General features: G+C 43.0%; 3 protein-coding genes and 1 long non-coding RNA gene across 15 annotated transcripts; 2 read left to right on the top strand and 2 right to left on the bottom strand.

The window, feature by feature from the left end:
* Positions 1-89,088: 89,088 nt before the first annotated feature.
* LOC107968372 (uncharacterized) lies at positions 89,089-97,966 on the bottom strand. Its single transcript, XR_001709469.4, has 2 exons — positions 94,204-97,966; positions 89,089-89,486 (listed from the first exon to the last, which is right to left on the bottom strand). It is a non-coding gene; the product is annotated as an uncharacterized LOC107968372 (long non-coding RNA).
* Positions 97,967-97,994: 28 nt separating this feature from the next.
* On the top strand, positions 97,995-130,449 carry ADPGK (ADP dependent glucokinase). 5 transcript variants are annotated; one of them, XM_016927157.4, is made up of 7 exons: positions 97,995-98,332; positions 106,705-106,930; positions 109,966-110,028; positions 121,289-121,409; positions 125,365-125,561; positions 126,159-126,257; positions 128,925-130,449. In XM_016927157.4, exons 1-7 carry the CDS (start codon positions 98,100-98,102, stop codon positions 129,477-129,479), a joined length of 1,494 nt encoding a protein of 497 aa, XP_016782646.1. In that variant the 5' UTR covers positions 97,995-98,099; the 3' UTR covers positions 129,480-130,449. The 5 variants fall into 5 exon arrangements, with proteins under 5 accessions (XP_016782646.1, XP_016782647.1, XP_063651325.1 ...); XM_016927158.3 differs by having other exon boundaries at positions 98,001-98,332; positions 128,928-130,449; XM_063795255.1 differs by having other exon boundaries at positions 98,009-98,545; positions 128,928-130,449.
* Positions 130,450-143,459: 13,010 nt separating this feature from the next.
* BBS4 (Bardet-Biedl syndrome 4) lies at positions 143,460-195,677 on the bottom strand. Of its 7 annotated transcripts, none has more exons than XM_009429004.4 (16): positions 195,276-195,631; positions 186,290-186,341; positions 172,043-172,122; positions 169,504-169,567; positions 166,413-166,524; positions 164,970-165,042; positions 158,970-159,023; positions 157,161-157,288; positions 153,930-153,984; positions 152,239-152,307; positions 150,487-150,639; positions 150,218-150,389; positions 146,752-146,821; positions 145,972-146,113; positions 144,970-145,171; positions 143,460-144,453 (listed from the first exon to the last, which is right to left on the bottom strand). In XM_009429004.4, the coding sequence occupies exons 1-16, from the start codon at positions 195,321-195,323 to the stop codon at positions 144,344-144,346; spliced, it is 1,584 nt and encodes a 527-aa protein (XP_009427279.1). In that variant the 5' UTR covers positions 195,324-195,631; the 3' UTR covers positions 143,460-144,343.
* Positions 195,656-206,095, top strand: HIGD2B (HIG1 hypoxia inducible domain family member 2B). Of its 2 annotated transcripts, none has more exons than XR_008539635.2 (3): positions 195,656-196,061; positions 201,714-201,892; positions 205,737-206,090. XR_008539635.2 is itself a non-coding variant. In XM_024349278.3 (3 exons), exon 3 carries the CDS (start codon positions 205,530-205,532, stop codon positions 205,848-205,850), a length of 321 nt encoding a protein of 106 aa, XP_024205046.1. In that variant the 5' UTR covers positions 195,656-196,019; positions 201,714-201,892; positions 205,517-205,529; the 3' UTR covers positions 205,851-206,095. The 2 variants fall into 2 exon arrangements, 1 of the variants encoding a protein (XP_024205046.1); XM_024349278.3 differs by having other exon boundaries at positions 195,656-196,019; positions 205,517-206,095.
* The last annotated feature ends 2,559 nt before the right edge of the window (positions 206,096-208,654 follow it).

Below are 208,654 nucleotides of genomic sequence, written 5' to 3'. Positions count from 1 at the left end.
GGGGAACCCAGGCAGAACCCAGAAGTCCCCTTGAGATGGGGAGATGGAGGTGGGGTGCCAAGACAACTAGAATTCACACACCAGAGAATGAAAAATAAAAGGCTACGCAGGCAGAAAGCTCCAGCAATCTATAGAGAGTCCTCTTTGAGTCTTCAGCTACTTCTCATCAGTTCACATAAGTGAGGAAACAACCCAAGACCAGGGAAAGAATAAAGATTAGGGGGGAAATTCCTGGAGATCACACAAGGCTGCAAATGGTTCTTGCTTTCAACAGCCAGATTGGAAAACCTCAAGATTTATGAGGCATTGGGTAAGAGACCCAAAAGGATTTTACCTAATTTGTGGGGGCAAAATTAGTCCTAGAATAAATTCTTTTCTGGTTCAAACAAAGCTTAAAAGCAATATCTAAAAAGGTCAAACTGTTTCCAAGTAACTGAATCCCAGAATAAATCTCAGGATCTTATAAGAATAAAAAATATATATATTCAGTACCCAACAAGTCAGATTCACAACGTCTGATGTCCAATAAAAAATTAAATATGAAAAAAAGTTGGATAATAAGATGCATAATAAGGAGAAAATCAATAAATTGAAACTGATGCAGAAATGACACAGGTGATAGAATTAATAGATGGAGGAATTAAAAGTTATTATAACTGCATTCCATGTGTTCAAGAAGCCAGAGGAAAAGAAAGTTTGAGCATGTTTAGTAGAGACATGGCAGATAGAAAACAAAAAAAAAAAGCAATGTCTAGAGATGAAAAACTACAATGTATGAGACGAAACATAAACTGGATAGAATTCAACACCACAGAGAAAAGAATACTGAATTTGAAGATATAACAATAGAAACTATCTAAAATAAAATACTGAGAGAAAAAAAGACTGAAAAACAAACAGAGCATTAGTGAGCTGTGGGACAACTTCAAGAAGCCCAATACACAGGCAGTTGAAGCTCCCAAAGGAGGAGAAGACAAAAAAAAAAAAAAGTAGAAAAAAAATGGCTGGAAATTTTCCAAACCTGATGAAAACTATATAATCACATATTCAAGAAGCTCAACAAACTCAAGCACAAGAAACATGAAGAAAACTACACCATATATTATAAGCAGTTGCTTAAAACCTGTGAGAAAGAGGAAATCTTTAAAGTATCTGGAGTAAAATACCCCTATGTACAGAGGAACAAAGATAAGCATGGCAGGAGACTAATCAGAAACAATGTGAGCCATAAGAGCGAAACCACATTTTAAAAATACAGAAAAAAAAGTTAACCTAGACTTTTATACCCAGCAAAAATATATTTCAAAAGTGAAGGTGAAATGAAGACTTTTAAAATCATATAAATGCTGAACGAATTTATCACAAGCAGGCTACAGACATGTTAAAGCAAGTGCTTCAGGCAGAAGGAAAATGATACCAGATACAAATGTGGCCCTACCCAAAGGAATGAAGAGCACTGGAGAGGATATAACTATGCGTCTAAATAGACTGTTTATCTTGTTTAATCTCTTTAAAGCACGGCTGACTCTTTTTTTTTTTTTTGAGATGGATTTTCGCTCTTGTCCCCCAGGCTGGAGTGCTGTGGTGTGATTTCAGTTCACTGCAACATCCGTCTCCCAGGTTCAAGTGATTCTCCTGCCTCAGCCTCCCAAGTAGCTGAGATTACAGGCACCTAATTTTTGTATTTTTAGCAGAGAGACAGGGTTTCGCCATGTTAGCCAGGCTGGTCTTGAACTCCTGACCTCAGGTGATCCACCCGTCTCGGCATTCCAAAGTGCTGGGATTACAGGCATGAGCCACCATGCCCAGCCAGCTGACTCTTTATAGCAAAAATGATAGCAAGGTATTTGGGAGGGAAAAATGGAAGTATATTGTTGTAAGTTTATTACACTTACATGAAATGGTATAATATCATTTGAAGGTGGAATGTGATTATTAAAAATGTGTACTATACACCTTGAAGCAGCCCTAAGAAAAGGTAACTGATAACTCTACTAAGGACATAAAAAGAAATAATTAAAAATATGCAATTAATTCAAAAGAAGACTGAAAAAGAATACAGAAAACAGCGAGTTATTAGAGTTTAAAAGTTCTATCAAATCTAACCATATTAAAAAATCACATTAAATGTTATGGTCTAAGAGTCCCAGAAAAAGGCAAAAATTATCAAATTGGATAAATAAAGCAAGCTACAACTATAGGCTGCCAACAAGAAGCTCATTTTAATTATAAAGACACAAATAGGTTAAAAGGAAAGGGAGGATGTAATGGTTAATTTCAGGTATCAGTTTGATTGGATTAAGGGATGTACAGATGGCTGGTAAAGCATTATTTCTGGGTGTGTCTGTGAGGGTGTTTCCAGAAGAGACGCCATTGGAATCCATGGAGTGGGTTAGGAAGACCCATCCTCACTCAATGTGGGCCCACACTATTCGGTCGGCTGAGGCCAAGATAGAATTAAAAAGCAGAGGAAAGGCAAAGGTGAGTTCACTTTCTCTCTGTCTTCGGGGCCTGACACCCTTCTTCGCCGGCTCTTGGATATCAGAACTCCAAACTCTCCAACCATTGGGCCCCAGGACTTGCACTAGCAGCCCCCTGGGTTCTTGGGCGTTCAGCCTTGGACTTAGTTACACTGTTGGTTCCTCTGGCCCTCAGACCTCTGGACTTAGGCTGAGCTAACAGCGTCCCTGGTTCTCCAGCTTGCAGACAGTCTTCTGTAAGACTTCTCAGCCTCCGTAACCATAAGAGCCAATTTCCCTAATAAATCTCTCCTCTCCTCTCCTCTCGTCTCCTCTGCTCTCTTCTCGTCTCCTCTCCTCTCCTCTCCTCTGCTCCCCTCCCCTCCCCACTTTTCTTCCTCTCTTCTCTCCCTTTCCTCTCCTCTCCTCCCCTCCCCTCCCCTGCTTTCCCCTCCCCTCCCCTCTTCTCTTCCTCTCTTCTTTCTCTCTTCTCTCCTCTCCTCTCTCCTCTCCCCTCCCCTCCCCTCTCCTCTTCTCTCCCTCTTCTCTCCTCTCCTCCCTTCCCCTGCCCTCCCTTTCCCTCCCCTCCCCTCCCCTTCCCTCCTCCTCCCTCTCTCACCCCCGCACCTCCCTGCCCCTGTCTCTCTCTCGGTTCTACCTCTCTGGAGACAGAATGGTAATACCAATGGTAAGAGATACACCATGTCCTATTAGATTCCTAGGGCTGACTTAACAAATTACCACAAACTTAGTGCCTGAAAAGAACACAAATTGTTTCTCTCACAGTTCTGGAGGCCACAAGCCTGAAATCAAGGTGTTGACAGGGCCATAATTCCTCTAAAGGCTCTAAGAAGAATTCTTCCTTGCCTCTTCCAGCTTCTGGTGGCTCCTGGCACTCCTTGGCTAGAGGCAGCACAACTTCAATATCCCCCTCATTATTCACATGGCCTTCTCCCTGCTTCTCTGATATTCTTTTCTGTCTCTTATAAGGACAGTCTTACTGGATTTAGGGCCCACTAAATTCAGTATGATCACATCTCCATCCTTACCTTAATTACACCTGCAAAGACCCTATTTCCAAAAAAAGGTTACATTCTGAGATTCCAGATAAACATGAATTTCGGAGGGACATTTTTCAACCCGCTAAACTTGCTAACACTAAACAAAAGAAACCTGGGGCGACTATGTTAATACCAGATGAAGTAGATTTCAGAACAACAAATATTTCCAGGGATAACTAATGTTATTTTATATTGGTAAAAGGGTCAATTAATCAAGAAATATCAAAATTCTAAACATTTATGCACTTAATAACAACTTCAAAGTACATGAAGCAAAAATTGATAGAATTGGAAGGATAGACAAATTCACAATTATAGTTGGAGATTTCGACACTCTGTCCAAATTGATAGAATGAGTAGAAAGATAATGTGTAGAACATAGAAAACATGAAAAGCAGTATCAACTGACAAGTTAATTGACATTTATAGAACATTCCACATAACAGCAGCATGTACCTTCTTCTCAAGTGCACACAGAATGTTTACAGAGATAGACTATATTCTGTGCTATAAAATAACTCTCAGTAACTTTAAAAGGAGTCAATTTGGCTGAGTGCAGTGGCTCACACCTGTAATCTCGGCACTTTGGGAGGCCAAGGCAAGTGGATCACTTGAGGTCAGGAGTTCGAGACCAGCCTGGCCAACATGGTGAAACCCCATCTCTACTCAAAATACAAAAATTGCCAGGCGTGTGGTGGTGCACGCCTGTAGTCTCAGCTTCTAGGGAGGCTGAGGCAGGAGAATAGCTTAAACCTGGGAGGCAGAGGTTGCAGTGAGCTGAGATCGCGCTACTGCACCCCAGCCTCGGCGACAGAGTGAGATTCCGTCTCAAAAAAAAAAAAAAAAAAGGAGTCAATTCATACAAAATATATTCTCACACCACAGTGAAATAAGATTAGAAATCAATAACATATATCCCTAGGAAACCTCCAAATATTGGGAAACTAAATGATACACTTCTAAATAGCCCATAAGCCAAAGAAAAAATCAAAGGGAATTAGAAAGTATTTTGAACTGAATAAAAATAAAAACACAATGTATCAGAATTTGTGGGATACAATTAAAGCAATACTTAGAGGGAAATTTATAACATTAACTGTCTATGTTAGAAAAGAAAGATCTCAAGTCATTGAACTAAGCCTCCACTTTAAGGAACTAAGAAAAAAATAGCAAGTTAAACCCAAGGTAAACAGAAATCAAATTGATATTGGAGAAACAATAGAGAAAAATTAATAAAACCAAGAGGTCGGTATTTATTGAAAAGATCAATAAAATTGATAAATCTATAGCCACAAAAAAAAAACAGAAGACACAAATTGCCAATATTAGGGATGAAAGAGATAAATAAGAGATTCTAGAAAAGGGTAAGAGAATATTAATCTAGATAACCTATATATATTAAAGAAATTTAATTTGTAGTTAAAAACATTCCCACATGCACAAAACAAATTCCAAGTCTAGATGGCTTTACTGATTAATTGTATCAAATCTTAAAAAAGAAGTAATTCCAATCCTACACAAACTTTTCTAGATATTAAAGATGAGGGAATACTTCCCAATTTATTCAGTGATGAAGGCATTATTACACTGCTACCAGTCAGACAGACATTAGAAAAGCAGAGGTGAGAACAGATAATTACCAATCTACATCTCTAGTAAATGTCAATTAAGAGCAAAATGTCAATTAAAAGCAAAATGTCAATTAAAAGAAAAACAAAAACAAAATTATAGAAAATTGAATCCAGCAATATATTAAAAGGAAAATGGCTATGTTCTTAATGTTTGTATCCGAAATTCATATGTTGAAGTCCTAACTAATGAAATGATAGCATTAAGAGGTGGGGTCTTTGGGAGGTGATTAGGTCATGAGGATAGAGCCCTCCACCCTTCCTCCATGTGAAGATACAGCAAGAAGACCCTGTATGAACCAGGAAATGGACCCTCACAAGATACTGAAACTGCTGGCACCTTGATCTTGAACTTCTCAGCCTCTAGACCTGTGAGAGATAAACTTCTGTTGTTTATTAGCCACCTAGTCCATAGTATTTTGTTATAGCAGCCCAAACAGGCTAAAACAATAATATATCACAATAAGGTGGGTTTATTCCAGTAATGTAATATTGGTTGAACATTAAAAATTATTGAATAAGTTGGGTGCAGTGGCTTGCATCTGTAATCCCAGCACTTTGAGAGGCTGAAGTGGGAGAATCACTTGAGCCCAGGAGCTTGAGACCAGTCTGGGCAATACAGGAAGACCCTATCTCAAAAAATAAAAAAGTTACCTGGGCATGGTGGCATGTGCCTGTGGTCTCAGCAACTCAGGAGGCTAAGGTGGGAGGATCACTTGAGCCCAGAAGGTCGAGGCTGCCGTGAGCCCTGATTGCACCCCTGCACTTCAGCCTGGGTGACAAAGTGAGACCCTGTCTCAAAAAAAATACATTGACTAAAATATGGTCATCTCTATAGATGCAGAAAAAAACATTTGGCAGAATCTTACATCCATTTCTGATTTTTTTTTTAAGGAAAAGAACACTTCCAGAAAACTAGGAATAGAAGTTTCACAACCTAATAAATGAGATCAACAAAAGTCTACAAAAACCTAAGCACATCATGTTTAGTGGTGAAAGACTGGATGCTTTCCTCCTAAAATCAGAAAAACCTAGGATATCCACTCTCATAACTTCTGTTCAACATCGTAGTGGAGATTCTAGCCAGTGAAATAAGGCAATGAAAAAAAAAAGACATACAGATTAAAAAGGAAGAGATAAAATTGTCTCTGTTTATGGACAACATTATTACCTTATAAAAAATCTTACACAGTCTTCAAAAGTTACCAGAATAAACAAACTTAACAATGTTGTAGGACAAAATAAGTAAAGAAAAATCAATCTGTTTATACCAGAAATGAAGAATCCAAAATTTAAATTTAAAAACCTACACCATTCTCAATAGCATCAACAAATATTAATAAAATGCTTAGCAGTAAATCTGATTTTAAAAAAGGTATGCAAGGACTGTACACTGAAAATTATAAAACACCTGTGAAAGAAATTAAAGATAACCTAAATGAAGACATATGCCATGTTCATGGTTTGGATAATTTAATATTGATATCAATTCTCCTTAAATGGATCCGTAGATTCAATACAATCTCAATCACAAGCCCAGGACAGTTTGTAGAAATTGGCGTGCTTATTTTAAAATTCATGTAAGTCAAAAAAAGGACCTAGAGTAGCTAAAAACAAAAATTCATGTAAGTCAAAAAAAGGACCTAGAGTAGCTAAAAACAACTTTTAAAAGGAAGAACAAAGTAGGAGGATTTACACTACTGTTACTGGTGGAGGCTGTCCAGTTCTTGGCAAATTGGACAAAATGCACAAACAAAGCAAGCAAAGGAAAACACAGATTTATTGAAATAAAAGTACACTCCACAGAGTAGGAGCATGCTTGAGCAAGCAGATCAAGAGGTCTGGTTACAGAATTTTCTGGAGTATAAATACCTTCTAGAGGTTTCCCATTGATTACTTGGTTTATATCCTATGTAAATGAACTAGTGGCCTGCAACCAGTCTGATTGGTTGTGGAAGATAACTAATCAGAGACTGACGTGAAGTTACAAAGTTACACATGAAGACTTGGCCTGAGACCAGTCTGATTGGTTGCAAGAGGGGACCAATCAGAGGTACTTTCATTTTTCATCTGCAATGCAGAAAAGTGAAGGCGTTGCAAAGGGAATAGCCTCTGATCCTTTTGTTACATGGATATGGAGAGGTGGGGGTTTTTCTTTTGATTCAGTCCTGGGAAGTCAGCATGAATTGGCCTTAGGTTCCCTGCCTCCAGACCCTATTCTCTTGCCTCACTACTGATTTCAAGTCTTCTAAAGTTATGGTATTCAAGAAGGCATGGTATTGGTATAAAGACAGACAAATAAATTAATGGAACAAAATAGAGTCCTGAAGTAGACCCAAAACAGATAGGCTGATAGATTTTAAAGAAAGACGCAAAGGCAATTACTTGTGGAAATGATAACCTTTTAAATAAATGATGCCCAAATTTGGCCTATTAAATATTCATAGGCCAAAAAAAAATCCCCTCCAATTCTCACCTCACGCTATCTACAAGAACAAACTCAAAATGGATCATAAAGCTAAACGTAAACTTAAAACCATAAAACTTCTAGAATAAAATCCAGGAGAAAAATATTTGTAAAGTTGATTTAGGCAAAGATTTCTTAAATGCAACAAAAAGTATAATCCATAAAAAGATAAAATTGATAAATTGGACATCAGCAAAATTAAGAACTTCTATTCCTTGATAGACATTATTAGGAGAGTCAAAAGACAAGCCACAGACTTAGAGATAATATTTTCAAAGAAGCATATCTGTTAGGACTTATAAACACAATATATAAAGAACTCTCAAAACTCAGTAATAAGACATACAACCCAATTTTTAAAATAGGTAAAAGGTTTTAAAGAGACACTTCACCAAAGAAGATATATATGGATGGCACAAGAAAACATTCTCAACATCATTAATCATCAGAGAAATGCGAATTATAACCATTACATCCCATCTGAATGTTTAAAATCAAACAGACTGATCATACCAATATCAGCAATGAAGTGAAGCCATCATTGTAAGCCTCATACACTGCTGGTGGAAATGTAAATCATGCTACCACTTTGGAAAACAGTCTGGCAGTTTCTTAAAACATTAAACTTACACCTACCATATAACCTGTCTGTTCCACTCCTATATGTTTATCCAAGAAAATGAAAGCATATGTTCATAAAAAGACTTGTACATGAATGTCCATAGCAGCTTTATTCAAACCAGTTAAAAACTGGAAACAACCCAAATGTCCATCAACAGGTGAATGCATACATAAATTATGATATATCCATGCAGTAGACAAGTTCTCAGAAATAAAAATGAATGAACCATTGATACATGCAACAATGTGGATGAATCTCAACATAATTATGTTCAATGAAATAAAAGACAGACAATAGGCCAGACACGATGGCTCATACCTGTAATCTCAACACTGGGAGGCTGAGGCAAGAGGATTGCTTGAGCCCAGGAGTTCAAGACCAGCTTGGGCAACAAAGGGACAGCTCATCTCTACAAAAAATTTAGAAATTAGCCAAGCATGCTGGTGTATGCCTGTGGTCCCAGTTACTCAGGAGGCTGAGGTGGGAGGATTGCTTGAGCCCAGGAGGCCAAGGCTGCAGTGAGCCGTGATTGCATCACTGCCCTCCAGCCTGTGTGACAGACCAAGAACTTGTTTCAGAAGGAAAAAAAAAAATAACAGAGTACATACTCTATGATTCCATTTACATAAAATTCTACAAAATACAAACTATACTGACAGAAAATAAATCAGTAGTTGTTTGAGGACTAGGGGCAGGAAGTGTAGGCAGGGAGGAGTGGGAAGGAAAGATTACTAAACAGAATTTGGGGACATAATGGATATTTTCATTATCTTGATTGTAGTAATGGTGTCCAGAGTGTACACATACATCAAAACATACCACACCATGCATGTTAAGATGCAGTTCATTGGATGTCTATATCTCAATAAAGCTGTTAGAAATAGACACGGAACGCTAGGAAAGGAGGGTCTAAGATGTTTGGAGAATATCACTGAGAGAACATTGAGTCATGACTCTGGAAGGTGAAGGATCCAATAGGTAATAATAGAAATAATAATTGTTATTATAGCTAATGATTATTGTCTGCCTACTATTTTATCATTTCACACAAGGGAAGGTACATGAAGCCCAGAGAATCTAAGCAACTGGCACAGGGTCACAGAGCTGGTGAGAGGTGGAACAGGGATTTGGATCCCACACAGTTAACCAGATCACTGGGGAGTTTCTGGAACAGATTGCAGGGAGCCCTGGGTTTTCTATAGCACTGGAGAGATGCTGGCATAAGTTCAGTTGCAGTGACTCCCAGCCCTCCTGACTCTGCTGGGCCCTGCCCAGCCTCCACAAGCTCTTCTCCTCCTGTTTCTGCCGCTGGGCCATGCAGGCAGGGCCATCGCTGACAAGCTCAGATTTCGGCAGCATCGTTCTCATGAATTCCAAGCCAGGAGGCTGGGAGCCAGTGCTCCGAGAGACATTTGAGAAGATGAAGACAAAAGCTGTTGGGAAAAGTGACGCATGAGGGCATGCCTGAAATATCTGCAGGTTCAACTACTTCTCCAAATCATCCCAGAGTAGGCACGTGGCCCAGCAGTGACAGGTGCTCCAGCATGTCTCATGAGGCCTGGGAGAGCTTGCAAGAACCAGAAGAGAAAGAAGCAAACACAGGGAAGCCTCAAAGATCCTTTGCAGGAGGAACCAGACACCATGTAGGGGCTGAAGGCTTCATTAGGTCAGCGTGGCTGGCACAGGAGTGCCCTCCTGCAGAGCCAGCTGTCCTGGGCAGTGAGAGGAGACTCCCATGCGTCCTTGTACTCCACGGCCACAAGTCAGGATGTGGCCATTCCCAGCCTAGAACCCCATGGGGCTTTGCTATAGTCAGAAAGTCTGAGCTGGTTCCACTTCAGGGAAGGAAGGGAGGGGGTCGTGCCAGTTTTCTTGGCAGTGGAATTGTGTTCGAAAGATTGTTATCACCAATCTCCTTCTGCGACTGATGGTAGCTCAGGCCAGTATTTCATCAACAGTTCCCATTGGGGTGGCCTCATTGGAAACACCAAAAGGAACTACCACCAATTCCCTCTCCAATCTCCTCCTTCTCCCCTATATTAGTTTCCTATCCAATTACCACAAACTTAGAGGCTTAAAACAACATGAATGTATTATCTTACCGTTCTGAGGTCAGAAGTCTGAAATAGGCTTCCCCGGGCTAAAATCAAAGCATTGGCTTGGCTGCTTTTCTTTCTGCAGACTAAGTATAAACCCATTTTCTTGCCTTTTCCAGCCTCTAGAGACTGCCTGCATCCTTGGCTTATGCCCCCTCCCATCTTCAAAGGCAACCATGTCTGGTTGAAGCATCTTTCTCATATCACCTCCCTCTGTCTTACAAAAACCCATGTGATTTCATCTAGCCCACCTGGATAATCCACGATAATCTTATTTTAAGGGCAGCTGATTGGCAAATTTAATTCCATCTGCAACATTAATTCTCCTCTACCATATGACCTAACATATTAGGACAGGTATTAGGACAGAGATGTCTTTGGGGAGCCATTATTCTCCCTACCACAAACCTGCCAAGAGAACTATATGTCTGGTTAATTAAAAGCATTAAACAAATCTTACGTTTCTAAAAAGTTTTTTTTCTTTTGAAAGGTGCGTCATGAGAGCCTTCTTCAGATTTGCTTTGGGCAAGGAGGTTGGCGAACGGGAGAAATTTTGCTTTCGTTCTTGGCAGAAAACATCACCAATGACACCCCACTACCCTCTCCCTGCTGAAAAGAGCCTGGGAGCCACCAGGGAAATGCTTGACTTTGTAAATGTATTTGCAGGCTTCAAATCCAAGCAGGAAGTGAAGCCAAATCCCCCAGGAAAAGATTTTCTAAAATGTCAAGAAGACTGCCATATCTCAATCCTGAAAAGGTTGTCCACTTTGGGCAGCCAACCGGTTGCCTGTTTACAAAGACCCCTCTCTGTTTATTGTAGCCACAGTTTCCTCTGTGTTAAGCAGCCAAAGGGGAAGGTCTGGCATCCCATGCTCGGGAGAGCCCTTCTTTGGATTCTAGTCTTGCGGGTTGCTGGTCACAGAGCCATGCTGGATCTGGGCTGAGCACAGAGGATATGTTTTAGTTACCTGTGGCTGCCATAACAATTTATCACGAGCTGAGTGGCTTAAAACAACAGAAATTTATTTTCTCACAGTTCTGGAAGCCAGATGACTAAAAATCAAGGTGTCAACAGAGCTGGCAAGGCTCTGCACAGCGCCGTCTGGAGACTCTGAGGGAGAAACCATTCGTTCCCTGCTTCTCTTCTAGCCTCTAGTGGCTGTTGGCAATCCTCAGTGATCCGTGACTTGTGGCTGCATCATCCCAACCTCTGCCTTCTGCTTCACATGGTCTTCCTCGGGCTTTCTTCCATTGTCTTTGTCTTTTCCTCTTCTTATAAGGACACTTGTCGTTGGATTTGGGCCCATCCAGTTAATCCAGGATGATCTCATTTCAAAGAACCCTTAACTCAATTACATCTGCAAAGACCCTTCTTTTCAAATAAAGTGACATTCACAGGTACTGTGAGTTAGGACTTGGACATTTTGATTGGGGGTGCACAATCCAACCCCTCCAGGGAGAGATCTGGCTCCCAAATGGCATTGGGTGGAGTCCTCCCACTGAGTTTAAACCCCATCCCTCCAGGTGCAGTGAACTGCTTGAGGCCACCCTGCAGCATCACCACATGGTCCTTTCTAGCCAAAAATACCCTCTCCTCTGCCTGGAAAACTGGTTGCCCTTCAAAATTCATCTGAAGCATCCCCTTCTGTATAAGGTCTTCCCTGGCCCAACCCCACAAGTGGTACTGATCAAACAATCTTTGTGTTTTGATTTCCCTGACAAATCAAATCTTGTCTGCTCCTCTATTGTAGCACCTATTACTATGGTTACTTCACATGTCTGTTTCTCCCACTAGGATGTGACAGCCTGAGGATTCAGAAATCCACATGTTCACATGCATCTATTCATTCAGCAAATACAGACAGCCCACTGTGCATTAGGCACATAAGAATGGCTAAAACTATTCTTAAAAGAAGGCATAGGCCAGGCACGGTGGCTCACGCCTGTAATCCCAGCACTTTAGGAGGCCGAGGTGGGTGGATCACGAGGTCAAGAGATCGAGATCATCCTGGCCAACATGATGAAACCCCGTCTCTACTAAAAAAACAAAAATTAGCTTGGTGTGGTGGCGTGCACCTGTAGTCCCAGCTACTCAGGAGGCTGAGGCAGGAGAATCACTTGAACCCAGGAGGCGGAGGTTGCAGCGAACCAAGATCATGCTACTGCACTCCAGCCTGGCTACAAAGCGAGACTCTCTCTCAAAAAAAAAAAAAAAAAAAAAAAAAAAGGCATAAAAACTAAGAGATCTTATGATGTGGGAGCCCAACCTAACCTAGGTCTGGGAGACCAGAGAAATATTCCTCGAGGTGTCCTTTGAGCTGAAGGCTGAAAAATAAGTAGAAATGAATTAGAAAAAGGAGGGAAGAACATTCTAGGCAGAGGGATTAGCATGGACAAAGACTCAGTGGTGAGAGGAAGCTTAGCAAGTTCAAGGACCTGTAAGAAGCTAAGTGTGGCTGGTGCAGGGCTGGGAGTTCCTGTCGCGGCAAAATGACAATGGGGGTGCAGGTCAGGATCAGAGCACACAGGGCCTGAAAGTCTCGTAAAGGCGTCTAGTCATTATTCATCTTTATGTCTGATATGGTTTGGCTGTGTGTCCCCAACCAAATCTCATGTTGAATTATGATCCCAAGTATTGGAGGTAGGGCCTGGTGGGAGGTGATTGGATCATGGGGATGGTTTCTAATGGTTTAGCACCATCCCCCTAGTGCTGTCTTGTGAGAGAGTTCTCACGAGATCTGGTTGTTTAAAAACATATAGCACTTCCCTCTTCGCTCACTCTCTCTTTTATTGGCCATGTGAAGACGTGCTTGCTTCCCCTTTGCCTTTCTCCATGATTGTAAGTTTCCTGAGGCCTCCCCTGCCATGCTTTCTGTACAGCCTGTAGAATGGTGAGCCAATTAAATCTCTTTTCTTTATAAACTACCCAGTCTCAGATAGTTCTTTAAAGCAATGTGAGAATGGACTAATACAATGTCCCTGCTTAATCAGTGTTGAATAAATGAATGTAAATTGATGATTGTCTATTGAGAGACGCCAGAGTACTGTATGTGAAAACAAATAAAAAATGTTTATCCTTTCCAAATGAATTTGCAACCACTAGTGACTATTTAGATTCAGAGTTGAAAGGCTTGTTTCAAGCAAAAATGACTTCTGATATTTAAAAAGTATTTATAAAAAATTACCAGTGTAAGTATTTATTTAAAATTACCAGTGTATTAAGATCTGTACCAAATACTGAACTGGCCTTGGTTCAAATCAAAGGTATTTCTAACCTATAAAGGAAAGAGACTAGAACAAAGTGCTTATAAAACAGCTTAAAAATACCTACCCCTAAAAGGAGGTCAGGCTGCAGCCTGATCATCCAGGTCACAGACAGTGAGCTGCATCAGTCAACAGTTACCTGGATAGTTGTTAAAAATATAGCTTGTTAAAAATAGAGTAGTTCAGACTCCACCCCAGACCCAGATCAAAATGTCCAGGGGTGGGGCTCAGGCCACTGCCAGATTGCTATTAAGCAACCCCTAAGCAAACCAAAGTTTAAGGATCCCTAATATAGTGACTTTTTTATTATGGTAATATATCTAGTTTTGTGTGTGTGTGTGTGTGTGTGTGTGTGTGTGTGGCGTGTTAGTGGTGTTATTTATAGTGAAGCTAGAAAGAGGATCAGAACTAGGACAAGCAAGGTGGGGATAGCAATGGATATCAGGAAGGTTGAGAATAGAAAAGGGAATTGAGTAGGGATGTGAAGGTTAGGCTCCTGAAATAAGCAACCCAGAAAGTACTGATTAGTCTTTCTTATCACTCGACCTCCCCTGGTGGTAGTGAAGATGTTTAGGTTTCTGGGATACTTTGAGGTCTTATTCCCTAGCCCTGTACCCAATAAGGCACCACCTTGACATTTCTCCTTCTTGCTCACAAAGTGTAATCACACCACTGAGAGTCTGAGAGGTGATGACACACCCCAAGCAGTGGGAGCCCAAGAGCCCGAAGTGGAGGTCAACCCAGAAGCCAGAGCTGCCCTGGCTCCCCATATAGCTGGGGTAGAAGTAGACGTCGGTCCTATAGGACAAACACCAATCCTCCTGGGAGCAGATGGTGTCTATGGCTAGGGATGTGGTCCTTAACAGTGTCCACAGATTGACTGCTTTGCATCCTACAGGCTTGCTACCTGCGAGACTGACAGACCCTTCCAGAGAGCAGGAGGTCAAGGGGCCCAGATGCTGAGCAGGCATACAGGGGAGGGTACACAGAAGCAGCCCATGAACCGGTTCCTGCAGGGTCCCCTGGCTCTCAGCTAGCCCCTGGTGAAAATATTTCATATTTCCAAACACCCCCCCAAATTGTATTTTTTAACATATGAAAATCTTTAATACATATAAATGCTTTCCTAGAGCCTGGTTGTCTGGCCTGGGCTCCCCAGCAACGGAGGAGAGTTCATAGTCTACTTGAAGCTACATACTGGGCAGAGGAATCTATAGAATATTCACACATCAATGTTTGTTTCTGTGTTGCTGGTAAATGGAGAAGGCTTTGGATAAAGGCTGAGGTTAGTTAGAACCTCAGTTCTTCCTCACTTTTTCCTACTTTCAACACCCCTAGTGGGATTCCAGCTCTCAAACCAGCCTCCCTTTGAAGAAGTTGTGCAGACAACTTCAAATAAGGGAAACCTTCACCTGTAAGCCAAGAAGAGACCTGGCTTTTCTCTTGTGTCCTGGGCTTCTTCCTCACCCTGAGGTTAAAGGACCAGAATTTGTGAGGGGGAGGGGAAGAGGATGCAGAGATGAAGCTCTTAATCACACTCTATGGCAGGCCAAATACTGGCCTCCAAAGATGTCTACACTCCAATCCCCAGAACCTGTGATATGTTATGTTACATGGCAAAAGGACTTTGCAAGTGTGATTAAGGTTACCGATCTTGAGACAGAAAGATTGGTAAATTTAATCACACCTGCAAAGTCAAGTGTGAAAGTTCAGCAGAGAAAGGCTCCCAGCTTTTAGGGGCTCAGGCGATTAGACTGCGGCTACCCAGGTGGCTGGGAGCCTTTCCCTGCTCAACTCAGAGAGATGCAACGAAAGAAAAGGCAGGAGAAATGTAAACTGTGAGAGGACTCTACCCACCATTGGTGGCTTGGAAGATGGAGGAAGGGGACCACCAATCAAGGAATGCTGGCAACCTCTAGAAGCTGAATGTGACCCTTAGATGGCAGCCAACAAAGAACCCTCAGTCCTACAACTGCATGGAGCCGAATTCTGCCAACAACTTGAATGAACAAAAGCATCGATCCTCCCTTGACCCTCCAGCAAGGAATGCAGCCTGCAGACACCTCAATTTTGACTTCTGCCCTGCAAAATTGTAAGCTAAGAAGCAGATATCATTTTAAGCTGCTGAATGTGTGATCATTTATTACAGCAGCAATAGAAAAACTAATACATCCCCAACACACTCTTATCCCTACCAGAGATCAGGAGGTAAATGGGTGCTGGGAACCAAGCAGGAACTGGCCTAGGCTTTATGGGCTCATACCTGACTGAAGTAGGTTGGGTGAAAATCTATACCCATGAAGGGGTTGTTGGCTTCCTAGACTCTAGCAAGTGGGGATTTGGGCAAGATAAGAGTAGAATCAAAAGATGATCACCACCTTTACTTTCTATCCTTCTATCCAAATAGATGGTGAAAGGGGTTCAGGAATGATCCCTGATTCCATGGGTGGTCAAGTGGTCTTTCTCCTCCTCACTGGCTTGAGTGCATCCTTGAGGGTTGCAATGATCCCAACTACACAGCTTCTCTCTCAGCTCTGGAAGCAGCCCTTGCTGGGATGGGGAATTAAGATTCATGATCCATTGAAGAAGCAGGGAGGCTTGGAAAGAGTGCACCCCAGAATCCTTCCCCAGGCTCAGCATTCTTCCCACTCACTCTGGGCAAGGGAGTTTTGATCCACCCCCGGAGATGAGAAAGGCTCCCACTCACTTGTTTCCAAGGGTGGGGGTGGGGTGGGCAGGGGATGGAATCCCACACTGGGACTGTGACTAAGACTAAATACAGATCAGGGCTCAATTTGTGTCTCCAGGGTGAGTACACACAGTGCTGAGTCCCAAGATGGTGCAGAAAGAGCACTGTGGGCCCACAGGAGCAGCTGCAAAGCACCTTGGGAAGCTCCTTCTCCCCAGCCATGGCTGGGAGAAGCCAGAGGTCTGCTGCAGCCAGGTCTGCTGACGGCAGTTCTCTCCCTCTTTAAGGGTGTGCTAATGGCCTAAGCAAGAAGGGCTGTTCCCAGGAGACACCAGGGGCCAAGCCGTCAGGAGACAGTGAGCCCATGAGCCAGGGGCAACCCCATCGCCTAGAGTACACACTCTCCCAGAGCCAGTGTGGGCTCCCATGACTCCTCCAGAGTGGCCAGCACTGGGCAGTTGCTTATCAAGCAAGGTGAAGGGGCTGTACGGACACCTGAGGCCAGGTGGGGATGTCCGTGAGAGGACAGTCAGGACTTCTCCATCCTTTCCTCAGCTCCCTGAAAGTTGCACATTCAAGAACTTTCTCACCCTTGCCCCAACCTCCCTCCTGGCCACTCCTTTGCCACGCTTGATTACTTCTGCCAATGTACCATGCACACTAGGCCTCTCTGACTTCGCTTATGCCAGACCTTTGTATAGAATGCCTTCCCTGTCTTGCCAAAATAAATGCAGTCTTCAAAGTCCAGTCCAACCATCACCCTCCCTGGGGAGCTTTCTCCAACTTTTCCTCATTTCCTACTCCAATTTAAGTAGAATTATTTCTTTGCTATTAAGAGTATTTATATTACTTGGCACACACTTTATGGGTACATTTGTTGCAGACTAAGATTTTGAAATATTAACCAATGAATTCTACCCCTCTCCCTGTATTTTCCTTCAGCCTGGATTTCTCTCCTGGTCTGAACCAGGTGAGTCATCACTCATTGCCTTAGGCAAAAGTTGACACAGCAGAAGATGAAATCAATTCTCAGCCTTTGAGTTTCCAAAGCCTTGTCATAAAGAATTATGGAAACAATTTGGTTGCTAGAGAGATTTGGGAGAATTCACAATTCACAGAATTCCAAGCTTTCTTCCATTCCCTTCACTCCCTTCCCTTCAGAGACTAGACCAGAGGCTGGACCAGGGCCACAGCTTAACCATGTTACAGTCGATGACAATGGTGCCTCCTAGAATTGTGCAACACACAACCTACATGGCTATACACAGCGGCCTTAGAACCAGGCCCTTATTTCCACCCATTCTCCTTAGCATCGAGTCCTTTATCACTGATCATTGATCATTCTTGCAGCCCCATAGTTGCAGGACAGCTGTTGTACCCATTGGCTTTACAGTCGTGTTCCTGGTGGAAAGGAGAGAGAAAGGCAGAGAGCCCTTAGTGAGGACTTTTATTCAGGAAAGGATGCCCTCTCTATGGACTTCTGCCTTGATCTCACTGGCCAGAACTGTGTGTCCTCTACAAGGAAAGCTGAGTCTTCGTTTTCTAATCTCTATAATAGGAAGGCAAGGGAGAAGATTGTGAGCAGTCTGTTCGCTTTTTCTACACAAGGGGAGAACATTCCAGGCAGGAGGTACAGCATGTGCAAAGGCTCAAGAGCAAGAGCATCCCTGCTGGGATCGCAGTGCCTGCCACTGCGGGGCATAGCAGGCGCTCACCAGGCACTCGCTGGAGGAGTGAACAGATAGATGAAATGAGATCATAGGTACAAAGGCCACAAGAAGTTCAGCCTGGCTGTACTGTAGCACTTAAGACAAGAAGTGGCAAGACAGGAGGCAAAGGATTACATGGCAGCCAGAGCTTCAGGGGACTTGTGTTTGGATCTTTATACAAAGAGCAACAAAGAGCCTTGGAAGAACTGTCTATCGGGTGTAACTTGATTAGTCTGTGTTTGGGAAGATCATGCTGCCTGCAGGGAGGGGCACATTTTGGAGGTGAATGAGACAAAAGGTAAGGAGTGCATCTGGAGCCTATTGCAATATCCAAGGTAAAAAAGAAGGTGGCCTGGAAGAGTATGTGGTAATGGGGACAGAAAGTGGTCAGAGTCAAGAGATATTTTGGAGGCAGAACTGACTGCATTTGGTAAAGGATTGAACACGGGAGAAAAGAGAAAAGTCAAGAACAACTCTGAATTTCTGGCTCAAGTTACTGAGTCTCTGGTGCTACCAATCATTGAATCAGGAAGCACGGAAATAGCAGGTTTGTGTTTAGAGTAGAGGGAAGATGAATGCACTTTGGATGTTATACTAAGCCTTGTTATATACATACCCCAAGATTTGCTGATCTCCGTCTACCCCACAGGTCTTAATCATTGGTCAATGAGGATCTCCAGCTGCAATCATGAGTGTACCCTCATCTCATCCCACATCAAGTTGGACTTAGAGCAGTGCCCTTTGGCGATCTGAACTGCTTATAGTGCAGCCGTAACAAGGACACTGGCTTCTCATGTAGTAGGCAGGAGGTGGACTTGGGTAGCAATGCCACCAGCACATTCTCCACATGTTCCATGGGCAGCTGCCACAAATGCTTAATTCTTTTCCAGCCCAGGTCCTGCAGCTCATCCACCAGGTTCCTAGGCAAAGCTGCATCTCTAGTTCTTTGTATGCCATAATGTACTACAGCTTTTCTGCCTCATCCCACTCTGTCTTCATCAACAGCTCTTTCAAGCTCCAGTCATCCCTGGACTTGGCTGAACCCGTTGGAGACTACGGCTTCTCTGATCACTTTTTGGTTCAGCTGAAGCACCAGACTGAAAGCTTGCGGTCTGGTTTCTCCAGTGGATCCCTGGAGGGGCCAATTAACACAACCCAGAAATGGGTGGGAGTTAACCATGAAACAGACCTGGCTTATAAGTACAGAAGCCACCAGCTAAATCTTTTTCTCTCTACCCCCAACCCCAAAGAAGTGTTCCAAGGCATGGTTCTTCTGTTAGTCCTGTTTATAAAACTTTCCATGTGCCCAAGCAACAGGCTGCATTTTTATTTTATTTCTTTTTGAGACAGGGTCTCACTATGTTGCCCAGGCTGGAATGCAGTGGTGTGATCATGGCTCACTGCAGCCTCAAACTCCTGGGATCAAATGATCCTCCCACCTCAGCCTCCAGCCTCCAAAGTAGCTGGGACTACAGGCAAGCACCACCATGCCCTGCTAATTTTTTTTATTATTATTTTAGAGATGGAGATCTCACTATGTTGCCCCAGTTGGTCTTGAACTCTTGGCCTCAAGCAATCCTCCCACCTTGGCCTCCCAAAATTGCCTGCATTTTAAACGAAGTTGTGGCTAGCTTGGTGCAGTCACTTCCTAGTGCTGCCATAAAAAAGTACCACAAACTGGGTGGCTTGAAACAACAGAAATTTATTCTTTCACAGTTCTGGAGGCCAGAAGTTGGAAATCAAGATGCTGGCAGGGCCATGCTACCTCTGAGGGCTCTAGGGGAGAATCCTTTCTTGCCTCTTACAGCATCTGGGGGCCCCAGGTGTTCCTTGGCTTGTGGCAGCTTTACTCCATCTCTGCCTCTGTCTTCAAATGGCCTCCTCCCCTCTGCGTGCCCTTTCCTCTTCTTATAAGGACACCAATCATATCCCGTCTAATCCAGCTAGCCTTCCTCTTAATATAATTAACCACATCTGCAAAGACCCTATTTCCAAATAAGGGCACATTTGCAGTGCTAGGAGTTAGGACTTCAACATATCTTTCTGAGGACACAATTCAACCCCAAACACTCGGTAACACACCATCTCATGTTTGCTTCCCTCCTCCTCTGCCCCATGTGCCTACTTCTCTTATACTTTGCTACCCTGGATTTGTACCACCCAGTACAGCCTTACCATAGGCATTTTGTGTAGGGATTTATTTTCTAGGAAATTTGTGTAAAGAAAGACTTGCTGAGTTTGCAACATCCAAATGAAGATATCTATAATTCTGAAATGCAGGGTAAAGGTCTGGATGGGAAAACATAAATAGGAGCTTTTATGGTAAATATCTGCTTTGTGCATCCTGTATTCCTCTCCCTTCTTCTGGCAGTAGTACTCATTTTTTTCTTTAGGGATCTGTTCTTCCACAATTCCATGTGGTCCAGGGGGGCTGGCAATTCTTACTACCCCAAATTCATTCAGCTCCTTTGAGTCAGCATGTGACTCCAGTTAGATCAACCACTGTCCTTTCCCAGGAATGGGAGAAGAAGTTCTTTCTTTCCTCCAGAGTAGTTATCTAGGATGCTAAAAGGCCGAGTCATTTATGATCACCCTGTGCCCTCCCCAGACTCCATGAGAAATCCTGTGCAACAGAAGAGAATGAGGCCAAGACAATGATAGAGACAGGGCTGGAGATGGAAATGGTGGGAGAGTGATATGTTTTGGCTGTGTCCCCACCCAAATATCACCTTGAATTATAATAATCCCCACATGTCAAGGGCGGGCCCAGGTGGAGATAATTGAATCATGGCGGTGGTTTCCCCCATACTGTTCTCGTGGTAATGAGTAAGTCTCACAAGATCTGGTGGTTTTATAAATAAGAGTTCCCCTGCACAAGCTATCTTGCCTGCTGCCATGTAAGATGTGACTTTGCTCCTCAATCGCCTTCTGCCGTGATTGTGAGGCCTTGTCAGCTATGTGGAACTATGAGTCAATTAAACCTCTTTCCTTTATAAATTACCCACTCTAGGGTATGTCTTTATTAGCAGCGTGAGAACAAACTAATACAGAGAGAAAGAGGCCTGACAACATCATTTGAGTCCTTAGATCCAGACATGCCGAGTTTCACTCTACTTCTAAACTAGCCTATTATGCTAGCCAAACATTTCTCTTCAGTTTTGCTTGAGCTAGTGTGAATTGGGTTGCTGTCATTTGCAACCCAAAGTCCTGACTATATAGATGTCATCGTGGTTAGACGCTGACAGAGCCTGGTCAAAGTATGAAGGCTGACAAGAGCAGAGGGCCTAAGGAAGAATCCCAAAGGGCAGGAACATTCAAGCAACATTCAGCAAAAGCATTAAAGGAGACAAAAAATTAGTGACCAGAGAGATGGGAAGAAAATAGGCAGAGTGACAGAAGACAAAGGAAGTGAGACTCGGAAGAAGGGAATGGTCCACAGTGCCAAGTGCAGCTAGTGGGTCACACAAACAGGAAATGGAAATGCCCATTGGATTTAGCAGAAGCATGTCCCAATGATTTTGAGGAAATCAATCTCAATGGACAGGATGGGACAGAAATTTAATGACCAAGTGTTGAAGAGTAGGCATCGAAGGGAGTGAGACAATGATGGCAGAAAACACTCAGGAAATGTGGTTGCGAAAGAAAGAAAGGAGATGACAAAGGGGGAAAGATGGAAAGTAAAGGAGAAAACTTGAGGGTTTTTTTTTAAGATAATAAAGCCTTGAACATATTGAAATGTTGATGGGAAGAGACCAGCAGAGAGGTAAAGCTTACAGATATAAGCAAGGGAGGGAAGAGTGGTCCCTGAAAAATGAGAGAAGGGCTCAGATTTATCTGTGGTGTCAGGAGAGAGAAGGAAAATATAGGTGCAAGTTCAGAGAGGTTTAGGTTTGATGGCAGGAAGTTGGGGCATTTGCAAGGTTATTGTTGATGGTGACAGGGGCTGCAGGGCAGCAGGCAGGGGAATGGTGGGGTTGGAGTCTGAGAGAAGAATTGTAATGGCCTGTGTGGAGCAGGAAACAGAGGCCATTAGAGACATAGAAAGATTACTAGTCATGGAGGGAACCATTGGAGACAATGAAGTTACAATGGCTCCAATGCACATGGCCATGGGAGGCTTTGGGGTAGTGCTCAGCTGTGTCAATATAGGCACAAAGACAGCAAATGGCTGGAGTATGACAGAACTGAAGGACAAGGAGTAGAGGCTCTTGGGAAGCTTAGTAAAGATGGAAGGGAAGAGAGAAGGCAGCCCTGAGAGGCTCGAAGTAGAAGGTCTAGGACTCAGATAAAAGCGGGGACTCCTACCTGGTAAGTCCCCATTTTTGCCTGGGAGGCTGAAGAACAGGTGAGAAGGGTATGTAACAGCTCAGATCACTCATGCAGCCCCTGTCTGACATGGACCAGAGACCCACTGCCTGCCCCACTGCCACCTGCGCTAAGTCTGTCTTCACAATCTGTCCCTGATTTCACAACTTCTCCCCCCACATGGAGAAGTTGCACATGGTCAGCTGTCTCCTTCCCTCCTCACCCTACATTCCACATCCTTACTGCCTCTGGGCCCTTCCTCATGTCCTCTCTATCCCAGCCCCCTTATAACTTCTCCATACACACAAACACACACACACTTTTTGCCCATTCAAATTCTCTCTTACCCTCCAAGGCCCTGGTCAATCCCCTCTCCTTAATGAAGCTTTTATCAGCTATTCTGATTTCCTTTTCTGAATCCCTGGGGCATTTATAAAAGGTATCTCAGCATAATTGTATGACAGTCTCATGGTATCTGTTAGTTGTCTCATTTGTGATTTTGGTCTTTGTAACTAGATTATGAGTTCCTTGATATGCAGAGCTACTTGGCCATTGAAGATAGATAAATGATGATGAATGGATGGATGGATGGATAGATAGATAGATAGATAGATAGATAGATAGATAGATAGATAGATAGATTTTATTAGGGATTAGATAGGTAGATAGATGACAGATGATCTGCATTAGGGAAAATTTTCCATTTCTTTACCTATGGGGCTACTTGCCAGGTAGGAGTCCCCACTTTTATTGCCTTTATAGATGGGCCCCAACTTATTATGGTTGGATTTAAGATTTTTTGACCTTAGATAGGTTTATCAGGGTATTAAGTGCATTTTCTTTTTCTTTTTTTTTTTTTTTTTTTGAGACGGAGTCTCACTCTGTCACCCAAGCTGGACTGCAGTGGCATGATCTTGGCTCACTGCAACCTCTGCCTCCCAGGTTCAAGCAATTCTGCTGCCTCAGTTTCCTGAGTAGCTGGGATTATAGGCGCATGCCACCACACCCAGCTAATTTTTGTATTTTTAGTAGAGATGGAGTTTCACCATGTTGGTCAGGCTGGTCTCGAACTCCTGACCTCATGATCCACATGTCTTGGCCTCCCAAAGTGCTGGGATTACAGGCGTGAGCCACAGCGCCCGGCTGTGCATTTTCAACTTACAATATTTTTGAATTACAATGGGGTTGATGGGGACATAACCCCATCATAAGTCAAGGAGCATCTGTACACGCAAACACACATAGACACGTGGACATACAACATGCTGGGTGCAGGGCTCAGGGACGCAGGGACTGAGGCCATGTGAGGATTCACCACTGATTATTCTAAAGCCATCCCAACTCTGCTTTTCAAACAAGACTCCAGCCCCACCTGGCCCCCTCCCCAGTGAATGCCTGTGACTCTGCTAGTGCCAGTAAGAACTTTCCAGACCAGAAGCCTACTACCCAAGCTCTTGGGACGGAAGCAGTGGCAAAGAACAACAGCCTTGGACCTGCCTACAGGAAGCGTCGGAAAGACAGTCTTTCTAGAAGACTGGCCCATGCTGCTCATTTCCACAAAGGAGGGTCATGGGGCGTGATGGAAGAGCACCAATCTTCCCCATATTTTGCTTACGGAGAGCAGATTTGAGAAAGAACAAGGTCTGAGAAAGCAAGAAGCAAAACGCCTGCAGGTGTCCCTCAACTGTCCTTCCCAGGGAAGCCAGCTCTAGACTCCGAATAGCTTCATTAGACCCAGGACAAGGCAGGTCCTCTGGGTTAATGATAGGGAGAGAGGAGAAGAAATGCAGGTTTTCTGGACTTTGACTTGTCAATAGCCTTCACTCCACTCCCCACCCCTCAATAAAGGATACTGTGCTGCTGCTGGAAGATCTGCCTGGCTTAGAGTCTCTAAAAATTAGCCTGTCTCCACGCCAGAAATGTGATCTTCTTCTGTTACAGTTTAAGTGGTGGTCCTCCTTATAGAAACACCCCCCCAGAGAAGGGCCCTGTGAGCCCTGGGCCAGCAGAGGCTCCCCTCCAGAGCCTGGGGAGGCTGGGACAGGGCAAGTGAGGCAACAGGGGAGGGGTGTGCACTGCTACCGCCCAGTGCTGCCCTAGTGGAAGCTCCAGGCCGAGAACAGTTCTCTTTTATTTCCTCCACGCTGGCCAGGCCAGGCCTGCAGCTGACAGCAGGAGAGGGGCTGAGCCACAGAAGCACAGGCGGCCTTGTGTGAGGCAGACCTGGGTGGCTGGGGGGTGCTCGAGGGACAACTTCCCCTGCAATTGCCCACCCTTGCTGCAGCTCCTTAGCCTTAACACTTAGCCTCTGTGATGAGATCACTGGGCAGTTGGTAACTCTGGCCTTAGTGATGACACAGAAATGGACAGGAGGGCCCATGAGGATGATGGGCTCAGTGACAGGCCAGGGGGTAGTTTCCAAGTGGGCCTGGCACTCTGGCCTGACACAGTGAGATTTTTGGGTGCTATCTACCTGAATGGGGTAGTAAGGTAGCAAAAATAGAGAAAGGGAGAGTACCTTTCAGAATGTGTGTGTATGTGTGTGTGCATGCGTGTGTGTGTGTGTGTGTGTGTGTGTGTGTGTGTGTGTGTGTCTATGCAAAACATTGCTCCTGTATGGTAAAGTGGTTGAGCTGTGTGGAGGGGCAGATTTGATTGTATTCAACTACATGATGAGGACAGGCTTCAGTGCATGATGGGGCGTTGGTGGTTGTTTCTCAGTCATCCATTTGTTGTAAAAGTCATCTATTGCTGCATAACAAGTGACCCCAATTTAGTGGCTTAAATGAACAACAGTTATCATCTTGTAGTGTCTGTGGGTCAGGAATCTGGCACAACTTACCTGGTCCTTTGGCTCTGATCCTCTCACAAAGCTCTAATCAAGGGGCTGGCTCGGTCTGCAGTCATCTCAAAGCTTGACTCATGTGGTCATTGCATGGGTTCCTCATGGGTTGGTGGACTGAGGGTCTCAGTTCCTTACTGGCTGTCACCTGGAGGCTACTCCCAGTTCCTTGCCACACAGCCCTCTCCATAGAGCACTTTACACATGGAAGCCAGCTGCATCAGGGCAAGCAAGTTGAGGAGAGAGAGAGGACAGAATGGGAACCTGATCACACAGGCAACACCTATCCCCATTTGTCTTAGTCCTTTTAGGCTGCTGTTGCAAAGTACCAGGGACTGAGTGACTTATAAACAATAGAAACTTACTTCTCACAGTTCTGGAGGCTGGAAACCTGAGATCAGGGTGCCAGCATGGTCAGGTTCTGTGAGGGTTCTCTTCTGGGTTGCAGACTGTCATCTTCTCATATCCTATATGGCAGAGAGGGCAAGACAGCTCTCTGGGGTTCCTTTTATAAGGACACTAATTCCATTCATGAGGACCCTACCCTTATGACCTAATCACCTCCCCAGGGTCCCACCTCCCAATACCACCGCAGCAGGAGTTAGGATTTCAATATGTAAATGTTTGGGGGAAACATTCAGTCCACTGCACCTTTGCTGTCTTCCATTCATTAGAAGTGAGTCACTCAAGGGAAGGGGATTAATCACACAAGGGCATGAATGTCAGGAGGTAAAGAGCACTGGGCGCTGGTTTAGAAGTTGTCTATCACATCCATTAATTCATTTAGCAATTATTTCATGAGGACCTGCTATGTACAAGACAACATGCTAAGGGTGGAAGATAGAACAAAACTGTCCTTGTCACTTGCAGGTTATAGCCTGGTAGGTGAGGCATGTATCATATGCAAATAAATGTCAAATTCCAAGTACAGAAAATGCCTCAAAAGAGGGAGGCACCATGTGTCTTTAACCAGGGGACTGGGCCCGGGGACTCCCTGAGGATGATGATTGAAAAGTGGGCCAAGGCATGAGAGAGGACCAGGAGGTAGCCGGGCAGTATGGAAGGGAGGGGACAGACAGACAGCACTTCTGGCCCAAAGAACAGCATCATAGGTATGTGATGGTGATGGGTGACAGCCCAGAGCACGTGTGCATGTTCGTGTGCATTCTGTATCTGGGTGAACTTGTGTGTTCACACTGTGTGAGTGAATTTCTTAGTTGCATAACGCTACTGATGCACTTAAGGACTCTAGAAAAGGAACAGGAAGGTGGCAGAGAGAACCAAACCTGAGCAGCCTCTCTGCACTTTCAGAATAATGTTCCTTCACTTTTCTTTCTACTCTCCCACTTTCCCGATCCCCTCTCTGTTAAGGTTTCTTTGGGGAGTCATATATGTCCTCATAAAAGGCAAAAATCTGCTGATGCTGCCTAATGCACCATCCGGAAAGGCAGAGCTGTCTGCAAGGGCTGGCTCTGCACCCAGCCCAGCCTTGGAGGCTCCATTTTACAAACCAGCATCTCCCTTGTTAAAGAGATGGTCTATTGATTGAGGCCAAAGTGACTTTTTATGGGGCCTTCAGTCTAGAGACAGGAAAGAGACTGGGAGGAGACTGGAAGTCAGGAGCCCCTGGTGGAGGGAGGTGGGGAGAAGCCCTACAGCCAACGGGAAGGGCAGAGTGGGGTGGGAAGGGAGCTGGGAAAGCCCTTAGCCAGGACAGGACCCCTCTAGGTGTTAGGGGAGTCAAGTTTTGAGAGGGCTGAGGCAGGACACAGTGTGACATGTGGCCCAGCCTAATACACCTGTGTCCGAAGCTGACGAATCCCATGCAAGACCCACTCATGTGGAGACAAGCCCAGACCTGCTCAAATCAGCAAACATGTGTGGGTCTTGTCTTCAAGGCACCCAAGGAGTAGGCTTTCCTCCTTCCAGTAGCACTTTGATGAACTGTGCAAGCCGACCCAGGACCTGGGATTCTAGCTCCACTCAGTCAACGACTAACGGCATGACTCCCACTCATTCCTCTCTTTGTTTATTAAAATAATTATCCATGCCCCTGTGCCAGGCACTGCATTAGCCTCTGGGGGCACAGACGTGGTCCTAGCACTCATGGGCCTAACAGTTTAGTTAGAAAATACTCATTAAGCAATATTCACATCACCATAGGATGACAGTTATGAGAGTTACATGAACAAAAAACACAGATCTACCATGGTTTGGAAGACATTATGGAGCCAGGGGGTGCTGAGCCCTGTAGAGGTGACTAGGCCTGTCTGAGTGTCAGCCTTGGCTCCCCCTCCATCCCAGCAACAGCGACCATTGCTGCATTTTCTCAGCAGATTAAGTGTATGATGGTCTACTTTCCTCTGACCCACCACCCAGTTTAGCAATCATGGACCTAGTCAATTCTCTGAGACTGAGCCTATCCTGCACGGGCCTGGAGCTGTCCCTCCCACTGTCTCTTGGGTTCCCTTGCACCACAACACAGTGGATCCCAATATCAGCCACCTGCGTGACCCCTCTCTGGGGCCCAGGAACATTTCCTCACTCCCTTCACACACTACTGGAAGGGAAAGGGTCTCAGGGTGAGATGGACTGAGAGGATGCTTCAGGTCCTCCCTGCTTCAGTGTTCCCCCATTGATATTCGCAGATTCTGGAAGAAATGAGACAGCCTCCTCCATCTTTACATCCCAGCCCACCCCTAGTCTGAACCATGACACAGGGACTGAGGTGTCAGCCTCCTCCATGTCCTCACTGATCCTCGTCTCTTGCTACCCAGCGGCACTTGCATCTCCATCTGTGTCATGCTCTGTTTTCTTCCCTTTTCAGACACCCATCTAAGGCCAGTCATCTAAGCTTAGGATCTTCAGAGCCCACGCATGCTTTCTTCCACCCCCACAAAGCCTGGCTTCTGCAAATGAAAGTCTTGCTTTTCTGACCATTGTCTTTCTATCACTTTAAAGCAGTGGTTCTTAACCTTGGCTTAACTTTTGTAGGGACCTGAAAACTTTCCATTCCCAGAACTTCTGATTTAATTGATCAATTGATCTTAAAGTTCAATTGATTTAGTTGATGATTAAATCAATTTAATCAATTCTGCAGGGCAGAATTGATGATTCCGCCTTGCAGCCAGGGCCAAGAACCAGCTTCAAAGAGTTTCATTTAAGAATAGCAATGACTTCTTTGTCGCTGCGGATCCTGCCCTCCCTCCCCATGAAGCAAGCTAAGCCTCAGCAGCATGCATTGATTCAACACATGTTAGTTGAGCCCCTTCTATGTGCCAGGCACTGTTCTAGGTGCTTGGGACACAGCAGTGAATGAAACAGACAAAAATCTCTGCCCTTGAAGAGCTGTCATTCTAGCCAGGAGAGAGACAGGCAATGAGCAATAACAATAGCAAATCTTAAATTTCATAGTAAATTAATAGGTGATATGTGCAAAAAGGAAGATTTTTAAAACAGGGTAAGGGGTATCAGGTTGCCACTTAAAAAAGGGTGGTCAGTCAGACGAGACCTTGTGTAGAGGTAACATTTGAGAAAAGACTTGAAGGAGAGGAGAGAGCGAGACCACTCAAAATTCCCAGAATAAAAACCATAGCAGGGCCGGGTGCGATGACTCATACCTGTAATCCCAGCAGTTTGTGAGGCCGAGGTGGGTGGATCACCTGAGGTCAGGAGTTCAAGACCAGCCTGGCCAACATGGTGAAACCTCGTCTCTACTAAAAATACAAAAAATTAGCCAGGCATGGTGGTGCATGCCTGTAATCCCAGCTACTCCAGAGGCTGAGGCAGGAGAATCACTTGAACCCAGGAGGCGGAGGTTGCAGTGAGCCGAGGTAGTGCCATTGCACTCCTGCCTAGGTGACAAGAGTGAAACTCTGTCTCAAAAAAAAAAAGAAAAAAAGAAAAAAAAACCATAGCAGATAGTTCACAATATTATCCTGCTATACTTACTTAGGAGGGAGAATCAATAGGACTTGGTGATTGGAAGTTGAGACCAGGGAGGGATGAGAAAAAAGGCTCCATCAAGGGTGACTCTCAGTTTCTTGCACAGCAGCTATGAGTATTAAAGGGTCTTTGACGTAGCTGTGGACACTGAGATCTGGAGGCGTAAGTCCAGGGTGACATTTTGGCCATGCTGGTTTGCGACACCTATGAAACATCCCAGTGAACCAACACACAGATGAAGGGACAACAAACTACAGCCCATGGGTCACTTCTGGCTTGTCATCTGGTTTTTACATTTTTAAATTGAAAATAATCAAAAGAAGAATAATATTTCCTGATGTGTGAAAATTATATAAAATTCAAATTATATAAAATTCAAATTTTTTAATGGTTGAAAAAAATCAAAAGATGAGCACCATTTCCTGACACATGAAAATTATGTAAAATTCTAATTTCAATGTCCATAAACAAATTTCTTTGGAGCACAGCCGTGCTCATTTGTTCTTTTAGTGTCTGTGGTTGAATTTGCACTAGAATGGCAGAGTTGAATTGTTGCAGAAGACACTACTGAGCATAAAATATTTATTATCTGGTCCTTAACAGAAAAAAATTTGCCAACCCCTCTGTCAACAGTCGGATACATGGATCTGGAGCTCAGGGGGATCATGCAGGCTGGAGACATAAATGTGGAGGCATGGAAGCCAAGGAAATGGGTGGGATTGGAGAGCAAGTGTGGAATGAGAAGGGAAGAGGTTGAGGCCAGGCCCTGAAAAACTTGAACATTTGAAGGTTGGATGGAGGAGAAAGAGCCCAAAAATAAGATGGAGAAAGAGTAGGCAAGAGGATGGAGGAAAATCCAGAGACTATGTCGTCATGAAAGAAAAGGAAAATAAGTTATCATGAGGGACCGAGAGGTTAACAGGTCAATGCTGCTGAGAAATCAAATAATATGAGAATGGAAAGTGTCTGATGAATTCAACAATGAGAGGGTAATTAGTGGCCCTGCTGGGGCAGTCGCAGTAGAGCAGCTAGAGAGGAACCCACTTTGGAATGGGATGAAGAGAGGATGGGGGGGAAAGTAGGGATGAGACATTAGGATAACTTTTTTTGAGTAGCTCAACTGAGAAGAGGAGTTCATCAGCCTGTAAAGAGAAAATGGTGGTTAGAAGTAGAGGAAGGTCAAGGAGGTTTTGTTTTTGTCATTGTTGTTTGTTTAAGCTTCAGAATGATTGGAGGGTGTTTGATTGGAAGAGGGAAAGAATGAAGAGGTGGGAGAGAGAATAGCCAGCAAAGCGACCTGGCCCTGTGAAAGCCAAAGAGCTCCTAGTTCCTGCCGGGCCCCTCCTCCACTGCTGTGAGCCCTTAGAAGTTGGGGAAAGCAGTTGGGGCACGGTAGCTCACACCTGTAATCCCAGCACTTTGGGAGGCCAAGGCGGGCGGATCTCTTGAGGTCAGGAGTTCAAGACCAGCCTGGCCAACATGGTGAAACCCGTCTCTACTAAAAATACAAAAATTAGCCGGGCGTGGTGGTGCGTGCCTGTAATCCCAGCTACTTGGGAGGATGAGGCAGGAGAATTGCTTGAACCCGGGAGGCCGAGGTTGCAGTGAGCCGAGATAGCACCACTGCACTCCAGCCTGGACAACAAGAGCAAAACTCCATCTCAGAAAAAAAAAGAAGAAGTAGTTGGGGAAAGCAGACCCAGCCAGAGAAGGCTGCACCTTACCTTTCTCCTGTGGCAGGTGCAGTGGAAAAGGGCGACCTTCTGGAGCCAAACAATGCAGCTTAAAATCCTGTCTCTGCCTCTTCCTACGTGATCTTTGCAAGTGACTACCTCCAGAATCTCAGTGTCCTTATCTGTGAAGTGGGGGACAAGCCTCTCTTGTTCACAAGACTTGTGAGGATCTGATGCAGTGACATTCATACACCAGCCACAGTGTCTAACACATCAGAGACACTCAACTAATGTTAGATTTCCTCCTCCTTGTCCCAAACCATCCCCAGCCCAGCTACTTCCCAGACTTTGTCTTGGAAAAAGAGAAAACAATCTCGGATAGAAACTTGACCTACATTTAGTGCCAAGTCTCTCGTCTTTCAGGAAGGGAAGAGAGGCAATTCCAGGGATGCATTTAGCCAGCTGGCCTGGACTCGGCCAGATGCATTGCTTTGGAAACTCCCAGCTAAGGAAGGACTCTGAGATTCCTTCTTCCAATCAGATCTTGGGCTATCTGAACTCTGGAAGCTTTTGTCAAAACAAGAATTCCTAGCCTGTTTTGCCAGGGTTCTAGTATTATAGAAGGTTCTGTAGCATTATAGTGTTTGGAGGTTGTCTGGAATTGTCACCAGGCCACCAAACTTTCACCGTAGGAGATGATGTTTGTTTGTTTGTTTGTTTGTTTGTTTTGAGACAGAGTCTTGCTCTGTCACCCAGGCTGGAGTACAGTGGCATGATCTCGGCTCACTGCAACCTCTGCCTCCCGGGTTCAAGCAATTCTCGTGCCTTAGCCCCCGAGTAGCTGGGATTACAGGTGTGCACAACCACGCTTGGCTAATTTTTGTATTTTTAGTAGAGACTGGGTTTTACCATGTTGGCCAGGCTGGTCTCAAACTCCTGACCTCAAGTGATCTGCCCGCCTGGGCCTTCCAAAGTGCGGGGATTACAGGCATGAGCCCCTGCACCCAGCCCAGGAGATGGTTTTTCTTTCACTCCTGAGAGCCCACAGAGATCAACAGTTCCCAGCACAAAGGAGGGTGTGGCCAAGATCAGGAGGCATGGCCGATGTAGGGTGAGGGACAGCGGGGGGTAGTGTCCATCGTTACCGTGCTTGTGGGGTCATCTGCACGGAACACCTGCCTCCTGCAGTCAGCCTCTCAGGCTGCAACCCAGAGGATCCTGTTATAAGCCTCACCTCCCCCGCCTGTTGTCTAGAAAACATAAAATGGATAGATTTTCCTGGCATTTCCTTGTCAAGCCTGGCAACATGACTGCAGCCTTGGCTTTACACTCTGTTGGGAAAGGATTTCATCATTTTCTATGACAAAAATCCTGTGAAGGGGACAAACCAGGTTGGTCTTTCATCATGAGAGATCAACTCAGCAGGCCAGGGAGGGAGAGAAGCCTTTTGTTCTGGGAAGCAAATCAAAGTATCAAAGACGCCTCCTGCAAGTATTTAAATTAAATATTATGTTTCATTGAATGTAAGATATATAATTAATAAAGGTTCCCCACCTTCTTTATAGTCTTACTAAGCTGCAAAGAGATCATTACCAAGCAAACCTCTCCACAGTGCTCAGAATGATGGGTGTGTGCGTATGTATGCATGTGTGAGTGACAATGTGTGCCTGAGTATTTCTGACAATTTGTGCCTCAGCAGTTATTTGACTACAAAAAGCCCACCCAAACCAACTTCTGTAAAAGAGAATTTGTTATGAGGAATTGGGAACATCTCACTGTAACAGACAAGTTGGGCAATGTCCCTACTCTGTCAGTGTCTACACCTTCCAATGGGACCAAACCACTCCCCTCACTAACACCCACAGCTCACTGGACCAGGACATCCAACCCATGCTGATTCAGTTGGCTTCTGACTCCCAGAAATTTGAAACTGGGACACAGGCATGCAAATTAGTTAGTTGGTGGTGCTGTGACTAGGAGGGCATGTCTCGAAGGCGCGTGTCAATGTTTGAATTATGTACCTCCTTAGCACAGTGGTTCTCAAACTTTTGCATGTTGAAGGATCACCTAGGGCATTTGTTAAAAGTGGAGTTTCTTTGGCTTCATCCCCAGAGATTCAGGGCTCTAAATTTTTAATAAATGCTTCAAATGATTTGAATGTAGGTATTTTAGCAAGACAGAAGAGAGAAAGAAAAAAGAGAAGCAGATGACAGATGGAAGACCTTGCTGCCCCAGAATGATTTAAAAAAATAGAGCGAGAGCGAAACTAACTGCCTCGGCTGAAGGCGGCTTCCAGTTTTCAGTTAAAGTCCCTCGTAAGACCCTTCCATCATTTCTGCCCTTGTGTTCTGTGGATACCTCTGATTCCTAAGAAACTCTAAGTTGGTTTCTGCTTCCTGCCACCAAAGAATTCCTAAAAGCACTGGTGCTTATGGAACCAAGGGCAAGTAACCATCTGGTCCAATTATAGGTGGCTGGTGGGAGCAGAGGCAGGACCGCCTGCTATAAACACAGCTACCTCCTCTGCCTCTCTCGCAGGTACAGTGGCAGGTCCTCGCTTCTACTACAGTGGATGTTTCTGAGTGTGTAAGGGCCCCTGAGTGTTTGTGTGCCTGTGTGTGTGTGTGCAGGTGCACAACTCTGGGTCTGCTGCCTGTGAGGCCTGGGTATGGTATTTTCTCAGAGAACAAGATTATAATTGTGAGTGGGTATGTGTTACTGAATCTGTCTGTGCACGTGAGTGGTAGAGAACCAAGCCAAGCTGTATTCTAGGTTATAATTGTCTACATTAGAGACTCATTAACTGTATCGCTGCATCTACCCATAATACACCAGGATTATATTTAGAAATTAGCTTCTTAAAGAGAGAGAACAGAGAGCCCCCTGTTATATGAGGGGGGGAGTTCCAGACCATTTGGAAAAGAAAAGGTGGCCAGAGTTGCACTCAGAATGACCTGGGGACTAGGCAGAGACAGACACCAGGGGTCTGCAGGGTCAACCCCAGACAGCCTGAGAAGGCACCAGATTCCGTTGCCATGGTGTGGGAAGCAAAGTTAGAGCACAAGGAACATGGCCCCAGAGCCAGGAGACAACAACAAAGGACACAACGTGCGTAGTCCAAAGTCCCCAGGGCTTTAAGAACCCAGTCAGTGATCAGAGGAAGTGATTTCCTCCCATCTCAACCTCCCGAGTAACTGGGACTATGGGCACACATCACCACACATGACTACTTTTTTGTATTTTTTTTTGTAGAGGTGGGGTTTCACCAGGTTGCCCAGGCTGGCCTCTAACTCCTGGGCTCAAGCGATCTGCCTGCCTTGGCCTCCCAGAAAGCGAGGATTATGGGTGTGAGCCACCATGCCTGGCCCTTGTGCAGCATCTTAAGGGTACTTCTACATCTATGACAGTCACTGCAGCAAAATTGCCATCACAAACCAGAGCGGAGAGGCAACCTCTCCTTCCCATACAGCACCCCCACCCGTGGCACTTTATCTGTCTCTCTCTGAGGTTGTGTATTGCTTTCTACCTCCCGCTTTACCATGTGCATGTCTATGGGAAAGGTCCACCATCCCCTCCCACCTGCACACTCTCTGGCAGACATGCTCGGTCATCTACCCAGATCCCCCGCACATCCCCTTTCTAATGCTACGGTCCCACCCCCAGCTTCTATGTGCTTTGCTACTCATTGTTCGCAGCTGTGACCTTCTCCAGTGGCTCATCCTTGGGCTCCTGGAGCATACAGGCATCCACCAGACTCAGAGCCAGAGGTCCATCCCCTTCCCACCCTCCAGCAAGGACTGAAAGGTACAGGGTTAAAAAGCCCACCCTCTTGCCTGAGCAGGCACAAACTCTCAGAAGCAGTTTATACCTCAGACCTCTCCACCGGATCAAACGATGTTCAGTCTTCCCCTGAAATCTCTCCTTCCATTGGCTTCTTCCCTTTCCAACACTGCTTCCCCTGACTCTCTCACTGAGCTCTCCTTGGGACACTTTCTTTATAAGTCATTTGCATGCACGCTGGGCATGATGGCTCACACCTGTAATCCCAGCACTTTGGGAGGCCCAGGTGGGCAGATCACTTGAGGTCAGGAGTCTGAGACCAGTCTAGCCAAGATGGGGAAATCCTGTCTCTACTAAAAATTAAAAAAATTTAAAAATTAAAAAATTTTTAAAAGCCAGACATGGTGGTGCACACCTGTAATTCCAGCTACTTGGGAAGCTGAGGCACAAGAATCGCTTGAACTCAAGAAGTGGAGGGTGCAGTGAGTCAAGGTCGTGCCACTGCACTCCAGCCTGGGCAACAGAGTAAGACCCTGTCTTCAAAAAAAAAAAAAAAAATCATTTGCATACAAATCCCTGGCTCAGAGGCTGCTTCTGAAGGAACCTTCTTCTTAGTGTCCCAGCCCTGCCCACAGACCCCAGAAAATCTAGGAGACCTTCCACCCCTTCTTGCCTTGTGTATCTGTGCTCAGCCCATTCTCCTTCACCTTTCTTCTGCTCTGCAGGGCTGCATTTCTCAGGTTTCTCTATCATCTGGTTTTTTATTGTGTTTGGCCACTGGGGAGCATTGGCAGGAAATTGGGTGCCGGGCTCTTTCTCACTCTGCCTCTGCTTTAAGAGAATCTCAGACAGTTGCTGTGTGTTTTCCATTCCTACAGATGCTGCCCCGACAAGCCCACTGTGGTTCCAGCTCTTGCTGGGTGACCCTGCAGCCTGGGGGTGACAGTGCTTCCTGCTGCTGTTACTTTGAATTGTCTCACTGTCCTCTGTTTAACTTCTCGGCTGGGCGACTGACTATTACCTGTTTAACAAATTCCCTGCATTAAAGTCCCTCTGTTTTTAAATATTCAAGAGGTTTCCATTTCCTGGTGAGACCCTGACTGATCCAACTCAGAATAAGAAAGGGCTTTGTGGTGGGTTGAAGAAGACAGGGGTCAGGGGAGAGTTCTGGAGGAGAGACACAGGTTAGAGAATCACTGACATAGAGGTGGAGGATAAAACCAGAGAGTAATGAAGGATAAAGCCATGAGAGTGGCAAGACTGATCACACAGAGGGTAGGAAGCTCACTGCCTCACAAAGCAACCCATCCTGAATTAGTAAAAACTACTGTTTAAAATGAATTGGAATCCGCCTCACTGTAACATGCACCAACTGTTACTACAGATCAAATCTGATTTTTTCCACATGCCAGTCCTCCGGGTTTTCAGTGAGGCATGTCTTGCTCTCTTCCACATCTTCGCTAAGATGATATCTCTGAATCTTCAGGCTTTTCCTGGCAGGGCAGGGTTCCTAAGGTCCTTGCTCCCCTGCCCTGGTGACTTGCCTCTGGACATGATCCCATTTAGCAGTACTCCTTACAAATAGGCTCCTACGGGGAAACACTGGTCTCTAGATGTCATCTCACCTTCCTTGCTTCAGAAGGAAGGACACGAAACCTCTACAGAGGCATCCAAGACTGAATTCCAGCCAGGCACAGTGGCTCACGCCTGTCATCCCAGCACTTTGAGAGGCCGAGGCAGGAGGGTTGCTTGAGCCCAGAAGTTCATGATCAGCCTGGGCAACATGGCAAAACCCAGTCTCTCCAAAAAAAAAAAAAGCAAAAATTAGCCAGGCATGGTGGCACGTACCTGTGGTCCCAGCTACTCAGCAGGCTGAGGCAGGAGGATCTCAACCCCAGGAGGTAGAGGCTGCAGTAAACTGTGAACACGCTCCAGCCTGGGCAACAGAGTGAGACCCCATCTCAAAAACAAACAATCAAACAAACTGAATTCCATTTTGGAGTTGTAAGCCCAACTACTGGTTTACTGTGGATTTGCAGACATGTCACAGAACAGGAGAAAAGATAGGTCTTCTATTTAATGTAAACTCACCCCTCTTGTCTGTGGTAGTTGGTTGGGTAACTCAACATGCATTCTAATCTCCTTTGCCTTGCCCACCTCCACTCCAGAGACTGGGAAGATGAAATACTTTCTTTCCCAGCTTTCCCTGAAGCTGGAGGTGAGAGGCCTATAACATAGTTCTGGCCAATTAAATCTGAATGCAAATCTGTTGGGGCTTCTGAGAAAGTTTTGCCTTCCTAATAAGAGACAAGTATCTCTGGAGCCATCCCTTCCTGGTCCTACTTGCCTTTGACATAGTCATAATGTGACTGTTGGGGAGATGCCTGGAGAATCTCAGAAAAGCTGGCCCTGACACAGGGGACCACGGAGCCAGTGTGGACAGTCCCCACCTCTGGACTTCTTGCATTAGGGAAAAAATCTGAACCAATACACTGGGGAAAAATAGTTTCAACTTCTAATACAAGGAGTTAATATTCCCGATATTTTAACAAACGTCCTAAAGTAGAAAAGACTTCAACTAGATAGAAAAATAGGCAAGTCAGATGAACAGACCATTAACAGAAAAGAAATGCAAATGGCTCTTGACCATATGAAAAGATGTTCAACCTTCCTCTTAATAAGAGAAATGCAAATGAAAACTGAGATCTCATACTCACCTATTCCTGGTAAAAATTCAAAGCTTTGACAACTTAATTCTGTTAATGAAGCTCTGGAAAATAGACACTCTCATACTTTGGTGGCAGGAATGCAAAATTGTTGTACAATCACCATGGAAAGAATTTGGCAAAATTCTCTCTGTCTTCACTCTTTGACTCAGCAATCTCACTTCTAGAAACATCTCCCAAATATGACAAAAAGAAAAAAAACACATGTGCAAGCTTATTCATTACAGAGTTATTTGTAAATGCAAAAGCCACCTGCCCTGACCCACCCAACAACAGGGGATTGTTGAATAAACTATGGTACATCTGAAATCCAAAATGCTCCAAAATCCAAAACATTTTGAGCATGAACATGACACCACAAGTGGAAAATTCTACAAATGACCTCATATGACAGATGCAGTCAAAAGCAGTCAAAACTTAGTTTCACATGCAAAATTATTACAAATATTATAGAAACTTACTTTTAGTCTCTGTGTTTAAGGTGTATATGAAACAAATGAATTTCATACTTAGATTTGGGTTCCATCCCCAAGATATCTCGTTATATATATGCAAATATTCCAAACCCTCCCCCCACACCACCAAAAAAATCCAAAATCTAAAACACTTCTGGTCCCAAGCATCTTGGATAAGGGACACTCAGCCTATATATCTATATAATGGAATTATATGCAGCTGTAAAAAGGAATGAGAACCATTTCTGTACATGACAAAGAGGAGTTTCCAACACATATAAGTATATAAAGTAAGATGGCAAATGTGTGTATATAGTATGCTACCACTTATCCAAAAAGGGGTAGGATACAATCATATTTTTAACGGGAGGTTTTTTTATTATTAAAAAATGGCTACTAAAGAGGCAGGAAAGAGACCAGGCACGGTGGCTCACGCCTGTAGTCCCAGCACTTTGGGAGGCCAAGGCGGGTGGATCACTTGAGGTCAGAAGTTAGAGACCAGTCTGGCCAACATGGTGAAACCCCAACTCTACTAAAAATACAAAAAAAAATAAAAATTAGCCCGGTGTGGTGGTGCATGCCTGAAATCCCAGCTACTTGGGAGGTTGAGGCAGGAGAATCGCTTGAAAGCAGAAGGTGGGGGTGGCAGTGAGCCGAGATCATGCCACTGCACTCCAGCCTGGGTGACAGGGTGAGACTCGATCTCAAAAAAAAAAGAAAAAAGGGCAGGAAAGAAAGAAAAATGTGGCAAGGGCAGGGACAGGGCTGGACTTCTTAGAATGTCCCTGGTTTTGTAGGTTTGACTTTGGAACCATGTAAACATTCTCCATAATGATAAAATTTAATGTTAAAAAAAATCTAAAATCAAAACTAAAATGAAACAAGTAAAACAAAAATGAATCTCTATTTCAGTAAGAAAAATTCTAATATTAAGTCAATCTTGCATTCCTAGGATAAATCCGATTTGATCATGATGTATTATCTTTTTTACCCGTGTGGGATTCTGTTTACTGCTGTTTTGTTTGGGATTTCCACTTTGTTACCCACTCGAAATTACCCTATGATTTTCCTTTCTCATACTGTCCTGTCTGGTTTTTTTTTTTTTTTCTTTAATCAAGCCTGCAGAAGTCTCCTAAAAGTTGTTTAAGGGTATGCTACCGTGTTCTATATGCTGGCAGAATTTACATGGCATTGAAATTATTGTTCTTTCACTGTTTAGTAGAATTTAGCCACATGAGGCCAGGCGTGGTGGCTTATGCCTGTAATCCCAGCATTTTGGGAGGCCAAGACAGGTGGATCACTTGAGGTCAGGGGTTGGAGAGCAGCCTGGCCAACATGGTGAAACCCTGTCTTTACTAAAAATACAAAAATTAGCTGGGCGTGGTGGCAGGCACCTGTAGTCCCAGCTACTAAGGAGGCTGAGGCAGGAGAATCGCTTGATCCCGGGAGGTGGAGGTTACAGTGAGTCGAGATGGCACCACTGCATTGCCAGCCTGGGTGACAGAGAGAGACTCCATCTCAAAAAACAAAAAAGAATTCAGCAACATGAAACGACCATATGAAACAATGGTTTTCAAGGCACTGGACATCAAGCAATGAAAGACAGGTCTCCCTCAGAGACAGGAAATAAATAAGGTCAGCCATCTTCTTACCCCAGCTTCCTGCTGCAAGGGAATTTCCAGACTCAAAACAGGGATGGGTCTCAAGCAGAGCCTGATAGACACCCCAGCTTGAGGAGATGGAGGTGATAGTCCAAGAACATCAAAGTCTTTTGAATGAAAATGAAAACATATCAACATACCAAAATTTGTGGCTACAGCTAAAGCAGTACTTAGAGAGAAATTTAAGCAGTAAACACCTATATTAGAAAAGAAAGGTTGACATAGAGCCATAGTTTTTAGAAAAAAAAAGAAATGATTACAACTTCCACCTTAAGACACTAGAAAAAGAAGATCTTATAAAATGCAAAGTAAGCCAACAGATGCATGAAAAAATGTTCATGATCACTGGTCATCAGAGAAATGCAAATCAAAACTACAATGTGATACCATCTCACGCCAGTTAGAATGGCGATCATTAAAAAGTCAGGAAACAACAGGTGCTGGAGAGGATGTGGAGAAATAGGAATGCTTTTACACTGTTGGTGGGAGTGTAAATTAGTTCAACCATTGTGGAAAACAGTGTGACAATTCCTCAAGGATCTAGAACTAGAAATATCATTTGACCCAGTGATCCCATTACTGGGTATATACCCAAAAGGACTATAAATCATGCTGCTATAAAGACACATGCACATGTATGTTTACTGCGGCATTATTCACAATAGCAAAGACTTGGAACCAACCCAAATGTCCATCAATGATAGACTGGATTAAGAAAATGTGGCACATATACACCATGGAATACTATGCAGCCAGAAAAAGGATGAGTTCATGTCCTTTGCAGGGACATGGATTAAGCTGGAAACCATCATTCTCAGCAGACTATCACAAGGATAGAAAACCAAACACTGCATGTTCTCACTCATAGGTGGGAATTGAACAATGAGAACACTTGGACACAAGGTGGGGAACATCACACACCGGGGCCTGTTGGGGAGCGGGGGGGGCTGGGGGAAGGATAGCATTAAGAGAAATACCTAATGTAAATGACCAGTTGATGGGTGCAGCAAACCAGCATGGCACGTGTATACCTATGTAACAAACCAGCACCTTGTGCGCATGTACCCTAGAACTTAAAGTATAATAATAAAAAAATGCAAAGTAAGCAGAAGAAAGAAAAAAATAAAAATCAGAAGGCCAACGGATGAAACAGAAAATGGAAAACAATAGAAAAAAATCAATTAAAGCAAAAGCGATTTTTTGAGAAGATAATAAAACTGATAAACCTCTAGCTGGGCTTCTAAGGAAAAAAAGAAAAAGGACAAAAATTGCCAATATTGGGAATGAGAGAGATGATATCACTACAGATTCTACAGATAAAGCAAGGATAATAAGGGAGTATTATGAACAAATTAATATTATGACACCTTAGATAAAAATGAACAAATTATTTAAAAGACACAAATTACCAAAACTCGCTCAAGAATAATAGATAATCTGAATAGCCATATATCTATTAAAGAAATTTAATTCGTTAATTAAAAATTCACACAAAAAAGCTGGCCACAGCAGCTCATGCCTGTAATCCCAGCACTGTGGTAGGTCGAGGTAGGAAGATCGCTTAAGACCAGGAGTTTGAGACCTGCCTGGGCAACATAGCAAGACCCCTTCTCTACAAAAAATTTAAAAATTAGCCAGCTGTGGTGGCATGGACCTGTAGTCCTAGCTACTCAAGAGGCTGAGGCAGGAGGATCACTTGAGCCCAGGAGTTAGGATTCAACGTTACAGTGAGCTATGATTGCACCACTGCACTCCACCCTAGGTGACAGAGCAAGACCCTGTCTCTGAAAAAATTAAATTTAACTAAAAAATTTAAAAGTCACACAAAGAGAACTCCAGCCCAGGTGGTTTCACCAAACATTATAGGAGGAAAATTTCCTTCAAACATTATGCCAGAGATTAAGGAGAAACATTATCAATTCTGCACAAACTCTTTCAAAACATTGAAGAGCAGGGCATATTTCCCAACTTATTCCATGAGACTAGCATTACCCTGATACCAAAACCAGACAAAGACATCAGAAGAAAAAAAAAAAGATAGACCAATATTCCTCATGAATATAAATGCATAAGTTCTAAACAAAATTTTAGCAAATCAAATTCAACAATAAGTAAGAAAGGATAATGCATCATGACCAAGTGGAGTTTATCCAAGGAAAAGAAAAAAGGCACCAGTCTTTATTGGCAGGTGACATGATCCCCTATGTAGAAAATGTGATGGAATTTACAAAAATAGCTACTAGAATTCGTAAGTAAGTTAGCATAGTTGAAGGACACAAGATCAATATGTAAAAATCAATTCTACTTCTAAATACCAGCAATGAACAATCAGAAGTTGAAATTTTTAAAACACCATTTACAATAGCATAAATAAATATGGAATACTTAGGAGAAAGATATGAAAGATCTGAACACTGAAAAATGTAAAATATTGCTGAGAAAAACCAATGACAACCTAAATAAATGGAGAGATATATCATGTTCATGGGTTGAAAGACTCAAGATGTTTGTTCTCCCCAAATTTATGTGTAGGTTCCATGCAATCCCAATGAAAATTCCAGCAGGCTTTTTTGGTAGAAATTGACAAGCTAATTCTAAAATTTGTGTTGAAACACAAAAGACCTAGAAAAGCAAAACTTTGTAAAAGAACAAAGTTGGAGGACTAACACGGCCTGATCTTAAGAATTATTTTAAAGCTACAATTATCAATATAATTACTACTATAAAGACAAAAAATAGATCACTGAAACAAAAAATAGAATTTAGAAATAGATACACACTGATTTTCGGCAATGGTGCAAAGGAAATTCAATGGAGAAAAGATAATATTTTCAGCAAGTGATGTAGGAACAACTGGACCATCCACACAAAGGAAAATGAACTTCAATCCAACAGCTTGCACTGTTTACAAAAATTAACTAAAAATGATCCTAGATTTAAATGTAAACACTAAAACTACAAAAAATTTTAGAAAAAAGTATGAAGAAAATCTTTGTGACCTTGACTTAGGCAAAGATTTCTTAGGTGTGACACCAAAAGTACAATCTGTAAAAGAAAAATTGATAAATTGAACTTCATCAAAATTGAAACATAATGTTCTTTGAAAGACACCATTAGAGAATAAAAGACAAGCTGCAGACCAAAAGAAAATGTCTATAAACCATGTGCCTGCCAAAGGACGTGTATCCAGAATATACAGAGAATTTTCAAAACCAAATAGGAAAACAAATAACCTAGTTAAAAATGATCTAAAGACAGACACTTTACCAAAGAAGATATGTGAATAGCAAATAAGCACAGAAAGATTTTTAACGTCAGTAATCATTAAGGAAATGCAAATTAAAACCACAACAAAACAGCGCTACACAGCCACAAGAATGGCTAAAATTAAAAAGGCTGACCGTATCAAGTGTTGATAAGGAAACAGAGAAACTGAATCTCTCATGCACTGCTGATGGGAATGTAAAATGGTTCAGTCACTTTGGAAAATGGTTTGTCAGTTTATTAAAAAGGTAAATATATACCTACCGTATGTTCTAGCCTTTCCACTTATAAATATTTACCCAAGAGAAATGAAAGCATATGTCCATACAAAGACTTGCAGATGGATGTCCACAGCAGATTTATTTGTGATAGCCCAAAACTATTAATAAATGGCTCAAATGTCCATCAACAGATGAATGAATAAACAAATTGTGGTGTATCCATACAAATACTATTCAGCAATAGGAAGAATGAACTACTGATAAATGCAACAGCATAAATTAATCTCAAAATAATTATGCCGAGTGTAAGAAGATAGACAAAAAAGACTACATCCTGCATGACTCCACTTACTTAAAACAAAAAATGCACACTAATCTATAGTAACAGAAAGCAGATCAATAGTTGCCTGTTGTGGTAGGCAATCTCTAAAACGTCTCCCTACAATACCCACCCCCTGACACTCACACCCTTGTGTAACTCCTTCCCCTTGAGAGTGGGCGGGACCTTGTGACCCAATTCTAATGAACAGAATATGGCAAAAATGAGATGTCGCTTTTGAGATTAGGTTTCAAAGAGGTGGTGACTTCTGTCTTGCCTATAAAATGAAATCACAGCCCTGGCGGATCCCGTGGTTACAACGGGAGAGACCCTGAGGCAGAGTCACCCAGGTAAGTTATGCCCCACACTCCTGGCCCACAGAAGATGAGAGATGATAAACATTTGCAGTTTTCAGCTGATGAATTTTGGGGTTATTTTTTGTACAGCAATAGATAAGTAATACATCTGTAGATTGGGTATCACTATTAATTACTATTACTATTAATAGTAATTGATAATATATAATCCTTATATAATAAATAGATTATAATATATGGATTGCATATAATAAAACATAAGTTATATATAATAAATAGATCCAATTTTATAAATAGATAAGTAATACATCTGTAGATTGGGTATCTCTATTAATTACTATTACTATTAATAGTAATTAATAATATATAATTACTGTTACTATTAATAGTAATTAATAATATATAATTGCTATTACTATTAATAGTAATAATATATAATCCTTATATAATAAATAGATTATAATATATGGATTGCATATCTAAAATATAAATTATATATAATAAATAGATCCAATTTTATAAATAAGTAATACATCTGTAGATTGAGTAATACTATTAATTACTACTACTATTAGGTATTGCTATTAATACTCAGGTGTGAGAATTGGGGGGAACACAGGTATGAAAGGCAGAAGAGAGGGGTTGCAAATGGGCATGAAGAAACTTCTGGAGGTAAAGGATAGCGTCACTACCTTGATGACCATGATGGTTTCATGAGTGTATGCATATGTCAAAACTTACTAATTTATACACTTTGAATATGTACACTTTATTATATGTAAATGATATCTCAAAAAAAGTTGTGTTTTAGAAAGGTGCAGTGAGGTCCAAGAGAGAACTAAGAATTTATCAGTGGGCCTGGCACGGTGGTTCACTCCTGTAATGCCAGCACTTTAGTAGGCTGAAGTGGAAAGATTGCTTGAACCCAGGAGTTTGAGACCAGACTGGGTAACATAGGGAGACCCCATCTCTACAAAAAATAAAAAAATTACCCGGGTGCAGTGGCGTGTGCCTATAGTCCCAGCTACTCAGTAGGCTGAGGCGGGAGGATCACTTGAGCCCAGGAGGCAGAGGTTGTAGTGAGCTGAGATCATGCCACTGTACTGCAGCCTGGGTGACAGAGTGAGACCCTGTCTCAAAAAAAAAAAAAAAATTATCACCGGATCCAGCAATGTGGAGGTCATTGATCTAGGGTGACCTCCAGTCTGGATTTGCCCAGGACTGTGGTGGTTCCTGGAACACAAGACTTTCCATTTTAAAGCCTGGAAATGTCCCAGGCAATCAGGGATGAGCTGGTTATTCTGCTGCTGATGCTGACAGGATGAGAGGGGCATCTGTCATGGAAGTCAGTGGCAACCTTGACAAAGGCTGTTTCGGTGGGACTCTGGGGACAAAAACCCTCTGGAATAGTTCAAGACAGAATGAGAGAAGAATTGGGGATGCTGAATATAGACAACTCTTTTGAGAATTTTTGTTCTAGCAGCAAGGAGAGAATTGCGGTAGTAACTGGGGAGGTCGGGGGGATAGGGTGTCCAGCAAGTTAAGTTTTAAGATAGGAGTAATTACAGCCTGTGTGTGTGCGAATGGAAATAATCCAGTAGGGAGAAAGTTTTTGATAATGCTGCACCATACAGACAGAGATCACTGCTGGAGAAAAGCCTCCAGTAGCCGACCTACTTCTCAAAGCAGAGTTCCCACATGTGGTCTGCAGCTCCCTGCCAGGCCACAGGAACTCCCACAGTGGGTCACAGTGACTCCTCACGTCTCTTCTTTACTTCTTACAGGCAAGTGACTCCTGCTTCTATAGACTCTCATACTTTTGGCTTAGAAGGGTTACTTACTAGTAACCTAATAAGTGAGTCATGAAAAGTTACTAAAATGTGCTATCCATAAACTAAAATTACCTAGGACTCTGACTATGTCCTTTGCTAAAAAACCTGGCTGCCACACAACACTTGGCAACACTGTCAAGCTCCTACCCTGCAAGCACACTTGCAAATGGTTAGAATTTCACAACTTTCCGGAAGGGCTCATGGCTACGACTTCATCAGTGTTGCCCACTGGCTGTGGTTTTGTTTCGTTACTGATGGCCTTGCTATTTTTATTATAAAAGCTTCTTTTAGTTTAGCTTTAATGTGACCATTCACCTTTTTGTGGGTTGCTAGGTTTACTTCACAGTCTACAATAATCCAGATTGGCAGCGATAATATTTAACCTGCAATTTTCCTGTATTTCATCAAGGCCGTCTAAGTTTGATGTTCAACCCTTAATCACTCATATCCCTATGATGGGCTGTTAGCAAATATCAGCTACTTTCATAAGTAAAACAAAACTATTGAGAGTTATTTTTAAGTTTTTAGGAAACTGTTTTATAGTACAAAAATCCTTTAGTATGTTCATATTCTTTTTTGTGTGTGTGTGAGATTGAGTCTCCTTCTGTTGCCCACGCTGGAGGGCAGTGGCACGATCTTGGCTCAATGCAACCTCCACCTCCTGGGTTCAAATGATTCTCCTGCCTCAGCCTCCTGAGTAGCTGGGATTACAGGCACCTGCCACCATGCCCAGCTAATTTTTTGTAATTTTAATAGAGACAGGGTTTCACCATGTTGGCCAGGCTGGTCTCGAACTCCTGACCTCAAATGATCCACCCACCTTGGCCTTCCGAAGTGCTGGGATTACAAGTGTGAGCCACCGCGCCCAGCCTAGTATGTTCGTATTCTAAAGTAACTACTAAGTGAATCATTTATATATTGCTAGCAGCATGGCAAATTCAATCTGTTTTATTTCTTTCCATTCTTTATAATCCTTGAGTTTTTTCCTGAGTGGAAATTTGAGGGGAGGGGAGAGCACGAAGTCTTATACCCTGCCTGTGAGTGCCACAGTCAAAAGGTTCAGGGGCCCCAATTCTACAATTCTAGAAGGGGTTTTAGGACTTTTCAGGACAGACCTTCATGCCAGCGCAGGCAGAGTTTATAGCTCTCCAAATCCTGTGAACAGCGGTTTTCCTAATTCCAGCCTGGCCCCCACAAGTGCCCACAGCTATTCCTTCCTTCTTCTTAAGAACCAGCCCAGAGTAGGCTGTGGCTATGCACAACAGGGAATAACATCCCTTTTTTCTGGGCTGCATCTTTCATTTTTTTCTTGCCCCTTTGGCTTCTCTCTTCTCCTTGCCCCAAGATTTAGACTTACTGCTCTAAATATAGCTTCCAACAGGTGTGCAGCCAGGGCGGGGAGGCTGTGGTCCAGCTGTCCCCAGACACATGGATTCTCTCCAACGGCCTTGCTGGGTCACAGCATTGGGAGGGACAAAAGGAGGCACAGCTTCTCATTCCCAGAGCAAAGCTGAGCCCAAGAGAGTGCGCAAGCTACCTCCAGACTAGGGAGAACTACTCCAGGTCAACAAGGAATCAGGAATTAGGTCCTATGTTCCCATTCGTGGCAGACATTGCCAGAAGTCTACTCAATAACCGTGTCCTCCTTTCTTGTTAGTATAAACCTCATTTGTCAGGAAGGTGGGGGTGGAGAAAGGGATCAACAGAACAAAGAGTCCCAGCTAAAGACAAAACTAAATTAAACAGGTCAAGCGCAGTGGCTCATGCCTGTAATCCCAGCACTTTGGTAGGCTGAGGCGGGCAGATCACTTGAGGTCAAGAGTTCAAGACCAGCCCGGCCAACATGGTGAAAACCTGTCTCTACTAAAAAAAAAAAAAAAAAAAATTAACCAGGCGTGGTTGTGCACACCTGTAATCCAAGCTACTTGGGAGGCTGAGGTAGGAGAATTGCTTGAACCCAGGAGGTGGTGGAGGTTGCAGTGAGCAGAGATTGCACCATTGTACCCCAGCCTGGGTGACAGAGCAAGACTCCGTCTCAAAAAAAAAAAAAAAGACTAAATTAAACATTATATTTTCTAGCCTACCTCTGGCCAATAAGACATACGTACATTAAAAGGTTTCTAAGAAAGACTTGCTTTCCTCTCTTCCTGCCCACGTCCTGATAAGTGGGGCTGCAGCAGCCATCTTGTGACCATGAGGAAATGGCCAAGAGAAACAGAGACTGCGGATCCAAATCTTTGAACCACTAAAACACTACCACTACTTCTCACTCTTGTTGTGTGGGGTTAAAAAAATAATAAATACTTACAGGTTTAAATTCCATCTCTTGACTGAATGCAAGTCCTAATGGATAAACCATCTGATATGGTATGGCCTGGCTCTGTGGCCCCATCCAAATCTCATCTTGAATTGTAATCCCCATATGTTGAGGGAGGGACCTGGTGGGAAGTGACAGGATCATGGACACGGTTTCCCCCATGCTGTTCTTGCGATGGTTAGGGAGCTCTTATGAGATCCCATGGTTTACAAGCGTGGCATGTCCTCCACGTGCTCTCTCTCTCCTGCCACCTTGTGAAGAAAGTGCCTGCTTCCCCTTCGCTTTCCACCATGATTGTAAGTTTCCTGAGGCCTCCCCAGCCATGCAGAACTGTGAGTCAATTAAACCTCTTTTCTTTATAAATTATCCAGTCTCAGGTAGTATCTTTATAGTAGTGTGAACATGGACTAATGCACTATCTTTCACCCAGGGCATGGGGCTGGGCAGGTAACTGAAGACATGCCTGTTTGATATCATCCCTCCTTCCTCCACTGCTCCTCTTCCCCCTCCTCCCATATCTCCTCCCTTTCCCCCTTCCTCATTGAGACTGTACTCTGCACCAAGCTCTGGGCCATGCCCTGAGAGAAAGGAGTGAAACTTCAGGTAGCCCTGGGGAGAGCCTGCCACCTGCTCTACAGGGCTGATCTTATCCCCAGAGATAAGCTTGGGTCTCCTAGGTGATTTCTATGGCTTCTCCCTCTGCATATGCTTTCTTTCTCTTCTTAGGGGGGCAGGTGGTAGAGAGGGAAGAGCATAAATCTCTGTCACAGCCCTGTGTTTGAATCCCAGCTCTGCCCCCTATTGGCTGTGAGATCCAGGAGAATCACTGAGTACAGTTTAAGTGTGAGCTCCTCTGAACAATGAACTGCCCTGTGGATTAAATGGCACAGCAAGAGTTTACCCTTAGTGGGTGCCTACTCTGGGCCAGATGACTTTTAGACATGATTTCTGATCATCAGAGGCAGTGCTTTTTAAATTTGAAGGTGCAAAGAATCACAAGGATCACAAGGAATGTGCAAGGATCTTGTTTAAAGGCAAATTTGATTCAGGAGGCCTGGGGTGAGGCCTGAGATTCTGTACTGCTAACAAGCTCTCAGGATGCAGCTGGTCTACAGACCACTCTCTGAGTATCCAGGCTTACATATAAATACACGAGGTAGGTCAGAGGTCACAAACTCAAATCCAGAGGGCCAGCAGCAAAACTCACTCTGAGCAAGAGGTGCTGGTGGGACCATGGCAAACTGAAGCAGGGATGCCTTGTCTGAAGGAGGTAGCCCTCTGCAACCTCACAAAAAGGTGGGCTCAGCATTGCCAAATATTTCCCCTCTTTTCCCCCAAAGAAACCAACATTCCAGCGTTCCTGATTGTAAACAACAAATTCAACTTTTAACAGCTTCACTGAGGTATAACTGACATACAACACACTCCAGATATTTGAAGTTTACAAGTTGGTAAGTTTTTGTATTTGTAAACACCCATGAATAAACTCAATTTTTTAAAAAAAACCACTCAGTCAGCTGACTAAACGTAGTTGCAGATCAGATAACAGGCTGTAAACCTCCAATTGCATCCTCTGAAATAGGACTAGTACTTCCACTTTAAGATGTGATCACTGAGGACTAGAAAGGTGAAGTGACAATCCTAAGGTCACACAGCCTGCAAGGAAGGTGTCAAGGTTCAATCCCGGATCTGACTCCACAGTTCATGCCCTCCTCCTTCATCCTCTGCCACCAAGGAAAGTCTCTCATGTCACCTGTCTCTGGGACTATAACAAATAAAGGATGACTCCTTGCCCCCTTCTCCACTTCTCATTCTCAGGAAATGATCTCTAAAGTACAAAGGCTCAGCTCACACAAGTAACCCTAGAAGAAGTAATAAAACAGGTTCTGCTGAAATCATGAACACTCCTAGAAAATGGATCCAACTCCAGAAGTCTCTGCTCTGACTCCCAAAGCACAGCTCTGGGGTGCTCTCTGCAGCCTAATGACTCCTGTGGGAGAGCCCAGGTCCCCAGAACACACATAGAGGGCAGGAACTGACCAAAGCCCTCAGGGAGCAGATTCCAAATCAGGGAGAATGTTACTTCAGCTACAAGTAACAGAACGCCTCAACTCAAAGTATCTTAACATGTAAGGGGGTTTATTACCTGATAGATCAGGAAACACGGAGTTGGGAAGACAGGATTCCAGACAGGGTACTTCAGCACTCTGACTCTCTTCTCAGTGGTTTTCTGAGAGTTGCCCCACTCTGTGTATTGGCTGGAAGCAAGGTTGCCACAGAAGTTCCCAGGCATCACAGCTGGACAAAGAAGAGAAACCATATTTTCCTGAGCTATTTATTAGAAGTGAGGAAACCTTTCTCAAAAGTCCCCCTGCAGACTTCCCCTCATGTCTCCTGTAGTCTTTCCATGGCCTGAACTTCCTCACACTATGGAGATTAGGTTCCAAGGGCAAGCACTGAGAGAGAGAGAAAGAGAGAGAGAGAATATGAATATGCAAGTGGGACAGATGTCACATCTCCTTTCATGACCTAGCCTCAAAGTCATGCAGCGTCACTTGCACCACATTTAATTCATCAAGGCAGTCACAAAGGGCCACCCAGCTTCAAGGAGAGGAGACACAGAATCCACATCTTGATGGAGCAGTAGCAAGTTCTCGAAAAACAGGAAACAGATTGTGGCCACTTTGGGAAAATATAATTTTCCACATAAAGGGATCTCATCGCTGTTTGCCTGGCCCCCCTCACACAGCTCACTCCCATATCCAAGTCTTACTGGGCGGGATGGAGACCACCTGCAGAACACTCCTGCAAGGGTTCCCTTGTCAACACCCACATTTCCCTGAAATGAATGGCTGGTTTCCCTCGGGACTAAAGTTCTAACCATGGCTGATGTTGAGAAAATCTTACATGTAAATCTCCTGAAACAAGGGGCTAATGTTGGCCATGGCACTAGAATTTAACACTTCTGTCTTGAGCTAGACTCTGTTGTCTACTCTTGTCATTCTCTGTGTTGTATCTGGGGATGAACTTTCTCATCTCAGAGGCCAGAGCCTCCAGTTTGCTTTGTTTAGTGCCAAGTTTGTCCAGATACTGTTGATACTAGTTCTGTTTCAGAATTTTACACTTATTTGAACATTTACTTACTTTTACTAATCTCTACTGCTAAACTCTGAGCAGTTAATACTCTACATAATATCTAGGTACCAAGGTGAGCTTTGTCTTGTAATGATTACAGAGGATTTATGAAAGACAGCTCAGGCCAGTCTCTGATATCTTAAGTTTCCTCTCTAGCTGGCTAACAAGATATCTATGTGGAAAGGGGAAGTACAAAACACACTACTTCTTTTTCAAAGTCCTTATCACAATTGTAAATAATCATTTGGAATAATTATGTGTTTAAGATGGTCGTACATAGGTTCTAAAATCCCTATCAGTCTTGTTCAAGTCTAGCTTGCCTGGAACATGGAAGGTGTTCAATAGATGTTTGCTGAATATTACAGGATACAATGAAGCAGTAGAAATTAGGAAGGTAGCAGACCCTGTTGGTCACTTCCCTGTCAGTTATTCCTTCTTTCTTAGCTGTGGCAGGCACTGTAAGCCTATGTGAGATAACCACACAGGGCTCCATCAGTAGCAAAAGCAAGTGCTGTGTTGATGACATTGTAATATATATTAAATCATATGTTATTTCCTCAATTAATAGATTGAAGGTAAGGGAATAAACAGCACAGCCTCACACCCATTCTCTTCCTCTCTGATGTTTCCTTCTTAAGAAACAAACACATGGCTTCATTACCAACAAGCTTAGGATAAATTAATAGGAGCTGAAATCCATGAAATTAGATTCACTTTTCTAATTAGCTGGAGAGTTCACAGATACCAGGGCGGTCTTTATCACGGGCTCTCTTCTCCTTGGGATGGGGATAGGCATTTGTGATCTCAGAAAATTAAACCCTCCCCCCTTACATTCTACAAAAAAATTTCTGATTGAAGTGTAAATGTGAATTTCCTTTGGCCACCTGGAAGATCATTTTGAAGTTGTGAATCTTGAGCAAATTGCTCATTAATTCCACCCTGTGTTTGAGAGATTGTGTGATACAGCAATTTCCATTTTCAAAGGAATTGTCTTATACTAATAATGTCCTCAGATTAGTTGGCACCCTCCATGGAGTTCAAAGTGATTTTGAGACCTTTTGTCTTTAATTCCCACATGCCAAAGAGAGAAAACAGGGGGCCAGGAGAGAAAGTAACTGCTTTCCAGATAGCCAAGTGAAGGAGGCTGAGGTCAGGGAGCCAGGGGCCAGGAGAGACAGAACAAAGTTGTCAAGATGACCCAGTGGGTCAGTGGCAGCCCCAGAGAATCCCAACTCTTATTTCATTTTCTCCTCCAGCCAACCAACCACCCCAATTATTTCCTAAGATTCTGAAACTGTCCAACAGACCCATGAGGCTCAAAGCAAGGACTCTGGAGGCCTGGCCCTGCCTCTTCTAAGGATTCACTACATGACTAAAAATGGCAAAATTTGCCCAGTGAAAGAATGGGCTCCCTGTCCACAACAGCTAGATGCCCAGTTTCCAGGAGTCCTTTCATTCACGCATGCATTCAGTTATATGACAACTTTTTATTGAGCACCTACTATGCACCAGACACTGTTCTGAGTGCTGAGAATATAGAAGTGAATACATGAACAAAAATCTTTGCCCTCACAGAGGCTATCCCAGTGGGGAAGGCAAACAATGAACAAAAGAAATAAGTAAAATATAAGTTTTGTTAATAGTGATAAATGCTAGAAAGAAAATAAAGCAAGGACAAGGGACTTAGTGTCAATCCCAATCAGGGTACAAGATGGGTTGAATTTTTAGTTGGGATAACCTGGGAACGCTACACTGAAAAAGTCCAGGAAGAGAAGAAAGGTCACAATGAATACTATGGAGGGTATCACAGCCTTGGACCAAACATGGGACCAGGCATTTCCTACAGTCTCTTCTGAAATAAATTTATTCCTCTCTCACGCATCTATGCAAGTATTCTTCAGAGGGTTGTAGGAGTTAAGAAATTAATGAATATTTGTACAGGGTTGAATAGTGTGCCCCCCAAAATGCATGTCAACCCCAGGACCTCAGAATGTGACCTTATTCAGAAATAAGGTCTTTGCTAATGTAATTTGCTAAAATGACATTATATTGGTTTAGGGTGGACCTTCTGGTATCCTTCTAAGAAGGCCATGAAGTGACACAGAGGACAAACATGGGGAAGACAGTCATGTAAAGATGGAGACAGATATTGGAGTGAGGCAACTACAAGACATGAAATGCCAAAGGTTGCCAGGGACCACCAGAAGCCAGGGAGATGCATGGAACGTGTCCTCCCTCACAACCTCCAGAAGGATGCAACCCTGCTGACAGCTTAATCTTGGACTTCTGGCCTCCTGAACTGTGAGATGATAAACTTCTATTGGTCTAAGCCACCTAGTTGGTGGTAACTTGTTACAACAGCTCTAGACAACGGATACAGATTTTGGTACCAAGAAGTGGTGCTGCCTAAAATATGTAAGGGCTTTGGAATTGGGTGATGGGTAGAGGCTGGAGGAATTTTAAGCCTAGACTGTCGAAAGAGATTATCAGTACAAATATAGGCATTAAAGTATACTCTGGTGAGGACTCAGAAGGAAGAGCACAGCAGAGAAAGCACCTATCATCTTAGAGAAAATGTATATTGTCATGAAAAAATATCAGTTGAAATATGAACATTAAAGATCTTTGGTGATATCTGAGATTGAAATAAGGAGCCTATCATTGGAAACTGGAGGAAAGAGTGGCAAAGAACTTGGCTGAGTTGTGTTTTAGTGTTGGGTGGAAAATAGAACTTGTAAGTAACTTGGATATCTAGCTGAAGAGATTTCCAAGCAAAATATGGAAGGTGCAGTCTGGTTTCTCCTTGCTGTTTTTAGTAAAATGCAAGGGGAAAGAGATAAATTGAGAAGGAGCTACTAAGCAAAAAGGAACCAGAACTTGATTATTTGGAATATTCTCAACTCATCCATATTATAAAAGATGATAAGGCATGCTCTAGAGAGAACACCAAGGGTGTGGCTGAGCAATCTTCTGGAGCCATTAGATGTACAAATTATGGATCCAACCAACCATCTCAGCAGGAGCCAGGAATAGAGATGGGGCTACCGAGGAAGGATCTGTAAAGAACTCTGTGTTTAATGAAGTGGATCCTCTTAATATACACAGGAGACCCACCAGGATTTTGAGAATGTCATGTCACCAACAACACTACCAGCTTGGGCTAAATGGAACAGAGACAGGAAAAAATGAAAGAAAGCTGCCATTATTCTGGGATTCTATAGGCAGGAAACCAGCCAATAGAGTGATTCAGCTGTGAACATGTATTATCCTTCAAAAAAGGAGAAGATGACTGGGGGAACCCATCAGGGCTGCCTGTGCTTCCCCTATAGAAAGCGTCACCCAAGATATTAGGGCTCCTGTGAAGCAATTCTTGTTCCCTACATATAGCACAGAAGCAGGGGAACATCAAGGAACCACAGAAGCAGAGACTGATGGGGGTCCTTAGGTGTAGTTCCATGGGTAGAGCTTATGTTGATCCAAAGACTTAGGAATTAAAAAGTTATTTGACCTCGACACACTTAACATACCATACCAAGATGGGGATAGAATATCCCTCAAGAGAAACCCCCATCTAAAAGGCGGGGGTAGGCTAGGCACAGTGACTCATGCCTGCAATCCCAGCATTTTGAAAGACTGATGTGGGAGGATCACTTGAGGCCGGGAGTTCAAGATCAGCCTGGGCAACATAGCAAGATACTGTCTCTCCAAAAAATAAAATAAAACAACAAAAAATAAATTATCCAGTCATGGTGGCATGCGACTATAGGCCCAGTTAGGAGGATCACTTGAGCCCAAGAGTTCAAGGCTGCAGTGAGCTATGATCCAGCCACTGCACTCCAGCCTGGGTGACAGAGCAAGACCCTGTCTCTAAATTAATTAATTAATTAATTTAACAAAGGGGAGAGGCAAGTGGGAGGTACATGTAGTCACTATTCCATAGTGATTTTGAAATCTAGCTGGGCAGATGTTATCAGTTCCCTCTACTCTAAAGGCAAGGAGTTTTCTTTGACTAGGACCTATTTTGTGCTTCCTGGGAGTGATTTCCTAACCTATTGTTCTCTTTGGTTCTTGGCTTCATACTCTGGGCTCCACTATCTGAGACATCTCCCTTTTCAAAAATGAATAGATCCTATTTACAGCTGGATCTCTGTTTTCTGCCTGTAAAAAGTTGGAAGCCTAGAGATCTTTTTTCATTTTGTTGTTTCTGTCTTTTTATTTTTATTTTTTGAGACAGAGTCTGTCTCTGTCACCCAGGCTGGAGTGTTGGAGTGTAGTGGTGTGATCATAGCTAACTGCAGCCTCGAACTCCTGGGCTCAAGCAATCCTCCCACCTCGTCCTCCTAAGTAACTGGGACTACAGGTGCACGCAACTACAGCTGGCTAATTTTTTTAAAAAAATTTTGGTAGAGACAAGTTCTCGCTATGTTGCCCAGGCTGCTGGTCTCAAACTCCTGAGCTCAGGCCATTCTCCCACTCCAGCCTACCAAAGTGCTGGGACTGCAAGCATGAACCACCACACTCAGCCTCTGTCCCTTTTAAATCCAAGTTAGTATATTTTTTTTCCCAAGACAATTCTCTTTTTTTGTGTGGATTTCCCATGAATCTGGGTGGGAGCGACTCCATGCTTCAAAAGCCACATTTATAATACTTTCCGAGCTACATCTCTTTCTACTTTGGGTTGGTGTCCAGATTGTTTTAGAAGCTCCTTTGTCTAGCTAAGAGGATCTATGAGGTACTGGCTTAAATCTTTCTGAGGTCTAAACAGAGTCTTACAGCCACAATATTGATTCGTTCTTTACCCTGGGACCATTTCTTATTTTGAGTATCTTTTGCTGGAGAGACTGTCCTAGACTGTCTATATTGCGTCTAGATTTTGCTTGAAAACTGAATGGCTCCTTCTTGAATTCTTCCCTCCCTTATGATACCTTATCTTATGCTGCTAAAAGAAGCCAGTAGGCACTTTCAATATTCTCTGTGGAAATCTCCTTAGCTAGATCCACAGGTTTATTAGCTGCATTTTCTATCCTCCAAACAACACTAATTGTGTTATATAACACAGGTTGCCTTTTCTCCAGCCTCCAATAACAGCTTCCTCACTGTTCTCCCATTGTCCAATAACAGTTTCTTTGTCATCCTTCCATCCTCCAGCTGCCATGAAGTCCCAAAGTCTATCTGTGTATTTTATTTTTATTTTATTTATTTACTTATTTTTAGAGACAGAGTCTTGCTCTATCACCCAGGCTGGACTGCAGTGGCAGGATCACAGCCCACTGCACCCTCAAACTCTTGGGCTCAACCAATCCTCTTGCCTCAGCCTTCCAAGTATCTGGGACTACAGGGGTGAGCCACCAAACTTAGCTAATTGTTTTTTGTTTGTTTGTTTGTTTTTTAGAGTTGAGGTCTTGCTATGTTTCCCAGGCTGGTCTCGAACTCCTAGCCTTAAGCGATCCTCCTGCCTCAGCCTCCCAAAGTGCTGAGATTGCAGGCTTGAGCCACTGTGCCCAGCTGCCATATGTTTTAAATTTTTGCTACTGTAGCACCTCTACTCCTATTTCAAATTTCTATTTCAGTTAGCCTCTGCTACATGAAAAAAAAAAAACAACTATTCCAAAACTTAGTAGCCTAAAATTAGCAATCTGGGCTGTGCTCAACTGAGCAACTTGTTTCTGCAACAGATGGTTTCAGCTGACTCACTCTTGCACTTGCAGCCAGCTGGTACCTCAACTGGAGGTGGAGGAACCAAGACAGCCTCACTCACCTGCTTAGGCCCAGCTGGGATGACTGACATGGCTGAGAGTGGGCTAGGCCTCACTCTCTTTCCACAGGGCTTCCTATATTCAAGGATGTTAGCATGGGCTCCTTTACAGGGAGTCCTAGGGCAACATGAGACTGAAAGCCGAGGCTGTAAGGCTCCATCGTGCCTCAGAACTTGCACGATGTCCCTTTTGCTGCATTCTGTTGCCCAAGCAAGCCACAAGACTGGCCCGGATTCAACAAGGAGAGAACTACAGAAGGGCAGCAATTCAGGACCTTCATTTCTCGATATACCAGGATCCTCAAAGATTGAAAATAGTCTGGGTTCTCTGGGCCAAAGGAGAGTCTCTAGCCCAGAGTAAGAGTTCAGTCAGCATTAGACGAACGGGCCAAATAAACACGTGCAATGTGCTGTCCTCACTGGCTGAAGAGTCACTTGTACCAGGAGGAAGGCGTCATCTAGCCCCACCCTTGTGGCATCCTCATCCCCTCAATGTGAGCCCTAGCATGTGGCTCCTTCCTCTACCCGCTCACCCCCGGATGTAGGACCAAGCCCAGATGGATCATCTAGGTAACCACAGGTTCCTGCCCACCCGCTTCTGGGGTGTCATGAAGCCTGGACTATCCCAATAGGAAGGGACTCTTCTGCAAGGCCCACCGGCACAGCAGCCTCACTCTTGTGGGGCAAATCACAGAAAGGGAAAGGAGGGGAAGAGTGTGCATAGGGGTGTCCCCACTACTCCTGCTCCCAGAAAGGCCTTACCAGCCCTAGGATCATAGATGGGCAGATCAGGAAGGTCCCTATCCACTGCACAGAAGGAAATAGAGGCACAGAGAGAGAAGCCTCTGGTCAGAGGTCAGTGGCAGAGTCACACCCCAGGATAAGGGCCTGATCTCAAAGTTCATCAGTTTTCTCAGGCAGTCACACAGCAGACACCCACCCAGATGAGAAGACCTGCAAGGATTGCCCAAAACACTGAGGAGACAGTGCAGGGGAAAGGTGAGGAAATGGAGAAGAGTTGTCCCTTCCCCAGGGAAACGCCCAAACAGACCCTTTCCCCACCCAGGGCCTCCTGACAGCAGGGCCTGACAAGTAGGGTCAGGGCTGGGAGTGTCTCTAGGTGCTGAGCATGCCACGTTCCTCCCAGCCTATCAGTAAGGAATGGGGCCCCACCCTACCCTGAAGGCTCACTCATCATCCCCAGCCTCTTGCCAGCTGCCAACGGAGGCAGCCCCAACACAACCTCCACCAGGCCGGTTCCCTCAGGCCCCACCTCTCCTGACCCTCCCACCTCTTCCAAGCTGCAGCCCACCCCCACCAGGCTGCCTGCCTGTGTCAGCCCCCAGGGTGAACAGCCTGCCAGCCCCTGAGCTCATCCGTCACTTACCCTACTTGGTGCTGGGCCCAGGAGACAGAGATTACTCAGGTCCAGCCCTGCCCTCGGGTCCTTCCAGACAAGGACAAATGGCCATTTTCCCTTTGACAAGCAGATTGATGCTTTTCTCTCAGGAGAAGCTCTTAGAGCCTGGGAAATGTTGTCCCCTCTGGCTCCAGAGCAGCTCTGAGGCCAATGAGACTATAGCTAAGGGTCTCCCTCCCCAGCCACCACCTCCACCCTGGAATTTTCCATAAATCCTTGGGTAAAAAAGATTAAGAAGAGAGAGAGAACTGGAGAGAGGTGCACACTCTCAGGCATCCTCACGCACACATAGGCACAAGCCCTACACACATCCCACTCGGACATAGGCACACACACACGCCACAAGCATGCACACACAGAGAGACACAGGCACACGAACACCATGAGCATGCGTCACACATAGACACACATACCATGAGGATGCACACAGAGACACATACCATGAACATGCACACAGGCACACATGTGCCATGAACATGCATACACAGATATACATGCCATGAGCATGCATACACACAGTGAACATGCACACACAGACATACAGACACACATGTGAGCATGCATGCACACAGGCACACCCATTATGAGCATGCACACAGACATACACCATGAGCATGCACACACACAGATACACAAGCACACAAACACCATGAGCATACACGCACAGAGACACATTCACCATGAGCATGCACACATAAATGCATGCCAGGAACATGCACACACACAGAGACACAGGCACACAAACACCATGAGTATGCACGCGCACAGCAATGCGAACACCAGACACACAACCAGATACAAACATACCAGCATACACACAGACACACATGCATACTTAGACACATGAACACCTACAGAAAGTCACACCCAAGTGAACATGCATGCATAAACACACATAGAAGCCCACGAGCACCCACCTCATCGCACAGGATCATGTGCAAACACGAAGATGACATGGAGGCCCACACATGCTGCAGCCACGGCACACAGACACACACACACAGGCATTCACATGCAGGCAAGTTCGCATGAGGTCCCCGAAGTCTCATGATCACGATGTGAGGTGAGTGCATCACACTGGCTCCAGTCCACTTTGCTCCACCTGGGGCTGGGTGGTGCCCCTGCCTACAGTCTGGGGTTTTCTGCCGTCCCTACCTGGATGGGCTCCAGCCTACTGACAGGAGGATTAATGGAGATCTGGGGGCATCTTTGAGAGGAGGAGAATGCCCTCTGAGGGAGTCCTCAGCCAAGCTGGGGCACATTCAGTGGCCCTGGGTGGGCTTCAAGGGTGGGCTTCAAGAGTGTCAGATGTCATTACAAGCCAAGCTAGCCACACTTCCCCAGCTGCAGATCAGGAAACTCCAACACAGGGCCCAAACCATGAGGCCGCTCCCTGGAGAGATGGGGAGGCTTCAGCATCCCTCCACTTGCCTCTGCTGAGAGGGAGGGAACCAAAGCCACCCCAGCCCCTGCCCTGCCCCATGCCCTTCCAGCCAGGAATCCCAGACAGACTTGCTGCTCCAGCAGATTTCCGGAGATGGAAGTAGAAGAATCGATGATGCTCGGAGCATTTACAGCCAGTGGGAAAAGTCGCCCTGGGCCTCCCTGACACCAGAAATAAATGATTCCGCGAACAGAAAACCACTCAGACGCGGACGAATGACCCACTGGAGAGTGCTTTCACCTTGAGAAATTGCAGGCACTGGCGGCAGCCAGGGCTATAAGCTGGGTGGTCTGCGCAGCCCAGGGTCAGATCACATTGCATCCAGGCCCCAAGACCCCGACAGCCCAAGCCACAGCCACTGGCAGTTCTGCCAGGCAGCCTCTCATCTCTAGGGTACATGTGAGGCAGGAACCTACAGGCCCAGCCCTTCTACAGAGTAGCTGCTTGGAAGGATCCGTCTGTGGACAAAAATGGGGTTCTGTTTTCTTCAACAGAAAACCTGGTTTCTTTTTCTTCTCATGTCATTCCAAGGCTGCTAACAAGCAAATCCCCCAACCCAAAGTGTTTCTGGGAGTACCAGCAGGTGTCCCACATATGTTCATGGACATGGCTGGTCAGTTGCTATATGACAGCTGATGTATTTCTCTTCTGCTGGGAACTGTGTCTGCCTGACACTGACGCTTCTGCTGGGTACTGCTGGGTCCACCTGGCATCACTGTGGGGCCAGGGCCCATTCCTCCAGATGCAAAGCTGTGCCCCCAGCAGTTGAAAGCAGAGGCAGAACCTCCCTCCTCCCATGCCACTCTATCAAAGGGATCTGGAACAGAGTTGCTTGTGCCTCACTGCCTCACGGAATTTTAGGAAAATGACTTTTGCAATTCCAACCATGCCACCCATCTGCTCTCCCATACCTTAGCATCCAGACATGAGTCCATGGAAGTCAGTGATAGAGAGAGAGGACCCAGAACTTTCCTGTCCCCTAATGACTTCTGCTGAGCAAACCTATTGGCCTGGCTGCCTATTCCCCTAGGTGAGGACTCTTCCCAAAGGACCATAATCCACACAAAAGAGCATCCTGTCCCACTGTTGCCAGAGATATCTAGCCTCACTGAATTCAAGAGATGGACACTGTTTTGGCTCAAGAGAACCCTGTTACACCCAAATATATGTTCAGCCTGCAAAAGTAATAACGACACCCTAATAATGATGGGGCAAGAGCCGGGCTTGGGGCTGTTTACCACCAATTCCACCTGCAATGGCCCAAAAGGCAAGAATATTGTCTGCCCTGGGCAGACGCTTGTGCTCTGCTAAAGGCTAAAATGGGACCACGACCTCTCAAGGTCTTGGTGTTTCCCACTCCCATGACCCTCACCCCACTTGCTGCTTTTCCTTATAAAGTGAAGACTACTGGTGTGGAAGAAGGGAGGGAATACCAATAGCTATGGTCTCAATGTTTGTTTCCCCCCCAAAATTCATATGTTGATATCCTAACCTCCAAGGTGATGGTATTAGGAGGCGGGGCCTTTGGGAAGTGATTAAGTCATGGGAGCAGAGCCCTCGTGAATGAGATTAGTGACCATATAAAAGATGCCCCAGGCTAGGTGCAGTGGCTCATATCTGTAATCCCAGTACTTTGGGAGGCCAAGGCAGGCGGATTGCTTGAGCCCAGGAGTTCAAGACCAGCTTGAGCAACATGGCAAAACCCTAACTCTACAAACAATAAAAAAATTAGCTAAGCATGGTGGTGTGTGCCTGTAGTCCCAGCTACTCAGGAGGCTGAGGTGGGAGGATCACTTGAGCCCAGGAGGTCAAATCTGCAGTGAGCTGTGATCGCACCACTGCACTCCAGCCTGGGTGACAGAGCAAGACCCCATCTCAAAAAAAAAAGGCCAAAAACCAAAATATAAAAGATGCCCCAGAGAGATCCTTCCTTCTTCCACCAAGTGAGACACAACAAGAAGTCCATCTAGGAGGAAGCAGTCCCTCACCAGACATCGAATCTGCCAACACCTTGGTCTTGGACTTCCCAGCCTCTAGAACTGTGAGAAATAAATTTCTGTTGTTTATAAACCATCCTGTTTATGGTATTCTGTTACAGCCTGGAAAGACTAAAACACTGATCCATGCTAGAAAACAACATTCTTCCTCCCCAAGCTTCCAGCTCCAGCCGTCAGGACACTTGCTCAGTCTTCCCAGCCCCTGCACTGCTGCTCAGAGACAGGCCATGAAGACTGACGACCCTGCAGTTTTGGGAACTGACCTCCCCAGGGGACTCTGCTCACACTCCAACCTCATTTCCCCTTCAGACTGGCCTGGAGTGATTCTCTCCTGAAAGGCTTAACCCCGTTACCTTTGGTTTCTGCATTTACAGGGAAGTTCCAGTACAGAGCCACTGGACATCACCCAAATATCCACACTTTTCTTGAATATGATGCTAACAACATCCCCAGTGGTGTTCTTCTCAAGCTCAAGCAGCTTGACAAGACTTCCTGGGAGAGAAGAGGCCTCTGAAAGAGTAAGATTGAGTTGCAGCCAGCACAAAGAGAGAGGAAGGCCTCACAGTCAGTGGATCTCCACCCCTGAGGATGTGGAGTTAGCCCAGGGGTATGATCCCCCAGCCTTGGACCAGCTGAGGACCATGATCCCCAAACTCTGAGCACCATGGGGACCAGCCCAGGGATATGATACCCCAACCCTGAGGACCATGGGGCCAGCTCAGGCCTATGACCCTCCAGCTGCCCTGAGGACCAGACCGTGGAGACCAGCTTGAGCTTAACTTGGTTAAGCTCTGAGACTAGCACTACAAGGGACATGGAAAGTGCCCTAAATACGAGGAAACAACACCCAGGGTAGGGCCCTCCACTGTAGCCTGTGCTGAGGCACTAGCCTGCCTTTGGGTCAGCCCAGAAGGGGAACTAGAAAAGGCTTCCAAAAGGCGAAGCCCAAAAGGGGAAACAGGAACCAGGAGGGTCATGGAGGACAGGGACAGCAGGGCCCATGTAAACTGCACAGGAAGAAAGGCACTTGGCTGTGGCCTTGAGGAGATTCATGCATGAAGGTAAAGGCAGGAGTTGGGAGCAGCAGACCAAGAGCTCTTCCAGACCTGAAGGGGAGACAACTCTCATCCTGGGGTAGAAGCACCAGACATTCCGTCTGCCTGACTCCACATTCAGTCTCTACCTGCAGACACAGAGAAACTGCTGGCCACACATGCCTTCCTGGAGTCATTCATTCTAGTAAATTAACCCAGCAGCTTCTGGTTACAATCTGTTCCACCTGTACCTCAACCACAGGGAAGAGATGCCTGATGTTTCTGTCTCTCTCTCTCTCTCTCTCTCTCTCTCTCTCTCTCTCTCTCTCTCTCTCACTCTCATTCTGAGTTCGAGAGAGAGAGAGAGAGAGAGAGTGTGTGTGTGTGTGTGTGTGTGTGTGTGTGTGATTATTTTTAAATCTCACCGCAGTTGGCGATGGTTGTCCTAAGAGGATGATAGAATTCCTCTGAGGGAGAAAACTGCTCTTTTGTTTGGGAAAACACCTTAATGGATCTTTTAATTATGCAAAGAGAGGCCCCAGGGCTGCTTTGGACTGGAAAGGATGAGACAAAGAGGAAGCTAAATCGCACTGCATAATAAACTCACAGAAATTTTGAAACTCTCCCAGGAGGTAGCCTGAAGAAAGGGGCCCCCAACAAGAGGAAAACTCAGGGGCCTAAGGAAAAAGGTGGCCAGTGAGGAGCACAGGCTTCCCCCACCACCCTGTTCCCCTGCCGATGGCACTGCTGGGGACAGCACTGGTTTTCCCACAGCAGGCTGGCATCCTTTACCTAGATGTTGGTGGAAAGGGCACCCTAGGAAGCTGGAAGGCTGAGATGTTTGGATTACAGATTTCAACTATTTCACTCTTGGGTCTGCCCATTTTTATGAAAAGCAATAAACTGATGTTCCGGCACCCACCTCAACCTTTCTGGGAGGTAGCAAGGGGAATGATGAGCTGGAGATGAGGTAACTGGAGATGAGGTCACCAAGGAGAAGTTCACAGTCACGGCGAGGGGGGTTCACTTTAGTTCTGTTTTGTGGTTTACAAGGCCACTCTATCCCATTGCTTCACCAAATCATCAGTAAAATCTGCATTACTTGCTAATGATTTGCAGAATCCTATTTGACTTTTGGGGGATGTGATCAAATGTCAAGTCCTGCTCCAGCGTGGATGTGGGAAATAGACTCAGTCAGTTACACCTGGGTTCCACTTAAAGCTAAATGTGTTCCATTCAAGGGTTGTCTTTTATCTTAGATTATGCCCTTCCTATTTTTATGAAATGATGGAATGATGTATTTTTCATGTCCTCAGTTGGCAAAATAAAAATTTTCAACCTAGTATTACCTCCCTTTTTAAAAACATTTTTTACCCGTTTTTGAAATCCCAAAGTCTGACATTGTTAGCAGTGGTAGATCAGAACAGGTCTGCAGCAACCTCAATTCTTGCCTTCTCAGAAGAAAGAATTCGACCAAGAGGCATAAGGAAGAGAAACCGAGGCAAGATGAAGAGCAAGAGTGAAAGTTTATTAAAAAGCTTTAGGTCCAGCATGGAAAGAAGTAAAGTATACTTGGAAGAGGGTCAGGCGGGCAACCTGAGAGAGTCGAGTGCTCTGTTTGAGCTTTGACTTGGGGTTTTATATGTTGGCATACTTCTGGGGTCTTAAGTTTCCCTTCTCTCCTGATTCTCTTCTTGGGGTGGGCTGTCCACGTGCACAGTGGCCTGCCAGCACTTGGGAGGGGCTGCATGTGCAGTGTGTTTACTGGAGTTGTACACATGCTCACTTGAGGCGTTCTTCCTTTACCAGTCACCTGTTCCTAGAAGGTCGTATGCCAATTAAACTCTGACATGTTGCCTCTTAGTGCACATGCTTGAACCCACTGGCCCGATTCCTGAGATCTTATTAGGAAGCTGCTGATCACCGGTTTCAGGTATTTCTGTCTATTGGGAGACTGCTTTTCCCTGGAGCTTGCTGTGACAAATTATTATTTTAGAGAGACAGTTAACAACCACCTGACCATCACCTGATGGTCGCCTGACATTCTTGGTTTGTGGTGAGCCCTCTCCTGCCCTGCTCCTGTCTAACTACCTGCCGTAACAACTTGAAGCCACATTCCTGAAGGCTCCGCCTTGCACAAATCTTATCCAGGTGGGAAATGCAGAGACCACTTCCAAAGAGAGAGGCTCTCCCTTTCCTAAAGATTTCTGCATTGTCCGCGTCAGCACACAGCTTTATTACTCACTATGACATCAGGACAATCTTTCGATTAAAGAAACCCAACCTTACAGGCAACAAACAAGGTTTTATAGACACTTTATGTCCTTCGGCAAACTTCTTGAGTTTTTCCTCAATAAGCATCAGACTTAGAGGCGCGTGTATTTTAGTTTGGTGCTCAGTTCCACAATCTTAGAGTTTTTCAGGTCTTTGATCATGCTTAAATGCTTCCTAGTCTTTATTATACTTCATGGTGGGGAAAGCCTTTTCATGGCCTCTTTTATTTTATTTTTTTTAGTCTTTGTCATGAAGTGCAGTGGCCTTTGCTCGCCCCTCATGTTACATATCTCTACCTCCCCAGGCGCCCATAACTCAGCTAGCTCCCTGCATCTCCATCCGGACCTCTTGCATTCAAACTGTCTGGGCAGCCTATTGGGTGCCTGGCTGCCTCCTGCAGGGCTCAGAACCAGCTAGCTGACAACCAGCTAGAGCTGGAGATAGAAGGGACCTAAATGATACAAATCCATCTGATCCGACAAAGCCTCAGTGGGTGACCACTTGCAGCAGGGCTCCTGGTGGCACATTTATCCCCATCACGTCTTTTGAGAAATCTTCTCCCAGCCAAGTTGTCTAGTACCCTTTTCTTCTCTCCTCCATAATCAGCAAGAGCCTGTCTGCAGTGTTGCACTGGATCTTTGCAGCTTTTAGGTGCAGGACAGTTCTCCAGGTGTCCAGGTGGCCTTGGATTGAACCAGTTCTCCCCACTTTTTCACTTATAATTTTCAAATTAACTGTAGAGACCAGGTGCAGTGGCTCAAGCCTGTAATCCCAGCACTTTTGGAGGCCGAGGCAGGCAGATCACTTGAGGTCAGGAGTTTGAGACTAGCCTGGCCAACATGGTGAAACCCTGTCTCTACTAAAAATACAAAAATTAGCTGGGTGTGGTGGCAGGCACCTGTAATCCCAGCTACTCAGGAGGCTGAGGCAGGAGAATCACTTGAACCAAGGAGGCACAGTTTGCAGTGAGCCAAGATCGTGTCACTGCACTCCAGCCTGGATGACAGAGCAAGACTCTGTCTCAAAAAAATATATATATTTTTTTTTAAAAGATTAACTGTAGAATGTCCTGGGAATGCAACATCCTGAGAGAGGGAGGAAGTGGTTGCAACAGTTCTGGCTCTGTTTTTCTCCCTCGTAGAACAGAATATCCTTTAGCACTTTATCCCAGCAAGTCATGTTACCATGGGGTAGAAAAACCAGAGCAGGCTGCTTTCAGGGGTCCCTCAGCTGCAGTGCAAGTGGAGCCCACTCAGACAAGACTCCATCCAATTTTGCTTCTTTCCTGAGCCATGGGGATTGGCTCGCCATGAATCCTAGGTTTCTGTTGTCCCTTGCTGCCTATCTATAAGTAATAACCCTGCTCCATGTAACTTGTTATGTGAGAGTGTCCTGTTCACTGGACTCGAGTAAGTGATGGAAATTGGCCAAGGTGCAGTAGACAATGTGATTGATACTGGTGCATACTGTTATCTGCCTTGCCGTGGGTATTTAAGTCCGACGTCCAGCAGGCAGTTTCTCAGCTGCTTGACTCTGCCCAGAAGCTCTTGAGAGGTACAGGATCAAAAAGATCAAAAAGACCAGTCCAGCCCCAGAGTTACCCCCAACCCACAAGACAGCTTCCATTGGCCAGATTTGCAGTCCCCTCACCCCCGCCCAACCCTGAGACACTCTGCTTCCTGGACCATCTCATTCACATGCACTTAGGAGAATAGCCCCAAGCCAGGGTGAGGGTCGTGCAAGACCTGGAAGCTCAATGACCAAGATGCTACAACATTAGGAAGCAATAGTCTGAAAGCGGTCTTCCTGGGAGGAGACAGGCCAATTCTAGAGTTTTATTTAGCTCTGTCAGAAAAGACTGAAGGGAAGTCCAGGAAGACACTGGGCTGGGAGTGAAGGGAGTTTGGAACCAAGGGTTCCATTTCCTTGTCCCTGCTCAGGCCTCTGGCCTCTGGAATGAGGTAAATTATCAAATATTTACCTTCCTGCAGAACACAGGCTCTGGGTTCTCTCAGAAGTGAAGGCAGGATTGGACCACCACGAATGAAGCCTCCACACCAAGAAGGATGGAGGACTGTGTGGCCTTTCACATTTAACCCGGAACTGCTCCCTCCACTTTGCGAACACACACAACATGCATGGGGCACATGAACACGTTGGGGCTCAGGAAATGATGCCCCAAAGTGAAGACCTCAGAAGCTGCCTCAGGAGCAAAGTTTCTCTGTGACATTCCCCTGCCCTCCTGTCTCTTGCCCCTCATTCTCTCCTGAGGCCAGCCATAGAAACTAAAAGCCCTCTTCCCCCAGATGGGTCATTGAAGAAACCAAAACCCCCTTACCCCAAAACCAGTCATAAAACCTAAAACTATTACTCTTACCTTCCCCCCACGCCTTTTGGTGTAACAGCTGGCCATAAAGAAATTCTCTGACATACCTTGTTTGGGAGTCATAAGACCCCTATTCCAGAAAGGGTCCTATCCTATACCTGGGAGAGGCGATGCTGCACAGAGAGGCCCAGCAAGAATCTGGACAGACAGGCCTTGCTGGGTTTCCCCACTAAGTCTATTAGCATGAGATCATACCCTTTCTGTGCAATCCTATTTCTACATGGCTGTCCCAGCTTCATCAAACCGAAGCATAAAAATAGATCGTTTTTCCCTGTATTTTGGAATTTTCATTTCTGAAGTCTCTCATGTCACATAAAACTTTGATTAAACAAATCTGTTAGGTTTTTCTTTTGTTAACCTGTCTTTTGTTATAGAAGTGTCAGCTGTGAGCCTTATGATGGTGAAGGAAAGATCTCACATCTTTTCTGTTCCTTCATACACGTGTATAGCCATATGTGTTTTGGGGGCATATACTGCTTTATTGCGATGTTGGTGTGTATCTATGTACTTACATGGCATGTATGTGTGTCTCATAATGTGAAAGTGATTGTATGAACATGGCTGTGCACAAGCATGTCTGTGTGTGTGTGTAACTCACGTAAAGGACAAGGCAGAATGAAGTGCCACCGTGTGATAAATGAAGAGTATGGGGAGCTCATAAGGAAAGAAGAAAAGGGGAATTAAAGTTGTGTTTTCCCCTTCTCCCTTCCATGATTCCTTCTCTGACTTTCAACACATGGTGACTCAGAAAAGCTCTGAAAATATCAAGTTTGGAATGAACCATCTAATGCTGGAAACATTTCTGCAACCTCCCCAACAAGTCACTGTCTGTCTTCTCTTGAAGCACCCCTGCTGCTGTTTCTGGTGCTCATTGCTGCTCCAGAGAGTATACCCTATCATCAGTGGCTCTAATCACCGGAAATACCTTCCTTATATTGCTTGAAATCAACACCCCTGTAAATTTCGCTTACTGATACAGCTCCTCCTTGATGAGTTTCATAAACCAAGTGTCTATTCTCTGTCCCAGGCTCATCATGGTCTCTTTAAGATATGAACCTCAGAACTCAACACAATTCTCGGACCAGACAAATCAGAGTAAGCAGGACCATTGAAAAGTATTTGCCTTGTCCAAAACCAGGTAGAGATAGGGACTGATATCTAGGAAAATCTAAGAAGTCCTGAAAATTAATACAAAAAGACAGGCATCTCAATAGAACAATGAGCAAAGGATAATGACCAGACAATTTATGGAGTAGAGAACCCAAATGCTCAGTAGCATTTGAAAATATAATCAGGCAAGGAGCAATGGCTCACTCCTGTAATCCCTGTACTTTGGGAGGATGAGTTGGAGGGATTGCTTAAGCTCAGGAGTTTGAGACCAGCCTGGGCAACATAGGGAAAACCCTTTTCTAATAAAAGCAAAAAATGTGCAAACCACATCAGTAATCCAAGAAATGCAAATGAAAACAACAGTGCAATATGACTATACCTGTTACACTGGCAAAAACAGAAGCTGAGTAACAAGTATTGGCAGCCGGGTGTGGGAACAATGGAACTCTAACCACTTGTGAGAGTGTTGAATAGTGCACCCACCTGGGACAACAACCTAGCACTGCCAGGTAAAATAAGGATGGACTAGCCTCTGTTCCAGCAGATCCTCACCTGAGCATATATCTCAATTCCATTCTCATTCAGATTCATAAAGCACATGTATGAGAATGTCCACCACAATTGTTTGTGGTTGCAGGAAATTGAAAGCTATCTGGGTGTCCATCACTAGGAGCATGGATAGGTAACACGTAGGGGGGATTCAGCATTTAGAAGCAATGAAGTTGGTATACTCATGGCAACATAAGTGGAAATTTAACAACAAAATGCTGGATGAGAAAAATAAGAAACAGAATGTGCTCCATGACACCACACCATTCACACAAATTCAAAACAACAGCAATACAAACTTTGTAAGTATAGGAAGGCATACAGACAAAAAGAATGTATTCCATATGGGAATGGAATAGAGATAAAAGGAATACACAAACAAAACAAGAAAGGGATATTGTGTGGACTAACGATGGTGGTGTGCCAAGAATCAGAGTTTAAATAGTAAAGAGATAGGGAGAAACAGTATATTTCCATTAATGTGGCCCAAGATTATCTTAGCATTTTTAGGTAGCCACATAAAGACAACTAAGCATCTTTTCCAGATACTCCTACCACCACCACCCCATACCCAAACAAATGCTTTTTAGACCTCAATATAGGGCTCCACAGTTAGTTCTATTTCAGTTCCTCTTGACAGATTTGGTCCATTTTTCCAGGCTACTGAGCTCTTTATGGATTCTCATTCTGTTATCCATGATCCTGGCTATTCTTCCTACCTTGATGACATGCAGGATCAGGGCCCATGTGACATCCACATTCTCCTTATAACTTCTCTCATTCAACACTTAATAGGGACCCACTCTAGGCCAGACCCTGTACCAGATACAGGCAATACCGAAATGTAAAGAGAGAGTCTGTCTTCAAGGAGCTCACAGTCTAGAAGGGAGAGGCATGCAAGCCCAAAGTTACAATGTAGCGGCGGGGCATGGTGGCTCATGCCTGTAATCCCAGCACTTTGGGATGCCAAGGCGGGCGGATCACTCGAGGTCAAGTGTTTGAGACCAGCCTGGCCAACATGGTGAAACCCCGTCTCTACTAAAAATACAAAAATTAGCTGGGCTTGGTGGTGCGTGCCTGTAATCCTAGCTACTGGGGAGGCTGAGGCACAAGAATCGCTTGAACCTGGGAAGCGGAGGTTGCAGTGAGCCGAGATCATGACACTATACTCCAGCCTGGGTGACAGAGCGAGACTCTGTCTCAAAAAAACAAACAAACAAACAAACAAAAAGTTACAATGTAGCAGCATCACTGCTGCAAAGCAAAGGACCCTGGGAACAGCAGGAGGCGGGGCCTCCAAGTCTCTGGGGAGCTAGGGAAGGAGGCCCCAAGGAGGCAGCACATAGGCTGCAACTTGATAGAGAAGAAGTCAGCCAGTGGGGAGAGCTGGAAAGAGAGCTGGCACGAGGGGCGGTCCTGCAAGAAGGGAGGGTGCGGTGCTCGCCTGTGTTGGCCAGCCTATTCTCCATTCCATCTGCTCCTAGAGTCACTTCTCCATTGTTTCTGGGGAAAGCTGCCCTCCCCGACTCTTAGTCTATGTGCCTTGGGAAAAGCTGATTCCAACCTGCTCTGGGGATGAGCATATGATGATTCAGACCTGGATTACCGGAGCATTGCCTTCCTCTGACCACTGTGACTGTTTAAGGGGTGCGCACCTGACCCAAGGCAAGCCAATCAGGTCCAAGCAAAGGTAATCCTGGTACTTGGTTTGAGCAGCAATGGGAGAGGGATACTCTTTCTGCTGGATTTGTTCCTGCGAGGAGGTAGCAGTCTAGAGCTGCTGGCAGCTATCTCACCACAACATGAAAAGAAGCCTGCCAGAGAATGGAGCTAACAAAGCAAAAAGCAGAGCTGAGAGATGGAAACAGCTTTCTGATGACACTGCTTGAGCCCTTGGATCCAGCCATGCCTGAAACCGAGCCACATCTTTCCCTGGATGTTCAGTTGTGTGAACCAATATATTTCCTTTTTGCTTAAGTCAATTTGAGTTGGATTTTCTCTTCCTTGAAATGTTAGAAATCTTAACTGGTCCAAAGTGACAGAAGATGAAGTTAGACAAGTCAGCAGTCGCCAGATGGGAATTTAGATGATATCCAATGGGAGAGATGTTGTGGAAAGTGGAGAAGCCAGAGCAAGGAGTATAATTTTGTGATCTGCATGGTTCACATCAGATATCACTACGGTGGCCAGGATGAGAGATAAGACCAGAGGCAGTGAGGCCAGTTAGGACACCAATACAGTAATTCAAGCAAATGAGGATGGCATCCCAGGCCACGGAGAGGAAGAAAAGGGAAGAAAGGATCTGAGAGAGATTTAAGAAGTGGGATCTACTGGATTTCGGAATAGAGTAGAATGGAGGGAGATGTGAGGGTAAGGGAGAGGGAGGATTCTGAAGTAACCCTTGGGTTTCTGGTTCTGGTGACTAGTCTGCTATATTTAGAAGGATGGCCCGATAGTGCCCTGCCTGGAAACACAGAGCATGGAAGAAGAAGCAGGTTCAGAGGAGAAGAGAGGGAAGGGATGAAGGTGGAAGGGAGAGGGCAATGATGCATTTGGTTTGGGACATGCTGAATTTGAGGTGCCTATGAAACATCCAATGAAATGTCTGATATTAATGAGTGCACAGGTCTGGAGCCCCAGAGAAGAGTCCATGGCTGTGGATATTGACATGGGGTCAGAGAAGACTTCTGAAAGGGAGCTGCAGCTGAGAACCCAAGCATGACTTAAACAGAGCCTGGTGGCCGGGCACAGTGGCTCACGCCTGTAATCCCAGCACTTTGAGAGGCTGAGGCAGGCGGATCAGCTAAGGTCAGGAGTTTGAGACCAGCCTGGTCAACATGGCAAAACCCCGTCTTAACTAAAAATACAAAAAAATCAGCTGGGTGTGGTTGTGCTCACCTGTAATCCCAGCTACTCAGGAGGCTGAGGTAAGAGAATCGCTTGAACTCAGGAGGCAGAGGTTGCAGTGAACTGAGATGGCACCATTGCACTCCAGCCTGGGCAACAGAGCGAGACTCCGTCTCAAAAATAATAATAATAATAAAATAAAATAAAAAGAGCCTGGTAAGAGGAAGGAGAGAGAGTGTTCTTAGGTAAAGGCATGGGGTACACAGAGGCACTGGGTACACAGAGGCCCAAAGGCCCAGGAAGGCTTGGCCTCTACTCTGATAGTCTGGCCATCCTTTTGAAGATAATGAAGAGAATGGAAACTCCTGGAAAATGCAGTACATTCACCTTTGCACATATCTTCTGCTGGCCCCTAGGAGAGTTGGTAGAGAGAGCACAGCTGGTATACAAGAAACCAGCCATGAGAGCTAACAAGCAGAGATATTTTCTTGTCAACCTTGAGCAGCAAGGTGGCAGACATAAGCAAAAAATAGTTAAAGCTGTTGCAAGAATGACATTCCTTTGAAACATCACAAATGAAAAAGCAAAATCCTCTTAACCTATTGACAGTTCCCAGTGGAATAAAACCCTTTCTCTGAAATTACCTCCAAATTAGCAAAACCATAATTAGGATTACTAAATGAATAGATCAGAATTCCATAGAGAAAATACTTACTCCGGCAAAACCTCCCCAATTCAATAGCTCTTTCAGTGAATTTCTTCTAAAGTTTTGTATTTCCATTGACTAATCTGCTGTATTTAGAAGGACTCGTAAGCCACTTGCCAAGTAGTTAAAAGGTCTAAAATGTCTTTGCCAGGAAGCTCTTTGGGGACCTTAGCAAGAACGTACAGAGAGGCAGTGGGTTGTCCGAGATGCCTCCCTGCAGCCAACAGGACACCACTTTCCCCAGTGCCAGTCCATCTGCCACTGGGGTATGCCTTATGAACCATCCAGAGCAGCCTAGGATTGCCCAGTGCCATGGCCAGTTCCTAAGGTGGTGGTTGCCCCTGCAGGTGAGAGCCTTCTTACCCATAGAACTGAGGGTTCCATTTGGAAGAAGCTAATGGATTATAAGAGACAATATGAATTGCACAATGAAGGTGAATTGTGTTGCTTTGAATGTGATATGGAATCAAGCCTGGGCCACATGGTGCATTGAGCTGTATTTGGATTACCCTAAGATTTTGAGTGGTAGGACAGCTGAGAGGACCTCTGATGTGGAAGATAAGCAAGGCCCTACCTGGAGTCCTAACCTACTGTTATGAGCGGAATGTTTGTGTCCCCACAAAATTCATGTGTTGAAACCCTACCCCCCAGTGTCATAGTATTTGGAGGTGGGGCCTTTGAGAGATAATTAGGATTAGGTGACTTCAAGATGGTGGAGCTCTCAAGAATGGGACTAGTGCCCTTATAAGAATCCCGAGAGAGCTTGCTTCTCTCTGCTCTCCACGGTATGAGACTACAATTAGAAGTCAGTAGTCTGCAACCAGAAGTAGGAATTCAGCCACCAACCATGCTGGTACCCTGACCTTGGACTCCCAGACTCCAGAACCATAAGAAATAAATTTCTGTTGTTTATAAGCCACTCAGTGTATGGTGCTTTGTTACAGCAGCCTGGATGGACTAATTCACCTATTAGCACCACTTTCTGCCTCTGTTCCTCACCCCATTTCCCAACAGACTCACATACATTCCCCACTCACTCTGGTTTCTCTCTCCCTCTCCAAACTTACCTTTTTCTCTGGTCGTGCCCTCTACCTGAAATGTTCTTTTCCTTAAAGAAGGGAATGGCCAGACTGGAGAGCATAGCATACAGGTACCTAGTGCTCCATGTAACCCTGAACCTAGGCCTGGCAGCTTCCACTGGGAGCCTCTGATCCACGCCTCACCAACCTCGAAGCAAGACTCAGCATTCCTCTTCGTTCCTTCAAAGAAAACCCAGTCCACAATGCATTCGAGTAAGAAACTGATAGTGTTCTGAAGTCTCAACAGGAGAGATGTAGTGAAGGATCACATCGCATAGCACACAGCAAACTCTAACTTTTTTTGTAACTCTCCCTGCAAAGTTTCTCCCCAGCCATGCGCATTCCCCTCCCAGTTGATCCTCCTCCACGAAGCTTCAGCCTCTACTTCCCACCCCTCCCCATATATTTCCCTCTCCTTCTGCAGAACAATTTAACTCTTCCCCACCTTGCTTCCAATTTTGTATTCTCCCTTCCATGACCTTCAACAAATAGTCCTGGGGCTTCATTTTCTTTAGAAAGCAATGAGGGGTTATAAATAACAAATATTGTATTTCTACATCACACCTTTTCCATAGTGAACGAATGTCAGAGCTCTGGGAGGAGCACAGTGCGCGGCCTGGGCTGAGGATGAGTGCACAGCTTGAATGTTCACTCTGGCCACCAGGCCTTCCAGAAGCCACCTGGGCATTTCTGTCCTGGCAGCCCAAGACAGACATGAGGCTGCCCAAAGGTCCTTCTGAAGACCTCAGCAGAGACAGCTCTACCAAAAGTGTTCTCAGGCCCCACATGTACAAAAGTCTCACCAGACCACAAGAGCAGAGTCCCAGACTAAAGCAAGAAACTAGAATAATCCATTTTTACAGGAAAAGATGTTCATGCTTCAATCGTCTAAGGGCAGTTCTGAAAACTAAAATAAGTCATAAGACATGCTGGCTGGGTGGCAGCTGGCTTCCCACAGACTGCGGGAAAAGGTGCTAACCACACCCTTCCCCTTTTCTTCAAGCCTGCCCATCCATTTCTGTGTTAGTAAGCTGAGGGTGCCATGCTGATCCGAGTCAGGTAACACACTCCCTCCAATGTCTATTTCCACAGGGGTGGGCCTGAGAGCTGCTGACAGTAGAATTAAGCTGAGCCTTTAGTATCTAGCCTTTAGTGTAGTTTGCACCACACATTGCTATGGGACAAGCACAATTATCATTCTTGTCCCTTTGAGGACAGAAAAATATGTCTTATGGACCGGGGCAGCCCCAGACAGAGCCTCATTTCAGGAAGGGACAACAGTACTCCTAGGAAGGGCTCACTTTAATGCCACCTGAACTGAGGGCTGTGGGTTAAAGCTCCCGGGGCCTGGGGTGAGAGTAGGCAGCAGTGGCTTGGAGTCCAGGCTTGTGGGGAGTAGCTGAGTCTCTGCCCCACCAGCAGGATGCAGATAGCTGTAAAGTGTCCTTTTCTCCAGAGCCATCGAGATCATTCTGAGACCTGGACTTTGCCTGAAATTTCACCCTTACCTGACTTCCTCCCTTCCCTGTCCTGCTTCCCTGCTTCCTTCCCCTGTTTCTCTCGGGAGCACTTCCACAACAAATTGCTTGCATAAGAATCCTCATCTCAGGGTCTGCAACAGGGAACATGAGAACATTTCAACTACACATCCTAGTCTCACAGGGAGCAGACCTCCGTGAATGTATATTAGAACAGATGGGATTGGATGGGAGAAAACAGGGTGGAAAGGGAGACACTGCGTACAGACAGCTCTTTTGAAGGGCTTTGCTACAGAGGGGCTAAAAACTAACACGGCCATTGGAGAGAAATGAAAGTTGTATTATATTGCTATGTAACACAGAACCTCCCAAACTTAGCAGTTTAATTTATTATCTCATAGTTTCTGAGGGTAACGAATGCTTCAGAGCAGTCCTGACTCAGTTTCTCAAAAGGTTGCCATGAGAACCTCCAGCTGAGGCTGGAGGACCTGCTTCCAAACACTCACATGGTGGCTGGCCAGAGTCTTCAATTCCCCTCCACTTGGGCCTCTCCACAGGGCTGCTCATGATCCTGCTCCCCCAGTTTGAGTGATGAGAGAGATAGGTGTTTTGAAATGTGTAGGCAAGAACTGGGAAGGACATGCTGTTAATAGTTGCTAAAAGTCCTTAACTCATGGAAATGGGATTGAGGAGCACAGGCCTGTGAGGATGATGAAGGCAGACTTCCACATTCTATGCTTCTGAATTCCCTTGTTATTTTAAAACATTAAAGGTGAAAGCTTAAGTGAATTGGCAGTAGTTGGTAATGAGTAAAGCTACATCTACTGGAAAAATATCAATGAGAAGGAGAGATGATAAGGGCAGGAAATTGGAATTGGGTCCTTAAAAAATGTAGGTGACAAAAAAAAGATACATGGATGATTTTAGAAACATGTATGATTTCCTGGGAGCACGTGGTAAGCTCTAGAACTGCTGCTGACCCCTGGCAGAGTGTGAATGGGAGTTCCTATCTCTGCTAAGAAATCCCAAGGCCTTCTGGGGAGCTGCCCCATCCTTTCTGTTCCCCCACCGCAGGGAGGCATCAGCTGTACATGGACTCCCTGGTGCTGACGGCTTAGCCCAGGAGAGGTCCTGGCTGGGTGAAAGGCCACATCACATTCTCAGAGTTGACCACCAGCTCAGAAGCTTCCTTTCTCGGCATGCATTCAAGGCCCCTCATCATACACTGATATGGGGCCCTCATGAAGGAGAAGGGGCTGCAAGGCTGGTGGAAATGAAGGGGCCGTGGGGAGCTACACTTGTATCAGGACAGTAAGAGAACAGAGAACTTGGTGTGAAATGAGAGCTGCATGGCACAGGCAAAAGTGCTCACATAGAGACTGAAAAAGACTGTGGGGCAGGATGCAGCCTCGTGGTTACCGGCACCACTCTTAGACAGAGGCAAGAGGGGGTCCCTACCCTGCATCTGGTGACTCCAGTGACTTGAAGCAGTCCTCCACAGAGAAGTGTGGTCGGTGGACCAGTGCCAGCCCACACGTGGTCTGTTACTTGTTCTTGATGAGTTACACACAGAAACTAACAGTAAGGTTATATCTGTTGAATCTTTAAAACTTGGGGCTTGTAACTTGTATAGATTTTTTTTTTTTTTTTTTTTTGAGACAGAGTCTCACTCTATCGCCCAGGCTGGAGGGCAGTGGTGTGATCTTGGCTCACTGCAGCAGCCTCCTGGGTTCAAGCGTTTCTCCTGCCTCAGCCTCCCGAGTAGCTGTGATTACAGGAACCCACCACCACGCCTGGCTAATTTTTGTATTTTTAGTAGAGATGGGGTTTCACCATATTGGCCAGGCTGGTCTCAAACTCCTGACCTCAAATCATCCACCCACCTCAGCCTCCCAAAGTACTGGGACAGGCGTGAGCCACCCCACAGGTCCTCATATAGATTTTTTTTAAATTTCATTTTTCTAGTGAATTATTTCTAGTGAATTATTGAATCAAATAATTGATCTGTATTGGGTTGGGAAATTAAAAACTAATAATTAGAAACTAAGAAGCCCTACTTGAAAAGGTTGCATATATCACAAACACCCATAAAATGTATTGGTTATGGAGCACATGGGATTGAGTGCTCAGCGCTGGCATAGCGCTGCTGGCAACAGAAACGTCAGTTCCAATGACAACACCGGTCATGTCCCAGGGAAATGCGGCTCCTCACCTTTTGCCCTGTGTCCTCAAAACAGAAAGCAACCATGTCTGAACGTCACGGAGGTTTCTGGGTTGTGCTTCCGCCAATATTGGAGACAGACACTGCTTCAGAGAACAGGGAGGATTTGAGTGGCGGAAGCACTTAAGTAAGGGAAAAGACAAATTTATTAGCTTGTCAAATCCTTTATCTCTGATAGCAAGAATGCAATCGTTTCTTGCACAGTGAAATACCATTTCCCAGTAGGGCCACACGTCCATTTTCATGTTTCTCTTTGTGCTCCAGTTCGTGGTTCAGGAGGTCTCACGAATTAGTGTGGTATTGATTGTTGCACAGTGGCTGAGGAACATGTGTGCAATATGAACACTTTATTTTACCTTCAAATCAGTAGAGGTATAATTGTAGATGTAATATGTACGAAGCTATTCTTCATGTTAGTGCATAAACTATTACCTTAAAAGATAGCAAAAATTGCAGTATGATAGAAATTTCTACTATGAAATTAAAATATTTTGTAGTATTTTCTGCAATAATTACAGTTTACCTAACACAACTCCACTGAAGTATTTGAACAGGATATGTAAAATTCATGGTTCATTTCCAAATGTAAACATCGTTTTAAGATTTTAATGAAAATTCCATTTATTCCTGAACTTTCTCCAAATTGAAATTAATTTTTTAAATTATCTAAGAATTACAACTCAAAAAAGGTAGTCTAATTTGGCGTCATCATCAATAAAACACAAATTGTGCAAAAATCTTGATTATAACAACATAATCAGGTAATTTTGCAATAAGGAAGGTAAGAAAAACAAATCTAATGAAAAGATAAATAATAATTTGAATGATTTACAATATAAATTTGGTATATGCTGACTTTATAACTTACCAAAACATCACCAGCCCATCAACAGACTATCCAAATAGATGCCCATATAATTAAATTCTGTCATCTTTACTATTTTACCAATTTTTGTTCATATAAAAATCGTAGTGCTATACTTTTTAAAAATTTTGATCTTAAGAGGGCATATTTTTCAAGACAGAAAGATGGAACTTTTTATCTAATAGTTTATTGGCCTAGTTTATGATTTTAAATATTTATACATATGCTACGGGGGCTTTCACTTAGTGTTAAAGGCCTGCTTAGGGCTACCTTCCTAAGCTAGGCCAGGGCTGCCCAACAACTGACCGAATGTTAGGGAATTGACTCTATATTTTAATTCACCTAAGAGAGAGCAATTTTTAGGTAGACAGAGGTATGACAAACACAAACTTCAGAAGAGAGGCATGATTTTTAGAAATAATTATTTGCAGTTGATTCCATGTCTCCTTTGTTCTTCAGTTAGTAGAGATATTTGCCTGCCTTTGGCTTAAGAAAGCCATTTTAAATGAGACCCACAGTGGGTGTCAATAAGAGCCACCTCTGTGATCCTTTGTTGATGTCACTTCTTTGATACTGGAGGGATAGGAACTGAGTCCCGCCAAGAAGGGACATGGGAATGTCCGAACTCTAAACAGTCACTTCTCCAAAGCCTGCTCTGGAATCAATGCTACTAGCTCAGGCTAGGAGGAAGAGGGCTTCTGGTCATCCATGACTCTGCCCACCCCACTCCCAGACCACCCCCTCCAGATGTGAAGACCTCCTGTGAACCGGCAAGAGTTTACCCCAGCCCTCTAGACTGTGAGCCTCAAGGGAAAGTACCACCATTTATACCATTTCCCTGCTGAGAGGCACAGGCTTTGTTTTCTGTGTGTGTGCATGTGTGTGCATGCATGCGCACCATGAATGCACCTCTGCAATCAATGCTGCAATAACCACCCTTCTACATGGACCCTTAGGTGGATCCTTCTATTTCTGTGGAATAGATTCCCAGGAGTGGGATCACTAGGTCAAAGGATATATGTATTTTTAATTCTAATGGATTTTTCCAGATTGATTGCAAAAAGGCTGTAATAATTTACATCTCCACCAGCAATGAATGAGAGCATGCTCCCCACAACCTCACACACAATACGTATAGAAACTCTTTTTAATTTTGCCAGCCTGAAGAGCATAAATGAGTATCTTATTACTACTTTAATTTGCATTCAACTGAATTCTAATGAATCTGAGCATCTTTCCATCAGTTGGATATTTTTCTTCTTTGAATCACCTACTCATATCATTTTGCCTATTTCATTATTGGGTTGTTTGTCTTTTCGCATCAATTTATAAGAGTTTTTTGCATACTATAGGTATTAGCCTTTGTCCATCATCTGCATTACACTTTTTCCAAGTCTGCTTGTCTTTTGACATTGCTTACAGTATCTTTTCCCACAAAAATGCTATATATATGTGTGTGTATGTATATGTATATACATGCAAAAATACTTATCTTTTTCATCTTCTAGGTTTCCAACCTTGGTTGAGAAGGTATTCTAACCCTTAGATTATATGATGCCTCCTTGCCAAAATTTTTATTGAGATATATGTATGAAATAATGCACATCTTTTTATGGATCAATAAATTTTCATGAGGTGAACACACTCATGTAGCCAGGACTGAAATCAGGAAACAGAATCTTACCAGTACCCTAGACATTCCTTCAGTTCACACCCCCTTGCCAGTCACAACCGTCCTCAAAGATTAACCTCTACCCTGACTTCTAACATCATAGATTAGTGTTTGAACATTATTTAAATGAAATATCCATGTGTACTCTTTTCTATCTAGCTTCTTTGACTCAGCATTATGTTTGTGAGATGAATTCATGTAGTTCATTCATTCTCATTGCTGTGCAGCAGTCCTGTATGTAACATACCACACTTTATCTGTTTTACTGTTGATAGACGTTTGGGTTGCTTCCAATTTGGTGCTATTACAAATAGTGCTGCTATGAACATTCTTGCAAACTTTCTTTGGTGAATTTATGTCTGCATTTCTGTTGAGTATTTACCCAAGAGTGTAATTTTTGGGTCATAGAGAACGTGTATGTTCAGCTTTTGTGGATATTGCCAGTCATCCAAAGTGGCCGTATCAATTACACTCTCACCAGTAATGTAAGAGACTTCTAGCTGCTCTACACCCACCCCAATACTTTATATCATCTGACGTTTGCATTTTAGCTATTCTGGCAGGTACGCGCTAGTGTTGCATTGTGGCTTGTCTTGACAGATAGTTAACACTTTGTTTTTTACATTTTTAAGCCCTTAATCCCTCTGGAATTTTATCTTTGTATATGGCTAGAGATAGGGGTTCACTCTGATTCTCTTCCAGGCAAACAGCCAGATGTGTTAGACTAAATACTATGTCCTTTGTCCTGATATGTTTTGAGGTATAAGTGAGCATTTGCCAGGTACAGTGGAGTGAGAGAGAACATTCCAGGCTGCAGGAGCTGCACAAGCAAAGGTACGGAGGCATGAAGTATCACGATGTGTGCAGGAGATTGCATGAGTGTGGTGAAAATTAAAAACGTGTGGCTGTGAGTGGCACAGGAGGGCAGGCAGGATTGGACTTTGCCATTCTCACAGTGGTACACAGGCACAAGGCTGCTGCTGAATGGACACACTAAAGGAAGAAAGACTCCCTCCTCCTCTAATGTTTGGGGATGTTCTTTGAGATCCTCATTTTGAAAAGGTGTCATTATCAAAACGTCACCCTTAAGAGAGGGAACTTCTGTGTTGACTGAGATGCTTATTAAGATCCATGATAAGTATTGTTTAACTTACTCATCACAGTGACTTCATGATGTGGGCATTGTTTCCCTTGATTTACAGATAAGGGAATGAGGTACAGAAAAATGAAGTGGCTTGCCCTCGGACACATAGCCAGTAAGTGGCAGAATTAAGGATGAAACAGCCTGTTCCTCTTCTGGTGTTCCCACTCTTTCCCCTAGATGCACTGCCAGTAGATGCATGAATTGAACTTCCAGCCACTTCCCAAATAATGCACATGTGATGAAGCAGAGATTTACAATCCTTGCATCACCCCCTGCCAGCAGACCTCTTGATGTCTGTTTCCTTTTCCCCAGTCACACAGAGAGGTTGATTCCTTGGGAAACTGAATGACTGTTGCAGGCAGCAATTGTTCCTTCAGCTGAAAGGCATGCAGAGTCAGACCAGGGTGGCTGGCTTCGGCCCATGGGCAAGTTTATGGGTCCGCAGAGAGAAGGCAGCCTCTGTCCTCTATCCCTTTCCCATAAGCAGTTCTTGGTTACAGAAAATCCAGTTGCTCTTCTTTTCCTAACTGGGAGAGATCTCTGTATCCTACAGTAAACTTCTTGGTAACCTGGGCTCTCCTGAGTAAGTCTCTGATCCTCAAGGAAGGGAAAGGTAAACACTCACTAACATGAACATCGGCAGTCAGACACACATCACACACACAGAGGTGGCACACAAGCTACACACTGACACAGAGCGGAGACAAACACACACTTGCAGAGAACCTGCCTCCTGGAATATGAGAGCTCAGGGAATCTGTCGAGATCAAGGGTTTTTGAACTATGCCACGTGAGTTTTTCTCAGAAAACTCAAAGGGAAGTCACAGAAAATAATGAAGCAATTTCCTACCAAAGGGAATATTCTAACAGCTAGAGATAATTGTAGAAAAGTACACTGAAATTATGAGGTGTCATTTTCCCTCTATCAGACTGGCTAAGATTTAGAAGTTTGATAATACACAACGTAGGCGGGGGTGTAAAGATACAGCATGTAGCAGAAAAAGTAAATGATTGCAATTCCAGGGAAGAGAGCTCAGCAAGGTATATCAAAATGTTAAATGCAGCTACCCTTAAACCTAATGATTCCACTCCTGAAAAGTTTACACACACACACACACACACACACACACACACACAATACTGATTAAGGAGGTTCATTGTAGCATTTGTTTATATTACCATAAAATTAGAAACAACTAAAAAAAGTCTATTAATAGAAGCCTAGCCAAATAAGTTAAGGGACAGCCATACCATGGAATACTCTTAATCACTTAAAATGCTGAGGTGGACCTCTATGTTTTGACATCAGAAGATATCCACAATGTATTTTATCCTGTTTGTGTTTTTAAAAATATATGTTTGCAGCTGGGCGTGGTGGCTCATGCCTATAATCCCAGCACTTTGGGAGACCAAGGTGGGTGGATCACTTGAGGTCAGGAGTTCGAGATCAGCCTGGCCAATATGGTGAAACCCCATAGCTACTAAAAATACAAAAAACTAGCCAGGCGTGGTGGTGGGTGCCTGTAATCTCAGCTACTCAGGAGGCTGAGGCAGGAGAATTGCTTGAACCAGGGAAGTGGAGACTGCAGTGAGCCGAGATCACACCATTGCACTCCAGCCTGGGCGACAGAGCAAGACTCCATCTCAAAAAAAAAAAATATATATATATATATATATGTGTGTGTGTGTGTGTGTGCGTGTGTGTATGTGTGTGTTTGTGTGTGTGTATGTGTGTGTGTGTTTGCTATGTGCAGCAGCTCACACCTGTAATCTCATCACTTTGGGAGGATCACTTGAGCCCAGGAGTTCTAGACCAGCCTAGGCAACATGGTGAAACCCCATCTCTACAAAAATTAGCCAGGTGCGGTGGTGTGTACCTGTAATCCCAACTACTCGGGAGGCTGAGGTGGAAGGATAGCTTGAGCCCAGGAGGTAGAGGTTGCAATGAGTGGAGATTGAGCCACTACACTCCAGCCTGGGTGACAGAGCCAGACCCTGTCTCAAAAAATATATGTATATGTTTGTATATATCCGTAGAGTGTCTATTGGGTACATAAGAAACTGTTAAAGTAGATGGCTCTGGAGAATGAGAAGGGGACAGGGAGAAAGGGCAAGAGAAGGGAAACAAATGTTTCACTTAACTTTCTGTACTATTTGACATCTTTACAGTAAGCATATATTAACTGTATAATACATTATTTTAACCCTCTGAGATGTTAAAAAAAATATATTCAGGTCAAGCGCAGTGGCTTACGCCTGTAATTCCAGCACTTTGGGAGGCCAAGGTGGGCAGATAACTTGAACTCAGGAGTTCTAGGCCAGCCTAGGCCACATGGCGAAACGCCATCTCCACAAAAAACACAAAAATTATTTCTGGATGTGGTGCCATGCACCTGTACTCCCAGCTACCTGGCAGGCTAAGGTGGGAGGATCATCTGAGTTTGGGGAGGTCAAGGCTGCAGTCAGCTGAGATCATGCCACTGCACTCCAACCTGGGCGACAGAGTGAGATCCTATCTCAAAAAATAGAAAATTAAAAATTAAAAAATAAATTATCTATCTATTAGATATATAGATAGATAATAGGGTTTGCTGTTACATTTCACTTAGAAAGAGAGTTCCGCCACTAAAAAGTTTGAAAAACCTTTATGCAACTCAAGCCTGTTGTATAAGCCACCAGGAAAAATTGTGAAAGACTTTTGAAATGGGGAGAAAATGTACCCTATGGAATGCAGGCCTGGTGTGCCCTTCCAGGTTATGTCATTCTATGGTAGTCTCCATTTTTCATTGTCTTTGAATCTGTAAACTGTAGAAAACTGAAAATAATACAAATTATTATTGTCCATGGCAATGCAAACAAGTTTTGTCAGGTGGAGACGCAAGTGATCCCCCGCCCCCCGCCCCACCCCCTACCAAACACACACACACACACACACACACACACACAGAGTGGATGAAGCCAGTTTTGTATCAATTAACAAACTTATTTCATTATTTCTGATGCCAGTGTGTGTATCTGGCCTTTGTGTTGTCCTTTGAATCAGTTTTTAACTTCATTAACTGAGTTAAATAAAATATTTTACACTTGTTCATTTTTTATTTGTATGACAGGCATGATTTCTCCCTTGAAAAAATAATCATTTAGTGGCACGTGCCTGTGGTCGCAGCTACTGGAGAGGCTGAGGTGGGAGGATCACTTGAGCCCGGTAGGTGAGGCTGCAGTGAGTGGTGATTGCGCCACTGCACTCCAGCCTGGGAGACAAAGTGAGACCCTGTCTCGGGAAAAAAAAAAAAAAAAAAAAGGATCATTTAACAAACCAGAAAAACAAACAAACAAACCAGAGACAACGAAGACTATGAGGAAGAGATTTGCCCAAGGTTAGACGCCTGTTGTAACAAATACAGCACCAATCCCTAACCCTCAAATGTGAGCTTTTGGACTGAATTCCTTGGCTATTGTATTTACAACCATCAAGTAACAAGTATTGAAGTCACTTTCTATTTGACTTGACCATTTACCTTACACAAATATATTCTTAATTTAGAAGATGCTTTCCCACTAATATATACACACAGAGACTTACACATGCACAAACACAAACACCTGCGGGCATCCACAGCCCCCCTCCCCCCCCCCCCCCCCGCCGCTGACATGCTGCACAAACTCCCCCACACATCCAGAGCTCCCCTCCCCGCCACTGGGACAGCCGCCCTCCCAGTGCCAAGCCTGCTCTTGGTTCCTTCATCTCAGCGGAGCTTAAGATTGGGGATGAGCAAGGCCCCTTTCTGCGGACCCTGGCCTGTGCCACGCAGGGAGAAGAGGTGGCTCCCTCACTTATAATCATTGGCCATGGGTCAGAGTGGCTCTGGGGTGCGACGCTGAGGGGTTCGAGGGGATGGAGGCCAAGCCCCATCCTCAAAGACTGCCGGTCGTGGAAGAGGCCCGCACACAGGCGGAACTAGGCCCGCTGTGGAGCCACGCCCCCAAGTCCTGGGGTAGTCCGGGAAGGCTGCCCGGAGGCGGTCACCTCAGCGCTGAGGTTTGAAAGCGTGGAGGAAACACTGGGAGCCTGGGAGCCGCACTGCCGCGGCTGGGCCGAGGTGTTTGGTGGAAGGACTGAGCCAGGGCCTCCTAGCACGGATCTGTTAAGTGGATGGCGTTTTTGGTTTTGCGGAAAAACAAATCCCGCGGAATTCAAGGACCTCCCAGGCGCCAGACTTGACCCGCGGGTCGGGAGCAGCGCGGCGCGCAGCCCGTGCGGCACCCACCCCGCGCCGCGGCCGCTCTCGCGGTGGGCTCGCGGCGCCCCCTGCGGGCTCCGAGCCACTCTCCCCACACTGCCACCCCGGGGAGGCGCCGGCGGGAAGAGGCGGGCGGGCGGGGGCTGCGCCCAGCCTTCGGGCCAGGAGGTCCGGTCTTCCGTCCCCACCAGCCCCCGAGGTCGCTGCTGCAGGCCGGCCTTAGTTCTGTGCACCCCCGAGGGCGCCGCGTCCACAGATCCCCATCACCAGGAGATCCCATCCCCATTCTGCAGATGGGGAAACCGAGGTTCAGAGACGGAGCCTGATGCATCCACCGCACGAAGAGGAGTCTGTGGATCCCGCGGCCCACCCTCACCCGCGCTCGTCTCTCTCCGCCTAGGTGTGGCCACAGACTCAATGGCTTGCCGTGCACCCCACGCACCCTCTCTTCTGGTTCTCTCTGGGCCACAGCGTCGCCTGGTTTGGCCTTTCAAGAGCTGTGTGGACGGGAGTGCATGTGGAGTGGGGTTACTGATCCACTTTACAGGAGGGAAATCTGACAACCGCAGGGGAGCGCCCTGGGATCTGATAGTTTCACTTGCGTGGTCTATACTAAGGAGACAATTCAGAAACTCAGCAGATTTTGCTGTGTAAGTGCTTCTCCCTAGTTGTTCATAATAGCAAAACTTGTGAATAGTCTAACTCTCTACCGCTTGGTTAAATAAATGGTATTCTACGCAGCCATGAAAAATCATTCTGGGTAAAAAGTTTGGATATATTAAAGACGCCATTCTATTGTTAAGCAAATAAGCAGGTTATAATGCAGCATATACAATAACAAAGTTCCATTTCTGTGAAGATGCATGTGTGTGCACACATTTTTTTAAAACTCTGCAAAGATATACACCAAAAACTTGAATATTAAGAGTTATTATAAAATAAGTATTTGTACCTTTCTGCATTTTCTAAATAATATTATACAGTGAATCTGTATTGTTTTGTGTTTGTTTTGTTGTTTTGTTTTGTTTGACAAGGTCTCACTCTGTCACCCACGCTGATCAAGTGCAGTGGTGTGATCAAGCTCACTGCAGCCTTGACCTCCCGCGCTCAAATGATCCTCCCACCTCAGCCTTCTAAGTAGCTGGGACAGCTAATTTTTGTATTTTTGTAGAAACGAGGTTTTGCCCTGTTACCCAGTTTGGTCTCGAACTCCTGAGCTTAAGCAAATTCTCTCATTTTGGGATTAGAAAGGAGCCACCATGCCCAGCTCCCTATTTTATTTTCTGTCTAAAACTTATCAATATCTGATATTTTTCATTTGTTTATTATTTATTTCTTGTGACCTTACCCTGTTAGAATATGAATTCCATGAGAACATGGACCTTGTCTGTCTTAGTGACTAGACTAATGTCTGGCACTCAATAAATAATTGTTGAATAATAAAATAATGAATCCTCCAGCAACCACATTATATGGATGTCATTCTTTCCATTTTACAAATGGGAAACTGGGCTGGAAAAGATTAAGCGACTTGCTCCAAACTGCACTGTTAATGGTAGTGGTGGTGGGGATATAGGGTGCTAAGATTTGAATCTCGGATTTCCAAAGACATACCATATTTCTTTTTTAAAAAAAATTCTGTTGGGAGGCCAAGGTGGGCAGATCACGAGGTCAGGAGTTTGAGACCAGCCTGGCCAATGTGGTGAAACCCTGTCTCTACTAAAAATACAAAAATTAGCTGGGCGTGGTGGCAGGTGCCTGTAATCCCAGCTACTTGGGAGGCTGAGGCAGGAGAATCGCTTGAACCTGGGAGGCAGAGGTTGCAGTGAGCCAAGATCACGCTATTCATTGCACTCCAGCCTGGGCAACAAGAGCAAAACTCCATCTCAAAAAAGAAAAAAATAAAATTCTGAGACAGGAAGCAGGATAGACTGAAGCTGGTTGTGTCTATCTCCTTTTATGGCAATAGCCCTTCTTTATACCACAGGCCCAGACCACAGTGCCTGGACTAGGGGCAGCTAACGTCCCAAGTGGTCAGCCCTTGGGGTCACTGGCTCTCAGCAGCAGTGGCAAGGCCTGCAGGTTTCTCATGGATGTTGCTCGCCACCCTCCCAGAAAGAGCAGACAAATCATTCTCCCCAGCTTGTCCCCATTCATGCTTACATTTTTTTTAATGAATTAATACTTTTAATAATTTATTTCTAAATCTTTCTTTAAAGGGGCATTACAGTCTATTGCGAACAGATCTGCAGGCAAGTCAGCCTGACGTTGAAACTATAATACATGTTTTTCTTAGTTTTGGCACTATTTACTGTTTAGAACAAAAGAGAATAACTTTTAAAATAACAAATGGATAGTACTTCACTGGGAACATCATCCAACAGATAGATTTTCTTTTCATACCACAAATCTACATATCTTTAGTCAAAGTTATATTAAGAAGTTAATTTCCCAAAAGAAACAAGAGTAAACAGTCATGATGAGACTTAGCTGGGTTTTCTTGAGAAACGAAATTAAAAACAAGCTGTACTGCTTACTTTTCAGCAAATTCTACTTTGCCAAGTTTCAGAAGGAAAAGCCTAACATACTGGAAACTACCACATGTAGTTTCCAGTGTTGTCCCCTTGCCCGGGAGAATCTGGGGGACCTACTTCTTCCTGACAGCCTGCTTTGTCACCACCAAATCCATCAGCATGATGGCTTCACTCCCTACAACAAGCAGCCTAGCACCTGGGTCGGAGTTGATAAATTCCACAAACCTGGGTCAGAGTAGATAAATTCTGCTGCCTCTTCAACGGAGCTGTGGATTTCAGAGCTCCATCTATGTGTGTCAGTCAGTTTGAATGCAGCTAGTTACTTACTGCAAGTTTGCCAGCTCTCTGCAACGAAAATCCGGCATATCAGTCCATTTCTCTCCCCATTACAACTTGAGTAGATACTGAGTAGCAATTTTTTTTCCAGAGCTCCTGATGTCTGTCCACTCTATGATCCACCAGTTTGGTCATGTGGCAAACTCTATTACAATCAACATTTTGGAAAATTTACCATCACTGTCATGTTATTCAGAAGCAGCAGCTCTTGGTGACCGTGATTTCTGTGGCTATTCTGGGATTGGGGGAAGGAAATGCCCCCAGAAATTCCCTTTCCTACTTCCTTGATCCAACCCTTTCAGCCTCTCTTTTCCTTCTGCAGTATGTAAGTGAATATTGGAGCTTTTCTGTGTAAGAAAAAAAAATGGCTGGGCATTGTGGCTCACACCTGTAATCCCAGCTACCCAGGATGCTGAGGTAGGAGATTGCTTGAGGCCAGGGGTTCAAGACTAGTGTGGGCAACATAGTGAGACCCCCTTCTCTAAAAAAAAATTAAAAACAAAACATTAGCCAGTCAAGGTGGCATGCACCTGTAGTCCCAGCTACTCAGAAGGCTGAGGAGGGAGGATTGCTTGAGCCCAAGTGTTTGGAGTTTGAGGCTGCAGTGAGCTATGATGATGCCACTGGGTAACAGAGTGAGACCTCATCTCTAAAAATAAACAAATAAATAGGGAGAAGCCGTAGAGACCTACAGGCTTATTATATTGATTGGTCAGTGTAGCCCTTTTTGAGGAAATTGTATTTGAGCAGAGATATGAATGACATAAAGCAGCCAGGCATGCAAAGATCAAGTCACAGAGTATTCCAGATGAAAGTAAGAGCCAGAGCAAAGACTCTTAGGAAGGGTAGGCCGGGTGCGGTGGCTCACGCCTGTAATCCCAACACTTTAGGAGGTTGAGGTGGGCGGATCATGAGGTCAGGAGTTCAAGACCAGTCTGGCCAACATAGTGAAACCCCATCTCTACTGAAAATACAAAAAATTAGCCAGTGTGGTGGTGTGCGTCTGTCATCCCAGCTACTCAGGAGGCTGAGACAGAAGAATTGCGTGAACCCAGGAGGCGGAGGGTGGAGTCAGCCGAGATCGCGCCATTGTACTCCAGCCTGGGCAACAGTGCGAGACTCCATATCAAAAAAAAAAAAAAAAAAAAAAAAAGGATGGGTATCAGGTAGCTTTTGTTCAATAATAAACCACTTCAAAATTCAGTGACATAAAAATAATAACCATTTATTTATTATTATTTTGTGGGTCAGTAATTTGGGCTGAGCTCAGATGGGCTGTCTTCTGGTCTCAGATGATCTTACTTTTGTGTCAGTGGTCAGCTACTAATCAGCTAGGTGACTTTGCTTCTTAGGGTTGCCTGGCTATCAGCTGGAGTGATGGGAGCAAGCGGGCCATATATCTTTCATCATCTAGCAGGCTATCCCAGGCTTGTTGATAAGTCTTGTTGATATGTGGCAGTGCAGGGTTGCAGGAGAGAGTAGAAGCATGCAAGGCCTCCTCAGGCTTTGACTCAGAAATGGAACGATGTCACTTCTGCCATATTCTATTGGCAAGGCCAGCCCAGATTCAAGAAGTGGAGAAACAGACATCACTCCTTGATGGGAGACTGAGAGACAAGGTCACAGAGAAAAGGAGAATTATGATATTTGTAACACACCATGAGCAAGAATGAACAAAGAACAGAAAAAAAATTCCAGCATGTCCAGAGCAATTGTTGGGGAGTGTTATGGGCTGAACTGTATTCCCTTCAAAATTCATATATTGAAGTCCTAATCCCTAGTACCTCAAAATGTGACTGTACAGTCTTTAAAAAGGTAACTAAGTTTAAATGAGGTCAGTAGGGTGGCCTCTAATCCAATATAACAGGTAAGGGAATGAAAAGACAGACAAGAAAATATTTGCAAATCACATGTCTTATAAAGGACTCGCATCTAGAGTATTTTTTTAATTCAGTAATAAGAAAAAACCAATCTAATAAAAATGGGCAAAAGATATGAACAGATAGTTGACCAATGAAGATATGAAAAGATGCTCAACATCATTAGTCATTAGGAAAATAAAAATTAAGACAAAGATATACCTACATATTTATTAGAATGGCTAAATTTAAAAGACTTACCGTACCAAGTCTTGGCAAGCACACAGAAGAACTAGAACTCTAATAGAATGCTGGTAGATATATAAAACGGTACAACCACTTTGGAAAACAATTTGATAGTTTGTTAAAAAGTGGAACATACATCTGTTACATGATTCAGGTATTCCATTCCTAGATATTTCCCAAGAGCAATTAAAGCCTACAAAAAGACCTGTAAACAAATGCTCATAGCAACTTTATTTGTAATAGTCAAAAACTAGAAAGAACCCAATGTCCATCAACAAATGAATAGATAAACAAATAATGGTATATCCATACAATGGAATACTATTCAGCAACAAAAAGCAATAAACTAGCACAATCTATAGAAGAAAAAATAATCAACACATTACACTTCATCAAGAAGAAAAACTTTTATTCTGTGAAAGGCTCTATTAAGAGGATGAAAAGACTGGAAGAAAATATTTGCATACCATGTATCTGGCAAAGGACTTTTATCTATAATATATGATATATAGTCTCAAAATTCAATAACAAAAAAACAAACAATTCAATTATAAAATGGGCAAAAGGCTTGAAGAGACAGCCAGCCGTGGTAGCTCATGCCTATAATCCCAGCACTTTGGGAGGCGGAGGCAGGCGGATCACTTGAGGTCAGGAGTTCAAGACCAGACTGGCCAACATGATGAAACCCCGTCTCTACTAAAAAATACAAAAATTAGCCGGGTGTGGTGGTGTGCCCAGATAGTCCCAGCTACTTGGAAGGCTGAGGCTGGAGAATCGCTTGAACCCAGGAGGCAGAGGTTGCAGTGAGCCGAGATCACACCACTGCACTCCAGCCTGGGCAACAGAGCGAGCCTCTGTCTCAAAAAAGAAAAAGAAAAAACCTGAAGAGACACTTCACTGAGGAAGATATATGGATGGCAAATAAATACATGAAGAGATGCTCAACACTACTAGCCATTAGGGCAATGTAAACTAAGACCACAAACAGATGTCACTATACACCCATTAGAACAAAACCTAAATTAGTGACAATATCAAGTGCTGGTGAGGATGTGAAGAAACTGGATCTCTCATATGCTGCCTGTGAGGATGTAAGAGAAAACTAAACATAAAACCCAGCAATTGTATTCCTGGGCGTTTCTCTCAGAGATATGAAATATGTGCACCCAATACTCTGTACATGATTGTTTATTGCAGCTTTATTTGCAATTGCCCAAAACTGGCAACAACCAAAATGTCCTTCAATGAGTGAATGACTAAGCTAACTGTGATCTTTCCATACCACAGAACATTACTCAGTCAAAAAATAAAAATAAATAACAAAAATGAACTACTGACACATGCAACAGTGTTGGATGCATCTCAAGGGTATTATGCTCTCAAAAGATCACATACTGTATGATTCCATTTATAACATTTCTCAGAATGACAAAATTACAGTGATGCAAAGCAGATTAGTGGCTGCCAGGGTCTAGGAATGGTAGAGGATGGGGGTTGGGCGTGACTCTAAAGGGATAGCATGAGGGAGATCTTCGTGGTGATGGGACAGTTCTTGCAACTTGATTGAGTGGTGATTACCCGAATCTCCATATATAATAAAACGGCACAAAACTATACATATACCTTGCACCAATGTCCGTTTACTGGTTTTGATGCTGCACTATGATTATGTAAGATATATCCATTGAAAGAAACTGGGTGAAGGGTACACAGACCCTACCATTTTGGCAACTTCCTGTGAATATATAACTGTTTTGAAGTTAAAAGTTTTTTAAGGAGCAATTAACAATTGATATTCACTATAACCTAGATAAATCTCAAAAATAATTATGCTGTATGAAAAAAGCCACATCAAAAAGAGTATGTACTGTATGATCCCATTTATATAAAATTCTGCAAAGTGTAAACTGAACTATAGGGACAGAAAGCAGATTGCCTAGGTACAGGGAATGGGAGGGTGTACAGGCAGGAAGGAGTAAGAGGGAAGGGTTACAAAGGGCCATGAGGAAATGTTTGGGGGTGATGGATATGTTTACTATATTACCTTGATTGTGGTGATGGTTTCGTCAGAGGCATTCGAACCAGAGCGACTCCATTTTGAGTGAGGGCTAGGAGAATGAGGCTGAGACTTGCTGGACTGAATTCCCAGAAAGTTAGGCATTCTTAGCCTCTAGATGTTTACGGTTAAGGGAACAAATTAATAATGTTTACTAAAACAGACCCAGACTTGGGAGTGTCCAGATATCCCAATATCTGGGGAACAAAGGCATTCCTAATTTTGCTTGAAAGATAATAATATTGATTCTTGCCAAATACCATAATTAAGAAAATTAATAGTTTATCACAAACCCTTGTAGCAGAGCACATCTCTCCATATATACAAGCATTGTACCTAGGGTGGATGCATTCCTACTCTTAGTTTCAGGAACGTCCTGCTCTGTCTATGGAGTAGCTGTCCTTTCACCACTTTGCTTTCTTAATAAACTTGCTTTCGCTTTGCACTACAGACTAGCCCTGAATCCTTTCTTGCATGAGATCCAAGAACCCTCTCTTGGGGTCTGGATCTGGACCCCTTTCCTGTAACAGTTTCAGGGTGTATACATATATTAAACTTATTAATTTGTACACTTTAAATATTATGCCCTTAATGCATATCAATTTTACTTCAATAAGCATACTAAAAATATTAAGTGCCTAGTAATAAAACTTACTAAAGACATACAAATCCTCCACAAAAAGTCTAATATGATATTGGGAGACATTTAGGTAGATCTAAATAAATGAAGGGATCTACCATAGTCCTAGAATGATAAAAATCCTAATTGGGTTTTTTTGGGAGGGAGGGCGACAAGTTGATTCAAAAATGTATATGGGAATTTTAAAAAGCCAAAGATAGCCAAGACACTCTTGAAGAGTAAGGAGAAAGAATTTACATTAACAGATATCAAGACAGTGAGACGCTGATAAAAAAATAGACCAATGGAACAGATTGAAGAGCCCCAAAACAGATCCACACATACATAGACACGTGGTATTGGACAGAGGTGGGAATGCAGAGTCATTGAGAAATGACCAGTAAAAGGCACTGGGTCAATTGGGTATCTATAAGCATTCTTCTCACAACACACAAAAATCAATTCCAAGGTAGATTAAATACCTAAACATGAAATGTGAAAGCCTACAGCTCTTAGAAGGTTGTACAGGAAAATACCATCACAATCCTGAGTATGGGAAGATTTTTTAAATAAGTAACAAAAAGCACCAATGATAAGGGGAAAGTAGTAATAAAAAAAGAACAAAATGTTAACTACACTAAAAACTAAGAACTTTAAGCCTGCGCATGGTAGCTCACAACTGTATTCCTAGCACTTTGGGAGGCCAAGGCAGGAGGATCTCTCGAGGTCAGGAATTCAAAACCATCCTGGGCAACACAGAGAGACCCTATCTCTACAAAAATACATAAATAAGAATAATTTTTCATAGAACTCTACTCACTAAAGATATTATAAAAAGAATGAATAGACAAGTGACTGGGAGGGAGGCAAGATACTTGCAAATAACCAACAAATGGAAACTTGTCAAAACCACAGTAAGATACCACTACACACCCTACAAAATGACAAAGCTTTAAGAATCTGTTGGAGTGTAGCTGGAGCAACAGAAATTCTCATATGCTGCCAGTGGGAAGATAAACTGGCATACCACTTTGGAAAGATGTCAGATATTATATAGTAAAGTTGAAGACAGGCATATCATATGACCCAGAAATGTTACTTTGTTTCTACCCTGAAGAAATGGCTATACACGTGTACCACAGCATATACATAGCAACACTGTATGTAATAGTAAAAAACTGGGAAAACTCCAAATCGTCTATTCATAGTACAATAGATAAATTTTAGTATTTTCATTCAGTGGGATATTACATAGATGCTAAGCCGTCAAAAAATAGAAAAGGCTACTGCATAGTGACCTATGCAGAAATGGCTGTCTTCCTTATAGTAAGAGAGTGACAGACCAGCAAGAAAGACTAAAAAGAAAATTAAATATAGCTCTCAGAACCAACCATAGCAACAGCAGGGAATGTTTTGAATTCCAGCATGTAGCAGACACTGTGCTAGACTGTCTTAAGATAACTCTACCTCCCACAACCATTCTGCAAAGTAGGAATTATTTTGCATATAAGGAAACTGAAGAACAGAAAAGTTAAATGACTTACCTGAGGGCACACAGATAGCAGGTGACAGAGTGAAGATTTGCAACCGGGAATCAAATCCCACCTTCTTTCCATTGAAGTATGAACTGTTGATTGCAGCAACCATTCACCACCCCCCCTTCATCCAGAACCCTGATTTTGTTAAGATGTACTGCCTCTTCCGTGCTGTCCATCCTAGGGATGGCAGAGCAAAAGACAGAACAAGCATGGGCCCCTGAGGACTCTCTCTGGCAATGCTGCCAGGCCATACCAGTTAGATGTTTTTGCTTCCTTTTATTTATTTTTCCTTTATTTTAGTTTTAGGCCCAGTGGTTGTAGAACTGCTAGGGTTCTTGAATCAAAAAGAAAATGTAGTTAGAACTTCCCATTTCCTTCCAAACCATTGCAAGGAATACTGAAACCCAAACCAGATCACTACAGCAGATGCTACAAGGACTACAACAGGACTGGTTTACGCAGCCTGCAGAAGAGAACCCAAGCAGGAAGGCCTGTGAGTGTAAAGGGCTCCAGCAGGCAGCCTGGTAGCAGTGTTCCGGGAAGCCTGAGATGGCTAAGAGCACTGTGAGGGTGGAGGCCTCTGCTTTATCCTGCCCCCTGATTCATTCGCCCTATGAAGCTCATAGGTCCCTGCCAGACAGAAGCCCACACAGTCCTGTGCCTCCTGCCTTTCTAGGCTCAGCGCTTCTTCCTGGTCCAAAGCAGTTAATTTCCAAAGTGAAAATTCCGGGCCACTATGTTGTCACATCCCCTCAAGCTACAACCCGGTTCCCAGTCTGTGTAGGAAGTTCTATTACTATCAAGAAACTCTCATGTTCTTCTTACTGCTTTGCTGCTGACGTTCCTCTCATCTGGCTCCTGTGCCTCAACACCCCTGCCTCTCCCCTGCACTGGCCAGAGGCAGTCCATCCTCTGAGCACTTCTAGTCCCCTCCTGACCTCACATTAGTGAGGAGGATGTCTGATTGCCGAGGGCTATGGCTACAGACACAAAGCTTTCTCTTTTCGGGGGCTGGGATCCTTTATTCCATCTCTTCAATCTCTTTGGAGTTTTCTGTAATCTTCAAAATTGTGCTCTGACTCTGGCCTTTGGGCATGGCCTGTGGTGGGCTGTGTCCCTGGCATCAACAAAGGCTTTGACACAGTGTGGCCTTCAAAGAGCAGCTTGGATGAAACCCCAGAGGCCTGGAGCTGCAAGGAGAGTGGGTTAGCCCAGCTTTCACAGGGACCATTTGGTCCCACTTTAGTTTCTGCTCCACGTGGGAACAAATGTGCCCCTTAAGGCCTTTCAGATTGCGGGGGTGGTGCTGATGGGTATTTATGTTAAAGCCAAAACCGTCAGCTAATTTGGAAGCTGACAGGATTCTGCTAATTCTTTGTGTTCATACAGGATCTGCTCCCTGGCCTTCCAGGTCAGGATCTTGGGTGGGACACCTGGAGCTTCCATTTGCCTCTGAATTTTCTAGAACCAAATTGCTTTTCTTCTCTCATTTCAAGGTCCTAGGAGAGAGAACCAATAGCAAAGGCCATGTCTGGAAGCAATTTGGGTGGGGGCGGGGGGTGTCTTGAGGCCTGCCCAGCCCAGCCCTTTCCTCTTTGTTCAGCCTAGGCAAAGGAGCCACAGCTGCCCACTCAGAGCTGTTTTAATTGTCCCCAGAAACCTAACTTCTAGAAAAACAATTGGCTTGCAAAGGATTCCAGACTCTCTGAACAGACAGATGATCAGAATCTTTTCTGATTTTCATTAAGGAAATATTTCAAGAGGGACTGTGGCACCAAGACAGTGAATGCCTGCCCCTGAGCCCCTGATGAGAAGGAATTAAGGGCCCTGTGACTATGTATGTGACCAGAAGCCACATCAGGCTCCGCCAGGCCTGGCAACTGTCCCTGGTGTTCTGTTCTTCACCTCCTGCGGCTCCTGACTCTTCAGTTCTCAGTTGGAATTGAGGTCAGCTCTCTCGTTTCCTTGTCTGGCCCCCTTCACCACCCACAATGCAAACCCACACTGAGTGACCAACCAGCAAGAGGCCTACAGCAGGTCCCATAGCAACCAGAGGGGGCCAAGCTTGCTACCACAGCCCACAACATGCCAACACCCCATTTAGACTTTTACATGAGAAATAAACATCCACTTTGTTCAACTGCTGTTGTTTTGTCTCTGTGACTAAATCAACAGTTCTGGCAAATCTAGAAAGAAGCAGAATTAGGTGCAAAGTGCTGGAAGTTTAGCAGCCTCTTGTGGGAGCAAGAAAGCCCCAGGCAGGTTTCTGTCCACATCACTTTAATGTGGAGCACTCTCCTAGTCCTCTAGATCTGTCTGTTCTATGGCCTTCCCACAGTTCAGCTTCCTGTGCTCCCCAAAACTTCACCTTGGAAACATATTTAACTGGTTCTGACCTTTAGCCTTGTGTGACTTTGTGGGTCCACAGCCAATATCAAATGACTACAGACAACAGACACTTGGTTAAAATTCTCAATAGAGGGAAATGATCGCTGGACAGTCAGCAGACTCGCTGTTTTCAGGTCAGCTGCTGGCTCAGTCCCCTCTGGGTGCCAGGGAAACCTGACAGCTGAGGGTTGTGAGAAGAAGCAGTTTCTCTAGGAACTGACTGACATGTCTCCCTAAGGAGAGAGGTGACAGGCAACTCTAGGGAAGATGGCTTTCATGGCTTCACAAAGATCTGACTGGCTCTTTGGCTTCTTTTCCAAGGTAGCCCAAATCTGTTCCTGTGTGAATATCTTTGTCGAAAGGGATGGCATGGTCAGGTAGGCTGGGTAGGATGAACTGCGGGAAGGTAGATGACCAGGATGGGGAAGTTCTGATGAGGTGGGGCTGAGGAGAATGAAGACTAATGCCCAAGATCAAAGTTAGGGAAATAAAGTTTCGCTGCCAAGTCCAAAGGTCAGGGTCACAGTGGAAAACTGGACACAAAGCCAAGGTCAGGAGCCGAGAGAATTGGAAAAGTGGAAACAAACCAGGGAACAAGATTAGGCCGGGCATTGTGGCTGATGAGAATGAGCTGGTACCCAGCCTAGCTTCACTGTCTCTCAACCTAGCCTCATGCACAGAAAAGTATCAGCGAAGAGAGGGCTGGGTTTAAGTGATGTCACCAAAGGGGAACAAAAGAAAGCAGCGTTTCTTAACCCAGGTCCATAACTCTCGTGTTGTGCACAAGATTGTGTGCATTTTCCAGAGTTTGTTAAAGGGAACAGCGCCCCCAAAAGGGTTAAAGTTTGATTGTGGAATAATCTGGTTATCCAGAAGAGAACGATCTCTGCGGGCTCTCCTGTCTCGACGAAGTCCTTTAGTGGCTGAGGGTCTCGGCCACCTTCCAAAGGGGCGGAATCCCCCTGCCTCGCGTACCCCAGGGGTCTCGGCAGCGCCGCTATTCTGTGAGCCTATTCCTCTCAGAAGCGCCGAGCACTAGGCCTGGAAGAGGACAAGTCTAGCAAATGAGGGGACACAGGGGCGGAGGGAGGGATTAAAAGATGGGGGTGTGATCCGTGCCAATGGGGACACCCACTGGTTCGAATATTAACGCGAGGTTCGTCCGCTTCTTCACAATCTGTCCGTTTCGTTTTACTGCGAAAGCAAATGTGTTCCCATCCCTCTATTTGGGGATACGATTAGAGTTCCGGGAAGGGGGTGCAGCGCCCGGACTGGCACAACCTCCGTTGTCCCACCTCCTCCAGGGCGGCAACACCGCAGTGCCAGGCCTGGGACTGAGGCGTGGGGTCCGCCCCGGCTCCGTCCTGGCGCCGCCCGTCGCCCCGCCCCTTGGGGGGGCCCCGTGGCGCACCCTTGTGACGTAGCGCTTGTGTCGACATCGGCGCGCGCCGAGCCCGGAAGAGGCGCGGGCTAGGAAAGGAGTTGGTTCGCGCAGGTGCGGCGCCTGGGTCCCCATGGCGCTGTGGCGCGGCTCCGCGTACGCGGGCTTCCTGGCGCTGGCCGTGGGCTGCGTCTTCCTGCTGGAGCCAGAGCTGCCAGGCTCGGCGCTGCGCTCTCTCTGGAGCTCGCTGTGTCTGGGGCCCGCGCCTGCGCCCCCGGGACCCGTCTCCCCCGAGGGCCGGTTGGCGGCAGCCTGGGACGCGCTTATCGTGCGGCCAGTCCGGCGCTGGCGCCGCGTGGCAGTGGGGTGAGTGCCAACGGGGCCTGGGTCTCTGAGCCTCCGAGGTCGGCCTTGGAGGTCGGGCGGAGCCGCGCAGAAACAGGGCTTCTCAGAGGTCCCCGGGAGGCGCTGCTGTCCGCGCTGGCCCCTTGGCGAGAAGTGTCGGACGTCTGAGTGGAACCCGGTTCGTCACCGCTGCTCTTTCCACTCGGCTGGCCTCTGCGCCTTTCTCTCATCCCGGTAGGACCAGCCCTAACAGCTTCTTGCTAATCCCGCTTTGTCTGACACCTTTCTCCGAGCCTTCTTCCTCGTTCCAACTTTTAGCCCCTTTTCTTCTGGCGACTGTTGTTTTGCAATCAAAGATACTTGACCTTACCCACTATGATAACACTCTTCTTCCTCTTTCTTCTGAACTTCTTGAAGACGCGTGATCTCTGCCTTTACCCACTTTCTTTCGAAACGCCGTGTAGTCTAGAAACCACACGACTGTACTGCAACTCCTCTCAGATTTGCCTTTTTGAATCTTCATTAGCTACTCTGCAGCCTTCCACGCATTGAACACGCCCTTCTCCGTGAAACTCTTTTCTTCCCCTGACTTCAGTGACACTGCATATTTAAGGTTCTTCCAAATGACACTACCTCCTTTCTTTGTACTTTTCTTTGGGAATGTAATTATTCCCTTTATAGTATTGATACTGTAAACACTAACTTTAGTCCCTGTCTCAGTTCGATTTGACTTTCTTGCCATAATCTCAGAGTTATGTATAACCACCACATAAAAGCAGGCCCTCTACCATGTAGCTCACTACTTTCTGTGGAGTGTTGGGGCCGGGAGGGGTAAAGTAGAGCAAACTTGTCCTGAAGATTAAATGACATCATTCATGTAATCTCTCTAGCATAGTGCCTGCTTTAAAAAGCATTCGATATTAGCTATAATTTTGGGGGTTTTTTTTTTTTTTTTTTGGGGACACGGTCTCTCTGTCGCCTAGGCTGGAGTGCAGTGGTGCAATCACTGCTCACTGCAGCCTCGAACTCCCGAGCTCAAGAGATCCTTCTGCCTCAGCCTCTGGAGTAGCTGGGACGACAGGCAAGCACCACCACGCCCAGCCAATTTTTTATTTATTTTATTTTTTTTTTAGTAGAGTCGAGTTCTTGCTATATTGCCCAGGCTGGTCTCGAACTCCTGAGCTCAAGCCAGCCTCCCATCTTGGCCTCCCAAAGTGCTGGGATTAAATTGTCCTTCCTTGCTTTATGCACGTTCATTCAGCAGATATTCACCAACTACATGGTTAGTGTCAGGTCTGTGCTAGATTCTTAAGATACAGAGATGGGTGAAGCAAGGCCCCTGTCTCACTTGTTGGAAACATATTATTGTATCAGTCATTTGGGCTGCTAGAACAGAATACCACAAATTAGGTGGATTAAACAAATCTGTTTTCTCATGGATCTGGAGGCTGATAGTCCAAGATCAAGGTGCTGGCAGGATTGGCTTCCGATGTGGCCTCTCTTCCTAGCTTGCAGCCAGCTGGCTTTTCAGTTAGTCTGCGCATGTACACTCCTGGTGCCTCTTATTCTTCTTATATGGACACTAGGTCCTTTTGGAATAGGGCTCACCCGTATGACCTTATTTAACCTTAACTACTTCCTTAAAGGCCCTACGTCCAAATATAGTCACATTGGGAATTAGGGTTTCAGCATATGAATTGGTGGGGGGGTGGACAATTCAGTCCGTAACAATTATGGTTAGAAGAGGAACAACCCACGAGGACCAGGCAGAAGCCTTAATGCCTTTTACGACCTAACCTTAGAAGCACATAGGAACTCTTCTACCAGAGTCACAGGTCCACCTGGTTTTAAGGGAGGGGACATAGAACAAACCTTGATGGGAGGAGCATCAGTATCACATTGTGAAAAGAACATTTGGAATGGGGCATCTTATTGCGACCATCTTGGAAAATATATTTTACTGCAGTGACTTTCATAGGACAGACACTAAATAAATGAGATTTCTTCAAGCCAAAGTGGGAACAGGTCCACCTAGGCAAGAGAACCAAATGTGAAAAAGTACATGGTTTGTTTGGGAACAGGTCGGCCTTGTTTTGGAGCGAGAATCTTATGGTAGAGGGTTGTAAAGAGATGATGCTGAGAATGAAGGGTTGGACCAGATTGTGAAGGGCCTTTTATGGGGAAGCCATAAAGGTTTGTAAGTAGTTAACTGATGACAAGTTCTTTGTTGAGAATTGGTGGGAATGTGAAGGGTGGATTTTGAGCAGTGGTTCTAAACTGTTTCACTGCTTCTCATCATTTATTACCCAAAGAGGATTTTTAGCCCAAAGATAGGGGGATATAGGAGGGATGAGGGGGAGCAGGTGTAGTACTAGTATCAGAATCTCATTTTGAGGTTGTAGTTTGACTTCTCTAGAGACACACTCGTATTCACACTCTCTGTCACACAGACACACTCAAAATGCAATTTAATGTGATTCATAAGGAGGAATATCTTGACATCCTGACACTGGTTTAACAGGCCGTTGTAGGGTTTGTGTAAAGGGAGAAAGGAGCCCGAACCAAACTTGGCAATGATGTAGAAGAGGTGAGATTTGAGAGATAACCTGAATAATAGGTTGGATGTGGTGGAGTAAAGAAAGGCAGTCAAAAACGACAGGTTTTTAATATTGGATATCTTGTTTAGTTTTTGTTTTCTGTTTGAGACAGCATCTCACTCTGTCACCCAGGCTGGCGTGTGCAGTGGCATGTTCAAGCTCACTATGGCCTTGACCTGTCATGCTCAGTGTCCCGAGTAGCTGGAACTACAGGCATGTACCACCACACCTGGCTAATTTTTGTATTCTTGGTAGGGACAGGATTTGCCAAGTTGCTTAGGCTGGTCTTCAACTACTGGGATCAGGCCTTGGCCTCCCATCTTGGCCTCTGAAAGTGCTGGAATTACAGGTGTGATTCCACACCCAGCCCAGTATTAAATATCTTATAACAACTAATATGGTTAGGCTTTGTGTCCCCTCTCAAATCTCATCTTGAATTGTAATCCCCATAAGCTAATCAAGGGAGAGACCAGGTGGAGGTAATTGAATCATGGGGGCGGTTCCCCCATTCTGTTCTCCTGATAGTGAGTTCGTTCTCATGAGATCCTTTGGTTTTATAAGGGGCTCTTCCCTGCTATTCACTCGGCACGGCTCCTTCCTGACACCTTAAGAAGAAGGTGCCTTGCTTCCCCTTCACCTTCTACCATGAATGTAAGTTTCCTGAGGCCTTCCCAGCCATGCTGAACTGTAAGTCAATTAAACCTCTTTCCTTTATAAATTACCCAGTCCCAGGCAATTCATTATAGCATTATGAAAATTGACTAATGCAACAACTTTATGAGGGAGGCAGATAACAGATATTGTCACCGAGTCTTCACACATTGATTTATTTGCCCAAGATCTTGTAGCTATCAAGTGCCAGAGGAGCAACTGAAGCCTGGTCTTTCCCATTTCTGGTTCCTTGTTGATGCCATGTTGTTGCCATTAAGAGAGATTTAAGAAAAACAAGTTTCAGAAGGTAAATTGGATTTCAGAGGAGGAGAAATGTACATACATTGTTATGGGATTTCAGATGAAGCTTCTCTGTCAGCTACTGAAAATGAGAAGCTGGTTTTTAGGAATATATTGAGAAACAGGATTGCAAATTTTGGAGACACTGGCACTTAGGTTGAAGCCAGAGACTGGATAGGATCACCCAGGAAGAGAAGAAGAGGAGAAGGTAAAAATGGTAAAGGTGGAATTCTGGGAGGCACTAGCCCGTAAATGCTAGTGCATTAAGGGGCTGGTGAAAAGGGGTCAAAGAAATAAAGGATAGGAGGAGTTTTAAGGCGTTTCTAGGAAACTTCCCCTGCTTCTAAGCAGACTCTGGTACCTATTCATTGGTTTAAAAATGATGAAACCCGGCAGGCATGGTGGCTCACGCCTGTAATCCCAGCACTTTGGGAGGCTGAGGTGGGTGGATCACCTGAGGTCAGGAGTTCGAGACCAGCTTGACCAACATGGAGAAACCCCGTCTCTACGAAAAATACAAAAATTAGTCGGGCGTGGTGGTGCATTTCTGTAATCCCAGCTTCTCAGAAGGCTGAGGCAGGAGAATCGCTTCAACCCAGGAGGCAGAGGTTGCGGTGAGCCGAGATCACGCCATTGCATTCCAGCCTGGGCAACAAGAGTGAGACTCCATCTCAAAAAAAAAAAAAAAAAAAAAAAACCCTCATGCTAATATTTATTGCCCGTGGAACTGGCTTCACCCTGAACCTTGAAATATATCTTGGTCTTCTCCCCTGTATGAATTCTCCATTCTAGCTAGATAATTCTTTATTGTATCCAAACACAAGGTTAATCCCTTCGTGTACAACTTTGCTTGTGTATACTTCTACGTGGGTTTCAGTAGCAGATAAATCTGGGTTTGAATTTCAGCTCCGCCTGTCTGTGGCCTTTGGAATGTTAGTTAATCCACGGCCTCACTCTTCTCAGCTGAAAGCAGTGATGACTAATTAGCGATCTTACCGCATTTTGCAAATAGGTTTAATCTATCTGAAAATGCCTGCCTAGCATGGGGTGCTTCTTAAAGATCAGCCGCCTTTCTTCTGTCTAGATGCAGGAGCTAGGGTTCAGCACAGGGACCACTGCCCTAGCCTTTTTTCCCCCGCCTCTTTACAGTTCTATGTCTTAACAATTACGATTAGCTCTTATAACAGCTGATGCACATAATGTAAAGCTAGAGAAAACCTTAGAAAACATTTTACAGGTGATGAAACAGAAGGGAGGAGATAGGAAACATCGTCTTTGCCTTAGAGGCACTTATGGTCTAGAAGGGAGAACTGTGCCCTCTTTGCCAGCCCCCCAACCCATTTTGACATTCAGCATCTGTTGTCTTGACCTATTTTCTAGTTGTTTCATCTGTGTTTTCTCCAAAATCACAGTCATCTAATATACATTTTTTACTGAAGTGTGAGCTTCTGCTTGCATGTCAGATGAGCATAATTTTGTCTTCTGATTCTTTAACTGTGTCTCCCTTTATTTCCCCTTGACAATACAGCACCTTAGGTAATATGCTTTTTACATTTTGGGATGCTATTGAGTTGAGAAAGTGCAGAGAAAGATTCTTATTCTGGTTAAAGTATTATAAAACAGAACAAGAAAGTACATGTAAAGTACTTGTTTGGCATCTGGCATGTAGTAGATGTTCAGTGTTTTTTTGAGACAGGGTCTTGCTCTCTCACCCAGGCTGAAGAGCAGTGGTGCCATCTTGGTTCACTGCAACCTCTGCCTCCCAGGCTCAAGTGATCCTCCTGCCTCAGCTTCCTGAGTAGCTGGGGCTACAGGTGTGCACCACCACACCTGGGTAATTTTTGTATTTTTTGTAGAGACGGGGTCTTGCTATATTGCTCAGGCTGGTCTGGAACTCCTAGGCTCAAGTGATCCACCCGCCTTGGCCTCCCAAAGTGCTGGGGTTACAAGTGTGAGCCACCGTGCTCAGCCTGGTTTTTTTTAATTATAAAAAGTTACCAAGTAAACCGTGAACCAGTCTGAAAAACTGGTTATTTTCCCCCAGTATTCCTGGTATGATTAGGTGAGGGATGGAAAATGTTCCATGATAGTGATATTTTGTAACTCAAAATTAGTTCTGTTGGGTTTTGCCTTGTGTTACAAAATATACTGAACAGCTTTCCCCATTCTCATTTTAAGGAGTCAGACTGTTTAAAATCTCAGCAGTACTAGATATGGAGAGTGGGGTGTTTATAGTTTTGTTTTGTTTTGTTTTGTTTTGTTTTTGAGATGGAGTCTCGCTCTGTTGTCCAGGCTGGAGTACCATGGCACGATCTCGGCTCATTGCAACCTCCACCTCCCGGGTTCATGCGATTCTCCTGCCTCAGCCTCCCAAGTAGCTGGGATTACAGGTGTCCACCACCACGCCCAGCTAATTTTTGTATTTTCATTAGAGACGGAGTTTCACCATCTTGGCCAGGCTGGTCTCGAACTCCTGACCTCATGATCCACCTGCCTCGGTCTCCCAAAGTGCTGGGATTACAGGCTTGAGGGAGTTTATAGTTTTTGAAGTAGTTATTTTCAAAGACAGGTTTCCCTCCATTTCTGAACCTTTACTCTTCAGACTCGGGACCCAAATCCATTTGGATACAATTTTTTTAGACTGGGCTGTCTGGAGGAAATGGTATCCCTCCTTACTCAAGCCCTCACTGTGTGAAACTTAGGAACCTACTGGCGTCTGAGAGCTACAGATACTTGTATTCCTGTTGATTCTACCTACCAATCTAATGTTGCATTCGTTAGAAATAAAGGGCACCATGTCTGAGGTAAAATTGAGACCAGTTTGCAAGGTGTGTTTGGTTTCTTAACATTGAAGGTTGTGAAAGGAAAGATTTTAAACATATCTTTAAGCAACTGCCACGTGCATGTCCAGAATGGCCCCTTCTGTGTGTGTCATGGAGAAGTTCTGGCTTATATTTTCAGTGTTTCTTTACTATAAATCATCCCTCTTTTAAAGAGAAGGGCCAAATACAGTAGCTAGATGTTTTATGCACTGAAAGGCATAGTAACTCTTAGGTTATGCTTCTCCAGTTGACCAGAGTCATTATGTGTGTCTTGAACAAGAAACTGAGTATTTAAATGCTATTTGATAGGCAAAACTCCTTTCAAAACATGAATCCCTAGGGGAAGAATTAATAAAAAGGACCCTTATAATGAGGATGCTCTCTTTGTGTCTTGAGGGAGGATGTCTCTTCCTTGCCCTTGTAAATCTTCCTTAAGTGATGTAAATAATATCTAGTCTGCATACAAACCTTTTTAAAGTTATGTCATTTAAAAAATTCTAAAAGGAATACAAGCATGTTAAAAGTAGAAATATACCTGGTAAAATTCCTCTTCATCCCAGTCTCATTCCTCTTCATTTTTGAAAGAGACTAAAAGGGAAATACAACTATGTATTTTACACCAAAATCTCATCCATTGGGACATTTTTATTAATGAGTTTACCTTGTGGTTTCAGAGCTGCTCAGAATTAACTCTGAAGCCCAGTCACCCATATCACTAGGGGCGGTCTCAGTTGGCCAGCTGGGAGCTGCCTGTGTGGTAATCCAACCTCACTGGCCAGAATGACATCCCAATAGGCAGAGGCAGGAATAAAGATGACCATGATAGGGGTAGGGGCGGGAAGACCTCATCTAGCTACCTTAATTATTTGAACGTTCTCTTTAAAAGAGGGATGACTTAGCAAAGAAACCCTGAAAATCAAAGACAGACTTTCTCCATACACACATAGGAGAGGTCATGCCAGACAACCTTAGTACAAGTTGAGCATCCAAAATGCTCTGAAATCCAAAACTTTGGGGCACTGATATGATGCCACTGATGTATATTAAGTACTTATATGTGAAAATTCCACCCACATGTAAGGAATAGAAACTTTATTTCATGCACAAAAGTATTTAAAACATTGTATAAAGTTACCTTCAGGCTGTATGTATAAAGTATATATGAAATGTGTTTGGACTTGGGTTGCATTCCCAAGATATCTCATGTATATGTAAATATTCCAAAATCGGAAACACTTCTGATCTCAAGCACTTCAGATAGGGGATTCAACCTGTACTTTATAATTTCCATCGAGACAACCAGGAGTGGCAGGTCTTTAACGTTCATGGGTCAGTCCTGTGAACACTGGCCAAAGGGTGAGTTCTTAAAATGCTGCAGGTGTGCCTAAGTCTGTAAAACACCACTAAATTCTAAGAGGCAGGGTTTCAGCTGGGAGTACTCAGGCATTTAGGAATTTATTGTATCTTACCATCCTCATTTGTCTTTAGAGGGAAGATGCCTGATACCTAGCCTTTGACTGAAACACATGTTTTGCTTACTCTGCGCCAGTTGCTGTCCTAAGTATACATTCACTTATTTAATCTTAACCATAGCTCTATGAGTTAAATGCTCATATTATTGCCATTTTGTGGATGAGGAAACCGAGGCACAGAGAAATTAGTGACTTGCCCAAGTCACACAGCCAGCATGAATCCTGTTTGGCTCTGCCAGCGTTTTCTCAGAAATGTTACATTTTTGTTACAGTAGCTTTGTTCTGAAATGCTAAGCACCTATCTTCTCACTTTGTAACTAGTGTAAAAGTTTGCCAAATTATTGAAGAGTCCTGTGTTCTGATGCTAATACATATGTCCAGTTAAAGTAATTTTTCTCCTGCCGTGTGCCGTTTACTTTCCAATTCAGGTTTCAGATCTACTTCCCGTTTTTCTGTTGAATAAGGTTCTGAGAAACATTTTCCTTTTGTTAAATGCAAAATGGCTACTTGGTGCTGCTGCTGCTTTCACACAGTTTTTTTCCTCCTTCTAGAGTCAATGCATGTGTTGATGTGGTGCTCTCAGGGGTGAAGCTCTTGCAGGCACTTGGCCTTAGTCCTGGGAATGGGAAAGATCACAGCATTCTGCATTCAAGGAATGATCTGGAAGAAGCCTTCATTCACTTCATGGGGAAGGGAGCAGCTGCTGAGCGCTTCTTCAGTGATAAGGAAACTTTTCACGACATTGCCCAGGTTGCGTCAGAGTTCCCAGGAGCCCAGGTCTGTTTGGTTCAGCAATAGTAAATTAAGGGTGGAAAAAGATGCCTTTTTCATATGGTTCCTAGAAGCAAGCAAGCAACTTTTCATTCCAGTTTGAAGAGGAGGGGAGCAAAATCACCCCTGGTTGAAAACTGTGGGTCTAGGTTGATGGTTCTCAGACTTGAGCATGTGTCAGAATCATTTGGAGAGGCTGTTGAAACACAGATTTCTGGGCCTACTACCAGAGTTCAGATTCAGTAGATGTGGGATGGGACCCAAGAATTTACCTTTCCAGCGAGTTTCCTGGTTGATCCTGTAGGTCTGAGAACCTCCTTTTGAGAACCACTGGTCTGCAAGGTGTAGAACCTGTCGAAGTTAGAACCTTAGTGGTTTCCAAGCTCACCTGGTGATTATATACAAAGCCCTGCATGGTCCAGGCACTTCCTGGAGGTTCATGTGGAATAAGAGGCAGTGCTGGGGCTGGAGACCCAACCATGGCTCTTCCTACCTCACCCCAGTATGCCTGCTCCTGCATGTACCCTCATGCCTCTTGAGGCTGAGTTTTGGTTGGTTGGTTATCTCCCGTGTCTTGCCCCCACCCCATTCTTCCTCCTCATTTAAACCTCCCTTTGGCTGGGCACCCAGTCTGGTTTGGTAGTTCTAGCCAGGGAAGCTCTTAATGCCATTTTTAATTGGCACCTTTCACAGGCAAACCTTTGTGACTACTTTTATTTTGATGACTTAAGATTTTAGGCCGGGCACAGTGGCTCGCACCTGTAATCCCAGCACTTTGGGAGGCTGAGGCAGGTGGATTGCTTGAGCCCAGGAGTTTGAGACCAGCCTGGGCAACATGGTGAAACCCTGTCTCTACAAAAAATACAAAAAATTAGCTGGGCATGGTGGCATGTGCCTGTGGGAGGATCACCTGAGCCCAGGAGGTCAAGGCTGCAGTGAACCATGACCGTGCCACTGCACTCCAGTCTGGGCAACAGGGTGTGACCCTGTCTCAAAAAAATTTTAAAAATAATAAGTTTTTTGTCTTCGAAGCTGCCTATTTGAACATTAGAAATGGACATAGGCATTACCTAGCTGAGTTTCTAAAGGTGACAGCAAGTTAAGATTTCAGTTATTATCATTTTGACAACTGGGATCAGTAGTGAGATTCTTATCTCTTATGAGAGAATCTCGATAGTTCTAACATGATGAGTTCACTGCTCAAAAGTCTTTATGATTATGGAATTTAAACCACCAGTTTGATTTCTCTTCTCTCTTGATTCTGCCTTTATTTCTTGATGAAAAAATTTTTTACAGCAACTTGATCTAGCTTTGTGATGGTCCAGGTTATTTCTTAACATTGTAAAACCCCTTTCACTAGGGGAGTGCCTTTTCATACTTCCTTATAGTTTAAGGCAGGTTGATAAACATTATGTGAAAATTCTGAAATCCACTTTGTAGATATCTTACTATTTTCCCAAGATTTTTTTTTAGTAAATTCTAACTGTCGTGGTTGAATAAAACATTAAGGCTGACATGTTAAAGGGCCAAATTTCAGCCTACATATCACAGAAAGTTTTAAATTATCTCTAAAAAGCTATTACTGTCCCACCTGAATTCAGAGGTTAGTCAGCACAAAATTGGGATAAGAGTGATGTCTACCATCTAGAATTGTTTACTCCAACCTTGTCCAGTCTGCAGCCCAGGATGCCTTTGAATGTGGTCCAACACAAATTCATAAACTTTCTTAAAACATTATGAGATTTAACCTCCCCCCCACCCTTTTTTTTTAATAGCTCATCAGCTGTCGTTATTGTTAGTGTATTTTATGTGTGACCCAAGACAATTCTTCCAGTGTGGCCTAGGGCGGCCAAAAGATTGGACACCCCTGGTTTAGTCTATGCCTCTGCGTGGGCTGAGGACTAGGAAGCTGGGATAGTAGCATTCCACCCAGGTAACACTATCAGGCTTTTCAACTTTTATAATAGAACAGCAGCCTTAGCTGTTATGTGTTAGATTTCCAAGGCACATGGATCCATCCTTAGCAACATGGAACACCAACCTTGAATTATTTGTTCTCCGGGTCCTCAGCTGAGAGATGTGGTGTTTAAGGGAAAGTACTGTCCTATATTAGGGGCCCATTATCTTTAGAATTTACTCCCAGGAAAACTTTTATATTTCCCAACACATCAGTGTGTTTCTTCGTTTCTCAAAATTTAGCAACAAACATTTACTGAACACTTAAGAAGAAGACAGTCCCTGCCTCGAAGGACCTAGTTGTGTACCCAGATGATAGTAGCCCAAGCAGACAAGAGCTGCATTAGAGGTTTGTTCAGGTTATAGGGGTAGGAAGAGATCTGTAATCCTATCTGGTGAGGGCAGTTGTGAAGGCTGAGATGTCAGTGGGGTGTAAGGGGAACAGAGAAGGCATTACAGAAGAGGTGACACTGCAGCTGATTCTTGGAAAGTGATCAGGGTTTTACCTAGTATATGAGAAGGGGAGGGTGTCCTAATGGAAGGAAACAGCATGTGCCAAAGGCACAGAGACAGGGGAAGGCCGACTTGGAGAGCTGTAAGCAGGGTGTGGAAGGGAAGGGCAGGAGATGAAGGTGGTAAGGAAAACATGGGTTAGATAAAGGCCATATGTGCCTCACTCAGGAGTTAGATTTTAGTTCATTATAGTATCTACTGAATGATTTTCCACAGGATAGTGAAATTTTTCTTCATTTTAGAAGGACTATAATGTAGACGATAAGCCCTGTCCACACTTTTCCTGTTTCCTGTGTCTCTTCTGGCTGTCTGTAAGCTCAGAGCTGAATCTGATCAACAGTTAAAGCAATCAGACTCATTTTCATGGTTGTCCTATTTATTTTCTTCACCTTCTTACTCACTTTCTATTTCTGTGTTGCATTCACTTCATCTGTGTGTCCTTTGATGTAAAATCACCTCAAAATGTTTTTGGGAAAATGGACTATAAATTAATTTTTAAAATAAAAAATGATTAAACTTGGGTGATATCGTTGTATTAAAATACTGTCTAAAAGCCTTGAACTCTCTTACAGCACTATGTAGGAGGAAATGCAGCTTTAATTGGACAGAAATTTGCAGCCAACTCAGATTTAAAGGTAGGTCAAGTTTTTAGATTAAAACCTATGCCTTTCCCTAGTGTTTCAATAATTTTAGGAGCAAGAATGAGTATCTATTCCTTGATTCAACTTATGGATCACCTACTATGTACCAGACCCTGGGTCTTTTGTTAGGAAGCAGTAATAGTAGGAGATAGTAGTAACTAATACTTCCTGAGTGTTTACTCAGTGCCTGACATTGTCTTTAGTGCTTTGCATAGATTATCTAATCCTTGCAACAAACCCTGTAAGGCTAGTCGGTACTGCCATTGTTCTTCCTTTCTGCATGAGAAAACTTGAGGCACACAGAGGTTCACAACTGATCAGTAATGGAATGAGAAATTTAACCCAGGCAGTCTGACCCAATAACCCATGTTCTTAGGCACCATATCATGTAATAGTTAGGAGCACGTGGGCCTTGAGACTAAGGATTATACAAGTCATGAGAGAAAACACGGTTGGCCGTGTTGGTGAGCCTCGATCCAGAGTGCCAAAAAATAAAAGCCACTAGATGAGAGTCAGTAGGGGAGTGTCTTCAAGACTTAAATTGTTTGGTTTAAGTAGAATTAAAAATTGTTGCCATGTTCACAGTAACACCTGAGTAAGAAGTTTCTCTTGCTATGAGTAGAATAGGCCTGAAGGGGGAGGCCAACAAGAAAGTTATCGCTGTTTTCCTGTATAATGATTAAGGTTTGGATTAGAGCAGCCAGAGAGGAGAAACATGTATCTAAAACCTACTACAATACATGGGGAACAAAGAAGAGATTTATCAAAGATGATTCTGGAGTAAATAACCTTGATCAGTGCAGAATGGTTGTGGCCGCTAACACTAGAAAACAGACTGTGAACAGTCTTCTAGTTTTGGGGGACCAGCCTAAAATTAGAAATGTGAGTCAGAGTGGTGGAACCAGAAGCCAGAGATGAACTCAGAAATACGGATAGGTCATCAGCAGTTTCAGGGAAAAATTCATATGGAGCCACACTATACACCTGGAGATAGATGTGCTTTCAGTTTATAGAGGATATTAAAATGTGAACATTCATATTTTAATAGGAATCAAAGTTCTCATGAAATATTAGGGTAGAAAATACTTTTAGGAAAGAATAATAAAAAGAAAATATAGACTTTTGCAGTCATTATGTTTATAAATTGTAATTAACTCCCAAATAGAGAAGATTAGAAATTCCAGGGCTGACCTTTGGAAATATTACCAGCTAATGGGTGGAAGAAAAGGAGAGTGATCATAAGCCCTTTAGAGAGAGCCCAGGCCATTCCCATCAGAATCCCAGGAGTTTTCATGGTTTCCTAAGAAGCCACCCTCCTGATCCTGAGAAATAATTCTGCCCTCTGAGAAGACAATACCCTGGACGGTCATGGCTGAGTACAAGATTGACCTTTCAGTATTGACCTCCCCTGGGACCAGCATTTGCTCTTGGTCTCTGGAGTAGCTGGTCCTGGGACCAGTCTGATTGGAAGGCATTCTAATAAAACAGGTCTGGCTTTGGTAGGAGACTGAGGAAAGAGAAGCATTCTGTTACTCAATCCTCACAACAGTCTTAGGATTTCAAAGACAGAGGTCTAGAGAGGCTAAGTAAGGTGCCCAGGGGCACCTGGCTAGTAAATGATAGAGTCAGGATTCAAGTGTCAGGCTCTGCCTTTACTTCACCCTGTATGCACTCTCAAAGAGACTCAGTTTAACTTTCTGAAATGCTTCTCAACATGGACTGAGAGATCATCTGAGAACTACAGAGATTAAGAACTAGGTATTTTCCAGAGGTGGTAATTATAGCTGGCACTTCCTTCTATAGTTTTTTACCATATACCAGGCACTGTTTTAAGTTAGGTGCTTTAAATGTGTATGAACCAATTTAAATCTTCATAGGGCCCTATAAGGGAAGTCTTTTTATTATCCCCATTTTGCAGATAGGAAAAATGAGGCATGGAGAAGTTAAAACTGGTGAAAATCACATACCTGATAATGGGTAGAGCGGGAATTGAACCCAAGTAGTCAAGCTTCAGAATCCATTCTCCCCATAGCCGTGCTATATTGCATCTTTGAAATAGACACTGGTGAATATAGTAAAGGCAGGTTTAGTGGAATGATAGAATAGAAGCCAAATTTCAGGAGAGGAACCGTGCCTTTAAAAAATATACTTGTGTAATCCCAGCACTTTGGGAGGCCGAGGCAGGCGGATTACCTGAGGTCAGGAGTTCAAGACCAGCCTGGCCAACATGGTGAAACCCTGTCTTAGCTAAAAATACAAAGAATTAGCTGGGCATGGTGGCAGGCGCTTGTAGTCCCAACTACTCAGGAGGCTGAGGCAAGAGAATCACTTGAACCCGGGAGGCGGAGGTTGCAGTGAGCCGAGATTGCGCCACTGCACTCCAGCCTGGGCGACAGAGCAAGACTCCATCTCAAAAAAATATATACTTGTGGAATTAGGCAAGAATTAGGAATAGTTATTTTATTTTGTCAAATGCTGCTTTTGTCAAATTCCGCATTTACTGAGGTTATTGTGTGGTTTTTTGTTTTTTAGTTTGATATATGGTAATTATATTGACTTTCACATATTAAACCAACCTTGCATCTCTAGGATAAAGCTTACTTTGTTCTGATGTATTCATTATCCTTTTCATATATTCAGTTTACTAAAATTGTGTTTAAAATTTTTACATCAATGCCCAAGAATAATATTGGTCTGTATTTTTCTTTTCTTGTAATGTCTGTGGTTTTGCTGTCACGGCAATACTGGCCTTGTAGAATAAGTTGGAAAGTGTTTCCCCCTCTTCAATTTTTTTTTTTTTTTTGAGAGACAGGATCTGGCTTTGTCACCCAGGCTGGAGTGCAGTGGCATGATCTCAGCTCACTGCAACCTCTGCCTCCTGGGCTCAAGCCATCCTCCCACCTCAGCCGAGTTCCTGAGTATTTAGGATTGCAGACACGTCACCACAGCCAGCTAATTATTTTGTATTTTTTGTAGAATTGAGGTTTCACCATGTTGCCAGGCTAGTCTCAACTCCCGACCTCAAGCAATCCACCTGCCTTAGCCTCCCAAAGTGCTGGGATTACAGGTGTGAGCCACCACACCTATCTTCTCTTCAATTTTTTTTTTTTTTTTTTTCTTAAGATGGAGTCTCACTCTGCCCAGACTGGAGTGCAGTGGTGGCGATCTCAGCTCACTGCAATGTCCGTCTCTCAGGTTCAAGTGATTCTCATGCCTCAGCCTCCCGAGTAGCTGGGACTACAGGTGTGTGCCACCATGCCCAGCTAATTTTTGTATTTTTTAGTAGAGAGGGAGTTTCACTGTGTTGGCCAGGCTCGTCTCCAACTTCTGATCTCAAGTAATCCACCTGCCTCAGCCTTCCATAGTGCTGGGATTCATCCACCACACCTGGCCCTTTCTTCAATTTTTAAAACAGAGTTAGTGTCAAATTGGTATTGTATCTTCCTTAAATGTTTATAGAATTTAAGCCTTCTAGTGAAGCCTTCTAGGCCCAGGGTTTTCTATGTAGGAAGATTTTAAATAACTGATTTCTTTAATAGATATAGGGAAATCCAGATTTTCCTTTTTTTTTTTTTAAATGAGCTTTAGTAGTTTGTATCTTTCAAGGAATTTGTTTCATCTAAGTTGTTGGATTTATTGGCATAAAGTTAATTATGGTATTCTATTATTCCTTTAAGATCTCTACAATTTGTAATGATGTTTTCCTTCTCATTCCTGATATTGGTCATTTGTATCTTCTTTTTTTTCCTGATCAGCTTGGCTAGAGGTTTATAAATTTTATTGCTCTTTTTAATAAGTAATTAGCTTTTGGTGAATTTATTTTTCTCTGTTTTTCTATTTTCATTGGATTTTGCTTGCTTCAGATTTAACTTGCTCTTTTTTTAGTTTCTTAAGGTGAGAAGCTACAGTCATTGATTTGAGACCTTTCCTGTTTTCTCATATAGGGGTTTAGTGCTGTAAATTTCCCCTTAAGTACTGCTTTAGCTACATCCCAAAGATTTTGATGCATTATTTTTATTTTCCTTCATTTCAAAATACTAATATCCCTTTGATTTATTGAGATGTGCCATTTAATAGCCCATTCATGGACTACTTAGAGGTATGTTATTTAGTTCCTAAATATTTGGGGATTTTCCAGATGTCTTTCTGTTACTGATTTCTATTTCAATTCCAGTATGGTCAGAAAATATGCTTTCTGTGACCTGAATCCTACTAAGTTTTTGAGACCTTTTTTATGGTGCAGAATATGGTCTATCTTGGTGAGGTTCTGTGTGTACTTGAAAGCTTCAAGAATATACATAAGCCTTTCTGTTGTTGGGTCGAGTGTTCTGTAAATGTCAATTAGATGAAGTTGATTGATAGTGTTGTTCAAGTCTTCTATATTCTTATTGGTTTTTTTTTTTTTTTTTTTTTGTCTATTTGATCTGTCAGTTATTAAGAGGTATGTTGACGTCTCCAACTGTAATTTTGGATACTTGTCTATTTCCTTTATAGTTCTGTAACTTTTTGCTTTATGTATTTTGAAACTCTTATTAGGTACATAAATGTTTAGGATTGTTACATCCCTTTAATGAATTAATTCCTTTATCATTACTAGGGATAAATAAAATCATTTCATAATATTCTTTGCTCTGAAATCTATTTTGACTGAAATAGCCATTCCAGCTTTCATTTGATTAGTATTGGCATGGTGTATCTTTTTCTATCCTTGTGCTTTTAATCTATTTGCATCTTTTTACCTTAAAGTGTATTTTTTATAGACAGCATATAGTTGGGGCTTGCTTTTTAATCCACTTTGACAATCTCTGCCTTTTAATCGGAGTGTTTAGACCATTTACATCTAATGTGATTATTGATATATCAGGTTAGGTTTAAATCTGACATCTTGCTATTTGTTTGCTGTTTGTCCCATCTCTATCTTTGTCCCTCTTTTTCTGTACTCTTTTGGATTATTTTCTATGATTTCATTTTATCTTCTCTGACTTTATTAGGTATAATTCTTTTTTTCTTAGTGGTTGCATTAGGGTTTATACTGTACATCTTTAGCTTATCACAGTCTACTTTCAAGTGATAACAGGCATACCTCAGAGATACTACATGTTTGGTTCTAGACGACTGCAATAAAACAAATACTGCAATAAAATGAAACACATGAATTTTGTTTCCCAGTTCATTAAAAGGTATGTTTACACTGTACTGTCATCAAGTAAGTGTGCAGTACCATTATGTCTGAAAAAAAGTGTACACAATTTTAGAGTGCTCGGTTGCCAAAAAATGTTAACAATCATCTGAGCTTTCAGATGGTCATAATCTTTTTGCTGGCAGAGTGTTTTGCCTTGATGTTGATGGCTGCTGGCTGATCAGGGTGGTGGCTGAAGCTTGGGGTGGCTGTGGCAATTTCTTAAAACAACAATGAAGTTTGCCACATCAGTTAACTCTTCCTTTCACAAAAGATTTCTCTGTAGCATGTGATGCTGTTTGATAGCATTTTACCCACAGTGGAACTTCATTCAAAATTGGAATCAGGCCAGGTACAGTGGCTCACACCTGTAATTCCAGCACTTTGGGAAAATGAGGCAAGAGGATCACTTGAGCCTGGGCAACATAGCGAGACCCCATCTCTACAAAAAAAATTTTTTTTAATTAGCTAGGCATGGTGGCACATGCTTATAGTCTCAGCTGCTTGGGAAGCTGAGGCAGGAAGATCTCTTAAGCCTAGGAGTTTGAGGCTACTGTACTGTGAGCTATGATTGTGCCACTGCACTCTAGCTTGGGTGGTGGAGCAAATTCATATCTCTAAAAATGAAAAATTAAAAAACTTTTAAAAATTGGAGTCAGTCCTCTCAAACCTTCCTGCTATTTGTCATTATCAACTGTGTATGTAATACTCTAAATCTTTTGTTGTCGTTTCAACAATATTCATAACATCTTTACTAGAAGTAGATTCCATCTCAGCCACTTTCTTTGCTCATCCATAAGAAGCAACTCTTTATCCATTCAAGTTTTATCATGAAGAATACAATAATTCAGTCACATCTTCAGGCTCCACTTCTAATTCTAGTTCTCTGGCTGTTTTCACCACATCTGCAGTTACTGCAGTTTACTGAAGTCTTGAATCTCAAAGGCGTCCAAGAGGGTTAGAATCAATCTCTTTGAAACTCCTGTTAATGTTGATATGCTGACTTGCTCCTATGAATCATAAATGTTCTTAATGGCATTTAGAATGGTAAATTCTTTCCAGAAGTTTTCAGTTTACTTTGCCCAGATCCATCAGAGGAGTTATTATCTATGGCAGCTATAGCCTTATGAAATGTATTTCTTAAATAATAGACTTGACAAAATTCCAGCCAGGTGCAGTGGCTCACGCCTGTAATCCCAGCACTTTGGGAGGCCGAGGTGGGCAGATCACTTGAGGCAGGGAGTTTGAGACCAGTCTGGCCAATGTGGTTAAAACCCCGTCTCTACTAAAAATACAAAAACTAGCCGGGTGTGGTGGTGCACACCTGTAATCCCAGCTACTCAGGAGGCTCAGGCACAAGAATCGCTTGAACCCAGGAGGTGGAGATTGCAGTGGGCTGAGATCATGCCACTCACTATACTCCAGCCTGGGTGACAGAGCCAGACTGTCTCAAAAAAAAAAAAAAAAGTCAAAATAACTTCTTAATTTATGGGTTGCAGAATGGATGTTGCATTAGCAGGTGTGAAAACATCATCCTTCTCCATATACATTTCCATCAGAGCTCTTGGGCGACTAGGTATACTGTCAATGAGCAGTGATACTTTAAACTTTTTTTTTTTTTTTTTCTGAGCAGTAGTTCTGAACAGTGGGCTTAAAATACCTATTAAACTGTAAACAGGTATGCTGTCATTCAGGCTTTGTTATATATATAGAACACAGGCAGAGTAGATTTAGCATCATACTTAAGGATCCTAGGATTTTTCAGAATGGTCAGTGAGCATTGGCTTCAACTTAGTCACCAGCTGTGTTAGCCCCAAAAAGAGTCAGTTTGTTCTTTGAAGCTTTGAAGGTAGGCATTGACTTCTACTCCCTAGCTCTGAAAGTCCTAGATGGCATCTTCTTACAATAATTTTACGTACTTCTCCAGCATTACCCTCCAACAGAAGGCTGTTTTGTATACATCGAACCTGTTGTTTAGTGTAGCCATGTTCATCAGTGATCTTAGCTAGATCTTTTGGATAACTTGCTGCAGCTTCTACATCAGCACTTGCTGCCTCACCTTGCATTTTTATGTTGTGGAGACAGCTTCTTTCCTTAAACCTCATGAACCAACCTCTGCTAGCTTCTGACTTTTCTTTTGCAGCTTCCTCACCTCTCTCAGCCTTCATAGAATTGGAGCGAGTTAGGACATTGCTCTGGATTAGGCTTTGGCTTAAGGGAATGTTGTAGCTTGTTTGATCTGCTATCCAGACCATTCAAACTTTCTCCATGTCAGCAATAAGGCTGTTTTGCTTTCCTTTTGTTGCTGTTTTTTGTTCCTGTTTTGTTTTGCTTTCTTACATTCGTATGTTCACTAGAGTAGCACTTTTAATTTCCTTCAAGGACTTTTTGCATTCACAACTTGGCTAACAGCATAAGAGGCTTTACTCAGCTTTCTACATGCCTTCCTCGCTAAGCTTAATCATTTCTAGCTTTTGATTTAAAGTTAGAGATGTGTGATTCTTCCATTCACTTGAACACATAGAGGCCATTGTAGGGTTATTAACTGGCCTAATTTCAATATTGTTATGTCTCAGGAAATTAGTGAGGCCCAAGGAGAGGGCGAGAGATGGGAACAGCCAGTCCATGGAGCGGTCAGAACACATAAAATATTTATTGATTAAGTTCACTGTCTTATGTGGGAATGATCTGTGGTGTCCCAAAACAGTTATAATAGTAGCATCAAAGATCACTGATCACCATAACAGACGTAATAATGAAAACCTTCGAAATGTGAGAACTACCAAAATGTGACAGAGACACGAAGTGAGCACATGCTGTTGGAAAAATGGTGCCCATAGGGGACCACAGGGTTGCCACAAACTGTCAATTTGTAAAAACTGCAGTATCTGCAGAGCACAGTAAAGTGAAGCACAATAAAATGAGGTAGGCCTGTACTTCTCTCCCTCCAATCTTTATACTATTATTATGAGATATTTGACTTCCTCATGTTACAAACCTCACGTTACATTTGTTAGTACTTTTCTTCAGTTATCTCTTAAAGAGATTTAAATAATAAGAAAAATAATCTTATGTACTTATCTAGCACTACCATTTCTGTTGTTCTTCATTTCTTTGTTTAGATCCATATTTTTGGCTGGGCATGGTGGCTCATGCCTGTAATCCGGCACTTTGGAAGGCCAAGACGGGCAGATCATTTGAGGTCAGGAGTTTGAGACCAGCCTGGTGTGGTCAGGTTGTTTCAGCCAACATGGTGAAACACCATCTCTACTAAAAATACAAAAAAAAAAAAAATTAGCCGAGTGTGGTGGTGTGTGTCCATAATCCCAGCTACTTGGGAGTCTGAGGCAGGAGAATCGCTTAAACGCAGGAGGTGGAGGTTACAGTGAGCCAAGATCATGCCACTGCACTCCAGCCTGAGCCACAGAGCAAAACTCTTGTCTCAAAAAAATATAAAAACATATTTCCATCTCATGTCATTCTCCCTTCTGCCAGAAGGACTTCTTTTAACATTGCTTGTGGTGCGAGTCTGCTGGTGATAAATTCTTTCAGGTTCCGTATACCTGGAAATTCTTTTATAGTAATATGCTAAGACATTTGTAGGGCTTACTAAGTTTATTCCTGTTTCCTTTTTTTTGGAGACAGAATCTCACTTTGTCGCCCATGCCAGAGTGCAGTGGCACGATCTTGGCTCTCCACCTCCCAGGTTCAGGTGATTCTCCTGCCTCAGCCTCCTGAGTAGCTGGGATTACAGGTGTGTGCCACCACGCCTGGCTAAATTTTTTGTATTTTTGGTAGAGATAGGGTTTCACCATGTTGGCCAGGCTGGTCTCGAACTCCTGACCTCAGGTGATCTGCCTGTCTCAGCCTCCCAAAGTGCTGGGATTACAGGCATGAGCCACCATGCCTGGCCAGTTTATTCCTGTTTTTTAGGGATCGTCCTTTATTGTCTGATGTTCACACAATGTTTTGAAAACCATTGTTTCATATATTTTGTCTTTTTTATTGTTTCAGGCAGGAGGGTAAATATGGCCTATGGCCCTTGTCTCATCTTGGAAGTGAAGCACTAGCCAAGAATTAGAGAAAGGAAGTAAAGTGGTTGGGGCAAGACTTTTTCAGAATTGGCAAGTAATGGGCATGTGTCAAGGCAGAAAAGGGAGAGGAGTATGTTTTTATCCAGAAGCTGGGATTTCTTAGATAACACAAAAGTACCTCTGTACAAAGCAGTCTATATAAGCAGTTAATTAGCAAGTTAATGCCTTTTGAAGCTTCTGGGTGGGACATACTAAATCTGAAACGGACTGAGTATGTTAGCTCATGCCTGTAATCCTAGCAAGTTGGGAGGCTGAGTTGGGAGGATCTCTTGAGCTCAGGAGTTCGAGACTAGCCTGGGCAACATAGTGAGGCCTTGTCTCTATTAAAAATAAAAATAAAAAATTAGGCCAGGCGCGGTGGCTCATGCCTGTAATCCCAGCACTTTGGGAGGCCAAGGCAGGTGGATCACGAGGTCACGAGATTGAGACCAGCCCGAGCAACATGGTGAAACCCCGTCTCTACTAAAAATAGAAAAATTAGCTGGGCGTGGTGGCACGCGCCTGTAATCCCACCTACTTGGGAGGCTGAGGCAGGAGAATTGATTGAACCTGGGAAGCGGAGATTGCAGTGAGCCGAGATTGTGCCACTGCACTCCAGCCTGGTGACGGAGTGAGACTGTCTCAAAAAAATTAAAAAAAAATAAAAAATTAGCCAGGTGGTGTGGCTTATGCCTGTAGTCCCAGCTACTCGGGAGGCTGAGGCAGGAGGGTCGCTTGAGCCTGGGAGGTCAAGGCTGTGGTGAGCTATGATTGCACCACTGCACTCCAGCCTGGGCAACAGAGCAAAACTCTGTCTCAAAAAAAAAAAAAAAAAAAAATCATGAAGCATTGCTGATAATCTCTGTGGACTTTCCTTTAAATCTCAGTGCCGTCCTCATTGTTCAGTGGTTTTGAGTCTGCTTGAATGTTGTGTCAAAAACAGCGGTTTATTGGAGTTGAGGAGCAGGAACAGATACGAAATGGCTTCTAGAAAGAATAGCCAGAGGGAGGCTCTGGTTGGAGTTGAAGAAAAAGGTTTTGGAAAAGTTGCAGAGCACCTTCCCCTGAAGTCTCTCAGTTGGGATGCTCTTTAATTCTCATATTGGAAAGGCTGTCCTAGTCACTTAACAGTTCAGTAATGGGAGAGAATTTTATTCCACAAATGAGGTCACCCGGTTGAGGATATGGTGATCCAGAAACTTTTTTTATACTGTATAAAAACTCAAACAGTTTTCATCTGGCAGCTTTGTTGCAGACAACATCCCATGTCTGTTTGCCTGCACAAGGTGTGAGTGAGTAAAGAAAGTGGGGGTAGGGTCTGCTTTGGCTGCCATAGTAGCACAATACCATAGACTTGGGGGCTCAAGCAACAGAAGTTTATTTTCTCACAGTGGAGACTGGAAAGCCCCAGAACAAGGTTCCAGCAAGGTGTGGCTTCTGGTGAGAAGTCTCTTCCTGGCTTGCAGGTGGCCACCTTCTCAATGTGTTCCCACGTGTCCTGTCCTTGGTGCATGCGGTGGGGGTAGAGAGATTGATCTCTCTCTCTTTTTTTATAAGGCCACCAGTTCTATCTGATTAGGACCTCACCTCACCCTTATGACCTCATTTCATATTAATTACCTTCCAAAAGCCCTATCTCCAAATAAGCCACATGGGGGTTTGGGCTTCACCATCTAAATTTGGGAAGGTGACACAAACGTGCAGTCTGCAGCAGAGGGAATGAGATGCAGCAGCTGCATAGGTGCCTGACGGCTGTGACACAGTTCTTTTGTCAGCCTCTCAGTTCTGGGTACATTATGGCCATACCCTCCAGAGGCCTTAGCCCTGGTGACATGCCTTCTGCCGCACACCTCCAAACCAACAGCTTTCAGAATTAGATTTGGATTCCAATATTTTGTTGAAATGATTAGAATCAGCCTGAATGTACTGTCCTGGGGTGCCGTTGAGGTTCTGTGGGGAAAGGAACGGGGCTCCTGATGGACTTTGTGTTGCTTGCCTCCAGGTTCTTCTTTGCGGTCCAGTTGGTCCAAAGCTACATGAGCTTCTTGATGACAATGTCTTTGTTCCACCAGAGTCATTGCAGGAAGTGGATGAGTTCCACCTCATTTTAGAGTATCAAGCAGGTAAGGAAATGAGTAAGTAATGGTGGCAAGACCAGTCAAGGGACTGTGTATTGTCAGATTGGGGTGTGACTGTGCCAGAAATTTATCTTTGTAAATTAGCAGGATCCTGTTTTTGCCATACTGAAAGTTTCCTGACCTATTGGTTCTACTGAGCTGATACTGGCCGTTGTCTCAAGGGAGACTGAGTATTATAACATGGAAGAAAATTCCCAGGTCTACAAGCAGAATTGCTCCGAACCCAAGATAAATCAGGTCATAGGAAAGCAAGCATCTCAAATAAAAGTGAAAACGTGTTAAACACACATATATAAAGTTTTCCTTTATGACTAAGACAAGAGAAAGGCAGGTAGCATCCATTCAACTCTGTGCTGGATTCTGCCCTAGGCCTTTCTGACTGACTCTTCCAAGCTGCTTGGGGTTGATTCCAAGCTTCTGGCAAGTTTCTCTGGAGCATTTTATTTTTCCTTGGGTGTGTGAATGGAAGTGTTTTGTATTTAACATCACTGTATTGTTTCCCATCAGATGTTCTAATGTTAATAAATCCACATCCACTGCATCCCATCCCCTCTTCCCAGCAGATTTTATATGTTACGTAGATTAGGCATCTGGTTTCTGAGAGAATATTAAATACTTGGACATACTTTCATCCTGTGTATTTCCTGCTGTAATTTTCCCTCTGCCCAGAACTCAGACTCTTGAGTTTCTGATTCAACACATTGTTAATACACATTAAAGACTCAAGCATCTAAACAGACTAATTGGTACCTTAAAGCAGCACTTAATACTCTTCAGTGAACTACTTCCAAGTCAATTAAGAGAATCTTCTCTACTAGAGTAATTAACTTTAACATAAGATATGAACTATGTTATTTCTTGAGAATTATGCCTTTCTCCAGGTAGAAAAAAGAGTTGTAACATGTTCTGGTTCTCTTTCGGGTGCTTACTAGAATCAGTTGGGAATTAAAGAAGGATAGGGTCTGAAAATTAGGGACACAGCGTTGACGTAGGCAATTCATACTTAATGCTACACAAGTTTTTGAGTTTCTCAGCTTTAGTTTTCCCAAATGGGAAGTAAGAGTAATAGTTTTTACTGCCTGATCATTGTGGTAAGAATTAAGAGATTGGTTGGTGTGCGGAAACATTGTGAGCAGCTTGGATGAAAAGATGACCTGGCCGCACGTGGTGGCTCACGCCTGTAATCCCAGAACTTTGTGAGGCCGAAGCGGGTGGATCACAAGGTCAGGAGTTCAAGACCAGCCTGGCCAAGATGGTGAAACCCTGTCTCTAATAAAAATACAAAAATTAGCCAGGTGTGGAGGCGGGCGCCTATAATCCCAGCTACTCAGTAGGCTGAGGCAGAGAATTGCTTGAGCCTGGGAGGCGGAGGTTGCAGTGAACTGAGATTGCACCACTGGACTCCAGTCTGGGCAACAGAGCGAGACTCCATCTCAAAAAATAATAATAATAAATAAATAAAAGAATGACCTGACTGTGGACTGGAAGGGTCTGGAATTGCTAAAGATGAGCCTCTGAGGTATTGCTGCCATGAGTTCCAGATTCATGTCAGTTTTTTTGGCACCCACAGCAGGAACTGGGGACCTTTGTGATTCCTGGTTTGTCATTTTTCCTGGTGACTACAGAGTGGAGAGTCTTATGTCTTCAGCAAGACTTTGATGTTGTATTGGACAGCTGTGCCTTGTATGTAGTTCAGGAGACAGCACAGTTCACCGCACAAAGAGTGTCTCCATCCTTGGGTTTATAAGCTTCACACTTCAGTTTTTCTTTCCTATGCCTTTTCTGCATACAAAGCAGTGGACTTCCATTAAACTTTGTGAAGTGACATTTTCCTAGGTCCAAGGAGGGAGCCTAGTCTAGTGGCAGCAGCCCTGGGCTCAGCTCTCTCAACAGAAATCCATTCCCAGCTTCTCTCTGACCTCAATAGGGAAATTCCAAGGGATTTGTCCATTTTTTTTTCCACATTCTCTCTTACCAGATCTCCCCAGAGAAGCCCATTGTCAGGCTTGGGCTGGGAATCCAGTGAGTCACTACGCAGAGGTTTTGCTGACTTACTGGCTGAGGGCGGGATGATATACTGAGAAGAGATTGCTTACAGAAATGAATACAACACTTTGTGAGGAAAGAGGGGTGCTAACTACCATTACAGGCAGAATTAGATCCATTTGCATCTGCCCCCTGCCGTGGCCTCTCCAACGGGGCCGTGAATATGCTGGAAGTGTTTGTGTCTAGCCTGGAGGAGTTTCAGCCAGACCTAGTGGTCCTCTCTGGATTGCACATGATGGAGGGACAAAGCAAGGAGCTCCAGAGGAAGAGACTCTTGGAGGTAATGGCACTGTTACAGAATTTCACAGATCTCAGCTGATGGTTTTCTTCAGGTTCCAGCCTCTCTTGGCATCTGCTGCCTTGTTTCCTGTGGAAACAGCAAGCAGCTCTGCACGGTTCTTCTCATCCTTGCCTTGCAGAAGCCTGTTTATTTTTGCCTCTGTCACTTCCTGAAGAAATCACTGTATTTTGAATACAGTGTGGCTCCTTTCTCCTAGGTTCAGTTAGGTCGTGTTTCCTAGCAGTGTTACTATTCAAGGGTTGAGTCCACGTCTTGCTCTCTGGAGAGTATCAATGTAATGTATTTTTCCCATCATACAGAGTCTTTGTTGATTTGCAAAATGTTGGATTTGGGGTTCATACCCATATTTTTTGTTGTCATGGGCATTTAGGTCATCAGTCTGTTCTCTTATTTGCTTGTTCTTTTGTTAATTCATTCCCATGGCTATAGGCCAGACACAGCATGATGCAGAAGGGATATGACAGAGGATGACACAGGCCCTGCCCTCAGCTCACAGTTTACTGCTGGAGATAGACACTTGGAAAAAGTAATTGCAGGCTGGGCATGGTGGCTCACACCTGTAATCCCAGCACTTTGGGAGGCTAAGGCAGGAGGATCACCTGAGGTCAGGAGTTTAAGACCAGCCTGGCCAACATGGTGAAACTCCGTCTCTACTGAAAATACAAAAATTGGCCAGGCGTGGTGGCGGGTACCTGTAATCCCAGCTACTCGGGAAGCTGAGGCAGGAGAATCGCTTGAACCTGGGAGGCAGAGGTTGCAGTGAGCTGAGGTCGCGCCACTGCGCTCCAACCTGGGCAACAGAGTGAAACTCCATCTCAGGGAAAAAAAAAAAAAAAAAAGGAAAAAAGAAAAAGGAATTGCAAAATCATGTGCCTCAGTCCTGTATTAGGGTACAGTGGTGGCCCCGGAAAGGAGGTAATCAAGTCTGCTTAGGGGTGGTAGGATTAGGAAAGGCTTCATGTTTAGGGAGGAACTAGCACTTGAACTTGGGTCTTTAAACAGTCATTCCTCTAAAGCAACTCACATAGAAGCAACTGGAGCAGCCAGATAGTCTGACCCTTTGGATCAGGTGCCCAGAAACCACTGATGGGCAGCAGGGAAGAGGAGATGCAGTGAGCTTGGCTGTTGGGAAGAAATTCAGCCTGCTTAAGTTCCAACTGAATGAAAGATGCTCAGGGCAATGCTGTGAGGAAGAATGTGCTTTAAACAATGACAGCCTATACTGTCTGCAGGGCGTGCGTGCTGCACACTGTATGCTGGTATTTGGAAGTCATGCTGCCGTTCTGTACTGTCTCTCCTGTGTTTGAGAGCTCAAGTAGGGCTCTCCTGGGACTCAGGGGGAGCTAATTACCTTGAAAAAGGCATATAGCACCCATACTATGTTTCTGTTTCTTGGCTGGGTTTGGGTTTAGGTTTTTGGTTTGTTTCTTGCAGTGCCATGCTGACCTTAGGCCAGTGTTGCTGGGGTCTCCTCAGCCAGAAACCAGCCTGCTTGGAGCCAAGGCTCCTGTGAGGTGCCTGAAAGTGCCCCCACAGCTAGGAGACCTAAAGCCTCTTCCTTTTCTTCCCATTGTGTTGACTGGGTTTTTCCAGGGGAGGAGTGGGGCCAGTTAAAAGCTCCCCATGCCAACCGATTCATCTTCTCTCACGACCTCTCCAACGGGGCCATGAATATGCTGGAGGTGTTTGTGTCTAGCCTGGAGGAGTTTCAGCCAGACCTGGTGGTCCTCTCTGGATTGCACATGATGGAGGGACAAAGCAAGGAGCTCCAGAGGAAGAGACTCTTGGAGGTAATGGCACTGTTACAGAATTTCACAGATCTCAGCTGGTGGTTTTCTTCAGGTTCCAGCCTCTCTTGGCATCTGCTGCCTTGTCTTAGGTCCTGGCCTCCCAGGGACATATCTTGGCAGCTGGCTGTGGAGCTTGCCTCCTGCTGCAGTGAGGCACCTCACTGTATCCCTTCAGACGTGGGCAGCAGCTTGAGTAGGACAGGGCAGAACATCTTCTTGCCTGAGCCTCTGCATCCTGTGCTAAACCGACCATGGCTGCAAGCTGCAGGGTTTGTAGTTTGTGTCCTTTGTGTTATTTGTATCATCTCACTTCACATCAGCTATGCTGCAACTCCTACAGATTCGTACAGCAGTCGAAGTGAACTGCCATCTCTGATTCTGTATCCCTGATAGCTCTGCACAGCCTAGTCTTCCCTGGTGGGAAGAGTGTCCCTTGTCCACAGAGGCGGTGGGGGACCCACATTGCTTGTAGCTCCCGTGAGCATGCAAAGAAGGCCATTACCAGGAGGAACCGCCTCTCAGGATCTGATCTTTTCTTCCCTCTTTCTTGACTTCCTTCTATTTCTAATGGCAGTGCTTATCTTCTTCTCTTTGCAGGTTGTAACCTCCATTTCTGACATCCCCACTGGTATTCCAGTTCACCTAGAGCTGGCCAGTATGACTAACAGGGAGCTCATGAGCAGCATTGTCCATCAGGTAACCTCATGGGACCATCGTTTGGCCCTGATCCTCATAGAGCCTTGCAGAGAAGCTTTTTTGTGCAGTGGGACCATCTGTTTGGGCTCAGGGACTGGCTCACTGACATGTAGGTTTGTGTCACTCAGACCCAAGTCCATGGAGATCCAAATAAGGATCCAGGACTGTTCTGAAACAGCAGTATCTCCTACTAGGTTAAAGTTATGGCAGTGTAACTGACAGATTGTTGATCTTATTTCTCCTCTGGAATGGAAAAGTTGAAAGTGAATGGAAAAAACTGAAAGCCCAGCTCAGCTGCTTTCAGTTGAACTTCAAGAAGCTCAAAGCAAAGAAACTTTGAGGGAACCTCCCTCCTTCCTCAGGCATCTGGGTGTTCAGTGCCTGCCTCTGGGCAGCAGCATTGATTAGTATAAATCTGAGCAGGTGAAGCTTCAGAACACAAGCTCTGGAGACTTGGGTTGGCATTCCAGCCTTGCACTCACGGGCTTCATGAACTCAGGCAAGTTACCTCACCTGGCAATCTAGTGTTACCTAATTTTAATTGGTAATATATTCATTTGGTTAAAAAATACCCAAAAACTATGAAAAGATATACAATGACGTCTCCCTTCTACTTCCTCCCCTTCCCTACTTGTACCCTTCATCAGTTTATTTCCAGAGTTCTTTTGTACAAGAAAATACGGAAATATATCCTGATTTTGTTTTCCATCCCCTTTTACCCAAAAAGATAGCATAGCCTACTGAATACTCTGTTCTTCACTTTGCTCTTTTTTTCACTAAATATATCTTGGAGATCTTCCTGCATCACTAACATGGAGAGTATCCTCTGTCTTTTCACAGCCATATGATTAAAATGAATGTGTAGATGTACCTCCGTTTACTTAACCTGAACCTTCTTGATGGACATATTGGTTATTTACTGCCCTTTGCTGTTACACACAGTGCTGCAGTGAACAACTTTTATACATGATTTTATTTTGCCTGTGAACAAGTCCATATTTAGGAGAAAGTCTCAGAAGTAGAACAGCTGGACTGGAGCATAAAAAAGCACTTGTAATTTTGAGATTGCCAGATTTCCCTCCATAAGAATTATACCAGTTTACTTCCCACTGGCAATAATTACAAATATTTGTTCCCTCATATCCTTGCTACCAGAATGTTAAAATTTGCATTTATATCAGTCTGACAGATGAAAAAATGGTATTTCAGTATACAGTCATCCCTCGTCATCAGCGGTGTGTGGGGCGGGGGGGCGGTTCCAGAACCCTTCCCAGATACCAGAATCTGCAGATGGTTAAGTCCTGCAGTTGGCCCTGTGGAATCTGTGGATTAGACAAGTTGGCCCTCCCTATCTGCAGGTTCCACATCCTTGAATACTCTGTTTTCCATCTGAAGTTGGTTGAAGCCACGGATATGGAGGGCTGACTGTCGTTGGTTTTGTTTTTTGTTTTTTGTTTTTTTTTCGATAGACTTCATTTTTTTTTATGGTAATATTAGGTGCATAGCAAAATAGAGCAGAATCCAAGAGAGTTCCCATATACTTCCAGTCCCCTCACACACAAGCCTCCCCAACTACCAGCATCCTGCACCAGAGTGGTACATTTGTTAAGCTAGTGAGCCTACACAGGCACGTCATCAGCACCCAAAGTCCATAGTTTACACTTGGGTTCACTCTTGGTGTTTTTCAGTATAGCTTTTGTTTGGGTTTTTCTTCTCACCTTTAAAAAAATGAGCCATTTCTATTTCATTTTCTCTGTAACTGTCTACTTAACCCTTCTGAGGCTTAGTCTGTACAATGGAGGCAGTCCCTCCTTCCCTCAGAAGATTACAGTAAGAATTGGATGAAATAAAGCCTTTAGCTCAGTGCCTGACACAGAAGAACATGCAGTGAAGGAAAGCTGCTATTGCTCCAACAAAGATGTAGGCCATTAAATTTTTAAAACCATTTTATACATGCATACATACATACATACAAGGACTCCTCTCTCCTGCAAAAATTGTTACCTTAAGTGTGGTTCTCTGGTTCTAAGGAGGGAAGTGCTAAGTAAGAAAGACAGGGAGGTGGATATTGTGGTTCCCCATCAGACAGAAAACACGGACACCTGTTTGGTAATCTTTTTCTTACAGTGTTATTGCTAAATTCAGACAGTCTTCCTAACCCACACCTGCTTTTAAAAAGCTTAGCTCTAACATGAAACTGTATGCTTTTTGCTTCTTGGTGTTTTGTACAAAAAAAATCATTATAACCCTGACAGTATGTTGCTTGAGGTCTCCATTTTAGTGGTCTAATACTGCTGACATTCAGGAACTGAGAGCCATGCCCCATCAGTGGTAAGAGTATCTCCTATGTGTGCAGTGGCAAAAGCTAGGGACCATGGAAAGAAACACAAAATATAGACACCTCTGCCTTTTGTCTTACAGTGGCATATCACAAAAGACTGCATCTGAAACAATGTTACTGCAGCTTTCCAATTTCTCCCAAATGATGATGAAGGTGAAGATAGGGGTGTGATAGCTAAAACAGTGACTTCAGGGCCAGGGAGTCCTGTATCAAGGAAGAAAGCTGCCTGCCTGTGTTCCCTGTCATTTAGTCACTGGCTGTGTCATAAGACATCTTAGAAGCCAGGTTATCTCCATCAGAAAGATACCTGTTGTTGTTTTTGTTAGCAGGTCTTTCCCGCGGTGACTTCCCTTGGGCTGAATGAACAGGAGCTGTTATTTCTCACCCAGTCGGCCTCTGGACCTCACTCTTCTCTCTCTTCCTGGAACGGTGTTCCTGATGTGGGCATGGTCAGTGACATCCTCTTCTGGATCTTGAAAGAACATGGGAGGAGTAAAAGCAGAGCCTCGGATCTCACCAGGATCCATTTCCACACGCTGGTCTACCACATCCTGGCAACTGTGGATGGACACTGGGCCAACCAGCTGGCAGCCGTGGCTGCAGGAGCTCGTGTGGCTGGGACACAGGCCTGCGCCACAGAAACCATAGACACCAGCCGAGTGTCTCTGAGGGCACCCCAAGAGTTCATGACTTCCCATTCGGAGGCAGGCTCCAGGATTGTATTAAACCCAAACAAGCCAGTAGTAGAATGGCACAGAGAGGGAATATCCTTCCACTTCACACCAGTATTGGTGTGTAAAGACCCCATTCGAACTGTAGGCCTTGGAGATGCCATTTCAGCCGAAGGACTCTTCTATTCGGAAGTACACCCTCACTATTAGGAAGATTCTTAGGGGTAATTTTTCTGAGGAAGGAGAACTAGCCAACTTAAGAATTACAGGAAGAAAGTGGTTTGGAAGACAGCCAAAGAAATAAAAGCAGATTAAACTGTATCAGATACATTCCAGCCTGTTGGCAACTCCATAAAAACATTTCAGATTTTAATCCGAATTTAGCTAATGAGACTGGATTTTTGTTTTTTATGTTGTGTGTCACAGAGCTAAAAACTCAGTTCCTAAATCCCCAGTTTATGCAGCGCCATCAGGTATTTTAAGCTAAACTTCTTCACCCCTGAGAGCATGTCAGCTGGAGAAAAGCACTTCTTCCTTGCCCACTTGAGAAGTGCACGCCCACTCACCCAACATCCTGGTCTCTAGGAAAGCCTCATGTGAGGTTCCTCTTTCAGCTCAGTGCCCATGGGCAAGGATCATGATTTCCATTCAGTGTTACAATGACAATATTTAATGAGCATAACCTTCTCAGTCTCCTGCTCTCAAATTTAGGACAGAGCCGCTAAGGACAAAACAATCCCTCCCGTGCTTTATGATGGCAGCAGGGGCTGGGGAGCCTCTGAGGGACTCTTTCATTCTGCAGTTGTCTGGAAGCCTGGGTAGCGTCATGAGCTGAAGGATCGTGCTTTCCTGTCCTGGCTCCATAGGTTATAGGCTGGCTGGTGAAAGGTTCACGTGGCCCAGGCTGAACTTCATTGCCTAGCTTTGGATGTGCTTTCTGCCATAAAGACTGATTTTTGTTCGTTCTGAGCCTTCAAGGAATTTGTTTTTTACAACTGGAATATGCTCCTGTGTGTGTTAACAGATCATGGATGTTTTATGTTTTCACTGATCATTTAAAGAGTTTGACCTCAGAGCTCCAGGATCATCAGTAAATTTGTCATGTTATATATTTATTTTTTTATAAATCAAGACTTCTGTGTGCTCTTAAATATATTAAAAACAATTTACATTTCAGGAATTCTGTCTGTAATTGATTTTTGTCTCCATCACCACTCTGGAACCAGATAAGATAAAAATCATTCTGATCTTCATTTGTGATGTGCATGTTACTTTGCTCTTGAGGTGCTTGCAGTCCCTCATGCTGAGCCTGAGCTATAGGCTTGTCCTGTGGGGTTGAAAGTGACACAAAGTACTAGTATGAAGTAGCCCAGTTAAAGCTGAATTGGAGCATAGCAGTTTGAGAGCATGGTGAGCCTTTTCAGCTTGTTGGGAGGGCAGTATGAACATGGCAGCTGGTGGTGGGCCTGCCTAGTTCAGGGGTCTTCATTTCCCCTGGGCCCACAGCAGCTTCTGGAATCTCAAAGCTACCTCAAGCTCTTCATTTGTGACCTCCCTTTCCCTGCTTTGGATAAGAAAGCTTGATTACTCCTTCAAAGTAAATTTAAGCCTAGAATGCAGCTTGTAACTCAAAGCTGCATTCTAGGCTTAAATTAAGGAAATCTCTGGCTGCTACCTCTTCCTTCTGTTTCCCAGATAAGTTAAAAATAACCACCAACCTTCTAGCCTATTTTTATTAGAAAGGCTCACATGAAATTTTTATTTTCTCAAGAATTGAAATATTTATATTCTAAACCTAAGAAGACTTTATTAGGAGTCCTGAAGTGTTGACATGATCTTTTCTAATGTCTAAGTTGACTAAGCCCCTGGTCCTGAGTGTATATTCTTAACTCGTTCTCCATTTTTTGATTGGTGATGCCAGTAAAGACTAGTTCAGGGAGTATAGACTACACATACCCTAGAGCAGTGTTTTTCAAATAATGGATCTTGAACTAATAGCTACTAAATCCATTTGGTGGTTATCACAAAAAGCATAAAAACATGATACATTATAAGGGTAAGTATAAGTAAGCATTGTTTTGTAAAATGTCAGTGACTGTCTAAGTGTATATAGATTTGAACATACATACATCCCGCTGCAGAATGTCCATCTTTTTTGTGAAGCAGCTAAGCAATAGAAGTGATGGGTATTTATCACACAAGACAGATTATGCAGAGGTGAGTTGGAAGGGTAGGATAAGCTGAACGGGTGGGGGCTTCAGGTATTTTACATATGATTTTATATGAAGAAATCTTTGAAAATCCATTGGCCTAAAAAGGATGCCTGGTGAAGGGTGAGTCTTCCTGAAAAGTGTTGGTACACTCCCTCTGGCTTTCATTTGAAACTGATTTTAGTTTCAGGGAAAAGAAAAGCTGCAGCATACAAAGCACTACCAAGAAGTAAGAGTACAGCCAAAAATCCGTCATCTTATCATGCAGGTACAGTTTGCATTGTATTCTCCTGGCAAGTTTGAGAAGAAATCCAAATTCTACAAAAGGTTTTGAGGTGGTGAGTATTGAATGATGTTGGACAAGTTACCCTTACTGAGCCTTACTTTGCTTATCTGTAAAATGGGGTTAATGGCGGTACCTACCTTCATAGGGCTGTTGATTACAGGAGACTGCCATGTGGAATATTTAGCACAGTATGGGGCACATATTTAAGAGCTAAATAATTGTCAGTTATAACCAAGCTGAACAGAGAATTTCCTGGGTCTCTTTAGAACTATTTTAAATCACTGAAAAGCTACTTGTAATAATTTAACATTTTGTTTTCTGGTCTTTTTTTTTTTTAAAGTGAAAATGTTTATATAGTGAAACTGCACAAATTTTAAGTGTGCCATTTGGTAAATTTGTTTTTGTGTTTTTGTTTTTGAGAGAGACTCGCTCTGTCGCCCAGGCTGGAGTACAATGGTGCAATCCCAGCTCATTGCAACCTCCACCTCCTGGGTTCAAGTGATTCAACTGCCTCAGCCTCCGGAGTAGTTGGGATTACAGACACCTGCCACCACGCCCAGCTAAGTTTTTTGTATTATTAATAGAGATGGGGTTTCACCAGGTTACCCAGACTGGTCTTGAACTCCTGACCTCAGGTGATCCAGCCGCCTCGGCCTCCCAAAGTGCTGGGATTACAGGCATGAGCCACCACACCTGGCCTTTTTGTTTTTGAGACAGAGTCTCGCTCTGTCATCCAGGCTGGTGTGCAGTGGCTCAGTCTCGGCTCACTGTAAATTCCACCTCCCAGGTTCAAGCGATTCTCCTGCCTCAGCCGCCCTAGTAGCTGGGATTACAGGTGCCTGCCACTAGACCCGGCTAATTTTTGTATTTTTTGTAGAGATGGGGTTTTACCATGTTGGCCAGGCTGGTCTTGAACTCCTGACCTCCGGTGATCCGACTGCCTTGGCCTCCCAAAGTGTTGGGATTACAGGCGTGAGCCACCACGCCCAGCCAGGTAAGTTTTGACAAATGCATATGCTTACCTAACCCAAGTGGCTACCAAGATTCAAAATGGGCCAGGCGCGGTCTCTACTAAAAATACAAAAATTAGCTGGGTATGGTGGTGGGTGCCTGTAATCCCAGCTACTGGGGAGGCTGAGACAAGAGAACTGCTTGAGCCCATGGGGCAGAGGTTGGAGTGAGCCAAGATCATGCACTTCTACCTGGGCAACACAGCCAACTCTGTCTCAAAAAAAAAAAAAAAAAAAAGATTCAGAATGGACAGCCCCAAGCACATTGTCTGAGTTAGTCTTGATCTGCAAGGAGCAGCAAAAATGAAAAGTCTCCATCACCCTAGATAGTTCCTTCATGCCACTTCCAAGTCATCCCCACCGCATACCTCAAGCCCCAGAACAACCAGTTATTTTCCACCAGAAATCAGTTTTGCCTGTTTTCAGAATGCAACTTAAAAATGGAGCCATTCAGTATTTAGTCCTTTGTATAGAGCTTCTTCCATTTAGCATAGTATTTTTTAGAGTAATCCATGTTGCATGTAGTTGGTTGCTTTTTATAGCTAGATAGTACTCCACTGTGAGTACAGAGCATTCCACTTTGGAATTATTATGAATAAAGCTGCTGTCAACAAGTGTTTGTGTAGACGTACTGTCATTTCTCTTGGGTAAAGGCCTATAGGAGGGAAATTGCTGGGTGAAAGGCCTTTTTTCCAAAATGGTTGGACCATTTACACTCCCTAAAACAGCATATGACAGTTGTGGTTGCTTTTCTTCCCCACAACCATCTGGAGTTGTCAATGTTTAATTTTACCCATTTTGACAGTTATACAGTGGTATTTCAGCATGGATTCAATTTGTATTTCCCTAATGACATATGAGCACTTTTTCATGTGCTTATTGACTATTCATATATCTTTCTTTGTGAAGTGTCCAAATCTTTTGCCTTTTTCTCCCCCAGTTGAGTTGTTTGCTTTGTGTATGTTGTTTGGGTTGTTAGGTTTTTTTGAGTAATAAGAATTGCATCCAAAATATTTTGGATACAAGTCCTTTGTCAGATATGTTTTGTACTTTCTCCAAGTCTGTGGCTTGATATCCTTTTTCTTAATGTCTTAATGTTCTTCTCTATGCCCAAAGAAATATTGGACCATGCCTATGTCACAAATATAGTCTCACTTTGTATATAAAATGTGTAAGTTTTTATCATGTACAGCATGTTTTGAAATATGTATATATTACCTTTACATTAGCTGTAGGTATATAGCTATATTGAGCTAATTATGCATTGTCTCAGTTTTTTGTGGTGAGAACACTTGAAATCTTCTGTTGGCAATTTTCAATAACTTTTTCTTCTTTAAATTCTTTTGTATTGTATTTTTATATACTAGCAAATTTTCAATAATACATTAAGTAGAGTCACCGTGTTGTACATCTCCCCAACCCCTGCCCCTAGATTGCTTTTCCATACAGCTATCCAGTCATTCCAGCAACATTGGTTGAAAAGACTTTTCCCATTGCATTGCTTTGGTACCTTTATCAAAAATCAAATGACTGTATAACTGTAAGGTCTATGTATGCACTCACTTCTGTTTTATTGCTCTATTTGTCTATCTTTATGCCAGTGCTACATGAGCACTATTATAGTAAGTCTTGAAGTAAGGCAGTGTAAGTCTTCCAATTTTGGTTTTTTTCCATGATTGCTTTACATGTTCTTGGTCCTTTGTGTTTCCATAACATTTTAGAGCCAGCTTGTCAAGTCAATTTCTACCCCAAAACCTGCTGGGATTATGATAGGATCTATAGATGAATTTCGGAAGAATTTTTATCTTAACAGTGTTTAGTCGTACAATGCATGAACATGATATATATTTCTATAATGGCCTTCTGTTTCACACCAGTGCTTTTGCCGTTTTCAGAGTAGAGGTCTTACGTGTAGTCTGTTAAATTCCTAAGTATTTCATATCAATAGTATTTGACACTTTTGTGATTTTTTTTTTATTTTCAAAATTGTTCCTTGTATATAAAAATACAATTGATTTTTGTACATTGACTGTATCTTGTGACCTTGCCAAATCCACTTGGGTGTAATCACTTTTATTTTAATAATTTATTTTTAGGATTCCTTAGGATCTTCTACATAATCATGTCATCTGTAAAGAGTTTTATTTCTTCCTTTCTAGTCTTTATGCCTTTTTATTTCTTGCCTTATTGCACTGGCCAGAACTCTAGTCCAGTATAATGCTGAATAGAAGTGGTAAGAGCAAACATCTTTGCCTTGGTCCTGATCTTAGGGGCAAAGTAGTCAATATTTCACTAAATATGATATCCATTGCATTTTTTTCTCATGGATGCCCTTCATCAGGTTGAAGATGTTCCCATCTATTCTTTATTTGCTGAGAATTTTTATGATTTTGTTTTGTTTTTACTTTCTCAGGGGCTGAGAAGGGTATTGAAGTTTTAGGTTCATAGCAAAATTGAGAGGAAATACAGACACTTGCCATATACCAGCTGCCCCAACACATGCATAGCCTCTTCCCTCCCTATCAACATCTCCCACATTTGTTACAACTGATGAATATATACGGACACATCTTTATCACCCAAAGTCCATAATTTACTTTTGGCTTCAGTCTTGTACATTCTGTGGCTTTGGACAGAGTCTCACTCTGTCACCCAGGCTGGAGCACAGTGGCACAATCTTGACTCACTGCAACTTCCACCTCCCGGGTTCAAGCCATTCTCCTGCCTCAGCCTCCTGAGTAACTGGAATTACAGGTGTGCGCCACCATGCCCGGCTAATTTTTGTATTTTTAGTAGAGATGGGGTTTTGCCATGTTGGCCTGGCTGGTCTGAAACTCCTGACCTCAGGTGATCTGCCCACCTCAGCCTCCCAAAGTGCTGGGATTACAGGCATGAGCCACCACACCTGGCCTGGACAAATATATTAATATAACAACATGCATCCACCACTATGGTATCATACAGGGTAATTTCACTGCCCTAACAACCCTCTGTGCTCTGTTCATCCTTCCCTCCCCACTAACGCCTGGCAACCACTGATCGGTTTGCTGTCTTATAGTTTTGCCTTTTCCAGAAGGCCATATTGTTGGAATCATGTGGGATGCAGCCATTTCAAATTGGTTCCTTTCTATAGTAATACGCACTTCAGTTTCCTACATATCTTTTCATGGCTCATTTCTTTTTAGAATTGAGTAGTAGTCTTTTATCTGGATGTACCACAGTTTATTCATTTATTCACCTATTGAAGGACATTTTGGTTGCCTCCAGGTTTTGGCAACTGTGAATAAAGCTGCTGTAAACATCCATGTGCAGGTTTTTGTGTGGACATACATTTCTAACTCCTTTGGGTAAATAGGAGTGTGATTGCTGAGTTCTAACATTAAAAGTAGGTTTAGTTTTGTAAGAAGCTGCCAAACTGTCTTCCAAAGTGGTTATACTGTTTTGCATTCCCAACATCAATAAATGACAGTCCATTGCTCAATATCCTCACCAGCATCTGGTGGTGTCAGTGTTCTGGATTTGGGCATTCTAATAGGTATGTAGTGGTATCTCATTTTAATTTGCATTTCTCTGATGATATATGATGTGGAACATTTTTAAATATGTTTATTTGCCATCTGTGTATCTTTGGTGAGGTGAGGGGTTTTGGTCCATTTTCTAGTCAGGTTGGTTTTTTTGCTTTTAAGTCAGTTTCACTGTTGCCCAGACTGGTGTGCAATGGTGCAATCTCCACTCATTGCAACCTCTGCCTCCCGGGTTCCAGCAATTCTTCTGCCTCAGCCTCCCAAGTAGCTGAGATTACAGGCATCATGCCTGGCTAATTTTTGTATTATTTTTAGTAGAGACGTGGTTTCGCCACATTGGCCAGGCTGGTCTCCAACTCCTGACCTCAAGAGATCCGCCCGCCTTAGCCTCCCAAAGTGCTGGGACTGCAGGCGTGAGCCATCGCGCCCGGCCTCAGGTTGTATTCTTAATGTAGAGTTTTTGAAGTTATTTGTATATTTTATGTAACAGTCCTTTATCATTTAAGAAACATGATGGGTTTTTTGTGTTTGTGTGTTTTAAGACAGGCTCTCGCTCCATCATCCAGGCTGGAGTGCAGTGACATGATCACAGATCATAGCTCAGTGCAGCCTCAACCTCTCAGGCTCAAGTGAGCCTCCTGCCTCAGCCTCTCAAGTAACTAGGATCACAAGATGTGCCACTACGCCCAGCTAATTTTTCTTTTAAATTTTTTTTGTAGGGATGGGGTCTCACCATGTTGCCTGGGCTGGTTTTGAACTCCTGGCTTCAAGTGATTCTTCTGCCTCCACCCCTCAAAGTACTGGGAATACAGGGGTGAGCCACCATGCCTGGCTATACTGGCTTTTTAAAAATTTATTTTTTTCTAGCTTGAGCAACAAAGTGAGACCCCCATCTCTTAAACAAAATTAGCTGGGCATGGTGGCGCATGCCTGTGATCCCAGCTACTTGGGAGTCTGAGGCAGGAGGAACACTTGAGTCCAGGAGTTCGAGGGTGCAGTGAGCTGTTTGAACCACTGCACTCCAGGCTGGGCAACAGTGAGTCCTTATCTAAAAAAAAAAAAAATTATTAGGTGTGGTGGCTCATGCCTGTAATCCCAGCACTTTGGGAGGCCAAGGCAGGTGGATCACTTGAAGCCAGGAATTCGAGACCAGCCTGGCAAACATGGCGAAACCGCCCCCCCTCCCCTCCCCCAGAAAAAATACAGAAATTAGCTGGGCCTGGTGGCTCACACCTATAGTCCCAGCTACTCGGGATGCTGAGGTGGGAGAATCACTTGAACCCAGGAGGCAGAGGTTGCAGTGAGCTGAGGTTGCACCACTGCACTCTGGCCTGGGCAACAGAGCAAGACTGTCTCAAAAAAAAAAAAAATTGCTTTTTTTGTGTATCTACTAAAATCATATGACTTTTCTCTTTTGTTAATGCATGTGAGTACTTTGGTTTTCAATAATGAACCAAGCTTAGGGTCCTGGGATAACTCCAACTTGGTCATGATTTACATATTCACCTTTTTATATAGTGCTGGATTGATTCGCTAATATTCTGTTGAGGATTTTTGTACCTATGTTCATACAGGGTAATAGTCTATAGTTTTGTTGTTTTGTAATGTCTTTGGTCCAGTTTTGACATCAGGGTTATTGCTAGCCTGATATAAACAAGTTAAGTTCTCGCTCCTATTTTCTGCAAATTTTTGTAAGGCTGAATTTATTTTGCCCCATAAATGTTTGACAGAATTTACCAGTATAATCATCTGAGCCAGGAGTCTGCTTTCAAGGATTACTTTTGATTTACAAATTCTGTTTCTTTAGTAGGACTTAAGATTTTACATTTCATCTTGTTTCTGTTTTGGGGTTTTTTTTGTTTTTTTTTTTTTTTTGAGACGAAGTCTTGCTCTGTTGCCCAGGCTGGAGTGCAGTGGCACGATCTTGGCTCACTGCAACCTCCGCCTCCCGGGTTCAAGCGATTCTCCTGCCTCAGCCTCTTGAGTAGCTGGGACTACAGGCATGTGCCACTATGCCAGGCAGTATGTTGTATTTTTCAAAGATTTTTGTCTATTGCATTTGTCAGGTTTATTGTCATAAAACTGTTCATAACATTCCCTTTTTCATGTCTGCAGAATCTGTAATGTTATACCCGCTTTCATTCCTGATACTGGTAATTTGTCTTTTTCTTGATCAGTTTAGCTGGGGATTTTTTTTTTTTTTCTTTTTCAGGAGAGAGGGTCTCATTCCATTGCCCAGGCTGGAGTGCAGTGGCACAATCGTGGCTCACTGCAGCCTCAATCTCCAGGGTTCGAGCAATCCTCCCACCTCAACCTCCCAAGTAGTTGGGACCACAGGTATGTGACGCCGTGCCCTGCTAACTTATTCTTTATTTTTTAAATTATTTTGGAGAGACGTAGGTCTCACTATGTTACCCAGGCTGGTCTTGAACTCCTGGGCTCAAGCAATACTCCCCCTCCCAAAGTGCTGGGATTACAGGCATGAGCTACCCACCGCACTCAGCTCTTTGTAGGGATTTATCATAAATTTTTTTTCCATAGAATTCGGGGCTTCTCAAATTTTTCTTTAATACTTGTTTGTTTGTTCCTTCTACTTACTTTGGGTTTATTTTTCTCTGCTTTTTCTAGCTTAAGGTGGAAACCTGTATCACTGATTTTCTCCTTTCTTCTGATAGAAGCATTTACAATTCTAAGTTTCCCTCTAAGCACTTTTAGCTGAATCCTACACATTTTGTTTTCATTATCATTTAGTTCAAAGTATTTCTTCTTTTTTTCCCTTGATTTATGAGTTGCTGTGTGTGTGTAAGAGACAAGGTCTCCCTCTGTTGTTCAGGCTGGAGTGCAGTGGTGCCATCATAGCTCACTGCAGCCTCAAACTCCTGGGCTCAAGCAATCCTGCTCCCTCAGCCTCCTGACTTGCTGGGACTACAGGCGTGCGCCACCACACCTGGCTAATTTTCGTATTTTTAATAGAGATAGGGTTTCACCATGTTAGCCAGGGTGGTCTCAAACTCCTGGCCTCAAGTGATCTGCCTGTCTTGGCCTCCCAAAGTGCTGGGACTGCAGGCATGAGCCACAATTTCTTTACTCACTCATCAGTTGATGGGCACTTGGGCTGGTTCCATATTTTTGCAATTGCAAACTGTGCTGCTATAAACAAGCATGTGCAAGTATCTTTTTCATATAATGATTTATTTTCCTCTGGGTAAGATATCCAGGGGTGGTATTGCTGAATCAGGTGGTAGAACTACTTTTAGTTAAGGAATCTCCGCAGTTTTCCATAGTGGTTATACTAGTTTACTTTCCCACCAACAGTGTAAAAGTGTTTCCTTTTCACCACATCCATGCTAACATCTATATTTTGATTTTTTGACTATGGCCATTCTTGTGGCAGTAAGATGGTATCACATTGTGGTTATGATTTGCATTTCCCTGATCTTTAGCAATGTTGAGCATTTTTTCACATTTCTTGGCCATTTGTATATCTTTTGAGAATTGTCTGTTCATGTCCTTAGCCCACTTTTTGATGGGAATTTGTTTTTTTTGTTTTTTGTGTTTTTTTTTTTTTTGCTGATTTGAGTTCCTTGTAGATTCTGGATATTAGTCCTTCATCGGATGTATAGATTGCAGAAATTTTCTCCTACTCTGTGGGTTGTCTGTTTAGTCTGCTGATTATTTATTTTGTTGTGCAGAAGCTTTTTAGTTTAATTAAGTCCCATCTATTTATCTTTGTTTTTGTTTTGTTTGCTTTTGGGTTCTTTAGTCATGAAGTCTTTGCCTAGGCCAATGTAGAGAAGGATTTTTTTCAATGTTATCTTCTAGAATTTTATGGTTTCAGGTCTTAGATTTAAGTGTTTGATCCATCTTGAGTTGATTTTTGTATAAGATGAGAGATGAGGATCCAGTTTCATTCTTCTATTTGTGGCTTGCCAATTATCCCAGCACCATTTGTTGAATAGGGTGTCCTTTCCCCATTTTTTGTTTGCTTACCGAAGATCAGTTGACCGTAAGTATTTGGTTTTATTTATGGGTTCTCTATTCTGTTCCATTGGTCTATATGCCTGATTTTATACCAGTACCACACTGTTTTGGTGACTGTGGCCTTGTAGTATAGTTCGAAGTCAGATAATGTGATGCCTCCAGATTTGTTCTTTTTACTTAGTCTCGCTTTGGCTTTGCAGATTTGTTCTTTTTACTTAGTCTTGCTTTGGCTATGCAGGCCCTTTTTTGGTTTCATATGAATTTTAGGATTGTTTTTTCTAATTCTGTGAAGAATGATTTTGGTATTTTGATGGGAATTGCATTGAACCTCTAGATTGCTTTTGGCAGTATGGTCATTTTCACAATATTGATTCTACCCATACATGAGCATGGGATGTATTTCCATTTGTTTGCGTCATCTGTGATTTCTTTCAGTGATGTTTTGTAGTTTTCCTTGTAGAGGTCTTTTACCTCCTTGGTTCAGTATATTCCTAAGTTGTTTTTTTGTTTGTTTTTTGTTTTTTGTTTTTTTGCAGCTATTGTAAAAGGGGTTGGGTTCTTGATTTCTCAGCTTGGTTGCTGTTGGCATATAGCAAGGCTACTGATTTATGTACTTTAATTTTGTATCCTGAAACTTTGCTGAATTGATTTACCAGTTCTAGGAGCTTTTTGGATGAGTCTTCAAGGTTTTCTAGGTATATCATGTCATCAGCAAACAGCGACAGTTTTACTTCTTCTTTACTGATCTGGATGCCCTTTCTTTCTCTTGTCTGATTGCTCTGGCTAGGACCATGTTCAGCTTTTCACAAACTATTTAGGATTAATTTTGTGTCCCACTACATAAAATATTAAAACCTTGCAACCATATATGCTTTATAGTTGTCATGTTATTTATGTATGTTCAGCCTCACAATACACTGTGATATTTTTTCTTTGAACAATCATATGTATTTTTTTAAAGTTAAACCGAGAGAGTATTTTATATTTACCACTTGTTTACATTTGTTATTTGTGGAAGGATTGGTCCGACATGAACTACTAAGCCATTATCAGACAATAATGAGTTTTCCTTGAAAACAAAAATCATTGTAGTGACACACTCCAAAGTGGTTTACTGTCTTTGGAATGCACAGTTTTGCCCAATATTATTCAGCAAGAAGGATACTTTTTTCTCATTGCTAGTTCATACTTCTACTTTCCTGCCTCTCTCTTTCAGTTTTCTAAAACCACATCTGTAGCTGTGATTATGTTCTTGGTTTCATTTTCCTAATTCTGTTACAAATTCTGATGACATGAGCAACCAACCCCCATACTAGAAGTTAGAATAGCTCCTATCTCACCAGAGTGAAAGAAAAATTGCAAATTCACATGCCCAAAAGACTGACCCTGCACACCCTAGTAGAGTTTATTTTTAAAAGAAAATCTAAGTCAAACTAATGTGGAAAGCATTGCTTCTTTACTGCTATCCCTGGAAGCAAAGCACCATCTTGCCCCCAAATGTGGAAAAACTCAAAAGCTCTGCTCTTGCATTCTCTGTTTCCACCATGCTATACTTTAAAAAGACTACCTTTTTACCCTTCTCTCCCCAAATATTAGAAGTTTCTCGGATCAGAGTAATGAATACAGTTCTGTCCTCTGAAAACCTCTTCCCTCTACATCAAAGCTTTCTGAAATAAAAGTAGTCCAATATCTACTCATTCAGTCTTCAAGTCCTTAAGTTTCTGTTGCCACCACTGCTTCATCAAAGATACATCACTGCTTGATGATTGATGGTTAAGAGCAAGAGCTCTGCATCCAGACCTGGATTAAAATCCTGGTCCTGCCACTTACCTTTGAAAATTTGTTTTGTCTCTCCTAACCTCAGCTTTCTCTTCTATAAAATGGGGATAACAGTACCTCTCTGTTGGAAGTGTTCAATGAGGCTGACCATTCTCTTCCCAAACCTTTCTTCGTTGGCTTCCCATAATACCACTCTCCTGGGTTTTTTCTTGTATCATATGCTTCTTTTTTGTGGGCTCTTCTGCTTCTCCCTCTAAATACTTCTTTCATTTGGTTGCCTGTCGTCTTATTCCTAGCTTTCCGTAGATGACTCCTTTCAAAACTATGGTTTTGATGATTCCTCAAATCTAAATTACTCCTGAATCTTAAATTTTTTTTGAGATGGGGTCTTGCTTTGTTTCCCAGGCTGGAATGCAGTGGCATGATCATAGCTTACTGCCACCTCAAATTCCTAGGCTCAAGTGATCCTCTTGCCTCAGTCTCCCAAATAGCTGAAACTACAGGTGCGCACAACCACGCCTGGCTTTTTAATTTTTTGTAGACATGAGGTCTGAGCCATCTTGCCCAGGCCAGTCTCCAACTCCTGGGTTCAAGTGATCCTCTGGCTTTGGCCTCCCAAAGTGCTGGGATTACACGTGTGAGCCACCGTATCTGGCCTACTCCTGAATCTTTATCTTCAAACCAGGTTTCATTCCTGAAATCCAGCTATTCAGGTATCTGATGGATATCATCATTAGATATCTTAAACATCTAAAACTAGATTCCACAACCAACCCTCGACCCTAGTCCAATATTCCTTTACTCTCCCTGGTTATCTAAGCCCCGAAATGGGTACCCAATTATTAACCTGCCACATCCAATCAATCCCCAATTCCTGTTGATACTAGCTCCTAAATCTCTCTTCCTCTTTTTTCACTAAGACTTTTCCAGTTTCAGAAAGTAACTAGACCATTTCATTCTAATATACTAGACTCCATGCTGATGTAGAAGTGTTCACAATTGTTCAGGGTACAAATCCACGTTTGCCACATACCACCAGCTGAATGACAAAGGCATCACTTCTGATACTTTTTGAGATACATGAAATGAAGGGGGTCCTGCTCAGTTAGCTGCTTCTTCAATGTCAAAACAGACCCTGTAATAAAATAAGGAACTCCAACCGGTTTGGTAGTAGGTCAGTTTTCTATCATCTATCTATCTATCTATCATCTTTAAATTATGGTGATTAAAGGGCACTTTCAGTGCAAAATGGGGACTGGCCCTCAGTAAGCAAATTGCTGGCTTATCATGCATCAGGGTTGCTGCAGAGGCCATGCCTGTACCAAGCAGGAACTTGGCCTTGAGGTTCCTCCTCCAATTTCAAAATAGGCTTAGACACAGGTAAGGGAAGACCGTGATCATAGGTTCTTTTAGGTTTTTATTATGATCTCTTGTTTTTATACCTGAATAACAATTTTCCCCAAAGGAATGATGATATGTAATCTTTATTCTAAAAAGGACACATAGTGTATTGATAGCATCTCGTCAGTGGTTATCACTGACTATCTTCAATAACAATTACTCATCTAAGAAACTCTTCCTTTTTTCTTTAAAATCGTTGGTGCTGATCCAGACAAGCCCTGGGCTGCTGCTCCTCATACTGATAGGATCTAGCTTTTAGACTGACCCCTCTCAAGAACAAAATACAGGGAGGGACTTGTTCTGGATTCCCTTTGGGCAAATGCAGCTGCAATTCTCAGCAGGCTGGGCCTCAACTTCCAGGGCTTTTGTTTTTTTTCTTTTAAATGTATACTATTAAAGTTGGATTATTAATCTAATATTTGTGTTTGCCTTGGGGACTAATAAACCTCACAACCTGAGGATCACCTCAGTTAAACCAAGGCTTTGTCATCACAGAGCTACTCAGCAGAAGTCTGTCTCAGCTGTTCCTTGAACTAAGGAAGGAGTCAGTCAGCTAGGAGAGAAAAGTCCTTTTGAAAGCAGACAGCATCATGTACCTTGCTGACTCAGCTACATACATAAAGCCTCAAGCCTTGCTGCCAGTTCTTAAAGGAACTGTGTTCTCTTTTCACTTTTCCTGGCTTATGGGGCAGTAGAGGGTTTCCGACCTCAAATGCCAATACCAGGTAGGTAGAAGGACCTTAGGCTCAACTGCTGGCTCCTCGTAATCATAACACACACTGTATTCTGTGGTGGGTGCCACTCTGCCTGTGTCATGTCACCTTTCCTAATCCAGCACATCCTCGCCCAAGAAAACCCTATTTTGGGGTCATTCATTCTATTCTTATTTCTCTCTTATTTGTTCTGATGTTTCAGTTGGACTTGATTCCACCGCAGGCTCTGGCTCCAGAGGAAGAGATGGGGGCTTTGTGAACTGGGATGTTCCTCCAGCACCTAGTAACAAAATAAAAACTTGAATCCTCATGTTCCACAATTTCAGAAGAAATCATTCTTTTTTGCTGTTAGAGTTCAAGAGGAAACCCCATATTTTCTGGAACCAGTGGGACTGACCCATTAGCTATAAGGGAAGACTATAACTGAGAAATAAAGCAACAGTCAAGTTTGCCTTCAATGAGTCACTGAAAAATATTTAATTACGTGTCAACTTCTGATAAAGCAGTAAAAATTAAACATTGCATAACAGGATATACTTAATAACATATTGCTAAAATTGGAAAGACCAGTGTATAGACCATCCAACTAAGTCTGTGAGTAGCTGTTACCTACTACATAGCTCGCCTTAAGGAAACAAGTGCCAATTTAGCCACCCTGTGTTTTTTTTCTCCCCTTGTGGCCAATACTACGTTGGACATATGAGTCTGAAGAGAACCTCACTGAAAGCTATAATCTCTTTGCTGACACATGTGGCTTGTACCTGCAAGGTCTTCATGGAGCTCTGTATGGTCCTACCTGAGGGGAGCGTCCTGTATGCAGCTGCTGAAGACATTGCCTGTCCTAGAGCTTGATTAGAGCCCAGAGGCTGCTGGAAACTGGCAGGTTTGCTGGTTGAAGTGGTCTGGTGCTTTGATTTGGGATCTTTAACTGGTTTGGTCCAGACCAGTGCCTCCCCAACCTGGAGAGCAGCTCCCAACTTCTGAGCCATCTCCACCATCTTGTGTCCACAAAGGAAGTAAAAGAATCAAAAGCATGACTGTCAGAGACAAGCCAACCCACTTCTTTGGTCTTCGAGCTGGGGTTTTAGCTGAAATAGTGTCTGGTCGTACTAGCAGCTGAGGCAGGAAGTACTTATCAAACAGTAGAGAATACAGATTGCCTTTACTGGATGGCACGGTGGTTCACATAGGATCTCAAAACCCAACAATTCAAGCCTGGTGCATTACTGGGCCAAATAGTGCATTTCCTACAACACCTACAACAAGTGAAATAGGGCTGGGCACGTGGATCACGAGGGTCAAGAGATTGAGACCATCCTGGCCAACATGGTGAAACCCCGTCTCTACTAAAAATACAAAAATTAGCTGGGCGTGGTGGCACGCGCCTGTAGTCCCAGCTACTTGGAAGGCTGAGGCAGGAGAATTGCTTGAACCCAGGAGGCGGAGGTTGCAGTGAACTGAGATTGCGCCATTGCACTCCAGCGTGGGCAACAGAGCAAGATTCCGTCTCAAAAAAAAAAAAAAAAGTGAAATAGAAGGAAGCTACAGACAGACACAGACCTCAACTTTGATGAGCTGAATTAGCAATAACAACTCAGTAAGCCTGAATTTCCTTTTATTATTATTCTAGGAAAGTTTTTCTCAGGCGGTTATTAATTGATGAACTCATGCTGCTAGGAACATCAAAGCCAGAACAGCCATGAACGTGTAATACCTTGGATTTGGATGATTTGGGCTTGATTTTTAAAAGTCTCCTGAGAGCTTACTTATGACTCTTGGGAGCTAATAAAAGACATACCTCAGAGTCAAATTCCAGAGAGCTATTGTCCTTGAGTAGGCTGACTTTCTTCTCCATCTCCTGATATTGGGCCAGGGCGTTCTTCTTCTCGCCCTGGTTGTACAGCAGCACAGCATAGTTCAGGTTTACTAAAGGGTTACACCTGTGGCAGACAGAGATTCTATGGAGCTGGGGGCTCTGCAACAAATGGTAATTTAGAGATCCTTCTCATTACACAAAAACAAAACAAAACTGGTTAAGTAGAGATTTCTCCATTATGCAGCAAGGTAGGTACATACGTGCTAAGCAGACCTGGGGAGAAGAATCAAGGAATTAATGGCCTAACAAGCAAAGCTGGTATTGGGACCAAATCTGGCATCTCCGCCCTCAACAGAGACTACCTAGGCCAGGGTTGAAAAAGGGATCTCTACCCTGCTGTCTAGAAGATGCCAGCGGAGTAAATCCTGGAAGAGTCAAGTTTTATCTTGAATTAAACAGCCCAGAGTCCCATCTGATATTCCAGCTAGCCCATAGCTATCAGCAACCCAAGCCCACTGCCAGTTCTGACATTCTCTAGCCTCCTGATTACTCAGTTTAGGACTGGAAACATTTTCTCAGAGTGTCAATTCCTGCTGAGCCACCACATACTTAGGAGACACATCCCTCCACACTGAGGTCTGCTATGTACTAATGCCATAGAGGAACAGCTGGGCTGACACAGGCAGCACCAATGCTATGGCACCACCTCATGGCTTTGGAGAGTCCAACCCCCGCCAGTACCATTCTCAACAAAGCGCATACTTATCCAGGTGGACTGCTTCTGCGTAGGCTCTCTTGGCATTCTCTATATCTTCCAGATTGGTCAGAGCCACTGCAACAAAGAAAGCACTGCAGCTGGAGAGCTCAGCTTAGAAGACAAAAGGAGTATTAAAGACTACCCCCAAAGTAAACTTCACCCTGTCAGCTCATGGCACCAGAGTTTACTAAGTTAGCTTAGATACCTGGTGCTATCTTCAACCATCTCTTCTACAATCAATCAGTTGCCAGGTTCTATGCATCCTTTTTTTGCAGTTTCTTTTCTGACACTGCCCTTGTTCAGGCCCAAGTAGTTTCAGGCTTTCCATTTATTCCCCAGTGTCAAAGTCCCCACCTGCCTCCATTCCACTTTCCGCAGCGCTGCCAGGTATCTCACTGCCTTACAAATCTGACCACATTACCATCCTACTTAGGAATCCTCACTGGCCCCCCACATCTATAACCATGATCTTTACACTTTCATTTAGCAGTAAAACACTCCCCCCACTTTTTAAAATCAGTATTTCCTTGACACCTAATATATAAAACAAAAACAGCTGCTCTGGAAGCCCTGCCCATTCCACCTCCCCACCAGCTATGCACTCACTCCTACCAGGCACCTAAGAGGAGATCTAGGAAGACAACTGGACAAACATGGCCTCTAAGATAAAGTCCTTGCACTGTACGCATGACCTCCATAATCTGACCCCAGAATATCTTTCCTGACTCATCTCCCATCATATTCTCTAACACTAACCCCCACTAACAGCAAGGGACACTGCAGTTTCATGGCTACATGCCTTTCTTCACAGTGGCTCCTCAGCCATTCTGTGCTATTCCATTTTAGCTTGTTGTTCAGGATCCAGTTTGAATGCCATCTCTACTTTGTAAAGTTAGCATCGCTGTTATCTCTTACATTATGGCTGTTTACATTTCTATGTTCCATTAGAACCCAGCTATCTAAAGAAACTATCAACACAGTAAACAGACAACGTACAAAATGGGAGAAAATATTTGCAAACCATGCAGGTCTAATATCCAAGATCTATAAGGAACTTAAGCAAATTTACAAGAAGAATACAATCCCATTAAAGTGGGCAAAGGACATAAACAGACACTTCAAAAGAAGACATACATGCAGCCAACAAGCATATGAAAAACTCAGTATCACTGATTAGAGAAATGCAAATTGAAACCACAGTGAGATAACCATCTCACACCAGTCAAAATGGCTATTATTAAAAACTCAAAATATAACATCCTGGTGAGGCTGCAGAGAAAAGGGAATGCTTATACACTGTTGATGGGAGTGTAAATTAGTTCAACCATTGTGGAAAGCAATGTGGCAATTCCCCAAAGAGCTAAAAATACAACTACCCTTCGACCCAGCAATCCCATTACTGGGTATATGCCCAAAGGAATATAAATCGTTCTGCCATAAAGACACATGCATGTGTGTGTTCAATGCAGCACTATTCACAATAGCAAAGATGTGAAATCAACCTAAATGCCCATCAATGGTAGACTGGATAAACAAAATGTAAATGTACACCATGGAATACAACACAGCCATACAAAAGAACAAGATCGTGTCCTTTGCAGCAACATAGATGGAGCTGGAGGCCACCATCCTTAGCAAATTAATAAAGGATAGAAAACCAAATCCTGCATGTTCTCACTATAAGAGCTAAATGATGAGAACACATGGAGACACAGGGAAACAGACACTGGAGCTTACTGGAGGAGGGGGAGGGCCAGAAAAAAATAACTATTGGGTACTAGGCTTAGTACTGAGTGATGAAATAATCTGTACAACAAATCCCCATGACACACATGTGCCTGTGTAACAGGATGCACATGTACCCCTGAACCTAAAATAAAATTTTTAAAAAAAGAGAGAGAGATGGAGTCTCACTGTGTTGCCCAGGCTGTACTCCCAACTCCTGGGCTTAAGCAAACTTCCTGCTTTAGCCTCCCAAGTAGCCAGCACTACAGGTAGGTACCATCACACCCCACTTTAGCCTTTTTATTCTGATGTTTTGACATCTGGGGCCTTACTGACCCTGGGGAGACTGTCCCTCCCACAGTCAGCTAATTCCTAGATATAACCCCTACAAGAGTGCCTTCTGTATGCAGACCAACCAATCCAGTGTTCATATTCTTAACTGCCTCCTTTACTGGGCCCTGACACTGGGCCAATATTCCCTAGTCCTAGTCACCCGAGGGTCAGGTACCAGACACCTAGAGACAGCCCTATAGCCCAGAGCCCACTGAAATTATTCAAACTGGCCAATCCCCAACCTGGTTAACCTGCTTTCCCGGTCTTGCCCCGGGGAGGGCATTTCTACCCATGAAAACTACAATAAAGAATTGTGCCCACATTTACCCCTTGCTCCCTCTACCTCCTGATTGACCTGGTGCTTCCCCATGTAGCCCTGCATGGTGTAGCATGCCCTCCTTCTCAGGAATTGTAACAGACTATCTTTCCAGTGGCAGATGTCTTCTGATCTGTTGCCCATACCATATCTGAATAATAATAAAACCTATGTTTTTTTTTTTTTTTAAAGTTATCTTTGTATTCAGGCAACCCTCAAATAACCACAATTGCTTTTGCAAGCTTTCTCTTTTAAATAAGAACCCACAGTAATGAACAAAAAGCCACTGGAAGACGACTGCCAAATGAGGACATGGAAATCTGCTTTGGGTCTTACATTTAGTAAGTAAATGTATATGGAGAAAAAAATTCCTAGGAAGACTATTTAGTCAGTACTTTAAAATGGTTGTGCATAATTGTTAAAGTGTTTGATTAATTTTAACTTATTTTTATGATCAATTTTAGTATTTGCATGGCATAAAATGGAGTTTCAGGAAGAGAATGGCATTCTATGTAACATGCTCAGAAGAGATAAGGGTTTCAACATAAGGTAGCTTGACTTGGAAGTATCACCTAGGGGCCAATTATAGTAACAACAATATTAATAATAATAGACCAATTATATAACCACAGTAAAACCAACAGTTTTCAAAAATCAGTATTTCAACAAAACCAGTATTATTAATTGAGTGCTTAATCACACAATCCTCACATCAGCCCTAGGTACATATAATAAGTAGTAGAGGCAGGACCCTACCTAAAACCCAAGCTCTTAACACTTGCTGTCTGGAACTTAGTTGGACTCAATATATACATAAATGAATTGTCAAGGCAAGAGGAAAAAATTGGTAAAAGGTGAACTACGGATGATCTTTATTTAACCTGTTGGTCTCTGAGTGAAACTCCCCCAAGTTAGAAACAACCAAGTTCTTTTGTCATCTTTTTCTATTTCTTCAAGCTCCAGGAAAGTAATCCAGATTCCTATAGGATCTCTAAGGGAATGGCTCCTATGAGACAGCCACTGATCTTCTATGATTCTAATCCATTTTTCCCTCATTACAGATGGCAGAGAGAGTTTTCCACATAAATGTTTCTTACCTGCCAAGAGCATGTAGAGCTCCCCCATCTTTGGCTGGAAGTTGATGGCCGCACTGAGAAAATGAAAAGCTGATGCATACTGCTGCATGGTCAAATGGACAAGGCCCAAATTATACAGAATCTTCCAATCGAAGGGTGCCAAGTAGTTGGCTCGTTTCAGGCAGCTGATGGCCTATGAGAGAGAAGGGGCACTCAATGAGAAGGGCAAGCTAAACAGACCCAATAACCACATGTAGAAATGCAAACAAAGAACATGAGGGGACACTCACCGCCACATATTTCTTCTTGCCAAAGAAACACATTCCAATGTTATTCCAGAGTGGAGGACTTTCTGGAACAGCACAAGCCACAACTCTGTATTTGGTGAGGGCAACATCAAAGTCCCCGTGGGTCTGCATCATGCTGCCTGCTGCCAAGATGGCCTGAAAACATGGCACAGAGAAAGTCATTCAGTCATTCCCAAAAGGCTGTAGCAGTGAGGCAGCTTTCCTGAGTCTATACTCAGCAGGCCCATCAGCATAGATGGGACTGGAAAATTTCTTCCAGGGACATAAATATATCCAACCTATTGGGACAAATGTTCCTGAGGAATGTCCTTGCACCCTACACTGTGGCTCTCTGGCACAGCACAAAAAAAAGATGTTACTTGCTTTACCCATCTGTTTCCTACTTCTAGCCAGGAAAGTCAGTATTTCAGAATGAATACCAGAGCCCTTTAAGTAAAAACTTCCTTTAATCTGTTCTCTGCAGCCCCTATTTGGTATACCAAGTGTTCTAGATACCTGAAATACACCTGTACGTGGCTACTTAAGGTAAATTTCTTTCTACCATAGAACAGAGGGTGAGTCAGCTTTAGGCTTCATCAGCCCAGCCCTTTCATTTCTCTAAGGAAAGGTATCAAGGTGGGAGCTGACAGGCTAATGCTACTTCCTAAATCAGAATTCAGTTTGTATCTTTTAATAAACAGCTTGTCTTGCTGCATCTCCTCAATGATGTTCATCCATTTGATGCTATTCCTTCTCATTCCCAAAGTCACATCTAGAAAAAAAGTTGTAATATCAAATCATTAGGACTCTAGAAGTCATTTCAACATAATTATTGTTTCTTTTTAGAGACAGGGTCTCACTCTGTCACCCAGGCTGGAGTACAGTGGTGCCATCATAGCCCACTGTAGCCTCAAACTCCTGGGCTCAAGTGATCTTCCCTCTTCCACCTTCCGAGTAGCTAGGACTACAGGTGTGTGCCACCATGCCTGGATAATTTTTTTTGTAGAAATGGGGGTCTCACTATGTTGCCCAGCCTGGTCTTGAACTCCTGGCCTCAAGTGATCCTCCTGCCTCAGCATTCCAAAGTGCTGGGATTACAGGCATAAGCCACCATGCCCAGCAGATTTATTTATTTATTTATTTTTTATTTATTTTTTTTTTGAGACAGAGTCTCGCTCTGTCACCCAGGCTGGAGTGCAGTGGCACACGATCTCAGCTCACTGCAAGCTCTGCCTCCCGGGTTCACGCCATTCTCCTGCCTCAGCCTCCCGAGGAGCTGGGACTACAGGCGCCCGCCACCACGCCCAGCTAATTTTTTTGTATTTTTAGTAGAGACGGGGTTTCACTGTGTTAGCCAGGATGGTCTCGATCTCCTGACCTCGTGATCTGCCCGCCTCAGCCTCCCAAAGTGCTGGGATTACAGGCGTGAGCCACCGCGCTGGGCCGCAGATTTATTTTTGACAATAGTTGTGGAGGCATTGCTAATTTCTTAAGTAACACATAAGCTTTACTAGCACTATGATCTGCCTTCTGCAGGGGTTACACGTCTATTATAACAAATGTGCACTTTTAGAAGATAAGTAGAGCATACTTGACACTATTTTCAAATAAGAAGAGCCACCTTTTATTTATATTTTTTCTATTTCTCAGGTATCCAAATTTAAGAAGCTATTCCTTTGCTTTCCAGGGTCAGATCACCTCTAGGAGCAGTGGGACCGTCTATATGAAGGCCAGAGCCTTCACAGCCTGTAATACCTTGTAGTTGGTAGGGTCATAAGTCAGTGCATTGCCAAGATGTTCAAATGCCTTCTGGTAAATGCCGAGCTTGGGAAAAAAGCAAACAAGACAATTTACATCAGCAAGGAGATGGCAGTTAAAAGAGTCTGGCCAGACCAGGCGTGGTGGCTAATGCCTATAATCCCAGCACTTTGGGAGGCTAAGGTGGGTGGATCACCTGAGGTCAGGAGTTCGAGACCAGCCTGACCAACATGGAGAAACCCCATCTCTACTAAAAATACAAAATTACCCAGGCATGGTGGCACATGCCTGTAATCCCAGCTACTTGGGAGGCTGAGGCAGGAGAATCGCTTGAACCCAGGAGGCAGAGGTTGCAGTGAGCCGAGATCACGCCATTGCACTCCAGCCTAGGCAAAAAGAGTGAAACTCCATCTCCAAACAAACAAAAAAAAAAGTCTGGCCAACCTCACCCAGAACAGAAATGCTCTGGCTTTTTTGAGTTCTCTTGACTTTAAAAAAAAAAAAAAAAAAAAAAAAAAAAGCAGCTACAGTTACCAGATAATAAAGAAAGAAAACTAAAAATCCCCAGTCATGGTTTTCCTTCTATTTTTGTTAATTTGTCACCTGATAAGGTCAAAGTATCTATTTGATAAGAACCATCTCTGCCCCACTAGTACTGTTCCACATTAATGCCTCTTGGCAGGAAATGAGCTGGGTATCCTCATCTCCCGTGGAGCCAACCTCCCAAGCCAAAGCCCAGGAAGACCCAGGGTTAAGCTCCTGATTCCTTTTAAAGAAAAATGAAATAGACATAAAGGCCACCACAGAGGCAGGGCTGGAGGCCGAATCAGCTGACCAAGGAACTTGGCAAATGTGTATATTGGGCAAGGGGTAAAAGCCCCTTGGATACCTGGGCCCTGGGCCCTCAGCCAGAGAACAATGGAGCTAAAAGAATCCCATTCACATTCAGGAATGTTGAGGGGACAGAAAACTTCTTATTCTAGATAAAAGTATACTTTGCCTTCTCTCTTTCCAATAAGACTCTGGCTGGGAAGAAAGATCAAAAGAAATGGCTTTGCCCCAAAGCCCTAAGTGCTCACTTGTATCTGTTTCTCTCCTCACAACAAAATAACAGCCTCCAAGACCAGAGTTATTTCTCATATATGCTCTTTCCTGGATAGCATAAGAATTTTTTTTTTTTTTCTGAGACAGGATCTGGCTCTGTCACCCAGGATGGAGTGCAAGTGACTCAATCTCAGCTCACTGCAACCTCTGCCTTCCAAGTTCAAGCAATCTTCCCATCACAGCCTCCCAAGTAGCTGGGACTACAGAAGCATGCCATCATGCCTGGCTAATTTTTGTATTTTTTGTAGAGACAGGGTCTCACTATGTTACCCAGGCTGGTCTCCAACTCCTGAGCTCAAGTGATCCACCAGCCTCAGCCTCCCAAATTGCTGGGATTACAGGCATGAGACCACACCCAGCCTAGGTAAGAATTATAATTGCACTAGGCTAAAATAGAATTGCTTCCAATTTAAATGCAGAAAATTAATTCCTTTAGCAAAGAGTATCAAATAGAGAGAGTGTAGTTCATGAACTTTATATGACCTTTAGTAAAATAAATATCAGAATGCAGGAAAACCACCATACACACAAACCCAAAACCATTTCTAACATCAGTGCATGAATGAGTACAGAGTTTTCATTACCTGTAAGTAGAGTAATCCTAAAGTTGTAAGAAGCTCTGTATTTTCTGGTGAGAACCTGCAACATAGAGATGCTCAGAGGGAACAAGATGTAGATGAGAAACACGGAGACACATGCACAGTAATATGCCCTCGTGCAATACTTGACAGACCCCACTGAGCCTCTTCCTCCCCATGGAAATACCTGAAGGCAATTTGGGAATTGCCATCAAAAGTAGGTCATCTCAACCCTGGTGATAAGGAGAACTGCTCAGCAAGAAAAATGAGGCTTAGAATTCAGATTCCTTTCTTAGGGTAAAAGTCCTAAGAAAGAACCTATAGAATGTTTTGCATGACTGTCTTGGTCACACTGATAAAATTAAAGAACAATGCTTTATAAACCAAGTCAGCCTAGAACACACACAGTTTCACCAGTCCTCTCTTGTGGGATTTTTTTTCTATTCTCATTGTGCTCACAATGCCAGGCAGCATAATTTTCTGTGTAATTTAGGATCCCAAGGCCCCTAATGCTGTTCTCTCCACTTAAACAAAGAGCTATATACCAAGTAGCCAAACTAAACAAAAGAAGGAAGATACATACCAATCCTAGGGAAGAAGGTGCTACTGACCTTTGGGAGTAAACACTGATGTAAGTAAAATACTCACGTCAGGGATTGCCTGCTCAATCCCTCACTAGTATTTGTCTTTGTCACAAAACCAAGGCAACACTGAGTTGAGATGATCTGACCATAGGATCATCAGACAGTTTCAACAGTAAAACACCAAAGGGCTATGAACAATGTCTTCTGCTTCTAAGGAATGATATAGGGCACTGGTTACCTATAGGAAGACCTGAACCAGAAGATGCAAAGCCCCAGCCAGGGGAGGCCTGAGCTGACCAAACAGAGCTTTCTCAATTCAACTAGGAATCCGCCTTTCACTTTCTGCCATAATAAACATCCACTTTGATCACTTCCCTCCCCAAAGCCAGGTAACTTCTGTAATTCTAGCAATATCGGCTTCCCCACTACAACATAACTACTCTCTTCAAAGCTGTAGGTCATGAACAACGGTCTCTATCTTCTCAGTAAGGCTTCAGATTTTAGCTGTCCACATTTCTCCCTTAGGAAATTTAGTGACCAAAGTCCTTGATCAGTTACTGGAAGAATGTTCCCCTTGGGATTTATGTATGCTATTCTCAAAGAGCTAACCTCTAGAAGGCAGGGGTCAGGGATCAGGGCTACTACCTAGCACCACAGAGGCACTGAACATGTTACATGGCTCCTTACTACTTGCCCAAATATACAGCCTCTTGATGACAAAAGTCTCTTCTGTAGCTTAACAAACCAAGTGATTTTTCTGTTTTAGACACAAAATATGGTTGAAGAAAATTCAGAAAGCAGTGCTGTGACTGATATAACCAGAAAATTTACTACCATGGTAGAAGACAAAGATGATTAACAAATTAATAGAAATCTAAGTTTAGTTCAGAATCTAATTATTAGGAATAATAAGCCTTGAACCACAGACCAGACATTCTATTAAGGGACCAAACAAATGAGACAAAGCATTTTGCTACAGCTATCCCATTTAAAAGAAACAACACAAGGCCGGGTGCAGTGGTTCACACCTGCAATCCCAGCACTATGGGAGACCAAGGCAAGCAGATCACTTGAGGCCAGGAATTCGAGACCAGCCTGACCAACATGGTGAAACCCTGTCTCTGCTAAAAATACAAAAATTAGCCAGGGGTGGTGGCGTGCTCGTGCAGTCCCAGCTACTCAGGAGGCTGAGGCATGAGAATCGCTTGAACCCAGGAGGCAGAGGTTGCAGTGAGCCAAGATCGCGCCACTGCACTCACCCCTGGGCGACAGAGCGAGACTGTTGAAATAAATGAAAGGAAGGAAGAAAGGAAGAAAAGAAAGAAAGATGGGAATGGGAGGGAGGGAAAGGAAGGAAAGAAAAGAGAGAAAAAGGAAGGAAGGGAGAGAGGGAGGGGGAAGGGAGATGGGAAAAGGGGAAAGGGGGAAGGGAAAGGGGGAAGGGAAAGGAGGAAGGGGAAAGGGGGAAGGGGGATGGGGAAAGGGGGACAGGGAAAGGGGGACGGGGAAAGGGGGACGGGGAAAGAGGGAAGGAGGAAGGGGAAGAGGAAGGGGAAAAGGGGGAAGGGGGAAAGGGAAAGGGGGAAGAGAAAAGGGGGAAGGGAAAACAGGGAAAGGGAAGGGGAAAATGGGGAAAGGGAAGGGGAAAACGGGGAAGGGGAAGGGAAAATGGGGAAGGGGGAAAAAGATACTGGTCTCATGCTAATAAGGCCAAATGTTTTGTTTTGTTTTTTACTGAATCAGGAGATTTCTGTCCCTAATAATATCTCTGAAAACAGAAGATCTGTTATTAACATATGATACCAAAATGGCAGACTGTCGGACAACTCTTAAATCTGTTATTTCCTTCTCCTTGAGTGCTTGTCTGCCCACTTCCCTTGTAACTATCATGTAGTTTTGAACCATGGAATGTAAACAGGAACGATGTGTGCAATATCTGGGTCATTTAAAACTTATTACCAAGGCCAGGTGCAGTGGCTCACACCTGTAATTCCAGCACTTTGGAAGGCTGAGGCAGGAGGATCGCTTGAGCCCAGAAGTTTAAGACCAGCCTGGGCAACACAGCAAGACCCTGTAAACACAAAAACAGTTTTTTTTTAAATTAGCTGGGCATGGTGGCACATGCCTGTAGTCCCAACTACTTGGGAGGCTGAGGTAGGAAGATTGCTTTAGCCCAAGAGGTTGAGGCTGCAGTGAGCTGTGTTCTCCACTGCACTCCAGCCTGAGTGATGGAGTAAGATCATGTCTCTCTCTCTCTATATATATATATAGCCAGATGCTTATTCCATGCTTAGCTTCCCATACCATCTCCTTCCACCACAGCCTGGATGTGGATGTTACATTCAGCATCAACCATGCAGGTAAAGACAACAGCCTAAGGAATGGTGAGTTAATAAGGAAGAAACCTGGATCCCTGGCTGACCTTGTAGAATAGAGCTGCCCAGCTAACCTAAAGCAGCAGTCATCCTTATAGGTAAGAAAGAAACACAGTCTACCTTATTGAAGCCACTGGGAGCTCTTAAACTTCAGCTTAAACTTTAACTCATACAGTAAGTAATTAATCAAACATATTCACTCTTTTAGGCTTGGGAGTTCACGTATCCACTCAATTTTCTTAGTTTCTCACTGTTTTAAAGGAAACAGATACACTTACTCCACTGCTTTCTTGTAGACTTCAATGGCCTTGTCCAAGTCTCCCTCCAGCAAGTGGATCTTCCCCAGCATTATATAAGTCAGATCGTGCCTATTAAGATTCAGGGCATTGTGCAACTGGTCTTGTGCCTGACAAGTTTGACAAAATAAAGAAAACCAAATCACTACCACTGAACGAACTATACCTTTATATGGCTAATGTAAAGACACTTTCTGCTGTATTGACATAGGAACATCACATTTCAGCAAACAGCCCCCATTACCCAAAGACCAAAACATACCAAAACTGTCCTTGTTGAAAAGACAGCTGGCAACATGGGATATCTGCTTCTGGAGCCACTTGGAAGAATTTATACAAGACGATTAATCTTTCTGAATGTTTTCTGCCTGATATTCACACCTATGACTCATACTTCATAAGTCAAAAGAGCCATCATAGTACAGTGTAGAGTACTACACTAAACTAAATCCCAGCTGTAACACTGACCAAGTGCACAACCTTCCCTATGGTGGGCCCAGATTTCCCCACCAATGTGATGATAAATGAATAAATAGATTGTTCTCATTTATTCACCCAACTGCTTGCTGTTCTAGATGCTAAATATATTTGAGTTTATAAAACCAACTCCTTGCTCTGGAGGAGCCTACCTTCTCCTAGTAAACGAAAGGGCTTTGTTTAGTCATTCACAGATTCAACAAGCATTTATATAAATGCCAGGTATTGTATTTGCCTAGACTGTTAGCTGTACAGTAAAATCTAAATATATTTCTTCTCAGCACAGATCCAACCAAAGACAAATCCTTCTTTTCCCCTGACTCAGAATAATCCTGTGAATAGAAATGTGCCTGTTTGAAATTGTCTCTGAAGAGAAAAATCTCCTAACCAAGTATATAAAACTATAGATCCATCTACAAAACCTAAGGGGCCCACTAAATGTATTTTATGTATATATATTGTTATCTCAGGAGAAAAGTTACTTTTACACCCCAACTGCTAATGTGCATATTTTTTTCCACACCAGTGTGGGATACTAGTTACACCAGTCTGCAAATTGACACAAACTAAACATTGTCAAATGGGTACTAACCAATTCAGATTCTCAGTCCTGGTGGCATTGGAGAAAGGAGAATAAAACTTCATAATCACTAACTGTGAGCTCTATGAAGGAAACTACCCAACGCTCTCATCAGTAAGTTTTAGAGCTCTCAGTAATTTTGTCTACTCCTCAATTATGATATATACTTTTTCTTACCTGAGTACCAAATTTGAGGTAAGCTCAACTTGTCTTCTCTGATATAGGAGTCTATAGCTTAATCACAGTGAAATATAAATTCTCATCATGGAAAATAACTACAAAATTAAAACTGAAAACTCAGAAATCAGATCCACTTAAAATTTAAAATTTATTTTCAATGACCCTAAAAACTAAGTTGCCGTCAGGGCATGGAGATAGCTCACATGGTCACGATCACACCTTTAAGACTTAAGGGTCCCCTTTTTGATATGTATGTTTTATTAAGCATCTGTTTCTAAACTGGGAAATTTAACTGGAGGTAGAGAAAAAGAAGAAAGGAGAAAAACTGCCATTCCCTCATATTTCTAGAACTTTCCATGTTCTTATTACAAGCAGAAAACAACAGATGAATAATGACAAATGAGAATTAAAACAGAAAAAAATATATAAAGGTACTTTCAATTTTCAGTTCCAAAAACCTCTGCAAGCACTAGGGATAATACCAAATGAGCAATGTAACAACTTCTGCAACAAGTGCACCCTCAGTGAAATCTATCACCACTTCTATAAATTACCTTGTTGAACTGCTTCAGGTATATGTAGCAAACTCCTAGGTTATGGCTGATCTCCTAGGCTCACAAAAAAGAAGGAAAACAACTCAGGTGTAATTCCACAGTAAGTATTAGAGTGAAACAACAGACATCTAGAGATTGTTATTGCTCGGCAAGGTTTAAACTTTAAACTATGCATTACAGTCAGCTTTTTATTAGAGTTCATACTCAAATATATTTAATTGTTAAAAATAAGTTCCTCAATATAAAAAAATACAGATTATAAGAAATAAAAGCAGAATAAACACGTGATCTTCCTGGATCTATGGGGAACCCTGGGGCACATACCCAGCCCATCCCCATACCTTTTTTCTTTAAGAGTTGCCCATTACCCATACCCTTTGCTCCTTCTTCTCAGGAGAGACTACCCACAGCCCCTGCTGAGAGGGCTGCTAGCCACACATTTCCGCCCTTAAGGCAACACAGTTGGATAGTGACACCTGACTCAACTGAAGTCCTTTCCCTAGGAATCTGGAATTGGAAGAGAGCTAGTTAGTTACAAGTACTAAATTTACTAGGTGATGTGGACTTGAGGACTGACAGCGCCACCTGGAGTCTGCTGTGATGAATACATGTAATTGGAGCCATCTGCAGAAGTCTAGAGCTGACATGGGAAAACTATGGTCCATGGGCCAAATCCATTCCCTGCCCTTTTTTATAAGTACAGATTCATTGGAACACAGACACAACTATTGTTTTTGTATGGCTCTTTTGCATTAGAACTGCAGAGTTAAGTCGTTGCAACAGAGTCTGTATGAAGCTATACAAATTAAAATATTTATTAACTGGCCCTTTACAAAAAAAGTTTGCCAACCTTTGATCTACAGAAAGAAAAGATGAAGCAGAAAAGGCAGAGTAGCTACCTTGGATGCTGAAGCGTTCCAGTTCTGCTTCACTAAAAGACCAACCTGCATCTCTTGATACTGTTTTATGGACTCTCAAATTCCTTTATAATAAACCTCCCTTTATTTAAGGTAGCTTTGGAAAAGGAGAAAGCAAGGGTAAGGAAAATGCTCTTGGGAAACATAGTAAGAACTACCCTATTAGTAGTGGAGATGTGTCCCTGTCTGAGGAAACATGGACCCCCAGGCTCAGAGATAACAACTGATTTAATGTTTTCCAAGTCTCCAAAAATAGTAAAAACAACAAAACAGCAACCATTGGTTGAGCACCTACTAACATCAGGCTTTATGCCAGATGTTTTCATATATGTTACTTTAATTTTCAGCAAACCTGCAACATAGTTATAATCTTTCCAATTTTACAGATAAGGAAATTGAAGCTCAGAGAGGTTGAGTAGATTACCTAACTTAAGACAGAGAGTATTGGGATTTTTTTTTTTCTTTTTTAGTTCTATATCCTAGGGAGAATTTCAATCCTACGTAAGTGCAGACAGAATTAGGTACTAATCATCCTGTCCCAACAACCATCCAATCCACACCCCATCTACTCCCACAACTTTTGTAAGCAAATAACAGCCCAACGTTTTATCCACAAATGTTTCCGTATGTATTTCTAAAAGATAAGGCCTTTTTCTTAAACCTACCCACACCGTCATACTCGAAAAAAAGTAGTGACTGCTTGATATTAGATATTCAATTACATTAAAATTTCCAATTATCTCACAAATGCTGCACATTAAAAATTTTTTTTTATTCAATCACAAATCATGTCCATATTATAGAACATTGGGATTTGAACTCAGGCCTGCTTCCAAAACTTGTATACTGCCAACTTTGTCATGCTATAAGAATGCATGCATGGAGAGAGACAAGGCAGAAATAAAGCCTTTCTTGTCCTTTAAATGTCCTGCTCTGCAGTAGGAATTGTCAAGGTAGGTAAGTAAATAGATGTCCTGAAGGCTAACCTCTGAGTTGATAATTGAGATAGATAGTTGAGATAGTTGAGAAGGCAGCAATATACCTTTAACAAACTAACTGCAAAAGAAATTTGGAAAGGGCAACAGAACAAATCAGAGTCAAATCCTATCTTTCAGGAGGTAAGGGAATCCAGCAGACATCCTGCAAAGGCAGTTGGTACAGTGGAAAAGATCACAGTCTTAAGACGAGGAATCTTAGATCATCCTAGATCACAGGTCTGAATTCCAGTTCTGGCTCAGCAACTACCTCACTGTAGCAACTTCCATCTTCCAAAGCCTTAGCTTCCTCACTTGTCAATGGGGGAAATTCTCCCTACTTAACAGAACTGTTCCAAAAGTCAACTAAGATAATGGCAGGAGGAATTACTATTCCCCTGTTGCAGCAAGACTGTGGAATACCCTGATGAGTCCAAGAAAGTGGGGCTACAAGGTTGTTTCTTTTTTTTTTTTTTTTTTTTGAGACAGGGTCTTGCTCTGCTTTCCATGCTGAAGTGCAGTGACACAATCACAGTTCACCGCATCACTGCGGCCTCAACCTCCCGGGCTAACGTGATCCTCCTACCTCAGCCTCTAGAATAGCTAGGACTACAGGTGCACACGACCACTAATTTTTATTTTTATTTTCTAGAAACTGGGTTTCTATGTTGCCCAGGCTGGTCTCAGACTCCTGGGCTCAAGTGATCCTCCCCACTCAGCATCCTTTTAAAGTGCTGGTATTACAGGTATGAGCCACCATGCTCCAGCTACTATAAGGTTTTCTACAGGTACTTATGAAGTATGTAGGGTAGGTAAGGGCTGTTAATAAAAGTAAAATTCAAAATCATTAAAATATTCTAAAAAGAAAATAAAAATGCCATGAAGGGGAAAATTTTAAAGAAAAATTTTAAAGTTAAAAAAAAAAAAAGGTGGTGGCTCACACCTGTAGTCTCAGCACTTTGGGAGGCCAAGGTGGGCGGATCACGACATCAGGAGCTCGAGACCAGCCTGACCAACATGGTGAAACCTCATCTCTACTAAAAATACAAAAATTAGCTGGGCATGGTGGCGGGTGCCTGTAAATCCCAGCTACTCAGGAGGCTGAGGGAGGAGAATCGCTTGAACCCAGGAGGCAGAGGTTGCAGTGAGCCAAGATTGAGCCACTGCACTCTAGCCTAGGTGACAGAATGAGACTCTGTCTCAAAAAAAAAAAAAAAAAAGAATGGCTGTTTTGTGAATGATCACATCTACTAGTAACAATGGGATGGTTATCCCAAGTGAGTCAGTAATACCAAATGAGCTCTTTCAACCAACTGGATAGATTAAGAAATACGTTCCATTCCCCCTGTGACCCTGAGCTCTCCTGCTTTACCTCTTCCCTATCTCCCTCTATGGGTTCTCTTCTTCTGCTCAGTCCTTCAAAATTGCTTTTTGATGGCTCACACCTGTAATCCCAGCACTCTGGGAAGCTAAAGCAGGAGGATCACTTGAGGACAGGAGCTTGAGACCAGCCTGGGCAACATGAGACCTCATTTCCACAAAATAAATTTAGCCAGGCATGGTGGCTTGCACCTGTAGCCCCAGCTACTCAGGAGGCAGAGGCAGGAGGATCACTTGAGCCCAGGAGTTGGAGGTTACAGTAAGCTATGATCACCCCACTATACTCCAGCCTAGGCAACCTTGTCTCTTAAAAAAAAAAAGTTTAGAAAGTAAAAAACTGCTAGCATCCAGGGATGTTCCAGGGATTATTGGTGGGCTCCTCCCTGGCCTGTATGGTGACCATTTGTGGCACTGGCCACCCCCATGATCCTGGCCCCCATAGAGAGTGCAGGGCTTCCTCCCTGCATTAAAGCAGTAACTTTTCCTGTGCTGTCTCAAACAGACAAAAAAAAAGTAAAAAACTCTTTTTTTCCAGGGTCCCATCCTCAGCTCATTGCAGGGTAATGTCAACCAATCTAATGGTTTCAATTACCACCTTTATGTTGCTGACTCCAGAATTCACATCTCTACTCCAAAACACTTGAGTTTCAGATTTCTATATCCAACCCTACTGGACACATCTCAATTTAGATATCCCCTCAGAACCTAAAACTTATCATATCCAAAATCCTCTGAAAGACAGGATTTAACTCTGATTTCTTACCATCACCTTCTTCCAAAACTTGCTCTTCTTCCTTCATTTCCTATTCTAGTTGAGTATCTTATAATCCAACAGTCCATCTTTGCATCTCCAGGGCATAGACCAGTGCTTGGCATATAGCAGACATACTCATTTTTTGAAAAACCAACTGAATGAAAAGTACATGAATTTTTCTTCATCTGTAGTTTCACTCTGGCTGTTAGCTATAACATACTCCATGGCATAAAGACTCAACTCAATCTTCCGACGTACAGAAGAAAAGCGACTGACAAATTGAACACACTTCAAAAATAATAGTGCCCCGTAAGAACTGCAAAGGAAATCCATGCTAATTCTCTGTACTAATAAATCTAGTTCTTCACTCACAGATATGAATGTCTCTCTGAGAATCACCAAATACTTGGAAAATACCAACAGCATAAAATAGAAGAACCAAAATGCAGAGAGGAAGAAAAAGATAATTCTGAGAAGCAGAAAAGAACTTCAAGAATCAGAGACATTGAAGAAAAGACAAGATTTTTGGAAATTAAAAATACAATAAAAGGAAATGAAATAAAAAATATTGGATGGATAGGGTATATAACAGAATACAAATAGCTAAAAACAAAAATGATGATATGGAAGATAAGACTGAATACATGTCCTGAACATATAATAAAATGACAAGGAGGGTCAGGCGTGGTGTCTCACACCTATAATCCCAATGCTTTGGGAGGGCAAGGCAGGTGAATCACCTGAGGTCAGGAGTTGGAGACCAGCCTAGCCAACATGGTGAAACCCCGTCTCTACCAAAAATACAAAAATTAGCTGGGCATGGTGGCAGGCGCCTGTAATCCCAGCTACTCGGGAGGCTGAGACAGGAGAATCACTTGAACCTGGAAGAAAGAGGTTGCAGTGAGCCGAGATCACACCACTGCACTCCAGCCTGGGCGACAGAGTGAGCCTCTGTACCCCCCCCACCACACACACACAAAAAAGACACAGAGGTAGAAAATGAGAGGCAAGTTAAGAGTTGTAGAGAATAGTTAGAGAACATGTCTCATAGAGAATGGAAAACAGTGTGGCAGATGCTGCTAGTTATCTACTTGCCTACCTGCTACCTACTCTTCTCTTTTTCCTTACTAAAAGAACCCTAATTTTGTTTAGAGTGGCAGTGTGACCAGATTAAAAATGACATTTAACCAGCCTTCCTTATAGAAGGGGAGCTGATATGACATAAGTGGAAGTCTGTGGGGGACTTCTGGGAAAGTTGTGCTTTCCCAGTATAGGCTCTGTCCTTTTCTCCTTGTTGCTTTCTCTTTCTCCCTCCCTAGAATGCAGATATGATGCTGGATGCAGCAGTCTTCTTGTAACCATGAGGAAAAACTCTCAGTCTTGACATCCTAGGACCACCAAATCAATGCCAGCAACTACTTACCTGGACATCTTGTTTCATGAGAATTAAAAAAAAAAAAAAAAAACGAATTTGTAAAGCCAATGTTTAGTCAAATTTTCTGTTGCATTTACACCCAATCCTCAATTGATACAAAGAGAAGGGGAGGGGAAAAATAAAGAACTACTCAAAGGCCCTGACCCAAAGAAAGGCAAGGGTCTTCAGAATGAAAGAGTCAACTGAATGTCACACAGATGGGGATGGGAAAAAGATATGAAACACAACTAGATGCCTATTGCTGATACTGTGGAATTCCAATGATGAAAAAAATACCCAAAGCTTCTACGGGTCATCAACAAGAATCAGACTGGTAAGAGACTGCTCGTCAGCAAACTGCTAGAAAATCATGCGGCAATGCCTGCAAAGTTATGAGGAAACATGGTTTTTGATCCTATACTTATACAAATCATGAATTAAGCATGAGGTTAAAATCAAGACATTTTTGGAATGTAAGAATTCAGAAATAAGACAGCCAGATGATAAATGGAACCATTAGCAAGTTTACTAATAAGAGAGAACTGAAAGTTCTCTACTTACCCAATCTTTCTGGTTGAGTTTAGCTGCTTCATTATATACTTCAATGGCAGCTTTATGTTTTCCCAAAAGAAATCTGTAAAAGATATATTTTCCATAATTATTACCTCAAAATTCTTAGAAGACTAACCCTACTAGTCCCACATTTTACTCATATTTCATCCAGCAGAGAATTCTAGAAGCCTTTTCTCTATGAGGTGGTTGTGCTGGTTTGGTCAGTGAAGCTGCTATACACTAACAGCAGAAGCTCTCTTAGTAGGGATTGCACTGGCAGCTGTTCCAAGGCCTTGGTCTCATTCTATACCAATTTTAGTGAGAGTCTTGTGGAATTTTTCTTCTACAATGTACTATAAATGCAGACCAAAAAAGAAATAAGCCTAATGATATACCATGTTAAGCAGTAACTACCATCATTTATCATCACCCATTAGGGACACGTCCTTTCCTTCCAAGACTAAGTCTCTTTCCTTGATATTGGATCCTGAGTTGAGAGAGAAACAGGGAAAACTAAGCTCTATGCAAAAACAACACAGGTATGAATGGCAATGTGGCTAAGAAAGGGGAGATAGGAACTCCATGGAACAAAGGACTGAAAAGGGAGTACCTAGTAGTTTATAAACACCTGAGATTCCTTCCATCTAGGAATCTTTAGGACATTCACTCAACAAATAGAGATGATCTTCAACTTATGATGGGGTTACATCCCAGTAAACCCATTGTAAATTGAAAATACTGTAATTCAAAAATGCATGTAATACATCTACTCTACCAGACATCATAGATAGCCTAGCCTATCTTAAGCATGCTCAGAACACTTACTCTGTTCCATGGAGTTCCTATCTCTACTTTCTTAACTACATTTGCTGACAGGCAAAACCATCTAACACAATGCCAACTTTATAATTAAATGCTGAATATCTCATGTAATTTACTGAATACTATACTGAAAATGAAAAACAGAATGGCTGTATGGATACTTGAAGTACAGTTTCTACTGAATACATAACAATTTTACATCATTGTAAAGTTGAAAAATTATATAAGTTGAACCATCAGAAGTCAGGAACTCTCTGTCCTTACTAAAAACTTACTGTGTGACAAATACTAAGTGTTAGAAGAGTAGATGAGAAAAATTCCAAGGATTGCCAGTAAGTTTAGAAGACTTAGGGTACAAGGTGTCTCTATTTACATGATAAACAATATCGGTCCCCCATCAAACTAGAATGCACAGTGTTTAAAATGCTTAGTTCATTAACACTAGTTATCTCATTTTCTCAAATTTCAAACTTAATCCATGCTCTTCAGAGTGAATCCCACTGTACCTATTAAACCATTCCCCACTTGTGTATCAGGCTGATGCAGCTGCCAGCAGCAGGCTGGACCTAGGAATGCATTTTACACTGTTCTCCGTGAGTGCCCTAGGGCCTCCAGGTTGCCAATACTCACAAAGATCTGGCCACCTGCTTGAGGTTATCAGCACTCTGAGGACTAAGAACTGCACATGTCTGGAAGAGTTCTAGGGATTCTTGGATATTTCCTTCTAGGCGAAATATCAATGCTGCCAAGAAACAGAAAATACAAAAAAAAGTAAAACCATGTTCTGGGAAGAATGGAGCCTGGGGTCAGAAAAATTGGAGAAGAGAAAACTGGGAAACCACATCGAGTAAATCCTTTGGACAACTGTATCCTTAAAACAATCAGATATGGCTTTGGACAGGCTGAAACAACAACCAAAACTGCTGACAAGCTCAACTGTCTTTTAGCAAGGTAGCTCAAACCTACCTACTTCTCTCTCTACTCCCAGGATCCATCACATAGATAATCAGTTCCTTTGCAAATTATCACACAAACTCTTCACATTAACAACATTTTGGAGCTTCCCCATCAGATGCTTCATTTATCATAATTTACTTCCAACTGATAGTTTTCAGAGCGAGCCCCCAAATGGGGCAAATGGAATCAATACCTCAAATTCAACATGGAGATTCTGGCAAAGGATACAGTAACATTTAAGACTTCAGTTGTCAGTGTAACAACCAATTAGAACCAGAGGTTTTTCCTAGGCCTATGTTTTCAGAAGAATTTATCAGGCACTGAAAGTCTGATACTTATGACACTGGGAATAAGAGCACTTTTTGCCATGATGTCCTAAATTTGTCAATATCTTAACAATTATGTCAGAAAATTATATGTTAATCTGAAGACTACAAATGCAATGAATGATAAACAAAACCATTCATTTACACCCAAGAGTCAAAAAGAAAGTTCCTGGAAAAACTAGGAATGCTACTTATGCCACTAAAGAGGAAAATTTAAGTCAGTGGGCCAGGTGCAGTGGTTCATGCCTGTAATCCCAGCACTTTGGGAGGCCGAGGCAGGTGGATCACCTGAGGTCAGGAGTTCGAGACCAGCCTGGCCAACATGGCAAAACCTCATCTCTACTAAAAATACAAAAACTAGCTGGACATGGTGGCATGTGCCTGTAATCCCAGCTAATAGGGGGGCTGAGGCAGGAGGATCGCTTGAACCTGGAAGGCAGAGGTTGCAGTGAGCTGGGATCGCGCCACTGCACTCCAGCCTGGGCAACAGAGCAAGACTCCGTCTCAAAAAAAAAAAAAAAAGTAAGTGAGTGGTCCTTATCTTTGGTTTCTAATGAGCTGAATTTATGCTCTGCTTTATCTTGTTTATTTCTAGGCTTCTTCCCCTCATCCTGATTCACCTTACAGAAATCCTCAAGCTCTTCTTCATCTCTTTTAGCTTGATTACAAGCAATCCTTCCAAAAGCATCTTTTGGCCCTGAAATCACTGTATTAGGCAGGAATCCTAAGCATCCATTCCAAAAAACACTAGCCAGAAACTAAAGAATGGGTAATCATAGCAATTTTTTAACATTACTAGTCATTTCTGAAGTCAAATCCAACACAGTAATTATATTCAGATTCCATAAAAAGATTAATACTGAATAAAACCTTTCTGGAACATTTAAACTCATGCACCTGTAATGACATTTTGGTCGACAGCTGTATAAATGATGATGATCACTTAAGATTATAATGAAGAGGAAAAATTCCAATTGCCCAGTGACATCATAGCAATCAAAACAGTGCAATGCATTACTTACCTATCTGTAGTGATGCTGGTATAAACAAACCTACTGTGCTGCCAGTCACATAGAAGTACAGCATATACAATTACATATATATAGAACTTAATACTTGATAATAAATGACTACATTACTGGTTTATGTATTTACTACGCTATACATTTTAATCTTTATTTTAGAGTGTACTCCTTCCACTTACTAAAAAAAAGAATAACTGCCTCAGGCAGATCCTTCAGGAGGTATTCCAGAAGGTATTCCTGTTGTTATAGGAGATGACAGCTCCATGTATGTTATTGCCACTGAAGACCTTCCATAAGGAGGTGGACGACAGTGATATTTATAATCTTGACTCAGTGTAGGCCTAGACCAGTGCGTGTGTGTGTGTGTGTGTGTGTGTGTCACAAAGACCTTAGATGTCTTTGTGACACACACACACACACAAAAGACAGCAAGGACACATTCCACATGTTAGTACTACCACTGTAGTAGTGTGTGTGTCTTAGTTTTTAACAAAAAAGTTTAAAAGTAAAAAAATAAAAAGTTTTAAGAATAGCATAAAGGGCCGGGTGTCGTAGCTCATGCCTATAATCCCAGCACTTTGAGAGGCTGAGGCAGGAGAACTGCTTGAGCCCAGGAGTTCAAGACCAGCCTGGGCAACAAAGTGAGACTCTGTCTCTCTACCAAAAAAAAAAGAAAGAAAAAGAAGAAAGCTTATAGAATAAGGACCTAAAGAAACTATTTTTGTACAAATGTACAATGTTGTTGTGTGTTTTAAGTTTTACCCCAAAAGAGCCAAAAAGTTTTAAAGTTTATAAAGTAAAAAGTTACAGTAAGCTAAAGTTAATTTATCATTGTAGAAAAAATATTTTTAAATAAATTTAGTGTAGGCTAAGTGTACAGTGTTTATAAAGTCTACATTAGTATACAACATAAAGTCTACATTAGTATACAATAATGTCCTAGACCTTCACATTCACTCACCACTAACTCACCCAGAGCAACTTCCAGTCCATCCATGGTAAGTACTCTACACAGGTATACTATTTTTTATCTTTTATACCATATTTTTACAGTACCTTTTCTATGTTTAGATACACTTACCACTGTTTTACAACTGCCTACAGTATTCGGTATAACACCTGCTCATACAGGTTTGTAGCCTGGGAGCAACAGACTATATCATGTGTATAGTACACTATATCTATGCCTATGTGTATAGTACACTATATCATCCATCTATGTTTGTGTAAGTACACTCCATGTAATGTTCACACAATGACAAAATTGCCTAACAACACATTTCTTAGAACATATCTCCATTGTTAAGTGGTGCATGACTGTACTTGAACTTGTTTCTTCAATTGCCTGCTCTTTTTCAAGAACCTAGGAAAAGTGTATTTCTCTAGCAAGAAGACAAGAAGTATGTGTCTTACCTTGGACATAGATAGCATATTCACATAATCCCTGAGTCTCCTGAAGCTGTTCTTTGATAACAGCCTGAAAGAGGGAGAAAAATGCTTCTGAGCAGTGGTTAAGTTTCTTCAGGTGTCTTTAAGAAAAAGTGGACATGGACAGGCCAGGTGCGGTGGCTCATGCTTGTAATCCCAAAACTTTGGGAGACCAAGGCAGGCAGATTATGAGGTCAGGAGTTCAAGATCAGCCTAACCAATATGGTGAAACCCCATCTCTACTAAAAATACAAAAATTAGCCGGGCAATAGTGGTGCGTGCCTGTAATCCCAGCTACTCAGGAGGCTGAGGAAGGAGAATCGCTTGAACCCAGGAGGCGGAGGTTGCAGTGAGCCAAGATAGCGCCACTGCACTCCAGCCTGGGCAACAGAGTGAGACTCTGTCTGAAAAAAAAAAAAACAAAAAAACAAATAGTAATGAAAAAGCAGACGTGGACAAGAATCATATGTAAAAAAAACCTAGAGTATTAATAATGCCTAGTAAAGTACTAGTTCATTCAGTTTCTTAAAATTTCAACTCCCTTGTTATGATTACTTCTTCTAGAACAGGGATTTGCAAACTACAGGGCTTACAAGCCCTGTATATTTTTGTACAGCTCTCAAGCTAACAGTGGTTTTTATATTTCTAAAGGGTTATAAAAAATAAGGTAACAAATATGATGTAGAGACTGTATGTGGCCTACAAACCCTAAAATATTGTTGGCCCATTACAGAAAAAGTTTGCCAACCCCTGTCTAAAATCTAATTAGGCAAGCTAAGAAAAGTGTGAAAAGATTTCCAAGTATTATCACAGATGAAAAAGAAAGAGAACCTTTCAAGATTCATACTGGTGGCCAGGCGTGGTGGCTCACGCATGTAATCCCAGCACTTTGGGTGGCCGAAGTGGGCAGATCACCTGAGGTCGGGAGTTTGAGACCAGCCTGACCAACATGGAAAAACCCCATCTCTACTAAAAACACAAAAAATTAGCCAGGTGTGGTGGCACATGCCTGTAATCCCAGCTACTCAGGAGGCTGAGGCAGGACAATCGCTTGAACCCAGGAGGCGGAGGTTGTGGTGAGCCAAGGTCATGCCATTGCACTCCACCCTTGGCGACAAGAGCAAAACTCCATCTCCAAAAAAAAAAGAGTCATACTGGTATCTGCCTTCGGATCAGTGGTGTCAAAAAAACTGGTATGGGCCGGGTGCAGTGGCTCACGCCTGTAATCCCAGCACTTTGGGAGGCTGAGGCAGGTGGATTACGAGGTCAGCAGTTTGAGACCAGCCTGACCAACATGGTGAAACTCCATCTCTACTAAAAATACAAAAAAAAAAAAAAAAATTAGCTGGGCGTGGTGGCGGGCACCTGTAATCCCAGCGACTTGGGAGGCTGAGGCAGGAGAATCGCTTGAAACTGGAAAGTGGGGGTTGCAGTGAGCTGAGATTGCGCCACTGCACTCTAGCCTGGGCAATAAGAGCAAAACTCCATTAAAAAAAAAAAACAAACAAAAAACTGGTATGAATCTTTGTCATACCAGTATGAATTAGTTCTGTGCACTGCCATAGGTATAAATGCCATGGGTATACATTAAAAACCTTAGATGGGTCACAAAGCTCTGGATACCAACAAAGATGACACCAAGGATACATTCTGCATGTTAGTACTACCACTGTCTGCCTGCAAGTTTGTAACACATATGGTATGTCACCAAAGATACAGAGAAAGGGAAATACAAATGGTTTTTAAATATACACATGATGATCAACCTTGCAGTAAGAGAGAAATTAAAAAATAAAACTCAGGGCTGGGCACGGTGGCTCACGCCTGTAATCCCAGCACTTTGGGAGGCCAAGGCGGGCAGATCACAAGGTCAGGAGTTCGAGACCAGCCTGGCCAATATGGTGAAACCCCATCTCTACTAAAAATACAAAAAATTAGCTGGGCATGGTGACACTCATCTGTAGTCCCAGCTACTGGGGAGGCTGAGGCAGAAGAATTGCTTGAACCTGGGAGACAAAGGCTGCAATGAGCCAAGATCATGCCACTGCACTCCAGCCTAGGTGACAGTGAGACTCCATCTCAAAAAAAAAAAAAAAAAAAAGAACTCGACAAAATACCATTTTTCATCTATCCAAAGATAAAAAAGTTAATATGCTGAGTTGAACATCTGCCTCCACCAGAAGACCAACATGTCCAAGAGAGTTGTTTGCTCTTGACATGAGAAGACACATAGAACACACCTAAACCTGACCCACAGCCTGCAGTCAAACCCAGCCAACCCACAGCTGATCTGAAAGCCCATGAGCAATTAATAAATATTTGTTTGTTGGGGGCCACTGAAATATTGAGGTTGTATGTTAAACATCACTACCATAGCAAAAGATAACCAGTGTATGAAGTATGGGGAAGAAGGAATTCATGTTTTATCACTGAGATATAAACTGCCACACTCTGTTTAGCAGGCACTGTTAGTTGCCTACCCAACATCCTGCCTCTCATTTTTATTATTATGGCAATCTCTTACCTTGCAGGCTTCATAATCTTTCCGGATATAATGAAGATGAATCAACCAGTTCTGCTTCTCCAAAATAGGAAACTCTGGAGCTAGGTAGCATATTTTGACAAAACAAACAACACAGTCATTAGATTTTCTCCTTTAGCACTGTCCTCATGTCTAAACTAACCATAAACATACTGCAATATCACATTAAAATTTTGATGCTATGACTACAAGAATATATTATAGTGCATCAAAAATTTACAGACTATTAAACTAAGATACTTGTTCTACTACTACTTGTTGAATACATATCTTGAGTTTTTGAAGCTTGTAATATCAGTTTCTCATCAAATAATGACTGGGACTGAAAAACATAAAATCATCCTTCGTCTCTTCTCAATCTCTCCTTCCCTGGTTATAGAAGGTGAACAGAAAGACTTTCTAAAGGAGATTGCAGGAATGTCACTAAGGAAATATATCAGGGGAACCTGCCCCCAATATTTCAGCGTAGGTTCTTTCTATTTTCCATAAGCGTCGGCCGGCTGAGAAATAAGAGTACAAAGAGAGGAATTTCACAGCTGGGCCTCACATATATCGGTAGGACCGTGATGCCCACCTGAGCTGCAAAATAAGCAAGTGTTTATTAAGGATTTCAAAAGGGGAGGGGGCCTAAGAACAGTGAGTAGGTCACAGATCACATGCCTCAAAGGGCAAAAAGGAGAACAAAGATCACATGCTTCTGAGGAAACAGGACAAGGGCAAAATCAGAAACTCCTGATAAGGGTCCAACAAAGATCACAAGGCAAAAGGCAAAAGCAAAATTACTGATAAGAGTCTATGTTCAGCGGTGCACAAATTGTCTTGATAAACATCTTAAACAACAGAAAACAGGGTTTGAGAGCAGAGAACTGATCTGACCTCAAATTTACCAGAGTGGGGTTTTTTCCCCACCCTAATAAGCCTCAGGGTACTGCAGGAGACCAGGGTGTATTTCAGTCCTTATGTCAACAGCATAAGACAGACACGCCCTACAGACCTCCCCCCAGGAATGCATTCCTTCTCCAGAGTATTATTAAAATTCCTTGCTAGGAAAAGAATTTAGCGATATCTTCCCTACTTGCATGTCCGTTTATAGGCTCTCTGCAAAGAAGAAAAATATGGCTCTATTTTGCCCAACCCCACAGGCAGTCAGACCTTATGGTTGTCTTCCCTTGTTCCCTAAAATCGCTGTTATTCTGTTCAAGGTGCACTGATTTCATATTGTTCAAACACACGTTTTACAATCAATTTGTACAGTTAACACAATTATCATAGTGGCCCTGAGGTGAGGTGCATCCTCAGCTTACGAAGATAACAGGATTAAGAGATTAAAGTAAGACAGGTGTAAGAAATTATAAGAATATTATTTGGGAACTGATAAGTGTCCATAAAATCATCACAATTTACGTTCCTCTGCCACAGCTCCAGCCGGTCCCTCCGTTTGGGGCCCCTGACTTCCCGCAACAGAAATATACATATAAGATAGTTAATATCACTTCTGGCCAGGTGCAGTGGCTCACGCCTGTAATCCCAGCACTTTGGGAGGCCAAGGCAGGCAGATCACGAGGTCAGGAGATCGAGACCATCCTAGCAAACATGGTGAAACCCTGTCTCTACTAAAAATACAAAAAATTAGCCAGGTGTGGTAGCCCGCACCTGTAGTCCCAGCTACTTGGGAGGCTGAGGCAGGAGCATCACTTGAACCTGGGAGAAGGAAGTTACAGTGAGCCGAGATCGCGCCACTGCACTCCAGCCTGGTGAAAGAGTGAGACTCCGTCTCAAAAAAAAAAAAAAAAAAAAAAAAAAATCACATCTGATGATCAGAGTACCACAAATATTTTAAATAGTTAAACACAATCTTTAAAAATAGCTCAAATGAGAACATTATGCTGTTGCCCAGAAATGAGAAGTCAACGATGAAAAAAATCTAGTTGAGTCATTGAAAATGGCTCACAATACAGAAACCATAAAATGAGTTACCTGCCCACTGAAATCAGAAGTTTAAAATATGGTCAAATGCATTAAGAAATTACTTTTCTGTGGTAACAAGGAGTAGAAAGATCCAAATTAACCTAAGAATAGTGAAGATCTCAAGGAAGGAAGAGGGAAGAACAGAATTATGAAAAGACACAAAGGAGACTTCAACTCTTTAATGCTTATTTCTCAAAAAAATAAAAAGCTTTAAAGTAAACATGACTAAATGTTTTTTTATTAAGCCTAGCCAGTGAGTACATGTGTGTTTATATTATTTTTTGTGAATTTTAATATGTTGGAGACAGTCCTTTTTAAAAATGGAAAAGAGGCCAGATGTGGTGGCTCATGCCTATAATCCCAGCACTTTGGGAGACCGAGGAGGGCAGATCATTTGAGTCCAGGAGTTTGAGGTCAGCCTGGACAACATGGTGAAACCCCATCTCTACAAAAAAATACAAAAATTAGCAGGGTGTGGTGGCGCATGCCTGACATCCCAGCTCCTAGGGAGGCTTAGGCACCAGAATCACTTGAACCTGATGCGGGGAGGTTGCAGTGAGCCGAGATCATGACACTGTACTCCAGCCTGGGCCAAAGAGCAAGATTCTGTCTCCAAAAAAAAAAAAGAAAAAAGGAAAAGAAAGGGAAGAGCATGGGGAAGAGAGGAAAATGACTGTAATCCATTTCTTGATGTTCTGCAACCTAAGGAGAAACAACCTAAAGAAAACCAAAAAACTTCTATGTCCATAATATGACAGGAAGAAAAAAAAAGCTTACTGTGACTCAGAGTTAATGTTGCCTGAACACAAAAATTAAAAGGTACAACCAGACACACTGGCTCACAACTGTAATCCCAGCGCTTTGGGAGGCTGAGGCAGGAGGATCAGTTGAGCCCAGAAATTTGATACCAGCCTGGGCAATACAGCAGGACCCTCATTTCAACAAAAAATTTAATTTTTAAAAAAAAATAAAAAAGAAGTAATGCTGCTCGTTGCTATCCAAGAATAGGGATTATCAATGGAATTTGTAAGAAGAAATTATAACAGAAAGTATGGATATGACTTTACATGCCAGGAACAAGAAAAAAAGTAAAAAAGTAAAATTTTAAGCAACTGACTCTTCATTTTCTGACTACACACATTTTCTTAGTAGAACCACCCTTCTAGTCGTCGGGGCCGATCTGAAATTCTTCTAAGACTTGTGTTTCCTTTCTTTTCTTCCCCTAGGCCTCACCAATGACCAGACCTTAGCCATTCACATTCTACTTAACCACTTCCAGAATCAAATCTCCTTTGAAAAAGCCACACGAGTCACCAAGCTTAAAGACATGTGAGTGTGTTAAGTGCATAAAGTGCATCGTCATAAATAGTTCCAGGGTCCGGGGGCGGTGACTCACGCCTGTAATCCTAGCATTTTGGGAGGTCCACGCAGGTGGATCATGAGGTCAAGAGATCGAAACAATCCTGGCTAACACAATGAAACCAAGTCTCTACTAAAAATACAAAAAATTAGCCAGGAGTGGTGGCGGGCGCCTATAATCCCAGCTACTCGGGAGGCTGAGGCAGAAGAATCGCTTGAACCCAGGAGGCGGGGGTTGCAGTGGGCCAAGATCACACCACTGCACTCCAGCCTGGGCGACAGAGCGAGACTCCATCTCAAAAATAAGTAAATAAATAAATAGTTCTGGGACAAGTAGCTTACTAAGTAATCTTGGACCAAGTCTCAACTGCATGACCCAGTCCTCTGTCACCTATCTACTAAAGGGAAAGAGTAAAAGAGAATGAGGCACTGAACCCTTTTGAGTTTATACTAAGTATTACAAACCTTAGATACTTAGTATAATATCACTAAGTAGTCTAAAAGAAAATTTATAAAATGTTAATTTTCAAGTCTTAGCTGTTATTAAAATCTCACAATAAAAGACAATCAGGGCTAGCTATAGTGGTTTACACCTGTAACCCCAGCACTTTGGGAGGCCCAGGTGGACGGATCACTTGAGTCCAGCAGTTCAAGGCCAGCCTGGACAAACCCCATCTCTACAAAAAATACAAAAAAATTAGCCAGGAGTGGAGGCACAAGCCTGTAGTCCCAGCTACTCAGGAGGCTGAGTTAGGAGGATTGCTTGAGCCTGGGAGGCAGAGGTTGCAATGAACCATGATTGTGCACTGCACTCCAACCTGGGTGACAGAGTGAGACCCAGTCTCAAAAAAAAAAAAAAAAAAAAAAAGGACAAGCCACATTTTGTGTTTCTTGAGTGAAAGCTGGAGAAAAAAATTGTTCAATTTGTAAGGTAGCTCAAGAACCCAAACGCTCATTAAATGGAACTCTAGGGATTAGAAAAAGGAAAATCCACCAAATCCAGTGCTGAAGGTCATTTCACACTCTTGGAGATGTAGCTGTCCAAAAGCTAATTTTCGTTCCATCAGCTATTTTAGAGAACATTTCAGTGTACACAACTGTCCTATTACCAAATGTCTGACCTGGGAAATTTATAGTTTCCTCATCTGTAAAACCAAGACTCATTCATTCAACCAATATTTGCTGGGTACCTACCATGTTCCAGGCACTGTTCTAGGCACTGGGAATAGAGCAGTGAACAAAACTGACTCCCTGATTTCATGGAGCTTATAATTGAGGGCAGGGGCTACTACCACACAGGACAGATAATAAAGTATGTTACACTTATGAGTGATATTTTTCTATGGAGAAAAATAAAGCAGGAAAGAGAAACAGTGCCGGGTGGGGGGTTTTACTTTTAAATAGAAGGGTCAGGAAATAAAATACTCATTCTCATAGAGTTGTGAGTATCGAATTACCTAATATATAAAGAGGTTCAAATAGTGCCTGGTACATAGTAGGCCTTAAAGAAATGTTACCTATTATTGTTGCTGTTTTTTTGCATTTTGTTTTTTTGTTTGTTTTTTTTTTTTTTTGAGATGGAGTCAAGTTCTGTCATAAAGGCCGGAGTGCAGTGGCACGATCTTAGCTCACTGCAATCTCCACCTCCCAGATTCAAATGATTCTTATGACTCAGCCTACTGAGTAGCTGGGATTACAGGCACATGCCACTATGCTCAGCTAATTTTTGCATTTTTAGTAGAAATGGGGTTTTGCCATGTCCGCCAGGCTGGTCTTGAACTCCTGACCTCAAGTGATCCACCTGCCTCAGTCTCCCAAAGTGCTGGGATTACAGGTGTGGGCCACTGTGCTGGGCCTGTTGCTGTTATTTTTATTACCATTATTATCTACTTATCATCAAAGATGAAGAAATTCTGGATACCTCAGAAATCCCTAGAATCTATGAATCCTGAATTTACAAGTAGAATTTTACCTGTAAATATATAAGTTGAATTTCTGGTATTCCAAATCATTGCTCACTCCAACTCCCCTTAAAAATGGAGATACTGGTTCTTATATGCTTTCACAGGTATTATGAGAATTACTAGTTGAAAGATCCTCCACAAAACATAAGCATGTAAATGCAGAGCAGAGTCTCCCCTATTTTGCAATAAAGCACAGTGATCATCTCCAATGCTACATTTCAGGAGCCTATGTTACCACAGAGGTCAGGTAGCCAGCTGACGAGATGAAGACAAGGTAATGGCCTTTAGTGAGTTATAAAAAACACCTCATTCATATCCCAGCTGCCACACTACCCCTCCACCATCACCAAGACAGTGGGGGCAGAAGGCTGGCAACCTAGCAACAATACTCCCTTGCCACTTCTCTTGCCCCATTCTACTCTTTTGTAACATCTCTTCCCCTTCTTTCTCCCTTTAAGGATGCACCTGACATATTTTAAACAATTCCAGAAGTGAATAAACATGACACCTCAAGAATTCTCCCCTGTAGTTTGCCCTAGGTGCTAAATTCTCTTAGAAGAATTTCAAATTCTGCTTAGGCTCAAAAATCAAACCTTTACATGACACTTTGATTAATGCTAGGGATAGTATGCTAGCTATATAAGTACTAAGCAGAAAATTATTATGGTTCAGATTTTTCATTGAAAAATTTACTAAATAAATAAGGCTTTTGTAAATACATTGCAACTAAAGCCTTTTAAAAAAAATACTCATCAAAGAAAGGATTTCTTCCAGGACTAGCAGACATGTAGCACATAAAAGTTTTCACATGCAGAATTTCAATCTTGATTCAATACCAGCCTTCTATGGGGCCTAGGGCAAGTTATTTCACTTCTCTGGGCCTCCATTTATCCCCCCTAAAATTTTCACCCGAAAATCCAAAGAATCTGAAAATGTCATTCAATAAATGTTAATTTCCTCATGCCAAACAGGAATTATAACACTTTTCTACCTCAATAGGATATCTGGGGTATCAAAAGAGATAACAAATCTTGAAAAGAATATAAATGTAAGACATTTTCATTACTATCATTTTGAGCCCTGTATCAGTCAAAGCCTAACAAAAAACCACTTGAGGATTTGAAACACAAGGACTTTAATGCAGAGAACAGGCAATGGAAGAAATGAGAGGCCCAACAGGGAATGGTGAGACAAATCAGAAGTCTGCATGAGCAAAAAACCACTACGACTCTGAGGCCTGAAGGTCGGGGAGGGAAGCCCTGTTTTCTCATTCTTCTTGCCTTCTAATCTCCTGCCAGTTCCTCCACTTGCTAATCCAGCCAGAAACTGCTGACACGGAAGCCTGGCAAGAAAAGGAGGCTGCAAGAGTCAGCTCCTCACTATACCAAAAAGAGAAGAGAAGGCAAGGAATGGATCTGAGGGCAAACAGGCCCAGGATCAAGAGAAACATCTACTCTGTTCAGGTACATAAATGATGAAGGAATAGGAAGAGACTGGGCTGAATCAGTATTGACTCAAGAATACATGCTAGAAGCTGGCCTTTAATTTTTTAATTATATTGCTGCTATCCAGTTTGTTTGCTTCTCATTAGCTTGAAATGAGGAAGAAAAAAGTCATATAAAAGATTAGCTAATTATGGTTTTACTTTATAGCTTAGATTATTTTATTTCCTCAAAGCAAAATTTAACAATTATATCCTTCTTAAGAGTGTGTGTGCATGTATCTCAAAGTTTTTCTCTCTTATTATTCCACTGAATATTCACATAAGGCCAGTGAGTTATGCAATTCAGAGAACATTCTCACATTATAAAGGAGGAAATTAAGGCCCTAAAGGTTAAGTAAATTGTCCACATTCAACAAGTAGTTAATGGAAGAGGCAGGACTATAACCCAGGTCTCCAAGGTGACCCATTAAACCAAGTTTCTGCCCAATCATAAAGGATTTTCTAATATTACAATGTAAATGTTTGGGCTGTCAATTAGACATAACTGAGCAACGCAACATTAATGATTTTAAAGCGGCCAGGCACAGTGGCTCACGCCTGTAATCCCAGCACTTTGGGAGGCTGGGGCAGGCAGATCACGAGGTCAAGAGATTGAGACCATCCTGGCCAACATGGTGAAACCCCATCTCTATTAAAAATACAAAAAAAAAAAAAAAAAAATTAGCTGGGCCTGGTGGCACACACCTGTAGTCCCAGCTACTTGGGAGGCTGAGGCAGGAGAATTGCTTGAATCCGGGAGGCAAAGGTTGTGGTGAGCGGAAATCGCACCACTGCACTCCAGCCTGGCGACAGAGCAAGACTCCGTCTCAAAAAAATAATAATGATTTTAAAGCTTTTCTATTATTTTTTTAAAAACCAGTGCTTTTCATATATCAAAGTAGGAAGACTTTCAAATGATTTTTTAAAATAACTAGTTGGTTTTCTTAAAAATACATACTTACAGTAAAACAAAATTCAAAGGGCACATAGGATACTAAACAAAAGACCCATTCCATTCCTATCCCTTACCAGAGGTGAAGCACTTCTTGACTATTTTCAAGGAATTTCTATGCACATATAAGCATTTGAGTAAGTGTGTGTGTGTGTGTTTGTACACCTTTATTTTACACATGGGGATTATATTAACCGCATTTTAAAAATTGCTTGCTAGTATTTACTGAGCCTAAATATATCCTTCCTGGTGACCCTGAAAATCCTACTCCTAAGTATGTATGTGTACCAAAAAACATATACAAGACTCTTCATGGTGGCATTATTCATAATACATCACAATAAAAATATCCCAAATGTTCATCAAGTATAAAATGAATAGACTTAGGTAGAGCCCCATAATGGAATATATATAACAAGGAAGAAAACAACCAACCACTACTACATGCAACAACATAAATAAATCTCACAAACATAATTCTGAGCAAAGAAGTTAGATATTAAAAAGTACACACTGCATGATTCCATTTACATTAAATTCAAAAGCAGGCAAAACTGATCTAGAAGATAGAAGTTAAATACAAGTTACTACCTTTGGGAGGGGTGGTTAATGACTGGTAGGGAATAAGGAGGCGGCCTGGAGGGCACTGATAATATTCTATACCTTAATCTAGATGGTGATTACATGGGTATGTTTACTTTGTAAAAATTCACTGCACAGTACAATTATGATTTATGTATGTACTTTTCTGTATATATATTTCAATAGAAAGATATCAAAAATTACTGATTGAGCCAAATTAGACATTTTCTAAAACCAAAAAATTAATTTCTGCAATATTAATGCAGAAAAGGGAGGGGACACACAACTCAGTCTGGGGTAAGGATCAAGATTTCCTAGACAAGACAGAGAAGGCATTAATAACAAAAGAAAAATAATAGTAAATTGGCCTTCATCAAAATTAAAACTTTTGATCATCAAAAGATACCTTAATAAAATGAAAGTAGTAAAACACAGGCTGGGGGGAAATATTTACCACATATATAACAGACAAAGGACTTACATTCAGAATATATTAAGAAGTCTCACAAATCAATAATAAGGAAAAAAAATTTAAAAATAGGCAAAAAACTTGAGCAGGCACTACACAAAAGATATGACCAATAAGTATATGAAAAGGTGTTCAACATCACTAGTCATTGGTGTAATGCAAATTAAAATCACAATAAAACACAATACACCCACCAGCAAGTCTAATATGAAAAAGACTGATAGTAACAAATGTTGGCAAGAATGTAGCCAAACAGAATCCTCACACGTTGCTGGCGGTAGGGTAAAACTGTACAACCACTTTGGAAAATACTTTGGCAGTTTATTATAAAGTTAAAACAAACAGTTCACATATGACCAAGCAATTCCACTCCCTAGGCACTTATTCAAGTGAAAACTTGCACACACATGCACACACAAAAAAAACCAGTAAATAAATGTTCAGGCCAGGTGCAGTGGCTCATGCCTGTAATCCCAGCACTATGGGAGGCTGAGGCGGGCGGATCATGGGGTAAGGAATTCAAGACCAGCCTGGCTAATATGGTGAAATCCCGTCTCTACTAAAAATACAAAAATTAGCCGGGCATGGTGGCACACACCTATAGTCCCAGCTACTCAGGAGGCTGAAGCTGAAGAATCGATTGAACCCAGGAGGCGGAGGTTACAGTGAGCTGAGATCGCACCACTGCACTCTAGCCTGGGCAATAAAGCGAGACTCCATCTCTAAATAAATAAATGTTCATAGAAACTTTCACAGTACTCAAAAACTGGAAACATTGCAAATACTCATTAACAGGAGAATGGACAAACGGTGGTATATTCATGCAACTGAATACTAAACAGCATTCTTTAAATAAAGGAACTACTGATACATATAACAACATGGATGAATCTCCAAAACAACATGTTGTATGAAAGCTGCCAAAAGCTAAATAGTAGATACTGTATGGCTCCCTTTGTGTGAAGTTCAAGCACAACTTATAGGAAAGTTCAAAATCAATTTATACAGGCAGAAATCAGAATGGTGGTTGCATCTGGCGAAGTGAAGCAGAAGACTTACTGGAAAAAGGCATGAGGAAACTTTCTAAGTGATAAAAATGTTTAATTTGATCTGATGATTACAGGAATATAAATATGTACACGAGTATACATATCTGTCAAAATTCAAGAGTGTGTACTTCAGATTTAAAGATTTACTAGCATTGAAATTAAAAATAATAGGGAAAAATTAGATATATACTACCTTCCATTTAAATTAGAAGTTAACATTGTTCCTCAAAAATTAAACAGAATTGGGCCAAGCACGGTGGCTCACACCTGTAATCCCAGAACTTTGGGAGGCTTTGGGGTGGATCATGAAGTCAGGAGCTCGATACCAGTCTGGCTAACATAGTGAAACCCCGTTTCTACTAAAAAGACAAAAAATTAGCCAGGCATGGTGGTGGGCACCTGTAATGCCAGCTACACGGGAAGCTGAGGCAAGAGAATCACTTGAACCCGGGAGGCAGAGGTTGCAGTGGAAAAAAAAAAAAAAATGCTTAGCTCATCAATTTAATCAGTGGAGCGGTGGAGCAAAAGCCAGATTACAACAGACAAATAGACTCAGAGGTGAGGATACCAAGACAAGTAAGATAAACTATTCTTTCAGAAAGCTAATCAATGAAAGTCATTCACTATCACAGTAGAAATACTGAGATTTAGTAACTACTTATCAAAGACTGTGACAGTGGTTTCATGTAGACTTTAGGGTGAATTAGGTAACAACTAAATTACCTTGTAACTCTATAATTCTGTATACACAAGAACCAAAATTAGCAAAAGGAAAAGATTAATGAAGTGAAGAGCATGTACAGCATCTACAAAATCAAAATCACGTCTGAGAACCAAATATATACACAGTAATTAGTCTGTAGAATAAATTATTATATACAGTACAGGAAATGACATATTTCTAGAATATCTACAAAATTCCTAGTTTCTACAACTTTTAAATTCTTTAAGAATTACTGACATATAAAGACTCTAAGGAAAACAACCCAAATGCCCATCAACAGACAGATAAACAAAATGTGATATATACATACACTAGAATATTATTCAGCCTTAAAAAGGAATGAAATTCTGACACATGCTACAACATGAATGAATCTTGAAAATGCTGAGTGGAATAAGCCAGACAGAAAAGGGCAAATATTGTATGATTCACCTTACATGAAAAACCTAGAATAGTCAAATTCATAGATATAGAAAATAGAATGGAGATTACCAGGATCTGGGGAGGCAAGGGGATGTGGAGATTTAATGGGTACAGTGTTTCTGTTTGGAATGATGAAACACTTCTAGAAATGGACAGTGGTGATGGCTGCACAACTTTGTAAATGTACTTAATGCCACTGACTTACACACTTAAAAATGGTAAATTTTATATATATTTTACAATAATAAATTATTCTATTAAACAATTACTCTAAAACCAGCTATCAAGCTGAGATCAGGTTTTTTACATAGTGAGTATGTTGTCTCAGGTTGTGGACAAAACTCATCCTCAGCTTTGGCCACCCCAAAATGGGTAAAGTTTTCAATGAAGACTCCTTTAAGGAAGAAAATAGACTCAAGCAGTAAATCAGTTTGCTCACCTCAATGATGGGTAAGATCTTCAGCTGAAAGCCAGAAGAAAGTCACCTAAGGTTACATCATGGGGCAAAAGGAAGAGGACTTCAGTAGCCTCATGTAGCATATTATTTTCTCAGAACCACCAAGTAGTTCTGATCAACAATTTCATTGCCTGTTCTTGAAAAAGTCCTGATATATTTGGACAAAAATACCGAACAGAAATCTGTTTATCCCTTCCACAGTTGGCAGTCATCATCCTCAAAACTAAAGAGCCAAACTTTGAGAGACTATGGACCTCTCAAGCTGAGGAGGAAAGGGTGAGGGAGAGGCACAACATCCATTCTCAGTCAAAATGCCTCCAATTGCTACTTGTTCAAATAACGTCTCTCAGCTTGCTAATCCAACTTCTGTGTGAATTCTTTATGCACTTACCAACTTTCTGCCTTCTATTTCCAAGTATTACACTACTTAACCAGAGCAGTGGTTCTCAAGTGGGAACAATTTTGCCCCAGAAGGAATAACTGGCAACATCTGGAGACACTTTTGGTTGTTACAATTAAGTGCTACTGTCATCTACCAGGTAGAAGCCAGGGATGTTGTTAACCATCCTACAATATACAGGACAACTCCAACAAAGATTTATCTTGCTCAAAATATCATTCATGCCAAAGCTGAAAAAACCTGAACTAGAGGTTTAAAAAAAAGTCTAAGGATTTCACAGTAAAATGTGACAGCTTTTTATTCAAAGTACTACTTTTTTAATTTGTTAAAGTCCCGTTAATACTTAAGGATGATAGTTCTTCTGTTTTCTTAATACTTCCCTATATTGGGCTGGATGCAGTGGCTCATGCCTGTAATCCCAGTACTTTGGGGGGCTAAAGCAGGTGGATCACTTGAGGTCAGGAGTTCAAGACCAGCCTGGCCAACGTGGTGAAACCCCATCTGTACTAAAAATAAAAAAATTAGCCAGGCATGGTGGTTCATGCCGATAATCCCAGCTACTTGGGAGACTGAGACAGCAGAATCACTTGAACCCAGGAGGTGGAGGTTGCAGTGAGCTGAGACTGCACCACTGCACTCCAGCCTGGGTGACAGAGCGAGCCTCCGCCTCAAAAACAAACAAACCAACAAACATTATATGAGGTTTAAAAGCCACTGAAAAATTTACATAACCCAGGTGCAATAGCTCATGCCTGTAATGCCAGTACTTCAGGAGGCCGAAGATGGAGTATCACTTGAAGCCAGGAGTTCAAAACCAGCCTGGGCAACAGAGCCAGACCCCCATTTCTACAAAAAAAAATATAAAAATTAGCCAGGCATGGTGGCATGCACCTGTAGACCCAGCTACTGGGGAAAACCATTTGAACCCAGGAGTTTCAGGTTGCAGTGAGCTATAATCACACCACTGCACTCTAGCTTGGGTGACAGAGCGAGACCCTCTCTCTCAAAATAATAATAATGTATGATTCCATTTATTTGGCATTCCAAGAAAGGCAAAACTAGGAAGAAAGAAACAGATTAATGGCTGCCAGCAATTGGGAATGGAAGAAGTGGTTTACTACAAAGTAAAGGTGACTTTTGGGGGAGTAATTAAACTTTTGTAACTTGATTATGGTGCTACTAGTGGTTACATGGCTAGTTTCACTTGTCGAAACTCAGAATTTGTACTAAAAAAAGGGAATTTTACTCTAGGAAAATTATATGTTGATACCATTCAAAGACTGGCCAAAGCAAAACTAAAATAGCTAAATAAATAACTAAAACTAAAATATTATCAGGCAAAGTAGACTTCAAACAAGGAATATTATCAGAAATTGAAGAGGAATATTACATAATGACAAACGGGTCAATTTACCAAGAAATCAGACAATCCTAAATGTATATGCATCCAACAACAGATCTTCAAAATACACAAATCAAAAATTGATAGAACTGAAAGCAGAAACAAATCCACAATTACATTTGCACACTTCAACACTCTTCTATCACCCTTCCAATCAGTAACTACATCAGTAAGAATATGAATATCTGTAATTGTAAGTATATACAGAACACTATCAACCAACTTGACCTAATTGACATTTACAGAATGCTACATCCTACAAGAGCAGAATACACATTCTTTCCAAGTGTACATGGGACATGCACCAACACAGGCCACATTGTGGGCCATAAAACAAACCATATAAAGAATGTTCTCTACCCACAATAGAATTAAACTAGAAACCAACAAAGCAAAAAGATACCTGGAACTTCACAGAGTGGTTTTTCCAGAAGCAGAAAATTAGTACACACTTACGTAATAATCAAACCCCATTTAAATAATTTCCAGGTCAAACCAACCTCCTAATATCTAATAACTCTATTAAATAAAAGCTAGATGTGACAGAACATTTAGACTATTACTTCTTTTCCCAACACTCATTTTGAAATAATATAGAATAGATAAAAGAATCAACAAGAGAGAGAAATCTGGCCAGGCGCGGCGGCTCACGCCTGTAATCCCAACACTTTGGGAGGCCAAGGTGGGCAGATCACCTGAGGTCAGGAGTTCGAGACCAGCCTGGCAAACACAGTGAAACCTCATCTCTACTAAAACACAAAAGTTAGCCAGGTGTGGTGGCGTGCACCTGTAATCCCAGCTACTCGGGAGGCTGAGGCAGGAGAATTGCTTGAGCCCCAGAGGCAAAGATTGCAGTGAGCCGAGATTGTGCTACTGCACTCCAGCCTGGGTGACAGTGAGACTCTGCCTCCAAAAAAATAAATAAATAAATAAATAAATAAATAAAAGAGAAATCTGTCTGTGCAAACATACACATACAATGAAACTGCATACAGACCTTTTTTCTGCCGGGGTTTTTGAGACTCAGTAGATACAGGAAATTGAGTTCTCTGAAATGAAATAAGTAGTCTATATTGAAGCACCACAATATAAACTTGCTAACTTAAAGAAGCATCCAAATAACAAGAATAATCAGTAGCTCACCAATTATGCAATTAATCCATTAAATCCATATTGTGATAGAGTTATTTTAAATATGGTTTAAAAAACAAACGTCAAGTCATACTTTTGCTATCCAAACTATTAACAATGTATAACGCATATTTATAATATTTACAATGTGCATTTTTAATGTATAATTATAGTATATAGTAAAATGTGCATAAGAAATATACTCAGTTCTTAAACACCTCGTATGAGTATTATACTTGATGCCATACTTCTCAGCAGCCAAACCAAAAAAGTGATCACTGTTTGATAAAAGGAAGCTTATGAGATCATCTACACAGAAACTGTCTAGCACTCAATTCTAAAAGGGAGATAATTATTTTCCACTATAACATCATAGAAAACCATCAAATGAATTTTTCTTTTATCAACTTCCTATGACATACCACAATATAAGCAAAAATAATGGCTCAAATTTTTCCAGATGTAATGAGAAACACCAATCCTTAGTTTCTGGATACTCAACAAATCCTGACCAGGTTAAATGAAAATAAATACATACTTAGATACATCATAATGAACTGCACCAGAGACAAGAAGCAGCTCTTAAAAGCAGCCAAACAAGAAAACATATCACCAGATTACCAACAAAGAAAGGACAGTTATTTGGGAGGCCGAGGCGAGAGGATCACTTGAGGTCAGGAGTTCAAGACCAGCCTGGACAACATGGTGAAACCCCATCTCTACTAAATATACAAAAATTAGCTCGGCATGGTGGCACGTGCCTATAGTCCCAGCTACTTGGGAGGCTGAGGCAGAAGAATGGCTTGAACTTGGGAAGCAGAGGTTACAATGAGCCGAGATCGTACCATCGCCCCCCGGCCTGGGCGACAGAGCAAGACTCCGTCTCAAAAAAAAAAAAAAAAAAAAAAAAGAAAGTCCAGACGCCGTGCCTCATGCCTGTAATTGCAGCACTTTGGGAGGCCAAGGCAGGTGGATCACCTGAGGTTAGGAGTTCAACACCAGCCTGGCCAACATGGTGAAACCCCATCTCTACTAAAAATACAAAAATTAGCTGGGTGTGGTGCCAGGCACCTGTAATCCCAGCTACTTGGGAGGCTGAGGCAGGAAAATCGCTTGAACCCAGGAGGCAGAGGTTGCAGTGGGCCAAGATCACACCACTGCACTCCAGCTTGGGTGATAAGAGCAAAACTCCATTTCAAAAAAAAAGAAGAAGAAAAAGAAAAACAAAAAAGACTGACAGCTGGCTCTTCAACAATTAAAAATGGAAGACAATATCACAATAAGACATCATAAGAATAATTACTCCAGTGTCAGGTACTAAGTAAAATGAATGTTAATTTAGACCAGAGGTCAGCAAACTATGGCCCACAGGTCAAATCCATCCTGTTTATTTGGTCTACAAGCTACGAATGATTTTTACATTTTTAAATGGTTAAAAAAACTCAAAAAATAATATTTTAACACATGAAAATTGAGTCAAATTTCAGTGTCTATAAACAAAATTTGTCAGAACATACCCACACTCATGTTTACATAATGTCTATGGTTGCTTTTGTCCTACAACAGCATTGCTGAGTAGTTGTCACAGAGACTCTATGGCCCACAAAGCCCACGATATTTACTATCTGGCCCTTTACAAAAAAAGGTTTGCCAACACCTGATCTAGATTCTCTCACCCACCAAAACTAATTTTCAACAACAAAGGCAAATTTTTAAAACTTTCAGAATTTGAGAGTTTTTAGATTCTCACCAAATAAACTTTTAATGAAAATATATTACGAAAAAGAAAAATAATCCCAGAACAAAGGAGTGGAATAAGCAAAGGAATTGGTAAAATAAGCAAGTATTCTAAGCATCTACTGACTGAACAAAACAAACAAAAAGCAGAATTTGTGGTGTTTAATTAAAATACATTAAGAACTACAAAACTAAACAACAATGGCATACATTTGCAGATGGCAATAGATGGTAGTAAAGCATTTGATGGTCCCTGTAGTAGCAACATTTAGGCCTGGACTTACAGTAAACATGTATTTTTTAATTTCTTTGGTACTCATTAAAGGAAGGCAATGTATAACTTCCAAGGAATGAAATAAGAGGAGCAGAAAGGGAGGGGTAACAGATGGAAATTCAGTTTTTTTAAAAAAAAGAAAGGAGGTAGAAAAAAATGCAATTCTCCAGTTTAAGACAGATCAGCCAGGTGTGGTGGCTCACACCTATAATCCCAGCACTTTGGGAGGCTGAGGCAGGAGGATCACATGAGCCTAGCAATTTGAGACCAGCCTGGGCAAAACAGCTAGACTCTGCCTTTATAAAAAAACTTTAGAAATTAGCCAGGCATAGTGGCAGGTGCCCTTAGTCCTAGCTACTCAGAAGGCTGAGGTGGGAGGATCTCTTAAGCCCAGGAAGCCGAGTTGCAGCAAGCCATGATTGGACCACTGCACTCCAGCCTGAGGAATAGGCTCAAAACAAACAAACAGCCAGGTGTGGTGGCTCACACCTCTAATCCCAGCACTTCGGTAGGCTGAGGCAGGCCAATTGCTTGAGTTCAGGAGTTTAAGACCAGCCTGGGCAACATGACGAAATCCCGCCTCTATATACAAATATTACAATATTTGTATATTGGCTAATATACAAAAATTAGCCAAGTGTGGCCTGCGCCTGTGGTCCCAGCTACTCGGGAGGCTGAGGTGGAAGGATCACTTGAGCCCAGGAGGCAGAGGTTGCAGTGAGCCAAGATCACGCCACTGCACTCCAGCCTGGGTGACAGAGCAAGACTCTGTCTCAAAAAAAAAAAAAAAAAAAAAAATTGCAATGTAAATTATCACATTAAGACATAATTTCATATCCACCATGACTGGTGGCAGAAGCATAAACTGTTACAACCACCATATAGTTTCCTGTAAGTAATAAAGTTACTCCATTACCTAGCAATCTATTTCTAGGTATACCTTAGAGAAACTCTTAGATATTGCATCAGAAGACCTACATAATAATGCTCAGGGCTAGGACTAAAGTGAGGCAAGTGAAGAACCTAGGGTATAAACCTTAAGAAGGTACTTACTCTTACTCCATAAAATGTGAACCCTAAGCACCTCACTTACCTTTCCTTAGTCTTGGCCCTATTTATAGCAGCTTTTTTTTTTTTTTGAGACGAAGTCTCGCTCTGCCAAGCTGAAGTGCAGTGGCGCAATCTCGGCTCACTGCAACCTCCGCCTCCTGGGTTCAAGTGATTCTCCCGCCTCAGCCTCCCGAGTAGCAGGGACTACAGGCGCGCAGCACCGCATCCTGCTAATTTTTGTATTTTTAGTAGAGACGGGGTTTCACCATGTTGGCCAGGATGGTCTCGATCTCTTGACCTCATGATCCGCAGCCTCAGCCTCCCAAAGTGCTAGGATTACAGGCGTAAGCCACCGCACCCAGCAGCAGCATTGTTTTTAATAACTAAAAACCAGAAATAATCCCGATCTCCATCTAGTGGAATGGATAAGTTAATTGACATACTTTACTACAATAGGATACTATACAGTGTTGAAATAATGAATAAACTGAAGGTTAATAACAAATTTTAAAAACTATTAAGGATATATATAAACATATATGGTAAAACTATAAAAAATACAAAATATTAATATAAAATTGAAGAAACACTACATCTGATGTGGAGGAAGGAAAATGCAGTAGGAGAGAGGCATTTAGGAGGTTTCAGAGTTATTAATGACCCATTTCCTAACCTGTGCAGTAGGAACACAAGTTTCCATTATATTATCCTTTAAAGCATACATACGACATTTTAACCACTCTTTTACAGGTAGGATATATTTCACAACAACAAAAATTAATCCTCAAAATAAAAGAGAATACATATGTGAGGCAGGCCAATTGCTTGAGTTCAGGAGTTTAAGACCAGACTGGGCAACATGGCGAAACCCCGCCTCTACAAAATATACAAAAATTAGCCAAGCGTGGCCTGCACCTGTGGTCCCAGCTACTCGGGAGGTTGACGTGGAAGGATCACTTGAGCCCAAATGAGGGGCTCATTTGGTTAATGATCTTGATTTAAAAATTCACAAAAATTTATAGAGACATTTCACCAAAGAGATACGGGTGGAAAATAAACATATAAAAAATCTTCAATATCATTATTCATGAAGGAAATACAAATTAAAACCACCATATACCATCACTACCCATCCACTACAACAGCTAAATAAAAACAAACTGACAAACCAAGTGTTGACAGGGATGTGGAAAAATCACAACCCTCATGCATTGCTCATGGAAATGTTAACTCGTATATATAAGCCTGCAGAGAAGTTAGGCAGATTTGTTTCTGTTTTTTTTTTTTTTTTTGAGACGGAGTCTCGCTCTGTCGCCCAAGCTGGAGTGCAGTGGCGCGCGATCTCGGCTCACTGCAAGCTCCGCCTCCCGGGTTCACGCCATTCTCCTGCCTCAGCCTCCCGAGTAGCTGGGACTACAGGCGCCCGCTACCACGCCCGGCTAATTTTTTGTATTTTTAGTAGAGACGGGGTTTCACCGTGTTAGCCAGGATGGTTTCGATCTCCCGACCTCGTGATCCGCCCGCCTCGGCCTCCCAAAGTGCTGGGATTACAGGCGTGAGCCACCGCGCCCGGCCTGTTTCTGTTTTTTTAAACAAATACTTAAACAATATAACCCAGCAATTCCACTGACACAGGAACCCTTCTGGAGTGACAGACATGTTTTAAAAGCAGCCTCTGGTGACAGCTGTGCAACTATATAAATTTACTAAAACTGATCAAACTATGTACTTAAATTGAGTAAATTTTATGGTATGTGTATTATACCTCAACAAAACTGTTTTTTAAATGTTAACTCAATTTTTTAAAATCTAACTAGAATTTCTTAACTTTTGGGGAATATATTACTAAAGAATGTTAAAGACTCAAAAAGCACCTTCAAAGGTCAGCAACCCTTCTTTCTGCACAAAGCAGAATTATTTTTTTGATGAGTCTTTTACCCAAGACTTTCCAGAACATTTTGAGATGGAAAGGATTCTATTAGCCCACTCAATCTCATTCATAGGATTTATATAGAACAAATTATTTTATTCTGTTATTTCTTCATTTTTATATAGTTTTATGATCATTTATTCATCCAACAAATATTCATGGAGCACCTGATACATAGGCACTATATCTGAGCCAGATCAACTAGTGCACTAATTTCTGTTTTCTTCTCTTATCAGTTTAATCCTTCAATTTACAGGATGACATATTTATCCAAATACATCAAATAATGGGAATCAGGGCATTATAAAAAAAATTTATAGGCTGGGTGCAGTGGCTTACCTGTAATCCCAGCACTTTGGGAGGCTGAGGCGGGCGGATCACAAGGTCAGGAGATTGAAATCATCCTGGCTAACACGGTGAAACCCCGTCTATACTAAAAATACAAAAAATCAGCTGGGCGTGGTGGCAGGCGCCTGTAGTCCCAGCTACTCCGGAGGCTGAGGCAGGAGAATGGCGTGAACCCGGGAGGCGGAGGTTGCAGTGAACCGAGATTGCGCCACTGCGCTCCAGCCTGGGCGACAGAGCAAGACTCCGTCTCAAAATAAATAAATAATAATTTTAAAAAATAAGATTTATAAGCACAAATCATGAAAGCCAGAGCTAGTTGCTCATTCATTTTTTGTTTTTGTTTTTTTCAGACAAAGTCTCACTCTGCCCCTGCTGGAGTCCAGTGGCATGATCATGGCTCACTGGAGCCTCAACTTCCCCAGGCTCAGATGATCCTCCCCAGTAGCTGGGAAGACAGGCGCGTGCCACCACGTCTGGCTAATTTTTGTGTTTTTTGTAGAAATGGGGCTCCAACATGTTGCCCAGACTGGTCTCGAACCTCTGGACTCAAGTTATCCTCTCACCTCAGTTTCCACAAGTCCTGGCATTACAGGCATGAGCCACCAAGTACAGCCTGTTTGCTCATTTTTTAAGAATTCTAAACTATACTGAAAATACAAATATCAGTCCTCAGTTTTCCTTCTAAGGAACTGGTAGCAATCCGCAAGTAATTTTGGTAGCATATTAGAATTTCTGTGTCCCACACTGGGCTAGTTTTACTCAGTTTTGATGGGGTGTCTTCTGGCCTCAAGGCCTTGACTGTAGCCTTCTTAGATTTTTAGCTATACATTTCTTCAAAAATTCTGTGAGTTTTGAGTCTTTTCCTTTTCTCTCCTCCATATCCATATATTCTTATCTACGAATCTATATATGTTTTCCTTTGTGTTATGAAATTAAGATCACATAATATACCCCACTTCACATCTACCTTTTATTTAAATCTACACCATGGAAGTCCCTCCAAGTCAATTAGTTGTAACTTTTTTTTTTTCTTTCTGAGTTTAGGAATGGAGGTTTAATAGGCAGAAGAAAGAAAGGAGAACAGCTTTCTCTAGTGAGAGAGAGGGGCTTCTGAGAGGAAAAGCAATTAGTTGTAACATTCTTTTTAATGACTGCATAATATTCCACAGTATGGAAATATCTGAAGTCATCAATTACCCTATTAATGGGCATTTAATTTGCTTCCAGCGTTTTGCCACTACGGATAGTACTACAACGAATGCCGTAGTACTACACGCTCATGTTTAACACTTTTTTCTGTGGGACACAGGTCTAGGAGTAGGATTACTGGGTTCTTTTAATTGTATTAAAAAATAAGGCAGGGGGCGATGGCTCACGCCTGTAATCCCAACACTTTGGGAGACTGAGGCGTGCAGATCACGAGGTCAGGAGTTCAAGACCAGCCTGGCCAACGTGGTGAAACCCCATCTCCACAAAAATAAGCCAGGCATGGTGGTGAGGGCCTGTAACCCCAGCTACTCGGGAGGTTGAGGCAGAAAAATCGCTTGAACCCGGGAGGCAGAGGTTCCACTGAGCTGAGATCACGCCACTGCACTCCAGACAGGGCGACAAAGTGAGACTCCGTCTCAAAAAAAAAAAAAAAAAAAAAAAAAAGATAAAATACCACTTCCAAAAAGGACAGAAATTCACATTTCCATGCATTGGTAACTTGAAAAGATGAAAATTACTATAAACGTAACACTACTAGCAATAAATTTGACAACAATGAAAACAGTTAACTTCAGGCTTAATTGCTAAAGTCATATCAAAACAAAAGCTATTCTCTTTAAAACAGTATTAGACATTCAAATGTACATGACAATTCTGCCGTCACAGACTCAAGTTCATATTCTATTACACAAACACCTGTGATGAGCACTAGAGGATAAGCTATATTTGTAGCAATGTTATGTTACCCATTATCTTTTACACTTTAAGATTACGTAGAAGTATTTTCTTTTTTTTTTTTTGAGACGGAGTCTCGCTCTGTCACCCAGGCTGGAGTGGAAGTATTTTCTTTCCTATGTTTTTTAATATTTAAAACCCAGTAACATTAACCATGCTACTTTTTTTTTTTTTTTTTTTTTTTTTTCTGAGACGGAGTTTCGCTCTTGATGCCCAGGCTGCAGTGAAATGGCACAATCTCGGCTCACTGCAACCTCTGCCTCCTGGGTTCTAAGCGATTCTCCTGCCTCAGCCTCCCTAGTAGCTGGGATTACCAGCGCCTGCCACCACGTCCAGCTAATTTTTTTGTATTTTTTTAGTAGGGACAGGGTTTCACTACGTTGGCCAGGCTGGTCTCGAACTCCTGACCTCAGGCGATCCACCCACCTCAGCCTCCCAAGGTGCTAGGATTACAGGCGTGAGCCACTGAGCCTGGCCTATTTAATTATTTTAAAATCTGTTTTTTCTTTCTTTTTTTTTGAGAAGGAGTCTGTCTCTGTCGCTCAGGCTGGAGTGCAATGGCATGATCTCGGCTCACTGCAACCTCCGCCTCCGGGGTTCAAGCGATTCTCCTGCCTCAGCCTTCCAGGTACCTGGGATTACAGGCAAGCGCCACGATGCCCCGCTAATTTTTGTATTTTTAGTAGAGACGGAGTTTCACCATGTTGGCCAGGATGGTCTCAAACTCATGACCTCAAGTGATCCACCCGTCTCGGCCTCCCAAAGTGCTGGGATTACAGGCGTGATGCACCGCGGCCGGCCTAGCTATTTTAAATTTCTTAGCTTAATAAAAATGTTTCGGCCGGGCGTGGTGGCAGGCGCCTGTATTCTCAGCTAATCCGGCGGCTGAGGCAGGAGAATTGCTGGAACCTGGGAGGCGGAGGTTGCAGTGAGCCGAGATCGCGCCATTGCACTCCAGCCCGGGCCGACAACAGCGACACTCGGCCTCAAAAAAAAAAAAAAGTTTCTGTCTTCAGAGTTTTCTAATTAGACTAGAATAATATGACTACTCTGCAAATGAGAGTAGAAAACAAACAAAAGGCCCTCTAACAATAACGCTAACCTTGCTGCTTAGCCAAAACTAAGTTGTAAAACAGCCAAAGGCTGCTATTTGTACTGTTTTCCAGGGCGTTTTTCGAAAGACAATAAATTCCGAATACCTAAAATCACTCTAACAAATGGACAGAACAGGCTTTCAAACCCAACACTAAAGCAAGGTAAACAAAGCTTCACACTTGGCACTTTACCGAAATTAGATCCAATTATAGATATATGCCTCAAAAAATAGCGACTAGGTCATCCTGAATTCATCGGGTTCCTCTATATTAGCAGTTCTGTGGAGTGAACGCCCAACTCAGCCTTCAGATGAATTCCAAAACCGTACTTTCCTAAACTTAATCACCACAGAAAAAACACAGTCCCGCTCCACTGGCAGAAGGCAGTGACGCTGCAAGCTTCCAGGCAGTCGTCATGTTAAATTCCCAATTCACGGGATTAACAGAAACTGTCTACACAAGTGCTAGTCATTACCTTCCAAACCCCCGAGACAGAAAAAGATGGCACTACGGTAAGAGCCATTACTGGTGAAGTCTCCCTTCTCCGTCCAGCGCACCCCAAGAGGGACTACAGTCCTAGAACAGGACCTGTGCTGCTAAGTATCCAGACTTGCCCCAGGCGACCAGTTCCCGGGACAGTAAAAAGGGGACCGTGTCGCCCCGCCCACCCTGAGCCGCTCGGCACCCAGCTCCGCCTCTCTCCAGGAACCGCTGCATGGGACAAAAGTCACCCGCCAGCTTGCCTTGCCCTTCGGCCGGGCAACTAAAGAGAATCTCGGCGCTCACCGTCGCGACTCTCTCCTCAGCCATTTTAGCTCAGCCCACCGCTGCGCGGCCGGAAGTCGGCGGTTTCCCAGACGACGAGGCAAGCGGAAGTCGTAGGGCTGTGGAGGACTGTGAGGAGCCGGGGAAGGAAGTAAATCGCCGAGTGACCTAAGGAATCAGGGGGAGGATTAGGGTCTGCTCCACAGAAGGCTTACCTCTGAAAGAGTCGGGGAGGGAATGCGCAGCCACTCGCTGCCTTTATCCCGAGAAGCACCTAACACCCCTCGCCGTGGTCTGTACATGGTCTGTACCTCCGGCCGCGCTGGCTGGTAGGCCAGCCACCTGGGATGGCAGCCTAGTTTTCCCGCCACCTTGCCCTGCCCTGACTCTAATCTGCATTTAATTCAGTCCTTCTTCCGGGAGACTCCGGCGGAGAATTTCATTCTCGCCTTAGGTACAAAACTCCCCGTTTCTTGGCTGTCACTATCGAACTGAGGTACTCACCTTATCAGCTTCCCACTCTTGTTTACTCCGGAGTTTGCCAACATGCTCCTGGTGGGCTGCATTTGAACGGCAGTCTTTTGATTGGAAATATTTAAAAGTTAGGAGATTTCACAAGAAATCGGCCATGGGATAAAGAGACGACAGTCGGCCTTTTCTGCAAGGCAGTGAAATAGATCTGAATAGCGGCTGCGACTGTAGATAAACATTTCTTCGCCTTTTTACCACAATCTTCCCTTCCTAACATACTTAAGGCGTTCTCCATTACCTGTCTGGCCCCCGGTGCGGTGAATTAAATGTTTAGTGTTTCTAAACTAGGAAAACGTGTGGGCTTTGGAATCAAACATGAGTTCTGAATTTGACTACTGCATGACCTAAGCCCGTGGTTTCTTTGAGCCTCATTTATTAAAGTGCCGGGAGCTGTGTGATGAACAAAACGGAGGATCCCTGCACCTGAGCACTGACATTAGCCCCAATTCATACTTTTAAGTCTCGCCCTTGTAATTTAGACATAAAATCTGCCTCTCCCAATTCATTAACTGGGAAAGCATTTAAGACAAGTTTCTCCAGGCCTCTAAGAGAAGGAGAACCCCACTGACAATTAGAGTTACATAGAAGAAACAAGTACGGTAATCTATCCAAATACAAGGGGAAAGGACAGCAATAGAATAACAGCTCTTCTAAGTATTTCAGTAACACTCTCTCTTTTAATCTTTATAACAATCCCACGAGACTGTTGGTCTCCCACTTTTTTCAGATAAATACTCTGCCTTTCATTTATTAAAAATAAAATTTTCCAGCTTGGCCAGCATGGTGAAACCCCGTCTCTACTAAAAATACAAAAAATTAGTCGGGCATGGTGGTGCCCGCCTGTAATCGCAGCTACTCGGGAGGCTGAGTCAGGAGAATCACTTGAACCCAAGCGGCAGAGGTTGCAGTGAGCCGAGATCGCATTTCTGTGCTCCAGCCTGGGCGATAGAGGGAGACTCCGTCTAAAAAACAAAAATTTGCTGGGCTCGGTGGCTCACGCCTGTAATCCCAGGACTTTGTGAGGCTGAGGTGGGCAGATCACCTGAGGTCAGGAGTTCAAGACCAGCCTGGCCAACATGGTGTAACCCTGTCTCTACTAAAAATACAAAAAATTATCCGGGCGTGGTGGCCGGCTCCTGTAATCCCAGCTACTAGGGAAGCTGAGGCAGGAGAATTGCTTGAACCCAGGAGGTGGAGGTTGCAGTGAGCCGAGATCATCCCATTGCACTCCAGCCTGGGCAACAAGAGCAAAACTCTGTCTCAAAAAAAATTTTTTTCAGAGGCAGGGGTCTCACTATTGATGTCCAGACTGGACTTGAACTCCTAGGCTCAAGTAATCCTTCTGAGGTAGGAAAATAGGGTCTGGAGGTGGGGAACATAAGGCCAATTCACACTTCAGCTATAACAGGTAATATTCTGTCCATAGGGCATAGGCCATAAATGTCTTTGTAACTTTACTTCATCTTCTCCATTTACACAAGGCATACCCGAAGTAACCATGGAATCCTCTGGGGTTATTTAAACTCCCCAAAATTCTGTAACGGAGCCACTGAACTTCTAAGCTCAGGCCCGCTCCCACACTGGAGTGTACTTTCATGTTCAGTAAATTCCTTGTCCCTTCCTTGCTTTGTTTGTGCATTTTGTCCAATTCTTTTTTCAAGACACCAAGAACCTGGACACCCTCCACCTTTAACACTTCCACCTCATCCTCTCAAGTAGCTAGGATTACAGGCACCAGTCACCATGCCTGGTGCTAAATTCTCCACTTTTCAGAGATTAATTAAACACCTTGCCTAAGTGAGCCGAGATCGTGCCACTGCACTCCAGCCTGGGAGACAGAGCAAGACTGTCTCAAAAAAAAAAAAAAGATATAAAGATGAAAAATTATTCATTTCTAATCCACAGTGCTTAGTTTTTTTGTTTTTGGGACAGGATCTCGCTCTGTTGCCCAGGCGGAAGTGCAGTGGGACAATCACGGCTCACTGTAGCCTCTACCTCCCAGGCTCAAGTGATCCTCCCACCTCAGCCTCCTGAGTAGCTGGGACTACAGCTTCATGCCACCACACCCAGCTAATTTTTGTATCTTTTGTAGAGATGGGGTTTCATCATGTTACCTAGGCTGGTCTCAAGCTCCTGAGCTCAAGCAATCCAGCCACCTTGGCCTCCCAAAGTGTGGAATTACAGGCGTGAGCCACCCTGCCCAACCCACAGCGCTTAGTTTCATGCAGTTTTTCAGTATTCCAGTCGTCTTCATGGGCAGGGTTACTATGCAACACTGGCAGTCTAGGAAGAAATCATTCCCAAGGATCAAAAAAAAAAAAAGGAATTGAAGCTAATATCTTCTGCCCTATTCTTTTTATCTTCTACCCTATTTTGTCTTTTAACACATATTCTTTTTGCCACTTTCAAAAGAGTGATTCTCAATCTGACATGTCACTCCCTGTTCTCTTCAGTTACCCTTTAGTTCTGATGATTTGGGGAATCCCCAACACTCCTCTACAGAGAATATACAACATCCAGAACAAAATTTTCCAAAGGCTTCTTCACTAAAGTGTAGGAAACTGCTTTCATCTTTTCCTTCAAAGATGCAACAATTTATTTCAGGGACTAAATGTCCAAGGTCCCTTTAACCACCAGATCAAAAAACATTCTAGAGAAACTCCTCTATTATTTCCACCAAATGATAAAAAGTAGAAGCCATTACGTCTCCTTTTTCAGAGCAAAGAACTACAGACTCAGGCCTAGTCCATTTACATGACTGTGTGGGGGTGCCTGCTGCAGTCAGGAGGGCCAGGTGGCAGCTTGGTCAGCGGTGAATAGCGAATAGACTGCAGCATTCTCCTTATAAAGGATTTACCCCTCAATTCCAAACCTTTCCTCAAGGGATTAACAGAAAAGCCAGTAGATGGTGAAACTTAAGTGGGGAATGGATTACAAAGGCTAACTGGTATCTGTAGATGGCTATATGAACATGTAACTTGCAAATACAGAAGAATACATAGTTAAAGTGTTGTCTAGACATCTGGATGAAGTTTTCATTTTATTTTATTTTATCTTATTTTTAGACAAGAGTCTCGCTCCATCACCCAGGCTGGAGTGCAGTGGTGCGATCTCAGCTCACTGCAACCTCCAGGTTCAAGTGATTCTCGTGCCTTGGCCTCCCAAGTAGCTGGGATTACAAGCGTCAGCCACCACACCTGGCTAATTGTTGTATTTTTAGTAGAGACAGGATTTCACCATGTTGGCCGGGCTGGTCTCAAACTCCTGACCTCAAGTGATCTGCCTGCCTTGGCCTCCCAAAATGCCAGGATTACAGGCATGAGCCACCATGCCTAGTGTGGATGAAGTTTTAATAAGATATAATAATGTCCTTTATATCAGAGGTGTGGAAGAAAAGGAAGAGGATGGGGAAATGAGAGAAGAGCATCTTTTCTGGGGGATTTTTAAAATGCATATTTCTACACAATAAAGATTTGTTTTTCAAATAAATAAATTACTCTATAGCACCCTTATATACTGTCAGTTCAATAAGTTGTTAACATCTTTTGGAAGGCATCTGGCATTATAAATCCTTAAAAATGTGCATACCCTTTGATCAGTTCTATTTCTGAAATTATATGCTAAGGAAGCAATCAAGAAAACAAAGATTTATAAGAAGAGTATTTACTACACATTTACTTTGGATAATTAAAAATAATACTTTAAAACTGGAAAGAAAGCTGGGCCCAGTGACTCGCGTCTATAATCCCAAGGCCCAGTGACTTGCGTCTATAATCAAGGTAGTGCCACACTCCTGCCTGGGCAACAGCACGAAACTCTGTCTCAATAATAATAATAATAATAATAATAATAATAATAATAATAATTTTAAAGGAGTCCAAGTGCGGTGGCTCATGCCTGTAATCCCAGCACTTTGAGAGGCCAAGGCAGGCAGATGGATCCCTTCAGGTCCGGAGTTTGAGACCAGCCTGGCCAACCTGGCAAAACCTCATGTCTACTAAAAATACAAAAATTAGCAAGGTGTGGTGGCAGGCGCCTGTAATCCCGCTACTCGGGAGGCTGAGGCAGGAGAATCACTTGAACCCGGGAGGTGGAGGTTGCAGTGAGATGAGATCGCGCCACCACTGCACTCCAGCCTGGGTGACAGAGCAAGACTTTGCCTCAAAAAAAAAAGAAAAAAAAAAAAACCATTTTGGTTCAAGGTAACACAGGAAAACAAGATTTTCTATTCACTGGGGAGAATGTTTTGCTTGGAGAAAAAAGTTCACGTTTATTTAGCTTATATGTTCCCTATGGATAATAAGGAGTCACTGAGGGTTTTAGGAAAGGAACAAATATCATAAAACCTAAGTTTTAATTATGTTTAGCTGTGCGGTTGTCTTGTGGGATCTAATACTCACTGAAAAAAGCGAGATGTGGCCACCTCCATGGATCCTGCCATGCCATGAGAGTTCTGACTCTACGCCTCTAAAGGAGGAAAACCAATACTGGATTTTCTGGAAAAGGAGCCTCTTATTTATTCTCCTGAGCTATAGAATTTATAAGGAACTATATACTGGAAATTACACCCGAAGGCTAGTCACAGGGAAGAAGAAGTCTACACTTCTGCTTGGAGAGTACAGGGCCACTGAGACTACTGGTCCACACTCCCTGGCAACTTGTCCTTTTCAGAATAATGCTGTCTGTGTGGTTTAGGTGTATCTCCCACTGAGTATCAGCAGCAGAAGCTAAGTACTATCTAAGTCACATAAACAAGGCAGTAACAAGTGAACCAGACAGGCATCCCCACCTCAGACAGTCCCTTAGCTATTCCCATCCTGTCAGTCCACAGTATGACTCAAGTTGTATATCCCTGTCTCTATCTCAGGTCTCAGTCCTCAATACAGCACTTTTTTTTTTTTGAGACAGAATTTCACTCTGTCACCCAGGCTGGAGTGCACGATCTCACTGCAACCTCCACCACCTGAGTTCAGGCAATTCTCGTGCCTCAGGCTCAGCCTCCTGAGTAGCTGGAATTACAGGCATCCGCCACCACAGCCAGCTAATTTTTTGTATTTTTAGTAGAGACAGGTTTTCGCCATGTTTGCCTGGCTGGTCTTGAACTCCTGAGCTCAGGTGGTCTGCCCACCTCAGCCTCCCAAAGTGCTGGAATTACAGGCGTGAGCCACCGCGCCCAGCCCTTCATCTTTATATCTTGTGTGGATCAGGGTATCTCCTTTTTTTTGACCTCATTTATCATAGTGTATATCAGATTATATTTATTGATTGGTAAATACATAGATGAATTAGTACATGAAACAATAAATGATTATAATACACAGATATTCGAATGAAAAGTTATGAAAGATAAATTTTTTTAAATGTTCAGTTTATTCATGATCTCATTTTTCCTTCGAGTTTTAATAACAGAATTTTCTAAAAGGCATATATGTATGCTGATGTGTGATATGTGTAAGATATCTGTTGAGATAAGAAGTCAGAATAGTTTTTGATCCATAAAACTTACTGTAGACAAGAACTTAAGTTTGTTATTTTTAAAGGTAAATCAGCTTCTAACTTCTTTATTTTGTTTAACCCTTTCTAACTTCTTTATTTTGTTTAACCACTTTTCCTCTAGCTACTGAGGTCAAACCTGAAATAGGCTGTAGACTCCACCAGCTGGGTAAGAATGGGAAGAAGATCAGAAAACCTAAACTTTGGTTGATGGACTATTTTGCCCAGGCAAAAGCAGGGAATCTATGAGGAATATGAAGACATTCGTCGGGAGAACTCTGTTGGCACTTTCCACTGTTCCATGTAAGTAGGAAATGTTTGGACCAGCAGTTGGTTACCAGGATGCTTCTGGTAGACTCTGGCAACAGCTCCTTCCACCCCTCACTTGCTTAGCAGAGACCCTTTCTTGTGTTAGGGAACATCACTCTCACATAAATGATGGTTTCTCGCATGCAGAAAGAGGTACTTTCTGCTTTGGTGCTTCTTACCAACATCCTATACTCTGAAATTTCTGAAGGTTTTTGGTACCAACAGGACAACCCTGTTGGACATTTTTTTTTTATGTTTTCCCAAAATGCAAGTGTTTTTTAAAAAGGTAGGCTCAAAATAGGCTACTCCCTATTCCTGTTCTCAGTGTGAGCGCTGGTCTGTTCATTTGGGCAGTTTCTCCCCATAACATTTATGGTATAATATTACATCTTGAGGAGGGGTATCTGGTGCATTTAAAATAATCCATAGTTAGTAAGAGAGAAGAGTTGCCTCTTAGGAATTTAACCTCTTGAGATTTTCATTCTACCCAAATCCTATCACAAAACCATCTGGCTAGTTTATAATTCTGGCTCATAACTACTTAATAACTATATCCTTCCTTCCTTCCCTTCCTTCTTTCCTCTTCCCCTCTCTGCATCTTTTTCTTCTTTCGTTCTCTCTTTTTTTTTTTTTTTTTTTTTTTGAGACACAGTTTTGCTCTTGTTGCCTAGGCTGGGGTGCAATGGCAGAATCTCAGCTCACCGCAACCTCTGCCTCCTTGGTTCAAGCGATTCTCCTGCCTCAGCCTCCCTAGTAGCTGGGGCTACAGGAGTGTGCCACCACGCCCGGCTAATTTTTTGTATTTTTAGTAAAGATGAGGTTTCACCATGTTAGCGAGGCTGCTCTCAAACTCCTGATCTTAGGTGATCCGCCCACCTCGAAAGTCCTAGGATTACAGGCGTGAGCCACTGCGCCTGGCTGCCCTCTTTCTTTCCTTCATTCTTTTTTTTTTCTTTTTTCTTTTCCCTCCTTCCTTCCTTCCTTTTCTTTTTCTTTCTTTTCTTTTCTATTTTTGAGACAAAGTCTCTTGCTCTGTCACCCAGGCTGAAATGCATTGGCACAATCATGGCTCATTGTAGCCTTGAATTCCTAGGCTCAAGCGATCCTCCTACCTCAGACTCCTGAGTAGCTGGGACTACAGGCATGCGCCACCATGCTCAGCTAATTTTTTATTTTTTGTAGAGATGGGGTTTTGCCATATTGCCCAGGCCGGTCTCAAACTCCAAGGCTTTGATCCTCCTGCCTTGACCTCCCAAAGTGTTGGGATTACAGGCGCGAACCACTGCACCTGATCAGATTATTTCTCTTACCATGTTGCTCTAATTTCTCTATGTTTTAATTGACTGCCCCCAGGAATCTCTTTTTCTCCAACTAGTGAGCTCCGTCTGTTGAAAATTATAGAAACTAGGGCTAGGCGTAGTGGCTCACGCCTCTAATCCCAGCACTTTGGGAGCACAAGGTAGGAGGATCACTTGTGTCCAGGAGTTTGAGACCAGCATGGGCAATGTATCCAGACCCCATCTCTACAAACTTAAAATACAAAAAAATTAGCCAGGCATGGTGGCACACTCCTGCATTCCTAGCTACTTGGGAGGCTAAGGCGGGAGGATCACTTGAGCCCAGGACGTCAAGACCATAGTGAGTTTTGATCATGCCACCAAACTCCAGCCTGGGTGACAGAGTGAGAACCTGTCTGAAACAAAAAGAAAAGAAAATTAGGGAAGCTGTCCTAGTGGATCCCAGGCTCATATTCCAACTTTACCAAAAATTCCCTCTGTGAGTGACACAAGTTATTTCCCTTCTCAGCACTTCAGTTTTCCTCTGTGTAATATGTGACTATTGGACTCTGATATTCACCAACCTTTGTAGCTTAAGTGTTTTAGAAATCCAGGATTCTGTGAGTACCTCTTCCCTCTTGTAACTCCTGTCCAGTGCAGTCAGTGTGCTCTGAATAAGATGCAGGGATAGAGTCTTTTAGCAAAGCAAAGAGGGAAAATAATGAATTGAGGAAAATAATGACACAGGGAAAGTCAGAGAGAAGAGGCACTTGAGAAAGAAGTCAATCAGAGCAAGAATGCAAAAGAAAATAAGAGGAGAAAAAGGGGACACAGACCATATATCAACAAGGAAAAGTATTCTTTTCTTCCATACAGCTCTGTTTCTTCTCTACCAGCTCCAGATCCCTATTTTTGATTTTTCTTTACTTTTATATATTCTATTTATTATTTTATTTTTTTTAATTTTTAGAGATACAGTCTTGCCCTGTCGCCCAGGCTGGAGTGCAGTGGCATGATCATGGCTCACTGCAGCCTCAACTTCTGGATGCTCAATTGATCCTCTTGCCTCAGCCTCTTGAGTAGTTGAGATCACAGGCATGCATTACCATGCCTGGCTAATTTTTTCATTTTTTATAGATACAGAATCTCGCTATATTGCCCAGGCTGGTCTCGAACTCCTAGGTTCAAGTGATCCTCTTGCCTCAGCTTTCCAAGGTGCTGGGATTATAGGTATTAGCCACCACGCCCAGCTACCAGACCCCCTATTTACATGCAATCTCTTTCCCAAACAGAACATTATTCCCTTGCAGTCTTGCTGTTGTTGCCCACCCAGGCTGGAGGGCAGTGGTGTGATCTCAGCTCACTGCAACCTCCGCCTCCTGGGTTCAAGCGATTCTCCTGCCTCAGCCTCTTGTGTAGCTCCTGAGTAGTGTGCCACCATGCCCGGCTAATTTTTGTATTTTTAGTAGAGATGGGCTTTCACCATGTTGCCCAGGCTGGTCTCAAACTCCTGGCCTCAAGTGATCTGCTTGCCTCGGCCTCCCAAAGTGCTGGGATTATAGGTGTGAGCCACCACGCCTGGCCTCTTCTTACTTTTTCTTATGAGATAATTGTAGATTCACCTGCAGTCGTAAGAAATAATAGACAGATCACATATACCCTTTCTACAGTTATCCCATGGTAACATCTTCCAAAACTATTGTGTAATATCACAGCCAGAATGTTAACATTGGTACAGTCCACCAATCTGATTTAGACTTCCCCACTTTTACTTCATTTGTGTGTATTTAGTTCTGTGCAGCTTTGTCACGCATGTAGGTTTTCCTATCTGTCACCATAGTCAAGATACAAAGAGTTCCATCACCATAAGCCTCCCTGTCGTTACCCTTTAATAAACATATACCTCCTTCCCACCACCTCCCCATTCCTAACCCCTGCAGCCACTAATCTATTCTCCATTTCTATAATTTTGTCCTTTCCAAGTTGTTATATCAAATAACATTATATAAAACATGTAGGCTGGGCATGGTGGCTCACACCTGTAATCCCAGCACTTTGGCAGGCTAAGGCAGGCGGATCATGAGGTCAGGAGTTCGAGACCAGCCTGGCCAATATGGTGAAACCCCGTCTCTACTAAAAATACAAATATGCAAATTAGCCTGGCATGGTGGCATGTTCCTGTAATCCCAGCTACTTGGAGGGCTGAAGCAGGAGAATTGCTTTAACTGAGACCAGGGAAGCAGAGGTTTCAGTGAGCCAAGGTTGCACCACTGCACTCCAGCCTGGGCTACAGAGTAAGACTCCTTCTCAAAAAAAAAAAACAAAGGATTTTCTCCTGCAGCTGTGGCCTAGGCATGGCGACTCCCGGCTTTGTGACTCCGGAGGCCCCCTTTGAATCATCAAAGCCCCCCATCTTTGAGGGGCTTAGCCCCACTGTTTACAGCAATCCAGAGGGTTTCAAGGAAAAGTTCCTTCGCAAGACCCGCGAGAATCCGGTGGTACCCATAGGTTTCCTGTGCACGGCGGCCGTCCTCACCAACGGCCTCTACTGCTTCCACCAGGGCAACAGCCAATGTTCACGGCTTATGATGCACACCCAGATCGCCGCCCAGGGCTTCACTGTTGCAGCCATCTTGCTGGGTCTAGCTGCCACCGCTATGAAGTCTCCACCCTGAGCCCAGGGTCTTGAAAACTCTGCAGAAATCATTCCAAAACCCAGGAGCAACCACTGGCCCTACTATGGGACTTACTCTCTCCTCTCCTTTGAGAGGTCCCTGTGTCGTTGGGGGAGGAAGTGACCCTTCCTGTAACCGTAACTGAAAGATTTTTTCAAAAATCCCAGATTCTGTTGTTTGAATGTTACATACTTCTATTTATGCCACATCTTCCCTCCACTCCCCTGCTTAATAAACTCTAAAAAGTAAAAAAGTAAAAAATTACACACATACTGTATGTAATCTTTTAGGATTGCTTTTATGAGCTAGGCATATTTGTATGGGAAGGGGGAATTTTTTTTTTTCTTTTTTGAGATGGAGTCTCGCCCTGTTGCCCAGGCCGAAGTGCAATGGCACAATGTCGGCTCACTGCAACCTCGGCCTCCCAGATTCAAGCAATTCTCCTGCCTCAGTCTCCCGAGTAGCTGGGATTACAGATACGCGCCATCACGCCCGGCTTATTTTTTGTATCTTTAGTAGAGACGGGGTTTCACCATGTTGGCCAGGATGATCTCAAACTCCTGACCTCGTGATTAGCCTGCCTTGGCCTCCCAAAGTGCTGGGATTACAGGCATGAGCCACTGCGCCTGGCCAGGAAATTTTTTAAGATACGGAAAAGTACAGAGCATGATCTTGCAAACAACTATGTTCCTACCACAGAATCAACACTGACTGTTGTTAATATTTTGTTACATTTGCTTCATTTTTTTTTTTAAAAGGGAGACAAGGTCTCACTCTGTCACCCAGGCTGGAGTGCAGGTGCAGTGGCACTAGCATAGCTCACTGCAGCCTCGACATCCTGGGCTGACATGATTTTCTTGCCTTAGCCTCTCTAGTAGCTGGGACTAGAGGCACAGGCTACCATACCTGGCTAATTGTTTTAAAGTTTTTGTAGAGATGGAGTCTTGCTCGGTGGCCCAGGCTGATCTCAAATTCCTGAGCTCAAATGATCCTCCCACCTTAGCCAAAGCACTAGGGTTACAGGCATGAGCTACTGTGACTGGCTGTCTTTTTCATTATTATTATATAAAGGAAAGAATGTATTATAAAGTTGAAATCCCTTCTAATCCTCATCCTTACTTCTATTAGTCATAAGCAGCTACTAGTATGAATATGGTCTCCTTCCTTCCTTCCCTCTTTCTTTGTTTCTTTCTTTCTTTGTTTGTTTCTTTCTTTCTCTCTCTCTCTCTCCTTCCTTCCTTCCTTCTTTCCTTCCTTCCTTCCTTCGTTCCTTCCTTCCTTCCTTTCTTTCTTCCTTTTTCAGACAGAGTTTTGTTCTTGTCGCCCAGGCTGGAGTGCAATGGCACGATCTCAGCTCACTGCAGCCTCCACCTCCCAGGTTCAAGCTATTCTCCTGCCTCAGCCTCCCAAGTAGTTGGGATTACAGTCACTCACCACCATGCCCAGCTAATTTTTGTATTTTTAGTAGAGACGGGGTTTCACCATGTTGGCCAGGCTGGTCTCGAACTGCTGACCTCAGATGATCCACCCGCCTCGGCCTCCCAAAGTGCTGGGATTACAGGCATGAGCCACTGCATCCTGCCTGTCTGTGGTATATTATGCTCTATACACTTTGATTTCTGTTATCATTATTATTATTTTTGAGATGGAGTTTACTTTTATTGCCCAGGATGGAGTGCAATGGCATGATCTCGGCTCACTGCAACCTCTGCCTCCTGAGTTCAAGCAATTCTCCTGCCTCAGCCTCCCAAGTAGATGGAATTACAGGCATGCGCCACCATGCCCGGCTAATTTTGCATTTTTAGTACACATAGGGTTTCTCCATGTTGGTCAGGCTGGTCTCAAACTCCCAACCTCAGGTGATCCGCCCGCCTCAGCCTCCCAAAGTGCTGGGATTACAGGTGTGAGCCACCGCGCCTGGCCTGATTTCTATTATTTCACATAATTTTTACAACAAATCTGTAAAACGAGGTTTCCATTTACAGATCAGGAAACTAAGAGCCTTGAAATGATTTTCTCAGTGGTAGGTGGTAGTGGTAGGTTAGAACTGGCAAACAAGCTTATGGTTTGATGTTTACCCACTAGCACTACCTCCTTCAAAGCTGATCACAAATCATGATAGTGAAAGAAGCTTTGAAACTACGGGTCTCTAACTCCCTTTTATACGACTGGAAGGGACCTTAATTAAGACCCTTCTATTTACAGAGGAGGAAACTGAAGCCCAGAGATACCAAGAGTTGGCCCAGGTCACACCTTGGTGATTGTGGAAGGACTAAGAGAACAAGCCTGACTCTGACTCCCCGCCCTTTCTCCATCCCACCTCTTGCTGCCCCAGCCAGGAGCCTAGATCTCAGAATGAAGTCAGAAAAATCCCTCACTGAGAAATATTAAGACTAGAATGCTAAGAAGAAATGTTAACAGTTCCATAGAAAATGACAAAAAGCATGCATATATAATTTATGAAAAAAGAGAACAAAGTTTTTTTTGGAAAGTTTGACTTACCATTGCCAAGTAAGAACTGCAAATTAAAGGAAAAACCATTTGAACTCAGTTGACAATGACTTTTTTAAAGCTAATACTCATTGTTTTGAGGTGTGGGCTTTGTTGCATGACTGAAAGACACTCTTGTAGCTGGTAGAAGTAAAACTATTACAGTCTTTCAAGAAAGCAGTTGAGTATTGTGTATTTAAGATCTTAAAAATATTTAAGGCTTTGATCTAACAATCTGAATTCTAGGGAAGTTTTCAAAGATAATCAGGTATGTGGCCAAAGAATGTTACATGCAACATTATTTATAATATTGA

The sequence above is a fragment of the Pan troglodytes genome, chromosome 16 (genome assembly GCF_028858775.2).
Source record: "Pan troglodytes isolate AG18354 chromosome 16, NHGRI_mPanTro3-v2.0_pri, whole genome shotgun sequence".
NCBI classification, from domain to species: Eukaryota; Metazoa; Chordata; class Mammalia; order Primates; family Hominidae; genus Pan; species Pan troglodytes.
This window is presented reverse-complemented; position numbering and strand designations above follow the sequence as displayed.

Excerpts from the sequence above, each read along its gene's own strand:
- HIGD2B (XM_024349278.3), top strand. The coding sequence starts at position 205,530 with ATGGCGACTCCCGGCTTTGTGACTCCGGAGGCCCCCTTTGAATCATCA.
- BBS4 (XM_009429004.4), bottom strand. The coding sequence starts at position 195,323 with ATGGCTCTTACCGTAGTGCCATCTTTTTCTGTCTCGGGGGTTTGGAAG. Across the intron at positions 172,123-186,289 it reads AAAACCCCGGCAGAAAAAAG|CTCCAGAGTTTCCTATTTTG; the intron begins GTCTGTATGCAG and ends TATGCTACCTAG. Across the intron at positions 166,525-169,503 it reads ATATGCTATCTATGTCCAAG|CATTGATATTTCGCCTAGAA; the intron begins GTAAGACACATA and ends GTTTCTTGGCAG.
- ADPGK (XM_016927157.4), top strand. The coding sequence starts at position 98,100 with ATGGCGCTGTGGCGCGGCTCCGCGTACGCGGGCTTCCTGGCGCTGGCC. Across the intron at positions 98,333-106,704 it reads TGGCGCCGCGTGGCAGTGGG|AGTCAATGCATGTGTTGATG; the intron begins GTGAGTGCCAAC and ends TCCTCCTTCTAG. Across the intron at positions 125,562-126,158 it reads AGAGGAAGAGACTCTTGGAG|GTTGTAACCTCCATTTCTGA; the intron begins GTAATGGCACTG and ends TTCTCTTTGCAG.